Source organism: Oryctolagus cuniculus, chromosome 13, assembly GCF_964237555.1.
Source record: "Oryctolagus cuniculus chromosome 13, mOryCun1.1, whole genome shotgun sequence".
Taxonomy (NCBI): domain Eukaryota; kingdom Metazoa; phylum Chordata; class Mammalia; order Lagomorpha; family Leporidae; genus Oryctolagus; species Oryctolagus cuniculus.
In genome coordinates, this window is record NC_091444.1 from 34,857,942 (window position 1) to 35,094,727 (window position 236,786).

A 236,786-nucleotide genomic window follows, 5' to 3' on the forward strand; every position below is an offset into this window, starting at 1 on the left:
GGTACAGTTTATGTCAGTGCTGCCATAAGAACCACACAAAGGATCCATGTAGTCCTCAGTGTGAGCACAGATCCCACAGCAATGACCCTCACCAGGACTCAGGGAGCCCTGAGTGTGTGGAGCCTCCCACAGTGACTGCCCAAAGTCACCACTGCACCCTGAACCCTCCCACACAGCCACAGTGTTTTCAGTGTCCTAGCACACAAGGCTCCCATGGGCATGAGTACCCAAGCCCCTGTCAATTCTCCCAGCCAGACTTGGGTGTCTCCTCTAGGTGGGTTGCTGTGTGCCCAGACATGAGTTGGTGCAGCTGTTATGTATGTCCAAAATGGTGTTTGCCCTCTCTTAGCTAGTTACAGGACATGGGTGCCCAGTGGTCGGGGAGAGAGAAATGTGCTTTTCCCCCTTTTTTCCTCTAGGTTGGCTGGTACTCTGTCCCCCACAGGGCTCTAAACCAGATTCACACCAGGCTCTTCCCACATCTTTATCACTAATGGCTTGGGCTGCTACAGTCTGGTCTCACCTCACTCTCCAAAGCTGAGGTTGCTGGGGTCTTGAGTTTTGCATGTCCACACCTGTCAATTAGGTCAACGGTGCCCCTCTAATTTGCGTGGAGTTTCCTCTGCTGTTTTCTCCTTAACTCTTCCCTGAAATTTTACTCTCTCCACTTTCTTTTGAAACTATCTTTCCCTAGACTAGAGCAATGAGCTTTCTCCCCAATCTGCCCTCTTGGAAAACCTTCAAGAGACTTTCTTGACTACTTGGAAGAAGCTCCTGGCTTTGGCCTGGCCAAGTCCTGGATGTTGCAGCATTTTAGGTAATGGAGCAGGAATGGAAACTCTCTCTCTGTCTGTTCCTGTCTCTATAATTATGACTTTCAAAAAAGTAAAAGTAAATCATATCTTAAGAAAAAGCAAATGGTTCTTCTATCATAGCAATTATCTAATATTTTAATATCTAATATTGTATATTTTATTATAATTTATAATATATTATTATAACAATGTTATAAATGTAAAATTTTTTAAAAATATTTATTTATTTGAAAGGCAGTGTTACAGAAAGAGAGAAGGAGAAACAGAGAGAAAGGTCTTCCATCCACTGGTGCACTTCACAAATAGCCACAATGGCCATAGCTGGGCTGATCTGAAGTCAGGAGCCAAGAGCTTCTTACAGATCTCCCATGTGGGTACAGGGGCCCAAGTACTTGAGCCATCTTCCACTGCTTTACCAGGCCATAAGCAGAGAGCTCAGAAAAGGAGCAGCCAGGACATGAACTGGCGCCCATATGAGATGCCAGCACTGTAGTCAGAGGCTTAGCCTACTAGATTACAGCACCAGCCCTTTTAAGCTGTTTTAATAACAAAGTATAGCTATACAATGTTGAGGTGATATATAAGGCACTTAATTTTTCTTTTCAGAGTGAGAAAGCACCTTATTAGAACAGACCCTCATTAGGACTGAAATTAATATTTTAAACAAGCAGGAAATTAATCATCTAGTTCTGACTGCCAGGCCTGCAGGTATACAGTATTTTCTAGATGGCCATCATAGCTACAAAGAAAATGCCAGAGTGAGACAAGCACACAGCTGTTGCCTGAACTGAAAGTACCTAATTAAATGCTCAAATCTCTGTTCATCCTTTGCCACTGAGGTGGAGATTTCATATTGTTTTTCATTATTTATCTTCTTATCTTCATTTAATAAGATTCTTCAGCACACCTACCACAATTTTGGGTAGGGCACATGTCCAACCAGCAAGAGATTACTTTTTCCAGCCTCGTTATAGCTGTGTGTCGTCGTGTGCATGCTCCCACCAATGAGGTGTGAAATGAAGTGATATGTGCAATTTACAATTTACAATTTTACATTATCAAAAACAAATTTGATTATACTCTTGTTTCCCATTTTTTCATTCCCAGGGATTAGGATGGAGATGAGCTTACGTGACAGTTAATCCAGTTTGACCATGGGGACTGGAGCAACATCCTGGAGGAGACCTGAGTGACAAGATAAAAGGGACCTGGATCCTTGCTCTCTGGAAAGGCACAGCAACTTGTCCATCCTGGATTGTTTGCTCATGTCTGGTCTGTTATGAAAAAGAGAAAGAGTGCTAAACTCCTATCCCATTTTAGTCAATATATTTGGGCTTTTTGTCCAAGCAACCTAGCTCATACCCTCAAAGAGCCACAATCTCCATGGTGATGATACCTGGTGGTCTAGGTCACATCTATGATGGTCCCCAGTGATTCATGCCTCCTGGAGATCCATGAATACCTTTGAGTAATCCTGATCTCTTGCATGTTTGCTTGCCTAGTGGCTCTCCTCTAACTAATAGAATGTAATAAAGATGATGGGGTGCCATGTCTGTAGTTAATATCTAAAAGAATAAAAGACTGACATCAATATTTCAAGTTATCAAGTTGGAGGGTCCCATGTTGCATGGAAGTGTAGGTGGCCTCTGATCAACAAACAGCAAGTAATGGAAATCCCCAGTTCCACCATTTGCCAGCAACTATGGGAATTTGGAAACAGATCCTTGTCTGGATGAACTGCAAGATGACTGCATCCCAGCTGACTTCTTGTCTAGAGTCTGTAGGAGTCTGATGTGCAGGAACTAGCTAAGCAATGCCTGGGCTCCTAACTGACACACAGAAAATGTGAGACAACGAATGTGGTTAAATTTGGGGATAATATGTTATGCAGTAAAAGTAACTAATACTTTTTAGATATAAGTTTACTTTTGTACAATGATAAGCCATAGAAGCATGTTGAAATCAGGAAATGAATTTTAAGATATCACAGAAGGAGGTGGGATACACACTAATGTTGGACCACAAAAGACATCAGTTCTTAGCCATGAATTCCAGGGCTTGATCTACTTTGGAAATCCATAGACCTGATTTGCTAGCCAGTCCAGGGTTCTACAGGCTCAGGAAAACTTAACTGGCTAAACAAACTCCCAAGAGAGTTATATCAATTTCACCATACTAATTTATTAATTCACCTAGATAAACAAATCACCAAGTAGATCAGATAAATTTGGTAGAATTTTTCAAGGCTCATTTAAATGTTGCCTTCTTTTCTCCTTCTAGTTTCTTATAGAAAAATCTCAAGTAAACACACATACATCACACATTTTCATTTGCAGACCAGAATTTTATGAGCTGTTAGATTGATACCATTGCTTGGTACACAGCTTGCTTCCATAATCAGCCATGCCTTGATTAAGACTTTTAGATCTTTTTAAGCCTTCTAGGTCCTGGTAGGTATCCAGAAACCCATCTGGCCTTTTTTCTTAGAGTTGAGTCTTGCTCAGGTGCAAGATACTTTTCATCCCAGTCTTTTGGAATCCTCTGTCAAAACTTTAATTGGACTTTGGTCACTAATGCAGTCCATCTGCAGTACCCTTGCTGCCTGTGCTATGCTGGCTTTCTGTTTTCTGTGATGATTGCAATGACTCCTTTACACATTGTAATATGTACTTCTTATGCCCCACCTTGCATTCTCTCTGCCCATTTTTTACTCTCTCCATTGCCATGACAAGCAGCACTAGGAAGGTATAACCCTGGCAGCATAATGTGTTAGTTGTACTTTGTTATCATTTGATTTCTACCTGGGACTTCTTAGATGGCTTTGAGTGAGATTCCTGGAGAAACTTGCCTGGCACTCCTGCTGCTGTAGCCTCAAAAAAAGGGAGGTCAAGCCCCCCAGTCAACCCTTGACTAAAAGGAAATGAAGAAGATGAATAAATTCTGAGATTTATTATATATGACTTCTTAGGAGTATCTGAAAGCAATATAGAGCCTTTTTCACCCACAGTTGCATTTACTCAAGAACATGGCTTTGAATTGGTATTTTATCCCTCCCTGCTTCACCTTTCCTATTTCTCCATTTCTAGTGGGATCTTTTCCCTAGGCTAAATACATGCAAACCCTTGGCTCAGGCTCTGCTTTCTGGGAGGACCTGGCTAAGACTCACTTCAGAAGCTCATCTCATGTAGGCTACCTCTCTCTGTTGTTATTACTTAATGATTTCCTTGTCATTACTCCACTGAGATCTGAGATCTTTGGCCTTTGACACTTTCCCTTTACTCCTGCTATTGTCCTACAGCAAGGATGACTAATCTACCACCCAAGCATTACAGATTGTTATGGCATTCTTTGCGTATAGCATTCTTGCTGGAAACTGATATTATTCTGCACAGCTCCATTTCCACAATCTCAAACACCAATATCCCATTCTTGGACATCAATATTCTCTTTATCCAGTTTCCTTATTCTTCTCAATGAAGTTTAAATACTTCAACAAGACCCCTGGTGCTTTGCCTTCTCTATTTTCGTTCCCTTCCCTATCCATCCTAGAGCTCATGGTTAATTATTTCAATCATCCTCTTTACCCTCCCACTCCTGTATATTTTGCCTTCTGAGACTTATTTTTGTCATCTGATGATTCCATTCATAATCAGGCAGCTGAGCACTGCTCTAGAAAATCACTCCATCAGGCTGAATGATATCACTCTAAACATGGACACTAAACTCAGATATTCCTCTCTAAGCCTGTCTTATTATATACCCTGTTTTCATGCTATCATAGCAGACTGTGCATTTGACACATGCATGCATCATTTAGCTCATACTTAATGAGACCCTGTTATATGCCACATGTTTCACTAAGAGTTAGGGATGGAATTCTGAGCAAATAGGATCTTTGCCTTTTGTGATATTTACATTATTCTCTCGCATACTGCAATCATTATACTGTGCTTACTTGCCTCCAACATCAGATCAACCTTGTCATTTTATTTATATTTTAATCCAAAGAGTATGGCATGTAATTTGGAATTTATATATTTTTGTTATATAAATGAACAAGTGAATTTAAAAAATAATTACTGCTGATAACTAAGCCTACCAATAATAGCCAGATTTTCCTATTCAACATTCACAGGGTAATCTGTACTCAATGTGGGCCCCTGAGTACTGACTGCAAGGTGCATGATTAAAAAACATGCATCATATCTACTTCACAACTCCAACTGTTAAGTTATTTTCCATTAAGATATAAAATTTATGGGCTGGCACTGGAGCTCATTTGGTTAATCCTTCGCCTATGGCGCCGGCATCCCATATGGGCGCCGGGTTCTAGTTCCAGTTGCTCCTCTTCAGTCCAGCTCTATGCTGTGGCCTGGGAGAGCAGTGGAGGATGGCCCAAGTGCTTGCCCCCCTGCACTCGCATGGGAGACCAGGAAGAGGCACCTGGCTCCTGGCTTCAGATCGGCACAGCGCTGGCCGTAGCAGCCATTTGGGGAGTGAACCAACGGAAGGAAGACCTCTCTCTCTCTCTCTCTCTAATTCTACCTGTCATATAAAAACGATATAAAATTTAAATGAATCAAAGCAGTACAATTTCCTTACTATAACTCGTATGGGATTTCCTTTCCACATCTAGTAAGTTCTGCAGCCTTTCATCTCTGCCTCCATGTTTTTCTCCAGGTCTCTTCTAGTTAGGTACTTGGTCTGCTCTGGATAATAATTTCTGAGTTTCTGTGGGCTATACTGGGGTATCTAGGAACAATCTAGATTATCATCCATTTGCTTACTGATTGGAGAAGACTTCAAATGTAAAAGGGTCGTGAAAAATGTGTATTATGAAAAAACTAAGCATAGCTTCATTTTTCCCATAAAAACAAACTTTTAATACCACATTCTGGGAACTTTTTGAAATATCCTAGTATGGTATTTTTTCATATATTTCCTAGACTGGGCAATTTAGAGAGAAATTTTCTGATTTATGTAAATCCACAACAAGATGGCTATTACCACTTATTCAGTCAGTTCTGCGTTAATCAATCATTTTTGTCTCTAAAATGTGTAACATATAGATGAAAGAAAAGGATTTCAAACTCAATTTGTAATACATACACCAGCATGTTACTAATATCTTGAAGGTTGGTCAAAAAATTATCAGAAAAGGTCTTACAGGAGGATTAATTTATTTTATATCAATAAAGAACTGTATTTTCTTAATCTTTTTCCTTAAAGGCAACATAATGAAAGAATATAAAGTTAATCCATGGTTTGACTTCATGTCCCAGCATGATGGAGTTGTTTTTAGACACTGAGGAGTGCCTGTGAGGGGCTACAGAGCACCTTATAACTCAGAAACTTGGGGTTCCTTTAGGGAGAAAAGGGTACATCAAAAGTACAAGCACAGACTGAGCTTAGCTTTTAATTGAGCTAGGGAACAGAAAGGATACAACATTCATTGTAGAAAGTTAGAAATATGAGGATGTGGGAGCCAAACATAGAACTTCCTCCCTTGGCCTTGTTTTAGCTCTATGCCCTTTGCCACTCCCACCCTCCATGCATGTCCCAGCCAAATGAACTCTTTACTTGACATCCCTCAGGCTGCCCATGTTTTCTCTCCTTCCTCACCTCTGCACTTTATTTTTTTTCAAAGATTTATTCATTTATTTATTTATTTGAAAGGCAGAGTTACAGAGAGGCCGAGAGAGAAAGTCTTCCATCTGCTGGTTCACTCCCCAAATGGCTGCAGTGGCTGGAGCTGAGCGGATCTGAAGCCAGGAGCCAGGAGCTTCTTCCAGGTCTCCCAAGTGGATGCAGAGGCCCAAAGTCTTGAGCCATCTTGTACTGCTTTTCCCAGGCCAAAACAGAGATCTGAATTAGAAGTGGAGCAGCTGGGACTTGAACTGGCACCCATATGGGATGATGGCACTGCAGGTAGCAGCTTTACCAGCTGCTAGCCACAACCCTGGCCCCTGCATTTGCTCTTACTACTGCCTAAAGGACACTTCTTCTCCCCTTCTCAATCCTTCTCTAGTTATCCTAAATAAAGGGATAAATGGGCTAGGGGATTTTGGAGTATGGTCCCATTTCACTCTGTTTTTCCCTGGCCACTTGAGCATGCTTTATTTGAATTGCTTTGCTTGACTGTTCATTTCTTCCACCAGAGCAAAGACATTGTGGGGGTAGGGACCATGTCCGTATTGTTTTCTAGTATAGTCCTAGTACTCAGCTCAGTGTCTGGCTGGGATATAAGAAATGCTTTGTGAATGAATGAACTTATAACCTCTCCCTCCACAACTGACTTATCCTTCTGAACTGACCAATGTACACAAGTTTGGCCTGCATTTTCCTGTCTACTCTAGAGTCAGGGATGCCAACCCAGTCATACATCCTATTGTGAAATTTCCCAAGCCACTTTGACTTAAGAATCACTTTAAAATATTGACATAGCATCAACAGGAGATCCAGGAACTTGGTTGATTTACATACCAGAAAAATGAAAGCCAAAAACCAGTGTCATCCGGGATCTGATTGCTTTTTCTTATTTAGAACTTTATATGACAATGAAAATATTTCTACGTGGCCCTACGTGGATTTCTAGGAAAAACATTCTATTTGCCATATGGGGTAATGGGTTTGGGTATACAATTGTCTGTCATTATCCATGGGGAATTGGTTTTAGGATGCCTCACAAAAATCTGAGGATAGTTAACGTCCTTATAAAAAAAAGTGCAATATTTGCATATAACATATGCATATTATCCTATATAATTTAAATAATCACTTGATTACTTGTGATACCTAATAAAATATAAATGCTATATAAATAATTGATATTCTATATTGTTTAGGGAATAATGACAAGAAAAACATCTGCATGTTTTCAGTACAGATGTAGTTTTTTTCTGGTATTTTGTAAAATCTGCAGTTGATTGAATCCATGGATAGAGCACCTGCAGATAACGGAGTGCTACATGTGGCCTGTCTGGAAGAACTGGAAGACTAGAGGGGCACATCAGTAGGGGAAGGAGGGAAGGCAGATACAGAGACAGCAGAGCTGGCAGCGAGCAGAATAGCGGAGTTTCTCGGGGAGTGGTGTCCCAAGGGAAGTTTTGAAATGAAGTCATCCACCATGTGAAAGACACATCTCCATGGTCTTCACATGAACTCTTCAGTAAAATCTATCCTTGCAGTCATGCCCTGTGGAGTGGATTTTCTGATTTGGAAATTTAGAGAAGGGCCGATGATTGCACAGGACACATGGAGAGGCTGCTGCTGGAACAGGTCACTTTCTGAGTGGCCACAGGAAGTCATAACTCAGCAGAGCAACGCATCCAAAAAAAAAAAAAAAAAACCCACAAGTTGAGCTTTAAAAACCTTAGAAACTAATAATTATTGTTAATGAAGATTGTCTTGAAGGAGTGAATTATACAGCAAAAAAACAGAGAAAAACCAACCAGTGTTTAGCATTTTTTCTTTTACTATCAAACCACATTATTCATAGTTGCTGTTTCCAGCCCCTTTTCTCTGCCTCTCAATTTCTGTGTCATTGTTTTCTTTGTGACCTTCTCTATGAGTTCGTTGACATTCTCATAGTTTCTCCCAACTCTAAATCTACCTTTTTATCCCATTAGTACCACAAAGGTACAAGGAACTTAACATAAAACAAAATATTCTTTAAAATATATGACAAGGGAAATGATACAATATTGAAGGTTTAATATTTGTATTTTCTTTCCATAGAATGGTCACAAAAATTTAAAAAATGAAATGCTAAAAAGAAAACAATTTTATCTTACATGTTAATATAAATTGTGGCATTGAAAATGTAGACTTTTTCAGTGAAAGCCAGTTTTGTGTATTTTTAAAATAAATCTTCTTAATTTGGGGAATGATAATATTGAGTCAAAATCCAAATGTGAAGTATAGCATTAAAACTGTTTCACATTTTTCATTCATTGAAAGCAATGCGAAAAATCCCATGTTGTATGTTTTGGGAAAGGAAGAGCCCAAATTGCATCTTTTGAAAATTTTAGTAGGGGCTGGTATTGTCACATAGGGGATTTATCTGTGACACTGGCATCCACAACAGGGTGCAGGTTTGAGTCCTGGTTGCTCCACTTCCAATCCAGCTCCCTACTAATATGCCTGAGAAAGCAGTAGAAGATGGCCTAGGTTCTTGGGCCTCTACCATCTATGTAGGAGAAATGGATGGAGTTCCTGGCTCCTGGCCTCAGCCTGGTCCAGACCTGGCTGTTGTGGCCATTTGGGGAGTGAACCAGAGGATGGAGGATCTGTCTGTCTCTTAGTCTCTTCTCCTCTCTCTCTCTTTCTGTCACTCCGTCTTTTAAATAAGATAAGTAAATCAATCTCTTTTTTAAAAAAAGGAAAATCTTAGTACTATTGCTTTAGATTATTCCAAAATAATTCATTGTTTCTTTTTGGACAGCCTACTCCTAGGCGTTTTTAGAAAGCAAAGTTTTAGTCTTCTTGGATGAAGGTTATTTGATCAACTTTTGCTTATTTGATTCTTGCACAGTTGAGCATCTCAAGATTCTTTTATTTGAAAACATCCTTCTCTGAGTCACAGATCTGTGGAGAATGTGTTTGTGTAGTATAAATATTTAATATAAAAGAAACATTAAATATTAATTTTTGTTGAAATTGTAAGACAAGATACTTAACATACAGCAGTGGTCATTGAATAAATGACATGGATCAACCTGAAATCAATGCTGCTTATGCATCACTGTAGAGGGAGAACATTTTGCATTCTGCTGTCAAGTTATAATTGGTCAAGGCAAGGCTTCTTGGTTCTGGAAGGCTATCACATAATATTTGGGGTCATTGTATGAAAGAATAACTTTCATTTCTCTAAGAACATATAGATGAAAATCAATCACTGATATTGGTTCTATTTATTTTGTTTTCTGGAGGACCAGTTTATGTCTGCAGACACAGTAGTGTTTCAGGCATCCACATTTGGGAAATGCTGCATACGGCAAGGCCAACATTGAGAATACAGACATCTCCAATGCACACAGTGTTGTGTTAGTGATCCCTGATTCCTAGTACTAGTATCTGTATAATCCTCACTCCTTGATTTGTGACTTCCTTTTAATCAATATAGAACAGCAAATAGTGAGATGGGTATCACTTCTCTGATTAGGTTTCATAAAACTGTGACTTCTGTTCTGGTAGCAGGCATTCTTCTTTTCTAGATTTAATAAGGCATGGAGAGAGTCAACAAGGAAGTGAATCCTACCAATGACCACATAAGCTTGGAAGCAGATGCTTCCCCAGTCAAGCCTTCATGTAAGACCCCAGCCCTGGCAGACACCTTTACTGCAGCCTGGTGAAGCATTGAAGCACAGGACCCGTACAAGGTAAACTGAAAAAACAGATGTTATGTGATTATTTGTTACATAATAACAGACAAGTACTCCACCCTAACCTGAATTTTAAGTTGCAATTTAAATATTAATGCTGAACATTTTTTAGTTTTTAATAAGAATATTTATGAAGCCAGGGCTTCCACATAAAATATGAATCACAGATAAGACATTTCTCTTCTCTTTCTTTCCCTTTGAACAAATGTTAGTTCCTTTGGATGACATAAATTGATAAATTATGGATGTTGCAAGATCCTTCTTTAAGTTGATCTTTTTAAAAGTGAATTAATGAAATACCAATCCTCAATTATTGCCACAGGATAAGGTTTAGCCCCTTTCTAGAGTTTTAAAGGAACTAGAAACTATTTCATTTGTACTTTCCCCAGTTCTTTTCAGGCTGGTCCTTTTAAATAACCTTTCTCTGTTCTCTAATTTCTACTGTCTGTTTACACCTTTTCCATAATATGCATATCCTTGAACTTTCTGAAGACCCACTGTTTATAATAGGCCCCTTTTAAAGTACACTGAATCAGGCCGGCGCCGCGGCTCAGTAGGCTAATCCTCCGCCTAGCGGCGCCGGCACACCGGGTTCTAGTCCCGGTCGGGGCGCCGGATTCTGTCCCGGTTGCCCCTCTTCCAGGCCAGCTCTCTGCTGTGGCCAGGGAGTGCAGTGGAGGATGGCCCAGGTGCTTGGGCCCTGCACCCCATGGGAGACCAGGAAAAGCACCTGGCTCCTGGCTCCTGCCATCGGATCAGCGCGGTGCGCCGGCCGCAGCGCGCCGGCCGCGGCGGCCATTGGAGGGTGAACCAACGGCAAAGGAAGACCTTTCTCTCTGTCTCTCTCTCTCACTGTCCACTCTGCCTGTCAAAAAAAAAAATAAATAAATAAAAAATAAAGTACACTGAATCAAATTTACATACTTAAGGGGCCCAGGACTCTGTATTTTGAGTGGTTACAGCCATTTTAGCTATTTCTAACAAACACTAACACCAGCCTGGGGACTTCTGATTTGCAGGGTACAGTGCTTCTGGGCAGGTGTAGCCTCTCCTTCCCTTCTCTTTCTCTCTTGCGTTTTTTTAAATTTAGTTAATAAAAAGAGACTAGATTTCATGCATTCCATAGGTACAATTCCAAGAAGGCAACCACACTTACCTCACTTCCTTATTCCTCCCAATCCCCCCTCTCCCCTCCCCTCTCTTCATCAGTTTTTACAAAGGCATAATCCACTCTATATTCACAGGCTTAATTTGCCACTAATCATAATATTCAACAGGTAAATAGTAAGAAGACCACAGTTCCACAGGAGTATAAACAAGGGCTAAAAATAACAATGATATCCCAAAATGTCCATTTCATTCCTATATATTATTTTGTATTCTATATTGACCGCCACATATTAGAGAAAACATATTTGTCTTTTTCAGTCTGACTTATTTTACTAAGCATAATGATTTCCATTCTCATCCATTTTGCTGCGAAAGACAGAATTTCATTCTTTTTTATGGCTAAGTAGTATTTCAAGGTGTGTATATACCGTATTTTCTTTATCCAGTCATCAGTGGATGGACATTTAGATTTATTCTATATCTTATCTATTGTGAACTGAGCTACAGTAAATATGGGAGTACAAATAAATCTTTTGTATGCTGATTTCATTTCATTTGGGTAAATTCCCAGGAGGGGATAGCTGGATCATATGGTAGATATATTTTCAGATCTCTGAGGAGTGTCTATACTGTCTTCTATAATGATTGTACTAGTTTACATTCCCAGAAACAGTCATTAGGGTACCTTTTCCCTTACATCCTCACCAGCATCAGCATTAATTGTTTTTTGATTTTTGGATTATAGTCATTCTAACTGGGCTAAGGTGAAACCTCATTGTGGTTTTTATTTGCATTTCCCTGATGGCCAGTGATCCTGAGCATTTTTTCATGTGTCTGTTGGCCATTTGGATTTCATCCTTTGGAAAATGCCTATTCAAGTCCTTTGCCCATTTTTTAACTGGATTGCTTATTTTGTTGGTAGTGAGTTTCTTGAGTTCTTTATAGATTCTGAATATGAATCCTTTATCAGTTGCATGGTTTGCAGATATTTTCTCCCATTCTTTCAATTGCCTCTTCACTTTGCTGAATGCTTCCTTTGCAGTGCAGAACCTTCTTAGCTTGCTGTAATCCCATTTGTCTACTTTTGCTTTGATTGCCAGTGCTTCTGGAGTCTTTTCCAAGAAGACTTTGCCTAGGCCAATGTCTTGCAGTGTCCCCAATGTTTTCCTCTACTAACTTGATGGCATCAAGTTGTAGATTTAGATCCTTGATCCATTTAGAGTTGATTTTTGTATAAGGTGTACAGGTAGGGGTCTTGTTTCAGGCTTCTGCCTGCATAGATACAATTTTCTCAGTACCATTTGTTGGAGAGACTATCCTTTCTCCAGGGAGTGATTTGGGATCATTTTTCAAAGATTGGTCAATTGTAGATGCATGGATTAATTTCTGGGGTTTCTATTCTGTTCCATTGGTCTGCATGTCTATTTTTTGTTTTGATTATAGCTACCCTGTAAGATGTCTTAAAGTCTGGTATTTTGATGTGTTTGGCTTTGTTTTTATTGTTCTTTTAAAAGATTTGTTTATTTGAAAGAGTTACACAGAGAGAAGGAGAGGCAGAGAGAGAAAGGGAGGTCTTCCATCCGTTGGTTCACTCCCTAATTGGCCACAATGGCCAGAGCTGCACTCATCTGAAGCCAGGAGCCAGGAGCCTCTTCCAGGACCCCCATGTGGTTGCAGGGGACCAAGGACTTGGGCCATCTTCCACTGTTTTTCCAGGCCATAGCAGAGAACTGGATTGGAAGTGGAGCAGCTGGAACCCGAACAGGCGACCATATGGGATGCTGGCACTGCAGGCAGTGGCCTTACCTGCTACACCACAGTGCCGGCCCCTGTTTTTATTGTTTAATATTGCTTTAGCTGTTCAGGATCTCTTGTGTTTCCATATGAATTTTAACATAGATTTTTCTAAATCTGAGTAGAATGTCATTGGTATTTTGATTGGGATTGCAGTGAATCTGTAAATTGCTTTTGGTAATATAGACATTTTTATGATATTCTTCCATTGCATGAACATGGAAGATCTTTGCATTTTTGTTTCTTCTTCTGTTTCTTCATTTAATGTTTTGTAATTTTCATCATAGAGATCTTTCACATCCTTCGTTAAATTCATTCAAAAGTATTGAAATATTTAAATTAAATTTTTTGGTAGCTATTGTGAACAAAACTGATCTTATAAGTTCTTTCTCATCCATGGCATTGTTTGTGTATACAAAGGCTATTGATTTTTGTGTGTTGATTTTATATCCTGCAACTTTACCAAACTCTCTTTTGAGTTCCAAGAATCTCTTAATAACCATTCTCTTTCAATACAATGCTTGCTAGTAGAGGCACACCACAGGGCATAAGGTAGGGAACTTCTTCTCTTTTCTCTCATCAACTCGGGCCCTAATGGCCACATGGCTTAAATCTCATTCATTCATGTTGTTCTTGGAAGCCCCGTTCTTGAAATTACTGTATTACGGAGTACATGTCTGCAACCCATAATTCTAATAACTTCTTCTCTAAGTTTGTAGAGGTGGAAAACATAAAAAGAAAAAGCCACTGACAAATTTGACTTTTTTGACCTGAGCCCTGACTGATCATCCACCGTGCTTGATTGTGGGGAGCAACCCGGACTAGACTAAGTTACTGGAATTAAGACTTATTCTATGCATCTGCTCTCCCACAATATGGCGCTGAGAAGGGAGTAACAGCTTCTATACAGCTGCCTCCAGTTCAACCAATAAACAGCAGGACCTGCTCCTGATTGGAGGAGAGCAGCGTACTCGGCGTGTGGGCAGCAGAGTTGGGATTGGTGGAAGAGGACTATAAAGGAGGAGAGAGACAACATGCACCAGGAACATCTAAGAGGAACATCTATCTGAAGGAACACCTGTGCAGCCCCCGAGAGAGCCGGCCGGCGGTGTGCCGCTCCCCTGCGGAAGTGGGGAAAGTGGCCAGGGGGAACCGCCCTTCCACGGAGGTGGGAGGGACGGTAGCCGACCCGGGAAGAACCAGCAGTAAACCCGGGGAGGGCCGAGCAGACGAAAGAACAGCGCAGGGTCCTGTGTCGTTCCTCCACGAAGACGGGGAGCGACATAATGGTGCCGTGACTCGGATATGAAGCCTAGGCAGGGCTTAGTGTCGTTCCTCCACGAAGAGGGGGAGGGACATAATGGTGCCGTGACTCGGATAGGAAGCCTAGGCAGGGTTTAGTGTCGTTCCTCCATGAAGAGGGGGAGCGACACTTGATTATATCAGATGGCCCAGTATTATTGACCAAGGTGAGGAGACCACCATTGTTAATGTAGGCAGTGTATTTTCTTTCAAAGCATTTGTGCTCTTTACTCACCATTATCTTATGTGGAAAAAAGGGCATGCATGGGGAAAATTTACCTTAATACTAATCCGATAAGGTAGACCACATGTAACTGGCAGCACTCTATAATCACCTGAGCTGTTACCAGGACACCTGATGTACTCAAAGATGTGTTCTTTGGTTATACCTGTCTTGAGTTCTTCACTTTGAACTTTTTGCAGGACTGTCTGTGGTATCATGATGTACTAGGTTTCTCCCCAAAGATCTTTCTCCTACTTCCTGTAAAAAGTCTAAGAACTCTCTTAGTGAATACCAATAATGTAAACTTTTCCCTCTGAGAAAAGGAATCCCCTATCTCCTCAGTTCTATAATCCAAGCACTGTCACTGTATTAGACAAGTTTGATATGTACATAAAAATTCAGATGATGATGAATATGTCTGAATACATGAAAAGAGAAGATACTTACAGACCTACTGATGATAAAAATGATATCCTGCATTTCTATAGCCTACTTCCTTAATGACTCTACCAGGTCAATGAATATTCACAGGTTTCCTCCACCTTTTAAGATGACAATTTGCTAATTAAGAAAACTCATCTACATTTGGGATAGAGGCTACATAGACAACCTCCCTTCTCTGTCAAGTCATATAATTGCCCTTTTTTTTTTTTTTTTTTTTTTTTTTTTTTTACAGGCAGAGTGGAACAGTGAGAGAGAGAGAGACAGGGAGAAAGGTCTTCCTTTGCTGTTGGTTCACTCTCCAATGGCTGCACTGCGGCCAGCGCACCGCGCTGATCCGAAGGCAGGAGCCAGGTGCTTCTCCTGGTCTCCCATGGGGTTCAGGGCCCAAGGACTTGGGCCATCCTCCACTGCACTCCCTGGCCTGGAAGAGGGGCAACCAGGACAGAATCCAGCACCCCGACCGGGACTAGAACCCAGTGTCCCGGTGCTACAAGGGGGAGGATTAGCCTACTGAGCCGCGGTGCTGGCAGATAATTGTCTTTTAGGAGTGACATTTTGAGAAACATTTTTACCTTTATTTTTTAAGATTTATTTATTTAAAAGACAGAGTTAGAGAGAGAAGGAGAGACACAGAGAGAGAATCTTTCATCTGTTGGTTCACTCCCCAAATGGACGCAACAGCTGGGGCTGGGCCGTGCCAGAGCCAGGAGCTTCTTCCAGGTATCCCACGTGGGTGCAGGAGCCCAAGCACTTGGACCATCTTCCACTGTTTTTGCAGGCTCATTAGCAGGGAGCTGGGTCAGAAGTAGAACAACCAGGACTCGACCTGCACCCATGTGGAATGCTGGCGCTGTGGGCCTTGGCTTTACCTGCTATGCCACAGCACTGGCCCCACATTTTCACCTTTGTGATCCAATTTCTGGTTCAACTCTTGATGGGAGAAAAGAAGATTGGTAACCCAGGTTGGCAAAGCCCTGTTTGGGGGACACTCAGTATTTTGCTCTGCTGATCAATGATGCTCCTCAGAAGACTGGCTGGTATCTGCAATCCAGAGCTCTTTCATCTTGCTATGCCATGATGTAAAACGTGTTCTTTGGGATCATAAAATTGGTTTAAATGCAATTAATTCAAGACTAGTTAATGGACATTTATTATTTAACAGTTTCTTCTAAGGTCATTTGCAGCCAGGAAGGAGAGGCTAACTTCTCTATTCTCTCTCTACTCCACTTAGAAACATATGTTCATTACCGAAAAAAAAACCACTATTGACTTTGGCTTATTTGTTAATTTAGAAAGTTTATTTCATGATTAAAAAAAAAAAAAGAATAGAGATGCAATTATTTGGTTACCTGAATTGGTTGCAAAGAATATTTTAGAGATAAATACTTTGCTTTCATTACAGTGCTGGTTTCTGAAAGGCTGCTATTTCGAGATATTCCCAGACTTTGTCCCCACATGAATTCATCGTTTCAGCCACTCCTCAAGGTTATTATCCCCGCTCAAGCAGCGACTGTTAATATAGAAAGCCAGAGAGCTTTCTCCTGCTCACTAGTGACCTCTAAGATGTCTCGACCAATTATCATTTCGATTCCAGTCTGTCGAAAGCCACTGCCGGGAAAATCTATAACCGTTGTTTCAGCATCTTCTCCCTGTGATCCGTCATCCCAGGATAGCAGCTGCACTCGTCCCTGGGTCGACAGCAGTTCGGCCCTCCCGACTGTTAGGAAGTCCCAAGGAGTGTTGAGGGTTTCAGCCGTCAGATGGCTGCTCAGTGACCGTAGCCCTGTTTACTTTATTGCAAGCTGGGCAGGCGAGCAGGGCCCTATGCAGCAGGGAGAAAGGAAGGGAGCATCTGGTAAAATTGCATCTTAGATTTTAGGAGCTGGAAGGGTTGTTGAAGTCACCAGTATTCATCTTAACATGATAAGGTCACAATAACATCTTTCTCCGCGCTCCCTGCAGCAGTGGGACATCAAACATGAGCCTCACTGAAAGCACAGACCCTTAGAACAGAGAAAGATCTCAAAGAATATTTACTCTCTCCCCCTCACCAAGAGGAAACAGGGAGAGAGGGTGATGCAAGGGTCTGTGAGTGCAGCATGGCTGCTGAGCACTGGGATAGGAGGTCTGGTGCTGGCCCTCTGTAGTTCCCAGCCTGGGAGAAAAAAGACAAGTTATTATCGAGAATGACAAGTATTATAACAGAAGCATGCCGGTGGCGATGAAAACACACACACAGGAGGGCATTTGTCTGGTTTTGTTTGTTTGAGAAGGAGAGAGAGGGAGCAAGAGAGCGAGCAAGCGCACTCATGAAGGAGCTCCCATCTGATGCTTCCAAATGCCCCTAATGGCTGGGGCTGAACCAGAGCCAGAGCCAGAAGCTGGCAACTCATTCCAGGTCTTCTGTGTGGGTGGCAGGTATCCAACCACTTGAGCCATCACCACTGCCTCCCATGGTGTGCATCAACAGGAAGCTGAAGAAAGGTGCTGAGGAACAAACCCAGGCACTCTTCCATGGAATGCAGGCACCTTACCTACTAGGCCACACCCCATCCTCAAGGAGGGCGTTCAGTTGTGACTGATGGAGTGGTCACTGGAGGCTTCTTGGAAGAAGTGAAGCTTCAGCTAATTTTGAAGGAAGAATTGGCATCATCTGTAGGAAGATAGCTGTCTATCTGGGAGACAGAAAACCTGAGGCCTATATACAGCAAATCACTTGTGTGACCTTGGACTAAAATCTGTTTTCCCATTAAAAAATGTGTGTGGGTGTGTGTGGCAAGAAAACTATGCAGGAGCACAGTGAGAAGCAAGGCCATACCCCTTTCTCAAATCTCTCTGTCCTTGGATCCCTCCAGCCAGTGAGAAGACTCAGGGAGGACCCGCTCGCTGTGGTGCTTGTCAACAGCAGCGGCTCCTGGGAATCTGGTGATATTTTTTTCTGTTTGAAGTGGCAAGTGAGAACAATTGCTCTGTGAATTCCTCTACCTTGAATACCATCAGGGTTTGAAACTTGGGGCTTTTTCTGGTTGCCCTGGGCTCTGCACAGCTGTCACTTTTTACACTCTGGAAAAATGTTATGAGCTTCAGCCAGTAGCTTCCTACAGAAAAGAGCAGGGTTCTTCCCTTAGATGTAAGGGCTCTATATTGTTATGGTTTGTATTAATTTTTTTTTAATTTACTTATTTATTTGAGAGGTAGAGTTACAGAGGTAGAGACAGATCTTCCATCTGCTGGTTCACTCCCCAAATGGCCACAACAGCTGGAGCTGAGCTGATCTGAAGCCAGGAGCCAGCAGCTTCTTCTGGGTCTCCCCTGTGGGTGCAGGGACCCAAAGACTTGGGCCATCTTCCACTGCTTTCCCAGGCCATAGCACCGAGTTGGATTGGAAGTGGAACAGCCGGGACATGGACCGGTGCCCATATGGGATGCCAGCACTGCAGGCAGAGGCTTAGCCTACTACAATGACAGTGCCAGTCTCTAGTTCATTAATTATATCCAGGACATAGTAAGTGTCTTTTCAGTGCCATGCACTAGGCTGGAGACTACTAGACAAAGAAAACATGCTCACAATCCTTAAGGCATGTGTAATTCTGCAGGAGAGCCTATAAGAAAATCAGTGATTACAGGACAATGTCATAAATATTACAACAAAGATATGCACCTGATGAACATGGATCAGAGACTGCTGTGTGCAAGAGGTCAGAGAGGGGTTCTTGGAGAAGGCATTCTTTGAGCAGAGATTTTGAAGGAGAAAGCAGTATTAGCTGAGTGAATCTGTACATAAAGGTGTTAGGATTGGGTGGGCCAATTTGACCATGTGCTTTCTTCAAATGCTTTAAATACAGTTCTAACTACTTAGTACTTAAAGATGAATCCCGGAGGAGGAGGTGTCTATTTTTCTCTCAGCTTTAAAGTTCAATGCTAATGAAACTTGGTTTCCTCAGGCAGTGAGATTTTAGGATAATCATACAGTTGGAGGAGATACTAAAGATCATGTATTCACAGTTCTCTCCAGTGCCCAAATTTCCCATGCACCATTCTTGAGAAAGAACTTTTCAGATATCCTTGGATATTTTAGTGATGGTAAAGTAAAAGCACAGGGAAAGTCAGGTATGCATGAACTTTCTCTCTCTACCCAGGATCCCACTCAGTGTTAAGAGTGAAAGGTGTGGGGCCGGCGCTGCGGCTCACTAGGCTAATCCTCCGCCTTGCAGCACCGGCACACCAGGTTCTAGTCCCGATCGGGGCGCCGGATTCTGTCCCGGTTGCCCCTCTTCCAGGCCAGCTCTCTGCTGTGGCCAGGGAGTGCAGTGGAGGATGGCCCAAGTGCTTGGGCCCTGCACCCCATGGGAGACCAAGAGAAGCGCCTGGCTCCTGCCATTGGATCAGCGCGGTGCGCCGGCCGCAGCGCGCCAGTCGCGGCGGCCATTGGAGGGTGAACCAACGGCAAAAAGGAAGACCTTTCTCTCCATCTCTCTCTCTCACTGTCCACTCTGCCTGTCAAAAAATAAAAAAATAAAAAATAAAAAGAATGAAAGGTGTGGGCCCTGGAACCAGATGCTGTGGCATCGAATCCTGACACTGCAACTTTCTAGGTCCTGACCCTAGGAAAATGACCTGACTTCTGTTATCCTCTGTCTCATCATCTCTAAAATAGAGAATGATAGGATGGCTATCTCATGGAATAATCTCTGTACCTGGTACAGAGTAAATGTTCAATAAATTATACTCTGTCTGTGTATCAACTCTCCATCCCACTTTCATAAATCTCACAACTCATTTCCGTCCTAAATAGGCAGTTGGATTATCTATAGTTCTTCTGCTGACACACAAATTCGCATTTATTCCCACTGAAATCATCATGAAGTCTCAGGAAAAATATTGCATGTTTTATCATAATTGATACTGTCAGAACTAAGAACCTCTTAGGAAATAAAATATAAAACTTAAACATTAAAGCTTTGAGGAAATTGTAGAGTAGATGCACACTGGGACAATACCCTGCCTTTTTTTTTTTTCTCCAATTTCTGTCTCTTCAAGGACTAGATGACCCGGGACACACATACTATTGATAGTCCAAGTTATGGGTGGCAGTGAGATGCATGGGTGGGCTGTGGATAGGGGAAACATAGCAATGTTTTCTCACTCCCTAGTGTCACATAAAAGCATGCTGGCATTCTAATTGGCCTTTGTCATACCTGATTTTTCTTTTCACTACTCCCAAAATAGACAAGATCATGCTTTCACATTTATTTATACTATACTAGTACTTGATTTACACTTTCCAGGACCTGAAAGAGATGCAAAAGTCTTTATGGAATAACTTAATAGCAGCACAAGCAAGCACAAGTCTCATTTTAATGCCTATTGTGTTAGTTTATTAGTCATAACATGGTCACAGGGGAAAGGGAAATAATAAACTGAGTTAGAATAGCCAGAAAAGATTTCAGGAAAGAATTGAGTGTATAAAGGTAGGATGGAGCATCTGGAAAATTGACTTTCAAGTTGACAGAGATTAAAATGTAGACCTCCAAACTGAGTGTTTCGGTTGCTAGGCTGCACTGTTCCTTACTAAGGAGGATTAAAATATTTATCCCAGATTTTTCTATATTGAGGGATTTGAGATAGACTGTATGTTTGATCTCTTATGACTGTGGTGAATGACTTTAATGCAGATTTGGAGCTAAGGAGGAAAGTGAGAGGTGAGCAGGACTGTAAGAGTGAGCTCAGTATGGAGACTATAGCAAGAAAGCTACAGAAGGATGTTTGGTTGCCCTGGAGTGCAGTGTTTGCAAGGCGGGCGAATTGCTGATATTTGCAAATTTTTTTTTGGAAGCTGCATCCTCCTTCAGGATAGAAAGAAAGGAGTACCTGGGTATATGAGTTCTACAGAGATCTGTCACCATCCTTTGCCCACGTACTATCAGAGACTATGTAAAGCTGGGTTGATGCAGTGAAAGGTGAGGAGAAATTTAATCATGTAGAAGGGAAAGATAACATCTTCTAAGATCTACACCAGACAGAAATGATGAGTAATAGTCCAGAAAAAAAAGGGAAGATAAAATATAGAAAAGTGCATGACAAAATGAGAAACAGAAGGAGAAGGGATGAGGATGAGAGGGTGGGCTGGGCAAGAGATGGTAGAGACAGAATGAGTGGATTCTTTTTTTTTTTTTTTTTTTTTTTTGGTTTGCTGGCCTTTGTGGTTTCTGTGCAAATTGATTTAAAGTCCTTGGGCTGCGGTTGATTGCAAGGTGTGTTTATTGAATAATTCCCTTAGCATTTCTTTGTGTTTGGAATATTTCATTTAATACGAAAGTTATTTCTACAAAATATTAGCTCAAGGAGCTAATTCTACAGATGAGTCAAACCTTACCTCACCACTAATAAAGTTAAATGGATATTAATACATTTTCCAATATTTGTTTCAGATATTTTTTCTTTTTAAAGAAAATGTTCATTTTACAGGGTGTCTTGATCTCTCCTCTGAGCTGCAGATTCAGCTGCAAATTAGATACCTCCATCTGGATGTCCCATAGGCACCTCACACTCATTGTGTTAACAGCTGAACTGTTACCTTCCCTTCAATCTGCTTCTTGTCCTGTAGTCCCTTTATTACAAAGGGAAGCCATCATCGGTTCTAGTGGTCCATAAAGTTGTTTCATGTTTTTTACCTACTCATGAGTACACAGGATGGTGCATCTATCATCCTTCCCTCTGTCTTGCCAAGTGGGTCTTTGTAACTGAGGAAACTACTTTGGTAACCAGCAGATAATGGGGTATGGGCACAGATATATGAAAGAGACATGTATTGTTCTCCAAAGTGTTTGTTTCCACACACATTTTGAGGTATACCCTGCTCTTGTTTCAGCCAGCAAATCCCTAAAGCAATGATCTTAACAACTTCCTTTTGTAATTTAGGGCCATATATTTCTAGGGAAAAAGAAAAGATCAGCAATACAAACACGATCAGGTTCCATTATCTTCAAGTCTGCACAAAAGACTTAAATTCAAGGCTCTACCATTTGCGAAGGAGAACTGAACTGATTTGAAGATGAAGAGTTGTTTCTAAGGTGTGTTCATTGTCTGTCTGTATTGCGTTTTCCCATTTTATTCCATGCCCAGAATACTTTGCTTTCTTCAGATGCCGTTTTATTTAGATACTGTTCTTGACTCTTCACTCTTGCTCTTGGCCCAACAGAGTTATGAATCATTCTGTTATGTTCCCATAGAGAATACTTCCAACTTTTCCCATCAGAATGTCTATGAATGTCTGCTTCTTTAATTTCCTAAATTCCCCTCCCCTGTTGGAAAGCAAACTCCAGGACATCAGGGCCATGTGTGTCTGACTTGTCACTGATTTCCCTAGGCACAGCAGAAGCTCTTAGATTTAGCAGGCAGTAGTGGATATTTGTGGATTGAATTAAGTCTTTTCAGCAATTCCTTGATTCCTTTCTCTTTTTCCTTTTCCACCTTGATGCCTCTACAGTTGTCCAGCTTCCTATAACCTCATATGGATTACCCAGACCCTCTACCCTTCTGCAATTCCATAGTTCTCAACTTCCCAAATCATTTTATGCACCAGTGACACATACATAAGCCAAAATTCGTCCTATGGCTTCCTTGAAATTTGTACAATTGCTCCTTGATTTGTGGTAAGGTTATATCCCAATAAACCCATCACAATTTGAAAATATTGTAAGTTGAGGACACATTTTGATACATCTGATATACCATACATCATAGCATACTGTAGAGTGTTGGTGGCTGTCTCTCATGACCACGTGCTGACTGGGAGCTGGGGCCCAGAACCACGAGAGAAGATAATATCATGTGTCATTATCCAGGGAGAAGATCAAATTTTTTTTTTTTTTTGACAGGCAGAGTGGACAGTGAGAGAGAGAGACAGAGAGAAAGGTCTTCCTTTGCCGTTGGTTCACTCTCCAATGGCTGCCGCGGCCAGCGCGCTGCAGCCGGCGCACCGCGCTGGAGAAGATCAAATTTCAAAATCTGAAGTACAGTTTCTACTATACGTGTATCACTATTATGCTATCACTAAGTCAAAAAGTCATAAGCTGGACTTTTTGTGAATTGGGGACGTCTATAATTGCTTTCAGACCTCATTCAATGTCCTTTCATTATTCCAAGATGAATGTTCCAGGCTTACGTAAGTACACAAACTCTGGTACCTGTTATTCCCAAATATAAACTCTTATTCTTTTTTTAAAAGATTTATTTATTTATTTGAAAGTCAGAGTTATAAAGTTACACAGAAAGAAGGAGAGGCAGAGAGAGAGGTCTTTCATCCACTGGTTCACTCCCCAGTTGGCCACAACTGCCGGAGCTGTGCCGATCCCAAGCCAGGAGCCAGGAGCTTCTTCCAGGTCTCCCATGTGGGTGCAGTCCTTGGGCCATCTTCCACTGCTTTCCCAGGCCATAGCAGAGAGCTGGATCAGGAGTGGAGCAGCTAGGTCTCGAACTGGTGCCCACATGGGATGCCGGCACTTCAGGCGGCAGCTTTACCTGCTACGCCATACCTCCAGCCCCATAAACTCTTACCCTTAGAAGTGCTGTTTCTCTATAATCTCACACACATGCTAAAATCAGTCTTACCTCATTTTTAATTTTTTCCCCCACCTGTCTTCCCCTAGCTCCCTATTATCTGTTCGAATGCTTTTCATCTTTCAAAACGCAGTCCCATCTTGTTGAAGCCTTTTTTTCATTTATTCACACTAACCACCTCTGAAATTTATAGCCAGTTATACAACATGAATACTCTGATTTGTTTCTAATTTCACTGGCAATATTCTCCACTCAATTTTAAGATGCCTGGAGTCAAGTATTATGCTTGCAATAGTGTATCAGAACCCATTCCAGCATATGCAATGAATTGATAAACTATCCTTTAAAAAAAAAGATTTATTTATTTATTTATTTGAAAAGCAGAGTTACACAGAGAGAGAAGGAAAAGCAGAGAGGGGGTGGGGGTCTTCCATTCACTGGTTCACTCCCCAGTTGGCCAAAACGGCCTGAGCTGTGCCCATCCAAAGCTAGGAGCCAGGTGCTTCTTCCCAGTCTCCCACATGAGTGCAGAGGCCCAAGCACTTGGGCCATCTTCTACTGCTTTCCCAGGCCATAGCAGAGAGCTGGATTAGGAGTGGAGCAGCCAGGTCTCGAACTGGTGCCCATATGGGATATCAGCACTGCAGGCGGCAGCTCTACCCACTACGCCACAGTGCCAGCCCCGATAAACTATTCTTATGCCTAAGAAATAGTCCCAAGTATTAAGGCATCAGAAAAGTCACAAAACAATGATTTAATTTACTTAAATTGATGCACTTATGGTACCAGATGTTGGGGGAATTTGACACTGCAGTCTCCAGGTGACTGGAGCAACACTTGGCAACTTAAACATTCAACAAGCAAAAAGTGGAAATTCCAATTGATACTGAAACATGCCAAGGGCCTGCAGCAAGTTCCTCCCATTCCCTATCACCAAGCAAAAGAAAGGTCGAGTTGTTGAGAGGGCATATATAAACGGATGACTCACAGCTCCTGCCCTCTGAGCACTTGAATCCAGTAGGGCACTAGAGAAGCATACAAATAATTACAATACTGATAGAGGGACTGTAGGGATGAACTAGAAAAAGTTCCAAGGTCTTAGTCTGGGATATTACAACAAGACAATATCAGGAAGAGAAGTCATTGTGAGGGACAAAGATGCAAAATTTGGTTTTGAGCCTATTTGAAGTTAAAGTAGAAATGTACTTCATTTCACTGAAGGTAGATAAAAAAATAAGTGGCCTTGGTGGGAAAGTAATTTGGAGGTTTGGGGACATAGAGGTAACCATTGAAGTATGTAGATAAGTTGCCCAGGGATTGTGAAGGAAGATTTCCTATTTGTTGTTTTTCATTTCTGAAGTAATGTTAATAATACTTGATTTCTACTTCATGTGGTGTTCTGAGAATTATTCTTACATCTTGAAAGTGCTTGTGCTGATTGACAAAATGAGTGGGCTTTCAGCAGACTGCTGAGAGGTTCCTGGGAGGCTTTAATGCAGGGGTGGGGGCAAGAAGTTGCTTTTGCCCCATATTTAAGTGGTGGCTTGTCCAACCGTAACCTGCAGAGGAGGGCATAGGTGGAAGCAGCATATCTTAGACATTCAGCTCAGTAGTGGCGCTTGCACAATGGTTCATCTTCTTTCAAACAAATTGTAAGACAAAGCATCCCTGATCCTAATTAAGAAAGCTCAGATCAGCTCAGATTAACATCTTTACAGGAAGTTTAAATCCAGCCAATAGTGCTTTGGCCTAGGTATGAGTGACTGCTCTTGTTTAAAATGTTTCTACATAGACTGCCTCATATTTATACTCATATACGCAGTAACTAGATAAAACTGCCCCTTTCATGAGCACTTTCTGTGTGTTAAATATTAAATTAGAAATTTTCCACTCAGAGGGTTTCATGGGTGTACACCTGCACAGTTGAACATGACACTAAGGCTCAGAAAGGCCTTGATTGATGTCACCATCTTGAAATGATAAATAAATTTTTTTAACAAGAGCCCTAACACTTTCATTTTTCATGGGACCTTGTATGTCATGTAAATAGCCATGTAAAATGGGTTACTTCCTGCAATGTTTATCGCTATTCTTTGTGACAGGACATTCAATGCAATTTCATAGATAAGGAAAATAGGGCTCATAGAGTAATTTACCAAGATCCTAACTGCATTGGAGTTGGTCTTTCAATTCCAGTCTGTGTAACTCCCAAACCTATGGTCTCAATAGGTACTTCCAGGTGAGTATTTATGCCAGGGTGTTCATAGCCTACTATATTAGAATCACACAAGGAGTTTATATACATGCAGATTTTTAATAAGCAGATTCTGTGAGTAGAACCTAGGGATCTGAATTCTAACCCACTGCTCGGAGAACCAAAACTCTAAATCTACGGCTTTCAACACTTTTTGGCCCCAAACCAAGTTAAGAAACAGACTTTTCATTAAGACCCAGTACACACATGAAATAATATTTACCTTCTCTATACAAGATACTAGTGATCATTTCATTCTATTCTAACTCATTTTCAAAAGGCCTACAATGATTCATGATATGGATTACAAATGTAATTTGAAAAATAGTTTCCAGGGAGCAGGAAATATTAAATAAGGTTTGAATCTAGCATTATGGAAAACTTGAGAGCACAGAAAAAGAGCTAGTCTTCTATTTCGAATTGCTTTAATTAGAGGTTTTAAGCTTTCTTTTAAAAAAAAAATGCAGCTCTTTAAAAAATCTGACTAAAAATAGGACCTCATTTTATAGAAAAATTCATAGATATACATAGTTTCTTCCTACTTTCCAGGGAGAAGGATGTTTCAGGATATTCTTGTTTCTCAGATACCATATAAATAATTATATTTTAATAATAGCTGCATGCAGAAGTCAAGAGTAGGCCATCTCATTACATCGTGACTGTATCATTGAAAGAAAGACCTTAAGTTTTAGGAAATTATCTCCCTTTAGGCTTTAAATTATAAGGATAGATACTCATTGACTACTCTTCTTTATTTTCTATTTATCTTATATGACAAGAATGCAATCATTAGAGAAAAATGTTACCAAAGGATTTCTAAGAATGGGTGCCTGCTTGAAGTTTTTTTTGAGGAGGCAGATGCCATTAATGGAAGTGGCAGAGGACATGATAATGAAAGCCTTCAATACTTCCTGACGGGGGGCCTCACAGTCTGTGGAGCAGGAATTGGGACATTGAGGACCCAACTTTGAACTTAGATGTGCTCGACTCTGACTAAGTAACAAGACTGTAAGTCTCGGGAATCTCCCCTAGATAGTTCCGGAGTGGTATGCAACTTTAGAGTGGTTTGGGCAAGCTTAGAATATTAAGCCTTCTTTATAGGGAGCCTGAGCCTATTCCCAAGAGTTAGGGAACTGCTCAGCTTCATCTCTTGACTTCAAATGGAGAAGAAAAAATGAGAAGATGCTCTATAAGCATCTCCAAATCTCCCATCATTATCCATGCACGACCCTACAGACTCCTATATGCATAGGCAAGTGATCAATGCTAACATTTTTGATAGAACATTTGACACAATGGTTAAGATACCACTTGGGATGCTCACATTCCATGCCATGGTGCCTGGGTTTGACTTCCAGTTCCATTCACAATTCTAGTGTCCTGCTAGTGGAGGCAACAGGTGATAGCTCAGGACTGGGTCCCTACCACACATGTGGGAGACCTAGATTGACTTCCCAGTTCCTAGCTTCAGCCTGGCCCATCCCTGGCTGTTGTGGGCAACTGGGGAATGAACCAGCAGATGGAAGCATTTGCGCTCTCTCTCTGTCTCTGCCTTTCCAATAAAATGAAAAGGAAAAATAATTTTTTAGCAAGAACATTTCTGGGGAAGGCATAGGAGTAAATGATGGAAAGAGACTTTAGGGAGAGAATTTTAGAGCAGCACTACTAAAAATACGGTTAGTTTACATATAAATGCCAAAGCCTGAATCACCAATTTTTGTTCAGTGATGAGCTGGGTACAAGTTGACTGTATTTAAAACCCTATGGGGCCGGCACCATGGCTCACGTGGTTAATCTGCTGCTGGTGGTGCCAGCATCCCATATGAGCGCCAGGTTCTAGTTCCGGTTGCTCCTCTTCAGTCCAGCTCTCTGCTGTGGCCCAGGGAGGGTAGTGGAGGATGGCCCAAGTACTTGGACCCCTGCACCCGCATGGGAGACTAGGAGGAAGCTCCTGGCTCCTGGCTTTGGATTGGCGCAGAGCCAGCTGTAGCGGCCATTTTGGGAGTGAACCAACGGAAAGAAGACCTCTCTCTCTCTCTCTCTCTCTCTCACTGTCTATAACTCTACCTGTCAAATAAAAAAAACCCTATGGAATTTAACAGAGTAATATTTTATCTGTTGGATCTAATAATAAATGCATTTTATTTTGTATGTTTATATTCAAACATTTTATGTGAATTTATTCTTCCTGTGTTTTATAAAAACATTAGTTTTTGACAAATTTGAAATTTGGAGATAGAAAACTTGGCTTCTCAGCATGTACAATTTGATAAGCATTGTTCTAGAGCAATCTAATTACTTCAGAAGTCTAGGAAAGTCCTTCAAACACCAGAACCACGAATTTCTCCCTTTGAATTGCACCACATATAAATTAATGCAATTTTTCAGTAGCATCTTGGTTACCATCTAAGAGATCTAAAGTGAATGGCCAATTCTCTATCCTGGTGATTTTTCTTATTATATCATATAACTTTTTTTTTTAATTTTAGTCATACATAGGAGGGAGCAAGTACTTTCAAGCCTATATTTACACTTCACTGGGGCTTTGGACACATTTTATAAGCAACTGGCTGTGAAGTTAGGATGGCTATCTCTATTCAATAAACTGAGGCACAGGAGAGGAACATAATCAACTGGAGGCTAGGAACCAGACCCAGAGTTCCTATCATTCCATCATCTGGAAAGGGTTAACACCCAGACACCACTTCCTCCCCAGAGGAGATGCCAGGGGAGTGGGATTGTGTTGGTTTATTATCTAAAGCTCTTAGTATTACAAATAAATGGCTTATAAAAATAACATACAGCAAAGCAAAGCAAACATATTTCTTTAGCATTAAAGTATCTTACTAAAACAAGTTTCAACATGTTGAACTGCAAAATATTTTTTAAGCATAAATAGTTGTGGTTTTTTGTTGGGAAAGAATGTCAGAAAATGCACAACAATGCATTTCAACTATAAATAAAGATTATATTCTGAAGGAAATAGAAAACTTGTGTGTTTTTTTATATATTAAAAAAAACCTAGTTTCTATAGACCCAAAGGAATGAGTGCTGCTAGAATTCAGAGCAGGCCAAAGACAAGGAGGATTGAACAGCCGCATTGGGAGAAAACTATTAAGGCATTAAAAACAGCAAGTGCTGTTTCCCAGTGTTATTTGAAAGCCATCTCAGTAGCCACTAATGCTTCCACAGCCAGTAGTAAGGCTCTACTGGGGAAGGATGATGTACAAAACAAAAGCACATATACTTGAGTTCTTAAATATATTTCCACACAAATGATTCTTCTGGACTGCTTAAAACTTGGTTCAAGTCAGACAAAGCTGCTTGTCATCTCCTGTCCACAGCGTGCTCATTCTTGCTTCCATGCCTTTGCCCTCTCCAGAGAATGCCTGATTCACTTTACTCACATTTATCCTTTTTGTCTTTTCAGACAGCTTAAAGCTCTGCTCCCCCAGAAAGTATTTTTTAAGTAATCCTATAGAACTGGCTCAGCTATTTCTTCAGACTTAATCAATGCATTTTATATTATATTTCCATGCAGTTATTTTACCATATAAGTGCTTTTGGCATGCTCTCTCTCTCTCTCTCTCTCTCTCTCTCTCACACACACACACACACACACACACACAGCAGCAGCAGCAGCAGCAGCAGCAGGAATCCAAGTACTTGGGCAATCATCTGCTGCCTTCCCAGGCACATTAGCAGGAAGCTGGATTAGAAGCGCAGTAGCAAGGACTCCAACTGGCACTTGAATTGATGGCTTAACTGGCTGCACCACAGCTCCCATTCCTTACCTATCATTCTTAAGTGTGAACTGACTGAATATACTCACAGTCACTTCTCACATGATAGTTAAGACTTCCTCCCAGGCAAAGTGGATAGGAGTTGGGTCTAACCAGATTGTGAGCTCTTTGAGAGCAGGGATGATTCCCTCTGGTGGCATAGGGTTAGGTGGAGTCAGGCAGATTCTGTAATTGTGTGTGTGACTTTAGGTAACTCCCAAAGGATTGTTGTGAAGATTCATCTAGATGGTAATTGTGAACTGCAGGCCACTCCTTCTATTTTTGTGTGTGATTCTAGTATAAGGCTTAGTATGTGAGTTGTTAATTCCAGGTTGCTTGTTGTTTTTGCTGCTGTTAAGCTTACTTAATAGAAATGATTTGCACTGATTCTTCTACAATAGTTAGATGGTCATTAAAACTGACGCTGGCATTTAGGACACACCTTGTCTTTCACTAACTATCCTCCTTGGGCAGGTGGTTAAGGTCAGTGAAGTTTGCATGGACTGAAGTCATAGCCTTCTTGTTCATGCTTCTTTTTTTTTTTTTAAGATTTTTATTATTTTATTTGAGAGGTAAAGTTACAGATAGTGAGAGGGAGAGACAGAGAGAAAGGTCTTCCTTCCCTTGGTTCACTCTCCAAATGGCCACAATGGCCAGAACTGCACTGATCCGAAGCCAGGAGCCAGGCGCTTCTTCCCAGTCTCCTCCGTGGGTGCAGGGGCCCAAGGACTCGGGCCATCTTCTACTGCTCTCCCAGGCCATAGCAGAGAGCTGGATTGGAAGTGGAGCAACCGGGACTAGAACCAGCGCTCATATGGGATGCCGGCGCCGCAGGCGGAGGATTAACCTACTTTGCCACAGTGCCAGCCCATTCATGTTTCTAAAGCATAGCTAGTAATGATAATAACAATAACAGCAAAAACAATAACACATTACTGAAAGTTTATTATGGGGCCAGGAACTGTGTTGTGTATTTTATGTGCATTAATTCACTTAGCCCTCTGAATAGCTCTTCCAGCAGGACTGGGTACAAAAATTGTGGGCCCCGGTCAGAAATCCTTGTTCAAACATTATTCCGAATTTCAGAGTGATGACAGCAGAGCATTAAGCCACGCTTGGGGCCCACATGGATGTAGAGCACTGTGTGGCTTCTATGTTGATGAAGCCAGCTCTGCCTACAGGAATGGTCTAATTATTTCCATTTGGGTCAGCTTATTTCTTTTTGACTAATCAACAAGTACTGAATCGTTCCTAAATCTTTTGAGAGTTGGCCATTATTTCCTCAGGCATTTTCTTAAACTATTATGTACTTAACTGTGAAGCAAATATAGGTGGGATTTCAGACTTAGTATATTTATTGCATGGTAGCCTTGTTGTTCCTTTTTTAAAAATCTAGTTTTTGAAGAGAAAGAGGGAGAGGGAGAGGGAGAGAGGAAGGGAGGGAGAGAGGGAGAAAGAGAGAGAGAGAGAGAGAGAGAGAGAGAGAGAGAGAGAGAGATTGCACTTCCATCTGCTGCTTCACTTTCCAAATGCCTGTAATAGCTGGGGTTAGGGCAGACTGAAGCCAGAAGGCAAGAACTCCATCTGGGTCTCCCACCTGGGTGGCAGAAACCCAAGTACTTGGGCCATCATTGGTTACCTTCCCCAGAACATTAGCAGGAAACTGGATTGGAAGCAGAGTAGCAAGGACTAGAACTGGCACTTGGATTATAGTTTAACCAGCTGTACCACAGCTCCCGCCCCTGACTTGTCATTCTTAATTGTGCATTGACTGAATTAACTTACAGTCATTTCTTGCATAATAGTTGATTAAGCAATTTGACTTCCTCCTAGCAAGAGAAAAGACCGCAAGTCTTGAACAATATAATTTGTCCATAAGCCCGCTTCAGTTCATCAACTAGGAAAACTTTCTCCCTAGTTCTGTGTATAGATCTCTTCTCCTCTTACCTGCCTCCACCCGTAACACGTAACCTCCAGGCTATAAGTTACATCTTTTCATTATTTTTGTCCTAATTCTAGTTTGCTATTGGCATTAATTCTAATCTGATTTCATCCATATAAAAACATCAAACAAGCTACAAGGTGCAGTTTGGCCTGGATCCTGTTCCTAGGGCCAGACTAGATTTTATTTCACATTTATAGCAGAATAAGTTCACAATAATTATTAGTATTATGCCCTCAACACTCTCGGTTGCACTTATGTTCTCATATTTTAAAGGCTGACAATATCCTTAGGAAGAGTAAAAAGGGAGACAGATGTAGAAATGAGCAATTATTATGCAGGTGCCTGTGTATACATGTGAGCAACCCAGGAATGAATGAAAAAGGCCTGCGTTTGGGACCAAAGGACCTGGATAACCAGAAAAATTTGTTGTGAAATGTATGCTACTAGGAAAATAATTTCTCCTTTGGGCCTTGATTTCTTCTTTGGAGAAAGGACTAAGAATATTTGTCTGTTCACAAGATTTTTAATGTGGATGATTAGAGATTATGAAACTAGTCTTTAGAAAACCCACATAAACTCTTTTTTATTATTATTTTTATTTTGTTAACATTAACTCTTAATGAAGATGAGGATGTTGTGTTTGATGCTCCTATATGAGATTCTTTCTTTGCCTCCTGTGCTCTTTGGACACTTAGCAATCAACACTATTTTGTTCTTTAGCTTTCATCTCATTCCCTTAAGATCGCATATTTTGTAACTGCATGAACCATATAACCACATGTAGAAATGCTTATGCAATGATGAGTTCTGATCTTAAACACTTTTCAAGGTTTTGTGCTTGAAAAGAGGCTGTCATCTTACCATGTTTGGAATGCTTCTTTAAAGAACAATCCCATATGATGCTTATAAGAAAATATTATTGCTTTCACTATTACGTGTCTGTTGTTTGATAAAATGAGGGATTATCCGATTCAATCACTCATGTAGTCATCAAAGTTGTTTTTGAATGACTCTTCAATAAAAACAAACTATCACAAGACATAGGTTTTCCACCACTGAGAATACACAAAAGATGGTGCCACAGGTCCAGAAGCACACGAAATAGAGGAGTTATTAAGATATAACAGCCCTTGGCTGGTTTAAATATGTATTTGTACTTCCTTAGAGGCACAACTTTGAAGACTCAGCTCAATTGTTGCTATAACTCTTGGTGTATTTATTTAAAAATTAATTGCAACATATTAGTGTCACATACCCAGCTCCTCTTTCAACAGAACTGAGAGTGCAGTGGGTAGGGCAATAGTATACAATTGATTGTGTTTAGTGTTAAGACTGACATGAGAAAAATAAATAGCAAAAGAATGATTAAAAGTATGACAAAGGAAAAATATTTTTCGCAAGTAAATAAGCCTGGATTCTAGCCATGGTAATCTGATTGGTTTCCCAGTTATGGCACTGCTTGGGATGTCTGCATATCTGAGTCCCTAGGTTTGAGTCCCAGCTCTGCTGCTGATTCCAGCTTCCTGTTGATGCCACTCCAAGAAGCAGAAAGTGACACTCAAGTAGTTGGGTCCCTGCTGCCCATTTGGGAGACCCAGATTGTGTTCCTGGCTCCTGGTTTTGGCTTGGCCTAGCTCTGGCTATTGTGGGTATTTTGCAAGTACACCAGTGTATGGAAGATCTCTGTCTCTCTATGCCCTTCAAATAAATAAAAAATAAATGAATTTTAAGATACATTTATATTATAAATTTAGAAGCTTGTTTTAGAAGTAGGGAAGGAAAATGTTGGCAAATAGTGGGAAAAGTCCCTCTGAGAGCCTTGGCAACTGAGCTCTTGAGCAATGGATATCAAATGCCCATTGGGTGACTATGGAGAGCTATCCTGGAAAGATTGAAGGGCACTTCCTCTGGATTCTTTATTTATGAGTGGCAATACAATAAGGTCATCTGAAAGAAATCTGGGATCTGAAAACATATGTTCAAATTCAGAGAAATCATTATATCTGGTATTCTTTCATCAAATTAATGGAATAACTGTTATACACGAAACACTAGGGGACACAGTACCTACTGAATACTTATAGTGCCTCCCAGTTAGCCACTGTTTTAAGAGCTATGAAGGGAAAGTGGAATATACTACCAAAATATATTACTAAAGAGAGTAATAAGAGGCAAGGGAAAATGTTCTGGGACTGTTATCTATTAAAATGGCTATCAATATAGATTCCTATTTACTATAGGGTTCTTGCTGAACTGCTGAATGTTAACCTCTCTGGCACTAATGGAAATAGGAAGGAAAAAACTACCAATGACTGAAGACAAAGCAGATCATGGTGATAAAATGTAGGCAGTGTACTGATGTCAGTAAAATACAGCTGGGATAATATCATAACATGCAGATCAAACACAAATCACCTGCTCAGGAAGGATCTTAATTCTGGTTTTACAGTACGCAAGTTACTTGTGGAACCAGTTGAAGCCGTTTATACAAAAGCTTATTGGAGAAAGGCCAACGTATTAAGAGGCAAAGCAATTATCTCGGATTGGAGAAAAGATCTAGATACTGCAATTCATTAGTTTAAAAAATTCAAACCTGGGTAATTGTGTTTGTTAAAGAGAAAAATAGTGAATGCATAGCAAAGTGTTATTTGTATTATAGAATCCTCTGGTTTTGAGCTGTCTAGACACTGAAAGTGCTCATCAAAACATAAACCATGTAGGTGGGGATGATGTCTTTTGTCTGCTGCTCTTTCTGAAGTCCTTAGAATAGAGCCTGGCATTAGCAGGGCACACTATTTTTAAATGACTGCACAAATAAAAAGCAGATTTACACATCATGAAGGATATAAGAGAAGGGAATAAAATAATCAAAATATAAGAGATGTAATATTTAATATAGAAAAACAATTAGAAAGATCAAATAAATTGAGTCTATAGAAGGAAACTACAAAACTAATGTTTTCACATTAACAAAATAGTATAATGATATAAGGGAACAAAACACTCAGTATGTTGTTAATGAAATCAAATATTCAAATTTCATGGTGGTTTAAAAGGATATTGAATTTTATTATGTTCCATTTGTATTCATAAATGCCAAGGTGAAATATAACTGAACTCCTACTTTAGGGTGGCTACCATGAATTTCAAAGGATTGTTTTACTTTCTATGTGATCTTAGAAAAGTATAATAACGTGGCTATAGCCACTCCTAAAAATTTATGAATCTGTACATAACCATTGTCCATTTATTGAATGAAAATGCTATTAATGTTGATTTTCATCTGCATTTTTCCAATGTTACTAAAGATTAGTGCATAACTCACTACCAATAGCCACTCCATGTGTCATCTCCTATCTTGATACTCCAATTTGTACTGCCAAGTAATGATAGGACACCCAGACTGCTGAAAAGCAAGTCCTGGTGACTGCTCTCTGGGCCTGATCAGCCAATTCCATTGATGTGTGGCACTCCATTGTCATGTTATTCTATCTTAAAATGTTCAACCTACTTTTGAAGTGCTTCCTTCTGAGCAAGTACTTGTTGTCATTACTCTTTGTTTTATGCAGATATTCACTTAAAAACTGTTCTATGAATACTAATAATCAGCAATTCCTGTGTATGAATAAAAATGAATGATTATAAAATTAGCAGCATATTTTAAGCTTCTTCTATATAGGAGACAAAACAGAGTGATTTTGATATCTAATCAATAACATTGGGAAGATATTTTGTACACTGTGTGGACTCTTTTAGCTTGTGGTTGTAAACTTCAGTTTCTTTCCTATATACATTTTCAATTCATAGATGATGATTCTTAGAAATTCAAAAGAATGTGGAAATTCAGGAAAATTTTTTATTTAAATAAGACAAGTCAACAAAGGTCATTTTGGAAATTGGCATCTACCAATTGCTAGGCATTGTGGTAATCCCTGGGCAGAAAGTATGAAATCAGACATAGCTCCTTCCTTTATCTTCCTTTATAGTGCATGGTCAGATATTGCACCAGGCAGGTACACAGGGCACACACAGCAACAGTAGAGGATTGTCCAAGGTATGGAGGTGGTGCAGAGAGAGGGATTAACTAATTTTCTGTAGGTGTGTGGAGGAATATAGGTATCAGTGAGGGTTGCAAAGGTTTTTAAAGATCAGCTCTGAGCACATTAGGCAGAAAAGAGGGAAGGACATTCCAAGAAGAGAGAACAGATACCAAAAAGGAGTGGAGGAGTAAGTAAAAGGAGTGTGGTGTGTTTGGCAGATTTGAAACAGTGCAACATTGCTTAACCTACAGCACTTGTGGAGAATGTAAGCAAACATCCCTTAGATGTAAGCTATATTTGAGAATCACAGAATGCATTGGGATGACTCCTGGGCTGACACTTGTACATACATGGTGATGGCTATGAAGTTCAATGTAATTTAAATAATACCAAGGACTTTGCCATCTTTTATGACTTTATACCAGCACACATAACTAAAGAGCAGCAGCTTCATATAGTGTTTGAAATATATCTTTTCTCTTGAGACCCTTGTTTATTTCAGTGATCACACATTTTAAGTGGCAAATGTTGACACACAATAAAAATTTCCTTTGCTAACTATAGAAGTACAGTCAGACTAAGCCTACTTATGAAAATAACTGATTGTTTTTTCCTGATGGATATTAACCATGTTTCTCTTTAGCTAAGACAGCTGTTACCATCCACAACTGTTTATCCTATAGTTTTCTTGGGTGGTTAAATGAAAGGTTATAAATAGCCTTGTAGGACATGTAATGAAGTATGCCCTCAATAAATAATTATTGATGGGCTATTAGGCATTAGATACATTTAGAGCATATAATATTAGAGTTGTACAATTTTATGAGTTTACTATTAACTGTGCAAAATCTGTCACATTTGATAAATTCTTTGCTTACAAATTACTACAATCTGTGAATACTCAATTGTATGAATTACATGTTTTCCACTCAGCTCTCTTAAGAGATTAAAATCCTAAATGATGATAACTATTAGGTGAAGAATATTCTCTTTAAATAGCATAGCTTCCCATGTGGTGTAATAACAACCAATAAGTGTTTATTGAGTACCAATCTACCATAGAATGAATTACTTGGAGCTTCTAATCAAGGTCTTTGATTCTTCAGCAACTTAATCTCTATTTGCAGTTTTGACTTGGTGGAGATAATGCTGTTCAACAGAGGTATAATGAAAGTTACAAATGTATGTTTATATTTTTCAGTGTCCACATCTGAGAAAGGAAAAAATGTTGAAATTAATTTTAATAAAATATTTCATTTAACCTGATCAAAACATCAGCTTTCCAATATGTAATAACTATATTTATTAATGAGATATCTTAGTCTTCTTTTCCTTTACTAAGTCTTAAAATCTGGTGTGCATTTTTTACTTAACAGCACAGCCCAATTCAGATGATAAATTTTCGTCAGAAATACTTGGTGTACATTTAGATTTCAAAAAATTTATAGTTGAAAGGGAAGATTCACATTTTTGTTTTATCAAACATAATTTTAAAAATTTTCAAGCACTGACTCAAATCAATTCTTAAATTTATTTAAAACTAAGTCAAATGAAAAATTCAAACCACATGTCAAATGCTGAACAGACACATGTAGCAAGTACCTTATTGGTATTGAGCAGTATGATTCTAGAGAATTCTATTCCAATGTGCTGATGGTATGCAGTGTTCTTTTATGACATATCAGTAAGTTTAGCACCTTGTAGATGTTTATTTCTCTTCTAATTTGTTCTTAAAACTTCTTCTGAAACTTTCATTACCCTATTACCTTGTTAGAAGCCTCTAATGTGAACATGTCACACTTGCTTAATAACACTAAAGAAAATGACCCAAAGTCTTAAAATACTGTGTTTTGTCATTTCTCTGTTGTCAGCCAGGCACAAGATGAAATATATAATGATACAAGAAAATTTTGTTCATGAGCATTTTCATGATTAAGGACTAGGACCAAACTGTTTTAATTCCATCATTATACTGCCTCGTGCATCTGAAGGGGAGACTTGCTCACATGGGGGTGGGTACTCACTCACTCCATAACTCCTTTAAAAAATACAATAACTTGTTTTTAAACCATGAAAAGTGCATTTTCATTTATTTTAAACTATATCAAGCCTAAAATTGTAGGTGTTAATAAAGGATTATCTGAATGCCATTTTTTAAATAGAGTTGTTTCTAATCTATTTTTGTTAGTCAGAATTATGATTTTGAGTTATCCAATGATTTTCTTTAAATGTAACTTCAGTGCTTATAAAGCTTAAGAAAAAGTTGACTTAAAAAGTATTCTTTACTATTTCCATATGGTAGCACAGTATAGCAAATATACCTAAGAGACTGGCCACATTTTATTTTAAAAATTTGAAAGTTTTTAATGTGTTTTAAAGCAGAAAGAGAAATCTTCAATTTACTGATTCACTTCCCAAATGCCCAAAACAGGCTGTGCTGGGCCAGATTGAAAGCAGGAGCCTGAAACTCAATCCAGATCTCCCATGTGGATGGTAGGGTCCCAAGCACTTGAGCCATCACCTGCTGCCTCCAGGGTGCATCTTAGCAGGAGGTTAGAATTGAGAGCTGAGCTGGGACTAGAACCCAGGCACTCCCATATGGGATGCTGGTGTCCCAAGTAGGGTCTCAGCTGCACCAAACACCCACCCCATGAATTTTAATGTGTACTTCAAAGTCTGTGGAAACCTCCATGCCAGAGTCCTGGGCTCTCCTTCCAGCTGTCTCCAATTAGTCATTATATTTTATGGGGGTTAACCTGTGTGTTTTGTGACTGGTGCAAGACTGAACAGTACCACACAATCCAGTTATCTGCTTCTGTATCTTATTAACCTGGTGCATCTATGACCTTAAATCAATCACTCTAGTAGAACTTTGTAAAACAGAAATATATATATGTGTGTGTATGTTTGTGTGTGTGTGTATATATATATATATGCCTCTCAGGTCACCATGAGGATCAAGATTTAGGATAATCTGAAGGAGGAAAATCTCAGCTAGCAGTGAAGGAATAACTCATGTTTTCGTGGGGCTAAACACCCTTTCACAGATACTTTATTCCCAGGTTAGTACAGGGACTATTGTAACACAAGATCCTCTTGTGTGATTGCAGTGACACTGTCTTAGCAGCCCCTATAGGCAGCAGCTTCTGCCCTGGCAACTTCAGTCCATCTTGGTGATTCAAGATCTTTGCAGAGGAACTATAAAAGCTTGGCATTCTCAGTTGCACCCCACAATTCAGAATGCAGCGTTGCAGTTCCAAAGCCTTAATTCTTTCTGAGGAATGGCGGTGACCACCAAAGGGGTCTTGTGATTTTTATTTGCTTTGTGAACTTGGGAAGTGTTTATAACACAAAACGCTTAAAGAAATAAATACACAGAGTGTTCCAGAAGTGAATTTACACTTAGTGAGAATTTATTTTTCCTCAGAGGATTTTTGTTTGCTATTTTTAGGTCTTTTGGACCCATGTTCTTAGGGTCAAATGTTAACTTTTCAGAAACAACCTTTAATGAGACAGGGTAGGTAAAAAGCATCTGCTGTAGGGGTTCTTATTTAAATGGATGAACTTCAGGAGACACGATGACTTTCCCACCATCATAAGATTTAAAGAAGAAGAAGAAAGAGCTATCCTCTCTATTGCGTCTTTATCTTCCAACCAGGAAAGGATGTGCAAAGGAAATCTTGGAAAGAGCAATAGAGAGACGGTCAGGTTTTTGTCCTAGAGACTGTGCAAAACTAAGCTCTCAAATAAGATAGAAAGAAAAGCAGCATTGCTTTTTAAAGGGCTAACGGGTCCCGGACTATGCGGTATACACTCGCAAAGTCTGCAGAATGTAACGAGTGGCAGGTGTACCGGAGGGTGAAGAAGCCACCTGAGTTAGGAAAGGGCCCAAATCAGAGGCAGCTCTCCATCCTCCCTAAATGAGCTCGCTTAAGTGACACTTCCTTGTGTCCCAGGAAGTGACGATCAGCCAGTGTAGATGTTGTGACTCGCTGGTCTTACCCGCTCCACGGTGCTGCAGGACGCGGGGAGACCTCCCTGGCCGGTCCCATTCCCAAGGAGTCCACGCAGTCGGGGGCCTCAGCCCCTTACACCGAGGCTTCTCCGGTCGCCCCTCCGGGGTTGCTGGCGCTGCTGTGGGGCTATTGTGCCCTTTACACAACTATGAGGGTGACCCTGAACCCTATGGCTCCCTGGAGAAGGAGACTGAAAGGGAGGTTCAGGCCAGGAATTGAGAAAGCTGGGGAACGGGGGTGGAGAAACATTTCAGAATGAAAAAAGTCCTGAGATTGTAGACGGGAGTGTACGGTCTATCGTAGGATCTACTCAATGCTTCCCGATAAAAGCGACAATAAAAGGGGGGGAGGGAGCACTTCTCTGCATCAGCTCCCACGCACCCCAACCCGACAAAAACCAAACAAGAATAAAAATAAAAGCAACACAGGCTCTTAGACGACCATAAACTCCGCGGGTGGGGCGAGAAACAAAAATAAACAAGGACAGGCGGGCAGGAGAGCGCGGGAGGAGGAGGAGGAGGCGGCTCCGCATCCCTAATGAGGGAATGAATGGAGAGGCCCCCTCGGCTGGCGCCCGCCCACCCGGCGGCGGCGGCCAAGTGCCTCTGGGCGCTGCGTTCCTCGCCCGCCGCTCCGCGCGCAGCCGGCTCGGGCCGCTCCTCCAGGCTGAAGCGCGGCGGCGGCGGCGGGGACGGCGGGGACCCAGCCCGGACGCGCGCGCCGGTGGCTCGGGCGCCAGGAGCGGGGGCGCTGCCGCCGCTGGGCCCCGGGCGCGTGGATGCGGCTGGGCCGGGCGGCGCCGCACACCTGAGGCGGGGCGCGGCGCGCGGCGCGGGCGCGGCGCTGTCAGGGCCGCCGAGCCGCGCTGGTCGGGACTAGCCAGGCAGTGATTTGAGGCGCCGGGTTCACCTTCAGCCATGGCCCGGAGAGCCTAGCGGGGTCTGGACACCGCCCCCCGGCTCCCTTTCCCCGCCTCCTATCCCTCGGCGCCGCATCCTGCCGTGCTACTGCTCGCGCCTGGAGCCCTCCCTGGCTCTGGCCCGCGTCGCCCGGCGGCGCCGCCGCGCGGAGCGGCTCCCCCTCCTCTTCCTCCGCGTCCTCTTCCCCCTCTCCCCTGGCGGGGCCGCTTGTTGCACCGCCCCGCGGCCTGCGGGAGCCGCTCGCCCGGGCCGGGCCCCGGCCTTGTGCTCGCCTCTGCACTCCCTCCCTCTCGCCCTCGGGGCCCGCACCCGAGCCCGGCCGGTGAGACCCCGGCCCGACCCCGCCGCCCGCACAAAATGTCGGCCCGGACGCCATTGCCGACGGTGAACGAGCGGGACACGGAGAATGTGAGTAACCGAAGCCTCCCCCGGCAGCGGCGAGGGCAAGACCCTCCTCCCAGCCGCACTTCACCCCCGCTGGGGCTGCTGCACGTCCCCATCCCCCCACCCTAGGCGCGGCCACCCGCGACAGGGTCTCCACCTGGTGCCTGGCGGGACCCTCACCCACTGCTCAGCCCTATTCATTCCAACCCCATTGCGTTGCGTTGCCCTCCACGCTGAGGGTGGGGGCACTGGCGGTGGCGCCCTCTTGCCCAGAGGTGGTCCTCCGGGAGAGGATGGGGTGATGGAGGGCAGGGAGGCAGAAGGCGAAGTCAGAGTGGGCGTCCGGGATTGCTTTCTTTCTACCTCTGCGTTCTGTATCCCCACCCGAGTGGATGTCAGCTTCATGAGAACCCACGAGTGAGCTACCCCTACACCCGTGCCTTTCTGGATCTTTCAGCCTTTTGCATACCCCCCCACCCCCCGCATTGCCCCATGACTTTGCTTTTTGTAACATTGGGTCCACATTTTGGGTCATGGGCACCAAAGAGAGAAGCTCGAGAATGGAAGCAGAGATGTGCGCGTGTGAGTTTGTGCTGTCTGAGACTCTTTGGCAGAGATGAGTAGAAGAATTTTACCGGCAGCTTCTTGTGGACCAGGGGTTACAGCAAAATGTTCAAATGCCGCCTGAAGCCAAGTGCTTTTTTATCCTCTGCCTCTAGTCAGGGGTGATGATTCAGGGCAGGTTTTACTTTAAATATCTCCTTCCTTCTTGGAGGATCACAAGGTGCATTTCTTTGAAGGAAGGATTTTCTGTGATCAAATTGCCCTCAGGAGTTTTTATCAAGATGCAGATGTACCTGGTGTTTAAACTCCGAAAACTAAAAGAACAAGACAAGACCAGTTGTATTTCCGCCTAATGAAACGTACAGTTGTGTATGTGTGTGTGTGCAAGTTCCTTTGTGGGTAAGGTTTTATATTTTGTTTTTGTTTCATGTTTTACCCCCCTCCCCCACCCCCCATGACCTGGAAATAGGCCCTTAGCAAATTTTCCAGCTAGTTTTAAGGAGCTACTGGGGTACTAAGTTTTGGTCTGTTGTTCGGAGCACTCTGGTAGTCTGCTTAACTCGGTCAGCCCTCCTGCCAGTGACTTCATAGGCTCGGTAAAATAAAATAATGAAGTGCTTTGGCATTCTTAGACAAAAGGGATGGGAGACAAGAGATACAAGCCCGCTTGTGAAGCCTTGGAGGGATGTGTAAACATTATTTAATCTTGGAGAGAAGGGGAGCACAGAAACTTAACCGAATTATATGAAGAGAATAGAAATTCTAGTAAGAAACCATTTTTAGAAGACCCATGAAGATGCTTCAGAGTATGCTTTTGTCCTCTTTAGTGTTGTTCATTTAAAATAGTAAAGGTAGTGTAAGGTTGCCTTTCTCATAAATTATAATGTAATTTGCATCATAAACGTTTTTTAAAATATAATTTCTGCATAATTTGGAGAGATTGAAGGTCAGAGAAAAAGGAAGAATTTGTTTAAAGTTGATTTTAAAGCCAAGTTGATACAGGATTTTTCTAAGAGGGACTCAAAAAAATTCTTGTCATTCACAAGTGTGAATGAAAAATAAGACAGATGATGACCCTTGTTTTATTAACAAAATACTGTGTCTGTTAACCAAGGAGGAGTGTAAAAATGCATTATTTGTATTTTCTTTTGGGTTTTGATGAGTAAAACTCTTCTCTTGTTTGAAGGTGGTGTTTTATGCAGACATGAGATAACATTAAAGAAATACGCGTCAAGGAATAGTACAAAAGCCAGCATGTTTGTAAGACTCCTCCCAAAAGATTTCTAAGCTAAGCAGTTGTAGTGTACAACATTTTGCTGTACCTTCTGAAGACAATTATACTGTGTAAAGTCATTTGCTGTGTTTCTGAATATTATTTCAGAGTCACTTTTATGGTCTCGCCCCTTATTGTGTTGGCTATAACTGAGTCTCCAGATCTTTGCCCACATCCTAATTTTGTTCTAATTGCTGTGGAAAGTGTCCATTGTACTTCAGCTGTTAATCAATAAGTATGCACTGAACTCTGGTTTTTAGCTTTAAGGGAATATAGAATAGTATTTTAGACAAGGCCTCTCCCCTCAAGGAGCTTACAGAAGAGGTAGATGGAATCCTAAACAGTATACCATATAAGGTAGTGTGTACTAAGAACTATATTGGTTTATAAGTGTTCCAGGTGTTTACCAAAGGGCCCACCACTGGTGATGTCTCTCTTTATTCTCCAATTGGTAGTAAATGACAGTATTGATCCTTACCTCTCAGGGATGAAGAATAGTAACACACCTGCTTGTAAGCTAATGTGTTACTGCTAATATGGCAGTCAAAGTGTACATTTGTTTGTAGTCATTTTGATTAAGTGATTGATTTTAAAACATTTGTGAAAATTTTTATATTTATATGACTATTAAAGGCTTCCACGTCTTTTGAAATATCTAAAGATAGCTAAAATCTTATATTCATCTTATAAATTAAAAATCAAGAAATTTGTTTTTTTAAAAAGGCATCTTGATAACATATGGATTTTGCGTCCTTGGGAAAATGTACTATCTATTCTTCCCAATATGACTAATGGACACTCAGGATAAATTTAAAAATTCAAAAGTTGAATGTTGTAGCGCTGATTTCTTATATACTGCTACTGTGTATTGTAGAGTGAGAAAGAATTGCTTTGCTTTGAGAACATTCTCTGTGTTCTTTTTCAGGAAGATTTTCTTAGATGAAGGCTTTGTGTGTGGCTTATAATATGGCCTCAGCGAAATACAGCCAACCAACCAATGATTAACTTTTTTGAAGCATTGAACAATTTGTAATAAAATAGGAAAGACATGTTGCACATAATACAATTTACACAAAATGTGTTTGATTTTATGGTGTAAAGAGCAAGTCCAGAACAAAATATGTATTTGAAAGATTTCTCTTTTTTTCTTATGTTAGATTATACGTGGATAATTCCAGCATGAATGTAAATAATATATTAGTATTACTATTATGTGCTTTTAAATGAAATAAAATTTTTTTACTGTTTTAGAAAAACTCAATTACGATAGTCTTAAAAATATTCATTTTATTTGAAAGAGAGATAGCAACAGAGAGACAGGGATAGATCTTGCATCTACTAGTTCATTCCCCACATCTTGCAACAGCCAGGGCTGGGCTAGGCTAAAACCAGGAGCCAGGGACTCAATCTGGGTCTCCATTGTAGGTGGCAGGGACTCAAGTATTTGAGCCATCATCTGCTGCCTCCCAGGGTACACAATAGCAAAGAGCTAGATTGGAAGTGGAGCCAGGACTGAATCCCAGATGCTCTGATATGGGATCTAGGTGTCTCAAGGAGCCACTTAACCATTAGGCCACATGCCCACCTCATATTATGGTAATTTTTACAGGTCAAAAATGCCCTGACTAGTTTTCTGTGATGAAATTTTGATCAATCTGAAGGAAGCTAATTTGACTGTTTCTTAGGATGTTTGAAAGTTGAATTAGGTTATATTCAAGAACTGTTAAAACTATTGACAGTGAGTCTTTGGGTAGATCTGAAATTCAAGATGGTAGCTTAAGTACTTCATGTGACTAAGTTATCCTTCAGTAGTTTGTCCTCTGGAAGTCACTGTTAATAGCTTGAAAAGGAAAGAAGAGAGCAAGCATTTGTCACTACCCCTGTGTTTATGCAGTACCATGTGCATCCCCCTTAAGTCACAGTACCTGTCACATTGCCTCCTAATTGCTGCCTTTGTCTCTTTTTTTCTTCAAGATTTATTTATTTATTTGAAAGGCAGAATTACAGGGAAGCAGAGAGAATGAGGGGTCTTCCTTCTGCTGGTTCACTCCCCAGATAGCAGCAATGGCTGGAGCTGGGCTGATCCAAAGCCAGGAGCCAGGAGCCAGGAGTTTCTTTTGGATCTCCCACGTGGTACAGGGGCCCAAGGACTTGGGCCATCCTCTAGTGCTTCCTAGGCCATAGCAGAGAGCTAGATTGGAAGTGGAGCAGCTGGGACTCGAACCAGTGACCACATGGAATGCTGGCACTGCAGGCGGTGACTTTACTCACTACATCACAGCGCCGGCCCCTGTCTCGTCTCCTTTGTTCTTTATTGCTGATGCCCAGCATAGTTATTAGTGGTAGTATAAAAGAGATCAATACTGTACTATTCCTCCTTTTCCCCACTTATTATCTAGAAATATTAGGGTCAGTGGTTACGAGTGGATGTAGTATGTTACAACCTGAGAGACTGAAGCATTTGGAAGCAAAGTGTAGTGACCTGCCAGAGGTTATAATGCATCTCTGATTCTTGTCTACTCATGCTGTTGTTTCTCGGAAGTGGGTTTTTTTTTTTTTTTTTTTTTTTTTTTTTTTTTTTTTTTTTGTCTCAGAGGTTTTAGAAGAAGATATGAAATAATGTAAGTTATGAGGACTAGGGTATCCCGTCTTTATCTCTACTTCTGGATCTTGATTATTTCTACTGTGTGGAGTGTCCAGCTCTTTCCCCTTTTTGTCAAACTTACAAGTGCTGCTTTGTAAATTGGCTCATGGTTTTAACAAAACTCCTGAACTGATGGCAGCCAACATTGCTGTCTGTTGTAGCTGAACACTGGTGTGTGTAAAAGTCTATGCTAATAGTGTCCAGTGTGGATGTGCAGGGCAGTCCATTTGGAGAAGAAATTGCTGGTGTCAATGACTTCATTTCTGACTTACATGCTTGTCTTTTTTTTAAAAGCTCCTGTAATGTAAAAATAACCAAATAACTGACTTTTTATTTTTTTATAACGTACTTTTTTTCTTTATTTTTAAAGATTTATTTATTTGAACATCAGAGTTACAGAGAGAAAAGGAGAGGTGGAGAGAAGGAGAGAGGTCTTCCATCCCTTGGTTCACTCCCCAATTGGCCGCAACAACCGGAGCTGTGCCAATCTGAAGCCAGGAGCCAGGAGCTTCCTTGGGGTCTCCCACGTGGGTGCAGAGACCCAAGGACTTGGGCCATCTCCCACTGCTTTCCCAGGCCATAGCAGAGAGCTGGATTGGAAGTGGAACGGCTGGGACTTGAACCAGTGCCCATATTGGATGCCGGCACTGCAGGTGGCGGCTTTACCTGGTATGCTAAAGTGCCGGCCCCAGCCAAATAACTTTTAAATTATTAGTCTCTTTTCCTCTGCCGGCGCCGCGGCTCAACAAGCTAATCCTCCACCTTGAGGCGCCGGCACACCGGGTTCTAGTCCCGGTCGGGGCGCCAGATTCTGTCCCGGTTGCCCCTCTTCCAGGCCAGCTCTCTGCTGTGGCCAGGGAGTGCAGTGGAGGATGGCCCAAGTGCTTGGGCCCTGCACCCCATGGGAGACCAGGATAAGTTTCTGGCTCCTGCCTTCGGATCAGCGCGGTGCACCAGCCGCAGCGCGCAGGCCGCGGCAGCCATTAGAGGATGAACCAACGGCAAAGGAAGACCTTTCTCTCTGTCTCTCTCTCTCTCTCACTGTCCACTCTGCCTGTCCAAAAAAAAAAAAAATTAGTCTCTTTTCCTATATGAGACTGTAGGGGACATTTTCTCTCTCTCTCTCTCTTTTATTTTTTTAATAATTAAACTTATTTGAAATGCACACACACGTACACACACACACTACAGAGGAAGAGGGAGAGATCGTCCATTTGCTTGTTTACTTCCCAGATGCCTGTGTTGTGACTGGGCCAGGCCACAATCAGGGTGGGGCCTAGAACTCAATCCAACTCTCCCCTTTGGGTAGCAGGGACCCAGCAACTTGAACTATCACCTGCTGCCTCAGCGGGTGTACAGTAGTGGGAAGCTGGATCAGAAGTGAAGTTGGGGCCGGCGCCGCGGCTCACTAGGCTAATCTTCCGCCTGCGGCACCAGCACACCGGGTTCTAGTCCCGGTCGGGGCACCGGATTCTTTCCCAGTTGCCCCTCTTCCAGGCCAGCTCTCTGCTGTGGCCAAGGAGTGCAGTGGAGGATGGCCCAAGTGCTTGGGCCCTGCACCCCATGGGAGACCAGGAGAAGCACCTGGCTCCTGCCTTTGGATCAGCACGGTGCGCCGGCTGCAGCACACTGGCCACAGTGGCCATTGGGGGGTGAACTACTGGCAAAAGGAAGACCTTTCTCTCTGTCTCTCTCTCTCACTGTCCACTCTGCCTGTCAAAAAAAAAAAAAAAAAAAAAAAGAAGAAGAAGTGAAGTTGGGGCCAGCGCTGTGGTATAGTGGGCTAAGCCTCCACCTGCGGCACTGGCATCACTAATGGGCACTGGTTCGAGCCCTGGCTGCTCAACTTCTGATCCAGCTCTCTGCTATGGCCTGGGAAGGCAGGAGAAGATGGCCCAAGTCCTTGGGCCTCCTGCTCCTGGCTTTGGATTGACTTAGTTCCAGCCATTGCAGCCATTTGGGGTTGAAGACTTCTCTCTCCCTCTGCCTCTCCCTCTCTAAGTGCCCTTCAGATAAATAAATGAATAAATAAATCTTTAAAAAATCATTTATAAATCCAGATACACTGATATGGGAGGTGGGCATCCCTAGCAGCGACTTAACTGTTCCACCAAATGCTTGCCCCTTTTCCACTTTTCTGGATGAATATCTTTAGAACTTTCTTAGTGAAGGATTTTCAATCATAATTTTTCCTTATAAAATCTTAAAACAGGGCCAGCAATGTGGTGTAGTGGGTAAAGCTGCTGCCTTCAGTGCCAACATCCCATATGGGCGCCAGTTCAAGTCCTGGCTTCTCCACTTCCAATCCAGCTCTCTGTTATGACCTGGGAAAGCAGAAGATGGCCCAAGTCTTTTGACCCTTGCACCTGTGTGGAAGACCCAAAGAGGCTCCTGGCTCCTGGCTTTTGATCAGCCCAGCTCCAGCCATTGCAGCCATTTGGGATGGAAAATGTCTGTCTGTCTGTCTCTCTTTAAATTTGCCTTTCAAATAAATAAATCTTTAAAAAAAAATCTTAAAACACATTTTACCCTTATTATTGAATGATATCTTTGCCCAGATTATAACCCTAGGTTGACAGTTTTATTTATTTCACTCCCCAGAAGATAATGTTCTGTAGTCTACTGATAACCATTGATTCTATTCAAAAGTCATCTGTTAATTGATAGATGATCTTTTCATCTGCTTTTGTCAGGTTCTTCTTTTGGGTATAATTTCACTACAGTACATTTAGGTATGTTTTTCTTTTCATTGAAGCAAGAGGAAGCATCCAGTTTATGGTGAAGCTTGAGTGGAAGAAATGTGAAATCATTGAGACTTTACAAAAAGTTTATGGGGACAATGCCTCAAAGAAATCAGCAGTTTATAAATGGATAACTCATATTAACAAGGGAAGAGATTATGTTGAGGATGAAGCCCACAAGCAGATCATCTACATCATTTGCTAGAAAAAAATTAGTCTTGTTTGAGCGTTAATTGAAGAGGACTAGCAGCCGAAACAATAGCCAGCACCACTGACATATCCATTGGTGCAGCCTACACAATTCTGACTGAAAAATTAAAGTCTGGGAAACTTTCTGCTTGATGAGTACCAAAACTGTTGGATAGATCAGTTCCAGATAAGAGTAGAGTTTTCAAAGGAAATTTGAGACAAGTGGGATCAAGATCCAGAAGCATTCTCTAAGAACTGAAGCGGGAAATGAAACATTGGCTTTACCAGTATGATGCTGAGCATAAAACATAATCAAAGCACTGGCTACCAAGAGGTGGAAGTAGTCCAGTCAAAAGCAAAACAACTGGTCAAGAGCAAAGGTCATGGTAATAGTTTTTAGGAAACTATCTTTTAAGCAGTATTTTATAGTTTCCAAGACACAAGTCTTTTGCTTCCATGGTTAAATTTACTCCGAAGTATTTTATGCATTTTTTTTTTATTTGACAGACAGTGAGAGAGAGAGACAGAGAGAAAGGTCTTCCTTCCGTTGGTTTACCCCCCAAATGGCCGCCACAGCTGGCTCTGCACCGATTCGAAGCCAGGAGCCAGATGCTTCCTCCTGGTCTCCCATGCAGGTGCAGGCGCCCAAGCACTTGGGCCGCCATCCACTGCCTTCCCAGGCCACAGCAGAGAGCTGGACTGGAAGAGGAGCAACCGGGACCAGAACCGGCACCCATATGGGTTGCCGGCACTGCAGGCAGAGGATTAACCAAGTGAGCCATGGCGCCAGCCCCTGCTTTTTGATGCAGTTGTAAAAGGCCTTTATTTTCTTAATTTCCTTTTCAGATAGTTTCCTATTATATAGAGCTATACAACTGATTGTTGTGTGTTGATTCTTCAACTTTGCTGAATTTGTTGGTTAGTTTTGTCAGTTCTTTTGAGTGTGTAACCTTTCCAATTTTCTACATATGAGATTATCTCAGTTTTAAGCAGATTATTTTATTTATTCCTTTCTGATCTTTTTATTTCTTTTTCTTGTCTAATTACTCTGGCTAGGACCTCAGTACTATTATTATGTTGGCTAGAAATGACAAGATTGGGCAAACTTGCCTCGTTCCCAATCTTAGAGAAAAACTTTGTTTTCTATTGTTGGATATGATATTAGCTACATTTTTAAAAAAGATTTATTTTACTTATTTTAAGGATAGTGGGTAGAGGAGAGAGAGAGATTGATTTATTGATTGTTTTTCTTTCATCCATTTGTTCATTCCTCAAATGGTCGTAATGGCCAGGGCTAGAGCCCTGAAGCCAGACTGAAGCCAGGAGCCAGGAGCTTCTTCCAGGTCTCCTATGTGGGAGCAGGGCCCAAGGACTTAGGCCATCTTCCACTGCTCTCCCAGGCATGTTAGTAGGGTACTGGATCAGAGGTGGAACATCCAGGACTTGAACCAGCACCCATACTGGATGCTGGCATTGCAGGCTTTGGCTTTATCCACTCTGCCATAACGCTGGCCCCAGCTACGGGTTTTAATATATGGTCTCTAGTATGAAGTAATTTCCTTTATTACTGTTTTGTTGAGTGTTTTATTGTGAAAGGGTGTTGAATTTTGTCAAATACTTTTACTACGTCTTCTGATGATCATGTGATTTGTATCTTCCTTCTGTTAATGCCGTATATTACATTAACTAATGTTGGTATGGTAAACTCTCCTTGGATCTCAAGAATAATCTCACACGATTATGGTGTATATGCTCTTTTAAATTTCCTATTCAGTTTGGTTTGGTTTGTAGTTTTCTTTCTTTTCATTCATTCTTTCTGTATATTTTTTTCACTTATGTTCATTAGGATTATTGGTCTATAGTTTTGTTTTAGGTAATGCTGTTTCATAAATTTCATAAAATAAGTTAGGAAATGTTCCCTTTTAAATTTTTAGAAGAGTTTGAACAAGATTAATGGTAATTCTTTAAATATTTGTGGATTCTTCAGTAAAGTCATTTGCTCCAAAGGCCCAAGAACCAGGACTCTGATGTCTGAAAGCCAGAGAAGATGGATGTCCCAGCTCCAGAAGAGAGAATTCACCCTTCTTCTGCCTTTTTGTTCTTTTTGGACTGCCAGTGAATTGAACGATGTTTGCCAAATTGAAGAGTATATATTGTTTGTTCAGTCTGTTGAAACCTAGAAAGGATGCTTTATCAGGTATCCAAGTATCCCTTAGCCCATCCAGGTTGACATATAGGTTATTTGATTTTAGTAATCATTTGTTTCTTCTATGTCATGTACTTTATTGGCATATAATTATTCATGATGGTTTCTTATAATCCTTTTCATTTCTGTGGAATTAGTTGTAATGTCTGATTTTATTTGCTTGAGTCTCTTTTTTCTTTTTTTTTAAGATTTATTTATTTATTTGAAAGTCAGAGTTACACATAGAGAGAGAGAGGAAAGGCAGAGAGAGAGAAGTCTTCCATCCGATAGTTCACTCCCAAGATGGCCACAGTGGCCAGAGCTGCGCCTGTCCGAAGCCAGGAGCTTCTTGCGGGTTTCCCATGTGGGTGCGGGGTCCCAAGGACTTGGGCCATCTTCTACTGCTTTCCCAGGCCATAGCAGAGAGCTGGGTCGGAAGAGGAGCAGCCAGGACTGTTCGAGCCCATATGGGACGCCAGCGCTTCAGGTCAGAGTGTTAACCCACTGCTCCACAGCGCTGGCCCCCTCTGTTTTTTTCTTAGTCAGCTAAAGGTTTATCAGTTTTGTGGATTTTTGAAAAGCCAATTCATAATTTCATTGATTTTTTTTCTGTTTTTCTATTTCATTTAGTTTTACTCTAATCTTTATTATTTCTTCCCTTTTGCTAATGTTGGATTTAGTTTGCTCTTCTTTTTCTAATCCTTGTGGTATAGATTTAGGTTGTTTACTTGAAATCTTTCCTTTTTTTCTATGTAGACGTTTTTTAATGAAGTCACCATAAACTTCCTTTTTTGTATTACTTTTGCTGTGTCTCATAAGTTTTGGTATGTTGTGTTTTTGTTTTCATTTATCTTAAGATTATTTTCTAATTTCCCCTTTGATGTCTTCTTTGACCCACTGGTTGTTCAAGAATGTGTTGTTTAATTTCCACATATTTGTGGATTTTCCAGTTTTGTATCTGTCATTAATTTTCAGTTTCATTCCATTGTGGTCAGTAAAGACACTTGGTATGATTTCAATCTTAACTTTGTTAAGATTTGTTATGTGACATGTTATCTATCCTGGAGAATGTTCCATGTATGCTTGAGAAGAATGCATATTGTATGACTATTGAGTAGAATGTTCTATATATGTCTGTTAGGTCTGCTTGGGTTATAGTGTTGCTAAAGTTCTCTATTTCCTTGTTGATTTTATTTGTTTGTTTTTTGGTCTAGAGTTCTATCCGTTATTCAGTGGATAGGATATTGGTATATACTTTTCAAAAATATTTGTTTATTTAAAAGTTATAGAGAGGGAGAGACAGAGAAATCTTTAATCAACTGGTTCACTCCCTGGATAACCGCAATGGCCTTGGCCAAAGCCAGGAGCTCCATTTGTATCTCCCACTTGGGTGGAAGGGGCGCAAATTCCTGGGTCATCTTCCACTGCTTTTCCTAGGCAATTAGCAAGAAGTTGGATGGGAAATGCAGCAGCTGGGACTGGGACTGGCATCCATATCTGAAGCCAGTGTTGCAAGCAGTGGCTTTACCTGCTATGCCACAATAACGGCCCCAGATATTGGTATATTCAGTCATTATTGTGTTTCTGTCTGTTTCTGCCTTTAGCTATGTCAAAGTTCGATACCTATATTTAGTTCTAATGTTGGGTGCATATATATTTATAATTGTTACACCTTCCTCTTGAATTGACTCTTTCATCTTATGTAATGTCTTTCTTTGTCTCTTGTGTGGCAGTTTCTGACTTAAAGTCAATTTTATCTGATACAGGTATGGCCATCCCTGCTCATTTGGTTACTCTTTTCATGGAAGATCTTTTCCCATGCTTTTACTTTCAGCCTGTATATGTATTTAAATCTAGAAAGAGTGTCTTACAGATAGCATGTAGTTGGATTTTGTTTTCTTTTTTCTTTCTTTTTTTTTTTTTTTTTTTGGACAGGCAGAGTGGACAGTGAGAGAGAGAGAGAAAGGTCTTCTTTTGCCGTTGGTTCACCCTCCAATGGCTGCCGTGGCCGGTGCGCTGCAGCCAGCACACCGCGCTGATCCGATGGCAGGAGCCAGGTACTTATCCTGGTCTCCCATGGGGTGCAGGGCCCAAGCACTTGGGCCATCCTCCACTGCACTCCCTGGCCACAGCAGAGAGCTGGCCTGGAAGAGGGGCAACCAGGACAGAATCCGGCGCCCTGCCCGGGACTAGAACCCCATGTGCCAGCGCCACAAGGCGGAGGATTAGCCTAGTGAGCTGCGGCGCCGGCCGGATTTTGTTTTCTTGATCTATTCAGTCATTCAGTCTTTTGATCAGACATTTAATGCATTTAGGTTTAATCTAATTAGTGATAGGGGAGAACTTATTGCCATTTTGGTAATTGTTTTTTGTCTTTCTTGCACCTCTTTTGTCCCTCTTGTGCTCACTTCTAATATGTTCATTGATTTTTTTTTTTTTGTCGTGACATCTAAAATATGCTGGCTTCTGTCAGCATACAGAAGCGATGCCTTTGGCAGTCGGCAGTCCCCCCAAAATTGCATGCATGCTACATTGTTTTCCCCCAATCTGTTGAATTTTCAGCCTTATCAATCATATTTAATTTCATCAATTCCATATTAGTAAATGTTCTAAGATTTTTCTGTCAAGCCAATCTTGCCTTTTTAAATAGTCTTTTGGTGCTTGCTTATTTTTATGATTTTATCTTCATTTCCCTAAATATTTAATATATAATTATTTACATTCTGTTTCTGGTAATTCTGTTATCTAAAGGCCCTGGAGTTTAGGTCTTATATGCCTACTAATTCTTATCCTTTGTATTTGTTTCTTTTTGTATGTGTTGGTCTTTGTTGGTGAGTTCCTATTTACCTAGTTTTTATCTGTGTGAAACCTTGGGACTAAACTGAGAATGCCTTCCTCCAAAGGGAGTTTGTGTTTCCTCCTACTGGGATGCCCTACTGACGTGGGACACTTGAGTTTCCTATAGGGATCCTGGCCCCATGAGAGTTATTTGTTCAGCTCTCTCACCATGTCCTTGGGCCAAAGCTTAGATACTTGACCCCAGAATAACTGGCTTTTGTGGAAGCTCTCAGCTGTTTACTTGTTTTTTTTTTGAGGGTTGTTTGTTTTTGGTTTGTCCTTGAATGACTTCTCTTACTTTGTTTTAATAAATTTACTTTTTTTTAAGGATTTATTTATTTATTTGAAAGGCAGAGTTACAGAGAGGCAGAGGCAGAGGCAGAGAGGGGGAATGAAGGGAGGGAGGGAGGGAGGAAAATCTTCCATCCGATGGTTCATTCCTCAAAAGCTGTAACAGCCGGAGCTGGGCTGATCGGAAGCCAGGAGCCAGAAGCTTCTTCCCGGTGTCCCACTGGGGTACAGGGGCCCAAGGACTTAAGCAATCTTCTTTGCTTTCCTAGACCATAGCAGAGAACTGGATCAGTAGTGGAGCAGCTGGATCTCAAATCAGTGCCCAGGATGCGGACATCGCAAGCAGTGGCTTTACCCACTACACCACAGTGCTAGCCCCAAACTGTGTTTTATCTTGCCTAGTTTGTTGCAAAAAGACTGGAATAGTGGGTGATTACAAATTTCCATATTTACATGATTTTGTTACCTTCAACCATATATGCATACTTAAAAATGTGCACAATTTTCTGTTTATGTCTTCCATTTCAAAAATTTTAGTAGCTTTTGGAAACCTTTTGTTGTAGTTATTTAAATGATTAGTTTTTAAGAGCAGTTAGTTGTTATCAGGAGAAGTGGAATTTTGCTATCAAACTTTTACAAAAACTTTCACATAATTATTGGATAAGTGAAATATAAGCATCATAATTAAATATGAATACTTCATTGCTTTCATTTATGTGAAGTGCCTTTAGCCAAGACTGTCACTGACATCAAGTATTAATTTAACAAACTAAACCTGTGACCAGCCCTTCAGTTTTCTTTATAATAAATTGTTAAGCCAAAATTTAAAAAAATCTAGAAACATTCATTCATATTATGTGATAGTAATATTTTACTAATCACTGGAAAATTTGTGCCATTATAATTTAATGCTTTCAATTTTTTTCATTTAAAAAAGAACTTTAAAAAATATATTTATTAGAGAGTGAGAGTAAACAAGCAAGCACAGTCCCTCCACATGCACTTAGATATCCGCTTGGGACATCCACTTCTTAAATGGCCACTATGGCTGTGCTAGGCTGGGGTTGGAGCCAAGAGTCAAGAATAGGGCAATTTAGGGGCAGGCATGGTGGCACAATGGGTAACTCACAGCTTGTAGTATTTGTATCCCATGTTGCAGTGTTGGTTTAATTCAAGTCATGGCTCCTCCACTTCTAGTCCAGCTTCTTGCTAATGAATCCTGGGAAGCAGAAGAGGATGGTTCAAATGCTTGGGCCCTGGTGGGATTCTTGGCCCAGTGGATGGAATAGATATCTCTGTTACTTTTTCTTTTGGAGTACAAGGAAGTAAAGAAATACGCATTAAAAAAACGCAATCCAGGTCTCCCACATAGATGTCAGGAGCTCAACTACTTGCGCCATGGCTGCTGCCTCCCAGGATGTGCATAGGCCAGAATCTGGAGTCCAGAGCCAATGGTGGTATTGAATTCCAATGGGGGACACAAGAGTCTTCACTGAGGCTTAACTGCTAGATCAGATGCCTGCCCTCATCTTGTTAATGTTTTGTAATGTACAAAATTATTTGTAAAGTAATTCAATTTATGACTCTTGTGGGAGTCCCTACTTAAAAAGTATAGTGACCTTACTAAAGAAAAATAGTTAGTTAGCATTGTTCTTAATTGTTCTGTGTGTGGAGCTTTCTCTTTCTAAGAAAATTGGAAATACTTTGAATTCATGGAAATACTTTGAGGCCTTGAACCTATTTCTAACATTACTATGTATATTATGTATTACATAGTATATTCTTTGACCTATTTTTTGATATTCAACACTTTAGTAAATCAGGGTCTGTTTATTCATTTATTCTCAAATAAAGTGAGTTTATAAACCACCTTGGAAGATGGTTTCAAGTTCTTATTCCTAATTTCTGCTTCCTCTCATTCCATGTTCTTATTCAGTTTCTCTAGGATGAAGTCCAGGAACCTCTCTTTCTTATGATCCATAGGTAATTCTGATGCAGGTATCCACTGACTAGGCTTTGGAAAATACTGATTTATGTTATGATTATTATATTGTAATAACTCAACTTTTGACTAAAATGAAAGAAGAGTTATATAGTCGGTGGTTGTCTTATAGAAAGTAGAGTGGGAGAAATGACAAATCAGTCCTTTTGTAAGTAATGACAATAATAGAAAATACCAGGGAATTGTCTGATTTGGAGGTAAGAAGGTATGTGTATGGCACTTGTAGTTATGAGATAAAAGAAGGGACTAATAAGAGGAATTCTATATTTTCCTTCCTCTTCCAGCTTTATGTGGTTAACCATATTGTTGGAGGAGTTCACCTATGGCTCTTCAGGTTATAGACTGAATATTTCATCCAATAAATTATTTAATATTTTTTGATTGCTGTATTAGTTTAGTTGGGGAGTAAACAAATCAGAAGCTGAGAAACAGCCCAGAATTTTAGTGAACTGCCTTTAAGGGATATGGTAACAGGTTAGCCTGGCTACCTTTTCCTTTTGGAATCAGCAGTGCTGCTTTCACAATTTGAAAAGAGGGTTTGCTTTTATTTCCTTTTCTATTCATTTCATCACAATTGAAGACGATAGGGTACAAAGGCAAATGAAACCTGTTCTCTGCTCTGCAGTGACTCAGAGCCTGAAGAGGGAGAAAGCCACAGAGACAAACAAGTGCAGCAGAAAGTTCCTGTTTCTTGTCATCTGACTGATCAGAACACAGAACAAAGAAGGAAAGGGGAGGCAGGAAGGGTGCTCAGGACAGCCTTTGGACTAAGGCCTGAAAGATAAGTACTCCTTCACCAAAGGCTCCATAGAAAGTTGAGTTGGCGGGAAGTAGAGGGTACTGGGCTGATGGAATTATGCACAGAGGCCCTGCGTGTGATGCTGAGAGCAGAGGAGCCATAGCCTCCTGGAAGGCAGCATTTTGCAAGAGAACCTAAGCGGAGTAGGCAATGCTTTGCATGCTTCAGCAAGAACTGGTGCGGGAAGCTGCCATAGCCTTTGGGAGTTATTAAGTACAGGGTCAACATGGTTAGGTTTGTATTTTCTTTGTGCCTGTGTATTTTAGAAATGTTCTGGTTTTTAAATTTAGTGGGCTACCTTCTATGGCCCATGGCAGAGCTTTTAATAAAACACTTATGGGGGCCAGCACTGTGGTGCAGGGGGTTAAAGCCCTGGCCTGCAGTGCTAACATCCCATATTGGCGCTAGATAAAGAGTCCTGGCTGCTCCACTTCTGATCCAGCTCCCTGCTAATGTGCCTGAGAAAGCAGTAGAAGATGGCCCAAGTGCTTGGGTCACTGCACCCATGTAAGAGATCCAGAAGAAGCTCCTGGCTTCTGGCTTCGGATCAGCTCATCTGCAGCCATTGCAGCCATTTGGGGAGTGAACCAGCAGATAAAAGACCTCTCTCTGTGTGTCTCGACCTCTCTCGGTAACTCTGTCTTCCAAATAAATAAAATATGTGTGTGTGTGTTTTTTTTAAACACTTAGGAAAGCATAATTTGGCACACTCGGAGAAGGATTTGGTAAAGAGTAGATGCCAGAACTAGACAAAAGTCAGCCAAACTTCAGCTGAGCTCTTTTGAGCCTTAGTCTCAACCTGGCCTCAACTTTGGCCTTTGGTGTCCCATCTTATCCTTGCTGGACCTGCACAGCCCAGTCATTGCAAAGAATGCTACTCAGTCAGTTTAGGGAGATATCACCCTTGATATGTGACCACCTTGATATCCGATTGAATTCTTTAGCCCCTTACTCTTGGTGTGCCTTCTTTGTAATTTTCTATCCACTGACCCCCTCATTCTGCTTCTTGTTTACAAATCCCCAGTCATTTTGGCTGTATTCAGAGTTGAGCCTGGTCTCGTCTCCTCTTGAATTGAGTCTTCCTTACTGTTTTAATAAGTCATCAGAATAATTTTTTTAACACCAGTTAAGAAAAGATAATACATTTCATGATGAAATCCCTTTCACATTTCATTGTGATGCTCTGTTTTTGTTTAAGGTTAGCGAAGTCCCCGGTTATCATTAAACAATCAGTAAACTAGAAAGTAGAGCTTCTTTAGATTCAGGGAAGAAGAATAGGGTGAAATAAAGGGGCTAAGAGAGGATTTAGCAAATGCTGGGATTTGTAATTCATTGTCCTTTAATGGCATTCTTTGTGATTTTGATCAGTGGCAAAAACAGTTGACCTAAGGGAGAAGATTTAGCTGCTGCTTCATTCTGATTTAGATTTATCTCTTTTATCACAGTTTTTAAACTTCAGTTACTTTAAGAAGGCATTATTGCTATTTAAAGATAGTCTCCAATCTGCTTGTCTTGAAGAAAAGAATCTAGGGATAGAAATCTGAAAGGTATGGTGCTAATGACTTATTAGCCAGTTTATCTTGGGTGAGTCACTTCACTTTTCTTCTTTATGTTTCTTAACTGGTATCTGTTACTTTGGTACTTATCTATAAACTGCCTTGCATAGTTTTCTCTCTAGAAATTATTTATCAACTGAATAGCACCACTATATCATGTCACTGTTAATTCTCTCTCTCTACTGCTTAAATACCAAAAAGTAGAGGGAAATAAAATACAGAAAAAAAGTTCATGGAAAATTATGTTAAAAGATAAATTTGCTTTGGTGCAAACAAAAATTGAAATCCTTGCAGTTTTTTCACAGTATGCATTTTTTTAAAAGATTTATTTTATTTATTTGAAAGGCAGAGAGAGAGAGAGAGAGAGAGAGGCAGAGGCAGTGAGATCTTCCATTGCTGTTTCAGTCTCCAAATGGCTGCAAAACCTGGGCAGGGCCAGGCTGAAGAAGCCAGGAGCCTGAAACTCCATCAAGGTCTCTTAGGTGGGTACAGGGGCTCAAGAAGTTGGACCATCTTCCACTGCTTCCAGGCACATTTAATCCTCTGCACCACAATGTGGGCCCACACAGTATGCATTTTACATGACCTTGAAGACACCTAGTATGTGCCAGTGGTTGCATGTTTAAGCCCGGGGAATTGGCATTTCAATGAATTCTTAAATACCAGTGCCTGGAAGGCATCCTAAGGGGAAAAGTCTTAAATACAGAAGGCTGGGCATGGCTTGGTGATGGCTTCCACCTTTCCCTTGTACCTTCTTCTCTCCGGAAGAAGGGGCAAAAACGGAGGACAGGAGAGAGTATGTTGAGGAGACTGTACTGCCTTTCTGCCGGAATTGAGGATCAGGTTGTTAATTCTCCATTGTGTGCCCTTTGTGGCAGTACTTTCAAACTGTACTGTATTTTTCTTAACGCTGCACAGTTCTTGAGACCAAGAATACTTTCATGACTCCAATAGCAAGTGAGTAGTGGTTTTGAACACTTTGCAGATTTGCTTGCTTATGCTGGGTTCAAAACAACCAGAGTATGTCAATAAAATACAATTTCCTTCCTGTAGGACTTTCACAGTTCAGTATACACAGTAACAACTCAGTAGATGTTTAATATAACATATAATATATAACTCAGTAGATGTATAGATATATGCAATTAAGATTCGTTCTTTGGAAATGCTGAATTATTTTAAAATCTGAGGTAGTGTAATAAAGAGCAATATTGGCTTTTTATATTCTGATCAGTTTTTATGAACTTAGAGCACTTTATGAACTTATGTATTGGAGACCCGTCTCCTCATTTTCATGTACATAAGTTAAAATTTCAGTGTACTTCAAAAAACTTTATTTACAAAGTGAATTGTCATTTAAATTGGCATGATTATTAGCTTATATTAGGGAATAATTTCTGGATTTTGTTAGATTTATTGACTGAAGGTCTTAGAATCAAGCTTTGATTACCAGAGTCTTAAATTAAGTCAAATATAATGATTTAAGGAACAAGCAGCTGTGTAGTTTCTGGCAGGAGTTTGCTATAATGTTTTTGTACTTGCGGGAATGAAAGAATTAGGAAGTTTCGGAAAGAATTTAACACCACAATTTTAGGTGCAGATTTGGGCAGATGTTTTACTCCCTGGGGACTCAGTTGCCTTAGTGTGTAATGTCCTCTGGCAAGCAGTAGGGAAAAGCCTCTTGAGTTTTATGAAGAGTAGGGGAATACCTTAGGGAGGAGTGCCTCTGCGTGCAAACACAGGCTCAGAGCCCTGCCTGTCTCCTGTATCTCAGCCCCAGGCTGTCTGTGGGGGCAATAGGGGTCTTCCTCCTCTGTATGCATAGTTCAGAAATAGAGACCAGATAGCTTCTTGTTAACTACAAATTCACTGAAGCGAGACTCCTTCAGTGAAAATCCCAGCCACGCCATTTCTTAGTTGTGATCTTGGGAAGCCATTTAACTACTTTGTGCCTCAGGTTCTTTATCTATAAAATAGAATAACAGAAGTGCATATATTATAGTGCTGATGTGAGGTTTAGCTAACTGAATACATATAAATGCCCTTAGAACAGTGCCTGGCACCTAGTAGAAGCTATGTAAGTGCTAGCGGCTGTTGCTGTTACTGTTATTGTTGCATTTAGCTGAAAGTTGGAAGACATCAGAATTTTAAGTGTATCTCAAGATTACTGGGTTATACATGATTGTCACTTTAAAAAATTCCTGTATTCTAAGCCATGGATTATATTCCTCTCACACTAAGAAAAATGTGAAATTGGACTTTTCTGTTTTACTGGGATACTTGTATTGAGTGTATAAGAACTGAATTATCTGCACATGGCTTGGTGAACAGGGAGTTGGAGCAGGGTGCAGAGTGGGTGAGCTGTTGAGTGACATAGGTGTCCTCTGGGGAAATGGACAGAATAGTGTTGTGTCATATTGACGAGCACAAGCTTTGTAGCTAGGACATCCCAGGAGCTTCTTCCCAGCTCAGCCTCATACAAGATGTATAGCAGTGGCGTGTTTCCTTACCTGAGAATTGATGATAACACATACTTGGTTGGATGGTTGTCTAGTTTAAGTTAGTAAATTGATATAATGCAATTTGATGTAATAGTAGTCATCAGTGATGGTACCAAACCAGCAGTTTGAAAATGCACAATTACTGATCAGAGTACAATGATGAAAATACATAACAAGATTCATGTTTTCTGGGTTCGCTTTTTCCCAGGCTTACCATTTTCTTCATGTTAATATGTTAATTCTTGAGACTGTTTACAAATATACTTGAATTTTTTACTGCTTTAAACATGTTAATGGAATCTTTCTCTTGAGACTGCATTGATTTTTACTGAACCCAAATATTCAGGCAAGCCTTACGTCAGGGATTTACAGGTTGAAGAGACTTTTGATAATGTCATTGAGTATGCAGAAATACAATGTTCTTCTATAGTTGTCTTTTCTGAATCATAATGCTTTTGTTTTGGCCTCTTAGAAATTACAATAGCCTGACAAGAAAGGTTGCGGTGGAGTTATGAGAAACTCTTCCAATTCTGCATTTGTTTTACATCTCTTTGAGGAAAGATGTTTATCTTTCTAAAAATAATGCTTAGTAGGTTTTTTTACTCCAAGGACTTAATTTCACATTAGTCAGGTTTACATAATGGCAACTTAAATTAGAAATACAATCCCATGTTCAACTACCTTTTAAAAGTAAGAACACTGAAATTTAACTTATGTTATTAAATCAAAATTCAGTCAAGGAGGCAGAATCCTATAGAATAAGGCTTTTTCACTATGGGATTACACTTACACAGACATGGGAACTGGCTAAGCATTCTGTGTGGTTGCTGCTTCAGTCTGGTATTAAGAGGTTGGCAGGCATCTTAATACTGCAGGGCTAGCAGTCAGTAAAGAAGGTGACTGTGATGTGAGGGAGGAAAAGCACAGACTGGAACTCATGTCTGTCTCATTGCTTTGTCACTTCTAAGTGGGTGACCTGCAGGAGAAGGTGTGTCCTTCATCAGAGTTGCCTGTGCAGCTGGATCAGGATTCAGAGCAGCCGAAGCAGGTAATCCAGGCGGAGCTGAAGGATCTTTGAGGCCTGGCTGCTGCTCCATGCCCGCAAGTCATGCCAACACATCAGCTATGGTAGGCATGACTTGTGGCTGTGTCTAGCCCTGCAGTGACCTTCAGAGCATACAAATGGCTACTTTTCTATATCTGCCTTCCAAATTTTGTGCAGATTTCTCTTGTGGCCAGTAACTATTGAGGAAGGAACAACACAGTAGCAGCCATCAATGCCTATCCCTGTCAGCTTAACCCCCACCCCTTTTTTTTTAAGATTTATTTGTTATTTACTTGGAAGAGTTAAACAGAGAGAGAAGGAGAGAGAAGGAAAGGCAGAGAGAGAGAGAGAGAGAGAGAGAGAGAGAGAGGGCCTCCATCCGCTGGTTCACTCCGTAATTGGCTGCAACGGCCGGAGCTGTGCCGATCTGAACCCAGGAGCCAGGAGCTTCCTCCGGGTCTCCCACGCAAGTGCAGTGGTCCAAGGACTTGGGCCATCTTCCACTCTTTCCCAGGCCAGAGCAGAGAGCTGGATCAGAAGTGGAGCAGCCGAGACTCAAACCAGTGCCATATGGGATGCCGACACTGCAGGAGGCAGCCTTACCCGCTACGCCACAGTGCCGGCCCCAACCCTTCCTTTTAATTACAGGATAAGGCCACGCTTCTAATAGTTATATTTAACTTCTGAAAAAGATAATAGAAAAATCATTCTTTTGCATCATAAATACAGCTATCCTAGATATACCCAAAATATGCTTTCTCCTCAAAAGAAGATAAAAAGCCCCATTACCCATTTTTGGATGATGTTCATTTCTCCTCTCAGCCACACTTTCCTTTCTATGCCCTATACTGTCAATATTAGCGTAAAAGTTAACTAATATTGACATTTCAATGTATGGCGGAAGAGAAATGAAAAGGAAGAAAAGGATTGATTAATATGTACACAAACATATGCATACTAAAATAAGGAGAAATACTTTTTTAAGTGTTACAGTTGTTTCTGCAACTATAATGTTATGGTCAAAACACATGGTCATAGATGATATTTATAGTTACCACAGTCTACTACTTCCATATTCCCTTTGCCTTTGGAAATGTTTCATATGATTATAGTTCCTTGCCTGGTAAAGTAAGTTGTACCTTCATTCCTGAAGAGTTTGGGCCATCAGAGGTCTTGCCTGTATTGGGTAATTAGACTTTACCATTGACTTAATCTCAGGACATGAGAATAAGAAGAGGTACCCCAGAGAATCTTCCATGTTTTAGATATACTACTACTTAACAGTCATTATCTAATAATCAATTTTCCCTTAAGAATCAGGATCAGTCACCCCAGCCAGTATGGTAACCTCCTTTTCCTGTTGATTCCTTGACACAGTGAAGCAATCTCAATTTGCAGTTTAATGGATTGTTGTTATGATATCTGGTGGAAGCATTTCTCCCTAGGCATTAAGACTTCTAGACTAGCAGAACCCAAAATTTCAGGGGCTAGGAAAAAAATTCACTAGTGAATCACCAAAGGGTAATAGTGAAAGGAGCTACTCCCATTTCTTTCCCTTGATTCCTGGCCAGAGAGTTCAGCTATGGGAAAAGTAGTACCATGTATTAGTCACTGACCTAAAAGTACATGATGCATCCTGGAAGATGCTACCCTAGCTCCACAAAGGCTGGTCTTGTAACAAAATCTTCGAAAGGCTGTTCCATTGTTGTATCAGGCAGGCTGTTTCAGGGTTTTAGGGAATATAGTAAGACTGATGAATTCTACAAGCATGGGCCCATTTTTTTTTTGCTTCATTTGCTATAAAATGAGTTTCTTACTTAGAAACAATGCTGTGTGGAATCCTTAGAGGGTGGAAAACTATCATGATGGTAAAAATTTATTCTGAAAGTCTTAGCAGTGGAGATTTGGGCATAAGTGTTGTGGGCAGAGAAGACAATGTTGAATCTGTAAGTGTCTGTTCTAGTGAGAACAATAGGAATAGATATGGCCGGCGCCGTGGCTCAATAGGCTAATCCTCCGCCTTGCGGTGCTGGCACACCGGGTTCTAGTCCCGGTCTGGGCGCCGGATTCTGTCCCGGTTGCCCCTCTTCCAGGCCAGCTCTCTGCTGTGGCCCGGGAGTGCAGTGGAGGATGGCCCAAGTGCTTGGGCCCTGCACCCCATGGGAGACCAGGAAAAGCACCTGGCTCCTGGCTTCGGATCAGCGCAATGTGCCGGCTGCGGCGGCCATTGGAGGGTGAACCAACGGAAAAGGAAGACCTTTCTCTCTGTCTCTCTCTCTCTCACTGTCCACTCTGCCTGTCAAAACAAACAAACAAACAAACAAACAAAAACAAAAAACAAAAAAAAACCCACCAAAAACAAAACAAAACAAAACAAAACACTGACCATTCTATATTTTCTATGATGAAAATGGTCAACCTGCTACCAGGTAACTGTTCAACCTCTCCTCCCAGTCTCTATGGTGCTATAGGTATGGATTTAGATAGTATAAGGAATGGAGCTGGAAAGCTGGATAGCAGGAGTTTGGATCAGGAATATCTCATGCATCTTGTGCCTTCAGGATCTGCTCAAGCCTTATCTAGCATGTACCATTTCCTTTTGAAAGTGGAATGTTGTGCTGTGCTTGCCCAAGTTTTTGTCTTGATGCATCAGAAAACACCCAGGTCATAATGGGAAGCTTGGGTTGAATGGTGACTTGGTACCCTCTTGTCAACTATTTGTTCTTTACCTGGGCCCAATCGCAAGCCAATAGCTGTGACCCTCCCCCCCCCCCCCCCACCAAAGAAAATGTGGTTATCTGCAGAGGATGACATCTCTTTGCTCTAGAATCCTGAGTCTAAGCCATAATTCACTATAGAGCTGCACCAAAGGCTCATTACTAAATTTCTGTTGGCCACAAACACTTCAAGCCCCCATGAATCTTCTGAGTGTAAGTGCCTGAGCAGCTTGCATGACAGCCTGGGCATATTGCAGAGCCATTCAAACTAGCAGGTTTTCAGATTACCTGTATTGGTGATGAAATGTCCTCCCTTCAAAATCAGCACACAAGGTGCCCCTTTCTTTGTGGTATGTTTTGACCCTGGAACAAATACCTCAATATGTGCCAGACCACTAAACTGAGAATTTCACTGAGGAGGCAAGCCTCTGAATTTCTGTGGGCTGTATTTCCCTCTCCTACCCCTGCTCTGCCTCTGACATGTTATATCCAGTCAGGTGTCTAGAGTAGTGGATACCTCCTTCTCTGTGGTCCAGTCATTGTATCATCAACATAGTGGACCAGTGTGATGATCTGTGAAAGGAAAGTGATTAAAATCCCTGTGGACTAGGTCAATGGTTCTCAACTGGGGGACAGTATTGACTCCCAGGGAACATTTGCCAGTGTATGGAGACTTTCCAGGTTATCACAAGTGGAGGTTGGGGGAAACTACTGGTGTCTAGTGAGAGGCCAGTGATGCTGTCAACATCCCGTAATGTATAGTACAGTCCCCTACAATACAGAATTACCTGGCACAACACATCTGCAGTGCTGAGATCGACTAATCCTAAGGCTCGAGTTTGAAGTAGCTCTGGGGAAAGATAGTGAATGAAGCAGTAAAGTGCTTCAGATGTTCTTTAGTTACAAGTGTAGAGAAAAAAGCACTCAGCAGTTTAGCAGCTGCATACCAGGTGCCAGGGGCTGTGTAGATTTGATCCAGCAAGGAACTCACATCCAGAATAGCAGCTGTTATTGGAATTACCAACGGATAAAGTGTTTTTTTTTTTTTTTTTTTTTTTTTTTTTTTTTTTTGACAGGCAGAGTAGATAGTGAGAGAGAGAGAGAGAAAGGTCTTCCTTTTGCCGTTGGTTCACCCTCCAATGGCCGCCACTGTTGGCGCACCACGCTGATCCTAAGGCAGGAGCCAGGTGCTTTTCCTGGTCTCCCATAGGGTGCAGGGCCCAAGGACTTGGGCCATCCACCACTGCCTTCCCAGGCCACAGCAGAGAGCTGGCCTGGAGGAGGGGCAACCGGGACAGAATCCGGCACCCTGACCGGGACTAGAACCCGGTGTGCCGGCGCCGCTAGGTGGAGGATTAGCCTAGTGAGCCGCGGCGCTGGCCTGATTAAGTTTTGATAATCTGTTCTGACTTGCACAATCCACAGAGGTGATTTGAGTGGAGACGTGGTAGAATTACTGTCCCTCCATCTTTTAAGTTCTTTATGGTGGCACTTATCTCTGCACTTCCTCTAGGAACTAACATTAATGTTCATTCACCATTTTGATAAGCCCAGGTCATTCTAATGGCTCTTTCCCAGTAAAATAGCTCTTCATTCACAGGCCGGGAAATAAATACATAGGTTCTGAAAGGTGATGAGTTATATTCCACCTGTGCATTCTAAAATTGGGGAAGCAGCCACCAGTGGTTTTGGAGACCCTCTGATACCAGTGTGAGCTCACCTGGTTCAAAAGTTTACTCATCATCTGATTTCCATAAACTTAAGCTCTGAGAGCACAGTGGAATTCTGGGGCTCTAGCAATTATTATTACTTTGGATGTTTCTCCCATATAATCAGTGCATAATCACTATAGCAAATTGCCATAGTTCCCATTAGGGAAAGCCAGGAGGAAGATTTATGTTATGCATTTTGGGGTATAAAGCAGTGTCCTTCAAGGATACTTGATTCAAGGGACTCTGTGTCTTTAAAATAACTCAAATCTGAGAGATGTTTGAGAGGTTGTGACTTTGTATTTTCATTTTTGGCACAGTGTGAGCTGCAAAAACACCTGACCTAAAAGGAGAATAACATTTCTGCCTTCCAGATTTGACAGTTTCAATTTATGGCAAATAATAATGCAGACCCCTGGAGGGAAGGAATTTAAGGAAATGTCGTCGCAGCTTAGTTAAGTTGATGGAACAAAACTACCACAGTTTTGAGTGGTATATTGAATACAAAGAAGTTGTTATTGCCACTCATAGGGACCATGGGGTCATTTAACTTTTCTAGCTGATCGTATGTACAGTCCTATCAGTTATTTTCTTGGTTTAGTTACCCATGAGGTACAGCTGAGGTCAAAGCCACTGAGTAGGTGCACAGACTCTGTACAGTCCAGGGGTCTCCACTCCTATAGATTAGGGTGTGATAGGTGTGCCCTAATGTTGTGGGACACAGCAGGTTGACTAGGTTTTATATGCAACTGCATGAACAACACATGATGAGGGTTTTCCTGGCTTTTAAGGGGTTGAAATAGTTTTGATCAAAATTTAAATGGGTTTTGTGCATTTAGAAGGATGTGGCTTTTGATAACTAGTCATGCAAGGAGGTGATATTGTGTAATTTTTGTTGTTAGTTTAAACATAGAAATTTTTTTAAAAATTTTGGCTATTCAAAACAGTGATTTTGGCAAATAAAAGGTGTCTGAATGTGGTATCTCTTTTCCTAAAAAAATTTAAAAATGAAAATCTAATTTAGAACAGTTGGCTGTATATTAGTACTCAGCTCTGTTGTTTGGTTTTCATCCTCTGTAGTATGCAGGCATCCAATAATCACTTCAAAACTGTTTAAATTACAAATGTTGATATTGTCAGATAAAAGATTGGATAGTTTTAAATTGATGTTAATAACATTTACAAATATGCATTTTTTGGAGTACAATTCAGTTAGCTTTGATAATTAAGAACTTACTATGATTAAAGTTCCTTTCTACCTTAGTTTAATTAGCACCCGCCCCCTTCTAGAACTTGATATAAGTGAATCTACCTGGTGAAGTTTCCTTTATTTACCTTGTCTGTGAGATTAATCCATGCTATATGCATCAATAATTTATTTTTGTGAGTAGTATTTTATTGAATGAATATAGCAGAATTTGTTCACTCATTCTCCTCTTGATGACATTTGGGATGTTTCCATTGTGGGGCTATTTGGAATAATGCTGTTGTGAACATTCTTGTACAAGTCCTTGTGGGCTTATATTTTCATTTTGTTTGGGGAAATATGTAGGAGTAGGAATGTCATGTTGTAGTAAAGGCATATTTTTAACTTTATTTATTTATTTATTTATTTTTTACTTAAAAGAGACAGAGACAAGCAGAGAGAGATCTTCAAGGGCGAGTGTTTGGCCTGGCAGTTAAGATGCCCGTATCCCACACGTGAATACCCAAGTTCAATTCCTGGCTGTGGCTCATGACACCAGCTTCTTGTAAATGTAGACCCTTTGAGGCAGTGGTGATGGCTCAGGTACTTCACAGAGATCTTCCATCTAATCTGTCATTCCTTCAACAACTGGGACCAGGTCAAGTTGAAGCTAGGAGCCTGGAACTCAATCTGGGTCTCCTACATGGTGATAAACCATCACCTGCTGCCTCACAGGGTGTTCCTTAGCAGGAAACTGGAATTGGGATTAGAGTCAGAACTCAAACTCAGGCACTCCAAATGGGATGTGAGTGTCCTAACTGCATCTTAACATCTAGGCCAAATGTCTGCTCCATATATTTTTAATTTTAAAAGAAAGTGACAAAAATCTTTCCCAAGGCATTGTACCATTTTTATACTTCTACTAGCAATGTTTGAGAATTTTGGCTGATCCACTTCAGTATTTGGCCATTCTTTTTTCTGTTTTAGATATTTTAATGAGTACCTGTAGGTTTCTCTTAGTGATTTTCAATTTGTATATCCTGAGCAGAGAGAATACCTAGCATTTCAGGTGGGCCCGAACTTGGCATATTTGAAGAACAGACAAAAGGTCTTGTTGTTTGAAAAGTAGTCTAAAATGCGGCCAGATAGATAGGGAGCCAGGCGAACAAATCCTATAGTTTTTTATAAACCTATGTAAGAAGTTTATTTTTTTCTAAGTGCAGTAGAAAAACATTAGACATATTTAACTGGGATAGAGATAATTGCACATGATCTAATTTGTGTTTGAGAAAGATTACTGTGGCTGCTTTGAGTAGAATGAATTTTTGAGGGTGGGGAAAATGCAAAAATGAGAAGCAGGGGAAATCATTGGGAGGCTAGCGCTCTATTAAAGCAAGAGATGAGTTAATCAGGATTGTACAAAAAAGGAATGGATTTGTGATATGTTTTGGATTTAAGGATGACTAAATTTGCTTCTCGGACTTGATATAAAATAGGGTGAGAAAGAAAAGAACCAACATTCTTGATTTTTCACATGTAGAGCCGTCTACAACTAGATGATAGATGAGCAATGCTATAAGAGGAAAACATCTGGAGTTGGAAATTGAAAGTTCTGTTTTGCCATAATAAATTTGAGGATAATTAGAAATCCAAGTGAAGATGTCCTGTAGATAGCCATTGATAAACATGTCTAAAATGTAAGGAACGACCGCAATTGGAGATAAAAGTTCAGGAGACACATAGTAGAGATAATATTGAAAGTCACCTAATTGGATAAATTCACCTAGAGAACACATAATACAGCTAGAGAAAAGGCAGGAGTACCAGAAATGCGGTGTTCTGAATTATCATTGTTCCCCACGCCCTATCTTGCTACAAACACATAGATTCTTAAAGTATAACTTTTAAAAGGTTTACTTACTATATAACTGAGCTTTAAAGGAGAAAAGAATGAAGAGAAATTAAAGCTGGAATGGGGAGCCGCAAGCTGAGAGCCTGACAGTCCTCAGGGCTTTTGAATAAGCACCAGGAGCTGTGGTCTCACACCCCAGGGGAACAGATGTGGCATTAGTAGCATCACTGGAGCTAGAGCCTGCTGTGTGAAACTCAGTGCCTTGAGAGCTGTCTTCCTGCAAAGAAAACTAGAACAGTCTCTGCTCCTTGTTTGAGGGAGTTGACAAGCTTGCCACCTACTTAAAGCTTTAAATTTAAGTAGGGTGGGGGGAGGGGAGGCTAGTCTAAATAAAAACTCCAGCTCTATACTGTATGTAGAATAGAAACCCCAAAGTAAGATATTAACATTAAAATAGCTTTATGATTATGGTAGACATAAATGAAAAAAAAATGCTAATAGAACTACTTGTAAAATCTGGGCATCATGTGACTGTCACCAGAAAAACAAATAATGGATTATTTGGGGAGAGTAACCTCCTTTGGGTGGAGGTTAGCAAGCACAAAAACAGAAATACCACACTAGAAGTGGAAATAATGGAACAATTGAAATAAACTAGAATATAATTTTTAATATAGAATATTTTAAGAGGCGAAAGTTAAAGCCACAATGAAATAATATGCATATTGGAATTACAAAGGAATTACATAAGTGAAATACATAGTCACTGAGATTGGAAGCAGAGTAGAGTGATTAAACAGCAGATTATACCCAAAGACAGGTTGATAAACTGGTATTGATGTAAGGCAGTGACTTGGAATGAATTACAGAAAAACAGGTATTGAAAAGTTTAAAGACTGTGTAATAAATGTGACACATACAATGAGACAGTACAACATATCTCTGTTAGACATTCCAGAAAAAAGATAATAGAGGATATCATTGAGAGACAGTATTTAAAAGATTGTAGCTGAGAGTTATCTAAAATTGAAGAGATACATATCTTCAGATTGATGCACAGTGAATGCTTACAACAATAAATGAAAAGAAACTCTACCTAGTGGAATTGCAAACTCAGAAAGAAAATCTTAAGAAAGCAAACGTGATTTCTAAAGGAACAGTACTTAGATGAAGAGTATAATTCTCATCAGCAATAATAGATATTATTTTAAGTGAAATAATATTTTAGAATATGTGTGTATTTAGGGCCTGGCACCGTGGTGCAGTAGGTTAATCCTTCGCCTGCGGCACTGGCATCCCAAATGGGTGCTGGTTCTAGTCCTGGCTGCTCCTCTTCTAGTCCACTCTCTGCTGTGGCCCAAGGAAGGCAGTGGAGGATGGCCCAGGTGCTTGGGCCCCTGCACCCACATGGGAGACCAGGAAGAGGCACCTGGCTCCTGGCTTCAGATCAGTGCAGCTCCGGCCGTTGCGGCCATTTGGGGAGTGAACCAATGGATGGAAGACCTTTCTCTCTGTCTCTCCTTCTCACTGTCTGTAACTCTACCTCTCAAATAAATAAATAAAATCTTTAAAAAAAATGTGTGTATTTATTTAGTTACTGAGATAGAAGGTGAGACAGAGAGATTACTTTCCATCTGCTGGTTCACTCCTCAAATGGCTACAACTGCTGGGGCCAGGCCAGAAAGAAGTCGGGAGCTTGGAACTGCATCCATGTCTCCCACGAGGGTTCAGGGACCTGAATACTCAGGCCATCTTTTTTTTTTTTTTTTTTTTTTTTAAGATTTTATTTATTTGAGAGTAGAGTTATAGACAGTGAGAGGAAGAGACAGAGAGAGAGAGGTCTTCCTTCCCTTGGTTCACTCTCTAGATGGCCGCAGTGGCCATTGCTGCACTGATCCTGGGTCTCCCACGTGGGTGCAGGGGCCAACGGGTGCAGGGACCCTAGGACTTGGGCTATCTACTGCTTTCCCAGGCCATAGCGGAGAGCTGGATTGGAAGAGGGCCAGCCGAAACCAGAACTGGCGCCCATATGGGATGCTGGTGCCACAGGTAGAAGATTAACCTACTGCACCACGGGGTGGCTCCCATCTTTTGCTTCTTTCCCAAGTGCATATGCAGGGAGCATGACCAAATTAAAGCAGTCAGGACCTGAACTGGTACCCATATGGGATGCTGGCATCACAGTTGGCAGCTTAACCCACTGTACAACTGGAATAATAGTTTTAAAGATTGTGATGCAATCTCAGATTCTCTTAATTCTTTAAGAGTAAGTATAAAGTATAAATATTTTTGGAAAAATACTAAAATTTCTCTACCTACATGTTCTTTTTGAACTACCAAAAACTATAGTTTAGGAAGAAGGGAATCAAATCTAGAAGAGATTTGATACAAGAAATTATAATATGCAAATAAACTACAGGTTGATAAATACTGACTATAAAACAAACAAAATCGCCAGTGCCACGGCTCACTAGGCTAATCCTCCACCTTGCGGTGCCAGCACACCAGGTTCTAGTCCCGGTCGGGGTGCTGGATTCTGTCCCAGTTGCGTCTCTTCCAGGCCAGCTCTCTGCTGTGGCCCAGGAGTGCAGTGGAGGATGGCCCAAGTCCTTGGGCCCTGCACCAGCGTGGGAAACCAGGAGGAAGCACCTGGTTCCTGGTTTCGGATCAGCGCGATGCGCCGGCCGTAGCGCACCAGCTGTGGCGGCCATTGGAGGGTGAACTAACGGCAAAGGAAGACCTTCTCTCTGTCTCTCTCTCTCTCACTGTCCACTCTGCCTGTCAAAAAAAAAAAAAATCAATTGCTTGTTTTTAGGATATTGAAAAAGATGAGACAAAAATACTAGGTAAGACTAACCATGGAAAATGGTAGGGGTGACATTCTGAAGTCCTGGGTTATTGGAAAGAAGGTTGGAAAATGGATTATTTCATGCAGTATACCTCTTGAAATTTAAAAGAATAGAAATTGAGGGGCCAGCGCTGTGGCGTAGTGGGTTAATACCCTGGCCTGAAGCTCCAGCATCCCTTATGGGCACCAATTCTGGTCCTGGCTGCTCCTCTTCCGATCCAGCTTTCTGCTATGGCCTAGGAAAGCAGTAGAAGATGACCCAGGTCCTTGAGCCCCTGCACTCATGTGGGAAACCTGGAAGAAGCTCCTGGCTCCTGGCTTCAGATCGGCGCAGCTCAGGTCGTTGCAGCCAACTGGGGAGTGAACAGCGGATGGAAGACCTTCCCCCTCACCCCCGCCTCTGTCTCTCCTCTCTCTCTGTAACTCTGACTTCAAATAAATAAATAAATCTTTTAAAAAAAAGAAATTGAATGTATAACTTTATATCAGCCTGAAGTGGAAAGGATGGAGAAAGGGAGTAAAGAAAAAAATAAGTAAAATAATAACAAAAATAAGGAATTAAACTTTCCTGTTTAAAGAAATGGTTTCTCAGCTTGTATACATTTAATATTGCCAAAAGATTAGAAGCTTGTGTAAAAACTAAGAGTACCTAATTATAACAATGTAAAAATGACTTATTTTTTTCCTCCAAAGAAACCTTTTATTTAAGGAGTAAAAATTTCAAAGTACAACTTCAGGAATATAGTGATTCTTCCCACACCCACCACACCACCTCCTCCCTCTCCCATTCCCAGTCTCATTCTCCATTAAGATTCATTTTCAATTAACTTTATACACAGAAGAGCAACTCTGTACCTAAGTAATGATTTCAACACTTTGCACACACACACACACACACACAAACTGAGAACAAGTTTTACAGTTAATTCTCATAACTCATTAAGGATGGAGGTCCTGCATGGGAAGTTAATGCACAGTGACTCCTGTTGTTAATTTAACAATTAACACTCTTATGTATGACATCAATGATCACCCAAGGCTCTTGACATGAGCTGCCAAGGCTATGGAAGCCTTTTGAATCCACAGTCTCTAAAAAATGACTAAAATTTGTTGGCAATCAAAGAGTAAAATTATAAAATCATGACACAGTCAACATTAGTATCAGGCTAATAAAATAAAGAGCATTCTGCGAGAAAAAGAGGTCATCATCCTAATGTAATAATACATAAATATCAATTCTCTACATATAACAATGTGTGCTCAAAATATATAAAGTGAAAAAATTGAAATTTTATAAAATAACTTAAAAACATCTTATGTAACAAATAGAATAAACAAAATTTGAACTAGTAAATTAAGTTTTATTCAATGAACATATATAGAATTGTGTACTTTAAGAATATGCTCTTCTCAGGGCCGGCACTGTGGCTCACTTGGTTAATCCTCTGCCTGTGGCGCCGGCATCCCATATGGGCGCTGGGTTCTAGTTCCGGTTGCTCCTCTTCCAATTCAGCTCTGCTGTGGCCTGGAAGGGCAGTGGAGGATGGCCCAAGTGCTTGGGCCCCTGCATCCACAAGGGAGACCAGGAAGAAGCGCCTGGCTCCTGGCTTCCAATCAGTGCAGCACCGGCCGTAGCGGCCATTTGGGGAGTGAACCAGCGGAAGGAAGACCTTTCTCTCTGTCTCTCTGTCTCACTGTCTATAACTCTACCTGTCAAATAAAAAAAATTAAAAGAATATGCTCTTCTCTCTGAACATATGAAAAGCATTTCAACTATAGTGCAACTAAGATGAAAATTTTTTATCCTAAATGCAGATGTTAACATAAGGCACTGAAAATTAATAGTGGAATTTGGAGGAGTTATTAATAAAATAGCAAAACAACGAGAAATTAAGAACACCAAAAGCTGGCACATTGAGAAGATGAATAAAATAGAAGTGGGTTCAGGACAGGGCCCTAGTGCGTGCCAGCATTTGGCTGTGGAGAAGAAGAGCAGAGGGCACTGTAGTAGCTGCTAATCACTTAGAGAATCTGGAGAGTGTGTATTACAGAAACCAAGAGAATTAAAAAAAAAAAGTTTGTTATTGTCAAATGCATGTATTGCATTTGTTGACAAAGAGGTAACTGGTTGGGGTTGGCACTGTGGCTTAGTGAGTAAAGCCACTGCCTGCAGTGCCGGCATCCCATTTGGGCACGGGTTTGAGTCCAGGCTGCTCCACTGTTGATGCAGTCCCCTCTAATGTGCCTGGAAAAGCAGCGGAAGATGGCCCAAGTGTTTGGACCCCTGCACTCATGTGGGCAACCTGGAAGAAGCTCCTGTCTCCTGGATTCTGATCAGTGCAGCTCTGGACATTTCAGCCATTTGCGGAGTGAACCAGAAGACCTCTATCTCTCTCTCTGCCTCTGCTTTTGCCTCTCTGTAACTCTACCTTTCAAATAAATAAATAAATCTTAAAAAAAAAAAAAAAAAAAAAGAAAAGAGGTAACTGGTGACCTTGACAAGACTAGTTAGGCCTTGTGGACTGGTAGAACGCACCTAGTAGAATGTGTTGAAGCAAAGACTATGAAAGGATGACAGCAACTTGCAACTGACTGCAAAAGCTTAAGAACTTTTTTATATAGGGAAGTAGAGAAATAGGCCCATAGCTGGAAGGGGACATGTAGTCATGGAAGTTTCCTCTTTTAACTTAAGATACAAGGCATATTTATAAGCTATTGGACAGAGTTCATTTTAGAGGGATAATGATGATACAGGTAAGCCAGAGTAAGTGCTGGAACAAAAACCCTTTAAAGGATGAGCATGACTGAGGCCCATATCAGAATAAAGGGTGAGCATGACTGAGGCCCATATCAGGAGAAGTGGTTTTGGCTTCTGACTATACCAGGGACATATTGTGTAGACACAGAAGATGAGGTTGTGGGTAGGCCATAGTTTTGATGTGGGTCAGTGGCTGAGGGGCTCTCCAGTTGTTTCTGTATTATTAATAAAGTAAAGACATCAGTTAGCAGTTGGAGCTGTAAGAGGAGACAGAAGAAAGCATGAAGTGGACATTTTAGAGAAGCTAAAAGAGCAGTTTCAAAGCACAGAGGATTATCAGGTGGTGTTGAAGGTCTCTTTGGATTTGTGACCAAACACTAACGTGAAATTGGGTAACACATTTGTCTATGTGTCTGACAGTTGAGCTTTCAGGTTCAGGTGTGGAGTATGTGCGTCACAGAATTCTGGGGTTTGCCAAGCAGATATGGAGGAGAGGGCGTAAAGCAGGGGAGTTGGAGTGTTTGCGAGGAAACGGTTACAGTAAAGGATCTTGGCCTGTAACTGGGTGAGGATGTGTCAGGGATGAATTGCAGTGAGAATGGGGAGGGTCAGTAAGTTACATGTTTGTGTTTTAAAAATTAATGATAATGAATTATTTGTTTATAATAATTAATAATGAATCATTTCTCTGAAACACAGTGGGGGAGGGGTGGTGAGTGTACTCCTGTCTGCTGGTACACTGCCCAGATGCCCATAACATCCAGGACTGAAAGGTGTGAAGCTGGGAGCTGGGAACTCAATCCAGATATCACATATGGGTGGCAGTCACTACATGCATTTTGATATAGGATGCAGGTGTCCTGACTGGCGTTTTAATTGCTGAGTCAAACACCTGCCCTGAATTACAAGTGTGAGGTTGAAGAAAGCTTTGAACATTATTGTGCTCTCAAGATAACATTATAGTGCTCTTAAGATTTATTTAGAGGGGCTTCATGCAGTTATAAGGTCACAAAAACCATAAACAAGAGCAGTTTGATAATAGTGTAGCCATACCTGACAAGATTTAAGCACTTCCTTGAAAGGTCCATGCTAAGTTCAAGCACATGGTTAGAAAAATTGTGTTAATTTTGGCTGAGTTATAATTAAGATTTGTTGGAATAGTATGAACAGTGGTTCATGACAGTAGGGCTTTGTTGAATGACAAGACAGTGTTAATGAATAAGATAAACTGTTTTGTGTTTGAAGTTTGGCCTGACTGCTGTTAATTGTATTTTTTTACATTTAGATGTTATGGATTTCAGAATTTCATGGACTGACAAGATTTGTTAAAAAAAAAGTGATAGTAAATGAAAGCATTTTGCCAATGGAAAGACATTACCAACTTTTCATTTGTTTAGTTAGTAGGGAAAAACTCACTGTGCGCAATCAACATAATTACTGAAAAGAGAAGGCAGCTGAATACCAAACTGGTGGAAGGACATGGTCTCCATGTAAAGGATGGTCCTTTTATGAGAGAACATTTGAAAGTCTTCTAATAACACACATATATACATTTGCATATACACATATGTGTTTCTTGTTTTGGCGGGGACCCATGCAAACTTCTATCTGTTTGGGAATATTTCAGACATGCCTCATTTGGTTATTTGAGAACCTACATAGCAAACTTGTTTGCCTTTTGGTGATATTACCATCAACCAAAATTGCAGGTAGGGTAGAACTTCATCCTTAACGAGTTGAATCCTTGCTTACATTACATTGACATAAGTGGTATGGCCAAGGCACTTCACCAATGCACACTCTTGGATGGCTGTGTCTATAGAATGTGGTTCATAGTTGGATGTTCAATCAGTGTCTTAGGTGAATATAAAAGAAATAATCTAGCCCTATGGCCACTTCTGATCCTGGAAAGGAAAATTCTTTCAGGCAGTAAATTAGTATAATTCTTGATTATGGTGAATAGAAAATAAAACCTCAAAAGACAATGAGGAGAATTGTTTAAAGAGGTAAAAGAAAAGTCATAGAATACTAATTACCTGAATAATAATATTTATTGAATGCTTATTAAGAACTTAACTGAGTTGTATATTACTTATCCAGTTTACCTAACAGATATTTGAGTTTCTACTTATGTGTTTTGGGCACTATTCTTAGACACCAGGGATATAGAGGTAAATGAATCAGGTGAGAGTTTTGTTCTTCCAGGGGACATCATTATATATCATATATATGATTTTAAATAGACGTAAACTATATGCAGAAAATAGAGGAGAGTTAAAGGATAAAGAGGAACTAGCAGCAGACTGTATTAGCGTGGTAGTTATGGAAGGCCCCTCCTGTGCAGCCGAGTGAGTTGAACATTTCATATGTACCATGGATGATAAGTATTCTCGGCAGTGACTGTCTCTTGGAGTCTATGGATGCCTTTGATCAGCTAACACCTATTTCAGTTTGTTCCACATTACTGAAGTCCTCCTGGGAACTTCTAGGGTCCCCAGGGTAACACTCAGAGAATACCACTGTAATGCTTACTTTGGTGAAGTGGTCCATACCCTCAATTTGTTCAAGTTGTCTTTATTATTTTGGAGGAATGGAAGGAAATGATAAAGTGTGAGTGTATGCTTGTGCTTGTACCATTCTGTGAGGGTGGTGCTGTTCTGTGACACTGAGCCCCAGTCTTGGTTCTATTACAAAGAGGGACATTTGGGGCAACAAAGTGCAATGGGGAGTAAAGAGAAGACAAAGATCTTCCCAGGTCAAAAGTTGTGGCTATGGGCTGTGTATAGGAAACTGCCCATATCATGGTGGCCAGTGAGAGATCCCACTAGGATTTTTCCTTGTCCCTGTCCTTAAGAATTATCTTCAGATCTTTGATTTCTTCCTTTCAACATCTTGTTTTTAGTCATTGGCAAGCCTGGACAACTGCAGGCCTCTGGCAACAGGGCCAGATCCTGCCCTGCAAAACTTACCCCGTGGAAGAGAGCTGATAAGGACATTTGTCCTCTATAGACACTCAGCTCTGAAAGGTGTTCTAAACAACTACTTTTGGTAGGTTCAGAGACTGTTAAAATCATATTGGGATAGGAGGCAGGTTTTGAGATGTAGCTTGGAATTCTTACAGTTAGATCTGGGTTTGACTCCGAGAACTACTGTTTAGTGTGTGATCACTGGCAAGTTTCTGCCCCAAGTTTCTGATGGCTCACCTTTAAATTGGGTAATTTTACTCAAGTTTAGAATGAGGATTCAGTGAAATCATGTCTTACAAAAGCATTCAACACAGAAAAACATTGTCAGTATTGAGTAAATGGTGTCAACTGTTGTTATTTTTGGACTGGTAGTAGCAGAATTCCTGTTTTCAGAGATTACAAGTGGTTGTCAATATATTCTGCTCATAGTGGAGTTAGGACAAAATGTGGTAGGACTAGCCTGATGGGAGGTTTGCTATTTGATATGAAATCTATTTGATTTAGTCCTGAATGATTTAATGAATAATATAGAGTCAGATCATCTCACCATACCTCTAACCACTAGAATTCCCTAGTTTGAATCTTCATCAACAGACCCAAAAGAACTGTGCTGGGGATTATTATTGGCCAGGCAGTTTACTGAGAGCAAATCATGGCTAAGGAGTTTTTATTTCTAGTTTGTGTGTTTGTTTGTTATTTTAAAGAGGAGGTAATGTGAGCAGATCTGAATACACTTTGCTTGCCAGGTACAGTAAATGTGATTTGAATGGACATGTGGTTCCACATCAACATCAGTTTTCATCAAGTAAATAAGTTGTCAAATTGAAGACAATAATGCAACACATAGTAGGTATTCAGTTACCATTGGGCTAATAAATTCAGGCATAACTTACTAATTTGCCTAGAATGTAACTACTTAGTAGATGGAACCTAACTTAATAGTCTTGTAAATATTTTTGATGACAGATTCAAATAGGTGAAGATGTTAATGTTCAAAAGGGTATACCAGTGGAAAGTTTTCTTCCTAAGTTAGTTTTTTTCCAGAGATACTGTGTGCATAAACAGTTGGCCCTCCATATCTGAGGGCTCCACATCTCAGTCAACCAGGTGTGAATCAAAAACATTCTTTGAAAAACTGGCTTCTGTACTGAACATGTACAGACTTTTTTCTTGTCACTGTTCTCTAAACAGCACAGTATAACAATTGTTTACATAGCATCTACATTCTTTTAGGTAATATGAGTAATCCAGAGATGATTTAGTTTACAGGTGGATGCTTGTAGGTTTAATGCAATTACTATACCATTGTATGAAGGGACTTGAACACTCTCAGGTTTTGTTGTCTGTGGTAGCTCCTGGGGAAAATCTCTCCCAGATACCAAGGAATGACTGCAAGCAAATATTGACTCCTCCCTATGCAAATGAAGCATATTGTGCTTTTATTCCCTTGCTATTTAAAAATTTTATTTTTTCTTTTTTTCAAGAGTGTATCTTGATTCTCACTATCCACAAAAAAAAAAAAAAAAAAAAAGAGTGTATCTTGGAGATTATTCCTTATCACTGTATGGAGATCTTATTGTTAAAAAATTGCTTAGTACCAGCCGGTGCTGTGGCTCAATACGCTAATCCTCTGCCTGCGGCGCCGGCATCCCGGGTTTTTTTTTTTTTTTTTTTTTTTTTGACAGGCAGAGTGGACAGTGAGAGAGAGAGAGAGAGAGAAAGGTCTTCCTTTGCCGTTGGTTCACCCTCCAATGGCCGCCGCGGCCGGTGCGCTGCGGCCGGCGCACCACGCTGATCCAATGGCAGGAGCCAGGAGCCAGGTGCTTTTCCTGGTCTCCCATGGGGTGCAGGGCCCAAGCACCTGGGCCATCCTCCACTGCACTCCCTAGCCACAGCAGAGAGCTGGCCTGGAAGAGGGGCAACCGGGACAGAATCCGGCGCCCCGACCGGGACTAGAACCCGGTGTGCCGGCGCCGCTAGGCGGAGGATTAGCCTAGTGAACCGCGGCGCCGGCCATCCCAGGTTCTACCTGGTCGGTTGCCCCTCTTCCAGGCCAGCTCTCTGCTGTGGTCCGGGAGTGCAGTGGAGGATGGCCCAAGTGCTTGGGCCCTGCACCCCATGGGAGACTAGGAGAAGCACCTGGCTCCTGTCTTTGGTGTGCCAGCTGCAGGGGCCATTGGAGGGTGAACCAATGGTAAAGAAAGACCTTTCTCTCTGTCTCTCTCTCTCACTGTTCACTCTGCCTGTCAAAAAAAAATTGCTTAGTACCCTATTATATGGATATATTTAACCAATTTTTCTACTAATGGTTATTATGTTGTTTCTGGCCTTTTGTTATTACAAATATTTTGTTGCATAAAGAAGTCTGACTTGTTCTTATGTCATTTCTTTTTTTTTTTTTAAAAAGATTTATTTATCTATTTGAAAGTCAGAGTTACACACACAGAGAAGGAGAGGGAGAGGGAGAGGGAGAGAGAGAGAAAGAGAGAGAGAGAGAGGTCTTCCATGCACTGGATCGTTCCCCCGTTGACCACAACAGCCGGAGCTAGGCTGATCCAAAGCCAGGAGCTTCTTCTGGCTCCATGCGGGTGCAGCAACCCAAGGACTTGGGCCATCTTCTACTGCTTTCCCAGGCCATAACAGAGAATGGGATCAGAAGTGGAGCAGCCGGGACTTGTGCCGGCATCCCATATAGTGGCAGCTTTACCCGCTATGCCAAAGCGCTGGCCCCTCATGTGTCATTTCATACTCACACATGTGAGAGTTTATTTGCAGGCTAAATTCTTAGAAGTGCATTTGCTTGTTCCAAGTAAACACTTAAGACACCTCTGATAGGGTGCAGTATTTGTTTTCTACCTTGGAAAGGAGGAAAAACCTAGTAAGAACAGCTGCCAGTTAGGTGGTAAACCTTGTGATATTAAAGGTTTCTTCAGGCCTCTTCAAATACCTGAAAATATATCTGCTACTCTGGTCTTTGCCTATATATTAAAACAACCCTGATTACGACTGTTTTTCTGACCCTAGAAATTTTGAAACAGGACATGGACAATGGTTATGCAAGGTTCCAATGTGGAGCACGTGCCTTGCCTGTGTTAAATGCTTTTCCCAGGTAATTAAAAGCACTGACATACAGGCAGTGTCTGCATCTTGTAGATGAGTAAATGAAGCTCAGAGGGATAACCTCCCAGCATGGCTCAGTGACATAAGCACTATGAAAGTACTTAAAAGTCTGTGGAAGATGGAATTAAAAGAGAGTTGATCTTGATACAAAAAATTTGAAATCCATGCATAGTTTTGTCATAGAATGCATTTTCTATGAACTTTTGAAGACACTGTGTATTTGATTCCAGGTCTGTCTAGCTTCAAAATTTATCCTTGTAACTGCCACCTGACTGCTGCTGTCTATTCATTTGTTTTTATCCAGCATATTTTGGTATATTCTGTTACTTTTTCACCTTTTTTTTTTTATTCTATTGGCTTTAGATGTCTCTTATAGTTGAATTGAGGTGCATTCTTAGCATAAGTTGTTTTTGTTCGTGTGTGTGTGTGTGTTTAACAAAAAAAGTAGGTTAGAGGTGCTGTTGCTGTAGCACAGCAGGTTAAGCCACTGCCTGCAGCACCAGCATCCCATATGGGCACCTATTCAAGTCCTGGCTATTCCACTTCCAATACAGTTCCCTGTTGATGTGCCTGGCAAAGCAGCAGAAAATGGCCCTGGGCCCTGGGCCCCTGCACCCATGTGGGAGACCTGGAAGAAGCTCCTGGCATCTGCCTTTGGCTTGGCTCAGCCCCAGTCGCTGGGGAGTAAGCCAGTAGATGGAAGATTTCTTCTATCTCTCTTTCTCTCTCTGTAACTCTGACTTTCAAATAAATAAATAAATCTTTAAAAAGAAAAAGAGTAGGCTAGCATATCACCTACTTGTGCTCAATAATAGATATGCTTCATGTTGTTAAATTATTTTGTTTGGGACTCTTTAGTGCTTCTGGATTATTTGTACTTTCTCAGTCACTGGGATATAACAGTAAATTAAATAAATAAGTACCTTTTTTCTTATGATGGTGGGGGAGGAATGAGAACATTAATAAATAGTAAATAAATAAGTAGGGCAAAGTGTATTATCACTTGGTCAGAGTAAGCCTTACTGTATAGATAAGATTTGAGGAAAGACTTGAGGGAGTGCAGGGAAGAACTTTGCAGGCAGCAAGAACAGCTGGAACAAATGCCCTATGGGATGAGTGTGCCAGACATGCCTGAGAATGGCTGTGAGACATATTCGGCAGGAGCAAGTGAGTGAGAAGGGGTACTGTGTCAGATGAGGTCAGAAAGATAGTTGGGGCAAGGTTTTATTGGGGCTGCCTTATTAGCCATTGTAAGGTCTTTGGTTTCCCTTTGAGTAAAGTGAGGATCTGTTATAGGATTTTTAGCAGAAGAGTGCCATGTCAATGTTTTAAAAGAAATACTCCACAAATAATAGACTTGGGAGAGGGAAGTGATGAGGGGCAAGGTTAGAAATGAGGTCAATAAAATAATCCAAGTAGTTCAGATTAAGCTGATTGCAGTAGGGGTGGTGAGAGTGGCTAGATTCTGAATGTACTTTGAAGGTAAAACCAATAGCATTGTGGGTTAAGATAAAGAGACAAATGGGGGGGGGGGATTGGGAAGCTGTGAGGTCAAGATGACCTTAGAGGTTCTGGTCTGAGCACCTGCAAGTATGGATTTGCCACTACCAAGTCAGAAAAAGCTGTGTTGGAGCTGGCTTTTCAGGGATTGGGATGGAGATGGGTTTGAGGCTTGCTGAGGTTGGGACATGTGGAGGTTGAGATATCAACATACAATCAAATGAACTTGTCAAGATGGCAGCTGGATAATAAAAGTAAAATTCAAAAGAAGTAGCTGGAGATAGAAGTCTTGGAGATGTGTGTATATACATATTAGTTAACGCTATGAGAGTAGATGAGGTCACCAAGTGAGTTGATAGAGTGTGTACAGAGAAGATGAGACTGCCAAGCTCTGAATTCTTCAGATACTGCGGTATTAGGAATGGGAGAGAAGGGAAGCAACCAACAAGGTCTGAGAATCAGGCAGAAGAAAAATATGAAAGCCAAGGAAAGGGAGTGTTTAAGGAGAAAGGCGGGATCGACTTTTAAAAAGATGCTTATGAGTCAGGAAGGTACTTTCCCTCTATTCTAGTCTGTGGTTTTTGTATCTCCTGTCTCCTTTTAAATTTAATCAGTCTTGTTTGAGAGGTAGTCTAGAATAGTAGTTAAGACATGGACCCTGGAGGCACTCTTGCTGGGTTTTGGTCCTGGCTGCAGATGGATAGCTAGCAGAGTGACGTGGGGAACAGTGTCAGGCTGCTCCTGTGTCCATATGACACAACCTCATTTATATTGCCTGTTTCCCTGCTTGTAGCACAAGGTGTCCAAGGTTCATCTTGTAAACCTCTTTTTCCTTCTCCCTCTACCCCCTGATCTGGAATCAGCTATTTCTTTAAGAGAGTACCATTGTTACCATTGTCTATATTTCTAAGCCTTTTTTTCTTTGTGGACAGTCAGGATTTCATTCTTTTTTAAGGCTGAGTATTATTCCATACCATAATTTCTTTACCCAGTCCTCAGGGTTGATTCTGTTGTATTGTGTCCCACAATGGCTGTATTAGTTTTTTTTTTTCCCTTATTTATTTATTTATTTATTTATTTATTTATTTTTGACAGAGTTAGAGAGAGAGAGAAAAGTCTTCCTTCCGTTGGTTTACTCCAAATGGCTGCTACAGCAGGTGCATGGCAGCGGCCAGAGTGCTGCGCCGATCCGAAGCCAGGGGCCAGGTCTCCCATGCAGGTGCAGGACCCAAGCATCCTCCATCCTCCACTGCCTTCCTGGGCCACAGCAGAGAGCTGGACTGGAAGAGGAGCAACCGGGACAGAATCCGGTGCCCCAACCGGGACTAGAACCCGGGGTGCCAGTGCCGCAGGTGGAGGATTAGCCTGGTGAGCCACGGTGCCGGCCGCTGTATTAATTTTTAAAAGTAATATATTTTAAAATGTTTTTAATTGAAACAAATAGCTGTACATATTTTTCAGGGTACACTGTGGTATTTTAATACATGCTTGTATAATCATCAGATATGGGTAATTAGTGTATCCATCTCCTCAAACATTTATTATTTCTTTGTGTGAGAAGAAGTCAAAATCATCTCTATTAGTTATTTTGAAATACACAGTTAATTGTTGTCAGCCATAATACTTGTGCTATAGGACATTAGAAATGGAAATTATTTTGTTAAAGTAAAAATCATGAATTCATGCTGACATTTTAACTTCAAATTAATATTATAGAAATTTGGTTCTAATAATGAAAATGTATATAACAATATTTGCTGTATCATACTTGTATATGCATATGCATATCTAAAATACAGTTTCAATAATACTGACATTAATAATAAGACTACTGAATGATATTTAAGAGTTTTTTTGTCAAAAATATATTCTAAAGATATACAATCCAAATACAGTTCTAAATTAAAATAATTTTTCCTTCTGGTTATATCACACAGTTTAACTATTATTAATTTGTTTCATTTTGTATTAAGTGTTTCAAGATGATTGTCTTCTTTAGTATTGGTTTATATGTTTACAGCATCTGTGTTATACTCAGGTTTCTCTTCAGATTGTGTAAATCTTTTGCATTTTACAGCATCTGTGTGATTTCTGCTTTACCACTGTATAACAAGGTATGCTCACAGAGTCTTCTTGGCCTCCCTGTCCCAAGTCCTCTTCTCTCCTTCCCCAGCTGGTAACCGTTTTTATTAGTTTTCGGATTATCTTTCTGGTGTTTCTTTTGCAAATATAAGCCAGCTTGTATATATGCTGAGAGGGTTATCTAAAGTGCTTATTGTGTTCTTTCCCCATTCTTGAAGTAATTCTTCCATAGTGCATGGGCACCCCACAGGCATTTCGTCACGAAATTCATTCTTTGTGTGGAGAATTTTAATGTGATCTTCTATTTGATTAGGAATAATGTAGGTGGATTCTCCTTGATTTACCTCCCTGTTAAGTGGAAATAGAACTTTACTGACAGCTGGGTAGAAGTACTAACAGAGTCATGGTCTCAGTTCTTCAGCAGCTTGCAGGAAGTGATGAGAGTGGGAGGAGGATGGAAATTGGTGGTGGTGGTGGTGGTTCAGGTATAGGATTCAGGTAACCTCAGGTATATTTATATATAAATCATTTTTAAATGTTATTTAAGGTACACAAATTTCATGTATTTCATATACACAGATTTAGGAACATAGTGGTACTTCCCGTACTGCCCTCCCTCCTGCCCATGCTCCTACCCTTCTTTCTCCTTCTGCTCTTACTCCCTCTATTAATTTTTACAATGATCTATTTTCAATTTACTTTATACTTGTAAGATTAACTTTTGAGTAAGTAAAGAGTTTAACAAATAATATGAAGAAAAAAATCATTGTTCTTCCTCAATAGAGACAAGGGCTCTAAACAATCAACGAATCTCAACATATCAGTTTCACTTACATATATTACATTTTAGGTACTCTATTAGTTACCACAGCTCAGGGAATATATATGGTATTTGTCTTTTGGTGATCAGCTTATTTCACTTAGCATAATTGTTTCCGGTTGCATCTCTTGTTGCAAAAGACAAGATTTCATTCTTTTTTAAGGCTGAGTATTATTCCATACCATAATTTCTTTATCCAGTCATCAGTTGGTGGACATCTAGGTTGATTCCATATCTTAGCTATTGTGAATTAAGCTGCAGTAAACCTGAGTGTACCAATGACTCTTTCATCTGCTGATTTCATTTCATTTGGGTAAATTCTCAAGAGTGGGATTGATGGATAATATGGTATATCTATTTTCAGCTTTCTTAGGTATCTTTGTATTCCACATTGGCTGTATTAGTTTACATTCTCAACAACAGTAGATTAGGGTACCTTTTTTTCCCCACATCTTTGCCAGCATTTATGATTTATTGATTTCTGCATGAGAGCCATTCTAACAGGGGTGAGGTGAAATCTCATTGTGGTTTTAATTTGCATTTCCCTGCTAGTGAGACTGAGCATTTTTTTCAGTGTATGTTGGCCATTTGAATGGAATCCTTTGAAAAATAACTGTTCAAGTTCTTTGCCTATCTCTTAACTGCATTGTTTGTTTTGTTGTTGTTGCATTTCTTGAGCTCTTCATAGATTCTGGATGTTAATCCTTTACCAGTTGCATAGTTTGCAGATATTTTCTTCCATTCTGTTGGTTGCCTCTTCACTTTTCTGAGTGTTTCTTTTGCAGTGCAGAAGCTTTTCAGTTTGATGTAATCCCATTTGTTAATTTTGGTTTTGATTGTCTATGCTTTTGGGGTCTTTTCCAAGAAATCTTTGCCTTTGCCAATGCCTTGCAGAGTTTCCCCAAGTTTTCCTCTAATAATTTCATAGTATCAGGTTGTAGATTTAGATCCTTGATCCATTTTAAGTTGTTTTTTGTATAAGGGGTAAGGTGAGGATCTTCATTCATACTTCTGCTTGCAGAGATCCAATTTTCCCAGCACCATTTTTGAAAACTGTCCTTCTTCCAGGGATTGATTTTTTTTTTAGTTCCTTTTTCAAATATTAGTTGGTTATAGATGTGTGAATTGGTTTCTGAAGTTTCTATTCTGTTCCATTAGTATGTCTATTGTTGTGCCAATACCAGGCTTTTTGTTTGTTTTTATTATAACTACCCCAGAGTATGTCTTGAAGTCTAATGTTGTGATGCCTATGGCTTTGTTTTTGTTGTACAAGATTGCTTTAGCTGTTTGTGGTCTCTTGTGTTCCGTATGAATTTTATCTTAGTTTTTTTCTAGAACTGAAAAGAAACTCATGGGTATTTGGATTGGGAGCACCTTGAAACTGTAAACTGCTTTTGATAGTATTGACATTTTGATGATATTGATTCTTCCAATCCATGAGCATGAAAGATTTTTCAATTTTTTGTGTTTTCTTTATTTCTTTCTTTAATGATTTTAATTTTTATCATAGAGATCTTTTATCTCCTTGGTTAAATATATTCCAAGGTCTTTAATATTTTTGTAGCTATTGTGATTGGGATTCATCTTAGAAGTTCATGGCATTGTCTGTGGATACAAAGGCTATTGATTTTTGTGTGTTAATTTTATATCCTGCCACTTTACCAAACTCTTTTATGAGTTTCAATAGTCTCTTAGTAGAGTCTTTTGGTTCCCCTACATATAGAATCATGTCATCTGCAAATAGGGATAATTTGACTTCTTCCTACCTAGTGAGAGACACTACCAAGGAAGCTGAACTTATACTGCAGACTACACAGATCTTTTGTGTGCTCCTTGGGGAAGAGCAGACGAATATTATACCCACTGGGGCTAGTGGTCAGACACTAGTCTCCTTTGAGGAGAGGAGCTCAGGTGAGCAAAATAAATTTTCCATCTGATTAAAAAAAGGAGAGAAGATATACCATGCAAAACCTGGGTGTGTCACCTTAGACATGCCCTTAACCTTGGAGAACTGAACAGAGCTCCCTGGCCACACCCACTACAAGCCTCTAGATATTCACTGAAAGCAGATATTCCACTTATCTACAGAGTCATGGTACAAAGATAAATGCTGCCATAGCAAAAAACAAAGAAGAAACCAATGAGTATCTCCACAAATGCCAAACAATAACTGCACTAATTCAAGAAACAAGAAAAAAGAAGACAATACAACACCCTCAAAAGAACACAACACTTCAATACCAGATTGTGAAGATGGTGAGATGGAAGAAATGCAAGAAACGCAATTCAAAAAGATGGTCATAAGATTACATAGAAGTAATCAAGCAAATGCTTGAACTACTGAAATCCATACAGGACATGAAAGAAAATTTCTCCCATGAAACTGAGATTTTAAAGAGAAATCAAGGGGCCAGTGCTGTGGCTCATTTGGTTAATCCTCTGCCTGCGGTGCCGGCATCCCATATGGGCTCCGGGTTCTAGTCCTGGTTGCTCCTCTTCCAGTCCAGCTCTCTACTATGGCCTGGGAAAGCAGTGGAAGATGGCCCAAGTGCTTGGGCCCCTCCACCCACATGGGAGACTGGGAGGAAGCTCCTGGCTTCTGGCTTCCGATCGGCCGTTGTGGCCATCTTGGGAGTGAACCAACGGAAGGAAGACCTCTCTCTCTGTCTCTTCCTCTCGCTATCTGTAACTCTACTTCTCAAATAAAGAAATAAAAATATTTTTTGAAAAAGAGCTCCCATAAGAAACAGAAATTGAATTTGTCACTACCTGTTGCCAGTCCTACAAAAGATATGTAAGGATGTGTTACACACAGCAACACAGAAACATGGTCTTCATTACGAAAGAAGGTAAAGGAAGAAAATCTCCCAGTAAAAGTTCAAAGGAAATTCAAAGTAAAAAAAAATTAGAAATTTTTTTTTGAAAAATGGCTGGGCAAAGTCATTACTTATCAGTAGTCACCTTGAATGTAAATGTCCTCAGCTTTCCAGTTAAAAGACACAGACTGGCTGAATGGATTAAAAAATAAAACACATCTATATGCTGCCTACAAGAACCATATCTCACCAGTAAATATGGACACAGACTGAAAGTGAAAGGATGGAAAAAGATATTCCATGCCAACAGAAACCAATAAAGAGCTGGTGTGGCTATCCTAATATAAGACAAAATAAACTTTAACACAAAACCTGTTAAAAGATAAAGAAGGGCACTATGTAATGATTAAGGCATCAATTCAACAGGAAGATGAAACTATTATAAACTTATATGCACCTGATTACAGGGCACTTAGCTATTTAACAGAAATGTTATGGGGTTTAAAGGGAGACTTAGACTCCAATACAATAGTAATTGGGGACTTCAGTACCCTCACTTTCAGCAATGGACAGATCAACCAGACAGAAAATCTGCAAGGAAACAGCAGTTAATCAACAGTGCAGACCAAAAGGGACTAACAGATATCTATAGAACTTTTCATCCTACAGTTGCAGAATAGACATTATTCTCAGCAGGGCATGAAACTTTCTCTATGATTGCCCACATACTAGGCCATTAAGCAAGTCTCAGCAACTCAATGTCAGCATCATATGGAATGGGGAAAAGTTGGAAGATTCCCACTGAGATCCAGTACCAGATGGGGATGCCCACTCTCAGCTTTGCTACTCTATATAGTCCTGGAAGTTTTAGCCAGAGCCCTTAGGCAAGAAAAAGAAATTAAAGGGATACAAATTGAGAAGGAGGAAGTCAAACTATTCCTATGTGCAGATGACATAATTCTATATACAGGGGATCCAAAAAACTCCACTAAGAGACCATTGGGATTTATAGAAGTGTTTGGTAAAGTAGCAGGATAAAAGTCATTATACAAAAATCAACAGCCTTTGTATACATAGACAATGCCATGGCTAAGAAAGAACTTCTATGATCAAAACCATTCACAATAGATACAGAAAACATCGAATACCTTGGAATAAATTCAAAGGATGTCAAACATCTCTACAAGGAGAATTACAAAACATTATAGGATGAAATAGAAGAAGGTACAAAAAAATGGAAAAATCTCCCATGTTCATGGATTGGAAGAATCAGTATCATCAAAATGTCCATTCTTCCGAAAGCAATTTATGGATTGAATGCATTACCAATCAAAATACCGAAGACATTCTTCTCAGATCTAGAAAAATGATGCTGAAACTCACGTGGAGGCACAGCAGACCTCAAATAGCTAAAGCAATCTTATACAACAAAAAAAAGCCAGAAGCATCACAATACCAGATTTCAAGACATACTACAAGGCAGTTATAATCAAAACCGCTTGGTACTGGTACAAAAGTAGATACATAGACCAGTGGAACAGAATGGAAACTCCAGAGATCAATCCAAATGTCTAGAACCAACTTATATTTGACCTAGGAACTAAACCCAATCCCTGGAGCAAAAACAGTCTCTTCAACAAAAGGTGCTGGGAAAACTGGATTTCCATATACAGAAGTACACAAAAATCCACTCATCATGAATTAAAGACCTAAATCTGTGACCCAACTATATCAAATTATTAGAGAACCTTGGGGAAAACCCTGCAAGACATTGATACAGGCAAAGAATTCTTGGAAAAGACCCCAGAGGCACAGGCAGTCAAAGCCAAAATTCACAAATGGGATTTCTTCAAATTGAGAAGTTTCTGTATAGCAAAAGAATAAGTCAGGAAAGTGAAAAGGCAACCGACAGAATGGGAGAAATTATTTGCAAACTATGCAACTGATAAAGGATTAATAACTAGAATCTACAAAGAGATCAAGAAACTCCACAACAACAAAACAAAAAGCCCAGTTAAAAGGCCAAGGACTTAAACAGACATTTTTCAAAGGAGGAAATTCAAATGGCCAACGGACACATAAAAAAGTGTTTTGGATCACTAGCTGTTCAGGGAAATGCAATCAAAACTACAATGAGCTTTCACCTCACCCCAGTTAGATATCTTTCTCATTTTTAAATTTTTTTTTTTATTTTTGACAGGCAGAGTGGACAGTGAGAGAGAGAGACAGAGAGAAAGGTCTTCCTTTTTGCCGTTGGTTCACCCTCCAATGGCCGTCGCAGCCGGTGCGCTGCTGCCGGCACATAGCGCTGATCCGAAGCCGGGAGCCAGGTGCTTCTCCTGGTCTCCCATGCAGGTGCAGGGCCCAAGCACTTGGGCCATCCTCCACTGCACTCCCTGGCCACAGCAGAGAGCTGGCCTGGAAGAAGGGCAACCGGGACAGAATCCAGCGCCCTGACTGGGACTAGAACCCGGTGTGCTGGCACTGCAAAGCGGAGGATTAGCCTATTGAGCCGCGGCGCCAGCCAGATATCTTTCATGCAGAAATCAGCAAACAACAAATGCTGGCGAGGATGTGGGGGGAAAATTACCCTAATCCACTGTTGGTGGGAATGTAAACTATTAAAGCCACTCTGGAAGACAGTATGGAGATACCTCAAAAATCTGAATATAAACCTAACATATGATCCAGCCATCCTACTCCTGGGAATTTACCCATGGGACATTAAATCAGTTAACAAAAGAGCTATCTACACCTCCATGTTTAGTGCAGCTCAATTCACAATAGCTAAGATTTGGAATCAGCCTAAATGCCCATCAACTGAAGACTAGATAAAAAAATTATAGGATATATACACTATGGAATATTACACAGCACTAAAAAATGAAATCTGGTCATTTGCAACAAAATGGGTGAATCTGGAAAACATCATACTTAGTGAAATAAGCTAGTTCCAAAGGGACAAATACCAATATGTTCTCCCTGATCGTGAGAACTAATAGAGCACCTAAAAAGCCATCTGTAGAAGTGAAATTGACACTTCCATAAATTTGAGCTGACCTTTTCTTGACTGTCAAGAAACTGTTTCGCTTTCTTTGTTTTTTTTTTTTTCATTTGGTTTTTCTTCATACTATATGTTGAATTCTTTACTTAACATAGAGTTAATCATCTGGGTATGAAGTCAATTGAAAATAGATCTCAGCAAAAAAAAGTGGGAATAAGAGAAGGAGGAGGAAGTTTGTAACTGTAAAGCTGTATAGTTCTGCATACATTCCTGCAGACTTCTAAGGGTACAGTTTATTTTTTTTTAAAGATTTATTTATTTATTTGAAAGTCAGAGTTACACAGAGAGAGGAAAGGCAAAGAGAGGAAAGTCTTCCATCCTGTGGTTCACTCCCCAGTTGGCTGCAACGGCCGGAGCTGCGCCGATCTGAAGCCAGGAGCCAGGAGCTTCCTCCAGGTCTCCCATTCAGGTGCAGGGGCCCAAGGACTTGGGCCATCTTCCACTGCTTTCCCAGGCCAAAGCAGAGAGCTGGATCAGAAGTGCAGCAGCCGGGACTAGAACCAGCACCCATATGGGATGCCAGCACTTCAGGCCAGGGCATTAATCCACTGCACCACAGCGCCATTCCCAAGGATACAGTTTAAAAACTTGCCATGAGATTCCAAATGCCATTAAAATTTGCAGTAAAAATGCCATCTTAAGTGTTAAAGTGATCATATTAAGTATTAAAGTGAACATATAGATAGGATTAGTGTTAAAAAAGATCATATAAATAGGATCAAGTGCCCAGCAATATTAATAGATTTTAAGAAGAGAATGTCCAATGTGGGAAGCAGTCCACACAGCAGACTCAGAATGACTATCATTTAAACTACTATATATAGATAGATATCCTCTGCATATTCTCACATTTCCTGTCGAGTGTTTTGTTGATTTGTCAGAGGTTTTGGTGTTAAAAAAAAAAAAGTAACCATTTGCCTGCCATGTGTTGTAAATAATTTTTTCTCAATTTATTATTTATCTTTTTACTTTAAGGAGAGTTTTAAAAGAACAAACCTTCAACATTTTCTAAATAAAATGATATCACATTTGTCAAACCTTTTTTTTTGGCTCCTGCTTTATATCATACTTAGAAAGGTGTTTTCCTTACAGAGACTAAAGCAGCCTAGTTGCTAGCTTGTCACTTATTTATTGCTTATTTTTATAGCTCCTTCATTTTTGTGCTTGTTTTTATGTTTATATCCTCAATTCATTGCCAAATTGCTTTGGTGTAAGTAGTGATATAGCACACCATTGGAGACTCTATTTTTTTTTTCTTGTTTTTCCAATATCTCTAGTTGAAGAGTCTTATTTCCCCATTGATACATAATGCTAAATTTGACATTGACATATCACGAATTCTCCTCTGCATTTGAATCTGTTCCTCAAACTTCTGTAAAAGTTTTGTCACCTGGAGGTTCTGTAGAGGTTCTTCTCTCTTACATTATTTTGTAATTTGTGAGTCATACTTTAATTATGGTGATTTTCTGGTTACTAGGAAAGCATGTTTCTAAATTTTCAGATTTGGAGAATAAATCCAGAAATAAATGGAAGAATGTACCTTTCTAACTATTCTGTATCCTCTTAATCAGTTTATATGAGAAGTTAAAAAGAAAAATTAGTAGCTGCAAAGATTCAGAAAGTGCCAGTGTATCTCCTACACACCTATCTTAAAAAAAAAAAAAAAAAAAACCTTGCAAACTAGAGAAAGTTTCCATTGACAAAGGGAAATTCAGTATTGTAAGAAACTATGATAGATAATGTAACCAGTGAACATTATGCAAAATCAAATTAATTTCTTGGGGCCGGTGCCATGACGCAGGTTAATTCTCTGCCTGCGGCACCGGCATCCCATGTGGCCACCGATTCTAGTCCCGGCTGCTCCTCTTCCAATCCAGCTCTCTGCTGTGGCCTGGGAAATCTGTAGAAGATGGCCCAAGTGCTTGGGCCCCTGCACCCACATGGGAGACAAGGAAGAAGCACCTGGCTCCTGGCTTCAGATTGGCGCAGCTTTGGCTGTTGTGGCCATTTGGGGAGTAAACCAATGGATGGAAGACCTTTTTCTCTCTCTCTCCCTCTCATTGTCTGTAACTCCACCTCTCAAATAAATAAAATATTTAAAAAAATTAATTTCTTATAATGTTGCCATGCAATTTCATTCAGTTTCTTAAAAACATTTGAAAAGCAGAACAAGCATGTGTTTAAAAAGTCTGTGAAAATCTAGAACAATTCTTGATGATTTTTAACAAAACATTCTATACTGGTAGCATTCTACCCTGTTTTACATTCATTATCACTAAATCCAGTCACCTGTATCTCCAACGCAAGTGCCTGGCCTTCAGTTGGTTTCTCAGGTGCTCTTGCTGTAATTATTCTTTGTTCTTATTTGTGTCCTCCATTATATTGGCCCTTAGTTCTCCTTATCCATCAGTTGTTTTTGTCTTTGCTCCCTTCCCTTTCCAGCTTAGATTTTTATTGTCTGTCATATCCAAAAGTTGCCAGCAATCTAATTGATCTTCTTACTCTTTCTTGATGTTTATTTGACAGAAGCCAGTCCAGGATGTACTTCTCACATCTGCTTTCTAGGTAACCTGCCTCTGGGCATTTGAAGATTGCTAAGGGAGAGATAACAGATTGCAAGGGTGGAGAATGTCTGACCGCCTTAAGGTCCTTGAAATCATTTGGTCTAGCCCTGCCAAGACAGCCACAGGTGGGACTTGAAATTCAGTACATCTATAGCAGGCTTTTTTAAAAAAATATTTTTAAAAGATTTATTTATTTGAAAGGCAGAGTTAGAGAGAGAGAGAGAGAACCTTCCATTTGCTGGTTCATTCCCCAAATGGCCACAATAGCTGGGGCTGGGCCAGGCCAAAGACAGGAGGTCTGAGGTCTCCCTCATGGGTAGCAGGGGCCCAAATACTTGTACCGTCTTCCACTGATTTATCAGGGGAGCTGGATTGGAAGAGGAGCAGCCAGGACTCCAACTGTTGCTCATATGGGGTGCTGGCCTTTCAGGTGGTTACTGAACCCTCTGTGCCACAGTGTCAGCCCCAGCAGACTAATTTTTAAGTTGATAATTTTGCATGGCCCACGATGTTATAAATATCTAAATGGCCCTTGGCATTAAAAAGGTTCCCCACCTCTGGATTATAGCCACAATGAATTCATGGTCACCAATGTCAACTTTACAGTGCTGTTCAGCGGCCCTAAGAGGCTTTTTTTTTCCGCTCTTTTTCAGAGATAATTTCAAATTGTTTCTACTCTGTCAGTTTCTACGGCCTGTCCTCCCTCACTCTTATCTGGTAACATCATCTCCAGCCATACAAGATTTCTCTTCCTTTTGACTTGTTATAGGAGAAAAGGCAACTTTTTTCCTGCTTAGGAGCCATGTCTGCATCTGTGCTGTAAATCCACTCACTTCCTGGTCCCAAGAACTGGCTTACCTTTTCTCTCTCTCCACTGGATCCTCTCCATGGGGGTTACACACACACACACACTCACAGCTCTCTCAGTTGTGCCCGTTCTTCCTGGAGACTGCTGACGATGCTTACATGCTCTCATGCTCTCATGCTTCCATTCCCTCATCTCCCGCCTCCCCTACCCAGGACACTGAACCTTAGCTTTCAACCTTATAAGTTTAAAATAATCACCAGTCACACAAAAACAAAGATACAGAGCTTTCTAATCAGTGGGGGAACAAAAAGGGAAGAAAATCCATTGAATATAGGGAAAATCAAAAGAGTCACTTAATGTGAAACACAAAACCAAACGCTGAAGTAAGTCCAGTAGGTTCCAGTGACAGTGATTGTAACCAGTTAAACTCGGTTTAAACAGGATTCAGATGACCTGCGTTGTTGTCGCTCCCCGTCTTCGTGGAGGAACAACACAGGACCCTGCGCTGTTCTTTTGTCTGCTCGGCCCTTCCCGGGTTTGCTGCTGGTTCTTCCCGGGTTGGCTACCGTCCCTTCCACCTCCGTGGAAGGGCGGTTCCCCCTAGCCACTTTCCCCACTTCCTCGGGGGAGCGGCACACCACCGGCCGGCTCTCTCGGGGGCTGCACAGGTGTTCCTTCAGATAGATGTTCCTGGTGCATGTTGTCTCTCTCCTCCTTTATAGTCCTCTTCCACCAGTCCCAACTCTGCTACCCACACGCCGAGTACGCTGCTCTCCTCCAATCAGGAGTAGGTCCTACAGTTTATTGGTTGAACTGGAGGCAGCTGTGTAGAAGCTGTTTCTCCCTTCTCAGCGCCATATTGTAGGAGAGCAGATGCATAGAATAAGTCTTAATTCCAGTAACTTAGTCTAGTCCGAGTTGCTCCCCATAGTTGTCATCTCTATCTTCCAGTAAAGTCCAGGTATATGATCTCTACCATGATACAGACCTAAACATAATAGGAAACAGATTGAAAATAATTATTGTTACAAGGTGTTTGGCACAAATCACATTGTTTACCCAAACAGTTTAGGCAAAGTGAACCACTTACCATTTAGGAAAAGTTTTGTGTTATTGGGAAATGTTTATCAGTCATGTTTCCTTATGTTAACCAAGGGCCAAAAAGCAGAATTTTCTAAAGCTGAAACTATTATTGATCCCGTCTCTTCTTGGTGGACCTTGAGGTTGTTTCCCAAGGTCAACCATTACAAATAATACAGCAATTGGGGCTGGTCCTGTGGAGTAGCAGGTAAAGCCGCCATATGCAGTGCCAGCATCCCAAATGGGCACTGGTTCAAGTCTTGTCTCCTCCACTTCTGATCGAGTTCTCTGCTATGGCCTGGGAAAGCAGTGAAAGATGGCCTAAGTCCCTGAGCCCCTGTGCCCATGTGGGAGACCGGGAAGAAGCTCCTGGCTCCTCGGATTGGCGCAGCTCCGGCCTTGTGGCCAATTGAGGAGTGAACCAGCAGATGGAAGACCTCTCCCTCCCTCCCTGCCTCCCTCCCTCTCTCTCTGCTTCTCCTTCTCTCTCTGTGTAACTCTGACTTTCAAATAAATAAATAAATCTTAAAAAAAAATGCAGCAATGATTATTTCTGTATGTGTTGCCTATCTGTGTGAATAAGTAGCTCCAGAAGTGAAATTCCAGAGTTTTAAGGATGTACATTTTAAAAAATGACAGTGAGTTAACACTCTCATTAACAGTGTATTAAATATTGCTAAAATTTACACTAAAGTTTGATATTTTCACACTTCTAAACTTTTCGTCAGTCTTATGGGCAAAATAATGCATGTGAATTTATATTCTCTAATTACTAGTGATGTTTAACATGTTTAAAAGGGCTTGTTTTTTCTCTTTTACATTCATCAGAGAAATGTGTATTTGAAGTTTATTTTCCTATTGTGCTGCTTGTGATATTTACATTTCTGACGAATACCCTTATCACTAAATATTTTCAGAATTTCCAAGCCCTACTGACAAGCAAAAATGGTTTATCATTGTTTATATCTTAGTTTATGCAAGTATTTCTAATTTGAAGGGTTGTTTCTATTTCCTTTCTTTCTGTAAACTTTTATCTTTTGCCCATTTTTTTAATAGGATTTTTCTTAACATTTACTGTCAGTCTTCTTTTGACTATAATTTGAAAAATTCATTTTGGGGAGTGGATGTTTGGCCTAGCAGTTAAGCTAAAACGCCTATCAGGATGTCTGGATTCAAGTCCCCGTCCTGCTTCCTATTGAACCACCTTCTAATGCACACCCTGGGAGGTATTAGGTGATGGCTGAAGTTGTTGGGTCCCTGACACCCATGTCAAGAGGCCTGGATTGGGTTCTCAACTATCTACTTTGGCTTGGCCCAGCTCTGGCTATCACAGACCTTTGGGGAGTGAACCAGTGGATGGGAGATTCTCTCTGCTTCTCAAATAAATATAAATAAAGTTCATTTAAGAAATGTTTGTCTTTTAAATTGTAAGTATAATCTTTTACATTTGTTGTTATTACAAATATCTTTGGATTTATTTCTACTGTGTTATTTTGCAGTTTCTAATTATCTACTGTGCTTTTATTATTCTTGAACTTGCTCTCCAATCCTTTCTGCCTTCTACTATTTTGGCTGACTTTTCTTTATTTACTTTTCTTCCCACTTATTAATTTGGAATTCATATATTTAATTTCTGTACTTTGATTAATGACCCTTAAATTTTACATACATTTTAAACTTTAAGTTAATTTATTTCTCTTTCCCCACATGAGCAGATATTTATTATCTCTTTTGTTAATTGCTATTATAGGCTTTGGAAATAGTCCTTAGAAAGGAAATCTCCCAGAAATAAATAACAAAAAATGAAGAGTTGAACAATAGAGGAGGTGTGTTTTAAGTTTGTTGATCAGAACCTAGTCATATGGCCATATTTAACTAAGAAAACACAGAATCCAGTGACACATAAGGGATTGGAATGTTTCAGGACAAGGCATTTGCCATAGGTACAGAGATAACTAGCAGAAGGACATAGATGCAGTTACTAACTTCAGAAAATGAAAATTTTAACAAGAAAAGTATACTTATCATATGACCTAACAATTTCATACCTTGATATTTAGCCAAGGAAAATAATATATCCATACAAAAATCAAAAGGAAAGTTTGTGGTCACAGAAATGTTCACAGAGGCTTTATTCATAATAGTAAAAATCTAGAGGAACATCCAACTGAATGGATTGTATTATTGTTTTTTTTCCATAAACGGAATAACTTAGTAATGAAAACAGAAAAACACTATATACAGCAACCTGGGTGAATCTCAGTAGCAACATGTTAAGTAAAAGAAGCCAGAGAGTAAAGATTGTAACATGGTATGATCCATAGCATTCTAGAAAAGGCAAAAGTATCATAACCAAGGGCAGATTCTTCAGAGCAGGGTTTCGACAGAAAAAGTACACAGGAAACTTTTTGGAATGATGAAAATATTTTACATCTTAATTGTTTTGTTTCATGACCGTGTGTATTTGTCATAATTCATCTAATTGTGTATTTAAATGACATTATTTTTATGGTATATAAATTACACCAAAATGAAGCTAACAAAAAGTTTAATGAGAAGCATCATAATATATTATTTGGCTATCAGCAAATTCATGATTACAAGATGCAGTATAATATAAACAGGTTACTTTTCAACAGAGTATTTAATTATATTGCATTAGGAAGGTGGTGGCATTGCTAGAAGATCCTATTCTGAATTGACCATAGTGGAAAATTTTGAGAGACTGTGTAAGGTTGATAAGTAAAAATGAAAGCATTTTGTTTAGAAACACTTAAGGAAACAGAAGAAAAAAACTAAAGGAAAAGATTTCAGGGAAGCAGTCTTGAAATCTGGAATAGTGGTGTAGGGGACTAGTATTTTTGTTAATGGCCTTTTAGAATTACTTGACATTGTTGATTATGTGTACATATAATTTTAAATAAAAATTTTAGAATTTGAGGCAATGGATTCCTAGAGATAACAACATTCCACATTGCACTTGATTTTAGGGAACATTAGAAGCTCTTATAAGTGTGGCTTTTCCTAGGAGCTAAAGTCTAAGCTGAGTATGAGGTGACTTAAGAGTTAATCCATTGGGAGGCTAGAACTGTGGCATAGTGGGCTAAGCCTCCACCAGTGGCCCCAGCATGTCATATGGGCTCCAGTTCATGTTCTGGCTGCTCCTCTTCCAGTCCAGCTCTCTGCTATGGCCTAGGAAAGCAGTAGAAGATAGCCCGGGTGCCTGGGCCTGGGCACCACATGGGAGACCCAGAAGAAGCTCCTGGCTCCTGGCTTTGGATTGGCCCAGCTCCGGCTGTTGGGGTCATTTGGGGGAGTGAACCAGCAGGTGGAACACCTTTCTCTCTGTCTCTCCCTCTCTCTGTCTGTAACTGTACCTCTCAAATAAGTAAATAAAATCTTTTAAAAAAGTTACCCATTGAATCTCTCAGAATGTAATTGATTATTAGTGATGTGTCTTCTCCCTTGCAACTTTGTTGAACCAAGTAGTATTTCCAAAAGATATTTTATTGATTTTCTTAATTTTTATAGGTTTATATTCATACAGTTTCACAATATGATACAAATAAATCCTTCCCCCTTTTATATTCTTTTTCTTCTTAAATGGCATTGCTTATGAAATGAACCAGTACTATTCAGAAGAAAGATGTTTGAAAGGATATTCTTTTTTTAAATTTTTATTTATTTATTTATTTATTTGACAGGCAGAGTGGACAGTGAGAGAGAGAGACAGAGAGAAAGGTCTTCCTTTTGCCGTTGGTTCACCCTCCAGTGGCCGCTGTAGCCGGCGCGCTGCGGCTGGCGCACTGCGCTGATCTGAGGCAGGAGCTAGGTACTTATCCTGGTCTCCCATGCGGGTGCAGGGCCCAAGTACTTGGGCCATCCTCCACTGCACTCCTGGGCCACAGCAGAGAGCTGGCCTGGAAGAGGGGCAACCGGGACAGAATCCGGCGCCCTGACCGGGACTAGAACCTGGTGTGTCAGCGCCACAAGGCAGAGGATTAGCCTAGTGAGCCGTGGCGCCAGCTGAAAGGATATTCTTGTTTCTGTTTTTATGGTTTATCACTCAGTCTTACTCCATGCATTTCAAAACGAAGTGACAAATTTTATTTTTCTTGTACAGAGATAACTTTGCCTTCTGATCGTATATCTGATTGGTTTTAGTGATAACTCCTTAAAATATGTTGTTGAATGATGTTGGCTAGAATGTTCCTTAGATTCCTATTAATAAATTGTACTAGTCACTGTTCTTCCATTTGTGTTATATAGGTTTTAAAATTAACTCCAGTTCTGGTTCCTAAAAAGAGATCAGATAAAAGTTTGCTTGTAATATGAAAGCTTGGGGGGCTGGTGCTATGGCATAGCAGGTAAAACTGCTGCCCACAGTGCCGGCATGCCATATGGGCGCTGGTTTGAGTCTTGGCTGCTCCACTTCTGATCCAGCTCTCTGCTATGGCCTGGGAAAGCAGCGGAACCCTGCACCTACATGGGAACCTGTAGGAAGCTACTGGCTCCTGGCTTTGGATCGGCACAGCCAGTCAAATTAGGAGTGAACCATTGCATGGAAGATCTCTCTCTCTCTCTCTTTCTCTGTACCTCTCCTCCTCTCTTTGTGTAACTCTGACTTTCAAATAAATAAATAAATCTTTTAAAAAAATCATTAGAAAGTTTGGAAAACTGCGCTTACTCATTAAGAACAGGCAGAATCACCATATTGTGCAGTTTGTCCCCTTGGGTTTATACAGTGCATACAGCATGGTGGTGGCTGGCAGGAAATTTTAATATGAATTTAGTAGTTTTTTCTTTTCCTGTTGTCAGACTTCATTGTTTTGTGTTTCTGAAATAGATGTTTGACTGCCTTGTCAAATCTATTGGCATCTCATTGAAATAAGCTCCAGTGTATAAAAGGAAATCTCTCTTTTATTCCATTTGAAATAAAATTATATTTTGTTGGAGATTTTTAGTCCTGTGGATTTTCGGAATTAAATAAAATGCTAGTCGGTTCTGAAAGGACTTTAAAGTATTTAATATGAATGATAACATATTTAGTGAGTTCATTCATATAGTCGTCACTATAGTGAATGATAAAGAAATTGAAAAAATACAGTACTTCACAATCTAAAAGGTCACAGTCTCCTAGGAGAAAGTTAGGGTTTTAAGTATTGTGTAAAATAATGTAGACCACAGATTCTCGATAAGCATTCTTTTTGAGCAATTTGAATGTTTCTGACAGTCATAAAGCTACTACTTCTGTTGACACCACCCACCAGTGTACTATTTAAAATGAAAATTCACCATGGAACACTGAAATGGGGGAAATGGAGAGTCATTATTATAGGATATCATAATGTAATAAATGAAGCAAACCAAGTAAGAGAAACATTTTGAATTACTTATAAAATAGACAGTCATCATTATCAATGATATTTTGAGCAGTGCTTTTGTACAAGATGTAGGTGTTCTTTAAATTTCCTGTTGATAAGCTAAAGTTGTCATTCTAAAGAGAACTAAAATAGTATCTGTGTGCAGAGCTTAAAGGATCTAGAGAAGGGTTTTTGAAAGAAAATCTATAACCTTTTGAAGGAAATCTATAACCTTCCTGAACATGATAGTGTTGTTTAGATCTCCTGTATCCTAACTGATTTTTTTTTCAAGTGCACTTGTTCTTTCAGCTGTTGTGAGAGTGATTACAATCTCCAGTCACAGTTGTAGATGAACGGCTTTTTATTTTTTCTGTGCTGTTGTTGCTTACTGAATCTCAGCTCTGAGGCAATATATATTTAGGATTGTTATGCATCCCTGGTGAATTGGTCATTGTATCATTATGAAGCTTTATCCTTTTGTTAAGTCTGTTTTACCTTTTTATTAAGACTTTGTCTAGCTCTCATACTTCCAGTTTGCATAGTATTTTTTCACATTTTCTTTCAGTCTGTCAGCACACAGTTGGATTTCTTACCAAAAAAATTCACTTGATAATTATTTATTTGAATTGAGTTTTTTTAGTTTATTTACATTAAATATGATTGTAAATACATTGGTTTTAAATTTCTTGAGTTTGTTTTTTTTTTTTTTTTTTTGGCCCATCTGTTTTTTGCTGTTGTTATTATTGGTATTTTTCCTGTCATTTTCCTTTCTTGCCTACTTTTGAGTTAATCGTACATTCCCATTTGCATAATTCTCTTGGCTCATGACATATTCTCATGCATTTTTTTCCAGTGGTTGCTCTAAAGATTACCTAATGTATCCATATTTTATTGCATTCTATATAGTTAATAGTATACCAGTTTACATCAAATGTAAAAATCTAATCATTTCTCCTGACCTGTGGGTTTGTTTAGATATACTTAGATCTGCTTGTGAGTTCTACATATGCTATCATGATGGTTTCCTGAAAACAATTGTACATCTTAATGATATGGAAATATAGAAATATGTCTACTGCTTTATCTTTACCCGTATATTTACTATTTCCAGAGCTCTTTTTTTCCTTTGTATAACCTCTATAGTTACTTTTCTTTTAATATCGTAGAGTAACAGTCGTAAGTTGTTGGAAGCTCAACTTCCAATTCAGCTTCATGCTAATATACACCCTTGGAGGCAGCAGGTGGTGATGGCTCACTGCCATCCATGTGAGAGATTCTGGATTGAGTCTTGTGCTCCTGGCTTCAGCCTGGCCCAGCCCTAGCTATTATGGGCATTTGGGGAGTGAAGCAGCAGATGGGAGATTTCTGTCTCTGTCTCTCTATCTTTGAAATTTTAGAGTAAATAAATTTGAAAATACAGTATGTTTACTGATTCGAACTTCTGGGTTATCTTGAGGTTTGTTTCTGTTGACTGCCATTTCTCTTGCAGAAGGTCGTGTTTGTGTGTTCCTTCATGTGTTTACTAAGTTTTATTAACTGAATATTATCACTGATACTCAATAGAGACTATGAATTTAATGAAAAAGTGTTTATTGCTAAAAGGTGTTAATTGCTTCAGCAAATAGTTATTTTGGCTTGACTCAAACTTCAAATTCAGCCATCCTGTGGTGGAGCAGTGTGAAATCACCATTTATTTCTTTAAACTTCTGACTGTCTCCTTCTGACATATTTCTTGAAGTTTCTCTTGCTCATATTTAATTTAGGACCCAGCAAAGCACCTATAGTTGATATAAAAATTACACTATTTTCTTCTCTTTCATTTCATGTTTGCCAAGAGTTTTGTTCTCACTTTGCAGGCATTTCCTTAGCCCCCAACTTCATCCTCAAACTCCGTTACCAGTAGAACTGTTGCTTTCTGCTTCAGTATAAGTCATGTGGAACTAGTTGGACCAAGGTGTTTTTTTGCCCCCCCCCCCCCCCGGTAGAAACCATTTCACTTCTTAGAAGGATCAGCTTCCCTCCAGATTTTGCTGCTTTTTTTATTTTTAAAAACTTTTATTTAATAAATATAAATTTCCAAAGTACAGCTTTTGGATTACAGTGGCTTTTTCCCCCCATAACTTCCCTCCCAGGAGCAACCATCCCATCTCCCGCTCCGTCTCCCATCCCATTCACATCAAGATTCATTTTCAATTATCTTTATATACAGAAGATCAATTTAGTATATACTAAGTAAAGATTTCAACAGTTTGCACCCACACAGAAACACAAAGTATAAAGTACTGTTTGAGTATTAGTTATACCGTTAATTCACATAGTAGAACACATTAAGGACAGAGATCCTACATGGGGAGTAAGTGCATAGTGACTCCTGTTGTTGATTTAACAGTTGACACTCTTGTTTATGGCATCAGTAATCACCCGAGGCACTTGTCATGAGTTGCCAAGGCTATGGAAGCCTTTTGAGTTCGCCAACTCCAATCTTATTTAGACAAAGTCATAGTCAAAGTGGAAGTTCTCTCTTCCCTTCAGAGAAAGGTACCTCCTCCTTTGATGGCCCGTTCTTTCCACTGGGATCTCACTCACAGAGATCTTTCATTTAGGTCATTTTATTTTTTGCCAGAGTGTCTTGGCTTTTCATGCCTGAAATGCTCTCATGGGCTTTTTGGCCAGATCCGAATGCCTTAAGGGCTGATTCTGAGGCCAGGGTGCTGTTTGGGACACCTGCCATTCTATGAGTCTGCTGTGTATCCCACTTCCCATGTTGGATCATTCTCTCCTTTTTAATTCTATCAGTTAGTATTAGCAGACCTTAGTCCTGTTTATGTGATCCCTTTGACTCTTAATCCTATCATTATCAATTATGAACTGAAACTGATCACTTGGACTAGTGAGATGGCATTGGTACATGCCACCTTGATAGGATTGAATTGGAGTCCCCTGGTATGTTTCTAACTCTACCGTTTGGGGCAAGTCCGATTGAGCAAATGCCGAACTGTACATCTCCTCCCTCTCTTATTCCCACTCTTATATTTAACAGGGATCACTTTTCAGTTAAATTTAAACACCTAAGAATAATTGTGTGTTAATTACAGAATTCAACCAATAGTATAAAGTAGAACAAAAAAATACTAAAAGGGATAAAGTACTAAGTTGTTCCTCGACAGTCAGGACAAGTCATTGTATCTCATAGTGTCCATTTCACTTCAACAGGTTTCCTTTTTGGTGCATGGCTAGTTGTCACTTATCAGGGAGAACATATGATATTTGTCCCTTTGGGACTGGCATATTTCACTCAGCATGACGTGTTCCAGATTCCTCCATTTTGTTGCAAATGACCGGATTTCCTTGTTTTTTGCTGCTATATTGTATTCTATAGAGTACATGTCCCATAATTTCTTTATCCAGTCTACTGTTGATGGGCATTTAGGTTGATTCCAGGTCTTAGCTATTGTGAATTGAGCTGCAGTGAACATTGAGGTGCAGACAGCTCTTTTATTTACCAATTTAATTTCCTTTGGGTAAATTCCAAGGAGTGGGATGGTTGGGTTGTATGGTAGGGTTATATTCCGGTTTCTGAGGAGTCTCCAAACTGACTTCCATAGTGGCTTAACCAGTTTGCATTCCCACCAACAGTGGGTTATTTTCCCTTTTCCCCCACATCCTCTCCAGCATCTAGATTTCTGAATGTGAGCCATTCTAACCGGGGTGAGGTGAAACCTCATTGTGGTTTTGATTTGCATTTCCATGTTGGCTAGTGATTCTGAACATTTTTTCATGTGTCTGTTGGCCATTTGAATTTCCTCTTTTGAAAAATGTCTATTGAGGTCCTTGGCCCATCTCTTAAGTGGGTTATTTGTTTTGTTGTGGAATTTCTTGATCTCTTTTTAGATTCTGGTTATTAATCCTGTATCAGTTGCATAGTTTGCAGATATTTTTCCCATTCTGTCAGTTGCCTCTTCACTTTCCTGATTGTTTCTTTTGCAGTACAGAAACTTCTCAATTTGATGTAATCCCAATTGTTGATTTTGGCTTTGACTGCCTGTGCCTCCGGGGTCTTTTCCAAGACAGATTTTGCTTCTTTTTGAGGTTCTTCAGAGCCTTCAAAGAAAATTGTTCTTAATATTTTGTCTGAAGGTTATATTTTTATCTACTGATAGGTTTAGTCAGACACAACCTGTTCATCTATTGTTGAAAGGTAGAACTCCCCCAGTCTTATAATGAAGAGACTTTAAGAACTGAATGGTTATTTCTAAATTGCCTTAGCTTGTATTGATGCTGGTGTAAGTTCATCAGAGACTAGTTGTGGTGTCTAAAAGTAGCATAGCCCAGGGTTGGGGAACAAGCAGTCCCACGGGCCATGTAAGGTGCATGAAACCATCCGTTCTGGCCCAGTCAAGGCAACAGTGGGACTTGAAATTCAATAAATCTGTGCAGGCTAATTTTTTTGTTGTTGTTTATTTTATTTTATTTTATTTTATTTTATTTTATTTTATTTTATTTTTTTTTTGACAGGCAGAGTGGACAGTGAGAGAGAGAGATAGAGAGAAAGGTCAGGCTAATTTTTAAGTTAATAATTTTTTATGACCTGTGAATGACATTATAAATATCCAGGTGGCCTTTGGCAGAAAAAGAAAAGGTTCCCCGCCCCTGGTGGAGCCCTGACAATCCTGCTTTCAAGTCTTATAAGTGATTTGACATCCCAGAAGTATCTGAATATTCAAATAGCCATCAAGCAGGTTAAGTGACAACATAACACATCACAATTTGCTTTTGGTATCAGTAATTTTTCATAAGTTGATAAGGTTTTCATCTTTATTGAAATGATATTTGGCATTAACCATGGTAGAGAATGAGGAACTATATCTAGTCACTATTGGAGAATTTGTTTTCTTTCTTTTTCATGTTGCTTTTGGGCAGCATCATCTTTCCAAGTGTGGCCAGAAGGCACTCACAAAGGAAAAAATAAAATCCATTTTGAGATTAATAGACTTCCTTCCATGCTATCATTGGTGGTGCTCAGCCCAATTCCTCTTCCCCTCATTCTGTGACATCACTTTATTTTATTTTTAACCTTATTATTACCAAGTATAATTGTTTTATTTTGGCTCTTTGCACATTCTTGTCTTCTTTCACTGGAATACAAGTCTCACTCTTCAGCTACCTGTAGACTTAAAAAAATGTTTCCTTTTCTCCTTGAATTAGCATAGATTGGTTTCTGTTGCTTGTAGATAAGGAACTTGATTGATAAAGAAATTGTTCCCATATAATAGTTGTAGGGAACAAACACACAGGGAAATAGGATTGTTTATCTTGTCTAGGAGTTGGGTTTTTTGCTTCCTTTATTTGTATGATTTTAATTAACAAACACTTACATAGTGCTTACCATAGTACATGGTAAGCACCTGTAATTGTTTTATCTCATCCTAAGAATAACCGGAGATCATTCCAAGGTATAGAGGTAGAGGTAGGTCTTATTATTGGCTCCATTTTACAGATAAGGAAACAGACACGTAAGGTTAAATAACTTGCCCAAGGATACACACTTAGTGGATAGAAGAACTTTATTTCATCATTGCCTTCATTAAAGGCAAGGAAAAAATTCTGTGATCATTCAAGAATTGAAGTGGGGTAATCGATGGGGCACAGTGTTCAAAAACAAATGAAGCTTCTGTGTGACTGTTTTGACTGTGCTGCAGTTAGTGCAAGCTGTAGGGTCATGTCGCCACTACTGCAGAAAGATTGAAGGAATTTAAAGTTGACTGGATTGAGTAGACAACCTGAAGAAAGAATGACAGGATCCAAATCTGTATTTTTAGATGAAGATGGAAACTAGAACTCATACTATAATTGAGTTAACATAATTTCTTATATCTAAAAGACTTAGGGTTGTGGTGTTTCTAAATTGAATTCATTGTTTAATCCAGCATGAGCTGAATTCATATTCTTGCCAGGTTTCCAATTTGAGAATTAAGCTATTAATAAGTAAGAAGTGAGATCAATTACTCCAAACTGTTCTTCAAAAAGTCCTTTCAAGGAAAGAGGGTGCTCCTGAATGGTGCTTTGACAATCCTGTGGAAAGATGTAACTTTTTTGAAATATTTGTTTTAGAATCAGCCCTTAAGGCATTCGGATCTGGCCAAAAAGCCCATGAGAGCATTTCAGGCATGAAAAGCCAAGACACTCTGGCAAAAAATAAAATGACCTAAATGAAAGATCTCTGTGAGTGAGATCCCAGTGGAAAGAACGGGCCATCAAAGGAGGAGGTACCTTTCTCTGAAGGGAAGAGAGAACTTCCACTTTGACTATGACTTTGTCTAAATAAGATTGGAGTTGGCGAACTCAAAAGGCTTCCATAGCCTTGGCAACTCATGACAAGTGCCTCGGGTGATTACTGATGCCATAAACAAGAGTGTCAACTGTTAAATCAACAACAGGAGTCACTATGCACTTACTCCCCATGTAGGATCTCTGTCCTTAATGTGTTCTACTATGTGAATTAACGGTATAACTAATACTCAAACAGTACTTTATACTTTGTGTTTCTGTGTGGGTGCAAACTGTTGAAATCTTTACTTAGTATATACTAAATTGATCTTCTGTATATAAAGATAATTGAAAATGAATCTTGATGTGAATGGGATGGGAGACGGAGCGGGAGATGGGATGGTTGCTCGTGGGAGGGAAGTTATGGGGGGAAAAAGCCACTGTAATCCAAAAGCTGTACTTTGGAAATTTATATTTATTAAATAAAAGTTTAAAAAAAAAAAACAAAAAAAAGAAATAGTTGTTTTGATGACCATCTTGTAATAACTAACTTATAGTTAATTATAAATATGCCCTTTATATTCTCACTTAAGACTCATACACATTTATTCTTTATAAATTGGATGATTCATGCAATGCTCATGTTTAATATTGCAAGCTAAGGAATCTTTTAAAAGAAAATAACCAGAAACAGTTTAATCCTCAACCCAAAATATGACATGTTGCACCAAGTATTGGCTGACTGCAGCCAGTGGTCCTAATATTCTCCAAAATTTTTGCTGGCTCCTTTTATACCATCCTTGGTGCTGAAAATACAACACAGTCAAAGATTCTGACCCAAATGGCTTACAATCCAGGGTTTCTCCTTAGAGAATTAATACAGTTCTCTTTCTTTTCTTTCTTTGTTGGAATGTGAACATGTCTGATAAGAATGTCCGATTGCTCATGTCTTGTCCCTTAGTTTACCCCTTATTTTATTTTTATTTGAAAGATAGAATGAAAGAGAGGGAAAGAGGGAGAGATGAAGGGAGAGAGAGAGAGGGAAACAGAAAGAGAGAAAGAAACAAACAGATATCATCCATCTGCTGGTTCACTCCCTAAATGCCTGGAATAGCAGGCAGGGCCAGATGAAGCCAGAAACCAGGAACTCCAATATTTTCTTCCTCATAGATAACAGGGACCCAAACACTTGAGACATCGCTTGCTGTCTGCCAGGATGTGCATTAGCAAGAAGCTGGATCAGAGACGGAGTAGACAGGCCTCAGTCAAATATTTGATATTAGATGCCGGTGTTCCAAGCAGTAGCTTAACTTCGTGTGCCAAAATAACTTGCCTCTTAATTTAACAATAGCAGGAGTGGGTGTTTGGCCTAGCAGTTAAGCTGCCAATTGGGATGCCTGTATCCCCATTCGGAGTGCCTGGCTTCGAGTCCTGGCTCCCTATTCCAACTTCCTGCTAATGTGCATCCTGGGAGGCAACAGGTAATGGCCTAAGTAGTTGGGACCCTGGCACCCACATGTGAAACCTGGATTGAGTTCCTGGCTCCTAGCTTTGTCCTGGCCCAGCTCTGGTTGTGGTGGACATTTGAGATGTGAACCGATGGATGGATATGCATGCACACATGCTTGCTCGCTCTCTCCTTCTGTGTCTCTCAAATAAATAAACAATAAAAATAAACAGTAATAGCTTGTGTATCACTGACATTGCTGTGTAACAAAATCATCCCAACACCAAGTGCATTTAATATTCCCCAGAGATCAGAGGGTTACCAGGAGTCAATTGGTTTAATCTGGGCTTAGCTAGGCATGGCTCTGTTTATGTATTTCTCTTCCTCTTTCTGGGATTAACCTGAGGAAGTCCTTCTGATGGTGACAGCAAAATTTTAAGAGAGTGCATTGAATCACAGAAAGGCTTCTTGAAGACTAGCTTGGGACATGCATGGCATCACTTCCAGCTTATTCTGTTGGCTAAGGAAAATTATATGACTAAACTTAAAGGATGGAGAACTATGCCCCACCTTCAGGGTGGGCACTAGAAAATTACATGACAAAGTTTGTGAAAATTAGGGCTAATGCACTCTTTCACAGATTGGTTTAGCATCAAGACAGCCTACCAGCTGTGTTGGGGGCGGGGGAGGGGGGGAGTTTCCTCACCCCTGTGAGAAGATGGTATGATAGTTCCAGTAACAGAAATATTTACTGGATATAATGGTAACAGTAAAGGAGAGGAGTAATCTCTGCTTTTGAAGAAAGGGAAAGCTTTGTTGAGGAAATAGTCATATTAAGTTTAGAAGGATGAACAAGTCAGCATTCCTAGCAGAACATGTGCTGGTAGTACTAGCAGTCTTTTAACTCTTAGATATTGAAAATAATTGAAATCTCCTGTATGTGCCTTGATAATGGAAGTCTCTAAAAGCCAGTGAATAACTTTTTATTTAGCTCTTTCATACATTATTTATGCGGTAGTTCTCAAACTTGTGTGTGTATTGCTTCTTGGCCTTTTGGTTAAGATCAAGTGCAAACTTGAATCAGCTGGACAACTTTGCTCAAACACAGTTTGCTGGATCCTATCCCCAAAATTTCTTATTCAGAAAGTCTAGAACAGAATCAGAGGGATTACTGATGCCATAAACAAGAGTGTCAATTTGTTAAGTCAACAACAGGAGTCACTGTGCACTTACTCCTCATGTAGGATCTTTGTCCTTAATGTGCTGTACATTGTGATTTAATGCTGTAACTAGTACTCAAACAGTATTTTTCACTTTGTGTTTCTATGTGGGTGCAAACTGTTGAAATCTTTATTTAATATATGCTAAACTGATCTTCTGTATATAAAGAGAATTGAAAATGAATCTTGATGTGAATGGAAGGGGGAGGGAGAGGGAAAGGGGAGGGTTGCGGGTGGGAGGGAAGTTATGGAGGGGGCAAGCCATTGTAATCCATAAGCTGTACTTTGGAAATTTATATTCATTAAATAAAAGTTAAAATAAATAAATAAATAAATAAAAATCACATGAAAAAAAAGAATCAGAGGGTTTGTAAATTTTTTTTAAGATTTATATATTTATGTATTTGAAAGTCAGAGTTGCACAGAGAGAGGAAGAGACGGAGAGAAAGATATATAGTCCATTTGCTGGTTCATGCCCTAAATGGCCACAACTGTCAGGGCTGGCCCAGGCGGAAGCCAGGATTTGGGAGTTTCTTCTGCATTTCTCATGTGGGTGTTAGGGGTCCAAGCATTTAGGCCATCCTCCACTGCTTTCCCAGGCACATTAGTAGGGAGTTGGATCGGAAGTGGAGCAGCTGAGTCTTGGCACCAGTGGCCATATGGGATGCTAGCGTCGCAAGCAGCAGCTTTACCCACTACACCACACACTGGCCCCAGGATTTGCATTTCTAACAAATTCCCAGATCCAGAGATAACACTTTGAGAGCTTTTGGCTTATTATATCTTTCCTGTGTGTTCTGGTGTTCTGCGACACTACTGTAGTAAGTATGTAAAGATAGAAAATGTCCCTGCTCTAAAATTGCTCATGGTAGGATGATAGAGACAAACAAGTAAATGTATGATGGAGTGAATGCTGTAAGACATGGAAATCTGGTTGCTATGAGAATACACCAAAGGAACATGTAACTCAGAATGCGACCAGAGACCACAGGTGTTTGTAAGACCCAGAGAAAACCCTTAATCCTGAGCTGAGTTTAACCAAAAATTTAAGAAAGTAACAACATAAAAAATATGAAAGCAATAATAGAAAAATGACTGTAAGTCATTCTTTGCATAAGATTGGAAAATGGATTCATCTTCAATGAATTTGATCAGAAATTTAAGACATTTTTGCTCAAGAATTTTATTTTCTTAAAAAGATTATTTAATTTATTTGAAAGGCAAAGTGACAGGGAGAGAGAGAGGGAGCAAAAGAGATCTTCCATCTGCTGGTTTACTCCCCAAATGGCTGCTGTGCCTGGCACTGGGCCAAACTGAAGCCGGGAGTTTGGAACTCCATCTGCATCTCTCATGCTGGTAGCAGGGGCCCAAGTACTTTGGACTGTCATCTGCTGTCTCCCTGGTACATTAGCATTAAGAGAATCAGAAGTGGAGTAGCTGGACTCAAACTGATGCTCTGATATGGGATGTGTTCCACATGGTGCCTTCTCCTACTGCGCTACGATACCCACCCCTTGCTATTTTTATTTTTAAGAAGTCAGAGAAAGATGTTAGGTTTATCTTGTGTAATTCTATTTTTTCACAATAACTGCTAGAAATTTTATCTATGTCAGAATGCAGACAAAGCTAGATAAGAGTGGAGGCCATCAGAGCTCATGAAACAGTTGGTTAGGGAGCTTGCTCTGGAGTTCAGGTAGTCGGCCCAGAGGTGAGCAGGATCAGCTACCCATTGCAGTTGTAGGCAAGTGTGCAACTTTCAGATGAAGTGACATCTTTGCCTCAAGAACAGCACTGAGAAAGTTGCTTGAATATTAGGCAATGGGCCTGGTCAGGCCTGTAGATAGGACTTATATGGGCATGGGAAGATGGGGGCAGGAATTGAATAAAAGGGTACTTGATGAGTTAGTTGATTTATTTGCCAAGTAAATAGAAAAGACAGCATGACAATTGATGAGGCTAGTTTAGAGGAACAACTAAACTCATGAAGTTATCTTCACCATATAGACATTCTGTACTTTTAATGAAGCAATCCTGCATTATGCTGTCATTTCAGCCCAAAGGGGTAAGTAACTACCCTTCCAGGCTGTGGGACATCTGCCAATCTATATCCATTTATATTTTTTAATCAAAAGTGTTTATGTAAAGCTGTGTAGAGCATTTCATTTTAAGTATGTTCTCCCAGTAGAGGGAGTAGAAGTCAAGAAGAAATTATAAAATAAATGATCAACCTTTAAAATTGAGTAGTGCCCCTGTCTCTCTTACTTTAACTCTGACTTTAAAATAACTAAATAAATCTGTAAAGAAAGAAAGGGAGAGGGAGCAGAGTTGTTGCATAACTGATAAATCCTCCCTCTGTGATACCTGCAACCTATATGTCACCTGCAGTGCCGGCCACTTCCTGTCCTGGATACTTCACTTCCCATCCAGCTTCCTGATAATGACCTGGGAAAAGCAGCAGAAGACGGCCTGAGTTTTTGGTACACTGCCACCTATGTGGGAGACCCAAATGAAGCTCCTGGCTTTGGCTTGGCCCAGTGCTAGCCATTGTGGCCATTTGGGGAGTGAACCAATGGATGGAATATCTCTCTCTCTCTCTAACTCTGATTTTCAAAATGAATAAATAAATCTTTAACATAAAATTGTGTAGTCCAGTGTGTTTTCATTGAAATTAAATTGTTAATGGAAATTATTCATAGTATTTTAAATTAGCCTTTTGAAATATAATTTAATAATGAAATCTTGTAACCTTTTTCTTAGCATACTTCTGTGGATGGATACACTGAACCACACATCCAGCCTACCAAATCAAGTAGCAGACAGAACATCCCTCGTTGTAGAAACTCCATTACGTCAGCAACAGATGAACAGCCTCACATTGGAAATTATCGTTTACAAAAAACAATAGGGAAGGGAAATTTTGCCAAAGTGAAATTGGCAAGACATGTTCTAACTGGTAGAGAGGTAAGTTTTTTTGCTGCCTTTTAATATTTTCCTAATAGACTACCTGAAATGTAATGTATTGGAGTGAAGTGGACATTTTGAGATTTGATGATTGTTTACAGCCCTTATCTCTTCCATTGAGTGTTTTTTTTTTCTTCATACTATTTGTTTATCTCTTTTACTTTGTGTAGGATTAACATCATTAAGTAAGCTGAAAATAGATCTTTGTGAAAAATAAGAGTGGGAATGTGACAGGGAGGAAGAAAAAGGGTTGGACTGAGGGCGGGAGGGAGGGTAGGGGAAGTATCACTATGTTCCTAAATCCATATAAATGAAATAAAATTTTAAAAAATAAAAAGCTTTCCGAAACCTCTTCAGAGTCTTCTATGAAAGATTTCCTATAGCTGATGTCAGGGAATAAATGACACTTGCAATATGGTAAATATACATGATTGGGTATGTGTGAATGAAATGTTAGTAGACAGAGCTGTGTCATTGTGTGAAAGCTGACCTTTTAACATTTAGAAATGAATCTCCCCTCTATATTAATATCTATTATAACCCAGCTATGCTATAGATGAGCTGTTTTCAGGCTTCTCTTTCATTTTTGGTTTCTGGGAATATTTCTGATTGCCATTGCTACCCAACCCCAGGAACAAGGCTAGGATAAGTTGGTTTTTATTAATTTATTAATAATGAAAATATTAATTATTAATTAGTAATGTTTAAAGTATGCTAGATGTAAATAAGTAGAAAGCCACACACTAATTAATTTTTGTCTGTTTTAGAGACTACAATGAGCAAATAGTGCTATTATACAAGTTGTTTTCTCAGGTTTTAAGAGAATTGGTTGTTTAAAATCCCATGTATTTTAAATTATCTGTATTTAAAGTAAAAACTTGTAGATATGTGCATTGTACATATGTGTCTGTATGTTGAGGTTAAAGACTTTAAAGAGTTAAGCTTTTAACATTTTGTATTATGTAGTGTTCATTGGATCTCCTTAGGATATTATTTTAAAACTCAACCATAAGATTGGTTAAATAATTTTTCTGTTTGCTCTATACTCAATATTATTGCCATTTCCCATTTAATTTACTCATTTCTTATCCTAGGAGCTGTTCTGACACAGGCTGCACTAGGCAGAGCCTTGGAAGATACACAAATACATTTTATCAGTTTGCTATAAGGAAGCTTGGTATCTAATCTCTCTACCCATAGAATAATTTTATTCACAAAATGCTTTATTTACCGCAGATTTATAAGACACTCCCTCCTATAATTACTGTTTACCAAGATCATGAATAAAAGATTAAGATATAGAAGGAATTTTATTTTAAAATGAGAAACTTGTAAGAAATAGCAGATTTAATTTCATTGGCTCAGGATTAGATAGATTAAAGACAGATCAGTGGAATATATTCTAAGGTCACCAGATTATCAAAGCTTTACCATCCAATTATGTGAACACCTGAGTAGAGCTAAACTATATCTAGTTAAGGAGGAAAAATTATGTTTTTTTACTAAGTTTTTATATATTAAAAATATATTCTGAAATATGTATGTTTAATGATTCTCTCTTTTAGGTTGCTGTGAAAATAATAGACAAAACTCAGCTAAATCCTACCAGTCTACAAAAGGTATTTAATTAATTTAATAATAAGTAATTAGAATGGTTGTTTATTTTTAATATGTGACGTTATATAAAGTTAATTATCCTAAATTTCCTATTAGGTACAATATTACACTTAATCATTATAAAAATGAAAGACTTCATATGAAGCATAATTCTGATGATATATAAAGTAATTGAAAAATATCTATAGCTTGAATGCTTATACCATATGAAAGGAGTTTCTCTTTGAATCAGCTATAATAAAACTGTATCAAATATTTTGAAGTATCCAAGGTTCTTCTTAATTTAATGTCTAGTCATGATAAATATTGTCATAAGTCTGTTCCTTTTCTTGTTTTACTTGCTCTTCTACAAGAACTTGTTCTTTGAATAATTCACAATAAGAAGTGTTTCTTCAAAGGGTTAAATATCAAACAGCATAAGAAAGAAGTGAAAGCAGCTAGGATGGGGATTGCATTGGTCAACCAAAGCTGTTTTGTGTTATTTTATTACTTCAGTGAAAAAACTTCTTCAGACACATAACATATTTTGAAGGTGTACTGCCTTGGGCAATTGGCCTAGCAATTAAGATCTTATTAGGATGCCTGCATTCCATATTGGAGTACCTGGATTGGGGTCCACTCAACCCCAGATTCCGTATTCCTCTTAGTGAACACATCCTTTGATGCAACACGTTAAGGACTCAAGTAGTTGTATCCTGCCTCCCATCCGGGAGACTTCGTTTGCATTCCTGGCTCCCAGCTTCAGCCTGACTCAGCCCTGACCATTGCAGGTATTTGGGGGGCGATTGGTAGCTCACTTTGTAGAGACTGACCAATCTCTCTCTCATTTCTCTCTCTCTCTGCCAGTCAAATAAAAAAAAAAAAAGATAATATATTTTAAACACAAATTAAAAACTCTTATGAGGGGAAAGAGTTGGCAGCATTTTAGCCTAGCAGTGAAGACACCTGCCTCCCAAATCTGAGGTCTAAGTTTGATACCTTCCTAGATTTAATTCCTGACTCCAGAATCCTGACAGTGCAGAACCTGGGAGATAGCAGTAATGGCTCAAGTAATGGAGTCAATGCCACCCATGTCAGAAACCTGGTAAGTTCCCAGCTCCTAGTCACAGCCTGGCTCAGCCCTGGCTGTTTCTTGCATTTAGAGAGTGAACCAGTGGATGGATTCTCCCTGTCTCTGTCTGTCTCCCTATTTGTATCTGTCTCTGTATCTCTACCTCCAAATAAATTTTTGAAAAGTAGTTAATTTTAAAAAGTATATCAAAATACTCTTTATGCTATCTATGTCCTTTGTATATAGTAGGGTGTATGCTTTGTAATTTTTATTATAATGTAGCAAGTTCATAGTCACATATGTAAATGTGACATAAATAACTCCATAAACTGTACTTTGGAAATTATATTTACTAAATAAAAGTTTTAAAAAAATAAATAAAGGCTAAAAAAAAAGAAAAAAAATTACTTTGGATTTCTAAAACAGGATTTTTTTAAAAAGATCTGGTATTATTTTAAAGGTACAGTTACTGAAAGAGGGGGAAAGAGAGAGAATCTTCTAACCTCTGGTTCACTCCTGACATGGTCACATTGGCTAGGATTGAGCCAGGCTGAAGTCAGGAGCCTGGAATTCCATCTGGTTTTCCATGTGGGTACAGAGGTACAAGGATTTGGGCCTTCTACTGTTTTTCCAGGCACATTGACAGAGAGCTGGATTGGAAGTGGAGCAGCTGGGACTCGAACCAGCACCCATGTAAGATGCTGACATTGCAGGAAGCAGGTTAATTCACTGTGCCACAATGCCAGCCCCCAAAGAATATTATAAGAAATTTTTAATTTTTAATAGGGTATATTTAACTAGACTTGCTGTGATTGTAACATTAGATTAAACTTTTGGGTTTGTGATATGAAAACTTTCTTCCCAGTTGGATCAATGCCAGATAAATTAAATCCCCTTTAAATATGACAACCAATGTAACTTTTCATAACACTGAAATTTCTACTCAGAACATGAAAGGTTGCTGTAGTTTTTATATGAATGTATATGCACATACTATAGGTCTCTTTAGGGAGAAAGCCTTTTTTAACACCAGTCTTTCAGTGAATCATGATGCATTTGTGTGAATGATAAAAAGACATCCTCCCTGAGCCTGTGAATTACCCAAAGATGTTGATTTTTACTGGCTGGGAGCCAGGGTGGCAATTTTGCCCACCCCTGTGCTGAAAACCCTTTGAAAATCCACAAACTGGAGAACTGTACCTACTGTCTCTGTCCAGACCTGCCTTGCTTTTCCACTTTTCCTCGATTAAGCCCTGATTTATTCTGGTTGACTGAATGATTTTAAATGGCATTTAGAACTTATGAAGGCCTCTTGTGCTAGCTGAGACACACAGTCATGTGTCCCTCACTCTGGCTTTCCCAAGGGGTCCTGGAGAAGGTCATGAAGCAGATTTGTGCTGTTGAAACATAAGAACACAACACTGAATATTGCTTTGTTTATGTGAATAACTAAAAAATGTGCTTGCTGATGCCAGGTAATTTCTGTTACGAATTCTGCTATTTGTGCTGATAAATTTTTGCTTTTCCAAACAGGCTTATAAAGCATGATACCATTTTGTTTTCTTCAATCTGTGAAAATAAAAGCAAACATTGGGATTCACTAAATATAGCCGATACACTGTGTGTGCAATGGTTATATAAAAAATACATTTATATTCATAGATTACTTTCTGTTAAAAATTTAAAAAAATAATCCAGGCTTGGATTATTTCTTCTGTGTTACAGAACATTCAACATTTGACCTTACCCTGTCCATGTGGCCAGGAGGGTGTCATAGTCAGTCATATGTAAATAATAAACAGTGAGGTGAAAAAACATTGTTTTCCTTCACATTTAGTCCTATAGATAAAAAATCGTAAAATATACCCCTTGCATTAGGCATGCTTATGAAAAGACAAGTGGATGATAGCACATTTTCATGAAATAAGTTCATTTTAATGTCACCTCCAGAAGTGTTTGCATAAATCTTTGTCTGGTTTGATCTGATTTTATGCTGTCTCCATACATCTCTTTCTGTGTATTTCTATGGGAATACTGCCTACCTTTGCCAACATCAGTGATAGATAAAAGAATCTAACATTGAGATGCCAGCTGTTTAAAACTTCTAAAATGCAAAGTTCTAAAGAACAGTTTGCTTTTTGAATTGCTAAGCATCATTGGCTTCAACATTGTTCATAAAATATGCTCATATTATTTGTATTACCTGTTTTGAATGAATGGAACCCAGTTTTTAAATTTCAGAGTTAAAAAAGTATCTAAGGTAGGTGCTATAAGTATTCATTCCTCTTTGAAGCATCTGTCCCAACTCATGTATTTGTGTTATTTGGAGGAAGATTCACAAACCATAATCATGAGCCCTGGATATCTTCTAAGCAGCTCAGTGATGTTGAGGGAAAAGTGAAGCAATGAAGCAATTTTGCTTAAAGTAAATAAATTTGAAATGTAAGATTATTATTTTCTCAGAAACCCCACTAATTTGAATCTTGTACATATTGGCTTAACCATGGATGACAAAAGTTTCTTAGTCTGTCTCACCTCACTGTCACCAGGGTGCAGTTTGTCTCTGCTATCATGTTTATATCTTCTGCATATTGTTACTGTGCTTTATTATGTTACCAGTTCACAGAAAAGGTTCAGTGGTTCAGGTTTGATCTCCTTAGTAGTAAAACCTGTAAGGAAAAAAAAGATCAAGATTTGTACAAGTCAGAATTATGTTACCAAATTGTAGAGGTCTTCTGCATTAAAATTATACAGAATGTGAATCTGTGCTAGGACAGTGGTTTTGCCTGAGCAGGAAAAGTATAAAAACTTTGAATAATTGCCATCTTAAAATTAGATTTTATTAATTAAATAATCTTCCATTTACTGCTAGTGTCCAGTGAGTTTAGCCATTGAAATTTTTGTGAGTTTTCAATTTAAGCCCAAGGACCTGTCTGTAGTCCAGGAAATTTTCTAGCGGTTCTGGAAAATAGTCTTCACTATGTTGAAAAATTTGGCTACTAAAGAGAAAACAGAACTGTGGGTGCAATGTTTAGAAATCAGTGTCTTTGAGCAAATTATCAAGAAACCAAACTTGTAAAACCAAACACAAAATTATTAACATTTTGTTCCATGGGTGAGCAGAAGAACTTTTTTTTTTAATATTCCTTAACTAATATTCCCTAACAAATGTCTCTAGGGGACATAAATTGATACACTAGTTATAGCACATTTCATTTGACAGTTAAAAGTGCTTCCATATGAATATTCCCTTCAAATAGTTCTTGTCATGTGTATGGGTCATTGGAAAGAAAATCTTGTTCAATTCTTTTTTAAAAAATGTTTTTCTATTGTCTCTGTTTAATACAGAAAAATTAGGCCGGCGCCGCAGCTCACTTGCCTAATCCTCCATCTGTGGCGCTGGCATATCCCGGGTTCTAGTCCTGGTTGGGGCGCCGGATTCTGTCCTGGTTGCTCCTCTTCCAGTCCAGCTCCCTGCTGTGGCCCGGAAAGGCAATGGAGGATGGCCCAGTACCTTGGGCCCTGCACCCATATGGGAGACCAGGAGGAAGCATCTGGCTCCTGGTTTTGGATCGGCGCAGCATGTGGGCCGCAGCACGCTGGCCATAGCGGCCATTTTGGGGGTGAACCAACGGAAAAGGAAGACCTTTCTCTCTGTCTGTCTGTCTGTCTCTCTCTCTTTCTCTCTAACTCTGCCTGTCCAAAAAAAAAAAAAAAAAAAAAAACAGAAAAATTACACACATTTATAGGGAACCAAGCACTGTCTCAGTACATGTATGAGTATACATTGGATGCTGTTCAAACCTAGACATAGACATACCTATCTCCACAGTTATCATCTGTTTTTGATGATCTTGACCAATTCTTATGTATTCAGTGAAAACCCAAAGTTATTAGAGAATTTATTTTGTAAGCTAAAGTGAGCCTGTAAAAATTAATATTAGGTAATATTACCATTACCTAAAATATCAACAGTTTAAATGTTGAGGATAAAATCACCAAATTTTTTGAGAAGACCAAACTGTGTTTCAAGCAATTCATTGACAAAAAATACGACTTTTCCAGGCCTTGTTTATCTTCTGTAGATATTCAAGAAAAGGTTCAGTTACACCTTACTAGGCTGATGTAACACACATTGCAACATCCAAGTATGAAAGATACCTTCTAGAACAAGCATATCAAAAATATATTAAGAGTTTATTTGAGGGTATCCCTTAAATTAAAATTTCAGTCACTTGATTTTTGAGTGTGATAAGCTCAGCCAACTAGAGTTTGTCTTAGAGCTGAAAGTAATCTCCAGGGAGAAGTAACTTACATAACATTGGGTCCAGGGACCAATCTGAATTATCTGACACATCACCTAAAAGTTATTCTTTTCTCCAGTCAGTCTATGATTGGGACTTGGAATTTTAAGTTTAGCAGAAATAAAAAAGTAAAAAGGAGACATGGTTAGAACTAAATGTCCTTGAGCCCAATACTTGTGCTTATTAATTAATTCTTAACCCAATGACTATTTTTTGAACTTTTTTTTCCTCTTCATGTTTTCCTCTGCTTGTTTTGGCTCCTCCTTTTCTGTTTCCCTAAAATGGGATCATTGTCCTTTTGCTGGCCACTAAATGTTGGAGGTTTGCAAGTCTAGGTTCCAGAATGTCTCTTTTCCTTCTGTATTCTCTTTTTAATTTGTCTCAAAAGTTACCATCATTTAAATTATCACCTGTTGGTAAACTCAAAAATGCATGTCTGAAACTCAGACTTCTGTTAATTTGCTTGTAATCTTCTATCAAAGATACTGCAAACTCATCATGATGTCTAAAACTGAACTTGATCTCCTTGCCTCCTTGCATATTTTAAGCAAATGATAGAATGCATGAACAGACACTGCTGGGACTTCTAAGATGAATGAAAAGCAGTTCCAACAATCATATGACCAGGAGCTGCATTAAATGGTTAAAAGATACATTAGAGGGGTTTAAGATGGCGGAGTAGGGAGGGAGCTTACTGCTCTAGTCTAGCAGAAGATAGTTTTAAAAGAAAGTACACTCTCAGGGAAGAGTTATGGAGAAGATGGCACAGGAAACTCCACGCAAATCTGAGGCATACTGTGGACCTACATGGAGAGTGGGACATCCACAACTCATGACCCCAGCAGCCAAAAACCTCCACACTAGTTTTGGAGAATGAGGTGAGACCAGTCTGCAGCAGCCCAAGCCACTGGCGATAAAGCTGCAGGAAGAACCTGGAGGGAATCTGGCTTGGAGCCCAGTGGGGGATAGTGTACCCTCCAAATGAGAGTAGAAAAAAGGAGGGGAAAGTTTTTCTCTCCCTGATCACCCTGCAGTGTCATCCTGTAATAAGCCAAGAGATGCAGGTACCATTTTGGACATATATAACAACTACACCATCTTATATCCAAGCCCAGCAACCAGCCCAGCAGAGACAACTGAGTCTGGCAGGGAGAACTGACATGGGGCTTGGTTCTTGGGACTATGGGAGGCTTGTGTGCCAGGACTGTGAAAACACTGAGGCTGCATGGGAGGGCTCAGGGTGTGGCAGGGACTTCGGGCAGTCACTGTAGGAGGCTCCACACATTTAGAGCTCCCTGGTTCCCTGGTAAAGGACATTGTTGTGGAATCTGTGCTTACTGCAAGGACTGCACAGATCTTTTGTGTGTTTCTTGTGGCAGCATGGATGAATACTATATCCCACAGGGGCTAGTGCCCAGGCATTGGCCTCCTTTGAGGAGAGGAGGTGAGCTGAGTCTAAACCAACAGAGCAGAACAAACCTCCCTTCTGATTAAAAAAAGAGATTTATCATGCCCAACCTAGGTGTCACCTTGGACACTCCCTTCACCCTGAAGCACTGAACAGAGCTCCCAGGCCACACCCACCACACGCCACCAGGTATACACTGGAGAAGTAGACACCACTAATCCACAGAGGCATAGTCCAAAGATAAAAGCTGCCACAGCAAAAAAAACAGAAACCAAAGAGTATCTCCACAAATGCCTCATAATAAACACACTAATTCAAAAGACAAAAATAAGGAAAACAGCATGACTCCCCAAGACCACAACACTTCAATACTAGATTATGAAGACAAAGGTATTGAAGAAATGCCAGAAATGGAATTCAAAAAATTGATCGTAGGATTACTTAGAAGTAATCAGAAGCAAATGCACAAACTACTGAAATCTGTACATGACATGAAAGAAAATTTCTACGAAATTGAGATCTTAAAGAGAAGTCCAAATGAAATCTTGGAAATGAAGGATTCAATAGAACAAATAAAAAATGCAGTGGAAAGCCTTAACAACAGAATTAGTGAAGCAAAAGAAAGAATATCTGACTTAGAAGACAAAGCACAGGAAATTATACACTCAGACTAAAGACAAGAAGAAAATTAGAAACCTAAAAAACACTGTTGGGAATCTACAGGGTACTATCAAATGATCCGATATACGGGTCCTAGGTATTTCTGAAGGCGTGGAAAGAGAGAAGGGATTAGAAGGACTTTTTAGTGATATAATAACAAAAAAACTTTCCTGATTTGGAGAAAGAACGGAACATCCAAGTATAGAAAACCCATAGAACTCCTAGTAGACATGACCAGAAAAAATCTTCGCCATGACACATTGTAAAGAAATTCTCCACAGTAAAACATTAAAAAAAAAAATACTAAAAATGAGAGAAACACCAGATTACTTTCAGAGGATCCCCAGTTAGACTCACAGCTGACTTCTCATCAGAAACCCTATAGGCTACAAGAGAATGGTGAGATATATTTCAAGTCCTAAAAAAACCATCAGTGCAGAATACTGTACCTTGCAAAGCATAACAATACCAGATTTCAAGACATATTACAAGGCAGTTATAATCAAAACAGCCTGGTACTGTTACAAAAACAGATAGATAGACCAATGGAACAGAATAGAAACTCCTGAAATCAATCCAAGCATATCCACCCAACTTACCTTTGACCAAGGAGCTAAAACCAATCCCTGGAACAAGGACAGTCTCTTCAACAGATGGTGCTGGGAAAACTGGATTTCAAGATTCAAAAGTATAATGCAAGACCCCTACTTTACACATTACACAAAAATCTACTCAAGATGGATTAAAGACCTAAATCCACAACCTGATACCATCACAATATTAGAGAACATTGGGGAAACCCTGTAAGACACTGGCACAGGCAAAGAGTTTTTAGAAAAGACAACAGAGGCACAGACGATCAAAGCCAAAATTAACAAATGGGATTACATCGAATTGAGAAGCTTATATAATGCAAAAGAAACAGTCTGGAAAGTGAAGAGGCAACCAACAGAATGGGAGAAATTATTTGCAAACTATGCAATTAATAAAGGGTTAATAACCAGAATATATAAAGAGATCAAGTAACTCAACAACAAAACAGATAACCCAGTTAAGAAAAGGGGAAAGGACTTAAACATACATTTTTCCGAAGAAGAAATCCAAATGGCCAACAGACTCATGAAAAAATGCTCAGGATCATTAGCTGTCAGGTAAATGCAAATCAAAACCACAATGAGTTTTCACCTCACCCCAGTTAGAATCACTTTCATACAGAAATCAACAAACAGGAAATACTGGTGAGGATGTTGGGTGAAAGGTACTAATCCACTGTTGGTGGGAGTGTAAACTGGTACAGTCACTGTAGAAGACAGTATGGAGATACCTCAGTAATCTGAATATAGACCTATCATATGACCCAGCCATCCCACTTGTAATTTACCAAAGGAAAATGAAATCAGCGTATAAAAAAGTTATTTGCACTCCTATGTTTTTTGCAGTTCAGTTCACCATAGCTAAGACATGGGATCAGCCCAAGTGCCTGTTAACTGAAGATTGGATAAAGTATGGGGTGTGTACACCATGGAATACTAAACAGCAGTTAAAAATAAAGAAAGAAATCCGGTCATTTAGAACAAAATGAATGTATCTGAAAAACATCATACTTAGTGAAATAAGCCAGTCCCAAAGGGACAAGTACCATATGTTCTAACATGACCTATGATAACTAATAGAGCACCTAAGAGGCAATCTGTAGGAGTGAAATTGACACTTTGAGAAGCAATGACTGAAACAGCCCTTGTCTTGAGTGTTAAGGAACAATTTTTTTTTTCTATACTATTTGTTGAACTCTACGTAACATAGAGTTAATCGTATGTGTATAAAGTCAGTTGAAAATAGATCTCAGTAAAAGATAAGATTGGGAATAAGGGAGGGAGGAGAAAGAAGGTTGAGAGTATGGGTGGAAGGGCAGGTATGGTGGGAAGGATCACCATATTCCTAAAGTCATAATTATAAAGTATATGCAGTTTGTAACTGTAAAGCTGTATAATTCTGCATACATTTCTACAGATGACTTCTAAGGGTACAATTTAAAAACTTACCATGGGACCCCAAATCCTCTCAAGCTGAGTGCTAAAAATACCATCTTAAGTGTTAAAGTGATCATATGTATAGGAATAAGTGTCTGCTAATAATAATAGATAGAATCAAAAAGGAGTGAATGCTCCAACATGGGAAGCAGTCCACACAGCCAACTCACAGAATGACAATCACTTTAAGTAGCATTCTGACCTCAGAGTCAGCCATTAAGGCATTCTGCTGTGGCTAAAAAGTCTATGAGCATTTCAGGTATGGAAAGCCAAGACACTGTGGCAAAAAATGTCCTACATGAAGGACCTCTGTGGGTGGGACTACAGTGGAAAGAAGTGGTCATCAAATACCAGGTACTTTTCTCTGAAGGGAGGAACTTCCGCTTTGCTTATGGCCTTGTCTAAATACTGTCTAAATACTGGGTATGGTGGGAAGAATCACTACATTTCTAAAGTTGTACTTAAGAAATACATGAAGTTTGTTTTCCTTAAATAAAATATTTATTTGGGGAAAAATTTAAAATAAAATAAAAGTGAACTCATGATCCCTGTCCTACCTACTCACTGCCTATCTGTAATTCTACCATCCTTTCTGGGGATTGGCACTGTCCCACGTTGTACAAGTCAGAAATCTCAGACCCTTGGTGGACTTCTTTCTCATTTCACCATCTAATTCAATCCTTAATCTTGCTGATTTTATCCCATGTATCTTTATAAGGATCTGCCTTTTATCCTAGTCTATCATGATCACTCTAGACAAATGATATTATTATTTTTGCTTGGACTATCCCGCTAGGTTTATAACTGATCTTTCTGTATACACTTTACATCCTTCCAAACACACATGCACACACACATATACCCAAAGAATTTAAGAACTATTGCATAGAGTTTAAATGTCATCAAGGATACAAAATGCATCTCTAAATATGCCATCCCTTTGTTTAAACTTTTATATGGCATTGCACTGTTGGTGATCTAAAAATCAAATTCATTACATTGTATTTTACAAGGCTCTATGTTCGTCTTCCACATCTTGGACCACCATCTCCCTCAAAGCCTCTTCCCACTCTCCTCATCTTCCATACCTCCAGGTTCAGTGTCTTTCTTTCTTCTGCTCCTGTACATATACTGTATTCCAGCCACCAGGCCTATGCAACTTTGTACCCCACCTCCTGGATAAGATTTACTCCCATTTGTCACTTAATTAGTCTAACCTATCTCTTAACCTGGCAGTCTTAGAATCACTTTTTAGCCAAGCCTTTCTTGTTCTCCAGTACTCTTGAAAATCAAGCACTCATATCCAAGCATTATTCATGATAATCACTTTAGGCTTTTTATTTTATTTTGGTAGAGTTTTGTTTTTGAAGGTTTTTTAAAAATTTTTTATTAATGTCTGTATTCTTCTGACTCTGAAAACCTCTCTTTTCATTAAAGCTTGGCTTTTTTATTGCCTGTAAAGCATGCATCTAGTTCTTTAGTCTCAAGAAACCACTTCAGATTTACTGTGGTAAACGTGGGAGAACTTTTTCTTGAAGGAAGTGGAGGAGGCTAGGAATCCTTATGTCACCTGTGAATTTTAACCTAACCATCTGGCTGTTTGAAGCCATAGCCTCGTTTGTTATTTTAAGAGTTATACTCCTATTTTTTCCCTAAGTTTGGCAGTTTGTTGATACAGTAAACTAGTCTATTTTTAATTCTTGGATCAGGACTTCAAAATATCTTTCCCATTTAAAAAAAAAAAACTAGCTTTCTCATGATACATATTTATTGTACTAAAATGTTTTATTTCAAATCCGTTTTTCCAAGAAATAAATCATCACAGATACAGTTGAAGCCCCATGTATCATTTCTTATTTCCATTCCCATCTTTTCCTGTCTTGGAATAATGATATTCTGAATTTGTTCTTATTCCCACTCAATTAAAAATGTTTTACATATGTTCATATATATAAACACTATATATTATTTATTTTTAAACTGAAGGTCAATCGGGCAATGTAGATGACCTGCGATACTGATGTCACCAGGGCCATGGAGTAGGCAGATCTGATGGAGAGAAAACAGTGTAGGTGTGACAGGCTCCTGACGGTGATACTTTGTATATAAGTAGGATGGTGATTGTCTAAACCATGTCCAGTTGACTAATTCTAAATGTAACCAGTTTTCCTACTATAAAAAAGAATAATAATAGGGAGAAGGAAGAGATATGAAGAAACCAGAGTATTTGAGAAGAAGCAAGGAAAATAGTCACAATTGAGGAAAATATTGATTGACACTAATGGAGTTTAGCTAATCCTGACCTCAGCCCTAACCAGGAAGGACTGAATTGCAAAGTAAATCTCTCTTCATAGAATTAAAGATTGCTTACTAACTTCAAAGCCAAGAACTAAGAAGGAAACAATAAAGGCCTCTATTAACCAGAATAGCTGTTAGAAGTCCTAAGGGTGAAATTCCTGCCATTTGGTTATTAGGAGACCCATCTCAAGCCATCACTTATTTCTTGAAGTTAACACCTAGTTGTGTGTGTGTGTGTGTGTGTGTGTGTGTGTGTTTAATTCTGGGCTTAATTTCTAGCCTATGGCAAATGTGAAACAATAAATTTGAAGGAGAAGAGTGAATTTAGAGCTCTGTATTTTAGCAAAATCATGACATCACAGTTTGAGAATGAGAAAGAAAAAAATAAAACCTAAAATTGGAGTCAGAAACCCGAATAGTAGTGTGGGACTAATACACTTGGAAACATCACTCTTTTTCTTGTACTAGAACATAAGACACATAAAATAATTGACTTTTTAAACAATAACTCTGCCTTTTAGGGTAAACTTGTGAGGGTCTAAATGTTCTGCTCTACTTCTCACCATTCTTTCCTCTTTCCTTGGAAGAGCAAGCACCGATAAGATTGCTAACGCTTCTGGTAAGGGTTTGTTCTGGGAGAAAATATCAGTTGTGCACTTGTGGCTCTCTGTGTCACCCTAGTCCCTGGCTCCTATTGAATCATCAGCTCACATAGAAGATTGACATTAACTTCAGTCTCATTCTTCTGTGTAGCCAGCTGGAAAACACAGAATGTTATGCAGGGGTTCGTGGGATGTGAAAGAGGAAGATGCACCTTAGACTTTGCTGAAGCTGTGTACTACTGTTTAATGGGCCAGAATTCTCTAGATTTGGAGGGTTAGCATATTAGTCTACCACTGCTGTCATGAAAAACTTACACAGACTGGGTAGCTTAAACCACACAGTTTCTCACAGTTCTGGGGGCTGAAAGGTAAAAGGGTCAGCAAGTTTGGTTTCTCCTGAGGCATCTCTCTCTGACTTGCAGATGGTGGCTTTCTCTGTAACCTCACATGTCTTGTTCTTTGTGACAATTCATCCCTGGTGTTTTTCCTATTACAAAGACACCAGTCCTATTGGATTAAGGCCTCACCCTTACAACCTCATTAAGCCTTAATTATCTACTTAAAGTCCCCCGTATCCAAGTGCAGTCACTTTGAGGGTTAGGGATTCAGCATGTGGCTTGGTGGTAGAGAGGTACGGTTCAGTCCATCATAGAGGACCTAGATCCAGCTGATAGTTGAAGTATTTCTTAGAGAGTAGCATGACTGATGAGACAAGATTCTAGCATGTCAGTATACTGTATCAAACATCATAGTTACTGCCTCCAACAACAACTAACCCTACTTTTTCCAAATTGCCTATAATATTTAGCCACCACACAACAAACACACATACATCTTCATCTTCTTGCTTAGTGTGGGTTTTTTTTCCCCTCATTTCTTATCAAAATCTGCTGAAAGAAGAAACTAAGGACAGAATGATATTTTCAGGACATCTCTGAAATATAGGAATGCAGTGACTGCATTATTGTTTTACTTGGAATGAAAAATTACTTTCTAATGAGAACTTTGAACCAGTCTATAACTGTTTCCCTTGCTTCATCTTCAGATGGAAATGCAGTGTCCTTCAGTGGAGGTACTATTTTTGTTAGATGTTTCAGTTTTCACAAGCTGATTTTAATCATATTCCTAACTCATCACTATTCTTGGTAGAGTGGAATACCTACATTTCACATATCATTCAGGGGCTAAATTCATTAATTCATTAGTACTCAAAGGCTTAGCTTATAGAAGAAATAAGTAAGAAAACAACAGTTGTCTGAAGGATATTAACTAACATTACCTTACATTTTGAGATACAAAGGTACTTCCAAAAGTTTTTGGCAAATGGAATTAAAACATGTTTATTTTGGTGCAAAATTTTTTTGAAATTCATGAATCATTTTTTCATGATATGTATTCCCTTGTACTTTTTGAAGATCCTATATATGTATGGATTTTGAAATATTTTTACCAAAATTTCATTTTCCATGAATTTTTGATGTACCCAGTGTACTTCTAAGAAAAAACTACCAAATTTGCCAATCATATAATGAAAAATAACAAGTGTTATCCAAAATTACCCATAATTTTATTCCCTCTATTATTTGCAATGTGATGTGCTTCCTCAAGACAGAAGAAAATAATAGGATTTAGAATCAAGGAGCCAATGCAGCTTATTCGTTCGGTGCCTATGCCATAGTACGGTAAACACACTCATCTATGGTAAAGGACAGAACTGGTTATTGTAAAGTAGGTTAAAAGGGGGGATTAATATATATGTATAAACATTTAACGTTTAAATTGAAAATATAAATATATATCCAGTGACCAAACATTTCATGTGAGGCTAAAGCTTTTTTTAAAGAAATTTGAGTCTGCTGGTTAGATCATGCTATATCTTATATTAGTAATACTTATAAATTTACATTGCATTTGCTGCTATTTCCAATTTGGTTTTAATTAATGAAGGGGAGACTTAATGATACTTGTGAAGCAATCTGAGAGTAGAATCCAGGATTTTATTTTAGTCATTTACTTTTATCTGATTCACATCTAAACAGCATTTTCCTTAGCAACTTTTAACTAGTACTCCCAAGGTATTCATTCTGATTTATTTTGTTAAGTGATAAATTGGTAAATCATTGCTTTTCGTAAAATTTATGTTGGACAAAGTTTAGGGCAACCCTCAGTGGTACCCACTTTCTGGTGTTGACATCTTTGTATAATGTTTTCCACTTTATTGTAAGCAGGTTCTGTGACTTGCTTCTAACAATTGAATAGGGAAAAGGTAATGAGAGCTTATTCTCATGATTACATTACAGTATCTGAGGATACTTTGGAAAGTTCATGTAAAATGGAATCGAAAGATTATTTAGAGCTTCCCAGATAGTGGAGTAGGGAGGGAGCTTACTGCTCTAGTCTAGGAGAAGATAATTTTTAAAAAGTGGAAAGAGTGCAGTCTCAGGGAAGAGTTAGGGAGAAAATGGCCGAGGAAACTTTATGCACATTAGAAAGACACAGTGGACCTACGTGGAGGGCATGGACACCCACAACTCAGGAATCTAGCAGCTGAAAGTCTATTTACCATCGTTGGAGAGTGAGGTGAGATTAGACTTCAGCACCTAAGCCACTGGCAATAAAACCACAGGAAGTGCCTAGACAGAATCCGGCTTGGAGCCCCGTGGGGGATAGTGAACATGCCAAACTAGAGAAGAAGAAAAAAAAAAAAAAGGAGAGACAAGTTTCTCACTCCCTGATCACCTTAAATGGCATCCTATAACAAGAAGATAGGATGGGTACCATTTTGGAAAAATGTAAAAGCTGCGCTATATCGTGTCTGTGCCCAGCAACCAGCTGAATGGAGACTACTGACTCTGGGTGGGAGAACTAACAGGGGGCTGGGTGCTCGTGACTGTGGGAGGTTTATGTGCCAGGACTGTGGAAAAAACTGAGGCTGTGTGGGAGGACTCACTTTGTGGCTGGGACTTTGGGCAATCACTGTGGGAGATTGCACTTGCTCAGGGCTTCCTTGTTACCTGGTGGGGGACATTGCTGGGGAATCTCACCTTACACTGAGGACTGCACAGATCCTTTGTGTGGTCTTTGGGACAGAGCAGACAAGTATTATACCCACTGGGGCTAACACTAATGCACTACTCTCCTTTGAGCACAGGAGCTCAGCTGAACAGAATAAACCTCCCTTCTGATAAAATATATAAAAAAGAGGATATTTATCACACCAAACCTGAGTGTGTCACCTTAGACATTTGCTTCACCATGGAGAACTGAACAGAGCTCCCTGGCCACACCCACCACATGCCTCTAGATATTCACTGAAAGCAGCACTACACTTATCTACAGAGACATAGTACAAAAATAAATCCCACCACAGAGAAAAAAACAAAGAAGAAACCAACGAGTATCTCCACAAATACCAAACAACAAATGCAGCAATTCAAGAAAACAAGAATAAGGAAGACAACTTGCTGCCCCCAAAAGAACACAACACTTCAATACTAGATTGTGAAGATGATGAGATTGAGAAATGTCAGAAATGGAATTCAAAAAATTGATCATAAGATAACATAGAAGTAATTAGAAGCAAATGCATGAGCAACTGAAATCCCTACATGACAAGAAAGAAAATTTCTGCCATGAAATTGAGATCTTAAAGAGAAATCAAAATGAAATGAAAAATTCAATAGAACAAATGAAAAATGCAGTGGAAAGCCTTAACAGAATCAGTGAAGCAGAAGAAAGAATATCTGACTTAGAAGACAAAGCACATGAAAGTACACAGTCAAACCAAAAACAAGAAAAGGAAATTAGAAATATAAAAAACACCATTGGGAATCTTCATGATACTATCAAACAATGCAAGATATGGGTTCTAGGAGTTTATGAAGGTGTGGGAAGAGAGAAAGAATTAGAAGACCTTTTTAGTGATATAATAACAGAAAACTTCTCTAATTTTGAGAAAGAAAGGGAAATCCAAGTACAGGAAGCACATAGAACTCCTAATATACATGACCAGAAAAGATGTTAGCCATGACACATTGTAGTACAACACCCACAGTAAAACATTAAAAAAGAAGATTCTAAAATGTGCACAAGAGAAACACCTGGTTACTTTCAGAGTATCTCCAATTAGACTCACAGCTGACTTCTCATCAGAAACCATACAGGTTAGAGAGAATGGTGAGATATAGTCCAAGTCTTAAGAGAAAAAAACTGTCAACCCAGATCTGTACCCTGCTTAGCTCTCATTTATGAATGAAGGTGAAATAAAAGACCTTCCTTGACAAACAGAAACTGAAAGAATTTGTCACCATCCGTCTAGCCCTACAAAAGATGCTTAAGGATGTGATGCACAGAACACAGAAACATTGTCATCACTGTGAAAGAAGGTAAAGGAAGAATATCTCCCATCAAAAGTGCAGAAGAAATACAAAAGTAAAAATAGGGATATGTTTGGAAAAATGACAGGACAATGTTGTTACTTATCAGTAGTCACCATGAATGTAAATGTCCTCAACTCTTCAATTAAAAGACACAGACTGGCTGAATGGATTCAAAAACAAAACCCATCTATTTGCTACCTACAAGAAACAAAGCTCACCAACAAAAATCCACACAGACTGAAAGTGAAAGTATGGAAAAAAGATATACCATTCCAACAGAAACCAAAAAGAGCTAGTGTAGCCATCCTAATATCATACAAAAGAGACTGTAACACAAAAACTTAAAATAGACAAAGAAGGGCACTATAAAATAAAAAAGGGATGAATTCAATAGGAAGATGAAACTATTATAAATTTATATGCACCTAATTACAGGGCACCTGGCTATCTAAACGATGTTAAGGTATCTAAAGGGAGAGATAGACTCAAATACAATAGTAGTTGGGTACTTCAGTACCCCACTTTCAGCAATGGACAGATCAACCAGAAGGAAACAGCAGAGTTAATCAGCACTATAGACCAAACGAATGTAAAAAGATATCTACAGAACTTTTCATCCTACAGTAACAGAATACATATTCTCCTCACCTGTGCATGTAACATTCTCTAGGATTGACCACATACTAGGCCATGAAGCAAGTCTTGGGAAATTCAAAAAATCAAAATCATAACATACGTCCTGGACCACAATGCAGTGAAGCTGGAAATCAGCAACTTAGGAATCTCTAGAACATATGCAAACACATGGAAACTGAAAAATATGCTCCTGAATGAACAGTGGGTCATAGAAGAAATCAAGAGAAATCAGAAATTTTCTGGAAACAAATGAAGACAACAATATCAAAACTTATGGGATACAGCAAAAGCAGTATTAAGAGGAAAGTTTATAGTAGTGCTTATTATCAAGAAATGGGAAAGGCAACAAGTAAAAGAGCTATCAATACATCTCAAGGATCTATAAAAATAAAACCAAACCCAAAACTAGCAGGAGAAAATAATTAATTAAAACAAGAAAACAATAAAATTGAATCAAAAAATATACAAAAGATCAGCAAAACAAAGATCTGGTTTTTTAAAAAACAGAACAAAATTGATATCCTATTTGCCCAACTAATCCAAAAAAGGAGAGAGAACACCCAAATCAATAAAAATTAGAGATGAAAAAGAAAATGTAACAACAGACACCACAGAAATAAAAAGAATCATCAGAAATTACTACAAAGAGCCGTATGTCAACAAATAGGGAAACCTAGAAAAAAATGGATAAATTCTTGGCACATACAACCCACCTAAATAAAGCCATGATGACATAAAAAACCTAAACAGACCCATAACCAAGATGGAAATTAAATCAGTAATAAAGACCCTCCCAACAAAGGAAAGCCCAAGACCAGATGTCTTCACTGCTAAATTCTACCAGACATTTCAAGAACTAACTCCAATTCTTCTCAAGTTATTCAATTTAGGAATACTCCCAAATTCTCTATGAAGTCAGCATCACCTTAATTCCTAAACATGAGAAAGATGCAACAGAGAAAGAGAAGTACAGACCAATCTTCCTGATAAACAGATGCAAAATCTTCAACAAAATTCTATCAAATTGAATCCACAACACATCAAAAAGATCACCCAACAAGACCAAGTGGGATTTATCCTTGGTATGCAGGGATGGTTCAACATTCACAATTCAATCAATGTGATACATCACATTAACAAACTGAAGAACAAAAGCCATATGATTATTTTAATAATGCAGAGAAAGCATTTGATAATACAACACTCTTTCATGATAAAAACTCTAAGCAAATTGATAAAGAAGGAACATTCCTTCACAATCAAGGCAATTTATGACAAAGCCATGGCAAGTGTCCCATTGAATGGGGAAAAGTTAGAAGCATTCCCACTGAGATTCAGAACCAGACAAAGATGTCCAGTCTCAGCATTGCTATTCAATATAGTCCTGGAAGTTTTATCCAGAGCCATTAGGCAAAAAAAAGAAATCAAAGGGATACAAATCAGGAAGAAGGATGTCAAACTATCCCTACTTACAGATAACATGCTAGCAATAAGGGATCCAAAAGACTCCACCAAGAGACTATTGGAACTCATAGAAAAGTCTGGTAAACTAGCAGGCTATAAAATCAATACAAAAAATTCAACAGCCTTTCTATACACAGATAATGCCATGGCTGAGATTGAGTTTCTAAGATCAAACCCATTCACAGTAACTACCAAAGAACTCAAATACCTTGGGATAAATTTAACCAAGGATGTCGAAGATCTATATGATGAGAGTTACAAAACATTAAAGAAAGAAATAGGGGATATCAAAAAATGGAAAAATCTTCCATGTTCATGGTTTAGAAGAATCAATATCTCCAAAATGTCCATATTTCCAAAATCAATTTACAGATTCAATGCGATACCAATCAAAATACCAAAGACAGTCTTCTCAGATCTAGAGAAAATTAGACTGAAATTCATATGGATGCACAGGAGAACTCAAATAGCTAAAACAATCTTAAACAACAAAAATAAAGCTGGAGGCATTACAATACCAAATTTCAAGACATTCCTCAAGGAAGTTATCAAAACAGCCTGGTTCTGATACAAAAGCAGATGGATAGACAAATGGAATGAAATGGAAACACCGCAAATCATCCCAGCATCTACAACCAACTTATATTTGACCAAGGAGCTAAAACTAGTCCCTGGAGCAAGGGTAGTCTCTTCAACAAATGGTGCTGAGGAAACTGGATTTCCAGATGCAGAAGTGTGAAGCAAGACCTATACCTTACACTTTACACAAAAGTCCATTCAAGTTGGATTAAAGATCTAAGTCTACAATCCAGTTCCATCAAATTATTAGAGAACTTTGGAGAAACCCTTCAAGACATTGGAACTGGCAAAGAGTTCTTGGAGAAGACCCCAGAGGCACAGGCAGTCAAAGCCAAAATTATCAAATATGATTACATCAAATTGAGATGTTTCTGTACCACAAAAGAAACATCTAAGAAAGTTAAAAGGCAACTGACAGAATGGGAGAAATTATTTGCAAACTCTGCAACTGATAAATGATTAATAACCTGAATCTACAAAGAGATCAAGAAACTACACAACAACAAAACAAACAACCCACTTAAGAGATGGACAAAGGACTGAAACAGACATTTTTCAAAAAAAGAAATCTAAATGGCCAGAAGACACATGGTAAAATGTTCAGGATCACTAGCTTTCAGGGAAATGCAAATCAAAACCACAACGAGGTTAACCTCACCCATTTAGAATAGCTTTCATACAGAAATCCACAAACTATAAATTCTGGTGAGGATGTGGGGGAAAAGGTATCTTAATTCGCTGTTGGTGGGAATGTAAACTGGTAAAATCACTATGGAGATACTTCAGAAATACAAATATAGACCTACCGTATGACACAGCCATCCCACTCCTGGGAATTTACACAAGGGAAATGAAATCAGCATGTTAAAGAATTATCTGCACCCCCATGTTTTTTGCAGTTCAATTCACAATAGCTAAGATATGGAATCAACCCAAGTGCTTGTTAATTGAAGACTGGATAATGAAATTATGGGATATGTATACTAAGGAATACTACATGGCAGTAAAAAAAAAAAAAAATGAATGATTCTGGAAAACATCTTACTTAGTGAAATAAGCCAGTCCCAAAGGGACAAATACCTTATATTCTCCCTGGTTGTGAGAATTAATAGAGCACCTAAGCCAATCTGTAGTAGTGAAATAGACACTTCCAGAGACTTGAGCTGGCTTTGTCTTGACTGTCGAGAAACCATTTCACTTTGTTTTTTCTTTTTTTTCTTCATACTATTTATTGAACTCTTTACTTAACATAGAGTTAATCATCTGGGTATGAAATCAATTGAAAATAAATCTCAGCAAAAAAAAAAAAAAAAGAGTGGGAATAAAAGAGGGAGGAGGAAGTTTGTAATGTAAAACTGTATAGTTCTGCGTACATTCCTACAGACTTACTTCTAAAGGTATGGTTTAAAAACTTCTCATGGGACCCTAAATCCTATTAAGCTGGGTGGTAAAAATGCCATCTTAAGTGTTAAAGTGATCATATAAATAGGATAGGATTAAGTGTTAAAGTGATCATATATAGATAGGATTAAGTGTTAAAGTGATCATATAAATAGGATCCAGTGTCTGTTGATAATAATAGAAATAAAAAGATGAGAATGTTCCAATATGGGGAGCAGTCCACACAGAAGACTCAGAATGACAATCGCTTTAAGTAATACTCTGACCTCAGAATCAGCCCTTAAGGCTTCCTGGTCTGGCTGAGAGCATTTCAGGCATGGAAAGCCAAGTCACTGTGGCAAAAAGTGTTCTACATGAAGGTTCTATTTGAGTGAGTCCCCAGTGGCAAGAAGTGGCCATCAAAGAAGGATGTACTTTTCTCTAAAGGCAGGAGAGAACTTCCACTTTGCTTATGGCCTTGTCTAAATACTGACAAAGTTTGTGGATTCAAAAGGCTTCCATAGCCTAGGCAGCTCATGTTAAGAGCCTCAGGTGGTCACTGACATCATACTTAAGAGTGTTAACTGTTACATTAATAAGAGTCACTGTGCACTAACTCCCTATGCAGGACGTTTTTACTCAGTGAGTTGTAGTATGTGAGTTAACTTTAAAACTAGTTTTCAGGTTTTGTGTGTGTGTGTGTGTGTGTGCATGTGTGTGCAAATTGTTCAAATCGGTACTTAGTATAGTATTAGTCTTCTGTGTACAAAGTTAATTGAAAATAAATCTTGGGGCCGGCGCCGTGGCTCACTTGGTTAATCCTCTGCCTGCGGCGCCAACATCCCATATGGGCACCAGATTCTAGTCCCGGTTGCTCCTCTTCCAGTCCAGCTCTCTGCTGTGGCCCGGGAGGGCAGTGCAGGATGGCCCAAGTGCTTGGGCCCCTGTACCTGCGTGGGAGACCAGGAAGAAGCACCTGGAACCTGGCTTCAGATCAGCGCAGTGCCAGCCATTTGGGGAGTGAACCAGCGGAAGGAAGACTTTTCTTTGTCTCTCTCACTGTCTATATCTCTACCTGTCAAATAAAAGAAAAAAAAAAGAAAAGAAATCTTAATGGAGAATGGGACTGGGAGGAGGAGAGGTAGGGGGAGGATGGGTGTGAGTGTGAGTGGGAGGGCAGGTACGGTGGAAAGAATAACTATATTCCTAAAGCTGTACTTATGATAATTTAGGTACAAAAAGTTGGGAAAGAGGTGTCTTCAAAAGTTAATAGAAAATAGCCCAGACCAGCAGAGGCAGCAGCCGGAGCAGCCGCAGCCTGCGCCCTCTCCCGCCCGCCCGCCCTCCGCCGCCCTCCGCCGCCCTCCACCGCCCTCCACCCTTCCCGGGGTCTCTTTCCCCCTTCCTCCTCCTCCTCCTCCACCCCCCCTTCCTCCTCCGCCCGCCCGCGGGGCCCCCCTCGCCTTCCCGCCCGCCCCTATTGTTCCGCCCCCGGCCTCCCGCCCTTCCCCTTCCCGCCCGCTCCCCCTTTCCCCCTCAGTCGCCTCGCGCCTGCAGTTTTGGCTTCACCCCCATCAGTGACCAAAGACTTTACCACTCAGTCCAGCTCCCAAGAACACCGCTCGAAATGGACACCGGTGTGATTGAAGGTGGATTAAATGTCACTCTCACCATCCGGCTACTTATGCATGGCAAGGAAGTTGGTAGTATCATCGGAAAGAAAGGAGAATCTGTTAAGATGCGCGAGGAGAGTGGTGCACGTATCAACATCTCAGAAGGGAATTGTCCTGAGAGAATTATCACTTTGGCTGGACCCACTAATGCCATTTTCAAAGCATTTGCTATGATCATTGACAAACTGGAAGAGGACATCAGCAGCTCTATGACCAATAGCACAGCTGCCAGTAGACCTCCGGTTACCTTGAGGCTGGTGGTTCCTGCTAGTCAGTGTGGCTCTCTCATTGGAAAAGGTGGTTGCAAGATCAAGGAAATAAGAGAGAGTACAGGGGCTCAGGTGCAGGTGGCAGGGGATATGCTCCCCAACTCAACTGAGCGGGCCATCACTATTGCTGGCATCCCGCAATCCATCATTGAGTGTGTCAAACAGATCTGCGTGGTCATGTTGGAGACTCTCTCCCAGTCCCCTCCGAAGGGCGTGACAATCCCGTACTGGCCCAAGCCGTCCAGTTCTCCGGTCATCTTTGCAGGTGGTCAGGCCTATACCATTCAAGGACAGTATGCCATTCCACAGCCAGATTTGACCAAGCTGCACCAGTTGGCAATGCAACAGTCTCATTTTCCCATGACCCATGGCAACACCGGATTCAGTGGCATTGAATCCAGCTCTCCAGAGGTGAAAGGCTATTGGGCAGGTCTGGATGCATCTGCTCAGACTACTTCTCATGAACTCACCATTCCAAATGATTTGATTGGCTGCATAATCGGGCGTCAAGGCGCCAAAATCAATGAGATCCGTCAGATGTCTGGGGCGCAGATCAAAATTGCGAACCCAGTAGAAGGATCTACTGATAGGCAGGTTACCATCACCGGATCTGCTGCCAGCATCAGCCTGGCTCAATACCTAATCAATGTCAGGCTTTCCTCGGAGACGGGTGGCATGGGGAGCAGCTAGAACAATGCAGATTCACCCATAATCCCTTTCTGCTGTTCACCACCACCCATGATCCATCTGTGTAGTTTCTGAACAGTCAGCGATTCCAGGTTTTAAATAGTTTGTAAATTTTCAGTTTCTACACACTTTATCATCCACTCGTGAATTTTTAATTAAAAGCGTTTTAATTCCTTTCTCTGTTCAGCTGTTAATGCTGAGATCCATATTTAGTTTTTTTTTTTTTTTTTTGACAGGCAGAGTGGATAGTGTGAGAGAGAGACAGAGAGAAAGGTCTTCCTTTGCCGTTGGTTCACCCTCCAATGGCCGCCGCTGCAGCCGGCGCACCGCGCTGATCCGATGGCAGGAGCCAGGATCCAGGTGCTTTTCCTGGTCTCCCATGGGGTGCAGGGCCCAAGCACCTGGGCCATCCTCCACTGCACTCCCGGGCCACAGCAGAGAGCTGGCCTGGAAGAGGGGCAACCGGGACAGAATCCGGCGCCCTGACCGGGACTAGAACCCGGTGTGCCGGCGCCGCAAGGTGGAGGATTAGCCTATTGAGCCACGGCGCTGGCTCTAAAGATCCATATTTAGTTTTATAAGCTTCTCCCCGTGTTGTTTTTTTGTTTTTTTTTTTTTTTTTTTTTTTGGTTTTTTTTTGGCTCATGAATTTTTCTGTTTGTCATGGAAATGTAAGAGTGGAATATTAATACATTTCAGTTTAGTTCTGTAATGTCAGGAATTTTTCAAAAAAATTAAAAGATGGACTGGAGCTTTTTCTTTGTGAATAGAAAAAAAAGTTAATAGAAAATAAATATGGAAAAACTATGCATGGATTGCAAATTTTTTTAATAAATTGTTGCAATCACAGTTTGTGCAGATTGCATATCTTTTCTTTCTTTTTTTTTTTTTTGGCTTTTGTTTGTTTGTTTGTTTGTTGGAAAGATAGAGTTACAGAGAGGTAGAGCCAGAGAGAGAAAGCAATCTGCCATCATCTCATTTACTCCCCAAATGTATGCAATGGCCAGAGCTTAGCCAATCCAATGTCAGGATCCAGGAGCTTCTTCCGGGTCTCCCAAGTGGATGCAGGGGCCCAACGACTTGGGCCATCCTCAGCTGCTTTCCCAGGCATATTAACAGGAACTGGATTGGAAGTAGAGCAGCCAGAACTTGAACTGGTGCCCTTATGGGATGCCGGTGCTCCAGGCTGGGGCTTTAACCTGCTGTGCCACGGAGCCTCCCCCTCCCTTTTTTTTAGTATTCATTTATTTACTTGAGATGTAGAATTATAGTCAGAGGGAGAGATGGAGAGAAAGGTCTGCTATCTGCTGGTTCACCCCAAAATGGCTGCAATGGCTGGCACTGGGCCAATCCACAGCCAGGTGCTGGGAGCTTCTTCTGGGTCTCCCATGCAGGTGCTGAGGCCCAAGCACTTGGGCCATTTTCTACTGCTTTCCCAGGCCATAGGAGAGAGCTGGATTGGAATAAGACAGCCAGGACATGAACTGGTGACCATTTGGAATTTTGGGGCCACTGGCAGAGGCTTAGCCCCCTAACCACAGCCCCGGCCCTGGATTTCTGATACATTTAATTTCATTTTTCCATGAACTTTATGATATACCCTTGTATAACACTGTCTTGCTAGCAGCCTCACTCTAGAGATTATCCACACCAGCTTTGAGTAATGCCCATGTTAGAGAAGCCCACTTATGAACAGGTGATCTCTAAAAGGTAAGAGTGACCTTTAGTTGAGAGCCAGTAAGAAGCCAAAGTTCTCAGTCCTATAGCTAAATGGAAATGAATTCTTCCAATAACCTGGATTGGATTGTAAGTAGATATTTTCCCTCGTCAAACCTTCAGATAAGAATCCAACCTGGCAACATGTTGGTTGCAGCCATGTAAATACCTGAGCAGAAGACTCAGTTAGTCCATGGCTGGAATGCTGAGGCCCAGAAACTGAGGTAATAAATATGGGTTTTTGTAAGTTGCTGGGTGTGGTAATTTAGTTTTCAGTGATAGAAATTTTTAAAAACATTAGTTAAATTATCTATTTGCAGTAACAGCTTTGACTGGCAAACTTATTGGGGACCTCGATGACCTTTGGTGAGCATATTGCTCATCTACAGGAAGCATAAGGAAGTACAGGAAGTTGTGAACACTGCACATGCACAGATGTCACTAGATGAGTTTTGCGCAGGGAATATAGAGCATATGTTCATCTAACAAATTGGTTAACTGAAGCCAGTAACATAGCTTTCTCCTGTACTGTAGTGCTTGTGACTTGTGTTTTGTAGTCATTTACTCTATCTTAACAGATAAATAAAGCTTTAATAAGAAGGCAAGAACTGACAAAGAAACAGAGAAAGTTATTTATTTACATATAAGTATGGGAGAGCAAGACTGATATCCCCAAGACGGATAAAACAAAAGAATGCAAATAAAACTTGTAATGCTACTCATATCAAATGTATAAACTTTAGAATCTAAATAGTATGATAAATCCAAATTTTTTTGTTTATAATTACATTCTTAGGATGTGGTATAGAAGCTAAGGGGCCGGCGCCACGGCTCACTAGGCTAATCCTCTGCCTTGCAGCGCCGGCACACCAGGTTCTAGTCCCGGTCGGGGCGCCGGATTCTGTCCCGGTTGCCCCTCTTCCAGGCCAGCTCTCTGCTGTGGCCAGGGAGTGCAGTGGAGGATGGCCCAAGTGCTTGGGCCCTGCACCCCAGGGGAGACCAGGATAAGTACCTGGCTCCTGCCATCGGATCAGCGCAGTGTGCCGGCCGCAGCGCGCCGGCTGCGGCGGCCATTGGAGGGTGAACCAACGGCAAAAGGAAGACCTTTCTCTCTGTCTCTCTCTCTCAATGTCCACTATGCCTGTCAAAAAATAAAATAAAAAAAAAAAGAAGCTAAGGGGAAAATCAATTTGAAAGAAAAAAATCTTAAAAGAAAGCAAATAATAGATTTTAAATTTTTAGCTGGTGGTTGCCATTGGGTGGTTTTTTTTGGTTTTTTTTTTTTTTTTTTTTGTAAAAAGATTTTTTTAATGTTTAAATGCCTGATTTTCAATTCCTATGAAATTTTTGTATGGGAGTCATTTCACAGTAAGAGGCTTTTATAATATTTGACCTTTTTTGGAAGAAAAACAGTTGATTACATTAAACTTAAGATTATCAGATTTGTGAGTTTTGATTTTATAGTTAATTATGTGAATTGTGTTATTTCATGTGTCATTGTAAGAAAATCAAAGATTGAAACCAGAACTCTAGATTTTCTGAAAGTCCAATCCAGAGACTGCTCCAACTTTCAGCTCTGGGAATCTCAGGCCAGTGTGGGCATCTGATGCGGAGCCCATCACTTCCTCTTTGAGTTTCTTGGGGAGGTGAGAGCATCAGTCTGAGGGAGCATCAGATAGACAGAGAGAGTGCTTTCTGGTGGAGTTGCTTGGCCAGACCAGAGCGGATTCCACTGAGCTTCACACCTGCTGTCAGTCCAGGAACTCTGAGGCAGGTCTTAACATGGGGAGTCCCCTCAGTTCTTTACTCTGCATCATCACCCAGTTTCCCTAACATTCGCCTCTGCTGACCTGAGGGTGTGACTCAAATCAAGGTCTCACTTCCCTGAGGCTTTTGAGGAGGAAGTGAGGGTGTGGCACTTTTGATTCCCTATGCCCTGGTCTTCTGTGATTGCTGATGTGAAGAACCCATTCTCTGATGTGACAAATTCAAATCCACAAGATGATGATGAGCATTCTGTGCACCCACTGTGCATGGGTGACTGATATTTTTGAGGATCGGAACAGCCTCTTGAAAATGTGGCTTGGAAAGGTTATTAAAAACATGGGAAAATGGTCTGAATAAACACATCACCAAAGAAATTATACAGATGGCAAGCAAGCATATGGAAAGGTGCTTTACATCATGTGTCATCAGATGATAATTGAAACAGTGAAATACCACTACACACCTATTAGAATGGTGAACATCTGAACCACTGGCAGCATCAAATGCTTGTGAGGATGTGGCGTAGCAGAAACTCTTCATTGCTAGTTAGATTGCAAACATGGTACAGCCATCATGGTAGACAGTTTGACATTTTCTTACAAACAAATCCATCTGTTGTACTCCTTGGTTTTTACCTAAAAGAGTTGAAAATTTATGTCCACACAGATGAAGCAACCAAGAAGTCTTTTTTTTTTTTAATTGATGTTACTCATTTGAAAGGCAGAGTTAGAGGGAGGGAGGAACAGGATGATAGAGAGATCTTCCATCTGCTGGTTCACTCCCCAAATGGCCAAGCAGCTGGGATTGTGGCAGCCTAAAGCCAGGAGCCATGAATTCTATCTGGGTCTCCCATGTGGCTGGCAGGGGCCCAAGCACTTTGGCCATCATCTGCTGTTTCCCAGGTGCATTAGCAGGGAGCTGGATGGGAAGTGGAGCAGCTGGAATTAAAACCGGTGCTCATGGAATGCCATTGCTGCACTACAACACGGGCCCCACCAAGACACCTTTCAGCAGATGAACAGATAAATAAAATCTGGTAGGTTTAGACAATGGAGTATTATTCAACACTAAGTAAATGAGCCATCATGCTACAAAAAGACATAGGAATGTGAATGCATATTACTGAAGTGAAAGAAGCCAGTTTACAAAGGATGTATGCTACATATTTCTAAGTATATGACAGTTTCAGACAAAATTATGGGGGCAGTAAAAGGATCAGTGGTTGCTGAGGGTTGAGGAGGAAGGGATGAATAGGCAGAGCACATGGGATTTTTTAGTGCAGTGAAAGGGTGCCTGATACTAAAATGAGGGATACATGTCATTGTGCATTTCTCCAAACTCATCACAGTGAGCCCTAATGTAAACTGTGGACTGGGAGATAATGGTAAATTGATGTAGGTTCATTAGTTGTAACTAATGTACAACTCTGGTGGGGGATGCTGATAGTTGGGGGAGGGAGTTGTACATGGTGTCGGGGGCCTGTGGAAACTACTGCTAGGTTTTGCTTTGGACATTAAACTGGTCTAAAAAAATTTGTGTGTGTGTGTGTGTATGACAGATAATAACTTGTGTTGCCTTCCTTGCCTTTTCCTGGTTCACATACCTTAATAAGTCAATTTGGTCAGTCAATGAGGTAGTCCCTCTGTGGGTTAGGTGTTCAGGAGCCCAGCAGCATGCTAATAGCAGCTTTTCAAAACCAGTTGGCCCTGTTTGAGTGGTGACAAGTCCCAAACACCAAGGGGCCCTTTTTGGGTGGAGTTGCCTCCCCTTGACAGCAAAATCATTAGTGACTTTGAGCTCAAAAGAGTCTTTAGGACTGCGGGGCCTCAAAGGTAGACCAGGCACAGAATAGACACTCAGTATTTCTTCATGGTAGGCCTTCAAATGCAGAAAAGAGAGGTGCGGGTAATTTGGAAAGAGCTAATAAAATTGTAGGTAAATATACTCTTCCATCAAAAAATGGTTTCTAGGTATCTACCTTAGAGAGACATATGAGGAATGTTCATTGTAGTAGCACTGTTTGCAATAGTGAAAAAAAGGTAAAAGTAGCATAAGACTGTGTAAACTATAGTTTCTTTATATAATGTGATAGGACACAGCAGTTCAGTAGGTGAACAAGATCTATGCATAATTGAGGGAAAAGTCTCCAAATCATGATGTTGAATTAAAAAAAGTTTAGAAAGATCTATTGAATATTATTCAGCTTATCTATAGTTTAAAACACAAAAAGTAATGTGACCATTTATATGTATATGTGAGGAAAAGTATGTGAGATGATAGTGTACAAAGCTCAGGGTAACAGGTATCTAGAGTGGGAATAAAGTAAAAGAAATGATTTGAAACTAGCTATACCATTTATGGTTAATGTCCTCATAATACTTTATTAAATATATAATGTTCAATATATTAAAATATAATTTTTAACTAAAAATTCATGATTTCTTAAAAATATACATGCAGTTGTAACAGTGCAAGATATCGACATCATTTGTATAATCTTGGTGGTAGATACAAAGGTCCTATATGGACTTTTGTACTTTTCAAGAAAATTAAAATATTTCATAATTCTAAAAAAGAAAGCTGGGTAGAAGAACATTCTAGAGAGGAACAGCTTGTGCAATGCCCTGAATAGGAGGGAATCGTACTGCACTTGAAGACCTCAGAAAAATGCTGGATAACTGGAGTATAGTCTATCCTGGGGCTACTGTGTTGTGAGGGAAGGCTGCAAAGGGAACCAGAATCTTGATTTTTCAGCCTATGTTAAAAGATTATGGGCTTTGTTCTGATGTTCTTTCTTTCTTTCTTTGTTAATACACCAATGTGTTTTAAGTTGCAGAATGTTGTATGAATAATGGATTGGAGTATAGAAGACAGCAAAGAAAGTGCAGAATGGATGTACAGAGATCAGCAGGATCCAGGGTTACATTGGGGTCAGCATGGCAGGGAAGTTGGTTATGAGAGAAATTTCAGAGGTAGTCAACATGTCTTAGTGATAAATCTGATGCAGAAATTTGGGGAGAAAGCATTGTTAAAGATGATTCCAAAATTCATGTACTAAGGTGCTAGATGGATATGTAGAGCTGGAGAAAAACAGGAAAGGATCAGATATGATGTAAGAGGTCAAGTGTGTACAATTTCTGTGTGATAGGCAAGTGAAAATATTGATACTTGAACATAAATGTTGGGATAGGAAAAGTGTTCTGGATAAGAAACTTAATTTAGAAGTCAACAACAAATTGGTAACATTTGCATCATGACAAAGCACCCAGAAAGAGCACGTAGAATGAGAAGGTTGGGGGCCACTGTTGTGACAAAGTGTGTTAAGCTGCCTCCTGAGATGCAGGTATGCTGTATGAGCACCAATTTAAGTGCTGGCTTCTCCACTTCTGATCCAGCTCCCTGCTAATGTGCCAGGGAAAGTAGCAAAAGATGGCCCAAGTGCTGGGCCCCTGCACTGACATGGGAAACCTAGATGGAGTTCTAGATTCCTGACTTCTGCCTGCCCAGCCCAGACTGTTGGAGCCATTTTGGGAGTGAACCAGCAGATAGAAAATATTCATTCCCTCCTTCCCTCCTTCCCTCTTTCCCTCCCCCACCTCCCTCCCTCCATCCTTCCCTCCCTCCGTGTGTGTGTGTGTGTGTGTGTGTGTGTCTCCCCCTTTCTTTACCTTTCAAATAAATGATGAATTCTAAAGAGAAGGAGAAGGGGAAGGAGGGGAGACGGAAAGAGAATGGGAGAGGAGAAGCAAAACCCTGAGGAGCTCCATGTTTAATGGTTGAGTAAGGGTGAGAGGATCTAGCAGAAGACTGAGTAGCTGGTGAGTCAGGAGAATGTGCTGTCAAAGTGAGAAAAGCTGCAATGCATTGAAGGCCACTGAAATTAAACTGCATGCATTTTGTCCCAAATTTGAAATAATGCATTTCAGTTACAGAAAGGAGCTTTTTAGAATGTGAATGCACTTGCCTTGATATTCTGTTTACTGCTATATGATTTTTAAGTATTAAGTTTTTGATATCATGAACTTAATAAAAGTTTGTGAATATATGTATGCATACACACATATATGTATACACTTCATGCAGAAATTATTGACTATTGTTAGGGCAAGCTTTATGGGAACAGATAAGCCTTAAATTGATTTTTCCATTGGGCTGAAAATTTACTGATGCATTTTCGCACATTGTATTTCTTTTTTAAATTGCTTAAAAATATATGTGACAAAATTTACCATTTAACTATTTTTAATTGTACAATTCAATACATTAAGAACAAATTATTGTGCAACCATCACCATCCATGTTCAGAATTTTCTTTGTCATCTAAAACTCAAACTTTGTACCTATTAAACTATAATCCTGCCAGCCCCACCCCACCCCCATGATCCCAGCCCCTGGCAACTGCCATTCTGCTTAGACTCTGAACTTGGCTACTCTGGGTACCTCACATAAGTGTACTCATAAAGTTTTGTTCTTATGTAACAGGCTTATTTCTCTTACATGTGTTCTCAAGGTTCATTCATGTTGTAAAACTTAATCAGAAGGTCTTTCCTTTTTAAGGCTGAGTAATATTCCATTGTATGTTTATACTACATTTTTGTTACCCATTCCATTGTTGATAAACTGTTGCTTTCACTTTGGGATCTTGTGAATGATGTTGCTATACCTGTGGATATGCAAATATCTGAACTTCTGCTTTCAGTTCTTTTGAGTATATACCAAGAAGTTGAATTACTAAATCATACTGTAATTCTATTTTTAATTTTGTAATGATCCACCATGCTGTTAACATACCAGCTTCATTGGAATCCCCATTATCAGTGCAGAAAGGTTCCAACTTCATCACATCCTTGCCAACAAAGGATTTCATTGTTTTTTGTAGTAGTCATACTGATGCGTGTGAGGTGCTATCTCATTGTGGCGCTGGTTTGTATTTCCCTAAAGATTAATAATGTTGAGCATCGTTTTATATTCTTCCTGGCCATTTGAGTAACTTCCTTGGAGAAATGTCACCATTGAAAGTACTATAGACTTCATTCTGACAAAGCCCACATACCTTTTTTTTAAGATTTATTTTTTATTTGAAAGGCAGAGTTACAGAGAGATGACTTTCATCACTGGTTTCCTTCCTGAATGACGACAATGGCCAGGGCTAGGCCAGACTGAAATCAGAAACCAGGAGTTTCTTCCAGATCACCCACATGGTTGCAGGGGCCCAAACCCTTGGGCCATCTACCTCTGCTTTCCCAGCCACATTAGCAGGGAGCTGGGTCAGAAGTGGAGCAGCTGGGAATCAAATTGACACCCATATGGATGACAGCACTGCAGGCCACGGCTTAACCTGCCATGCCACTGCGTTGGCCCCAGCTCAGACATCTTAATATGAACTTTTTGGAATATCACCAGTGTTGGTTCTTCTGTTTTATTGAGCAAATTACTTGATTTTCAAACTAATACATACTTAAAGACAGACTTAAAAACACATACTTAAAGAAGAAAAAGAGAACCAAATCATACCTTTGAAAAACAGGCCTTACTCTATTTAAAAAGTAAAATTAAAAGGAGAGGTATTTAATATTCATGGTTTGAGTTACTTCTTGTTTTAATTTTATATAAAGTAAATATTTATTTATTTATGGTGAACTCAGGAGGCTTCCATGGCCTTGGCAGTTCATAACAAGAGCTTCGGGTGATTACTGCCGTCATAAGTAAGAGTGTCAATTGTTAAATCAACAACGGGAGTCACTGTGCATCTGCTCCCCATGTGGGACCTCTGCCCTTACTGTGTTGTACTATGAGAATTAATGGTGAAACTACTACTCAAACAATACTCTATACTTTGTGTGTCTGTGTGGGTGCAGTCTGTTGAAATCTTTACTTAGTATATACTAAGCTGATCTTCTGTATATAAAGATAATTGAAAATGAATCATGATGATGAATGGGATGGGAGAGAGAGTGGGAGATGGGATGGTTGCGGTGGGAGGGAGGTTGTGGGGTAAAAGCTGCTATAATTCAAAAGTTGTACTTTGGAAATTTATATTTCTTAAATAAAAGTTGAAAAAGAAAGAGCAGTAAAACTTGTCTTCAAACTGTACTTTATACTTTGTATGTCTGTGTGGGTGCAAATAGTTGAAATCTCTACTTAAAGTTGGTTTTCTGTGTATAAAGTCAATTAAAAATGAATCTTAATGGAAAATGGAATGGGAGAGGGAGTGGGAGGTGGGATGGGAGTGGGAGTGAGAGGGCGGGAATGGGGGAAGGAAACACTATATCCCTAAAAGCTGTACATATGAAATTTGTATTCATTAAATAAAAACCTTCTAGAAAAAAATTCAACTTACTAAAAAAAAGTATATAAAGTAAATATTTATTTATTTATTTGAAAGTCAGAGCCACAGAGAGACAGACAGATCTTCCATCCACTGGTTCACTTCCCGTATGGCTGGGCCAGGCCAAAGCCAGGAGCTAGGAGCTTCATCTAGGTCTCCCACATGAGTAGCAGGGGCCCAAGCATTTGGGCCATCTTCTGCTGATTTTTCTAGGCCATTACCAGGGAGCTGGATTGGAAGTGGAATAGCCAGGACACGAACGGGCACCCATATGGGATGCCTCATTGCAGGTGGTGGCTTTACCTGCTACATCAGAATACTGGTTTAACATTATTTTGTAAGTCTACCTAAAAATGCCACTGAATCTTTCATTAAAAATGTCTGATCAACCAATAGAGAAAACTTTGGAGTTTCAGACCCGAAGAAAAGTTGTTTCTGGATAAAGATCATGTGAATTATCATTCGGTGTCACTTACACAGTGTTTTTCTTTTGTTCCTAGTTATAAAGACTAGTTGAATAAGTTTCTGTTATGTAGAGCACATTCACACCCAAGCCTACAGAACCATATGAGTTCGTCTACTTAAAATTCTTGTAGAAGCCAAGTCTCAATGAGATTAATCAGAGCTAGGCTGAGAAAGGAATCTTTATTGCACTTCATTACCAGAATCTTGTAGTGTAAAATGATGAATTTTTAAAATGGATGTCTTATTCAGCTCTCTCTGCTTGAAGGTTATGTTTAAAAAAAAAAACAGAAACAGAAATATATCTACCTGTTTTCTTTAACAGTTGTTTCGGGAAGTACGAATAATGAAGATATTGAATCATCCTAATATAGGTATGAAATTTATATCTATAACTAGTGGTTAAATATTTAATTTAGGGAATTCAGAATTACACAATTTTAAGGATGTATTATATATACAAGCGAAAGTGATAACCTGAGTGATAACCTGGGGAAATGATACTTTGAATAAAAGTAAATTATAAAGAAATTAACTGAAGACTACAATTGCTGTTTCTTACTATGTTGCTATCTTCTTGTTTTCAGTAAAATATAGAAATGATTTGGGGCTAATGTGCACAAATATGTTTTTATATCTCCTTACTAAATCTCTGTACCTACAAATCACTTGCAACAGGCATTTATAAGAAATGAATTCCAGATATTTTTATAATAGGCATCTGGATTTGATCATACTTTATAGACAAAGTATTTGAATTTTAAAGAAAATAAAGATTTAATTTCAATTTTAGTAAATTTGTTTTAATAAGTTCTGATTTTCTTTCTGTCTTTACAAATAAGATAATTGATCAGATATAAAATGGAATCATTTGATTATAAGAAGTCCCTTCTTTAAAAATTTATTTTTAATCACTTGTAACTTACACTATTATAAATATTATCTGTATTATATTTATTAACATGATTATTTGTGGTAAATAATTTTAACCATTTATGTCTAGTAAGTTAGTAGTTTAAATCAGAAACTTTTATATCATATGAATATAAAATTTTTGTTTCTAAACCAGAAATTATTTAACATTATCTAATAGCTCATTATAACATGATCTCTTTTAAGCTTTAGTTAAAATTCTATCATTCTGGTTTTAAGATTTTTTTTGTTGTCTTATTTTTAATTGCGAAAAGTAGTAATAGTTCTTTAGTCCCAGAAACTTAACTCTTTTATTCAAGAAGATGGTTTCAAGTAATGTTGTGGTAAGTTGTTTTCCTCCATAGGCAAAATAACCCTTGGAGTTTTTTTTTTTTTTTTCTTTTAATCATAATTAGTATTTTTACCCAGTCCCAAGTTTTCCACTGGCTTAGTATTACCTTAGATTTTCTTAAAGCATATCCAATCTGTGTTAACAATTATAGCATTATTTCTCTATTTTTCAGTAAAATTGTTTGAAGTTATTGAAACAGAGAAGACCCTCTATTTAGTCATGGAATACGCGAGTGGGGGTAAGGATGAGAGGGACTGGAAAGTTCTCTTTGACGAAACTTATAATTACTAACATGTAGTTTCATTATGACGTTTATTTCTTCAGTGATGTTAATGAATCTGCTTTTATTAAAATGCCTTTAAATTATACCTTATGGAAAAGTCAGTGTTTACTTTCAAGACCTTTTTGATCCTACATTATAAGTAAAGCTTTTGGTTTATTTAAAAATTATTTTGGATATTTTTTGAAACTTTAAATTTGTATTATCACCTTTTGAATGCTTTGATTTTTTTCATCTAATTATTATTATAATATAATGTGGTTGGTAGCTCTTGGCTATGAGCAGGGAATCTCAAATGCACAATATATTTAATAGTCTATAGTAAAATGTTTTTCAAGGTCACATGCTTGTTTGATTGTTCGTATATGGAAAGTTCTCATATATACATTTTGAAAATTACCCATGGAATCTTTAAATTAAACAAATATTGATGTATATAAATTATAAGACTTGGTTGACAAGGAGATAGATATATTTACAGTAGAATATAATACATATTTTGACATAATAGTGTCAAAAATAGGAATGACTTTAACATGCTGATATGTAGTAGAAAATTGTTTTTGTCCTCTACCCTTAAGTCAGAGATAAAATTTTCAGAAACATGTTTGCAATTTATAGTTCAATCATTTAATTACTTAAAAAAAAATTAAAAAGCTGAATACCGAAAGGAAAGCTCGAAGGGTACAGATAATTTGAGCAATTTTTGAAAAAGAGAAAAGGCAGCAGAAATTTGGCTTTTTGCTAAATAGAAAAAAGCTTGGTGTTATTATTGCCCTTTTAGCTAATAACATTTATCGATTTTTAATGGTGATCCAGATTTCATATAAACTAAAATAATTTTAGCTTATTTTATATCTAAATTATATATTTTATAATCTTACATTTGTAAAAAAATTTATTACAAATTATATTTAATCTTTTTTTCAGTTTTTTATTCAGGTTAAATATTTTAGTGTATATGCTTTTTGCAAAGCTTCTTTCCACCCTAAAAATATTTGAATGTAGTTTTGTTTTTCACTTAACCTGTGTCATTAATGTTTAATATTAGAAGATTTAAAATTACATTAACAAGCTACACAAATTTATATAAAATATAGGTCTGTAATAAAACTAACAGACATGCAAATACTACATAAGCTATTTCTCTTTTTTTATTCTTGAGTTAGATTTTTGTAAGAGACTGTCAGCATGGGAACTCTAAAAATTATTTTTAATCCAGTTAGACTCTTCCCTTTTAGTGAGAAGGAGCCTAGACATACTTTGATTTGAGAAATTATGGAATGCTAAGAGACTGTGGACACTCCTGTTTTTATAAAGGTCCACTGTGGCAAGGCTGTGTTAATATTGATATGTGTACTGATGTAACAGTTAGTGGTAAGTACAGTCAACTCTGTATTGATGCTAATGAAGCGGAGCAATGGCTGGAGTCATGCAGAGCCTACAGGGTCATTCCTGCTCCTGCTCCTTCAGTAGCATAGTTAGAATTACAGCAGAGAGAAGGTACTGGAATTCAGCCCAAACCAGTTGGTTCCGCACTGAATTCTGATTCCTACTGACTGGGTTTTCTTTCTTCTCTAACAAAAACCATCATGGTTCTGTGACAATAAATCTAGGATCATCTTCTTGCCCTTTTAATGCATAAATAGCAAGGTTACTCTGCAAAATAAAACACTGGATATCTTTCCTCTGGAATTTCTAGATAGAGATTGAATCGGACATGCACACAGGAAATCTGGCATGAGCAACAGCTGAGTCAGATAAATGCCTCTTTGCCAGGAGTTGATCAGTTGATTCTGGCTCTCTGATGAAGCAGAGATCTTCAGAGATTAGGAAGTCAGGGAAATGTTTTATGATTTTGAACCATGTTTAGTGCCAAGGAATGTATTAAAAGTAGGTGTCACGGACAACTCTTTGTGGGGTGATGTGTTTATTCCTTTTTTTTTCATTCATGTGAACCATGTTTGCTAAATGAGTTTGATGTACTAGGTAATATCCTAAGTACTTGGAATACGTGGGTGAGCAGAGACAAAGTCCAACCCTTAGGAAGATTACATTATATTTGCAGAAGAAAATTATACACAAGCAATGTGTGAGAAGTGAAGGACTGAGTTACATAAATGTCAAAGCAGGAATGCTCCAGGCAGAACTTAAGAGTAGATCTAAATTTTTTAACCCTTCTATATGTATTTTCTGACCTAAATTCACATATCCAGAATTAAGTTCTCTGGTAGGTTAACTGGAATTAACAACTATTAATACATATCTAGTATTAACTACTTTGATAAATAAAATAGAACATCCATTCATTTCTCTGTTATCTCATTTGATCACTTAAATATGCTTGATATAATAATATACTGTTCAACATTGTAGATGTATCAGTTTCATCTGAAATATTCATTATGTGTTTGATTTCTAATATTTTGCTTATATCCTAGGGTCTATATTGCATGTATATGTATTATATCCATATTCCTACATACAAATATATCATTTATTGAGTGCTTACTATATGCCAGTCACTGTGCTAGGCACATGCATTATTTCATTTAATCCTCACAGTAGCCATGTAAGTAGATTGTAGGTAGAAACTGAGACTTACTGAAGTTAACAAATCTTCATAATGTTTCCCAGTAGCTACTTAGGATTAAATGAGATTTAATTTATCTGATTTTAAAATCTGAATTTTTAACCACTTTACTGTACTTTATAAGAGCTCTTTAAGCTGTTTTGTAAGTTATATAAATTATAGGCTACAAATGTAAATTTTGTCCTTACATTAAAATAGTATTTTGGTTTTGATATTGTAAACAAGGACTGTCATTTTAAAACTCTTACTTACTGGAGAAAAATGATCCAATAGAAATTTTCTGTAGTTTCTAGCTACTTTTAAATTATTTCAACAAGTATTGTGCCCTGGAGATGGGGATATAAATTACCTATGGATGCAATGGTGATGTTCAGGCAGTTTTCTAGTTCATTTGAAGTAGCAGAGATACATACAAGAAAATTTACTTATGTATAATTTGTAATTAGCTACCAAAATATATTAATTGAATGGAGTGAGAGCAAGCATAATTGGGATATAGAAAAGAAAAAAAATAGAAATCAATGTGTTGGATGTAGTGAAATGAAATGTGACCCAGACTGCACAGAAGGTAGACTTGAAAAGAGCTATCCAACATGGTGTGACTTTTTAATTTTGTTTGAAAGGCCTAAATACAAAGCCAAATATAATTTTTGATTTCTAATGGTGTGGCTTCCCTTAATTGGAATAGATAATAAAGAATTGACTCTATTTTTACATAATTCTGGAAAGCAGAAGATAAGTTTTCTTGGTTGTATTTTTATGATTTTTTAAGAGTTTTGCTAAGTCATAAGCTGCTGCAGATACTCAATTCTATGTGTATTTTTTCCTTTTTTTCTATTCATGTGTTAGTTGTCAAATTACATAGACAGAAAGTTGTAGGCTGAAGGTTTCTTTAAAAACTAGGCAAAAACTTGACATTGCGTATATTGTTAACCAAAAATCTATGTATATTTTACTACTTGCTTTACCTTTTTGATTCAGGTGAAGTATTTGATTACTTAGTTGCCCATGGAAGAATGAAAGAGAAAGAGGCCCGTGCAAAATTTAGGCAGGTATGGAAAGTAGTTTCAATTTTGTTTTGCTGATATTTTTAGTGTTGTACAATAAAAGTATCAAAAACTGGACTTCAGAGTATATGGTATTTTCAAAAGAATAATTGCTGCCTTCTTATACATTTTAAGAATGGAACTCCCCCCCTCATAAAGTTAAAAACTGTCTTCTTCTTGAATTTAAATTTAAAAGAGTTGCAGATCATTATTTTAGATGGTCATAATAAAGTGATTTTTTATGAGATTTACCTTGTTATCTCTTAGAAATATAGACTAAACTGAAATAAGAAAAGAATTATTTCATCCTTTGATGCTTTATCCAATGATTATTGTCAAATATTATTAGCTCCTTGTATGCAGCATACTGTTTAAAGATATGATTCTATTATTTTATAATTAAAGGTGTTTTGGTATTAAAACTTATTTTATGGATTTAAAATATATGGTCAATTTTATTTAGCCTGATAGGAACCTGATGTGACAGCAGAATATGGTGACATACTCATATTTCCAGGTCAACTTGAATATAACTTGTTATAGAAATAATAAAATAAAGGCAATTTAAGTTCATCCAGGTTTTTTTTTTAATTTTTAGGGCTAGAATCATAAAAATAAGCACTTTATTTAAGATTTATATATTTATTTGAAAGTCAGAGATACACAGAGAGAGAGGCAGAGAGAGAGAGAAAAAAAGAGAGAGGTCTTTCATCCACTGGTTCACTCCCCAGTTGGCCGCAACAGTCGGCACTTTGCCATTCCGAAGGCAGGATCCAGGAACTTCCTCCCAGTCTCCCATGTGGGTGCAGGGACTCAGGGACTTGGGCCATCTTCTACTGCTTTCCCAGGCCATAGCAGAAAGCTGGATCAGAAATAGAGCAGCCAGGACTTGAACCGGCATCCATATGGGATGCTGCCACTGCAGGTGGTGGCTTTACCTACTACACCACAGCGCCGGCCCCTCAAATAAGCATACTGTATAAATTACTATAGAAATGGCAAATTTATGAGTTGTAAATACTTCATAAAATTTATGTTTCAACAGACAACTTAACTCTTTATCATTAAACTTTCAGTTTTTCGTTTAAAAGTGGCTCAGTACCTCTTAACTCTAATTCTGTAATTAAAGGGATTCTGTAAATCAGTAGGTTTGGAAAACACTGAATACTTACCTAAAATCTTCTGTTAAGGTATTTATATGTATGTTAACATGTCAGGCAACCAAGAAAGTACTCAATGGGATGGGAGGAAAAAAATCCTTTGGAGTAGCATTTTCAAACTGACTGTGGAGTGCGTGCGTTTGTTTTGTGAAGCCTCTGTTGTGCATATATCACAGAATTACTACTCTTTTGGACATTTATTGCCCATTTATTAGGATAGATTGCTAAAAGTATCCATATTAGAATAGCAGAAGGTAAAGACATTATGGCAATGAGGAAGGCAGTATTAAGAAACTGAATGGTATTCAGCCACTTCCTATTTAATTTTTCCCTATCCTGGGTTGGGAGTCCAAACTGGCACTTAAGTAAAGCACTATATCACTCTAAATATCACTCTTTTTTCAAAATCAGTTACAGTGGTTTTAGTTACTAGCAGAACCAGCAAGAAAATTCCAATTAGCATTAAATATTCTAATAAAAATCTTAATTTATATTTTAAAGATTATTGCTGTCACTACTTACCCATATATTTTTATTCAGCTGTGTCTACTTTTTGAAAAGTTTACTTGTTGAAGACATACCATGTCTAGAAAATTTGAGATACTCTATGCCATTAGAAAAGCTGAAAATGACTGCTATTTTAAAGAGCCTATTATCTCTGGTGGTGGAGTGGAGCAGGATGAGAGGTTAAGGTGGAGATATTTTCATATAGATTTAAATAATAACTAAAATTGTCTTGTTTTTTTAAATAAAACCTAAATTGTTTTGATATTTCGGGAGTTAAGTACCAGATGAATGCTTTTTCAAATGTAAAACAATAGAAAATTTTCATAATTATTTATTATAAATATTTAATATCTATGTATGTTCCCTCAAAACAAGAAAGGTAACTAACGTTTTTGGAAACCAGGGATACACACACATACACACAAACACATTTTTTAGTTATCTAACTAAAGGTTATGTTTATTTTTAAATTTATTTTTGAGGTACTTTTAAGTTTATTGTGGTGCCAAAAACTTTTGAAATTGATGCATTGCTTTTTTTATATAATAGGCATTTTCCAGGACCTTTGTGAAGACCTATTGTGTATGTCCTTCACCCTCCTATTAGATTTACCAAGATACTAAGGGCAGTTTAACAGCACTTTAGCAACCTTGCCCATACAGTGCTTCTGTATTCCTTAAGATTTTAGGCCTGAGAAAAAAATAGTATTGTTTCAGCCCTTCCAATATCAACCTACTACTTCAAGCGTAGTTAATTCTTGAGTCGCTGAAAAGTAATCACATAGTAACCCCAACAACTGCAGCTCACTGGAAAACACAGGACTGTCTGGTCAATGGAGGGTGATTGTAAGTCATGATTTCAAGATCCATGATAGATCACATGAAATTCCTCTGTCCTATCTATGGAGGCACATGGTATTTTTAACTGGGAAGGCCTCGCCATAGAATAATGCAGAAAAACATAGGCTTGTGAATGAGAATTCTTGCAGTTAGGCAGAGGCCAGAACTCCATTCATGGCAGAAGTTGTACCCTGCAAGACAAGTGTGGTATTACTGTAAATTACCACATTTGAATACTAACTCAGAGGTCATGAGTAAGGAGGAAATGCATGCTTAGTACAGAGCATTCTCTAATTTTCTTTCCATTCTTAAAGCCTTAAAGTACAGTAAACTTTTGATTCCATAAATGCCTATAAAACTTCGTAGAGGCCAGCACCGTGGCTCACTAGGCTAATCCTCCGCCTGCGGTGCTGGCACACCGGGTTCTAGTCCCAGTCGGGGCGCCGGATTCTGTCCCAGTTGCCCCTCTTCCAGTCCAGCTCTCTGCTGTGGCCCAGGAGTGCAGTGGAGGATGGCCCAAGTGCTTGGGCCCTGCACCCCATGGGAGACCAGGAGAAGCACCTGGCTCCTGGCTTCAGATCAGTGTGGTGCGCTGACTGCAGTGGCCATTGGAGGGTGAACCAACGGTAAAGGAAGACCTTTCTCTCTGTCTCTCTCTCTCACTGTCCACTCTGCCTTTTAAAAAAAAAAAAAAAACAACTTTATAGAGACCATTCTGCCTAATGTGAAATGCATGGACTCAGGTAGCGTTTAGAAACCAAATCCTTACCACTATCTGTAGCATGCCTTCACTGTATCATACAAATATGTAGCTTGTAAAGGGAATACCATTAGTGGAAAATTTCTAACATCTATGATTCAAAAATAGCCTGAAAGATGGAATGCCATAGTCCATAATAGTACATCCAATAAATATATAAGATAAAATATATAGTTATTTTGACTAATGGTTATAATTTAATGAATATTGGCTATTATAATTTTGAAGTATAATGCTTAAGAAAACTAATACTATAAATATTTATAGTTAGGTTCTTTTGTATTTAGGGGACTCACACTTCAAACTGATCTTACTCGTTCAGTTACCTTCTCACAAAACATTCAGTGGTTCTGCAATATTTGTTTAGTTTGAAATTCAAGGTCTTTACTAACACATCTGTCAAGATTTGATTGCCACTTTCACCATTTCCCACTTACTTTTGGGAGGAAATGTTAATGCGTTTTACCACCTTACCCCCATCCCCCATCCCCAGAAGTCCACATTCTAAAATATTGTAACATTTAAACTATTGCTGCTACTCAAAGATGGCTTAGATCAAATGCACCTACTCTAGGAGGCATTTCCACCTGAAATTTTTCTTTATTTTTTATGATTCTTTTCACTTTTTTGTACCTCTGCTTCTGCATTTTTTCTTGTATTATAGTTATTCACATACATGTTTTCTCTTCTCTATCAGATTATGAACCCCTTAAGGGCAGGTTTCATGTAGTATTCATTTTTGTGCTCTCCTAGCAACCACATTTTCTTGCACATAGCAGGTACTCGATAAACTGAATGTTGAGTCCAATGTATTTAATTGAATTATATATTACTCATGTGTTTATAATTTTATTTTTGAACTCTTTTCTATCTTTGAAACATTTTAATATACATTGGAAATGTCAGCTTCAGTTCTACTTTGATTTTTTTTTTTTTTGCATCCATATTCCTATTAGCACGGTCATACTCACATTACTTTTATTTTTTTAATTAATTAATTAATTTATTTTTGCCAGGCAGAGTTAGACAGTGAGAGAGAGAGAGAGAAAGGTCTTCCTTCCGTTGGTTCACTCCCCTAATGGCCACTATGGCTGGTGCTGCACCGATTGGAAGCCAGGAGCCGGGTACCTCCTCCTGGTCTCTCATGCAGGTGCAGGGACCCAAGCACCTGGGCCATCCTCCACTGCCCTCGCAGGCCACAGCAGAGAGCTAGACTGGAAGAGGAGCAACCGGAACTAGCACCCAGCGCCCCAACTGGGACTAGAACCCAGGGTGCCGGTGTCGTAGGTGGAGGATTAGCCAAGTGAGCCACGGCACCAGCCCACATTACTTTTAAACTTTAAAAAAATTCATCTCCATTTGTAAATGTCCAACATTTAATTTTCAAACTATGTTTATACTTAATCTATAGAATTGAATGTTCTGCTTTGCATTGAAATGGTCATACTGATACACATCAGATATAATGATGGGTACAAAATAGCCCTTAATTAGCTAGCAGACTCTTTTCATTTTTGCACTTTATGTAATAATTATCATAAAATTATCTATAATTTATTTCTCATTTATATTTTTGGCCTTTAAACTATTGAGTTCTTCCCTATTCAACCCTTGCCCCTTACAGAACCCTGTGTAATGGTTAAAAATTACAGTTGCATGCAAAATCTAGTCACAGATCAGAATACTTTGCCCAACTAAATTATTAAGAGATCTAAAATTTAATTTCATTTTTCCCTTTTGTGATAATTGGGTTTCTTTTTAAGGCTCAAAATTTTCCTGTTTAATATGTGAACAAATATAGGATGTTGATAAATACTTCATCGATAAGTTCTTAGTAAAATGGCCTCACCAAAGAAATATGTCCTGAGCACACTTTAAATAATTACTAGAACAGAATTTTGCTTTTTTTAACTTGAGCTGACTGTCTTGAAATACTAATTCACATGTGTCAAAGCTCTTATTCCAACACTGTAATAAGCCATTTGACCAAAACTATAAATTGAACACATTCAGTCTTATAAAGGGAGAAATGTTATAACCCAAACAAAATATTTACAAAATCTGACTAAGAAATTTTCTGTGTATTTTTAGTAGAATATTATTTTCCACATTTCTACATTTAGAAGCATAAGTTTGATCACTTTAATGTCTGTAGTTTTCTAAATGAAAGGAATAGTAAAATTGTTAAATATTACTTTAAAATCTCAATAATTTGTCCCAGTTTCAAGTGGGAATTAGGAGAAAGTAAAATGTTTCTGCTATAAAATAATTGTGACTTTCTTGCCAAATTTTTTATTTCAGATTGTATCTGCTGTACAGTATTGTCATCAGAAGTGCATTGTTCACCGTGATCTTAAGGTAAGCCACTGCTTTTGTAACCCAAAGTTCTTATTATCAGACATTTAATATTAGAACAGTCTTAGTGGTTGTCTGATTGTGCCAGACAATGTACAGAATAATTTTATTTACTCCTCATAGCAGCTTTATGAAAGGCCATATTTTTACTGAGCAAATGAAGAAAATATGATCAAGAAGTTTTCTAGCATCAAAGGTTAGAGGATTTGACTCATTAATTAGCTTGTTTGAACCGATAGATATGAAACTTTGTCCCCAACCTAAAAGCTTGAAATTCTATTTAATCAGAAGCAAGATCCAACTCTGTTTGATATAAGAACCAGTGTTTGTTCAATACTTAAAGGTAAAAGAAGGAAAGCTTTTAAATGTTGTTAAAAGCATTAAATGCATATAATTAGTATAAACTAGCATACTTAGAATAAAAAATTTTTAATAGTGAAAATGATTATGGCCAAATAGGTGGTTTTTTTTTCTTGGGTTTGTTTGTTAATGGAATGTTTAAGTCTCTTCCTTTTACTCAAATTTTCCAAATTTAACTTGCATTATTCCTTACCTATTTCTTCTTCTTTTCCCACTGCTGGTGTCATAGCAACACCAATTTGTGTTATATTTGAAAATCCTGTACTAAACAGTTCAAAAGACTAATCCTGTATTTTGCTCTATTTTTCTGAGCATGCAAATTTTCTACTGCTCCACGTTGTCCTTTTTTTTATGATTTATCTATTTATTTGAAAGTCAGAGCTACACAGAGAGAGAAGGAGAGGCAGAGAGAAAGAGAGAGAGGTCTTCCATCCACTCCCCAATTGGCCACAATGACTGGAGCTGTATTGATCCAAAGCCGGGAACCTCAAGCTTCCTCTGGGTATCCCTCGCTGGGTCAGGGGCTCAAGGACTTGGGCCATCTTGTACTGCTTTTCCAGGCCATAGCAGAGAGCTGGATCAGAAGTAGAGCAGTTGGAACTCGAACTGGCACTCATATGGGATGCCAGCTCTGCAGGTGGCGGCCTTACCCACTACGCCACAGCGCCAGCCCCCTCCACATTTTTCTGTTTCTTAGTTATATTCCTTGGTTATTTTAATCACTTAGACAAAGAAGAGGACTGTTTAGCCACCTCTTGTGTTTGACTCCCAGTTTATTAGCTCATTTCTTATGTGAAAAATCTGCAAAATAAATAAATAAAAATCATGTTCAACACCTTGGGTTCTCCCTCCAGTACAGTGGAGAAAGTCTTATGTGGTCCTAGGGGACCTGATACCCTGCTATAGCTCTTTTCTTCTGAAGCAGGGTAAGTGCTTTGATAACTGCCAGTTTTAGATAGACTGAGAAAAGCCCAGCTTGCTCACAGGTGGCCTCAGAAATTTACAACGACCAGGTCCTTATGTGAGAACATCAATAAAACCTAGTTTTGTCACACATTCCACATGTTATCATCTAATATAAATCTCCCAAATTTATGTGCTCTTATTATATTTATGCCACAAGTAATACCAGATATTTTATTTATTGCATATTTTTGGGTGCTATATTGTGTCTCCATTGTCTAAAACAAAATGAAGACAAATATCCTAACGTGGTATACCATAAAAAAATAAAGACAAGGAGGCATGAAGGAAGCTAGTGATAGTAGGCGTTGTGCCTGTTCTTGTGACTGTTGGAACCTCCAGTGAAATAGAAAACTCTGGTTTTCATGTTATTTTACTCTTATTTGGAACCTGATAAAGCATATCTACAAGTGACTTGTAAGTTTGTTAGTCTTTTTATCAGTTGTAACAGACTTTGAAACAAAGCATGTACAAAAGTAAGTCTTTTATTGAACAAGTTGTATTTACAAAAAGCACGTTAAAATTTTTCTTTGAGTGATTCTGTTTTAGGATTTTAGAATAGGCCGGTGCCGCGGCTCACTAGGCTAATCCTCCGCCTTGCAGCGCCGGCACACCGGGTTCTAGGCCTGGTCAGGGCGCCGGATTCTGTCCCGGTTGCTCCTATTCCAGGCCAGCTCTCTGCTGTGGCCAGGGAGTGCAGTGGAGGATGGCCCAAGTGCTTGGGCCCTGCACCCCATGGGAGACCAGGAGAAGTACCTGGCTCCTGCCATCGGATCAGCGCAGTGAGCCAGCCGCAGCACGCCGGCCGCGGCGGCCATTGGAGGGTGAACCAACGGCAAAGGAAGACCTTTCTCTCTGTCTCTCTCTCTCACTGTCCACTCTGCCTGTCAAAAAACAAACAAACAAACAAAAAACCTAAAAAAAAAAAAAAAAAGGATTTTAGAATAGAACCAGTGTTTTTAGCAAAGAGGGCAGCATTTAGTGATTTCTGCATAATATTACTTCCAGCAGAGAATCTAGTTTTAGACAGTAAAAGGAAGCTTAAAACTGACAGGATCTAATGGAAGTTGCCTTACTTTGTTTTGTTTTCCTTAAGCAGTACTTTGTTGGGAAAACATTCTACAAGAGAAGACAAAGCAATGAATTCAGTATTCACAGGAACTCTTGACTGGCTGTCATTTTTTAGATAGACCCCCAAGGCTTGCTTTAACCCTTGGTACTCTATTAATTGGAGCTCCTTTGGGTAAACTTGTTGGTTTAAGTCCAAAGTGGATTGCTGTCAGGTTGGCTTACATTCTCTAGGCCATCTATAAGGTACACTTCCAGGATGTTTCTCATCTATGAAAGAAAATAGGTTTTAAATAACTTTTCTTAAATAGTTGTGTATGCATATTGAAATGAGACCTTTCGTTTTCCAGGTCTTAAAATTCTCCTATTGTAATTCTGGACAGTTACACACTGAAGTACCATACAGGACTTCTAAACTTGATGTTAGATTTGGAAATTAGAGCCCAGCAATTTTGACAAATATTTTTACTTTGTGTAGGCTTTTTACATTGTCCTTTTTATTATTTCCCTCTTAGGCTGAAAATCTTCTTCTTGATGCTGACATGAATATTAAAATTGCTGACTTTGGTTTTAGTAATGAATTTACAGTTGGGAACAAATTGGACACATTTTGTGGAAGCCCCCCCTACGCTGCTCCAGAGTTATTCCAAGGGAAGAAGTATGATGGGCCTGAAGTGGATGTATGGAGTCTTGGCGTCATTCTCTATACATTAGTGAGTGGCTCTCTGCCTTTTGATGGCCAGAACCTAAAGGTATCAGCTAAATTTATTCCTAATATTTTTATCCACAAAGACAACAATTTCAAAAGCCAATTATATGTGCTTTCTTATACCATTTTAAGGAGCTGCGGGAGCGAGTCTTACGAGGGAAGTACCGTATTCCCTTCTATATGTCCACAGACTGTGAAAATCTCCTGAAGAAATTATTAGTGCTGAATCCAATAAAGAGAGGCAGCTTGGAAGTAAGTAATTTTTTTTACTTAAAGTTAGCCAATTAAAATATTCCAGAAACTGAAGAACATTTTTTTCCTATTTTTTTAGAGAAAATTGCCAAGTCATTTAATTTGCCTTTTGTTTCTCCTGTAGTAAAGTATTAAATTAAGATGCCCCCCAAAAAGGGGTAAAATCAACTTTTGGTAAAAGGAGGAAGAAAAGCCTAGCCTTTGCCAGAAATAGCTTGGTTCAACACTAAAACCTTATTGCCAATCAGTAAATATTTTAAAGATAAAAGAAGCTAGTAAAAAAAAAAAAAAAAAAAAAAAAAAACACTCTAATCCAGTGAATGCTTCCTGAGTATATCTGAAATTGGAGAATCTCTTAGAAACCTCTTAATATCAGTACAGAGCACTTATAAATATTTAAGGAGAACATACCGGAAATGGTTATTTCATTTCTGACAAGCTGTTATGTTAAGCGCCATACATTCCAGATGTGAGCCTATTTATAGTAATAGACACCATTATTAATTTACTAAGTGTGTTTCAGCCAAGTATTAGCAGAAGTTCCGTAAGCAAAAACATGGCAATCAGAAAAGCCTGTTTAAGTATTTTGTCCATATGTGTTTAAGAGTGGTATTTTGCCCTATACTAAGTTAATTGCAGAGACTCAGGATGCATTTTTCATTAATGCTTTTTTGCCTTCTTTTATTTGCCTTAATAAAAAGGGTAGACAATTCAGAGTTAACCTCAGTTAAACTGTACTTTTTTAGTGTAGCCATGGGGCTCTCTGGTATGGAGTCCATGCTCGTTAGGAGGCAGCCTTATACTGAGCCATCCCTGTGCACAGAGCTCTCAGATTACTTTGGGCTCTGTATTTTTATTTCCACAAATTTTTTTTTTTCCACTGAAAAATACAGTATGCTTTGATGGAAATTAAGGAATGGTGACTTCCACTGGGAAGTTATTTTAAATGCTTTGTATCAGTGTATCAATTACTCTTCCCCTTTTTTGTTTTTAACTGGATTTTGTGTTTAATGTGATTAGTTCCTCCTTATGATTTTGTGTTTCTTCTACAAGAGTAAAAGGATATGTTAGAAATGGTTTAACGGAGAACATGTGTGGCAAAAAGCTCCCTGTGTATCCCTGCTTTTCTAAGCTTACTCTCCATTATGATTGACAGAAGATTGTGTGAAACAGTTGAAAAGGTAGAATTGTTGACTCTTGTGTCAGTTCTAAAATTGCTGAACTTTAGAGAACATTAGGCTCTTAAGCCTACTTTTTCATTCACTTTTATCGTAGAAACCCACTTTACCTAAGTGTCACTTAATAGGACAGCCAAAGGTAAAGCAGCAGCTTAGCTAATGAGCAGAGCAAAAAGAACATGCAAAAATTATTTGGGTGGGGCCAGCACTGTGGTGTAGTGTGTAAGGCCACTGCCTGCAGTGCCGGCATCCCATATGGGTGCCAGTTCGAGTCCCAGCTGCTCCACTTCCTATCCAGTTCTCTGTTATGGCCTGGGAAAGCAGTGGAGGATGGCCAAGATCCTTGGGCCCCATACCCGGATGGGAGATCCAGAGGAAGCTCCTGGTTCCTGGCTTCAGATAGGCACAGCTCTGGCTGTTGCAGCCATTTGGGCAGGGAACCGTGGATGGAATACCTCTCTCTCTCTCTCCTGCTCTTTCTGTGTAACTCTGACTTTCAAGTAAATAAATAAATCTCTAAAAAAAATTATTTCGGTACTGTATCTTATAAGTCACTGGGGGTAGTTGATGAGATGTACTTTTCTGTCTTAAAGATGGTTAACATAGCCAAATATTTTAGTCTTTCATTCTTAGCATTAAAACACTGAGGATTACAATATTAGAATTAGTTGAATTTAAAAGTTAAATTACTCCTGTTAAAACATGTGACCATCTGAAACTTAAGGTGGTGTAATTGAATATAGCCTGGAACCTCCTGTTCCAGCTTATCAAAACTAATTTTTTTCAGCCATAGAACTAGGAGTGCACATTAGAAATATTTTCATAATATTGCAGATATCATTGTGTACTTCACAATTCCCAGAAATGAGTTTTCAAAGAAACCTGACACCATTTAAAAAAAAAAAAAAAAAAAACTTACACCAGGCCTTAAGAAACTCCACTTGGAGACTGGCATTTGACATGTCCCCTAAGCTGTCAGTAATCCCATATTGGAGCACCTGGGTTTGATACTAGGCTCAGGCTTCTGAATTGAGCTTCCCAGTGCAGACCCTGGAAGGCAGTGATGATGGCTCAAGTAGTTGGATTCCTGCCACTCAAGTAGGCGATGTGGATTGAATTCCCAAATCCCTGTCCCTGGGCTTTTGCAAGCATTTGGAAGTGAACCTGTGGAGGAGAGCTCACTTGCATGTTTCTCTGTCTCTCAAAAGAATATACATATAAAATAAAAATAAATAATAATAATAAAGATAAATAAATAAAATAATATAAATATTAAATAAGAATATAAATATAAAATATTTTTAAAAGTTCCCCTTGAAATATCAGTGACTTCAAAAATTATATTAGTCTTCATTTTTATTTTCATACCAACTTAATAAAGCTGATAATCAGCTTTATAGTGTGAAATCTATAAACTATTAAATGATTAAACTGTAAACTATTAAAAAAAACTTTTTTTAAAGATTTATTTATTTTTATTTGAAAGTCAGAGTTACACAGAGAGAGGAGAGGCAGAGAGAGAGAGAGAGGTCTTCCATCTGATGGTTCACTCCCCAATTGGCTGCAGCGGCTGGAACTGCACCGATCCAAAGCCAGGAGCTTCCTCTGGGTCTCCAACGTGGGTGCAGGAGCCCAAGGACTTGGGACATCTTCTGCTTTCCCAGGCCATAGCAGAGAGCTGGATTAGAAGTGGAGCAGCTGGGACTCGAACCGGTGTCCATATAGGATGCCGGCACTTCAGGCCAGGGCATTAACCTGCTGCGCCACAGCACCGGCCCCCCAAAAAACCCTTTTCAAAACACTCATCTTCAGTGTGAAACCATAACTTTTTATATAGTATAATGCTTTCATGATGTATTGCATTCTTTTTAAAAAAATATTTTATTTATTTGAAAGGCGGAGTCATAGAAAGAAGGTGAAACATAAAGAGAGAAAGAGAGATCAATCTTCCATCCACTGGTTCACTCCCAAAATGGTCACAATTGCCGAGACTGGGCCAGGCCAAAGCCAGGAGTCAGGAACTTTTTCCAAGTGTCCCATGGGGTGCAGGGACCCAAGGACTTTGGCAATTCTCCACTGCCTTCCCAGGCACAATAGCAGGAAGCTGGATCAGAACTGTGGCAGCTTAACCCACTGTGCCACAGCACCCATCCCCTGCATTTTTTTTTAACCTTAAGAATTCTCAGTGTTCTTTCTGCTTTATCATCAGAGTGAGCCCCTTCCTTTTCAATAGCTTCTTGATCTCCCTGGCTTATGTATGATAATTTAGTTAACTATTCCCTGCTTTTGGCACATTTGAGTCGTTTCCATTGTTTTTTGTTAAAAATACCATGGTGTACTTGTTTTTGCCCATGGAACATATGCTTAGATAAATTCTCCAGAGTGAAATACTGGGCCAAGTGGTACAAGTGATCTGATAGCTCTTTTGTTTCACTGCCAGAGATGTGTACAGCCCACAGCTTTTCAATACAACCACTCTCCACAGCTTGGCTACCACAGTATTGGATATAATAAGTTCTAGAATGGTAGTAATATGGCTTGTTACAATCACTTTAATTTGCATTACTTTTCTTAGTCACACAGCTAATAGAACTTCATGTGGCTTTTTCAATGTGACTTGAAGATTATGAATTACTAGTTAGAGTAACCTCTTGTCTTCACTATGTACTTTATTAATACAGATATTTGATTTATAGAAATCTTATGTGGCTATTTATCTTATTAAACTTCTTAATTTACACACCTTTCTGTTGCTTATGAAACATACTTGTAAATTTTATTATTTATCCTCCATGAAAATAAAGTTAATGAAAGTTTCCCATTTTTCTGGCTTACCCTGTAATTGTTTGTCCTTCTAAGCATCCATTATATAATCCTTTCAGGCTGTTGACCTGAGTACTCTCAGCTCTTCCTAATTGTACTAGTTGAGAGGAGACCTTATCACACATGCTTTTCAAAGGGTTTGTGTTGTCTGTTTGCTGGGGATGTCCCCCCATTTATTGGAATATTGGTGTGTATGCCTTTTTATTGGGAAGAACTGAAAAACTTTTCTTTCTTCTTTGTGTGCATTTGCTTTTATTTTTCAGACTCTTAACCAGGATAGACTAAATTACCTTTCAAAGGAATGCAAAATGTTAGCCTGAAGCACAGCTCCTCTAATTGCCCTCTTTCTGTCATCTTTGGTCTTTCCACAAAAGGATTTTTAATGCCTTCTTTTCCAGCTGCTGTTACAGTAATCTTTAAAATCTTGATTATGTTCTGCCCAATACAAGTGACAGGCAAAAAATTCAATTAATTTATTAGTAATAATAAGCATTTTTAAAAAAGAAAGCTATCTAGGTACAAATTCAGAATTATATGATATACTCTCCAAAGATTAAAACCATTTAAGGGGCCAGCGCTGTGGCGCAGTAGGTTAATCCTCTGCCTGCACTGTCAGCATCCATATGGGCACCGGTTCTAGTCCCCTAGTCCTCTTCCAATCCAGCTGTCTGCTGTGGCCTGGAAAAGCAGTAGAGAATGGCCCAGTTGCTTGGGCCCCTGTACCCGCATGAGAGATACAGAAGAAACTTCTGGCTGTTGTCTTCAAATCAGCTCAGCTTTGGGCATTGTGGCCTTTTGGACAGCAAACCAGCAGATGGAATACCTTTCTCTCTCTCCCTCTCACTGTCTGTAACTCTACCTCTCAAATAAATAAATAAAATTTTTTAAAAAAAACCATCTAAGTAAAAATATTCCCACCTGGCCATCCTAAATCCCATAATTTTTTTTTTAAATTTGCACCTAAGTATATGGTATTTCCCATGCTTAATTAGCTTAATTCTTGATAATTCATTTGAAGCAGTTTTTTGCTAGTATTGTTCTTTATAGTTAGCAAGTGATCATTTTTATTCACTGACAGTAAAATTCTCTTCGGTTAGATTTGGAATGTATTTTTCTTCTTGCTTCTTTTGAGCTGTCTGAAATGAAATCTGAAGTAGATTAATTTATTCAAATGGTTTCTATGTCTGGTGCATTTTATTGGCCTAATTCTTTATTCTCTGCCTGAAACCACTCAGACTAGTGTGAGCTTTTGCCTGTCAAGCAGCACCTGTATTTCCTCAGGATGTTTCTTCTGTGGCTTTTAATGTTAACTCTTGGGGTTACCATAGAGATATTGTTTAGGCATGAGGTTCACATGACTAAGGGCAAGTCCTTCCCCATCTCTCTACTCCATCAAACACAGGATTTCAAAGAGTTTCTGGAATTGCATATTATGAAAAAAATTATGCATAAGTTTCAAAAAAGTTTTGCACCAAAATAAACTTACCTTTCATTCCATTTTCTATTAATTTTTTCAAGTCCTCTGGTATATCCATATTTTGTTGTTTTCTGTGTCTTATTCTTGGGAGAGACCCTCATGTTTAGAATTGATAGAGTTAAAGCCTCCATATGTTCCCTTCCCTACACAAATCTTCCTTCCCGCCTTCCTCATTCTGAGATCATTTGTATTCTACTTTGAAATACAACTGTTGTGAGACAAACTGCTAAGTAGACTCTTGATGATTCCTAGGGACTAGAATAACAAGAAAGGAAAGTTAAATTGTGTTGATTCTCTCTTGCCTTCCCAATTTTCTTTTTTTATTGCTATGTTTTCCTAACTTAGGAATTAGGCATGGAAAGAGATGAATAACAATAGAGTAGACCAACTATAAATATAAGGTGATAAAACCTATGTGAAAGTGGTCTCTTCCAAAATATCTTATTGTACTGTACTTGCCGTTCCAGTTATGATGTCCAGTGATGCAATGCCTGGGTGACAAGATGAAGCAAAATAAATGACATAAGCATTGTGACTTAGTGTTGGGCTCCTATTGACTTTCTTTTTTTTTCCTCAAAGAAACCTTTTATTTAAGGAATACAAACTTCATGCATTTCATATGTACAACTTTAGGAATGTAGTGATTCTTCCCACTATGCCTGACCTCCCACCCACACTTCCACTCCTCCTCTTCCGTCTCCCATTCCCAGTACCATTCTCCACTAAGATCCATTTTTGGTTAGCTTTATACACAGAAGACCAACTTTATACTAAGTAAAGAGTTAAGCAATTTGCACCAAAAAGAACAAAACAAAACAAAAAAACTGTTCTTCAACAGTCCAGACAAGGTCTGTTCAAAGTCATTGCATCTTGAAGTTCCTTTCACTTTTCTTTTTTTTTAGAAACATAATTAACTGTAAAGAAGCACCTGAGAATGATGCATCTTTTGCAGTGCTTAAACGTCATTATAATACAACTCTTTGAGGACAGAGGTCCCGCATGAGAAATTAGTGAACAGTGACTCCTGTTGTTAATTTAACAATTAACACTCTGAGGCTCTTGATATAAGCTGCCTAGGCTATGGAAACCTTTCGAATCCACAGACTCCATCAGTATTTAGACAAGGCCCTAAGCAAATTGAAAGTTCTCCCTTCAAAGAAAAGTACCTTATTCTTTGATGACTGCTTCTTTCCACTGGGGGCTCACCAACCAAGGTCCTTCATGTAGGACATTTTTGACCATAATAACTTGGCTTTCTATGTCTAAAATGCTCCTATGGGCTTTTCATCCAGACCAGAATGCCTTAAGGATTGATTCAGAGGTTAGATTTCCTCTTAAAGTGATTGTCATTCTGTGAATCTACTGTGTGGACTGCTTCCCATGTTGGAGAATTCACTCCTTTTTAATTCTATCTATTATTATTACCAGACACTTAATCCTATGCATATGGTCACTTTAACACTTAAGATGGTATTTTTACTACCCAACTTGAGCAGATGTGGGGTCCCACCACGAATTTTTAAACTGTACCCTTAGAAGTAAGTCCATAGGAGTGTAGCCAGAACTATACAGCTTTACATTTACAAACTGCATATATTTCATAATTACAACTTTAGGAACATAGTTGGTGATTCTTTCCACCCTACCCACTGCCCCTCTTTCTCCTCCCTCTGTCATTCCCACCCTTATTTTTTACTGAGATCCATTTTCAATTGACTTTATAAACATATCTTTAACTCTAAGTAAACAGTTCAACAAGTGGTATGAAAAAAAAAAAAAAAAAACTGTTCCTCAACTGTCAAGACCAGAGCTATTCAAGTCATTGCTTCTCAAAGTGTCAGTTTCACTTCTTCAGATTGCCTTTTAGGCGGTCTGTTAGTTATCACAGATCAGGGAGAATATATGATATTTGTCCCTTCATTGTGGTTTTAATTTGCATTTCCCTGAAAGCTAGTGATCCTGATATTTTTTCTTGTGTCTGTTGGCCATTTGGATTTCCTTTTTTGAAAAATGTCTATTTAAATCCTTTGCCAATGTCTTATCTGGATTGTTTGTTTTGTTATTGAGTTTCTTTATTTATATATTCTGGTTATTAATCGTTTATAAGTTGTATAGTTTGCAAAGAATTTCTCCCATTCTGTCAGTTGCCTCTTCACTTTACTGAGTGTTTCCCTGGCATTACAGAAGCTTCTCAATTTGATGTAATCCCATTTGTTAATTTTGGCTTTAACTGCTTGTGCCTCTGGGGTCTTTGCCAAGAGCTCTACACCTGTGCTAATATTGGGCAGGGTTGTTCTCTAATAAATTGATGGTATTGGGTCGTGGATTTAGAATTTTAATCCATTTTGAGTGGATTTTTGTGTAAGGTGTAAGGTAGGGGTCTTGCTTCATTCTTCTGCATGTGGAAATCCAGTTTTCCCAGCACCATTTGTTGAATAGACTGTCCTTGCTCCAGGATTGGTTTTAGCTCCTTTGTCAAAGATAAGTTGGTTGTAGGTGCTTGGGTTGATTTCTGGAGTTTCTTTTCTGTTCTATTGGTCTGTGCATCAGTTTTTGTACCAGAACTAGGCTGTTTGAATTATAATTTCCCTTTAGTATGTCTTGATATCAGTATTATTGTGCTTCTGGCTTTGCTTTTGTTGTATAAGATTTCTTTAGCTATTCAGGGTCTTCTGTGTTTCCATATGAATTTCAGCATCATCTTTTCTATATCTCAGAAGAATGTTCTTGGTATTTTGATTAGTATTGTGTTGAATCTGTAAATTGCTTTTGGAAGTATGGACATTTTGATGGTATTTAATCTTCCAATCTATGAACATGGAACATTTTTCCATTTCTTGGTATCTTATTCTATTTCTTTAATGTTTTCTAATTCTCGTCGTAGAGATCTTTGATATCCTTGGTTAAATTTATGCCAAGCAGGGCCGGCGCCATGGCTCACTTGGTTAATCCTTTGCCTGTGGTGCTGGCATGCCATATGGGCGCCAGGTTCTAGTCCCAGTTGCTCCTTGTCCAGTCCAGCTCTCTGCTGTGGCCCAAGACGGCAGTGGAGGATGGGCCAAGTGCTTGTGCCCTGAACCCGCATGGGAGACCGGGAGGAAGCACCTGGCTCCTGGCTTCGGATTGGTGCAGCACCGTGGCAGCCATTTGGGGAGTGAACCAACAGAAGGAAGACCTTTCTCTCTGTCTCTCTCTTTCTCTCTCACTGTCTATGACTCTACCTGTCAAATAAATTTAAAAAATTAAAATTAAAAAAAATTATGCTAAGGTATTTGATTTTGTTTTGTATCTACTGTGAATGGAACTGGTCTTAGAAGCTCAATCTCAGCCATGGTATTGTCTGTGTATACAAAGGCTGTTGATTTTTGTGTATTGACTTTTATCCTGCTACTTTACCAAACTCTTCTGTGAGTTCCAGTAGTCTCTTAGTGGAGTCTTTTGGATCCCGTATTTATAGAATCATGTCATCTGCAAGTAGGGACACTTTGATTTCCTCCTTCCCAATTTGTATCCCTTGCCTAATGGCTCAGGCTAAAACTTCCAGGACTATATTGAATAGCAATGCTGAGAGTGGGCACTGTTGTCTGTTTCTGAATCTCAGTGGGAATGCTTCTAACTTTTCCCCCATTCAGTAGGATGATTGCTGTGGCTTTGTCATAAATTGCTTGATTGTGAAGGAATGTTCCTTCTTTGCCAAATTTACTTAGAGTTTTCATCATGAAAGAGTGTTGTATTTTATCAAATGCTTTCTCTGCATCTATTGAGATAATCATATGGTTTTTGTTCTTCAGTTTATTAATGTGATGCATCGCATTGATTGATTTGTGAATGTTGAACCATCCCTGCATACCAGGGATAAATCCCATTTGGTCTGGGTAAATGAACTTTCTTTTTTTTTTTTTTTTTTTTTTGACAGGCAGAGTGGACAGTGAGAGAGAGAGACAGAGAGAAAGGTCTTCCTTTTGCCGTTGGTTCACCCTCCAATGGCCGCCGCGGCCGGCGCGCTGCGGCCGGCGCACCGCGCTGATCCGATGGCAGGAGCCAGGTGCTTTTTCCTGGTCTCCCATGGGGTGCAGGGCCCAAGCACCTGGGCCATCCTCCACTGCACTCCCTGGCCACAGCAGAGGGCTGGCCTGGAAGAGGGGCAACCGGGACAGAATCCGGCGCCCCGACCGGGACTAGAACCCGGTGTGCCGGCGCTGCAAGGCGGAGGATTAGCCTAGTGAGCCGCGGCGCCGGCCTTGGTAAATGAACTTTCTGATGTCTTGTTGGATTCAATTCACTACAGTTTTGTTGAGGATTTTTGCATCTATTTTCATCAGGAAGATTGGTGTGTAGTTCTCTTTCTCTATTGCATCTTTCTCATGTTTAGGAATTAAGGTGATGCTGGCTTCATAGAAAAAATTTGGGAGGATTCCCTTTCTTTCAATTGTTTTGAATAGCTTGAGAAGAATTGGAGTTAGTTCTTCAAATGTCTGGTAGAATTCAGCAGTGAAGCCATCTGGTCCTGGGCTTTTTTTGTTGGGAGTGTTTTTATTACTGATTCAATTTCCATCTTGGTTATGGTTGTGTTTAGGTTTTCTCAGTCTTCATAGCTCGATTTTGCTAGGTTGTATGTGTCCAGGAATCTATCCATTTTGTCTAGGTTTCCCTATTTGTTGGCATACAGCTCTTTGTAGTATTTTCTGATGATTCTTTTTATTTCTGTTGTGTCTGTTGTTACATTTCCTTTTCATATCTAATTTTGTTGATTTAGGTCTTCTCCTTTTTGGTTTTGATTTTGTTTATTTCTTCTCTTTTCACCTACTAGTTTTGGGTTTGGTTTGCTGTGGTTTTTCTAGATCCTTGAGATGCATTGATAGCTCATTTATTTGGTGCCTTTCCAATATCTTGATGTAGGCACTCAGTGCTATAAACTTTCCTTTTAACAGTGCATTTGCTGTATCTCATAAGTTTTGATATGTTGTATTATTGTCTTAATTTCTTTCCAGAATTTTTTAATTTCTCCTTTGATCTCTTCTGTGATTCACTGTTCATTCAGGAGCATGTTTTTTAGTCTCCATGTGTTTGCATATGTTCTAGAGATCCTGAGTTGCTGATTTCCAGCTTCATTGCTTTGTGGTCCAAGAAGATGCATGGTATGATTTTGATTTTTTTGAATTTGCTGAGACTTGCTTTGTGACCTAGTATGTGATCAATCCTAGAGCAAGTTCCATGTACTGTTGAGAAGAATGTGTATTCTGCAGCTGTAGGATGGAAAGTTCTGTAGATATCTATTAGGTCTATTTGGTCTGTAGTCTTGATTAACTCTGTTGTTTCCTTGCTGATTTTCTGTCTGGTTATCTGTCCATTGCTGAAATGTGATATTGAAGTCCCCCATAACTGTTGTATTTGAGTCTATGTCTCCCTTTAGTTCCTTTAACATTTCTTTTAGATAGCCAGGTGCCCTATAATTAGGTGCATATATGTTTATAATAGTTATATCTTCCTTGGGGCCAGTGCTGTGGTATAGTGGGTACGGCCGCCACCTGCAGTGCCAGCATCTCATATGGGCACTGGTTCAAATCCCAGCTGCTCCACTTCTGATCAGCTCACTCCTGTGGCCTGGGAAAGCAGTGGAAGATGGCCCAAGTCCTTGGGCCCCTGTGCCCACGTGGGAAGACCCAGAGGAAGCTCCTGGCTCCCAGAACCTGGCTTAAGATCAGTGGAGCTCTGGCCATTGTGGCCATTTGGGGAGTGAACAGGCGGATGCAAGACTTCTCTTTCTGCCTCTCCTTCTCTCTCTGTGTGACTCTGACTTTCAAATAAAAATATAAATATTAAAAAAGTTATATCTTCCTGTTGAATTGATGCCTTAATTATTACATCATGCCTTTCTTTGTGTATTTCAACAATTTTTATGTTAAAGTCTATTCAGTCTGATATTAGGATGGCTACACCAGATCTTTTTTGGTTTCTGTTAGCATGGATTATCTTTTTCTATCCTTTCACTTTCAATTTGGATCTTTGTTGGTGAGATGTGTTTCTTGTAGGCAACAAATAGATGGATTTTGTTTTTGAGTCCATTCAGCCAGTCTGTGTCTTTTAACTGGAGAGTTGAGGCCATTTGCATCCATGGTGACTATTGATAAGTAATGACTTTCCCTGCCGTTTTTCCATAAATATTTCTATTTTTTACTTTGGATTTCCTTTGCACTTTTACTGGGAGATCTGCCTCTGTTTTCTTTCATAGTGATGACCATGCTTCTGTGTGCAGCACTTCCTTTAGCATCTTTTATAGGGCAGGATTGGTGGTGACAAATTCTCTCAATTTCTGTTTGCTTTGGAAGGTCTCTATTTCACCTTCATTCATAAATGAGAGCTGCAGGGTACAGATCTGGGTTGACATTCTTTTTTTCTTAAGACTTGGACTATATCTCGCCATTCTCTCCTAGCCTGTGTGGTTTCTGATGAGAACTCAGCTGTGAGTAATTGGAGGGCCTCTGAAAGTAACTTGGAGTTTCTCTTGTGCACATTTTAGAATCTTTTCTTTATATTTTACTGTGGTGAGTTTGATTACAGAGTGTCATGGTGAAGGTCTTTTCTGGTCATGTCTATTACGAGTTCTATGTGCTTCCTGTACTTGGATGTCCCTTTCTTTCTCCAAATTAGGGAAGTTTTCTTGTGATGAATGGCTTCATAGGAAACTTCTGGAAACTCCTAGAACTTGTATGTTGGGTCAATTGATAGTATCTTGTAGATTCCCAACAGTGGTTTTTAGTTTTCTAATTTCTGCTTGTTTTGGGGCTGAGTATAATTTCCTGCAATTGTCTTCTAAGTCACATATTCTTTCTTCTGCTTCACCAATTCTGTTGTAAGGCTTTCCACTGCATGTTTTATGTGTTCTGTTGAATTCTTCATTTCCAAGATTTCATTTTGATTTCTCTTTAAGATCTCAATTTCATGGCAGAAATTTTCTGTCATGTATGGATTCCATTAGTTCATGCATTTGCTTCTGATTACTTCTAAGTAATCCTATGATCAATTGTTTGAATTCCATTTCTGGCATTTCTTCATTCTCTTCATCTTCACACTCTACTATTGAAATGTATTTGGGGGGGGCATCATGTTTTGTTCTTTATTCTTATTTCTTGAATTGATGTGTTTATTATTCCACATTTGTGTAGATACTCATTGGTTTCTTCCTTGTTTTTTCACTGTGGCGGATTTTATCTCTGGACTAAGCCTCGGTGGATTAGTGGAGTGTCTACTTTTTCATTGAATACCTAGAGGCTTGTATTGGTGTGACCAGGGAACTGTTCAGTGCTTCAGGGTAAAGGGCGTGTCTGGGCATGGTAAATCTCTCTCTCTTGTTTTTAATCAGAAGGGAGATTTGATTGACTGGCACAGAAGCACAGTGCTTGCATACAAGTAATACTCAAAATGGCACAAAATTTAAAATTTGTAAACTATTTTTTCTGGGATTTTCTATTTAATCTCTTCAGACCACAGTTGACTTGGAAAGCAAAACTATGATAAGGGGGAAATGCTGTATTCACTTTGTAACCTAAGAAATTCTCCCAACAACAACGTTTTATTTCTACAGATACCAGGGTCCTACTCTTAACGAGGCTTCCATCAGAAATACTATTTGAGAGAGGAGAGGGGAGGAATAGGAACAGCCTTGATATTTCAGGAAATTGCGCAACAGAAATTTGCAATTCTGCTGTCCTTTTCTTTTTCCCCTTTTCCCTCCTGATGTACACCCTCCCACACACTTTGCCTTTGTTGATGAATAATCACTAAGAACATATGTGGTAACATTTACTATTTTCAAATGTGTAATGAGTCTACTTTTATTTCAGTTAGTTGATAACATTGATTAAAGAAATCAAGTGAGTGATAATTTTTTTTATAAAAATTTATTTATTTGAAAGAGTTACAGTGAGAGAGGGAGAGAGAGAGGTCTTCCATCTGATGGTTCATTCCCCAATTGGCCACTACAGCCAGACCTGCACCGATCAGAAGCCAGGAGCCATGAGCTTCTTCCGGGTCTCCCATGTGTGGGTGCAGGGGCCCAAGGAATTGGGGCATCTTCTACTGCTTTCCCAGGCCATACCAGAGAGCTGGATCGGAAGTGGAGCAGCTGGGACTGGAACCGGTGCTCATATGGGATGCTGGCACCTCAGGCCAGGGTGTTAACCCACTGTGCCATAGTGCTGGCCCCAGTGGTAATCTTTTTAACATTTACATGTCTACATAATCATATTTTTAAAATAAATGAATTTCCCTACAAAATTTTATTTAAATATGTATAATGTGACCAGGATCTTTGAGGAAATTCTCCCACCCAGCACATTGGTATTTTTATAGATTTCAGTGTTTTGAGCTTTGCTTTCAAGTTTTTATCTCCTGGTCCTTGATTTTGAGTAAATGATAATAAGTTAGGGGAAGGTACCTGGGGAGCCAAGTAGTTAACTTTAAGAAGGGTTCCACATGGAAAGTTATTTTTCTAATTAGAAGAATATTGTCAAATAAAGTTTAGAGATGGAGAATGTTTTTGATAGGATATGAAAAAAAGAAAATTAATGTATCAGTACCTAGGATCAAAACAAATTCTGTAATAATAGAAAGTTAGCAGTTTTTTAAATTGATACAGAATTATTCAAGCATATTTCTCTTCAAACATTTTTTAGAATATTTTATTTATTATTTTTTTGAAAGATAGAGTTACAGACAGTGAGAGGGAGAGACAGAAAGAAAGGTCTTCCATCCACTGGTTCACTCCCCAAATGGCTGCAATGACCAGAGCTGGGCTAATCCAAAGCCAGGAGCTTCTTCCAGGTTTCCTACATGGTGCAAGGGCCCAAGCATTTGGGCCATCTTCTGCCTTCGCAGGCCACAGCAGAGAGCTATATGGGAAGAGGAGCAGTGGGGACTAACATTGGCACCGTATGGGATGTTGGCACCCCAGGCGAAGGATTAACCTGCACCACAGTGCCAGCCTCTCTCATTAAATATTAGTCTTTCCATCATATACAGAATTATTTTTTAAACAATTGAGCCCAACAGATCTTTTATTTATTTATTTACTTATTTATTTGAAAGGCAGAGTTAGAGAGAGAGAGAGATCTTCCATCCTCTGGTTCGCTCCCCAAATGGCCACAAACACTGGAGGTGGGCCAGGCCAAAGGCAGGAGCCGGGAGCTTCTTCTAGGTCTCCCACATGGGTGCTGGGGCCCAGGGACTTGAGCCCTCCTCTGCATATGCACAATAATTTTATCCTTGGATTCTAAGCTCTCCCTAGCCTCCAGTTCCCCCTTACCTGATGATGAATATAAAAAAATTCCCCTCCTCTTGTGGGCAGCATTATGGCATAGCAGGTTAAGCCTCAGCCTTAGGATGCCAGCATACCATATGGGTACCTGTTCAAGACCCAGCTGCTCCACTTCCAATCCAGTGATGTACCTAGGAAAGCAGCAGAGGATGGCCCAAGTGCTTGGGCCCCTGTACCCCTGTGGAAGACCCAAAAGAACCTCTAGGCTCCTGGCTTTGGCCTGGCTCAGCCCCAGCCATTGGGGAGATTTTAGGAGTGAACCAGCAGGTGGAAGATCTCTCTCTAGCCCTCTCTCCTCCCCTCTCTGTAACTGCCTTTCGAATAAATAGAAAATCTTAAAAAAAAAAAAAAATCCCCTCAGCCTTACGCCTTCCCTTTTTCATTGTTTAAAAAAGCACATACATTTATGTTAACCATTTTAAGCCTCTGTTCCAGTGTTGTTAACTCAGCACATTGTTGTACAACAGATCTTTAGAATCTTTTCATCTTAATGTAACTAAAACTCTGAACTCATTTGTTTCCCCCATTTCCCCTCTGTCCAACCCTGAGCTACCACCATTCTACTTTATGTTTCCATGAATTTGACTACTTTAGATACCCCATATAAATGGAATCATGTAGCTTTGGTATTTCTGTGATTGGCTTTTATTTTACTTAGCATAATGCTCTCAAGGTCCACCCAGGTCATAGCATATAATCAGTTGGCTTTTTTGAGGTTGAATAAGTAATATTGCATTGTATTTATACAACATATTTTCTTTGCCCATTCATCTGTTAGTAGGCATTTAGTTTGCTGTCACAACTTACCTATTATAAATAATGCTGCATTGAACATGAGAACAAATATCCCTTTGATTTTATATTTTCGGTGCTTTTGGATAAATACCCAGAAATGGGATTACTGGATTTTATAGTAGTTCTATTAATTTTTTGAGGCATCTTCATACTATTTCCCATAGCAGCTGCACTATTTTGTAATACCACATAATTTAATGCACAAGGGTGTAATTTTTTTCAATCTTTCTCAACACTTATATTTGGTGTTTTGATAGTGGCCATCTCAACAGACATAAGGTGACATCTCATTGTGGTTTTGAGTTTCTCTGATAATTACTGATATTGAGCATCTTTTCATGTACTTCTTGACCATTTATATATCTTCTCTGTAGAAAAATGTTCTATTCCTTTGTTCATTTTTTAATTGGGTTATTGAGTTGTAGGAGTTTTTGATGCATTATGGATATTAACCCCTTAACCAAGGTATGGTTTGTAGATACTTTCTCTCATTACATAGGTTGCCCTCCCTATATTGTCGTCTTTTTTTTTTTTTTTTTTTTTTGACAGAGTGGACAGTGAGAGAGAGAGAGAGAGAAAGGTCTTCCTTTGCCATTGGTTCACCCTTCAGTGGCCACCGCGGCTGACGCGCTGCAGCCAGTGCGCCACGCTGATCTGAAACCAGGAGCCAGGTGCTTCTCCTGGTCTCCCATGGGGTGCAGGGCCCAAGCACTTGGGCCATCCTCCACTTCACTCCCGGGCCACAGCAGAGAGCTGGCCTGGAAGAGGGGCAACCGGGACAGAATCCGGCGCCCCGACCGGGACTAGAACCCAGTGTGCTGGCGCCACAGGCAGAGGATTAGCCTATTGAGCTGCAGCGCTGGCCTCTATATTGTCTTTTAATAGCCCAGTACTGACTATTTCACAGCCTCAATTTAAATCTGACCCTGGTAATTCATATTAAACCATTTGCACCCTAATTCCTAACTCTAGACTTAAATTTTAACTACCTCTTTTTCATTTTCTCTGTGCTGTCTACTGACTAACCATGATTTCCATTCCCTATGATCTCTTTATTCCTAATATTTTTAGTAAGTGGTAACTTTAAAATACAGAAATAAGTTTAGTAGAAGACCAGAAAAGTTATAATCACCTCATTAACCTTAAATGTGAAAATAAGAAGCAGAGGTTAAAATTAACAGATTCTATGTTCAAACTTTCAAATTTGAAAAAACTCTTTTTAAATGAATATGCAAGTAAGGTTATTTTGAATCAATAACCTGATGAGTATGTGGGATGATTGTTCCCATTGTCATAGAACAATATATGTGTGTCCCAAAGTCCTGCCCCTACTGTTGGTTCACTAATCAAACTAGAAACTGTCACTTTAATTCGAAACATCACATGATCCTTATTGTATGAACCAATAAATTTTACTCTTACTAAAATAGACTAAGATGTGTGACTCAGTATTCTGATAGACCGAACATAATGTTAAGTTCATTTCCTAGCAAATAATGAAAGATCGATGGATGAATGTTGGTCACGAAGAAGAAGAACTAAAGCCATATGCTGAGCCTGAACCAGATTTCAATGACACAAAAAGAATAGGTAAGTATTTAGGTATTGTTCAAAGTATTTAACTTTGTCCCTAAACTGCAATTTAGAGTTGCATAGTCTACCAATATCTTGTTTTAAAATATGAATAGGAGGGCAGGCATTGGGCACAGTGGTCAAGATGCTGCTTGGAACACCCACATCTCATATTAGAGTGCCTGAATTCAAGGCTCAGCTCTTTTTCCAGTTTCAGTCTTACTGATATGTACTCTGAGAAGCAACAGATGATAGCTCAAGTACTTTAATCTCTGCCAATCACATCGGAGACTCATGTTGAGTTCTGGGCTCCTGTCTTTGGCCTGGCCCAATTCTGACTGTTGTGGACATTTGGAGAATACACCAGCAGATGGAAGATCAATCTTTCTTTCTGTCTCTGTATCTCTCTGTCTCCCTCGTCTTTTCAAATAAATTGAAAATAAATAAATAAAATTTAAATATATTTGGAAGCAATTTTATTTGAAAAATATTTGCGTTATAATCTTAATGATAGATACTAATCATTACAAATTTCAACTTTCTTAGTCTGTTCTTACATATACCATGTTCTAATTCAATTATTGGCAATACTATTATAAAAATTAAAAGAATGTAGATAAACCTAATTCTTTCCTCCATCCCACACAAGAGAAATGACTGATTAAGCCATTATGCTGAACTGTTGAAATCTTTACTTAATATATGCTAAATTGATCTTCTGTATATAAAGATAATTGAAAATTAATCTTGATGTGAATGGAAGGGGAGAGGGAGTGGGAGAGGGGAGTGTTGTGGGTGGGAGGAAAGTTTTAGGGGGGGAAGCTATTGTAATCCATAAGCTGTACTTTGGAAATTTATGTTCATTAAATAAAATTATATATATATATATATATATATATATATATAAAGCCATCATGCTGATCAGACTGCTAAGTATCAGCAAATGTAGCATGTGTTTTCACCAAAATTTTAGAGGTACTGAACTAAAAGAGTTGACCACTTTGAATTTCCCTTTGTGTTTTCCACTCTGTTAGTAAGGTCTATAGGCCTTTCCCACTTATTCTGCTACTGCCCAAAGCCAGTCAGTGCTCTGCTTCCAACTTGCTTTCTTTGTCTGTCCTGCAGAAAGCCCTCAGAAACTTACAGTGAGTCATCTCCACTGGGCTCCTCACTGGCTTGAGGGCAGATAGCGTGGGATAGCATGTTAGTATCCGGCACCTGATCAGAAGAATGACTTGTGAAATTCAAGCCTTCCAAAGAAGAATCAACCTGTGACAGATCAGAAAGCAGAAATTGTTGAGAGATGAGAAAAACCATGAGTAGCTGAGGGTATATTGAGAAAGGGAGGAGGGATTTTATGTACCACAGAGGTTGGCACAGTTTCCATTGGACAAAGTCTTCTCAAGAATGTACTAGTCGGGCCGGCGCCGCGGCTCACTAGGCTAATCCTCCGCCTAGCGGCGCCGGCACACCGGGTTCTAGTCCCGGTCGGGGCGCCGGATTCTGTCCCGGTTGCCCCTCTTCCAGGCCAGCCCTCTGCTGTGGCCAGGGAGTGCAGTGGAGGATGGCCCAGGTGCTTGGGCCCTGCACCCCATGGGAGACCAGGAAAAGCACCTGGCTCCTGGCTCCTGCCATCAGATCAGCGCGGTGCGCCGGCCGCAGCGCGCTGTCCGCGGCGGCCATTGGAGGGTGAACCAACGGCAAAAGGAAGACCTTTCTCTCTGTCTCTCTCTCTCTCACTGTCCACTCTGCCTGTCAAAAAAAAAAAAAAAAAAAAAAAAAAAAAAAAAAAAAAAAAAAAAGAATGTACTAGTCAATGAGGAATTGAGTGAACCCATGAAGATATGAGTATAACCGATCATGTAAATAATTACTGCATTAAAAAGTATGACTGTACAGCCTCTGTGATATATAGTTTCAATTGGTTGATAAAATAGAAGTTTTAAAAAATGAATCTATACATTTTGAGGACTTAGATTCATACCCAACACTGGCAAACCTGCTCATGCTTGTTGATTTGTTTACTAAAATCAACCCATTTTCAGAAACTGCATTTTTTCCCCCAGATGTTATGGTCACCATGGGTTTTGCACGTGATGAAATAAATGACGCCTTAATAAATCAGAAATATGATGAAGTTATGGCTACTTATATTCTTCTAGGTAGAAAACCACCTGAAGTAAGTTTTCTTTTTTTAAGTTACTGTATATACTGTAAGTATATGATATAATGTTTTTAAGTTACTGTATATACTGTAAGTATATGATATAATGTTAATAAACATAAAATAATGTAAAGACTGTAACATTTTTATTTATTAGAATTCAGAATGCCAAATTTTGACTGACTTTCATATCTGGCTACAAAGAGATTTTTTTTAACCGAGCAGGTCTGCTACCTTGCTGAGCTCCAAGAGGCACTACTCAGGGTTAGTCTCTGAGAGTGCTATCCCCCAAGGCTGTGCAGTGCTCAACCTGTGCTTTCAAATGTTAATAGCCCTGCCAGAAGTAATACAGTTGTCCTTGGTGTACAGAAAAGACAGTGACTGAAACAAAAGGCAATGACAGCATTTAAAACAAGATGTATGTCTTAAATGGTTTATAAAATGTATGTCTTAAATGGTTTATAAACATAGGAACCCAGGGAAAGCTTATTTTGTGGTACTCTTCTCTGTAGAGTGTCAGATGGCTTTGATGCATTCAAATGTGAATCCTCTAGGCCAAGAGAGGTTTATAGTAAGAAGATAGAGTCAGAAAATAACTGTATACAAATGGTGGTTTTTTTGGGAAGGAAATATAAAGGGTATTGACAGTCAAGAACAGAGTCCCAGGAATTGGCATTTTGTTAAAAATTAGACCTCTATAGCAGCGTTTACAGAAACATCTGAAATTAATAACGATTGACTAGTAACTAAGAATGAAGCACTGCATTCCACCTGACCTGTATTGAACCTTCCCTGTACTGGAAAATGCTAAGTACTGTGAATATAAAATAGAAGGAAAGCCTCTGCTCTCAAGGAGCCCTCAGTCTAGAGGGAGGATAAGCAGTCTGCTGTGCGGTGGGCGCTCTGGTTGGAGCAATGCACAGGACATTCTGGAAGCTTATAGGACAATGGGTGCCTACCACAGGCAAGGTCAGACCCACCCAAGTGAGTCTGTGAGATGTATAACTATGTGACTCAGGCAATTGATTTAATTTTCTGCACCACAGTTACCTTATTTATAAAATGAGAATCATAGTAGTCCTCATCTCTTAGGTTGTTGAGAGTAAATGGATTTATACTTACAAACTCCTTAGGTTACTCTGTGCTCTTTGTTGACTGTTAGCTATGAAAAATATCCTCATTAGTGTTCTTTGAGTGTCTGTCATTAGCATCATCCGTATTTCAGTTTAGATTTCCCATTGGCATGCCAGTGATCCAGTCATAAGTTTGCTGGCAACAATGAGAAGGGGATTGCTGTCTCAGACCCTAGTTTACCATACTTAGTTCTAAGTAGATGCCGTTTCCTGACAGAACCATTAAACCAAATTTCACTTTGTAAATGCAGAGAAAACAAGACAAACAAGCAAAAATATGTATGTTTGTATGTATCTGTGGATAGGCCTACATATGTGTGTAGGTTCAAAATTTTAGACTTTTACTAAATTTGAATGCCAGTAATGTCCTGTGACTCTCTTAATCTGTTTTTCCATCCATAAAGTGTAAATAAAAGCAGCATAGATGTATTGTAATCATTAAGCAAAATAACATCTATAAAGAGCTTAAGATAGTGCTTCATATATAATAACCATTCAGTAATTGGTAGCTGTTATTGGCCTTTTTGACTAAACTCAGGACTTGTGTAGAATATAGAAGATTACAAATACTCCCTGAAGCACATTCTTATCAAGTTCCCTCTCTGCTTCCAAACCTGAAGCTCTATATCAAAACTACAGTGTTTTGCTTTAGTTCTGATTGCTCTTTGTCTAGCTTTAAACTGTATATAAAACCCAGAAGGTGTATTGTTTATCTAAATACGTTTTTGGCCTTTCTTCTTACAGTTTGAAGGCGGTGAGTCGTTATCCAGTGGGAATTTGTGTCAGAGGTCCCGGCCCAGCAGTGACTTAAACAACAGCACTCTCCAGTCCCCCGCTCACCTGAAGGTCCAGCGGAGCATCTCGGCAAACCAGAAGCAGCGTCGTTTTAGTGACCACGGTGGGGGGAAAGTCAGATCAGTGAAAAGACAGACTGGGTCACGCAGACTTGTGTGTTTTAAGCGTTACACACTCATATCGCTGTGTGCTTGTCATCCAGTTCTCATACATTTGCATTATTGAATGACACTGACCTGAGCTTTTTAATCAGAAAGTTTCATGTTAGTTCAGAGCATAAAACATACAAATATAGCAGTTTTTAACATGCAGTATTTGTTTGTGAGAAGAAAACACATGAGTTGACTTTTAGCTAATTGTGCTATTTTTAAAAAATCTAGCTGGTCCATCCATTCCTCCTGCTGTGTCCTATACCAAAAGACCTCAGGCCAACAGCGTGGAGAGTGAACAGAAAGAGGAGTGGGACAAAGACGTGGCTCGTAAACTTGGCAGCACAACGGTAGGATCAAAAAGCGAGATGACGGCAAGCCCTCTTGTGGGACCAGAGCGGAAAAAATCTTCAACTATTCCAAGTGTGAGTAGCTACGCTGGGACATCGCAATTTGTTGTCAGAGTCTTCCATGAAAGGTTCATTTTTTTAATTGATTTTTTAATGTTGTCAGAATGACTACAAGTCAAGGCTGTGTGTGTAGTAAGGAAAATCACCCATTTCTGTCCCCTTTTTTTTCATTCTTTCTCCTTTGTCCAAAGCTCCTCAGACTTGGTCTGCCTCCCAGCTAAAACCTGATACTCAGGAGCTGTTTGCAGAGAGACACTGCTCACACCTCTGCCTGTGACCTCTGCAGGGCATGCCTCTGACCATAATGGTCCCGTTGGCTGGTGGGGAGGGGCCCTGAGCAGGTGAAGAATAAAGGGCAGCCCATGGGCTTCTGGGCAGATGTACCGGCTTCACTGCCACAGGTTCCGCTCAGTGTGGAGTTGACTTGCTCCTGCTTACACAGAGCTGCCTATACCTCTGCTCTGCCCTTTTCTCACCAGGTCACAGGAGGAAGCAAATAAAAACAATGTTCTCGTTACTCCAAGTGACTGGCTGGCTGCTGCTGTAGGAGAGCAAGCTGACACTCTGAAGAGTTTGCCTTTTACTCCTTTTTTTTTCTTTAAGATTTATTTATTTATTTGATTTGAAAGAGTTACACAGAGAGAGAAGGAGAGGCAGATAGAGAGAGAGATCTTCCATCTGCTGGTTCACTCCCCAATTGGCCGCAATGGCCGGAGCTGCACTGATCTGAAGCCAGGAGCCAGGAGATTCCTCCAGGTCTCCCACATGGGTGCAGGGGCCCAAGGATTTGGGCCATCTTCCACTGCTTTCCCAGGCCATAGCGCACAGCTGGATTGGAAGTGGAGCAGCCAGGACTTGAACCAGCACCCATATGGGATGCCAGCACTGCAGGCAGTGGCTTTACCCGCTACGCCACAGCGCCAGCCCTGCCTTTTACTCCTAAAATGTGTGTGTGTGTGTGTGTGAGAGAGAGAGAGAGAAAGAGAGAGAGAGAGAGAGATCTTGTTCATATAACATTTCAATTAAAATTAAATGAATTTTTTCAAAATCATTAGCAGATTAGAAGCATTTCTTTGACTTTCTGTGAATACAGTTGGAATTTTAAAGTTGCTTTTTTTTTTCTTCTTAAAGAGCAATGTGTATTCTGGAGGTAGCATGGCAAGAAGGAACACCTATGTCTGTGAAAGGACCACAGATCGATACACAGCATTGCAGAATGGAAAAGACAGCAGGTAAATGTCAGTATGCCAGGTAGTCGTACCTTCGCTGTTCCCCATCAGTGTGCTTGCCACAGTGCCTGTTGCTTTAATACAGAATAGTTAAGACTGTAGCCAACCATCTTGCCTTACTAAGGTGTTTCTTATTCTCTACCAGGATGGAAGGATGGGAATATATCCAGAGAAAGTAGGAAGTGAATCCTTTAACTTGGGAATTTCTGAATAGACTGATGGTGACTATTTCAAATCATGGCATCGTAATCTGATCACTGTTATTTGAATCTTATCTCTTAGGCTACTTCCTTCTTCCTTCCCTCCTTTCCTTTCCCTCTCTCCTCAAGTCATTAATGTATCCAAATAATAATGCCTTTCTCTTCCTTCCTCTAAAGAAATGTGGCCATCTCAGCTGGCCCAGTTCCTAAAGTGTTTTATTTTATAAAATCATATTGTTTTTGTTATTTAAAAAAATTAACTTCTTCCATCATGAGTTGGAAGTACTACTCATCCATATAGTGCTAAAGAACATGGAGCTCCCTCTAGGAACTTGTGTGCTTAGTTCCATCTCCAGTCATTTCAGTAGCATGCACAGATCAGTGTCACATTCGTACCCACTCAATCAGAAGCATGTAATGTAAGTGTTCTGGAAGGTAGACAAAGGTAATTCCTTGGACATAAGAACCTCTAAGATTAGAAAGATAGTCAGAAATTGATTTCTGACTTGTTTTCCCTGTACTAAATTCTCAACCATAACAATTAACCTACTGATTCATGACATGAGCTACATGTGTTTTGGTGATGTTTCCAGAGGTAGTGTTTTTGGTATAATTATGAATTCTTACTTCATGAGTAATAGACAGCAAACAGAGACACATCATAGAAAGCTTTGATTTTGGGAGCAAGTAAAAAATGTCTTTTTGAAACTGTCACACAGTCACAGAAATAATTTCATATCTTTTCACATATGTACAGCAGGTGTGTGTGAGAGATATTTTCTGTGGAAAGATAATGATTGATTTATGCTGTATACTTTCAACAAGAATATTGTTTCAGGGGCTGGCATTGTAGCATAGTGAGTTAAGCTTGTACTTGCAACACCATTATAACATATCAGAGTGCCAGTTCAGGTGCTGGCTGCTCTGCTTCTAATCTAGCTCCATGCTAATGTGGTGCAAAGGCAGTGGATAAAGGCCTAAGAATTTGGGCCCCTACAATCCATGTGGGAGACTGAGATGGAGTTCCTGGCTCCTGGGTTAGCCTAGCCATTTGGGGAGCGAGCTAGTAGATCAAAGCTCTCTCTCTCCCCCCTCCTCCACTTTTCAAATAAACAAAACTTTAAAAACAAAAGTAATTATTTCAGTAGCCATTGATGTTAATTTTTTTTTTGACAGGCAGAGTTAGACAGTGAGAGAGACAGAGAGAAAGGTCTTCCTTCCATTGGTTCACCCCCTAAATGGTCGCTACGGGCAGCACGCTGTGCCGATCCAAAGCCAGGAGCCAGGTGCTTCTCCTGGTCTCCCATGCGGGTGCGGGGCCCAAGCACTTGGGCCATCCTCCACTGCACTCCCGGGCCACAGCAGAGAGCTAGACTGGAAGAGGGGCAACCGGGACAGAATCGGCGCCCCAACAGGGACTAGAACCTGGGGTGCCGGCGCCACAGGTGGAGGACTAACCTAGTGAGCCACGGCACTGGCCAATAATGTTAATTATTAATGTTAGTTTCTTCTCCATGTTTCAGTCATGAAAGATTTTATCAATTTAGATTCTTGAAAATCAAGTCCTTAAATTTTAGTAAACTGTCATTTTTCTTCTGTTTTACATCCCAATGGTCTTTTCAACTGCCTTATGCCGAAAGCCTCACGGAGATGTCTGTGAGCAGCATGTCTTCAGCGGGCTCTGCTGTGGCTTCCGCCGTTCCCTCAACACGACCCCGCCACCAGAAATCCATGTCCACTTCTGGCCATCCTATTAAAGTCACACTGCCAACCATTAAAGATGGTTCTGAAGCTTACCGGCCTGGGTAATGTGTTGGCTCCAGTTCATTAAGAAACATAGCACCATATGAATATACGTGAGAGTCACCATCACAATTAAGAGTTTTCTGAAAAGTTTCATTTATAGCAAAGGACAAGTGGAATTGTACCATACACTTTCTGTGTACTTAACAAATGTTGCCTATACCAAATCATTTTCCAGAGGATTTTATCTTCAATCCACCCATAAAGTCAAATATGACTGCCTAATTTGTCATTTCAGTAAATTGAATATTTTATAATTTAAACATAAAAAATAAAAGATTACACATTGAGATGTCTGAGTAATCATCTTGACTCCTGCAAGTGACTTCTTAATAAAACTGGTCTTACGTTTTTGTACCAGTGAAGCCAATAAACTCAGCCTTTGAAGTGAAAAATTATATGACTGCTTTTCTAGTATTTGTCTATTTTAGGATTTCTTAAATTGAGGACATCTGAACATTTTAACCTCTTTGACAATGGGGTTTGTTAGTCATATTGTCGGTACGATGTAGTGTTGTGCTATCACTAAGGTCTAAATTTGAAATAGGAAATGAATTTATTCAAAGTCTTTTTGATCAAAGTAAAATACATGGGTCACATTGCTGTGTGGTGTAGAATAGCAAAAAAACATATATTATACAACACTCATTTGGCATTCCTGATTCTAAAAAGTATTTATCTTTGTGTCCAATTTTTAGTGACCCAATTTTTACAAGACATTTCATTTCAAAGTGAAATTCTATTTGTACACAATTATGTGGTAAATACAATTAATCCATCACCTTTCTAATGTAAGCAAATAAGTAAAACAGAGCTAAACAAAGTAGTCATGGCCATTTTTTCTAGTTTTCACTGTGAGTGAAAGCTTTCCCCATCATTATCCTGAATATCATATCTTTATTTGTCCCAGCAGTACTACCCAGAGAGTGCCTGCTGCTTCCCCATCTGCTCACAGCATCAGTGCCGCCACCCCAGACCGGACCCGTTTTCCCCGAGGGAGCTCCAGCAGAAGTACTTTCCATGGCGAACAGCTCCGAGAGCGGCGCAGCGCTGCTTATAATGGGCCACCTGCCTCCCCATCCCATGAAACAGGTGCATTCTCACATGCCAGAAGGGGGACATCAACTGGTATAATCAGCAAAATCACGTCCAAATTTGTTCGCAGGTCAGTACCAATGTACAAAAATGTGTTTTGTTTCTTCTAAGAATTATACAGGAAACTTGAATTTGTATTTTTGAATCTTTTAAGTAATTTTCTAAAATAATTCTGTGACATTTCACTAGAGCTCTGCTTTTATACAAAATCTAGGAAGATATAAAATCCTTTCACTTAAGAGAGAGAAAAAAATGCTACTGAAAATTTTAAAATTCTATAAAATAGAATGGAAGGAATAAAAACTTGACATCAAAAGTATGTTTTAACAGAACATTTATCTATACAGGTTGAGCATGCCTAATCCAAAAATCCAAAGTCCAGAATCCTCTGAAATCTGAAAATTTTTGAGTACCAACACAGTATTCAAAAATTCAGATTTTAAAGCATTTGAGACTCTAAAAAAATCAGAAACACTTTTTGTCCCAAGCATTTCAGATAAGGGATACCAAATTGTCATTTAAAAACCTTGATTTAGAGAAAGGAATTAAATATTATTTTACATGTGGCCTTCGAGTAACATATTATCTTAAAATCCTTTTAAGTTGTTCACAAATAATAAATGTAATTTACCTTAATTCATTATTGTATGAAAAGTCTACATACTGGAATCACATAGATTATCTTAACATTAAAACTAGTAACACAAAATGAATACATGTGTAATAAACTTCTATTAAATAATATATACATGTATAATGCACATTTATTATACAAGTTGCTGAACACAATGCAGGCTGATGTAAATTTGGCCTATTACCATGTCCACTGAATGCTGTAATTTAAGCCCTGTTACAAACAAAGGAGTGTTCTGGGTACAGAACAGGATAAAAGATGAACAAGATGGCATCTGTGCCCTCAGGATTGCTACAGTCTTGGAGGAAGCAGGTGTGTAAACAGCTGGCCCTGACAGAAAGCAGAACATGGGCTAAAAATTAAGTATGGGCAACATGCTAAGAGTCCAGAGGAAGGCACAATTGTTTCTGCCTAGGGAGGAAGTTAAGGCTCTGTACAATAGTCATTTGAGCTGAGCCTTAAATGATGAGTAAGAAATGATTATACTCATTTTAGGGAATAGTAATTCAAAACACTTAATTTTCAGTGTTATTAGTGTTCAAGGACTGTGATAAGTAGATAGAGAAAACAAGAGCCACAGCTTTAGTTTCTTGCCTTGTCATAGAGTTATTTATTGACTCAGTTTGCTCAGGATCACACAGCTAAATTTGTAAACCTTAAATCCTCAAAGGCTGCATCAGTTCCTGACTGTGTCAGCCAATGGTCTTATACCGTGTGGACAGTTAGCTTGTGGCACCGCTGATAGAAAAAGTCTTAGGAACTCACCAGCATTGATGGCATAAAAGTTGGATGGTAATGTTAGCTGACCATCAACAGGGTCAGGTCATCAGCAATTTCTGCTTTTAGAATGTGGCTGACTATTCAAGGCCATTTTTAAAAGCCAGTATGTTCTTGTAGTCAAGCCAGGACACATTTTTAGGTAAAGAAAGGTAGGTTTTGAGTTTAATGCAAAATTACTAGTTATGCATTAAACTGTTAACCTTGCAGTAAAAATTTAGATTCTAAGATTCTAGAGGAAATGTATTCAAGAGTATTCTGAATAAGAAGTCAAGAGACAGGTGATAGTAGTTTAGTCTAGCAGTTAAGATCCCCTCATTGTACATTGGAGTGCCTTGGTCCAGCTTGCCACCATTGCAGACTCTGGAAGGTTGCAGTGATGGCTTCAGTAATTGGTTCCTGTGTCCCATGTGGGAAACCTGGAATGAGTTCTTGGCTCCTAGCTCCTGCTCAGGACCAGCCCCAGGTGTTACAGGAATCTAGGGAATGAACCAAAGGATAGAAGTGCGCTCTGTCTCTCACTCGCTCTCTCTCACTCACTCATTTTCACTCTCTTATTCTTTGTCTACCTCTCAAATAAATACATAAAATAATTTTTAACAAGTCAAGACAGAATGTCAGAGTCAGAAATGGCTTTGAGATGGTCTGTTGGGAATTTCTGATAAGGGATTGCCATATAATCATTTAACAAGTACTTTTTGCCAATGCTGTTGATACAGCAGCACATGACACTGATAGGGCTCCTGCTTTCCTGAAAGCAACTTCTCTTGCAGTAGTCCACACAGTCACTTGGCTCTAGTTTTTCTTATATGTCACAAACTAGCTATTCCTCCTGTGGCTCCTTTGCTGGTTCTTTCCTTGTTCTCCTACATCTCCCCCCGCCAACCTCTGAATGTCGGGGTGCCCCACGGCTCAGTGTTTGAACACATTCTCTTCTCTGGTTTTTCTTGCTCTCTTGGTGACCTCATTGAGGCTCATGACATTAAATTCCATCGTACATTTACAGCTCCCAAATGTGTATCTTTAGTCCCTTCTGAACTACAGACCAATATACTCACTTCCCTACTCAGCCTCTCAGTTGGATGGCTAATACACCCAAACAGACCATGTCTGAAACTCAACTCCCAATCCTTTCCCCCCCTCATTGTTCACCAGTTTCGGAAACAAATGCCATCCTGCTCAGACCGTGAGCCTTGGAGTTATCCTTGGTGCCCCTTTTTCTCATATCAAATTCATTAGCAAGTTGTTGGCTCCAGTTTCACAGTATTTCTGGAATGTAGCTGTTTCTGTCCCTCCTACCATTGCCATCATTATGTGAATTAGTCTTTGACCTTGACCTCCTAATAAATCTCCAAGCTTCTACCCTTGTTCTAGTATTCAGTTTTCAGCAAAGTGAATCTGACTGTGGCACTCCTTTACCTAAGTCAAAACTCGCCCCATGGCCTGTCAGGCCTTATGTAGTCTGGCCACCCATTTCTACCTGTTCCCCGAATCTCAACTGCCACACATGCACCTGGCTGGCCTCAAGCACACCAAGCACACGAAGCACACCTGGCCCAGGAGATGCACTCACTCTTCTTTCTGCCTACAGTCCTCTGCCCTGGGTATCTGTATGCCTCACTTCTTCTGCACCCTGCCTTATTATTTTTATTTATAGCTCATTTACAAAGGAGGAATAACCTGTATCTAGGCTCAGCCAAGTAGATATAACTGTATGTAACATATGCATTTCTTAAGTTTTAAGTGTGAGAGAACCAGGCTACGCTGCATGTGCTGGTACAGCCACCTGTACCTTCCATGTCCCCATCTGCCTCCCACCACAGCTTCTTAAAGTAGACGTACTGAGCTGTACAATTGCCAAGAAACAGAAATTTTGCCATTGTTCCCACTGGCATCCTGGTAGACAGGAACAGGGTATGGGTCAGTTGCTATTCCAACTCATTATAGCAGAGAAAGTAGATCTAAGGAACATTGCATAAGCGTCTAATGCTTAAGTTCCACAATAATGGAATAGGTATCTGCTTACAGTGAGTTATAGGGCACAATGAAATCAGACAGATTTTGTTACAGTGAGACATCTCTTCCCATCAAAGGAATTTTATGTAAGCTGCAGGAGCAAGAGCATTACTATTTTTCTTGCCAGATTTGGTGGACTGCCCTTTTGCATGGTTTCTCAGTATGTCCACATGTAACTGAAAATGGCCATTTCACTCAGAACCTGCTCAAAAATCTTTTATTTATTTCAGTGGACTATAACAAACATAAGTTTGTATGGATGGCATTGAATTTTTATTTTCTCAATGAAAATGCTAGTTATTAAAAATAGAAATTTAAGAAACCCCATTGGATATGAGAATATATTTTATTATATTTTATAATTCAGATAGAAAAATGTTTTTTACAAAATATGTTTGTGCAATGGTAAGTGTTTGACCCAGCTGTTAAGGTGCTGCTTAGGATGTTTTCATCCCATATCAGAGTGCCTGGCTTTGAGTCCTGGCTCTACTTCATTTCCAGCTTCCTGCTTATCTGTACTCCTGGAAGCAGTGGCTCAAGTGTTGGGTCTCTCCTCATGGGACCTAGATTGTGATCTTGGCTCCTGACTTCAGCCTGACACAGCTCCATCTGTTGTAGGCATTTAGGAAGTAAACCAGCATTTGGAAGATCTCATTCTCTGTGTCTGTCTGTCTCTCTTTCTCTCTCTCCCTCTTTCTCTGTCTCTCTCTCTGCGCCTTTCAAATAAAAATGAAATAAGACTTCTTAAAATATATGTTTGTCCCTGATGGTTAATGACCCTGAGAGGGATGAGGCACTCATATTTTTAATAACAATTTAAAGTTTTAAAACTTGGTGTGCAGATGTGTTTTATTAATTTGGGGTATGGGAGAGTGGCACAGATTTTATTCCAGTTGCATTCCTTTTATATAAAAATAATATAAATGTCTTGGAATGTTTAAAACATTAAGATAGCACTAACTTAAATGTTCAAGTTGGTGATTTCCCCTAACTATTCAATAGTATTTTGTTCTCTATCACAAGCTTTCTCTGAATATATCTTCACTGATTTGTAACTTGATATTCTTATGAAGATATTTAATTACCTTTGAAAATCACAAAGTGGTTAAAATGTTGGTAGACTTCAAAAATATTAATTACATTAAACACAATCACAATTAGTAGTGTTTCCTGGTTTTATTTTACAGGTGGATGTCCAGGTAAGATCAGTGTTTTTATATAAGACTGAATCTATTTTAGACTCACCAACTTCAATAGGCTGTTGATTTGCTCTGATATTTTATCATGTGCATGAATTGTTAACATAACTTTTGAAATAAGTTAATTGCTTCTTTAAAAATTGGTACTTAATTTTGAAGTACAAATGTGTTGAGCTGTATTTCAAACTACAAGGTTAATTTATATATTTTCTAAATTGAGCGACTACTAGAATTCTATGTAATAATTATGAAGTTGAACCTTGCTGTTTATAGTTATTAAACAGTTTTTACTTTAGATTGAACTAAACTAAACCAAAAGGTAAATTATGGCTTTAAAGTCATGGCTGGGAATTGGAAGATCCTGTTAAGAAAAAATCTTAAACGTTCACCTGATATCTTCTCTTCATACCCAGTAGACGCTCAATAAATGTCAGTTATGTGTGGTGATGAAACCTAAGCAACAGTAGTAGGCCACCTAGTAATAGAAAACTGTCGTGGTAGAAGTTTGCTCAACAAGTTAATTTTAAAATCATTTTAGACGTAGGTTTTCTTGATATATTTTCATCTTTATCATTAAATCTCAACCTTCACTTTGTTTTGAGGGATCCAAGTGAAGGCGAAGCCAGTGGCAGAACCGACACCTCAAGGTGAGGAGCCACTAGTGACACTTCGCTGCTAGGCCCCTGTGTATGGAAACATGCTTTTCGAAATACTTACAGCACTTAATAATCATGAATAGAACTAATAAATAGATAGTATGTATATTTTAAATTTTTTCTTGGGGTGGGCTTTTCTAATGTTGCCTAGCATTTAATTCAATTTAAGTTAATCAACTTGAAGTTTGTGTTTTCCAAACATTATTTTGATTTGTATACATGGTAAAGAAATAACTTTTCTGTTCTATAAAATGTCATAGCAGAATAATTAATGGATTAAAGTGCATTGATCTTTTTCTCACTAAAGTGATGTAACTAAAATTAGTCTGTGTCACATAGCACAAATGACACAGAATGGAGGAAATGACATAGCAGGAATATTTGATGTTAGTAATGTGTTTTAATCGCTTCTCGGCCTTTTGGCTAAGATCAAGTGTAGTAATGTGTTTTAGGTGAGTATTCAGTGTTAGACCACATTTAAAACCTCTGTCCTACCGCGATTTATGTGTGTATGTGTTTTACATTCAATACTAGTTGAATATTAATTCAGCTGTGGGTCTTAAACCGGAGCTGAAACAGAACACATGGAGGAACTGGTGAAGACGGTGCTGGCCCTCGTGCCAGGGATTCTAATTGAACAGAGCAGGAGGGGTGGGGCTGCCTCAACAAGTTCCCAGGTGCTGCTTAGGCTGCTGGTCCAAGGACTGCATTATGGACCTAGCTGCTCTTTAAAGGGAAAGTTAAGAAATTAAGGCATTAAATTATTTTGAGTGTACACAAGCACTGAAGGATACAGTCTAAATCTCAGAACCATCACGTTCCACATTAACTTGTTCCACACAGACTCTACTCTAATTTCTACTTTTAAAATTATTTGTAATATAAAACAGAATGAACTTTGGAAAAACTTTATTATGCATAGATGATTATTTCTACAAGTTACGCTATGTTTTTATGAACTATACTATATTTTTGTTTACAAACTATTAATTTTTACAAGCTATACATAGTTTATATATAGTTATAAACTATACTATATGTTTACTCAGAGTAGTTAAAATGTTTCTTTGTAGAGTTAGGTACCTGGCTCACCAAGGTAGGAGGTCAGAGGGAAGTAAACAAATGATTTGCACTTTCTTCTATCTATTAGATAAACACAGAAGACTTCGGCCTTTAGCCCTTTCCTTACTTAGTCTTCATTTTTGAGCCCCCCTTGCTTCTCATCCTATGTTCCACTAAATTTCCCTCTAAGATACGTAATATCATGTAGTGCTACAAGTGGCCACCAACATTGCAGTTATTCTGTGTGCATCTTTATCCTTTTTATAACTGCATACATTTATTAATACTATAAGGATTTAATAACTGATATTTTATAAATGTTTACAAAGCACATTTCACAATTCCTTTTGTTTGGTTGCAATTGGGTTTGGTTTTCTTTTGTGCATTTGAGCAGACTTATTGAACACCTACTATGCAAGGTACTTGCTGTTGATCTAATCCTTACAACAACCAAGTAGAAAATATCTATTTTACAAATGAAGAAATAGCAAGGAATATTGGTGGGACCAAATCAGTTCTAATGTGTTTCTGTCATTTCAGAGCGACATTATGGTACAGTGGTTAGACGCACAGGTCTCAAACTAGATAGAGCATGAGTTTGAGCTGTGTTCTGCCACCTTCCTCACTGTGACTTTGAAAAAGCAACTTCAGTTCTTTGTGCCTGCGTTTCTGCATCCAAATCGCTTTGTAGGATTGTTGCCAGGAGTAAATGAGTAAATAATGTGTGGTAGGCACTTTGAGTGGTTCCTACACCTACTAAAGTACTCAATAAATGTTAGCTGTTACTCTATTAGTATCAGCATTAACTTTATCAGGTGGTGATGCCTATGAGATACCTGTACATAAACATCTTATATCTGTCTCCTATCCTAAGGTGAAATAGAATGAAAACTAGGCTTTGGAATAAGACCTCTGATTTCTAGTGTGCACTTTTCAACTCATTATCTCTGTGACCTTATAAAACTAAATTTCCTAGCCATCAGCTCTGTTCTTAAAATAAATGCTTGATCAAGTGATCTCTCAGGTCCCTTCCAGCTCTAGCATGCCGATTCTGTCCTGAGGGCTACACATCTGATAAATGACTCAGTTTGTCTGCAGACCCAAAGAGGCCTGTGATCCAATGGCTTAGATGCAGTGAGCAAAAAGAGGAAAATAGAGAAAGCAGTGAAATAAATGCTTTTCTTACCTATTTAACAGTTTTTGAAAATTTCTTTTTTCTAACTCTTCCTTTAGTTTCTCGGGTGTGCATAGTTTGCAGAGCTTTGTAGGCTCAGATACCTAGGAATGAGGGGGATGAACTTCATAAATTGTAGTTCATGTATGTAACTGTGTACACAAATACATCATAGTGTAGTATTAACAGAAAATTCATATGTGTTTTGATATAAGTATGTGAGAGTACTGCAAAAAGTTTGTGGTAAATGGGATTAAAAGATAGGCTTATTTTGGTTCAGAATGAAATCCATGCATGTGAAGAGCCTTCAAAAAGTGCATGGAAAATTTAGATCATGGAAAAACTATGCATGGACTTCAATTTTTTTGCACCAAAACAAACTTATCTTTTAATTCCATTTTTCTGTGAGCTTTCTGAAGTACGCTAATATAATTACTTCTTTAAACTCAGATAAATGAAATAGGTTAATAAATTAAAATTGCAATATCTAACTATTTAGATGATTGCTTTATAATTTAATTATGGGGTATTCTCTGTCATGAATAATCTATTAATTGAAATTTTCTGTGATCATTTTAAGTAGGTTTTCTGGCTCTATATTATGGGTGGGTTGGTTACTTACATAATCAAAGTTTATTCAGTTGATTCCTTTAACAAATGTCTGTTAATTGTCCGCTTGCAATGTATCAGTGAATAAAATAGACAAAACTCCTTGGCTTCCTAGCACTTGCAATCTAGTAATAAATTCAGATAATAAATAATAATCCTAATAAATGTGTTAGCTAATCTATTAGACTATAAGAAGTGCCACAGAGAAAAATTAGAGCAGGGTAAAAAGGGTTGACAATGCTAGGGTAGGAGTAGGGTGGTCAGGGAAGGCCTCTTGGGAAAAATGAGCAGAGATTTGAAAAAAGTAAGAAAGCCAGCCATACTGCCATCTGAGGGGAAAGTATTCCTGGCAAAGGAAACCACCTGTGCAAAAGCCTGGAGGCATGACCATACCAAGAGTGTCCAATGAGAATTGTATAGGCCAATGTGTCCCACTAACAGTGAGCAAGGAAGAAAATAATACATGATGAGGGGGTAGGAGTTGGAGTGTAGGTCACATGGGGCCTTGTAGGCTGTTTAGAGATGTCTTTAGTAAACTGGGGAAACCATTGGAAGATATGGAAAAGTCTAGTATGATTTGAAACCTCTACACAATTGCAGTACAGCATCCATTCTCAACATGAGCAGGTAAAACTCATTCTCCTGGCCTTTCCAGTCATTAGATTCCTCCTACCAAAATAGGGCAGAGAAAAGAATATTTTTCTTTATATTTCAAATGTGTATTTACAAGCAGAATGTTGGTGATGGTAGTTTGTATGTGTACGTATCTATATGAAGAAAATGGAGACTATGTTTTTATAAACTTGAACAGAGAAATGTGAAAGGAACTGGAAAAACTATTTAGTGCTTCACATTCAACTACAAACTTGTTTTAAGTAAATAGACTGTTTTAGATTGAAGATAATAAAAGTCAAAAAGATGGCATCTTAGGGTTTTTACAGCAGCAAGCTAACATAAAACTCTGACTCTGTCTGAGGGTAGTTTGCTAATTGGGTACTTTTTAGTGGGCACTCAGTTATGACCACTTAGATTTTATGTTGTTTTGGTTTCTTTGCTGAATGCAATTTTTGTTTTCATTCTCTCCTTTCACCTTCTTCTTCCAGAAGTACGTCAGGGGAACCAAAAGAAAGAGACAAGGAAGAGGGTAAAGATTCCAAGCCGCGTTCTTTGCGGTTCACATGGAGTATGAAGACCACTAGCTCCATGGACCCTAATGACATGATGAGAGAAATCCGGAAAGTATTAGATGCAAATAACTGTGATTATGAACAGAAAGAGAGGTTTTTGCTTTTCTGTGTCCATGGAGATGCTAGACAAGACAGCCTTGTGCAGTGGGAGATGGAAGTCTGCAAGTTGCCACGGCTGTCACTTAATGGGGTCCGCTTCAAGCGAATATCTGGAACATCTATTGCCTTTAAGAACATTGCGTCCAAAATAGCAAATGAGCTTAAGCTGTAACGAAATCCACATTTACAGGATCAGGGAAGACACATCCGTATAGGAGGTACAGTTTTTGAATGTACTGGTAATGCCTAATGTGGTCCGCCTGTGAATCTCCCTATGTAGAATTTGCCCTTAATGCAATAAGGTTATACATAGTTATGAACTGCAAAATTAAAGTCCGTATGAACTACAATGAATATCTGTAGCGTAAAAAGTAGGTTCACATGTACAGGTAAGTATACTGTGTATTTCTGTTCATTTTCTGTTCATAGAGTTGTATAATAAAACATTGCTTAAAAACTTGTATAGTTGTCTAGATTTCTGCACATACATGTACCCTTGATGCTTTAAGTTGAAATGTTATTCCCTGTTATTGACATTCTAGTGGATTTTTAAAATTCTTACTTCCATCATACAGTTTTGAAAATTGTGTCCAAAATTTAAAGTGCACAAAATTTGTCTTTCCAATTATAGCATGGAGTTTTGGACATTATTTTTAAATCATATTTAATTTTAAACCAGAAGCTGATAACTAGATCAGCTTGATTATATTTCTGCTTATCTTTGCGCTTGTCCTTGTTGTCAGACAAGGTTAAGTTGAGAAGATACAAAATGTTTACAGTGTTGGCACTTAGAATTTTTAAGTACATGAAAATAAATACTAGCTTTGCCATGAGCTAAGAAGTACTAGGGAAAATGTTAAATCTACACCCAGTTTATTTTGAACCTTGAAGTGTTTTCTGACCCACTGCTAATTGTAGCAACAAAATGAAAAAGAATCCGTACTCCATCTGGCTGTTATACCAGAAACTGTCATGTAGGTCTGCTGCCTTTAGAAGACCACAGTGTAACTGCAGAAACATCCGACTATTGGGACTGTTTCATAGCACAAACTCATCTTCTCAGTGTTGGTCAATGCGTCAGTTAAGAAATAATGCCACCTCAGGAATTAACTGGCATTGGGAACATTTGCCTCTCTCTCCACCACGCTCTTCATCCACCCCCCACCACTGTCATATCTGTAAGTACCTAAGAGACGTGTGGGCAAAACATACTATTTATAACAGTATATTATTGATTTATGCTTACAGGGTTGTTCAGTTTTGTTCCCATGTAACTCATGTGTTTTAAATATGTTGCCAGATTTCCTGTATTTATTCTACATTGTTACACCTATAATGTGCAGCTTTGTAATTGGGCATTTGCCTACTTTTCTTTCATAACTAGTGATATATACAATGTAAAACCACTAGTAAAGGTACATTTTAATACTTGTTATTTTATACTGAATTAGCCTTGGAGGTTGACTGTGCAATGTTATTTAAATGTTGTAATTACTGTAATACCAACATATGGGCCCCATCTGCACACTCCTGAGAAATAGAAGGTGTACTCCAAAGTTTCTCAGTTTAAAGAGAAGTAAAGCTGTGATAAGCCTGTCATTCTAGCCTGCATTAGACAGTTCTGCTGTAGGGGATGTGCCACTCCACGGTGGCTTCCAGGCCAGGATGACTTTTATATTCTGTACTGTACTGTGACGTAGCTTTCTTCTGTAACAGTTCTGTTCTAAAATGAAATGTATTTTTGCCTTAGCAAAGGGTGGTGTTTGGAGAAGAAAAAAAAAGAAACCTGTGTAGCCCCTTTTTAACTGAGTGTTCATTCAAAAAACAAATTGATGCAAATCTTTCTTCACTTTCACTGGTGCACACTGAAAGTTTACTTGAACAGTTCTCATAATAAAGCACTTGTCTTTGCTCTTTATCAGAATGTGAATTAACTGTTTTCAAGTACAAATATGAGAGGGTTCTCTTTGGGGGGGGGTATTTTATGTGTTCCAAATTTAGATGGCAAGGGGCGGAAGCTATGTAGGTTTTCAGAATGTCATTATGCCAAGAAATTTTCATCTTTTTATAGGAATTCCTGTCATTGAAATACTTTTTAAAAAAATAAACTTCACGCCTCTTCCAAGGTGGAAATTGATTTTTTTTTTACATTTTTTACTCTGGCCAACTCTTCTGTGCTTGTGGAAAGGACCCTTCCTTTCAGTATTTTTTACAAATTAAAGGTAAAACTGTATATTCTTGCTAGGCTTTATGTGTTCATGACATCATAAATTTTTTCTGAAGATTCAGAGGAACTTTACAAAATGTTTGCATAAGTAAATATCAGTTTATGTTCACTCCTCACGTGATAGCAGGATTTCCTTGACTTCTGTTGAATATTACTTGATATGAAATCACATATATTAAATTCATTTTTTATAGAAACTGATGCACAGTATTTTATTTGATAAATACTCAAATGTGAATAAACTCTAGAACATTCCCAGTAATCCTCAGTAATCCTCTCTAAAATAGAATCTGATTTAGAGCCCAAGTGGCTTTCTTATGAGGCCATTTCCATCAGCAGTACAATTTAACAGCATGGGTGAGCAAAATAACATTTGACAGGCGAAGCACCAGTTTACTTTAAATGAGTGATTGTATCAGACTATGTAGATTAATCAAGATGATCTCTGCCTTCATTTTTAGAAACGTCCATTGAGGTTCCCACCATGTCTTTTTTTTTTTTTTTTTTTTTTTTTTTTTTTTTTTGACAGAGTGGACAGCGAGAGAGACAGAGAGAAAGGTCTTCCTTTGCCATTGGTTCACCCTCCAATGGCCGCCGCGGCCGTCGCGCTGCAGCCAGCACACTGCACTGATCCAAAGGCAGGAGCCAGGTACTTATCCTGGTCTCCCATGGAGTGCAGGGCCCAAGCACTTGGGCCATCCTCCACTGCACTCCCAGGCCACAGCAGAGAGCTGGCCTGGAAGAGGGGCAACCGGGACAGAATCCGGCGCCCCGACCAGGACTAGAACCCGGTGTGCTGGTGCCGCAAGGTGGAGGATTAGCCTAGTGAGCCGAGGCGCCGGCCTTTTTTTTTTTTTTTTTTCCCACCATGTCTTAAGAGATATATAATGGTTTGTAAGAGAGAGTCATTAGATGTTATAGAAATCGTAGAAGACTGAGTTCTGTGTGGACACAAAAAGAGGAAGACATTTTATGGATGGGTAAAATTATGAGCCCAAATAGAAAAGACCTTCCAGATGGAAGGAATGTAAGAGAAAAGTCTTCAAGTTAGTACGGCCTATGTTAGAAATGAACCAAAGATTCTAGGAGGTGGCCAGGTTAACAAAGATTAATTAATCGATTATATAAAGCACCAGTTGACAGCCTCAACTTTGACTTGCTCTATGCTTAGAGGAGAACAATGAGGAGATTTTTAAACCAAGAAAGTACATAGTAAGTTGGTTGTTAAAGAAGAGTAATTCATTAATTGAACAAGTTTGTTGAGTACAAATTCACATCAGATTCTAAGTTCTGGAGAGAACACAGCAAAAACAAAAACAACTGCTCTAATAGAAATTTATGGACTGGCTTAAGGGATAGAGCCAGGAAGATCTTTTCAGAGGTTCTTGGCAGTAAAACATGTATGAAATAGCATGGATAGGGGTGATCAACTCAGGGCAGAAAAGAGCTAAAAGGGATAAATTTGAAACATTTTAAAAGATATATCAATGGAATATCAGTAGGATTTGTTAACTATAAAAAATGTGGCTGGCGCCGCTGCTCACTAGGCTAATCCTCCGCCTTGCGGCGCCGGCACACCGGGTTCTAGTCCCGGTCAGGGCGCCGGATTCTGTCCCAGTTGCCCCTCTTCTAGGCCAGCTCTCTGCTGTGGCCCAGGAGTGCAGTGGAGGATGGCTCAAGTACTTGGGCCCTGCACCCCATGGGAGACCAGGATAAGTACCTGGCTCCTGCCATGGGATCAGCGCGGTGCGCCAGCCGCAGCGCGCTGGCCGCTGCGGCCATTGGAGGGTAAACTAACGGCAAAGGAAGACCTCTCTCTCTCACTGTCCACTCTGCCTGTCAAAAAATAAAATTAAAAAAAAAAAAGTATAAACAAGTGAAATGACCCAGCTATCTGTCTTCACGAAATTTCTAGTCTTTGGTGGCAAAGAGAGAGGGAACCCAAGTGAGGGCTGGCTTTCTCCCTGATTAAGAAGTCAGAGCTAAGAGACCAAGGAAGCTAAGACAGCCAGTGCCTGCAGGACAGAGTGCTGGAGAGCTGCAGAGATAAGCACACACTTGAGAAAATGACCTGAGGCCAGAGAAAGAAGTACCTGAAAGTATTGGGATAATCCTCATGGAAGAGCAGTGCGTGCCATAGCCAGCCCTGGTGAGAAACCTGTCACTCACAGGGCAGTGGGTGTAGTACTCTGAAGAATAGTAATAGAAAGAACAAAGTAGTTCAAGACTAAATGCTGCCTTGGTGCTGCTTACCACAGCAATGTTCAGAAGGTTGTTTTTAAGTTACCTGTTTCCCAGAACAAAGTTCAAGGATATTGACAGGATTACAAAATGTGCATCACCGATCAAGGTGAGAGTCACCATATATAACAACCACTCAAGGTTATCCTGCATACAGATATGCAGAAAAATGTAACTCATAATGATGAGGGAAAAAAGTCAACTGACATTCAGAAATGGCAGAGGAGCTAGAATTACTAGGCAGACATTAAAAACATATGTTTGCAAAGTTAGAGAAAAGACTAAGTATGCTAAGTGGAGCCATGAATGATATAAAAAGCAATTCAGAGGGCTGGCGCTGTGGTGCAGTGGGTTAATGCCCTGGCCTGAAGTGCCAGCATCCCATATGGGCGCCGGTTTGAGCTCCACTTCCAATCCAGCTCTCTGCTATGGCCTGGGAAAGCAGAAGATGCCCCAAGTGCTTGGGCTCCTGCACCCACATTGGAGACCCAGAGGAAGCTCCTGGCTCCTGGCTTTGGATCAGCGCAGTTCCAGCCATTGCGGCCAATTGGGGAGTGAACCAGAGGATGGAAGACACCTCTGTCTCTGTCTCTCTCTCTCTCTAGCTCTCCTCTCTCTGTGTAACTCTTTCAAATAAAATAAAAATAAATTTTTTAAATAAAAAGCAATTCAGACATCTAAAAATGAAAATTGGAATTTCAGAGAGTGAGCTTGAAAGCAGCGATGGAAAAGACCTAGGAGGAAACAGGAAGAACAGCTTTTTAAAAAGGTGAGCAGTGCGTCAGTGAGCTGTAGGACAACTTCAGACAACACAGTGTATGTGTCTGTAGAGTCCCTGCAGGAGAGTGAAAAGCCAGGTGAGAAAATACAACTGAAAATATAGTGGCCAGAATTTTTCATTATTTGCTAGAAACCATATACCCACAAACCCAAAAGTGCTTATCAAACAACAAAGGAGAAAACCATATGATGTTTTCATATTACAAATTGCTTTTAAGACTAGTAATTAAAAAAAATTCAGCCCCTGGGGGAAGGCAGGGCACGTGTTACACAAGAGGAAATAGGAACAAAGATAAGGATGGCAGTTGACTTCTCAGAAACTATGGAGCCAGGAAAGTATTAAAGAATAAAACTATCAAGCTAGGATTCTATACCCAGGTTAAATATCTTTCCAAACCACTGATGAAATAAACATGTTCAGACACAAAACCTGGAAGAATTTATCACCGGAAGTCTTGTACCACAAGAACATTCAACATTTTAAAGGGGGCCTGGAGTTGTGGGGCAGCAGTTAAGCTGCCACTGGGGACAATGGCATCCCATATGGGTGCTGATTTGAGTCCCAGCTACTCCACTTCCCATCCAGCTCTCTGCTTATCGCCTGAAAAAGCAGAAGATGGTAGGTACTTTGCCACCCATGTGAGAGACCCAGAGGGAGTTCCAGGCTCCTGGCTTGGCCCAACCCTGGCCATTGCAGCTATCTGTGGAGTAAACCAGTGGATGGAAGATATCTTACTGTTGCTCTTTGTCTCTCTCTCTGTAGTTCTGCCTTTTAAATAAATAAAGATTTCTTTTAAATGTTAGAAGAAATTCTCCAAGCAGAGGGAAAAGTATACCAGATGGGAGCCTGCATCTGCAAAAGGATTAAGGAACACTGAAAATAACAACTGTGTTCAGAGCAAAAATAATCTGTGGTAGGATTTGTAATGTGTAAAAAAAAACTTTTGACAACATGCATAAAACCCTGCAAGTTTTTACCATATGTGTTGTGGTTTAATATTGAAGATAGATTATGATGTGTACTATCGACCTTAAAGAAACCACTAAAACCATACTACAGAGTTAATAGCTAATGAGCCAAAAAAGGAGATAAAATGGAATTTTTGCAATAATCTTGGAATCACACTGAACTAAAAAGCTGCTGCACAGCAAACAACAATGAAAAGACAGCCCGCAGGATGGAAGAATCCATTTGCAACCATATGTCTGATAAAGGGTTAATATCCAATTTTTTTAATGGACAAATTACATAAAGAGATATTTCTCAAAAGAAAACATACAAATGGCTGAGAAATATTTGGAAACACTCAAAATCACTGATCATTCAGAAAATTCAAACTAAAACCACAATTTCTGGGAAGGAGATTGGCTTAGTGTTTTGGGACACGCACATCTCATAGAGTGTCTGGGTTTGAGTTCTGGCTCCACTGTCAATTCCAGCTTCCTATTAATGTGCGCCCTGGGGGACAACAGGTAATCGTTCAAGTAGTTGGGTCTTTACCACCCACTTGAGAATCTGAATTGAGTTTCTGGCCCCTAGCTTCATTCTGGCCCAGCTCCAGCTGTCATAACAATTTGGAGAGTGAACCAACATTCATTTCTCTCTCTCTCTCTCTCCCTCCATCTTCTCTACCTTTCAAATAAAATAATTTTAAAACTTGAAAGTTTACAATGAGATAACACAGCATACCTGTTAGAATGGCTATTATCAAAAAGATGAAAGTACACACATTGGCAAAGATGTGAAGAAAAGTGAAGAAAAGGGACCCCTTACACACTGTTGATGAAAATGTGGATTTGTACAACTACTATTTTTTTAACAGGCAGAGTTAGAGAGAGAGAGAGAAAGGTCTTCCTTCTGTTGATTCACCCCCAAATGGCTGCTACGGCTGGCGTGCTGCGCTGATCCGAAGCCAGGAGCCAAGTGCTTCCTCCTGGTCTCCCAAGCAGGTGCAGGGCCCAAGCACTTGGGTCATCCTCCACTGCCTTCCCTGGCGATAGCAGAGAGAGCAGAGAGCTGGACTGGAAGAGGAGCAGCTGGGACAGATTCCGGCACCCTGACCGGGACTAGAACCCAGGATGCTGGCGCTGTAGGTGGAGGATTAGCCTAGTGAGCCGCGGCATCAGCCACAACTACTTTTTTTTTTTTTTTTTTTTTTTTTTTTGATAGGCAGAGTGGACAGTGAGAGAGAGAGAGAGACAGAGAAAGGTCTTCCTTTGCCGTTGGTTCACCCTCCAATGGCCGCCGTGGCCAGCGCGCTGCGGCCGGCGCACCGCGCTGATCCGATGGCAGGAGCCAGGTGCTTCTCCTGGTCTCCCGTGGGGTGCAGGGCCCAAGGACTTGGGCCATCCTCCACTGCACTCCCGGGCCACAGCAGAGAGCTGGCCTGGAAGAGGAGCAACCGGGACAGAATCCGGCGCCCCAACTGGGACTAGAACCCGGTGTGCCGGCACCGCAAGGCGGAGGATTAGCCTAGTTAGCCGCGGCGCTGGCCGCCACAACTACTATTGAAAACAGTGTGGAGGTTCCCTAAAAAATTAAAAGTAGGGCTACTGTATGATCCAGCAATCCTACTCTTGTGCATATATCCAACGAATATGAAATGAGTATAGCAAAGGGATTTCTGCCCTTCCGTATTCATTGTAGCATTATTTACAATAGCTAGGTTGTGGAATCAACCCAAATACCCATCAACAATGGAATGCATAAGGAAAATGGTGTGCTGGGATGTAAGCATCTAGCCTAGCCGTTCAGACACAGGTTAAGATACAGCCTGGGGCCGGTGCCTTGGCGCAGTAGGTTAATCCTCTGCCTGCGGCGCCAGCATCCCATATGGGTGCCAGTTCTAGTCCTGGCTGCTCCTCTTCCAATCCAGCTCTCTGCTATGGCCTGGGAAAGCAGTAGAAGATGGCCCAAGTCCTTGGGCCCCTGCACCCACATGGGAGACCAGAAAGAAGCACCTGGCTCCTGGCTTCAAATCGGCACAGCTCTGGCCATTGCGGCCATCTCGGGAGTGAACCAAGAGAAGGAAGACCTTTATCTCTGTCTCTCCCTCTCACTGTCTCTAACTCTACCTCTCAAATAAATAAAAAAATCTTTAAAAAATTTTTTAAAAATAAAAAAAAAAGATACATCCCACATCAGAGTGCTTGACTCGGCTCCTGGCTCTGGCTTCTGATGCCAGCTTCCTGCTAATACCCCGGGAAGCAGCAGTGATGGCTCAAGTGGTTGGATTCTCACCGCCCAGATGGGAGACCTTGGTTGAGTTCCTGACTTTTGACTTTTGACTTCAACACCAGCCCAGCCATGGCCATTGTAAGCATTTGGGGATTAAGCCAGTGAATGAGAGGGTGCAGTCTCTCTCTCCCTCTCTTTGAAAGGCACACACACACACACACAGAGAGAGAGAGAGAGAGAGAGAGAGAGGACTTTCCATCCTCTGGTTCACTCCCCAAATGGTCACAACAGCCAGGTTTGGGCCAGGCAGAGGCCAAGAGCTAGGAACTCCATCTGTGTCTTCCACACAAGTGGCAGGTGCCCAACTACTTGAGTCATTTTCTGCTGCTTTCCCAGGTATGATACCAGGGAGCTGGATCAGAAGTGGAGCAGTCAGGACTTGAACTGGCTGATATGAGATGATGGTATTGCAAGAGACATCTTTACTTGCTATGCCAAAAACACCCACACCCTCTGTCTCTATCTCTACCTCTTAAGTAGAAAATAATTTAATGTTTTATGTATATATAGACACAGTGGAATATTATTCAGCTTTGAAAAAGAAAATCCTATCATTTGTGATGATACGGATGAGCCTAGAGGATATTCTGTTAAGTAAAATAAACCAGATTCAGAAAAGACAGGCTCTCATTTACACATATGTGGGATGCAAAAGGATTCCTAGAAACAAAGCATAAAATAATCATTTCCAGAGACTGAACGGTGCAGGGTGGGACTGGAGAGATGTTAGTCAAAGGACAAAAGATTAGAAGGAATAAGTTCAAGAAATCTATTGTACATTGTGGTCATCGTGATGACTGACATCCGTAACATTATGTTGTATGCTCTCTAAGAGTAGATTCTAAACATTCTTACCACAAAAAAATAGTATGTGAGATAATGTATATGTTAAATGCCTTGATTCAGCATTCATATATATGTATATAAAAACAACATGCTGTACACCATAAATGTATAACATTATTGTCAATAAGAAGCTGACAAGAAAAAAAAGTCAAACCAAAGGAAGGCAGAAGAACACAAAAAAATAGAAGAAATATAGCAAGTGCCAATTTTAAACCCAACCACATCAAAACCATATCACGTGTATGTAAATGGCCTGAAAGCCATAACTTGACGAGTTATGACAAGACATCAAGACCCAGCTAAAAATTTGCTGCCTACAATAACCTCACTTTTAATATAAAGACACAAATAAGTTAAAGGTAAAAGGATAAGTTTACTTTAAAGCTTAACATCCTGAAATCACAGGATAAAGACCATCAAGCTTAACTCCTCTATTTGACAAGTAGATTACAGCTTGGTGTAATTTAGCTGTCAGGCTGAGCTGGTGCACTGAAGAGGCCCTGTGCCCAGGAGATTATAGTCTGGAACCTGCATCAGAAGCTAGATCTGAAGGTAATTTGGGATGTTGCCATCAAAGATGTGGTTGTAGATGAAGGTCATGATCAGCACCTGACAAAAAAAATACACAGTCTTGGTCCAAAATGGGGAAGCATGGACCACCAACAGGAGAACACTACGTAAATCTGTGAATGTTTTCAAATGTGAATATCATATGCTTTGTGTCTACAAGTTTGGAAACATGAAAAAATAATTTCTTTGCTGAAAATTAGACTGTACATTTATACAGAAGTTATCTACTTATCTACATAGTATTTAGAATTTCTTTTAAAAGCCAAAATAGTTATGTTAATTTTTTTTTACTCATCTCACTGGTCTGTAGTATCACTTGGATTTTCTGTGTATGTAATGAAACACCACAATATATTTCATGAGTATAAGAGGTATATGAATGAGGGAAATATATAATGAAAGTACATTATCTAGGGGGAAAATGACACTTTTTAAAAAAAAGATTACAGCTAGTATTTTTAAGGTTTCTGGAAGCTACTGTATAGTATGGCAATAAGTCCAAAGAGCTTTGTAGGTGTGGAATGTTGTGTATTTAAATTTTTTTACCCACATAACAAAAGTTCTATTGTATAATCATTGCAAACAGACATGTTCTGTAAAATTTCCTACTAATCGCTGCATGCTCAGTGACTGGATGCTAATATATTTGAAATACACACAAAGTTTGAGGAAATGATAATTCAAGCTTGATCTTTATTTTTCTAAGAAAAAATAACTTCATAAAGTTTAGTGGTAGTACCATGAAAATTAAAATATGAAGTTGGAAAACACTAACTTTTGAAGAATATGAGCCCTAATCCATCTTTAAGTAGTCATATTTGAATTTTGATGGTGCCATGGACATAGTAAAGCAAGTACCACAAAAGGAGACCCCCCCGCTCCTTAACAATAGTGAGAAATCAGATTTTCTTAAGCATATTGATAATATCCAACTCATACTTTTCTACATATCAACAAAGCTAACTAGGATTTATATAAATTCTCAAAATGCTAATTTTATTAAACTGGAATCTGAGTTACATTGCACTGATATTTTTTCTTTATGCCAGTAATAAATTAAACAGTAGTTTGTATAGATGATTATTATCCATGTGTAGATTAACTGAAAAATAAACTTAATCTAAGAATCAGTATATCATAGATTGAACAGGCTCTTGTGATGTGAAATCCAATAAATTCCTTTATCTTATAAATGACACGTGTTCAATAAAAATTTAAGTATAGATAATCCAAAAGAAGAACAAAGTAAAATGAAAACATCTTATCATCCAGAAAACGCTGGTAATATTTGGATGTGTATTTTCCAGCTTATTTGTGTGGGAAATCCTCTCATTTTCATCAGCTTGTGGACTGATCAGGGGAAAGTCATGACCACAAGGTGGCAGTCGTACACAAGGAGCTTTATCCGCAGGGAAGGGGATGTCCCTCACAGCAGGCGCCCTGGCAGAGAGAGTAGCGTGCCCCTGACAAGGACACTCCCAGGGATGGGAAGAGATTACTCAGCAGCGTGGAGGGAGGGGGAGTCTGCATCAGAGAACTCCAAAAGGCAGCAGCCACTGGCGCCTCACAGAGTCCCAGGGTTTAGCTTATCTGTGTCTAGAGGACATTGGTGCAGTTTTGCAAATTCTGTAAAACGGAGATTCTAAGTAGTTTTTTTTTTTTCCAAAAAGATATATGTATGCATATACAGTAACACAAAATTTTTTAGAAAATGGAATTAAAAATGTTTTGTCACAAAGAAATTTTTTAAAATCCATGCACAGTGTTCTCATAATATGCATTTTCCATGAACTTCTTGAAGACTTCTCTTGTGTGCTTATTTGGGCTATATATATTTAAGGTCGTTGAACATGGGTGAGAATTGAAGTTGGTTCCAGCAGGCTAGCGCTCATTCCTGGACCGGTAAAATGTAAGGAGGTGGGTACAGACTTCTATTGACTAAAGTCCTCTTAGAAAAATGTGTACGTGGGAAGAATACTTGGATACAGGGCTGGGGTGGGGGAAGAGATGCGACCCTCAGAGACAGCCTTGTATAACAGCAGGCAAAGAGATTACCTTTCCTTGGAAGTCCTGTTTCCGCTCAGAGCTGGTTTGGCAAAACACATAGAACGTATTTGTTGGCCACCCTTGTTTTTCCCCAGTGCTCAGTGAAATCTCCAAATAATAAGCAGATATTTTTTAAGCCATCGCATTTTTTTAAGTTCCAGTTTATTAATTTGCCACAGTCACATTTAAGTTGTAGTATCAACCTGCTCCCTGGTAGACATATTAGTGGAAATTGAACAGTAGGAATCAGAATGGGCTTGTCTAGCTATTTATGCACACATATAATTCTTGTATAAAACTCAGAACTGTCAAATGCTGACCCTTTAAACTGAAAATGAACTGACAACTGATGAATAGACTTCTAGAGCCCACAGAGTGAGGACTTACTTCAGATTAGTCTAGATCAAAGTAATTTTACTCCATATCCTGTGACACTGTAAGGACAAAGACAAGTACAAATAAAATGGGAATTCCAGGTGTGGGCAATTGGTGCAGGAGTTAGGATGCTGCTTAGAATGCTTGCATCCTGAACCAAGTGCCTGGTTCCAGTCCTGCCTCTGCTTCTGAGTCAGTTTCCTGCAAACGCAAACCCCAGGGAGGCAGCAGCCACCCATGTTAGCAACCTGGATTGAGTCTTGGCTCCTGGATTCAACCAGGCCCAAACCTGGCTGTTGCAAGCATTTTGGAAGTGAACTAGTGGATGGAAGATCTCTATCTTTCGAATAAAAACGGGAAAAAAATTGGAACTTCATTTAATAGTTTTATAATTAGTATTAAAAATTATATTAAGGGGCCAGTGCTGTGACATAGCAGGTAAAGCCACCACCTGCAGTGCCAGCATCCCATATGGGCGCCAGTTCGAATCCCAGTTGCTCCACTTCTGATCCAGCTCTCTGCTGTGGCCTGGGAAAGCAGTAGAAGATGTCCCAAGTCCTTGGGCCCCTGCACCCAGGCGGGAAGACCTGGAGGAAGCTCCTGGCTCCTGGCTTCGGATCAGTGCAGATCCGGCCATTGCAGCCAATTGGGGAGTGAACCAGTGGATGTAAGACCTCTCTCTCTCTCTCTCTCTCTCTCTCTGCCTCTCCTTCTCTCTGTGTGTAACTCTGACTTTCAAATAAATAAATAAATCTTTAAAAACAATTATACTAAAATTGCTTTATAATTAGTATCATTATTGGGTTTATTTTTCCTGTTAGAATTATTCCTATTGGATTGCATTTATCCAAAAGCCACTGAGTATTGGAAATGTGCTCTCTTCCCATAATAATATTGATAATGGGAAATATATATGTAGAGAATTAAGGTCCGAATTAGGACCTTAGAGTTAAAAGAATATTTTGAACAATATCTGAAACCCTGCATCACTGGTATAGATTGTTTTTTGCCTGCAATATGCCATTTTAATATATATTTTCACCCTAGGGGTAGATTAAGATATCTTTTTTTTTTTTTTTTTTTTTTTTTTTTTTTTTTTTTTTTTTGACAGGCAGAGTGGACAGTGAGAGAGAGAGACAGAGAGAGAAAGGTCTTCCTTTGCCGTTGGTTCACCCTCCAATGGCCGCCGCTGCAGCCGGCGCACCGCGCTGATCCTGGCAGGAGCCAGGATCCAGGTGCTTTTCCTGGTCTCCCATGGGGTGCAGGGCCCAAGCACCTGGGCCATCCTCCACTGCACTCCCTGGCCATAGCAGAGAGCTGGCCTGGAAGAGGGGCAACCGGGACAGAATCCGGCGCCCCAACCGGGACTAGAACCCGGTGTGCCGGCGCCGCAAGGTGGAGGATTAGCCTATTGAGCCACGGCGCCGGCTCAGATTAAGATATCTTAATTACTAGGACTATGTATAGAAAACAGCAACAAAGAAAATTGTGGGGGCTGGCACTGTGGCATAGCAGGTAGGGACACTCCCTGTGGTACCGGCATCCCATATGGGTGCTAGTTCGAGTCCCTGCTGCTCCACTTCCCTTCTGGCTCTCTGATGTGGCCTGAGAAAGCAGTGGAAAATTGCCTAAGTCTTTGGACCCCTGCACCCATGTGGGAGACCCAGAAGAAGCTCCTGGCTCCTGGCTTCAGATCGGCCCAGCTTTGGCTGTTGTGGCTAGTTGGGGAGTGAACCAGTAGATGGAAGACCTCTCTCTCTGCCTCTCCTTTCTCTGTATAACTCTGACTTTCAAATAGATTAATAAATCTTTTTAAAAAAAAACTGTGCTGATATATATAATTGTTATAATTTGGACTTGTGGTTGGGTGTGATAATACTTGGCATGCATGATATATAATTGGAAGGGAATATTATATAAACAGAGAAAGGAAAAGCTTGAAACTAGGAGGCAGAGGGAAGAAGATAAATTGAAAAGCTCTCATTATAGAATTTAGTACAATTACAATTTAATTGTATACATGAAGCTGTAGGTTCTAAATGTAATTTTTTAAATATTCATTTATTGTATTTGAAAGACGATGCAAGGGGGGTGGTGAGAGGAAGAGACGCAGATGGAAGTCCAATAGGATTAATTCTATTAAATTGTTAAAGAATATTTGAAATGTTAGCTGTGATACTTTAAAACACTAGCCACAGGAGTCCTCTGATTTTGCTTCTGATGGAGAATGCTTCCAGACTTTCCCATCTGGTGACAACAGAGATATAAATTTGTGCACACACAAATAAAATTCATGTTCTATGGTGTGCCAAAGAGAGGTGGATGAAGGAAGCCTGGGCTAAGCAGATTCCAGGGGTGGACAGGCCTCACAGCAGTTCATACATCAGAGTATCACTGACCTGGGTGCAGCTGGGGGGCGTGGACTCCCCCAGCTATGAAAGACATCTCCTTCAGGGTGAGGAGAAGCCAGCCACAGCTTAATTACAGTGTGGGTTAGCAGGGTAGATTGGGATCCAGAAAATTCCCTAATAAAAAATAACAAATCACCAGTCCTGTGATTGTGTCCTCACTGCGTTGCTGCTCTGAGCAGTCCAGGAGGAGCACTGGGAAGCAGGCTGCTTGGGTGCTTCCTCACCCACTCGCCCAGTGGTTGCCGCCAGGGCCCCATTGGAGTTGAAGTCAAAGGCGAAGCAAAGGAGGAGCCTTGCTTTGTGGTGGTAGTGAATTTCAGGGCACACCTCCAAAAAATAATCTTTCAAAACATTTTTTTAACCTAAGAAAAGGTGTACTGGGGCCTGCACTGTGGTGTAGTAGGGAGCTGGCATTCCATATGGGCGCCAGTTCTTGTCCTAGCTGATCCAACTCTCTGCAATGCACTTGGAAAGCGGTGGAAAATGGCCCAAATGCTTGGACCCCTGCACCGTGTTGGAAATCTGGAAGAAGCTCCTGGCTCTTGGCTTCAGATCAGCTCAGCTCTGGCCATTGAGACCATTTGGTGAGTGAACCAGCAGATGGAAGACCTTTCTTGGCCTCTCCCTCTCTCTATCTGTAGCTCTACATCTCAATAAATAAATGAATAATAAAAAGAAAAGGTGTACCATTATCCCTTTTTAGGCTGCTCAAAAACTGAGGCTTAGCTAGGATTCTAAGCTCCGCTCTCCTCTCCTTTTAATTGGTAGCCTTTGGAAAATTAAACCTGTTATCCTGTCTATTTCAGGGTTTATAATCAGATCTTACCAGCGTCAGAGATATATTTCTTTTCGAATATAAATCATTCCTGTAGCAATAAATAGTTTAAGCAGTTTTAACTCATGCAACTTCAACTCCATACTGATTCTCTCATTGTGTTTGTTGCAAAATAAACAAAAAAGGAAGGAAGGAAGAAGAAAGATGAGCACAATCTTTATATGTATACAAGTAGAAACTTTGTTCTCAGTTAAATGCTTTTAACTGTTTCTGTGCTAGATTTTCCAAATAAACAACTATATTTAAGCCCTGAGTTGTCTAAACATGTTTTCACTTAGTAACTGATGGCATATGTTCATGAATCCCAGATCTAATGTCCTAGCTCCTTTCGAAGGCAGGTGCCTAATTCTTACCAGTGAAGAAAGATTCCTATGGTCAGTGGATGTTGTGGATCAGCACTCAGCATCTTCCCACTCTCCTTCTTCAGTGCTCAGAAGCCAGGACAGGGGGCAGGGAAGGAGGGAGGTGGAAAGCAATATGTTCGGGATCCCTAGGGGACTACAGGAACTTGAGCCAGTTAGCATCAGCTAATCAGGCCAGCCCCTGGGAGCTTGGGAAGGCAGAGTGGAATGAAAGCTGTGTTTCTGCTATTTATGCTGTTTTTGCCTGGACACACAGCTCTGCAGGGATTGGATTTTGCTGTGCCAGAATGCCAGGGTCTCGTCCCCATTCATAGACATCAAGAGACAGAATAGTGGTGACTCAATTTCACCAGTGCAGACCCGATCTGCTATAAGAACTGAATTGTGCACTCCTCCCCCTCCCCATTCCTTTGTTGAAGGCCTAACCCCCAGAATGTGACTGTGTTTGGAGACAGGGCCTTGAGAGAGACAATTAAGGTTAAATGAGGTCATAAGGCGGGATTCTGACTGAATCAGACTGGTGTCCTGATAAGAAGAGACCCCAGGGATGCCCATGCAGAGGAAAGGCCACAGGAGGACACAGAAAGAAGGTATTTACTAGCGAGCTGGGAAAGAGATCTTGGGGCAAGCACAGCTTGGCTCCAGATCAGCGAGACAATGCATTTCTGTCGCACAGGTCCCCATCTATGGCGTTTTGTTACGGCTGCTCCAGCGGACATACGCAAGCCTGGATAGAGCTGGAACAAGCGGTGGGGTTTGGGAGGATTCCTGGAAGGCAGTGAAGGCGGCACATGTCCCCACAGCCAGCAGCTCCAGGGACAGTCTCCTGGGGCCCCGACCACGTGACCTCAGCACAAGCCAGAGCTCTGTGATTGTTCTAGGAGTTGTTCTAGGGGAAGGCCAGGCAAGAGCTAGCTCTTCCAGCCCCTGGAGTGATTTGGACGCTCTGACTTCCTTATGTCCAATCCTGTCCCTACATGGCCATCTAGAAGGGCTCACAGGCTCAGGATAGGAAACTGGTACTCCAAGTCTGTCCGAGCTGTTAGAAGAAGACACCATAAAAGGGTGACTTATGAATGACAGAAGTTCACTCCAGTTTTGGGAGCTGGGATGTCCAAGATAAGGCTCTGGTAGATTCCATTTCTTGCTGTGCCCTCACGTTGTGCATGGATGGAGGTGTCTTGCTCAGTATGCTTCTGTCTCTCTCTTTAAATAGCTTGTCAAAGATCTCTCTGGCTTTTTGTTTAAAAAATTAAAGACATTTTCATTTTATTTGAAAGGCAGAGAGAGAGAGAGAGAGATCTTCTATCCATTGATTGACCAAATGACTGCAACAGGAGTTGGTAACTCAATCCAGGTCAGCAACTCATAAAAATAGTAAATTCATTCTCATATCCCTTTCACCTTGAATTGAGCTGAAGTAAATTATATTTTATGTATAAATTGCAAATATATTTAACATAATTCATATAATACATGACAAAGTCTAAATCAATTGATTGCCCATTTTAAGTTAGAGTCACAAAACTAATTTTATATTCTAATATGCCAAATTGTCATAGACATTTTATGTCTATCAGCCTATTCAAATTACTCTTAAACTTGCCACAAACTTTAATGGTAAAATATTAATAAATTAATAACCTAGATTATTTATACTAATTCTATCTTCCCAGAATCCAAAGACATTTACTCACCCATAAGAAAACAAAGCATTCAAGGCATGCTGAGGGTCACAGTTCGCTGAACAGTCTTATCTTCCTAACATTCCTGGAAATCGCAATTTTCATGATTGCGTCCTATGCTGTTATGTGAATGCATAACGATTTATCTAGCCTCCCTCACTTTCTCACCAAGAGTCAAACTGTGATGAACACTGGGGCCACTCTACTTGGCCTTTCTGAGTATTTCCCTGGGAAAGGCGCCTGGAAGGCTATGAACGCTTTGCAGGACTCTTGATAGGAGTCTTCAGGTCTCCTTTACAAAAGCTTGCCCAGGAGTCGCACCCTCGTGAACAGTGCCTCAGGACCACCTCACCATGCCCTCACCAGCACTGAACATATTTTTTTATTTACTCATTTGGGAATCGGAGTTACAGAGAGAGGAATACACACACACACACACACACACAGAGAGAGAGAGACCTTCCATCCACTGGTTCACTCCCTGGACGGCTGCAAAGACCCAGGCCAAAGCTCGGAGCCAGGAGTTAGGAGCTTCTGGGTCTCCCGCGTCGGTGCAGGTGCCGAAGCACTTCGGCCATCCTCCCGCTGCCTTCCCCAGCGCACTAGAAGGGAGCTGGATCGGAAGTGAAGCAGTTGGGACTCGAACAGTCAACCATGTGGGATACTGGCTTGGCAAGTGGTAGCTCAACCTGTTGTGCCACAATGACCACCCCTGAATGTAATCTGTATTAGTCATCATCTTGTCTGTCAGTTTGATCGTTGGCAAATGGAGTTCCGTTGTTAGCTGGGGGTCACTGATGAGTTGCAGGTGTGGTTGCAAGAGTTTGTGTGTTCCTAACTCATGTCGCTTTCCACCAGTGGACGAGATGCTCTGTTGGCCAACAGCTGGGATGCGGCCGGCTGGGCCCCCGAGTGCACCTGCCGCAGTCCCGGACCCCACGGCCAGAGGGCGCTGCGACCCCTAAGCGCCCAACCCCGTTGGGGCTGGGGCGGAGGAGCGGGCAGGGAGCAAAGGTTGGCGTCTTCGTGCTGAGAGTTTCGCCAGAGAAGTGTCGGAATCATGACGGTGGGAGCCAGGCTCCGAAACAAGGCGGCGCGCACCTTCCCGCGCCGCGGGCCCCGAGGGCGACGGCAGACGGACGGGGACGAGGAGGCGGATGCCATCCTGGAGCACCTGGAGTGCGGGGACGAGGCGGCCGAGAGCGGCGCGAGCGAGGAGAGTGAGCCGCGCCCGGGGGCCCGGAGCGCGCGTAGGGTGCACCTTGCTGGCCTGCCAGAGCGCTATGAACCGCTAGAGGAGGCGACGCAGGGCGACAAGCCCAAGAAGAGGTACCGGCAAAAGCTGAAGAAGTATGGCAAGGTAGGGCAGTGCGCCTGCACCCCCGCGGGGTCTTGGCTCATCTCGGGTTGGGGACTCCCGAGGAACCGGCTGGGTGTCGGGAGATGGTCCCCACCGTCGGCCCCAGAAGAGCCGCCCTGCGCTGCACCTGCGTGCCGCCCCAGTCCCATTTCTGCTCCCAGCCACGGGCAAGTCCGGGTGGACACTGGCACGGGCTCGGGTCAGTAGCGTTCTCAAGGGGGGATCTTGCCGCTCTAGTTCGCTGATCAACCAGGCAGGACAGGAATGGTGTCCCCGGACAGATGGGAACGCTGGCGCTTCATCGCAGCTAGGTGACTTGGAGGTGACCCAGTTGGAAAGTGAGGAGTGGCAGCCTAGTTTATGTTCTCTGCCAACATCCCCTTCAGGATAACCCACTAGCTCAGAAATGTTTGGACTGTCTTTCCCAGTGCTCTCAGGGTTATTTCTGGGGCCTGGGAGCTCAATAAATGCATAAATAACCTGTTGAACCTACTTTTCTCTTCTAGCCAGCGACAAGGGGTGGGGGCCGAGAGAGACCCAGAGACCCTTGACCTGGATGAATCACAGAGGTCTTTGTGTCCTGGCCCAAGGCCCTGGGCGCCACCTGATTATTGTCTGTTATTTGTGCTCCTCGGTGTCCTCCTATTCAACCTGAAGCCATTCGCTCTCCACACCTGGAGCTTAGGTTCATCAGGCTCTTTAAAGTGTGATCGCAGCTTTCAGAGTGGCTCCCAAGTCAGCAGAGGTGAAATGCCCTAACAAAAACCATAGAGTTGGGACTTCAAGGCTTAAGGCAATGCTAGGACTAATCCTGTCACTTCCCGGTCCCAACTGAGCCTAAAGAAGCCATCATTGGCCTCTCAGCTGGTGCATTGATAATGCAGAAACTCAGCTCAGGGACCGCACTCGAAGATAGCTTGGGGCCCTCACTATGTGCTAGGCATTGTGCCAAGCGGTAGAGACATGAATAAGAATAAGCAGCAGCCCTGCCCTGCAGGAGTCTGGGGCTTCCTGGGGAGACACTGGCATAGCTGGGGCACCACCGTGGGGCCCATGACCCAGGGCTGAGGCAGGTAACTCCTCAAGAGTGAGACTGAAATCAGGGAAGGTTTCAAATTACAGTCATGGGAAACCTGAAGGATTACTTAAGATTTCACCAGATAAACATGAGATTCCCCTTTACACTCATTACTATGGCTGCAACATGTATAGAAATAATAGAAAAAACTGGCCGGTGCCGCAGCTCACTAGGCTAATCCTCCACCTAGCGGCGCCGGGTTCTAGTCTCGGCGGGGCACTGGATTCTGTCCCAGTTGCCCCTCTTCCAGGCCAGCTCTCTGCTGTGGCCCGGGAAGGCAGTGGAGGATGGCCCAAGTGCTTGGGCCCTGCACCCCATGGGAGACCAGGAGAAGCACCTGGCTCCTGCCTTCGGATCAGCTCAGTGTGCCGGCCGCAGCGTGCCAGCCGTGGCAGCCATTGGAGGGTGAACCAACTGCAAAGGAAGACCTTTCTCTATGTCTCTCTCTCTCACTATCCACTCTGCCTGTCAAAAAAGAAAAGAAAAGAAAAAAAAAATAGAAAAAACTAGTGTTGGTGAGAATATGGAGAAACTCACCTAGCTGGTGAGAATATAAAATGGATTAGCTACTGTGGAAAACAATTTGGTGTTTCCTCAAAAAGTTAAATACAGAAGTTGCCTATGGTCCAGCAATTCTATCCTAGGTATATAACCAAAGAGACTGAAAACCAGTGCTTAGCCTCAGCTGAAAATAGTACTCAACAGTACTCAAGTGTATACACCCATATTCATAGAAGCCTTATTTACAACAGCGAGAGGTGAAAGCAACCCGAATGTTCATCAATGGATCAATGAATAAGCAAAATGTCATATATCTATACAATGGAATATTATTCAGCCATCAAAATATATTAAGTGCTCACACGTGCTACCACATGGGTGATCCTTGAGAACATTATGCTAAGTGAAATAAGGCAGACCCACAAGGTCATATGCTGCATGTGTGGCTCTGTGTATAGAAAGAACCCAGAGCCGGTAAACCCAGAGATATGGAATGCAGATTGGTGGTTGCCAGAGACTGGAGGCAGGAGGAGTAGAGAGCATCTGCTTAACAGAGGTATTTGTTTTCCTTTTGGAATGAGGAAAATGGTTTAGAACCGATAAAAGCGGTGGTTTCACAACACTGCTGGTGCCACTGAAGGGGAAAATTTAAGTGGCTACTTTTATGTAAATTTTGCCTCAAGTGAAAGATAAAATAAATTGGCAGGTAGAGAAGGAGTGGAGGAACAGTGCCAGCAGAGGTGTGGATGTAGGAGAGCTCCGGAGTGACACGCACTAGCTCAGGAGGCTTCGGAGGCCAGGGGACAGGACCTCGTCACCTCAGGGCTGGACGTGGCCTTTCTGCCCTTCAGAGGGGCAACTTCAGCTTGCACTTCTGCAGAGCCAGCCCAGAGGGGAACCAGGCTCCCATGTAGAGGAAGAAAGCAGGTGGCCCCACTTTGCTGAAAAGCCATGAGAACAGCCAAGGTTCAACTAGAAAGGTGGGGAGGTGGTTTTACCTGCTTTAGTTACCAGCTCAAGTTTTATGTTTCGTGGGCTCCCAGTGGAGAAGGCAGTGCTATGCAAGCAGCCGTACATTATTAACAAACACACTTGCTTCAAGAAAGGAAAATTAAAATTCCTCTTCATCACCCAAATCCATCACCCAAGCACCCACCTGCTTCCATTCAAAGAAAGGTGTTTGACTTCGCAAAATAGGGGAAGGTGGACTCACACCCCCTGCTGCCTTCATAGCCCCAACCAAGGGTCAAGCCCAAAACTGGGCTGTTCCAGCCATCTCAAAGCCTGTGTGTCTGGGATTCTTGCCAGTCAACATTCTCCCTGATTTGTAAGTAGTGATAATGGCATTCATGTGTTGGGTTTATTGTTAAAGTTACCTCTGCTAAGTGCAAGGGAGGAGTCTTCAAAAAGGTCATGGAGAATGCATGCTAGGAAGATTCTATACATGGAGTTCAAATTTTTTTGCACCAAAATAAACTTTTAAGATGAGCTTTTCATGGACTTTTTGAAATCCTTGCATGTTTGCCCTGCTACTCCAGAATGCAGGCACCCTGAGTCCTTTCAATAACCTTGGAAAGCTGTGGTCACCCCCATGTTATAGTGGACACTTAAGAAAATGAAGACTGCGCGGCTGGCAGGCAGAAAAGCCAGGAGTCTGAGCTGGCCCCGTCCCAGGCAGAAGCCTGTGCATTGGAAGAGGTAGAGCACTCCCCAAAACTTAGCTTAAATTGAGGTCACTTTTCCCAATCACACTTGCGAGCCACAGGGAAAAGTTCAGATAAGGAAAGTAATTAAATTTTGTTCACTGGGCAGTGAGGAGCAGGGTGGAGGGGGGAATTCAGGGGATGGAAAATCAGTGGGTGAAATAACCTTTAATGTAAGCAGTAGAGAAGTGTCCCCTGGTGGCAAGAAGCGGGTAAGCGCATGGTGGTGCAGCCCTGCCCAGCCATCTGCTTGCTCCAAGACCTGGGGATCTGCCTGCATTTCTCTGCCTCAGTTTCCCCATTTATAGTGTAAGATAATTTTAGGATTGTAAGGAGTAAATGAATCAATTCAAGAGGAGATCTTAGAGTATACCTGGCATGGCACCTGGTAGCGGTTATGTTACTGCCATTACCCGTGGGGTAGAGCACAGGCCCAGTCTGCCTCTTTTCTTTTTCTTTTTTTTTTTTTTTTTAGAATTATTTATTTACTTGAAAGTAGGAGTTACACAGAGAGAGAAGGAGAGGCAGAGAGAGAGAGAGAGAGAGAGAGGTCTTCCATCCACAGGTTCACTCCCCAGATGGCGGCAATGGCCAGAGCTGCACTGATCTGAAGCCAGGAGCCAGGAGCTTCTTCCAGGTCTTCCACGTGGGTGCAGGGGCCCAAGGATTTGGGCCATCTTCCACTGCTTTCCCAGGCCATAGCAGAGAGCTGGATCAGAAGTGGAGCAGCCAAGACTCGAACTGGCGCCCATATGAGATGCTGGCACTGCAGGTGGCCCCTTTTTATTGATTTTTAAGTGAGCTCTAATTTAAAAACAAAACAAACAAAAGCCTCTGTAGCTGACCACACCCCTCAGGATTGTGCTAGGTCCTGGCAGAATTGCATAACTTTATATTGGACCTTGCCTTGGCTGAGAGTTGATTTCCTTTTGAAAGCCTGGGGAGGGGAGTGATTACTGATGTTGCCGGGGTACGTGGACCTGATGACATCACTGGGGAGTTGTACTTGAACAAATCTGGCCCAGAGAGACTCATTCCCTAAATTAATTTCCTCTGACTGCTGTAGCAATGACCACCAGTGTTATAGCTTAGAGTGGCATAGGTTCATTCTCCAACAGCTCTGGAGGCCAGAAGTCTTGCTGAGCTAATATCAGCAGCGAGGGCTCCTCCTGGAGGCTCCCCGAAACCCCCTGCTCTCATCCTCAGGGCCAGTGGCATAGACTCCTTAAACCAACCCTCTCTGTCTCCCTCTGCTTTCATCATTACATCACCTTTGTCCTACTCCTTCTACATCCTTTTCTCACCCAGGATAAATTCCTATCTCAAGATCCTCAATTTAATCACAGCTGCAAAAATGCTTTAGTCAGATAAGGTGATACATTGTCCTAGAGATCAGGACTTGAGTCTCTTGGGGAGGGCACATTATTCAACCTGGCACACTTGCCCGTGCCACTCCACTCCACTCCAAGTGCCCCTCTGAGATTAGCCAAGTCAAATTTCACTCAGGTCCAAAGATTCCAAATCTGCTTCCTCAAATGACACTGAAGTGGTTGATATTTTATATTTGTTTGCATTGTCCTTCTCAAGTCTGTATTTTGGTCATGTTCCAGTTAATGAGCTATTTTAGTAGATTTTTTCCAACTTGCAAAGATGAAGTGACAAGCAGCTTTTTAAAAATATCAGAAGAAAATGTGCTAATGCCAAAAAGGTCAAGTTTAAGGCAGGCAATTTTGACGCTGGTGGCATTATTTGTAAAGGAACACTCTTGACTTTGTTTCAAACATGTAAGTAAAATTCTCCAGATGAATCTCATCACACATTTGCAGAAGCATATCTCTTACCAGCATCACTCTCATACCCGCTCACATCTACCGTGAGCCTGAGTCCTAAGGTGTCTCACTGAGAACCCAACAGAGCAGTGTCAGGGATTAGTGTCCTGAGGAGAAGGGACTACCTGGTTCTCTCAAAGCTCATCATTTAGCAGGTGAGATGCCAGAGGAAACCCCACAGACTCCTTCCATGTGCTGGGGATACAGGATTGAGCACAAGAAAGTCCCCACCCTCCTTGTGTTACTGTGAGGGACTCCAACCTACAGAGAGCTCAAGTAAGTCAGAAATCATAGGAGGTTAAGCCCCTAATAAACTTTCCTAAACAGATAGCAAAATATCTTGGGTGTGTATGCCATCACCCCAAACCTCAGTTACAAAGCAAGTGTTATTTTGTAGCTGATGTTGTGGTACTTATAGTGTCTGAAGTTTGTGCCAGGCAGTATTTTAGTGCCTTCTGTGAATAGATTCTTTTAATCCTCTTAACTGAATATTCCTATTGTACAGATTAGGAAATGAAGTCAAAGGAAGTTGGGTGAGTGATGAAGCTGGAATTCACAGCCAGACTGCAAGGAGTTAACTACAAGGCTAAATACCTAACGCCTCCATTAAAGGGAGGTAGGTGCTGGTGTTTCGGCCCAATGGGTTAAGCCTCTGCTTGTGACACCTGCATCTGTTATCAGAGCCCTGGTTTGAGTCCAGGCAGCTCTGCTTCCAATCCAGCTCCCTGATACTGCATCTGGGAAAGCAGCATATGATGGCTCAAATATTTGAGTTCCTGCCACCCACACAGGAAACCTGGATGGAGTTCCTGGCTCTTGGCTTCAGCCAAGCCCAGACCTGGTTATTGTGGTCATTTCAGGAGTGAATCAGCTGATGAAAGATCTCTCTCTGTCTCTGTCTCTCTCTCACTCTTCCTTTCAAATAAATAAAACAAACCTTCAAACCTTTCATTTAAAAGGAAAAAGAAGGGATGTGACTATGGGATTAACCCTGAATTGAGATTTGGGATTGTATCTCAGCTCTGCCATATACCCACTATACAATTCAGATAAATATAACTCCCTTGTGCTTCACTCTTGTTGAAGCCTTATGGCCAAAATCCACTTGGAACACACCAGGAGTCAATCAAAGTTAGGTTATTTGCTAGCTACAGTACAGAAACGTGTGCCAAGAAACAATGAAGTCTCAACAGATGGAGACCTCAAATAGAGAACTGAGTGTTTGAGTTAAGGAGTTATCAGCATCCAGGAAACACTTTAAAGTCATTAGAAATGGATGACACTGCAACAGAGAGAGAGAGAGAGAGAGACTCCCAGCACTGAGTACTGAAGAACTCCAGTGTTTTAGGAATTGGTAGATCTAATCCTGTAAAGAAAGTTGAGCGGGCCGGCACTGTGGCATAGCGGGTAAAGCCGCCACCTGCAGTGCCAGCATCCCATATGGACTGCGGTTCCAGTCTCAGCTGCTCCACCTCTGATCCAGCAGTTTGCTGTGACCTGGGAAGGCGGTAGAAGATGGTCCAAATCCTTGGGCTCCTGCATCCATGTGGGAAGACCTGGAGGAAGCTCCTGGCTCCTGGCTTCAGATCAGCGCAGCTGCAGTCATCTAGGGAGTGAACCAGTGGATGGAAGACCTCTGTCTGTCTGTCACTCTCTCTCTCTCTCTCTCTCTCTCTCTCTCTGTCTCTCCTTCTCAGTGTAACTCTGACATTCAAAGAAATAAATAAATTTAAAAAAGAAAATTGAGGAGGAGCATTTTATGAGGTAGGCAAGAACCAAGAGAATACAGAATCAAAGAGATCAAACAACTGTTTCACCAACAAACATGCGTCAAACACTGCCGAGAGGGGCCAGTGTTGCGGTGCAGCAGATTAAGCTGTTGCTTGCAACACTGGCATCCCGTATTGGAGAATCAGTTTGAGTCCCAGCTACTCTGCTTCTGGTCCAGCTCACTGCTGATGCACCTAGGGAGGCAAATCCTTGGGCCCCTGCCACCCATGGGGGATATCTGAATGGACTTCCTGGTTTTTGGCTTCAGCTTGGCCCAGACCAGGCTCCTGCAGGGATTTGGGGAGTGAACCATCAGATGGAAGACTCACTCTCTCTGTCTCTGTCTCTGTCTCTCTCTCCCTCCCTCTCTCCTCCTCCTCCTTCCCCCTCCCCCCTCTGTTGCTCTGCCTTTCAAATAAATAAATAAGTAAATAAAAATCTTAAAAAAAGAAAAAAGAAAAAAAAAAAGAGATCAGGGAGAGGAAAACCAAGTGTCAATTGGCTCAGGCAACACGAAGACTGTAGATGGCCATAACCATGCAGTTTCTGGTTGCCTGAGGGCAGGAGGCAGAGTAAGAGGGAATAAGAAGTATGGAAGTGGAGGCTCTGTGTGTGGGTGTCTCTGTCAGTCACTTGGGCATGAAGGAGAACCTAGACTCACCTAGGGTGAGTATGTTTGCCAGGCAGTGTTGGAAGTCAAAGCAAGTTTTGTTGTTGCAATCAGGTATTTTAAGTGAAACCAATCAGTGTGGTTATTGTAGTTGGAAAAGCCAAAGTCCTGAGAGGCAATATGTGTGATGAGATAAGCTCCAGGTCATGTACATAGATGTTGATGTCACCAGGAATGATAACAGAAGTTGAGGGTGGAGAGAGGGGAAGACCAAAGGAAACAGTGCAATCAATGTTAGTCATTGGTGGTGGTTCTTTTTTCTGTGGCAATTCCACTTGAATCCCTTGGATATCCCCTATCCAGTACTGGGTCTTGTGGGGGAGGGGGGAGGGGAGGAGAGGGAAGGGATGAGAGAGGGAGGACAAGGGGAGGAGGGGGAGACAGAGGGAGAAAAGAGGAGGGAAAAGAGGAAGAGGAGGTGGAAGAGGAGTGCAGAACAAGAAAGCATTGCCGAATTGCCACCCTCAAGGAGTGTGTCATTGTACTGGAGATGTGTGACTTATGTGAGTACTGTTCTTAGAGAAAGGCAGATATAGGTGAGACAAAAACACATCTTGGAGGCAGAGGGAGGGCAGGATGGGTTTGCAGATGAGGTGAATGAAAGACTTGACCCATCCTGCTGATTACCCATGAACTTTTAGCTGGAGCAGAGAAGAGAAATAGGCTTTGGTTTAAAAAATAGAACTGGTTTGATTTAGAACTGGTAGTTTCACTGCTGTCTTAAAGAAGGTATCTATATTGGTCACCCTTTTGTTACTATAACCAAATACTTGAAGAAACTAACCTTATAAAGAGAAATGTTTATTTAGCTCACAGTTTTGGAGGTTCAAGTACAGTGTCAGGTAGCCTCACTGGTTGGGCCTTTGGTGAGGGTGGCAAATAGCAATGGCAGAGTGCATACAGAGGAAGGACCACATGGTAGCCAGGAAGCAAGAGCGAGTGGCTTGGCCCAGCTCAGGTTTTTATAACAACCCTCTCATTTAGGCCCACCTCCTCCACACTCTAGCTGGATTAAGTTTCCACTATTTTAGTGCCATTAAGTTTTTTTAAAGATTTATTTGAAAGGCAGAACTACAGAGAGGCAGAGGCAGAGAGAGAGAGAGAGAGAGAGAGAGAGAGAGAAGCCTTCCATATGCTGGTTCACTCCCCAAATGGCCACAGTGGCTAGAGCTGAGCCAATCTGAAGCCAAGAGACAGGAGTTTCCACCTGGTCTCCCATGAGTGTGCAGGGGCCCAAGGACTTGGACCATCTTCTACTGCTTTCCCAGGCCATAGCAGAGAGCTGGATTGGAAGTGGAGTAGCTGGGACTCAAACCAACACCCATATGGGATGCCGGCACTGCAGGCGGTGGCTTTACCTGCTATGCCACAATCGGCCACAGTGCCATTAATTTATGACTTCAGGGTTTAAATACATGAGGTTGCAATCCAAATTGTACTCAGATAATAGTAATCTCTGAATGATCTGGAAGTGTGCTGTGCTTGAAAGCAGTCTGCTGTGAGATGCCATGTGTCCTTGGTGGGGAGTCCGCGTGGGACAGCAGCCATAAGGAAACACAGTAACCTGCTATGTTGCCATGGGAGAATGAGGAAATATAAGTCTCCCTGTATGTTGCCATGACTCAGGGGGAAGCTAAAAAATTGCCTAACCTAATTTATTTTCTTTTCCATTTCTAATAATAGAATGTTGGGAAGGTCATCACCAAAGGATGCCTCTACATAGTCATTGGCCTGCAAGGATTCGCTGCAGCCTACTCTGCCCCTTTTGGAGTAGCCACCAGCGTCGTGTCATTTGTGCGCTAGTGGGAGCCACTGGGGCAGGTGTCACAAGAAAGAATGGAAGCCTCTGCTCAGGAAACAGTGCGAATCCAGGAGCCTGTCGGACTTGAACTCACAGAACACTTGGAAGAGAAACAATGTCTGTTGAATTGGATGAGTGTTTGTCCCTGCCCATCTGCTGAGCTTTTCTTGTCTCTCAGACACAAGTGGATCCAGTGGTCAGTCCTGCAGAGAATTAGGCCAAGGTTAGGTTTGGGCTTAGTTTGCTAAAGCCAGAGACTCCATGTGAAGGCAGCAAGGACTAAGGTGGAGAAAAACACCAGACAGATTCAAGCAGTATGTGTGGGTAGCAGAGTGGTGATTTTGAGGAGGCAAGAAGATGCTGACCTGGAGTCAGATGGCTTTCTGGATTCTTCTGGAAAGATCATGGACTGACAGGAGCACTCGTAGCCCTTGGCTTCTTTCATCCCTCAGGCAGTAAAAGAGCTGTTTATTTCTCCCTCGTCTCCTTCCTCCACCACTCTGTCACCAGGAATTTAATTACAGGCTTGGGAAGAAGGAAGGAAGACAAAAATCTCTTTGAAGGCTATGCTACTTTGAAAACTGTGCTGACAGTTGTGTCCTGAATGTTTGAAGCAGATAAAAGCTTGTCATTTTCACCCATCTCTACATGAATGTGCAGCTGGCAGTGAGGGAAGGAGGGAGGGTAAGTTCAGATGCGGTTGGGTAGCTGGGACGGGTTGATTGAGAGCTAGCACCTGAGGGCTGTAGTACCCAGCCATGTGTTTGGGGCTGGCCAGGCTCCCCTGCAAATGCATGGCTGGCTGGCAGCCTAGGCATCCTAGCAGCTTTGGCTTACTCCCGACAACCGCTCTGCAATGGGCTGGCCAAGGGTGCTTTGTTCTGGGGCACAGGGGTCAATAAGAGAGAGGAGAGGGAGGCAAAACACCTGTGAATGAAAATGAGGATTCAGAGAAGGAACCAGTAAGTGCAAGACAGTTATAAAGGAAGTGGAAACTAGGCGATGCGGATGTCAGAAGAGATCAGTGGAAGTCCAGAAGCCATTTGTCATTTTCACCCATCTCTACATGAATGCGCAGCTGGCAGTGAGGGAAGGAGGGAGGGTAAGATTCTTTGTGTTGAGGAATTGAGGTGGGCTGGGCCCTTGGCTATGGGTAGGTGCTGGGGAGGTGCAGTGGTGGTCCTCAAAACCCCTCTGGGGCTCAGGAACTGGCATGAGCTTTTGTAGCATCCTTCCTTCTCTTGACCGCATCTCACCGGGCCCAAAGGTTGGAGTAAATTTGATGCCTGAGTCTGATTATCAACAAGGATAATGCTGTGGGCCCCTGGAAAGGCAGGGGAAAGGAAGAAGAGGGACCTCTTACTGCGCCCTTTTGCCAACCTCCACTGTAAGCCACCATTCTGCCTTTGTGACCGGGACACCCACAAATCCTGTGTGACCTCTCTGGAGGATCAGGCCACGCCTACTTTTGCCCCAGGGGTTTTCCCAGGACATGCAAGGGATGTTCCAAGCATTGAGGATCAAGCCCAACCAAGAGCTATTGGAAGGTGGAGAGGGTAGAAAGGCAGACAGACAGATGGACAAAGGACAGGGTGGAAACAGCTGTAGCTCTGTAGTCTTAGTTCCCCCTTCTGGAGGCTCATGTACATGATACACCAGGACCAGTTCCTGCATCATTAACATTTGTGAGGAGAAGAGAGACCATGTTGTTTTAGCTCAGATGATGCCAAGTGACCCATGGCACATTTTTACGCATGTGGGACAATCATGGCTTGCCTGGCAACACTGGGAGTCAGAGAAAAGAAGAGACAGAGAAATGGAAGAAAGAGCCAGAGTTAGCAAGAAAGAGGTGAGGGCCAGTGAGGGCTGCTTGCTGCAGAAGACAGGAGGTTTTTGGGACTCCTTCCCAGTGGCTCAGTGATGCAGAGCAGAACCAGGGAACCCAGGAAGTCCTGGGGAGTGGTAGTGACGCAGGGAAGGGACGAGAGCTGCCGAGACCTTTCCTTGCCTGGGAGTCTATCCAAGAAAGTCCTTTTCCACCTCCCTGCCCCCCAACCTCCATATTGGAAAAACTACAAGGTCAAGCACATCTGGCCCTGTAATTCCTAAAATCTGGTTAAGAATTAACTCAGAAATGTCAAAAAACAAAACCCCACAGGGATTGTCCTGGGGATCAAGTTCACCTGTACAGAAGATGGACCTCCCACTGACACTCTGCCTGCAGAGTCCAGGCTGGGCTCCTGTGGATTTCATATGCTCAGTTCCTTGAGCTGAAGAACTTGAACTACACTGCCCATAACCTTGGCCCCTGTTGAACTCTCTAGACTCTCACCCTACTGAGAAATGAGTTAGAGCTCCCCCTTTTTGTGTTTCATCAAGAGGCTTCTTTTGTATCCTTCTCTTGCCCTGTTAATAAAAATGCCAAGTTGTTTAAGGTTTCTGTGTGTTTGTGTGTGAGAGGGAGAGAGACCTTCCTGGGGAGCCCATGGCTGCCCCCCAGGCTACTCCCTCGGGCCAGAGGAAAGGGGGTGCCCTGATTTACCTGGAAACCCTGCTTGGGTACAAAACAACAATTTTCTAGGAGCCAGTCCCCCTCCCAAAACACGTTTCACGTGCAGGATCCTCAGTGCATCATTCTTAAAAATACAAGCTTCCAGAAACTTCTATTCAGATTTACAGAGTCCAGCACGGGGCCAAGCTGCTCTATTTCCTGGAAGCATTGGCAATGTTCAGCGCGACTGTTCAGGACTGAGAAGTGCTGGTCCCCAGGCCCCTGCCAGGAGGGCAGCCCCATGCTGAGCAAATGTGACCTGCTTGCTCCCTGAATCCTCCTAGACGCTACAGGTGGTGGGGTGAAGGCAGAGGAGAGGAGAGGGCCTGGGCGGCCATCAGATTATCTGCTCTGCAGGATGGGGGGCTGTGGTGCCAACCTGCTGCCAGGCTCAGTGCAAAGCAGAGGGAAGGAACCTCTGTTTTCAGTCCTCTGTCCAGCACTGTGCCTTATCAGAGAAACCCCTACAAGAATCTCCTGACTCCAGAAGCAGGACTTGAACTCAGACCTCCCGTCTCCCCCTCCAGTAGTCCCCCTGCAAATGGTAGCGCCCTGATTGTGGTGTTTGATGGATCCAGCTTCTGTTACCCATAGTGACTTTCTGGTCCCTGACTCTCTGGGGGTACAGATAAACTGAATTAACTCTGCAATGCTGATAGTGGAAAAATTCTGAGATATCATAAATCTAGTTGCAAGACCTGAGGCTGGAGGAGAGGAGAGATAAGCTCCTCAACTAGAAGCTCCAGGCCAGGCAAAACCAACAATAACAACTAAAGAATGCTCCCTGTTCTTAAAGGCATGCTACACCCTTGACTCATAGCCCCAGGAGGACTGTTGGGATCATCACGTCCTGCTTGCAACCCCCAGCAATGAAGAAGCAACAAGCACCAGGGGTCTTCAACACGTTCATGGAAAATGAGTACTATGAAAAGCACTGCATGAGTTTCTAATTTTTTGCACCAGAATAAACTTGTCTTTTAATCTCGTTGTCCACAAACTCTCTGAAGTATCCTTGCACTTCTTGTAGACTGTCCTATCCCAAAACTTTGCCTGCATTGTCTTGTCCTGCCCCTCTTTTTAACATGTTCTAATTATTTATTTCATTCATTTGAAAGGCTGAGAGGGAAGAAGAGAGAGAGAGGGGACAGAGAGAACATGCACTCCCATCCATTGATCTATTTCCCAAATGACTGCAACAGCTGCGTCTGGGCCAGCCTGAAGCTAGGATCCAGAAACTCAAACTGGGTGTCCTGTGTGGATGGCACAGACCCAACCACCTGGGCCATTACCTGCTGCCTCCAGGGTCTGCATTAGCAGGACGCTGGGAATCGGAAGCAAAGCCAGCACCCACCTAGGTACTCCAGTGTAGGATGTGGGCATCTCAAGCTGAGTTTTAATTCCTGTACCCAGTGCTGTCTCCCTTACCGCTCTTATCAATACCCAAAACAGGTTCAATGTAGGCAGCTTGGTCTTCCTTCCACCAAATGTCAATGCTCTTAGTTCTGGTCCAGCTGACACTGTTCCCACCTCTGCCTAGCCTTGCTATGGGTGGCACAGGGAAGTTCCTTTCTGACTGGCATTTGTTAGGACTCAATAAATCCTTTTATTTCAGGTATCTCTTGGTGTCTAGACTTGAAGGCCATCAATCTGTTTTAAGCAGATTATAGATCTCCCTGTAAATTTAGTTATTATAACAAAAGTATGAGCATACACAAAGAAACAAAAGCAGAATGCCTCTCTCCCCACACTCCTGCACCCCATAAAGGCTGCATCTGAGAGGCTCTGTGGTTTTGCCAAAGATCCAGATGGTTCCTGAGTAAAAAAAAAAAAAGAAAAAAATTCTGGCTCCTTTGACCATTCATGATGAAATCTGAGAAATAGTATACAGTGTGTTTTTTAAGTATTTTTTTAGAGGCAAGGTTATTTTTAAGCCAAATGGTTCCACTGAACACCATAGCCGAGGGGAAAGGAGATGGCTTCAGAACTGCGCGGCTCAGTCCAGGAAGGCTGGTACCTGCTGGGCCACCCAGGGCAGTGCTGCCGGGGGTCGGGGGGTGGGGGCAAAGGCGGGGAGGACAGGGGCTGGATGCTAGGCAGGTGCTTCAGGCCCACCCACCCTTCAGCTCCAACTGAGACAAATTAGGACCAGAATTCAGCACCTTGCACAGTGTTTTTTTAAAAGGTGTTTCTCTGGTGATTCCTCTTCTATCACCTGTTGGTTTGATTCAAATGCATTTGATTCAAATCAAACATGAATATCAGGGCCAGAGGACTGGACCAAAGTGCAGGTGAAGAGCTCACCCTCCCCCCACTTTTGATTTTTTAAGATTTATTTATTTGGAAGTCAGAGTTACACAGAGTGAGAAAGAGAGGCAGAGAAAGAGAGAGAGAGGTCTCCCATCCGCTGGTTGACTCCCCAGTTCACTCCCCAGTTGACTGCAACGGCCAGAGCTGTGTGGACCCGAAGCCAGGAGCCAGGAGCTTCTTCCAGGTCTCCCAGGTGGCTGCAGGGACCCAAGGACTTGGGCCATCTTCTACTGCTTTCCCAGGCCATAGCAGAGATGGATCAGAAGTGGAGCAGCCGGAACTTGAACCGGCGCCCATATAGGGGGCTGGCACTGCAGGTGGCGGCCCTACCTGCTACGCCACAGCGCTGGCCCCCACCTCCTTTTACTCACTGTTTAATTCCAGGGTAAAGCACTTCACCCAGGACTTGCTTTCTTCATTGATAATGGAGATAGGGATGGGTTTTGTGGTACAGCAGGTTAAGCTGCCTCTGGGGACACCTGCATCCCGTATCAGAGTGCCTGGGTTTGAGTTCCTGCTCTGCTCCTGATTCCAGATTCCTGCTGATTTATCCTGAGAGGCAGCAGATGATGTTAAGTGCTTGGGCCCTGCGCACCACGGAGGAGACATCACATAGGAAACCTGGGTGGAGCCCAGGTTTCTATTCAGCCTGGCTTCTGCGGCTGTTGAGGGCATTTGGAGAGTGAACTAGCTGATGGAAGATCTCTCTCTCTCTCTCTCACCCCCCATCTCTCCCTCTCTCCCCATCTCCCCATCTATACCTTTTAAGTAGATGAAAATAAACAAACATTTTAAAAGTGGAGATAGGGGCCAGCGCTGTGGCGCAGCGGGTTAACGCCCTGTCCTGAAGTGCCATATGGGCGCTGGTTCTAGTCCCAGCTGCTCCACTTCCGATCCAGCTCTCTGCTGTGGCCTGGGAAAGCAGTAGAAGATGACCCAAGTCCTTGGGCCCTGCCCCCATGTGGGAGACCCGGAAGAAGCTCCTGGCTCCTGGCTTCGGATCGGCACAGCTCCGGCCGTTGCGGCCAATTGGGGAGTGAACCATAGGATGGAAGACCTCTCTCTCTCTCTCTCTCTCTCTCTCTCTTCCTCTCCTCTCTCTGTGTAACTCTTTTGAATAAATAAATAAATATTTTTAAAAAATTAAAAAAATAAAATGGAGATAAATAATTGGGTTGTTTTTGTTAGGTTTTGTGGGGGCACTTAACCATTGGAAAAACGTGTTCACATGCATGCTTCCTTTTATGATTGAAAGAGTCCTCCTCGCCCCCACCCCTTGCTTCTCCTGGTCCCAGTTCTCCAGCATGAAATAAATATAAGAGAAGAAAACAAAAATGCATTCAGCCTCTTGTAGGTAGGAGTTCGCTGAGCCGGGTGGTTTAATGATATCATTTTATTTAATTCTCAGTTTCACTGCATTCTCAGTAATCATGTCAGTGGAGCAGGTACTATTTGGATTATCTCCACTTTATAGATAAGCAAGTCAAACTCAGGAAAGTTAGAGAATCTGGCTTCAGCACCATGGCCATGGTGTTGAGACCGTGACACAGGCTCTGCGCTCCCTGCCAGGTTCATCTGCCTCTCATTTCCGCTCCCTCTAAGGCTCCTGTTACCTCCAGGGACCAGGCTGAGGGCAGACGCTTGAAATGTAATCACATTTCACGTGCATGCTTTGTTTCATTATTGTGATCCAGTAGCTAGAAAAACTCCAAAAAGGACTCGACACGCTGACCAGCCCACTGCACTCCAGATTTTTGCAATGTCGAGATTGCATAGCTGCTGCTGTGTGTTTGTCAAGGACGTGAAGGGCCCAGAAAGGAGTGTGGATCTTGTTCCCACAGAGTGGGTTCTCTACTTTCCATCCCGGAGGCCCGAGCACCACGGTCCAAAGCCTCAGGGGCAGAAGGAAGCCACCCTGCCTAAGAGGCTTCAGACAACCTGGCTTCCCACCCTCTGGTATGTGACCTTGGGCAACCTGCTCAATGTCCTGGAATTTTGGGGCGTGGTTTTACTTCATTTGTGAAGTAGAGCAAGCACTATCTACCTTAAAGGCTTATTCGGCATGCTACAGGTGTATTAAGAAACCAGCGTGTAGGACATTCATTGATCTGCTTCCCCGGGTGAAAGTCATTTGCCCCTACAAGACCTGAATGCTCAGGGTTGGGCAATGAAGGGGGAGAGTGGGAGGGAGGGTGGGGGGGAGGCAGCAGAGAAGGGAAGGAAATGAGAGGATGAGACGCACCTGCCTCCTGGCCCGTTAGTGCTGTTATCTCTTCCCGGGTTCCCTATCGATTAGAGACCCAAATCTCCCTTTTCTTGAAAGCAAACTTGGGGGTAGTTGTTTGGCACAGTGGCTAAGATGATGCTCAGGACACCTGCATCCCATATTGGAGCCCCTGGGTCCGAATCCCTGCTCTGCTCCTGATTCCAGCTTCCTGGGAGAGCACAGCCCGAGAGGCTGCAGGTGATGGGTCAAGTCCATAAGTACCGGCAGCCCATGGGGGATGCCTGAATGGAGCTCCAGGCTTCTGTTTGGGCTTGGCCCAGCCCTGCTATTGCAGGCATTTGGAGGAGTAAACCAACAGATAGAAAACTCTCTCTCTGCCTTTCAAATAAAATGAAAATAAGTACTTTTAAAACTTGTTTAAAAAAAATAAAGAACACACTTGGTTGGCAGTGTAGTGGGAGTGCACTGGCAGGAAGTGGAGAGCCCCGGAGCAGGAGGAGAAAGGAGGGAGAGCTGGGGAGAACGGAGGGAACAGTTCATCGGATAGGGCCGGGAAAGGCTTGTAGCTTCGGGTTTCTTCCAGCCAACCCAGACAAGGGGCTTTGCCCTGACCTCGTTCCCATTTGCTTGTGGACTTGTTTTTGGATGCCCAAACTTGCCTTGTGTAACATTGGGACACAGATGAGTCAAATTCCCTGGTGAGCAGTGGCCAGAGGACAGACAGGCAGGGTGTCGCTGAGAAGGCCCTGGGCTCTCCGAGGGGTGCAGGGGTCATCCGCTGCTCATCACTAGCCTGACAGTGACCCACGCGCTTAGCAGTAGCTACTGAAGGAACCAGGAGGCAAAAATGCACTTCCCTTGGCCACGCACAGAGTCTCTTCACTTGTGTATTTATCCATTTATTTCAATAAGGGAGTTTTGAGCAATCGCTGTAGGCCAACCTCCTGCAGGATGCTGGGCCTGTGTCCTGGCTGGCAACAGAACCAAGTGGTTATCACTGGCTGTTCTGGCATCAGACTCACTGTCACAGGGCAGAGTTTAATGTCCTAGGTGATTGGGGGGGGGGGTTCCTTGGGATCAACCCCCAGGGAGAAGGGAGTAGGACTGGGCAGGTGGAGAAGCTGAGTTGCAGTGCAGGGGCAGCAAAGACTTCAGCCCACTCCCAGGGAGCTCTGGAGCTAGGACAGCCCTTCAGGCTTGGCCTGCCCTGTGTTCAGATGGCCCAGCCACCATATTCCCATGCTGATCAGTCACAGACCAGCTGCCCTGGGAAGGACAAGGCATGTGGGTGAGGCAGCTCTTAGTTGCTGAAGTCATCATTGAAAGGGCTCTGAGCTGAATGGTTGTCTGCCAACAGCACTCCTCCCAGCACATGGGCAGAGTCCTTCCTCAAAGGGGAACCTGGCTTGAACCTTGTCCTATTCACAACAGGTTCTGAAATGCGATTTCTCCAACTCACTCTGTGACCACAGGCAAGAGGCCCATCCAGTAAATGGGGTTAATAACACTGCACAGTTACCAGCAGCATAGATTGCATTCATTCCCACGATAGCAAAGAACTATCAAGATAGTGTGCTGTTGAATGCCCTGGCACTTACCACCAGTCCATCTCGGGAAGGCTTCCCAAAAGCAGATGTCCCAGCTGGGGCCTGCAAGATGAGCAGGGACTGCCCAGGCAGGCGAGGTAAGGATGGCAGGAGGGGAGGAGGTTTTCAGGCAGTAGGAGGAACACGGGCAACAGCCCAGAGGTGACAGCACCCGAGAGACTGTGTGGCTGGAGTGCAGTAACCTCTCCCTGGCAGAGAGGCTGGAGCCCAGCCTGGGCCCGCAACTGACCCTGGCACACAGAGGCCTGGAGGAGGAGATGTTTCCTGCTGTGAGCGTGGCCTTGCCTGCTTGGCTGCCGATGGAGCCAGGCCTCCCAGACATCTTGGGGTTGAGAGCCAGGGAGGCTGACAAGGTCACACTGGACATTGACCTCTGAGGCCAGGGAGTGGTAGGGAAGCAGCCCCCTACCCTAGAGGCCCCCTGAAGCCCTGGACTGTGCAGTCACCTGGGCACCAGGGCAGGTTATCGTGCCCAGCTGGGGTTTCAGGGCCATCCTCAGCTAGCACAGGAGGCAGGGAGAAGGCACTAAGGGCTTCGCTTTCCGCCTGCTCTCAGCCCCAGGAAGTAATCTGAGCACCACTCTGGGAGTCAGGGAAGCAATTGGCTGTGTGGCCTGGTCCCTGTTCCTTCACCTCTCTGGGCTGGGGCATCTTTTCCCGGTTCACAGTGGAGCTGAAGTGGGTGCACAGCCTCCCTCTGCTCTGGGATTTCCAGGTTGAGGATTTTCTCTGAGCTGCCACTCGTAAAATCATGTCTCCTTTTCTTTGATCTGGCAGCTCCTTTCTTGCTTCGAGGTGGCCATTTCCTCTCCTGCTTCTCTCTTAACTTCTGAAGGAGCTCTCAAGGCCACTGCCACAAATCCTCAGGCTTGCCCCCTCTCCAGCAGGAAGCCGAAACAATGCGAATCACTTCCCCAGCGGGGCAGCCCCTGACCGGCCAGGCCAGTGTAGGGATTCAGGTTGTTTTCCCGGCAGGAGCAGGACTGCTGTTTTCCCCAGGCCCACCACGCCCTCGGCCCTGGCCCCCTCCTGACCATGCTCTCTGCAGCAGCAGGACCATGCAGACTGCCCAGGTGGGCTCTGCTGTGCTCTCAAAGCTCAGCTCAAGGCCAACCCCCTTCTGAAACTTCCCTGGAAGGAATCCGTCTCTGGGCAGGGCAGTGTCACATGTGTCCGGCTTCTTAGCCACTATGCTATTCTGCATATGCGAATCACCACAGGCGACGATCCTCTTCCTGTCCCCAGCCTGAGGCTGGCATTTGGTTATAGGTGCTTGACATTGGGTGGGAGAAGGGAAGAGGAAAAGAGGGAAGAAACGGAGCAACATGAATCCCATAGGAAGGCTGGTGGTACACCCAGGGCATACTGAACTCCTGTTGGTTGTCCTACATCCAACATGAATCCCCAACATAAGATGCAAATGGTGGAGACTGTGTGGACCCGAGGCATTTCTAGTGAATAGCTCTGCTCAGGAATAAGGAAGCAGGATCCCAGTAAGGTCTCCCTGGGTCGTAGCTGACACCACTAGAAGAGTCACTTTGAAAGATCCTTAGCTGCTCCTTCCCTGGGGTGTACAGAAAGTGTGTGTGGTACCAGTGAGCCAGGCAGGACTTTCAGCTGCCATTCAAGGATCTGATCAAGAGCTGCCCTTGGCTTGGGAGCCTCCAGGTTAGCGAACACACTTGTATGGTGGGAAAGTGGCACGTCCCCACCCCATGGGGACAGAAGCTCCTGTGCTGGGAATGCTTCTAGACCTTACCCTGTGTCTCTTTTCATCTGGCCACACATTGGTATCTCTCACATCCTGTATTAAGATAATAAACTGCTCAACATAAGAGAGTGCTTCCCTGAGTTCTGGGAGTGATCCCAGCAAATTCATCGGACTTGGCCAACAGCTCGTTGGTCGGAAGCATGGGTGACAACCTGCTACTTGCATTTTGGTGTCTAAATTCACGGGCAGTCTTGAGGGGCTGAGCCTTTAACCAGAGAGCTCTAACT

General features: G+C 40.5%; 2 protein-coding genes and 2 pseudogenes across 6 annotated transcripts; all 4 read left to right on the plus strand.

Annotated features, from left to right (window-relative positions):
• The first annotated feature begins 40,609 nt into the window (after nt 1-40,609).
• Nucleotides 40,610-199,686, plus strand: MARK1 (microtubule affinity regulating kinase 1). Of its 5 annotated transcripts, none has more exons than XM_008268408.3 (18): nt 40,610-40,998; nt 112,547-112,750; nt 114,316-114,369; nt 148,386-148,434; nt 149,497-149,562; nt 153,179-153,249; nt 158,811-158,867; nt 161,771-162,007; nt 162,097-162,216; nt 179,296-179,395; nt 181,444-181,556; nt 183,419-183,572; nt 183,850-184,043; nt 185,160-185,260; nt 187,098-187,262; nt 188,171-188,425; nt 193,584-193,628; nt 197,586-199,686. In XM_008268408.3, exons 1-18 carry the CDS (start codon nt 40,948-40,950, stop codon nt 197,938-197,940), a joined length of 2,391 nt encoding a protein of 796 aa, XP_008266630.1. In that variant the 5' UTR covers nt 40,610-40,947; the 3' UTR covers nt 197,941-199,686. The 5 variants fall into 5 exon arrangements, with proteins under 5 accessions (XP_008266630.1, XP_051676549.1, XP_051676550.1 ...); XM_051820589.2 differs by having other exon boundaries at nt 40,747-40,998; nt 188,174-188,425; XM_051820592.2 differs by lacking the exon at nt 40,610-40,998 and adding an exon at nt 116,783-116,893 and having other exon boundaries at nt 112,682-112,750.
• Nucleotides 136,448-137,962, plus strand: LOC100353293 (poly(rC)-binding protein 2 pseudogene; annotated as a pseudogene).
• Nucleotides 194,041-194,125, plus strand: LOC127483654 (U2 spliceosomal RNA; annotated as a pseudogene).
• A 16,668-nt stretch (nt 199,687-216,354) lies between the features above and the next one.
• On the plus strand, nt 216,355-228,530 carry C13H1orf115 (chromosome 13 C1orf115 homolog). Its single transcript, XM_002717500.5, has 2 exons — nt 216,355-216,744; nt 225,979-228,530. The coding sequence occupies exons 1-2, from the start codon at nt 216,445-216,447 to the stop codon at nt 226,096-226,098; spliced, it is 420 nt and encodes a 139-aa protein (XP_002717546.1). The 5' UTR covers nt 216,355-216,444; the 3' UTR covers nt 226,099-228,530.
• Nucleotides 228,531-236,786: the final 8,256 nt, after the last annotated feature.

Bases quoted from the DNA above. Each gene is read 5' to 3' on its own strand.
- C13H1orf115 (XM_002717500.5), top strand. From the start codon at position 216,445: ATGACGGTGGGAGCCAGGCTCCGAAACAAGGCGGCGCGCACCTTCCCG. The intron at 216,745-225,978 runs GTAGGGCAGTGC...TTCTAATAATAG, and splicing joins AGCTGAAGAAGTATGGCAAG to AATGTTGGGAAGGTCATCAC.
- MARK1 (XM_008268408.3), top strand. From the start codon at position 40,948: ATGTCGGCCCGGACGCCATTGCCGACGGTGAACGAGCGGGACACGGAG. The intron at 112,751-114,315 runs GTAAGTTTTTTT...TCTCTCTTTTAG, and splicing joins ATGTTCTAACTGGTAGAGAG to GTTGCTGTGAAAATAATAGA. The intron at 187,263-188,170 runs GTAATGTGTTGG...TATTTGTCCCAG, and splicing joins TCTGAAGCTTACCGGCCTGG to CAGTACTACCCAGAGAGTGC.